At 51.6% G+C, this 215,486-nt stretch overlaps 4 protein-coding genes and 1 long non-coding RNA gene across 11 annotated transcripts; 4 read left to right on the top strand and 1 right to left on the bottom strand.

Moving 5' to 3' along the window:
- Nucleotides 1-25,907: 25,907 nt before the first annotated feature.
- On the top strand, nucleotides 25,908-57,782 carry LOC129530052 (P2Y purinoceptor 8). Its single transcript, XM_055376327.2, has 2 exons — nucleotides 25,908-26,195; nucleotides 53,796-57,782. Exon 2 carries the CDS (start codon nucleotides 53,820-53,822, stop codon nucleotides 54,897-54,899), a length of 1,080 nt encoding a protein of 359 aa, XP_055232302.1. The 5' UTR covers nucleotides 25,908-26,195; nucleotides 53,796-53,819; the 3' UTR covers nucleotides 54,900-57,782.
- Nucleotides 57,783-64,941: 7,159 nt separating this feature from the next.
- Nucleotides 64,942-122,902, top strand: LOC101150363 (acetylserotonin O-methyltransferase like). Of its 3 annotated transcripts, XM_055376319.2 has the most exons (14): nucleotides 64,942-65,092; nucleotides 65,664-65,822; nucleotides 83,703-83,834; nucleotides 87,607-87,654; nucleotides 90,769-90,833; nucleotides 92,143-92,204; nucleotides 95,773-95,881; nucleotides 100,189-100,576; nucleotides 103,220-103,382; nucleotides 106,962-107,146; nucleotides 109,663-109,795; nucleotides 110,655-110,798; nucleotides 116,202-116,324; nucleotides 122,555-122,902. In XM_055376319.2, the coding sequence occupies exons 2-14, from the start codon at nucleotides 65,730-65,732 to the stop codon at nucleotides 122,770-122,772; spliced, it is 1,863 nt and encodes a 620-aa protein (XP_055232294.1). In that variant the 5' UTR covers nucleotides 64,942-65,092; nucleotides 65,664-65,729; the 3' UTR covers nucleotides 122,773-122,902. The 3 variants fall into 3 exon arrangements, with proteins under 3 accessions (XP_055232294.1, XP_063558939.1, XP_055232295.1); XM_063702869.1 differs by lacking the exon at nucleotides 64,942-65,092 and having other exon boundaries at nucleotides 65,627-65,822; XM_055376320.2 differs by lacking the exons at nucleotides 64,942-65,092; nucleotides 65,664-65,822; nucleotides 83,703-83,834 and adding an exon at nucleotides 83,881-83,897.
- An 11,853-nt stretch (nucleotides 122,903-134,755) lies between these two features.
- Nucleotides 134,756-139,937, top strand: LOC129530050 (ADP/ATP translocase 3). Its single transcript, XM_055376325.2, has 4 exons — nucleotides 134,756-135,047; nucleotides 137,119-137,605; nucleotides 138,753-138,893; nucleotides 139,423-139,937. The coding sequence occupies exons 1-4, from the start codon at nucleotides 134,937-134,939 to the stop codon at nucleotides 139,578-139,580; spliced, it is 897 nt and encodes a 298-aa protein (XP_055232300.1). The 5' UTR covers nucleotides 134,756-134,936; the 3' UTR covers nucleotides 139,581-139,937.
- Nucleotides 139,938-145,238: 5,301 nt separating this feature from the next.
- Nucleotides 145,239-186,078, bottom strand: LOC129530049 (interleukin-3 receptor subunit alpha). Of its 3 annotated transcripts, none has more exons than XM_055376324.2 (12): nucleotides 184,700-186,078; nucleotides 179,117-179,218; nucleotides 174,196-174,314; nucleotides 170,847-170,961; nucleotides 166,647-166,779; nucleotides 166,373-166,554; nucleotides 162,232-162,347; nucleotides 160,221-160,247; nucleotides 153,413-153,527; nucleotides 149,126-149,231; nucleotides 146,809-146,890; nucleotides 145,239-145,529 (listed from the first exon to the last, which is right to left on the bottom strand). In XM_055376324.2, exons 2-12 carry the CDS (start codon nucleotides 179,178-179,180, stop codon nucleotides 145,455-145,457), a joined length of 1,134 nt encoding a protein of 377 aa, XP_055232299.1. In that variant the 5' UTR covers nucleotides 179,181-179,218; nucleotides 184,700-186,078; the 3' UTR covers nucleotides 145,239-145,454. The 3 variants fall into 3 exon arrangements, with proteins under 3 accessions (XP_055232299.1, XP_055232298.1, XP_063558940.1); XM_055376323.2 differs by having other exon boundaries at nucleotides 166,373-166,557; nucleotides 184,700-185,151; XM_063702870.1 differs by having other exon boundaries at nucleotides 166,373-166,557; nucleotides 179,117-179,215; nucleotides 184,700-185,151.
- On the top strand, nucleotides 149,226-166,379 carry LOC129530051 (uncharacterized). 3 transcript variants are annotated; one of them, XR_010132476.1, is made up of 6 exons: nucleotides 149,226-152,604; nucleotides 153,494-153,562; nucleotides 157,240-157,384; nucleotides 157,483-157,618; nucleotides 162,419-162,999; nucleotides 166,161-166,379. It is a non-coding gene; the product is annotated as an uncharacterized lncRNA (long non-coding RNA). The 3 variants fall into 3 exon arrangements; XR_008675571.2 differs by lacking the exon at nucleotides 149,226-152,604 and having other exon boundaries at nucleotides 153,452-153,562; XR_010132475.1 differs by lacking the exons at nucleotides 149,226-152,604; nucleotides 153,494-153,562 and adding an exon at nucleotides 155,607-155,967.
- Nucleotides 186,079-215,486: the final 29,408 nt, after the last annotated feature.

Genomic DNA, 215,486 nt, shown 5'->3' with positions numbered 1-215,486 from the left:
AAATCAGAGAGGAGGAAGGCCAGGCGCGGTGGCTCACACCTGTCATCCCAGCACTTTGGGAGGCCAAGGCGGGCGGATGACGAGGTCAGGAGATGGAGACCATCCTGGCCAATATAGTGAAACTCCGTCTCTACTAAAATACAAAAATTAGCTGGACGTGGTGGCGCATGCCTGTAAACCCAGCTCTGTAATCTCAGCTACTCAGGAGGCTAAGGCAGGAGAATCCCTTGAACCAGAGAGTTGGAGATTGCAGTGAGCTGAGATCGCACCGCTGCAGTCCAGCCTGGCGACAGTGTGAGACTTCGTCTCAAAAAAAAAAAAAAGAAAAAAAGAAAAATCAGAGAGGATATTGCGGACCAGGGTGATGATTGGGGGCCAAAGAGGTGACTGGGAACCATGGAGATAATTAGGTACCAAGGCGATGATTGGGGATCAAGGAGATTATTGGGGACAAGGGAAATTATTGGGAACCAGGGACATTTGGGGGTACTATGGAGATTATTGGGGACCAGAGACAATATTAGAAATCAGAGAAAATATTGGGGATGAGGGAGATTATTGGGGATCAGGGAGATTATTGGGAGCCAAGAAGATGATTGAGGACCAGAGATAATATTAGAAATCAGACAGAATATTGGAGACCAGGGAGATTATTAGAGAACAAAGAGATGACTGAGGATCAGAGAGAATATTGGGGTCAGAGAGATTATTGGGGATCAGGGAGAGGATTGGGGACCAGAGAAATTATTAGGGACCAAGGAGATAATTGAGGATCAGAGATAATATTGGGGATCAGAGAGATTGTTGGGGATCAGAGAGATGATTGGGGACCAGAGAGAATATTGGGGATCAGGGAGATAATGTTGGAAACCAGGGACATTATTGGGGTTAAGAAGATGATTGAGGACCAGAGACAATATTAGAGATCAGAGAGAATATTGGAGACCAAGCAGATGACTGGGGACCAGAGAGAATATTGGGATCAGAGAGATTATTGGGGATCAGAAAGATGATTGGGGACCACAGAGATTATTAGGGACCAAGGACATAATTGAGGATCACAGAGAATATTGGGGACCACAGAGATTATTGGGGGTCAGAAAGATGATTAGGGACCAGAGAGGTTATTAGGGACCAAGGTGATAATTGGAGATCAGAGACAATATTGGGGACCAGAGAGATTATTGGGGACCAGAGAGATGATTGGGGACCAGAGAGATTGTTAGGGACCAAGGTGATAATTGGAGATCAGAGAAAATATTGGGGACCAGGGAGATTATTGGGGACCAGAGAGATGATTGGGGACCAGAGAGATGATTGGGGACCAGAGAGACTATTGGGAACCAGGGAGATTTTTGGGGACCAGAGAGATTATTAGAGATCAAGAAGATGATGGGGATCAGGGAGATTATTAGGGACCAAGTATATGATTGGGGATCCGAGAAAATATTGGGAGCCAGGGAGATTTGGGGGAGATCAGAGACAATATTAGAAATCAGAGAAAATCTTGGGGACCAGGGAGATGATTGGTAACCAGAGAGATGATTAGGGACCAAGGAGATGATTGTGGATCGGAGAGAATATTGGGGAACAGAGATAATATTAGAAACCAGGGAGATGATTGGGAGCCAAGAAGATAATTGGGGATTAGAGACAATATTAGAAATCGGAGAGAATATTGGAGACCAAGGAGATGACTGGGGACCAGAGAGAATATTGGGACCAGAGAGATTATTGGGAATCAGAAAGATGATTGGGGACCAGAGAGATTATTGGGAACCAGAGAGAATATTGGGATCAGAGATATTATTGGAGATCAGAGAGAATATTGGGGAGCAGGGAGATTATTGGGGATCAGAGAGAATATTGGGGACCAGAGAGAATATTGGGGACCAGAGAGAATATTGGGGACCAGAGAGAATATTGGAATCAGAAAGATGATTGGAGACCAGAGAGATTATTAGGGACCAAGGAGATAATTGGAGATCGGAGAGAATATTGGGGAGCAGGGAGATTATTAGGGACCAGAGAGATTATTGGGGACAAGAGAGAACATTGAGACTCAGAGAGAATATTGAGGCTCAGAGAGAATATTGAGATCTCAGAGATTACTGGGGATCAGGGAGGTGATTGGGGACCAGAGAGATTATTAGGGACCAAGGAGATGATTGGGGATCAGAGAGAATATTGGGGAGCTGAAAGATTATTGGGGACCAGAGGAATATTGGGGATCAGAAATATTATTGGGGACGAGAGAGATTAGGGACCAAGGAGATGATTGGGGACCACAGAGAATATTGGGGATCTGAGAAAATACTGAGGAGCAGGGAGATTACTGGGGGCAGGAAGATTATTGGGGGCCAAGGAGATGATTGGGGATCAGGAAGATTATTGCAGACCAGATAAAATATTGGGGCTTAATGGAAGTATTGGATATTAGACAGGCTTTGGGAGTTAGGCAGGATTTGGAGGACTAGAGAGATTTTGGGGAACCAGAGAGAAGATTGGGGACAAACAAGATGATCAGGGCCCAGCAAGGATATTGAGGATCAGGGAGACCATTGGGCCCAGCAAGAATATTAAAGACCAGAAAGATTTTGGGGAACCAGACAGGATTTGGGGGACTAGGGAGCTTTTGGGGAATCAGAGAATATTACAGACCAAAGAGATTATTATTTTTTTATTATATATATTAAATATTTATATTTTATTATATTATTATTATTTTTTTTTTTTTTGAGACGGAGTCTCCCTCTGTCACCTAGGCTGGAGTGCAGTGGCACGGTCTCAGCTCACTGCAAGCTCCACCTCCTGGGTTCACGCCATTCTCCTGCCTCAGCCTCCCAAGTAGCTGGGATTACAGGCACCTGCCACCATGCCTGGCTAATTTTTGTATTTTTAGTACAGACGGGGTTTCACCATGTTGGCCAGGATGGTCTCAAACTCCTGACCTCAGGTGATCCACCCATCTCAGCCTTCCAAAGTGCTGAGATGACGGGCGTGAGCCACCGCGCCCGGCCAAGATTATTTTTATTTATTTTTTATTTTTTTTGAGATGGAGTTTTGCTGTTGTTGCCCAGGCTGGAGTGCAGTGACGAAATCTCGGCTCACTGCAACCTCCGCCTCCCAGGTTCAAGCAATTCTCCCGCCTCAGCCTCCTGAGTAGCTGGGATTACAGGTGCGCACCACCACGCCCAGCTAATTTTTGTATTTTTAGTAGAGATGTGGTTTCACCATGTTGGCCAGGCTGGTCTCGAACTCCTGACCTCAGGTGGTCTGCCCGCCTCAGCCTCTTAAAGCGCTGGAATGACAGGCCTGAGCCACCGCGTGTGGCCGAGAGATTACTAAGAACCAGAAAATACTGAGGACCAGGGAGAATATTGGGGGCCAGATATTACTGGAAACTAGAGACACGTGTGAAGATTGAACTTCCCTTAAATCTTCTGAGACCTCGCTTGGGTCTGAGTATGCTTCCTGTTAACATTACCTGGCCCCACAGGCTCAGGCAGAAGGACCCTGACACCAGGCTTCTTCTCTGCCTGAGCTCAACAGACTCACTCACTGCAGATCCTCTTTTCCCACTGAAATTAGTTTCCATTTCGCTCAGAGCCCTCAGATGACTTCCTTAATACCTTCCAGTTCATCCTGAGACTCTGGAGGGTGGAACAGCAGTCTAAGGCCATGTACTGGGGGCTGCCCACAAGGCACACAGAGGCGGACAAGGTTGGGGGTGTTTGTGGGATGGGGCGGGGGCCCAAGCTGAAGGCTGCTACCACAAAGGACCACAGACGAGGTGGTTTAAAAGCCAGACCTTGATTCTCCTGGAGGCTGGACATCAGGTGTGGACAGGGCTGGTTCCTCCTGAGGCCTCTCTCCTGGGCTTGTAGATGACGTCTTCCCCCTGTGTCCTCACAGAGTCGTCCATCTGTGTGTGTCTGTGTCCTCATCTCCTCTTCTTACAAGGTGTCTTAGTCCACTTCAGGCTGCTATCACAGAATACCATAGACTGGGTGGCTTATACACAACAGACATTGATTGTCCCACAGCCCTGGAGGCTGGAAGTCTGAGATCAGTGAATGGGCAGGGCTGGTTCCTCCTGAGGACTCTCTCCTTGGCTTGTAGATGACGTCTTCCCCCTGTGTCCTCACAGGGTCGCCCCTCTGTGTGTGTCTGTGTCCTCATCTCCTCTTCTTATGAGATGTTCTCGTCCATTTCAGGCTGCTATCACAGAATACCATAGACTGGGTGGCTTATACACAACACACGTTGATTCTCCCACAATCCTGGAGGCTGGAAGTCTGAGATCCAGGTGTGGGCAGGGCTGGTTCCTCCTGAGGCCTCTCTCCTGGGCTTGTAGACACCGTCTTCTCCCTGTGTCCCCACAGGGTTGTTCTCTGTGCTTATATTTGTGGGAGAGGGGTGAAGAAGGGAGGAATGGAGGGAGGGAGAGGAGGGAGTACATGGATGCTCTGCGGTCTCTTCCTGTTTTTTTTTGTTGTTGTTGTTTTGTTTTTCTGAGGTGGAGTTTCACTCTTTTTGCCCAGGCTGGAGTGCAGTGGTGCAATCTCCGCTCACTGCAACCTCTGCCTCCCAGGTTCAAGCGATTCTCCTGCCTCAGCCTCCCAAGTAGGTGGGATTACAGGTGCACGCCACCGGGCCCGGCTAATCTTTAGTACTTTTTTTTTTTTTAGTAGAGACAGGGTTTCGCCATATTGGCCAGGCTGGTCTCGAACTCCTGACCTCAGGTGATCCACCCCCACCCCCCACCCCTCGGCCTCCCAAAGTGCTGGGATTACAGGCATGAGCCACCATGCCTGGCCCTCTTCCTGTTCTTATAAGGAAAGTTGTCTCATCATGGAACATCTCTGCTGTAAACTCATCTCACCCTAATCTTCCCCAAAGCTCTCACCTCCTGACAGCATCCTGAGCTTTAGGGTTCAAACCTATATATTTTGGGGTGATATAAACCTTCAGACAATAGCAGGGAGTAAGAGCCAGAGGGTATAGGATTTCTTTTTGGGGTGATGAAAATATCCTAAATGGCTGGGTACAGTGGCTCATGCCTGTAATCCCAGCACTTTGGGAGGCCGAGGCGGGTGGATCACGTGAGGTCAGGAGTTCGAGACCAGCCTGGGCAACATGGAGAAATCCCATCTCTTCTAAAAATACAAAATTAGCCAGGTGTGATGGCGGGCACCTGTAGTCCCAGCTACTCGGGAAGCTGAGGCAGGGGAATCGCTTGAACCTGGGAGGCGGAGGTTGCGGTGAGCAGAGATTGTGCCATTGCACTCCAGCCTGGGCAACAAGAGCAAAACTGTCTCAAAAAAAAAAAAAAAGAAAGAAAATATCCTAAAATAGACTGCGGAGGTGTTTGCACAACTTAATGTTCTAAACCCAATGAATTGTAGATGGCTGAATTGCATGCTATAGGAATTCTATCTCTACAAAGTTGTTTTTATCTTTAAAAAATAATAATAAAAGAAAAGAAAAAGGCAGTTTGGGCACGGTGGCTGATGCCTATAATCCCAGCACTTTGGGAGGCCGAGGTGGGTGGATTGTTTGAGGTTAAGAGTTTGAGACCAGCCTGGGCAACATGGTGAAACCCCATCTCTACTAAAAATACAAAAATTAGCTGGGTGTGGTGGTGGGTGCCTGTCATCCCAGCTACTCTACTCGGGAGGCTGAGGCAGGAGAATTGCTTGAACCAGGGAGGCTGAGGTTACAGAGAGCTGAGGTAGCGTCACCGCACTCCAGCCGGGACAACAGAGCAAGTCTCTGTCAAAGGGAAGGGAAGGGGAGGGGAGGGGAAGGGGAGGGGAGAGGAAGAGAGGGGAAGGGGAGGGGAAGGGGGAGGGAAAGGGAAAGGGAGGGAAGGGAAGGAAAGGAAAAGGGAAGGAAAGGGAAAGGGAAGGAAAGGAAAGGAAGGGAAGGGAAGGAAGGGAAGGGAAGGGAAGGGAAAGGAGGGGAGGGAAGGGAAGGGAAGGGAAAGAAAAAGAAAGGGAAGGGAGAGGAGGAAAGGGAAGGGAAGGGAAAGGAAAAGGAAGGGAAGGGAGGGAAGGGAAGAGAAGGGAAAGGAAGGGAAGGGAGGGGAGGAAAGGGAAGGGAAGGGAGGGAAGGGAAAGGAAAAGGAAAAGGAAAGGAAAAGGAGGGGAAGGGAGGGAAGGGAAAGGAAGAGAAGGGAAAGGAAGGGAAGGGAGGGGAGGAAAGGGAAGGGAAGGGAGGGAAGGGAAGAGAAGGGAAAGGAAGGGAAGGGAGGGGAGGAAAGGGAAGGGAAGGGAGGGAAGGGAAGAGAAGGGAAAGGAAGGGAAGGGAGGGGAGGAAAGGGAAGGGAAGGGAAAGGAAGGGAAGGGAGGGGAGGAAAGGGAAGGGAAGGGAGGGAAGGGAAGAGAAGGGAAAGGAAGGGAAGGGAGGGGAGGAAAGGGAAGGGAAGGGAAAGGAAGGGAAGGGAGGGGAGGAAAGGGAAGGGAAGGGAGGGAAGGGAAGAGAAGGGAAAGGAAGGGAAGGGAGGGGAGGAAAGGGAAGGGAGGGGAGGAAAGGGAAGGGAAGGGACGGAAGGGAAGAGAAGGGAAAGGAAGGGAAGGGAGGGGAGGAAAGGGAAGGGAAGGGACGGAAGGGAAGAGAAGGGAAAGGAAGGGAAGGGAGGGGAGGAAAGGGAAGGGAAGGGACGGAAGGGAAAGGAAAAGGAAAAGAAAAGGGAAGGGAAGGAAAGGAAAGAAATGGAAAGGAAAGGAAAAGGAAAAGGAAAGGAAAGGGGCGGGTGTCCATACCAAGTACAGAACCCAGCTGTGGTAGGCAGAGAGAAGAGCCAGCCTGAGCAGACATCAGGATTAAACAGAATTGTACTTACCTGTGCAGGTGTTGGATGCGGGAAGATAATCCATCTTGGTTTGCACTGGATTTATAAGGTATTTTCAGGACCCAAGAACCTCAGGGGTAAAAGTGGGACAATTAAAGGAAAATGGGCACAAGTTGTTAGGCTATGTGTAGTGGATTCAATGGTGCGTACCTGCAAAAGATAGGACCATGTCCTAACCCCCTGGAACCTGGAAACAGGCCTTTGTTTGCTGAAAAAGTCTTTGAAGATGTGATTTAAGGGTTTGGGATGAGATCATTCTGGATTAGGGTGGGCCCAAAATCCAATGACAGGTTCACTTCTGAGAGACAGAAGAGGAGACACAGACACAGAGGAGGAGGCCATGGGAGACAGAGGCAGAGACTGGAGTGATGCGGCCACAAGCCCAGGGATGCCTGGAGCCCCCAGGAGCTGGGAGAGGCACGAAGGATCCTCCCTTAGAGCCTCCCAGAAGGAACTGGATACAATTGTAGCGGATTGAATAGTGGCCACCAGAAACATTTGTTCGTATCCTAATGCTCAGAGTCTGTAAGACCTTATTTGGAAATAGGGTCTTTGCAGATGTGATTAAGGACCTTGAGACTGGATCATTCTGGAGTAGGGTGGGCCCAAAATCCAATGACAGCTGTCCTTGTAAGAGATAGAAGAGGAGACACAGACACAGAGGAGAAGGCCATGTGGAGACAGAGGCAGAGACTGGAGTGATGCGGCCACAAGCCCAGGGATGCCTGGAGCCCCCAGGAGCTTGGAGAGGCAGGAAGGACCCTCCCCTAGAGCCTCCACAGGGAGGATGGTTGATATGGTTTAACTATATCCCCACCCAAATCTCACCTGGAATTGTAATAATCTTCACGGGTCTATGTTTATTGCAGCGCTATTTACAATAGCAAAGACTTGGGACCAATCCAAATGCCCATCAATGATAGACTGGATAAAAAAAAAAAGTGGCACATAGACACCATGGAATACTATGCAGCCATAAAAAAGGATGAGTTCATATCCTTTGCAGGGACGTGGATAAAGCCAGAAAGTCACTCTCAGCAAACTAACACAAGAACAGAAAATGAAATGCCGCATGTTCTCACTCATAAGTGGGAGTTGAACAATGAGAACACACAGACACAGGGAGGGGAACATCACACACCGGGGCCTGTTGGGGGGTAGGGGGGCAAGGGGAGGGAGAGCATTAGGACAAATACCCAATGCATGTGGGGCTTAAAACCTAGATAATGGGTTGACAGGTGCAGCAAACCACCATGGCACATGGATACCTATGCAACAAACCTGCACATTCTGCACATGTATCTCAGAACTTAAAGTAAAATTAAATAATAATAATAATAATAATAATAATTTCCACATGTGAAGGGCAGGACCAGGCAGAGATAATTGAACCTTATGGGCAGTTTTCTCCCATACTGTTCCTGTGAGAGTAAATAAGTCTCAGGAGATCTGATGGTTTTATAAAGGGGACTTTCCCCTTTTCTCTTGCTTGCCACCATGTAAGACATGACTTTGCTCCTCCTTTGCCTTCCGGCATGATTGTGAGGTCTCCCCAGCCATGTGGAACTGTGAGTCCATTAAACCTCTTTCCTTTATAAATTACCCAGTCTTGGGTATGTCTTTTTTTTTTGGAGACAGAGTCTCACTCTGTTGCCCAGGCTGGAGTGTAGTAGCATGATCTCAGCTCACTGCAACCTCCACCTCCCAGGTTCAAGCAATTCTCCTGCCTCAGCCTCCCGAGTAGCTGGGATGACAGGTACCCACCACCACACCTGGTTAATTTTTGTATTTTTAGTAGAGATGGGGTTTCACCATGTTGGCCAGGATGGTCTCAAACGCCTGACCTCAGGTGATCCACCCACCTCGGCCTCCCAATGCGCTGGGATTACAGGGGTGAGCCACTGCGCCCAGCCAGGTATGTCTTTATTAGCAGCATGAGAACAGACTAATACCGTGGGCCTGCCTGCACCTTAATCTCAGACTCTTCACCTCCAGGACTGGGAGATGATGAATTTCTGTTGTTTAAGTACCCCCAGTGTGGGGTCATTGTTTGCTATACCCCCAGGACACTCTTACACAGGAGACCCTGGACAGGAGACCCCTCCCCCAGCCTGGGAGCCTCTTCTCTTTGCTTACATATCTGGTGTGATGAGCCCTGGACCAAGGAGCTAGGAAAAAATGCAGAGGAGCAGGTGGGCCCCCATATCACCGAAGGCAGAACACTTGCTCACCTGGAATTCCAGAAGGACACACCTGGCCATTGTGGGTGTTGTCACTGAGTGATGTGGGACAGACGAGAGGACTCAGGTGGGAGAAGTTATAAGGCAGGCGGCCATGTGTCAATCAGGAAGAACTCTCAGACAACAGACAGCTAAGAGAATCGTGTCTGGAGCCCCGGAAGGGACCCAGCTGGCCATCTGTAGACATGCCATTGAAGGCAAGTGCTCAGTGCGATCAAGAGAATGGAAGGTGTCAACTTAAAATCACGAGATTGGTTGGGCAAGGTGGCTCCTGTCTTTCACCCCAGTGCTTTGGGAGGTTGAAGTAGGAGGACAGTTTCAGCCCAGGAGTTGGAGGCTGCAGTGGGCTGTGATCACACCACTGCATTCCAGCCTGGGTGACAGACCGAGATCTCATCGCTAAAAGAAAAAAAAAAATGACAAGATGTACACATTTGGAGAGGAGAGCTTGATTTGTATAGCCTAACAGGCTGGGAAATGTAGCCTCTGGCAGAGACTAAAGGTAGACATTTCGAAGGAGAAAAGACAGAGATGGGAATTTATGTTGAATGAGATGACCAAGCATACTTGTATTCAACGGGTTACAGGAGGAGCTATGAATTTCAATGAAGGGCGTCCTGACACGTGGATACAGGACAAACATGCATGTGGCAGAAGTTCCACATTCACTTGGGGGTAGAGACTTTTAACCTTTAATGTGCCACAATGAGGCTGTCTATACCAAAAGGTGTTTTCTTTTTTTCTTTTCTTTTTCTTTTTGAGACAGAGTCTCACTCTGTCGCCCAGGCTGGAGTGCAGCGGTGCGATCTCGGCTCACTGCAACCTCCGCCTTCCAGCTTCATGCCATTCTCCTGCCTCAGCCTCCTGAGTAGCTGGGACTACAGGCACCTGCCACCACAGCTGGCTAATTTTTTTGTATTTTTTAGTAGAGACAGGGTTTCACTGTGTTAGCCAGGATGGTCTCAATCTCCTGACCCCATGATCCACCCGCCTTGGCCTCCCAAAGTGTTGGGATTACAGGCGGGAGCCACTGCGTCTGGCCTCTTTTCTTTTTCTTTTTGAGACGGAGTCACACTCTGTTGTCGAGGCTGGAGTGCAGTGACGCAATCACGGTTCACTGCAACCTCTGCCTCCCAGGTTCCAGCAATTCTCCTGCCTCAGCCTACTGAGTAGCTTGGATTACAGGTGCACGCCACTGTGCCTGGCTTAATTTTTGTGTTTTTAGTAGAGATAGGGTTTCACCGTGGTCGCCAGGCTGGTCTTGAACTCCTGACATCAAGTGATCCACCCATCTCAGCCTCCCAAAGTGCTGGTATTACAGGCATGAGCCACTGCGCCCGGCTGTCAAAAGGGGCTTCCAGAACACAGAGGCACCGAGTGTGCAGCCTCTGTCAACCATCCAGAACCAGCCCATTGTCAGAGTCTCTTACCAGGAGAAAGTGGCTGAAATTAATCTCTTGTGCAATCAAAGTTATAGTTATGGCTGGTGGAGCAGGGGATCCATGAGTGAGCATCTGTGAGCTGGACGAGCTTCACCAGTTTTCATATTGTTCATCTCCAAGCCAGGGCTTGTTCAGCTGCTAGAGAAAAACAAAAAGCTTGTATTAGTGAGGACACTGGTGGTGTTCCTCGCAGCTACTCTCCCAGAGTAGTGAGTCCATCACGCTCTAAGCCAGGTGTAGACAGATAGATGAATAGATATAGCTATTCGATGATTGATAGATATTGAGATAGATGGATGAATAGATTAGATGATAGATGGTTGATAGCTAGCTATTGAGATAGATAGGTAATACATAGATATAGATGACAGATTGACAGATATTGAGACAGATAGGTGGTAGATGATAGATGTATAAAGATGATAGATGAGATAGATAGATAGATGATAGAGGATAGTTAGATACATGGTAGATACAATGAATGGATAGATACATAGATGATAGAATAGATGGATGGATGGATGGATGGATGCATAGATAATATTTACATAGATGGATGGATACATAGATACATAGATGATAGACAGAGAAGATAGATACATACATAGATAGATAGAATGGATAGATACATAGATACATAGATGATAGATAGATAATAGAGATAGATAGATAGATAGATAGATACATAGGTAGATAGATACATAGATAGATACATAGATACATAGATAGAATAAATGGATGGATGGATGGATGGAGGGATGGAGGGATGGATGGATGGATGGATGGATAGGTAAATACATACAGGATAGATAGATGGATGAATAGATGGATAGACACATACATGACAGATAGATAATAGATACATGATAGATACAATGAATGGATGGATACATAGATACATAGATGATAGAATAGATGGATGGATGGATGGATGGATGGATGAATGGATGGATGGAAGGATGGATGGATGGATACATAGATGATAGACACATACATGGATGGATAGATACATAGATACGTAGATGATAGATAATAGAGATAGATAGATAGATAGATAGAATAGATGGATGGATGGATGGATGGATAGATAAATACATACAGGATAGACAGATGGATGAATAGATGGATAGATACATAGATGATGGATAGATAGATGGCTAGACAGATAGATACATAGATGATAGATAGAGAGATAAATAGATGGATGGCTAGATAGGTAGATACATAGATGGATACATAGATAACCAATATACAGAGTCTCTCATGTGGGGATAACCGATATGTGGAGTTTCTCAGCCTCAGCACTGCTGACATTTTGGGGCTGGATGACACTCTGCGGCAGGGCCGTCCCGTACAGTGTAGCGTGTTGAGCGGTGTCCCTGGGCTGCACCCACCAGATGCCAGGAGCTCCTCCACCCCGTCGTGACAGCCAGAGATGTCGCTGCTGCCCAGCGTCCCCTGGGGACCACAGTGGCCCCAGTTGAAAACCTTTGATCAACACTCAGCCTGGTTAACGGCAGCATGAACGCCACCTCCCCAGCTGACTGTCTGCAGCTCTGCCAGCCCCTGGGGCTTTCCATGGTTTTAGAGACACTCAGCAATACTGCCAGAACATCAGAGTCTGTTGTGAGGAATCTTATGTGACCTGACCTAGGCCATGGCTGGATTTTTCCCCTAAACCCACAGGGCGTAGGGGGGACAGGGGCATCGTGATGAGAGGTCATCAGGCACACGCCATACGGGGTGAAAGAGGTGGGGGAGGCGGCAGGGAGGTCTCCTGAGGGATGGCGGTGTGGGTCCCGCCTGGTCCCGCCCGGCTGCAAAGACGTGGCGTGTGTGTTGAGTGCCAGACGGGGCTGGCTTGATTCAGGCGTGCCTTTACATGTTATCAGCCGTGGGTCTGACCACGGCCATGCCATGACCTAATAGTTAACCTCAATTTCCTCTTCTGTCAAGTGAGAAAAACCTTTACTTTCCCTCCCGTCACCACAGGGGTGGTGTACCCAGAAGCAGGCTCAAACTCAACATGAAGCTACTCATGAATGTGGCATGGAGACACGGGAAGTCAGGCGGGGGGGCGGAAATCGCGCGTCGCCAACAGGAGAGGCCGGCACGTGGGGACTCCGCCGGGTGCTGTGACCGGGTGCCGTCACGGCCCCGAGCCTCAGTTTAGCAATCCACACAACAGGTATGTCGTCAGTACTGCAGGGACTCATGAGCTACCCCAGCTCCGAACCACCATCGGCGGTCACCGGGGATATGAGTGACAGCTTTTCTGGCTCAGTGATGATTTTCAGCTAGGAAGGCTTGGGTGGGGTCCTGGCGTGTCTCCCGGGACAATTCATCCAACGAGAGATGAGGTTGATTTTTTTCCAGGACTCAGGAAGTAGTGGGTGCTGACTGCCAGGTGTTCAAGGACAATGTGGAATGTCAGGTCTCACCTCGTCCGGTGAAATCTAGGGGACTTCATCTTGGACACACACAGAGAGAGTGAGGACGCCTGCCCTGATCATGCCTCTGAACTTACACCCTCCTTGCTTGGCTCAGAGGCAGCTGGGGGGTTGCCTGTACGCAAGGGCTTCAGGAGGCTTTTGGAAACAGTAGACCATGGAACTTTTGGGCCCATGAGGACTCCGATTTGAACAAACAGGGACCTGATACCTTGAAACTTGACCAGGTCTGAGTTATTCTTGCTGGCCTTGCCAGTTCCTAGGACCCCTGAATCCATGTCGCTTCCAACTAAATTGCAACTTAATTTTAGCCATGGAGACTTCTATGACCCATCCATTGCCTACAGAAATGAAAATGGCCAGAAAGTGGCCGGGTGCGGTGGCTCATGCCTGTCATCCCAGCACTTTGGGAGGCCTAGGTGGGCGGATCATGAGGTCAGGAGATCGAGACCATCCTGGCTAACATGGTGAAACCCCGTCTCTACTAAAAATACAAAAATTAGCTAGGCGTGGTGGCAGGCGCCTGTAGTCCCAGGTACTCGGGAGGCTGAGGCAGAAGAATCACTTCAACTGGGGAGGCAGAGGTTGTAGTGAGCCAAGATTGCGTCACTGCACTCCAGCCTGGGCGACAGAGCAAGACTCCACCTCAAAAAAAAGAAAGAAAGAAAGAAAGAAAGTGGCCAGCAAGTGACAAACGTCCAAAATGTCCAGGGTCCCTCTGAGTCACCGAGCTCATGGTGATGTCGTCAAGATTCTGGTCAACGTGGTAGACACATCTTTACATCCAAACACCTCTCTCTCTCCTCTGCCTTCTTTCTTTCCTGGACTCCTGATACCCCCAGCTTAGGGCTGAAAAGGAAGCATTTTCTCAATGGAAAGGACCAAGAGGCAGTCTTCTCCCGGAAGAGACATCTCCATCTATAGCCTGGTGGGCCACACCAGTTCTGTCTAGAAGGACACAAACTTCTGTCTTCTTTTGTCTACCCAGTTAGCCTCCTGGCTCATCTTAGAAGGGGAAGGGCACAGGGGAGCATGTTTTAAGAAGGAAATTAAGCATCAGGCATGGTGGCTCACACCTGTCATCCCAGCAGTTTGGGAGGCTCAGGCAGGCGGGTCGTCTAAGGTCAGGAGTTCGAGACCAGCCTGGCCAACATGGCAAAACCCCGTCTCTACTAAAAATACAAAAATTAGCCAGGTGTGGTGGCGGGTGCCTGTAATCCCAGCTACTAGGGAGGCTGAGGCAGGAGAATCACTTGAACCCGGGAGGCAGAGCTTGCAGTGAGCCAAGACTGTGCCACTGCACTCCAGCCTGGGTGATGGAGCGAAACTCTGTGTCAAAAAAAAAAAAAAAAGAAGAAAGAAATTAAGATGCTTTGTTCAATGTAAAAAAGATATTCTTTTGTTACAAAGTTTAGAAATGGGAAATGATTTTTAAAAATGCAATACTCAAGGAATTTTACACAGGGGTAGAAATGGAAACTCTATTTGCAAGTCCTCCTCCTGGATTTTTTTGTTTTTTGTTTTGTGTGTTTTATTGTTTGTTTGTTTTTGAGATGCAGTCTTGCTCTGTCGCCCACGCTGGAGTGGAATGGCGCCATGTCGGCTCACTGCAACCTCCGCCTCCCTGGTTCAAGCGATTCTCCTGCCTCAGCCTCCTGAGTAGCTGGGATGACAGGCGCCTGCCACCACACCTAGCTAAGTTTTGTATTTTGAGTAGAGATGGAGTTTCACCATGTTGGCCAGGCTGGTCTCCAACTTCTGACCTCAGGTGATCGACCCGCCTCGGCCTCCCAGAAGGCTTTTTGTATCTTCCTAAGCTAGTGGATAATATTCTGAAATTGTTGATGAGACACCTAGCTTCATCTTCAGTTGTCTGCAGACACTCATCCAGTGCCTCCGTGTGGAGTGGTTCCATTTTTCAGCCCTGTCCTTGCTGGCCACGAGGAAACTCAGTCCATGGACACTATCTGTGGTCATTAAGACGCCAAGGCCAACGGAAAGGCCGGTGACGAGGCCCTCTGTTGCTTCCTTCTCAGAAAGATAAAGATCTGCTTTCCACAGTCTCATCCGTTTTTGTGATGGGCAAGTGGCCAGAGTACCACGTCAGTCACAGAAACCCAGCTCAGGTCCTCTGAGACGCCCTGATTCACGTTTCCAATTTGAGGTTGAGCATGAGATTTTCTTCCTTTTTCTTTTTTTTTTGAGACGGAGTCTCTCTCTGTCACCCAGGCTGGAGTGCAGTGGTGCGATCTCGGCTCACTGCAACCTCCGCCTCCCGGGTTCACGCCATTCTCCTGCCTCAGCCTCCCGAGTAGCTGGGACTACAGGCGCCCGCCGCCACGCCCGGCTAATTTATTTTTGTATTTTTTTTAGTAGAGACAGGGTTTCACCATGTTAGCCAGGATGGTCTCGATCTCCTGACCTTGTGATCCACCTGCCTCGGCTTCCCAAAGTGCTGGGATTACAGGCGTGCGCCACCACGCCTGGCCAATGCCTGGCTAATTTTTGTATTATTAGTAGAGACAGGGTTTCAGCATGTTGGCCAGGCTGGCCTCGAACTCCTGACCTCAGGTGATCCGCCCGCATCAGCCTCCCAAAGTGCTGGGATTACAGCACCCGGCCTAATTTTGTATTTTTAATAGAGATGGGATTTCACCATGTTGGCCAGGCTGGTCTCAAACTCCTGACCTCAAGTGATCCACCTGCCTCTGACTCCCAAAATGCTGGGATGACAGGCATGAGCCACAGCACCCAGCCTGATCAGTTTTGACCACAGAGAACATTTCAACAGAGGAAAGTTTCCAGCACATGGGATCCTTATGGTAGCAGGAAGTGAAACCTATGTTTAAATTTCAACACATGAACTGTTTTGCTGTCATGAGATGGACAGGGTCACCACTAAAAGGCTTTCAAATCCAGGTCTACATCACATCAGGAGGCAATAAGATTGAAACAGAAGCTTCAAGGAGGGCAAAGAAGCATGTGGAATTCCCAAATCTTTTTTTTTTTTTGAGACAGAGTCTTGGTCTGTTGCCCAGGCTGGAGTGCAGTGGCGCCATCTCAGCTCACTGCAACCTCCGCCTACCAGGTTCCAGAGATTCTCCTGCCTCAGCCTCCCAAGTAGCTGGGACTACAGGCGCCTGCCACCATGCCCGGCTAATTTTTGTATTTTTAGTAGAGACGGGGTTTCATCATATTGGCCAGGCTGGTCTCGAACTCCTGACCTCATGATCTGCCCGCCTCGGCCTCCCAAAGTGCTGGGATTACAGGCGTGAGCCACCACGCCCAGCAGAATTCCCAAATCTTTAAAGACAGTTCCTTTACAGGTTATTTAAGTGGATAATTGCCTGTAAAACACCAAGATGATTAGAGTCTATTCAGTTCCTCCAGAACAGTGACAAAGCAGCTGTGTTTTGTTTTTCTTGTTTTTTGTTTTGTTTGAGACTAAGTCTCACCCAGGCTGGAGTACAGTGGCACGATCTCAGCTCACTGCAACCTCTGCCTCCCGGGTTCAAGTGATTCTCCTGCCTCAGCCTCCTGATTAGCTGGGACTACAGGTGCCTGCCACCACGCCCAGCTAATTTTTGTATTTTTAGCAGAGACGGGGTTTTGCCACATTGGCCAGGCTGTTCTCGAACTCCTGTCCTCAGATGATCCTCCTGCCTCAGCCTCCCAAAGTGCTGGGATTACAGGTGTGAGCCACCACACCTGGCTAACTTTTGTATTTTTAGTAGAGACGGGGTTTACCATGTTGGCCAGGCTGGTCTCGAACTCCTGACCTCAGGTGATCTGCCCGCCCTGGCCTCCTGAAGTGCTGGGATGACAGGTGTGAACCACTATGCCCGGCTGGCAGTTGTATTTTAAGTAACAAAGCTCGTGGCATGTCAGAAAGTGCCTTCATCTTTCAAACTTGTTCGGTAGCAATGTTAAAATTATTTTAGGGGTGCAGAGACAAAGCCATTTCTGTGAGTCCCCTGAGGCTGACACAAAAAATGCCGCAAACTGGGGACTTCGACAACAGGAATTTACTTTCTTACAGTTCCGGGGGCCAGAAGTCTGAGATCAAAATGTCTCAGGTCCGTGCTCCCTCAAGGAGCTCTAGGGGAGGGTCCTTCCTGTCTCTCCCAGCTCTTGGGGGCTCCAGGCATCCCTGGGCTTGTGGCCGCATCACTCCAGTCTCTGCCTCCATCTCCACGTGGCCTTCTCCTCTGTGTCTGTGTCTTCTCTTCTGTCTCTTACAAGGACACCTGTCATTGGATTTAGGGCCCAGCCTAATCCAGGAGTATCTCATCTTGAGATCCTTAACTCATTAAATCTGCAAAGTTCTTATTTCCAAATAAGGTCTCATTCCAGGTTCTGGGCTCTAGGATATGGACATATCTTTCCAGGATCCGCTGTTCAACCCATTACAATTGGATCCAGTTCCCTCCAGAGGCTCCTTCCTGCCTCTCCCAGCTCCTGGGGGCTCCAGGCATCCCTGGGTGTGTGGCCCCATCACTCCAGTCTCTGCCTCCATCTCCACGTGGCCTTCTCCTCTGTGTCTTGTCTCCTCTTCTGTCTCTTAGAAGGACACCTGTCATTGCATTTAAGGCCCACCCAGACAATGCAGGATTATTTTCTCTGAAGATCCACAACGGAATGAATCTGCAAAGACCCTCTTTTCCAAATGAAACCCCCTCCCCAAATAGCAGGGCTCAGGACACGGACATATCTCTGGGGGCCACCATCCAACCCAGCATGGGAGGCCCTTGATGTGGGTTTGCAGGTGGGGAAGGCTGCTGAGAGTAGGGACAGGGGCGGCTCACGTGGCAGCCAGCACAGAGTCTCTTCGGCAAAGCGTGTTGCAGGGAGGCAAACAGGGTCCCCAGAGAGTCAGTAGAAAGAGGAACCTGGGTCACAGTGGGGTCCTGTCCCTGGCTGAGTGTCACCTGTCTGTGTTCAAAGTGGGGGAGGGAGGGGAGGAGGTTTGCCACCCCCACCCCTGCCCCCTGGGAGGACATGACCAAAACAGAGATAAGCAAATCCATGTTCTTGCTCGTATATCTTCAGTGATGTGTTCCCACTCCTCATAAACCTAGACCGGACTTTATTTCCAAATAGAAAAATGAGGCCAGGCGTGGTGGCTCACGTCTGTCATCCCAGCACTTTGAGAGGCCGAGGCGGGTGGATCACCTGAGGTCAGGAGTTCAAGACCAGCCTGGCCACCACGGTAAAACCCTGTGTCTACTAATAATACAAGAATGAGCTGGGTGTGGTGGCGCATGCCTGTAGTTCCAGATATTCAAGAGGCCGAGGCAGGAGAATCGTTTGAACCCGGGAGGCGGAGGTTGCACTGAGGCAAGATCACAGCGCTGCACTCCAACCTGGGTGACAGAGCGAGATTTCATCTCAGAAAAAAATAATAATAATCAATAAAGATGAAAACTCGCCGGGCGTGGTGGCTCATGCCTGTAATCCCAGCACTTTGGGAGGCTGAGACAGGCAGATCACAAGGTCCAGATATCGAGACCATCCTGGCTAACACGGTGAAACCCCATGTCTACTAAAAATACAAAAAATTAGCTGGGCATGGTGGCAAATGCCTGTAATCCCAGCTACTCGGGAGGCTGAGGCAGGAGAATCACTTGAACCCGGGAGATGGAGGTTGCAGTGAGCCGAGATCGCACCACTGCACTCCAGCCTGGGCAACAGAGTGAAACTTTGTCTCAAATAATAATAATAATAAAAAATAAAAATGAAAACTAAGACGGGGCAATATAGTGAGACCCCTATGTCTACAAAAGTAAATAATTAGCCAGCCATGGTGGTGTGCACCTGTGGTCCAAGCTGCTCAGGAGGCTGAGGTGGGAGGATCGTTTCAGGCCAGGAAGTTGAGGTTGCAGTGAGCTATATAATGTCACCATGGCACTCCAGCCTGGGGCAACAGAGCAAGACCTTATGTCTCCATAAATAAATACAGAAAAACGAAAATGAAAATGAAAACGCATCAGAAAGTCAAACACAGGCCGAAAGTCTGCAAGGCACCATCACAGGGATACACAGAGTGCTTCCAGGGGTCTGATATTTACGTCCCTTGAAGTCGGACCAAAAAGATTCAGATGTAAGCCTTGACATGGTATCTGAGAAGACACAGCCACCTCCTTCCAAGACGTAGTTCACAAGAGGGCCCTGGGACTCTCCGGCCAGCTCTGTGAGCTTTGGAAGATGGGCGTAGAGTCTGTCACAGGAAGGAAGGCTGGATAGCAGCCCTGTGGTAAAGTTAAAAGGTCAGGCTTAAAAATCCCCACCTCTCCCAGGACAGAACCGAGAGATTCAGGCCACCCTGGGTCAGACAGGCGGCCCCAGCTGCTTGGCCTGGAAAACCACCCAGGGGATTGTAATGGGTCATTTCCCTCTGGCGGGGAGGTTGTGTCTCTCACACCCCGTCTCCCAGAACCTCGGAGCCTGGGTGCTGCTGGGGGCTTTCCTGGTTTTAGCACCCAAAATCCTACGTCCACGGCAGCCCATTGGTCATCACAAAGAGGGCCGGGGGTGGCGACGGCTCAGAGCAATGGGCCTCTGTTGACTTCTAAAGAATTAACGTGGCCGGGCACAGGGCCTTCCGCCTGTAATCCCAAGACTTTGGGAGGGCAAGGTTGGAGGATCACCTGAGGTCAGGAGTTCGAGACCAGCCTGGCCAACATTTAGTAGAAACCCCATCTCTACCAAAAATACAAAAATTAGCTGGGTGTGGTGGCGTGTACCTGGAATCCCAGCTACTCGGGAGGCTGAGGCAGGAGAATCACTTGAACTCGGGAGGCAGAGGTTGCAGTGAGCTGAGATCGCACCACTGCACTCCAGCCTAGATGACAGAGTGAGACTCCGTCTCAAAAAAACAAAAAAAAAATTAGCTGGGCATGGTGGTGCATGCCTGTAGTCCCAGCTACTTGAGAAGCTGAGGTGGGAGGATCACTAGAACCCAGGAGTTCAAGGCTGCTGTGAGCCATGATTGTGCCAATGCACTCCAGCCTGGGCAACAGAGTGAGACCCTACCTCAAAATAAGTACATAAAGAAGAGAATAAGAAAACAATTACATTAACAATAACACCAAAAAGAATAAAACACTTAGAACTTAATCGTGAAAGTAGATTTGTACACCGAAAACCAAAAAAAAAACATTAAAAAACAAAAACAGGCCGGGCGTGGTGGCTCACGCCTGTCATCCCAGCACTTTGGGAGGCCGAGGCGGGCGGATCAGGAGGTCAGGAGATTGAGACCATCCTGGCTAACAGGGTGAAACCCCGTCTCTACTAAAAATACAAAAATTAGCCGGGCGTGGTGGCAGACGCCTGTAGTCCCAGCTACTCGGGAGGCTGAGGCAGGAGAATGGCATGAACCCGGGAGGTGGAGCTTGCAGTGAGCTGAGATCGCACCACTGCACTCCAGCCTGGGCGACAGAGCAAGACTCTGTCTCAAAAAGAAAAACAAAACAAAACAAAACAAAAAAACAGATTCAAAAAATTAGAGATATAAATAAATAGAAAGACATCCCAGGTTGCCTCTTGTCTTGTTCCCAAGTTACTTATGGCTCTGTTTTGGGGAAATCATTTAGAAAGTTTTGGTCAGGTTGTTTGAATGTAGTATTTTAAATTATAGGGTTTTTTTGTTTTGTTTTGTTTTTATTTCTTTTTTTTCCTTATTCATACGTTTCACCTAATGACACATTTCCCATAAGTTATAGTTTTAATATACGCAGTAAATACATAGTACGTGAAACATTGTATTAAAGTTTGGGCGTAAGAGGCGATCTGGTGATAGTTTGCAGGAACATAACCAGTAAGTGTGGCAAGCATTACCTCATGCGTAAGAAAAGGCCAAGGCCACCAGGCATGGTGGTTCACGTCTGTAATCCCAGCATTTTGCGGGCCAAGGCAGGAGGATCACCTGAGGTCAGGAGTTCGAGATCAGCCTGGCCAACATGGTGAAACCCCGTCTCTACTAAAAATATAAAAATTGGCAGGGCGTGGTGGCACACACCTCGTGTAATCCCAGCTACTCAGGAGGCTGAGGCAGGAAAATTGCTTGAACCTGGGAGGCAGAGGTTTCACTGAACCGAGATCGTGCCATTGCACTCCAGCCTGGGGGACAAGAGTGAAACTGTCTCAAAAAAAAAAAAAAAACAAAACAAAAAGAAAAAGAAAAAAAACAGAGCGTTGGGTGCAGGGGCTCACATCTGTAATCCCAGCACTTTGGAAGGCTGAGGCGGGTGGATCACAAGATCAGGAGTTCAAGATCAGCCTGGGCAACATGGTGAAACCCTGTCTCTACTAAAAATACAAAAATTAGCTAGGCTGAGGCGGGTGGATCACAAGATCAGGAGTTCAAGATCAGCCTGGGCAACATGGTGAAACCCTGTCTCTACTAAAAATACAAAAATTAGCTAGGCATTATGGCACGCGCCTGTAATCCCAGCTACTCAGGAGGCTGAGGCAGGAGAATCGCTTGAACTCAGGAGGTGGAAGTTGCAGTGAGCCAAGATCGTGCCACTGCACTCTAGCCTGGGTGACAAGAGTGAGACTCCATCTCAAAAAATAACAGAGGGCCAGGTGCGGTGGCTCGCACCTGTCATCCCAGCACTTTGGGAGGCTGAGGAGGGCGGATCACAAGATCAGGAGTTCGAGACCAGGAGTTCAAGATCAGGAGTTCAGCCTGGGCAACATGGTGAAACCCCATCTCTACTAAAAATACAACAATTAGCCGGGCGTGGTGGCGCGTGCCTGTAGTCCCAGCTACTCAGGAGGCTGAGGCAGGAGAATCGCTTGAACCCGGGAGGCAGATGTTGCAGTGAACCAAGATTGTGCCACTGCACTCCAGCCTGGGTGACAAGAGGAAAACTCCGTCTGAAAAAAAAAAAATACAGAGTTGGCTGTTGCAGGTCCCATAGTGTTGGGAGGTCACCTCTTGGGGGCTGTAAGCAAGATGGGCTGGCCCTCTTCAAGTTTTCTTTCTTTCTTTCTTTCTTTTTTTTTTTTTTTTGAGACGGAGTCTCACTCTGTCGCCCAGGCAGGAGTGCAGTGGCGCAATCTTGGCTCACTGCAAGCTCCGCCTCCCAGGTTCATGCCATTCTCCTGCCTCAGCCTCCCGAGTAGCTGGGACTACAGGCGCCCGCCACCACGCCCGGCTAAATTTTTGTATTTTTAGTAGAGACGGGGTTTCAGCATGTTGGCCAGGATGGTCTCGATCTCCTGACCTCGCGATCTGCTCGCCTCGGCCTCCCAAAGTGCTGGGATGACAGGCGTGAGCCACCGCACCTGGCCTCGTCAACAGTTTTCTAACACTGTGGGTACTGTTTAAAGTTCAGGAGCAGCTTGAGTCTCCAGGGCAAACCAGGAATCAGCTCGCAGGGAGCAGTTGGTCTTTTATTTTTATCCTTCATGCTCTCCGTGTCTGCTGGCTGGCACCCGGCGGGCGTGTACTGCTCATCCCTCTCTGCTTCTTACCTCCTCAGTCCTGCGTCCTGGGTTCAGCTGCCCCAAACCAAATACTCACAGCTTCCTGGACGGCAAGGACCCGCTAGGCTGCAGGTCTGACACCCACAGGCCTCCAAGCCGGTCCCTTGTTGGGACCCTCGCCGCCCCACTGCCCTCCCAAACCAACCATCTCTCACCAGCCTGGATGCTACTCCACACCTCAGCAAGTCCGGTACCTTCTTGGAGATGCCAGGCGTAATAACAAACAGAAAAAGCCGTATTTGCTTGTCAGCATACTATTTATTAATTTATTTATTTATTTTGAGACAGAGTTTACTCTTGTCGCCCAGGCTGGAGTGCCGTGGCACGATCTTGGCTCACCGCAACCTCCGCCTCCCGGGCTCAAGCGATTCTCCTGCCTCAGCCTCCTGAGTAGCTGGGATTACAGGCACCCGCCACCATGCCCGGCTAATTTGTGTATTTTTAGTAGACACAGGGTTTCACCGTCTTGGCCAGGCTGGTCTCAAACTCCCAACCTCGGGCGATCTGCCCACCTCGGCCTCCTAAAATGCTGGGATTACAGGTGTGAGCCACCGTGCCCGGCCTACACTCCAGCTTGGGCCACAGAGTGAGACCTTGTCTTGAAAAAAAAAAGAGAAAACCCTAATTAACATGCTATTAAAAAAAATGATCTCTCTCTGTGATGTTTGAGTTTCTGTTTTTTCTTTTTTTTTTTTTTTTTGAGATGGAGTCTCACTCTGTCCCCCAGGCTAGAGTGCAGTGGCGCGATCTCAGCTCACTGCAACCTCCACCTCCCGGGTTCAAGTGATTCTCCTGCCTCAGTCTCCTGAATAGCTGGGATTACAGGCACCCACCACCAGCACGCCTGGCTAATTTTTGTATTTTAAGTAGAGACGGGGTTTCACCATGTTGATCAGACTGGTCTCGAACTCCTGACCTCAAGTGATCCACCCGCCTCGGCCTCCCAAAGTGCTGGGATGACAGGCGTGAGTCACCGCGCCCGGCCTGATGTTTGCGTTTCTATCCATACTGGTTTAGTAGTGGAGTGACTCAGTTTCTAAAATACTAATATTAAAAATACTTGGCCAGGTGCGGTGGCTCACACCTGTTATCTCAGCACTTTGGGAAGCCGAGGCGGGTGGATCACAAGGTTGAGATCGACACCAGCCTGAGCAACATGGTGAAACCCCGCCTCTACTAAAAATACAAAAATTAGCTGGGCGTGGTGGTGGGTGCCTGTCATCCCAGCTACTCGGGAGACTGAGGCAGGAGAATCGCTTGAACCAGGGAGGCGGAGGTTGCAGGGAGCCAACATCGCACTACTGCACTCCAACCTGGGAGACAGAGCGAGACTCCGTCTCATAAAAAAGAAAGAAAGAAAGAAAAAATACTCACGGGAAGCAGTGTTGAATACGATCCCATGTCCTAGTTATCTACAAATGACTGCTCTGTCTGAAGCCGCGGCTGACTGAATGTTTTAAGGGGACACCACCCTCCTTCCCAGCCTGTTCCCTCCAGGAAAATAGTAGAGGACAGAGGCTCCAAGAAGTAGATTTGGGAACTGCAGACAAGTTGCTTCCTGCGAACTGAGCGGAGAGAGAGATAAACCCTCTGAAAGGGCAGAGGGCGGGATCCCGGGGAGTCGCACCCGGGAGGGCTGTGGCTGTGAGCCTTCTCATGTGGCTCCCCAACGCCAAGGCAGGCAACCGCTGAGCAACTGTGAATAACCATTTTCCACCCCGTAACATGCTGTCTCTACTGAGAAGCCGGCGGGGGAGCATGGCTCCAGATGGCCTGGAGATGGTCTTGGGGATTCGACAGCAGGGAGAAGCCAGTGGTACCCAAGTTCACGTCCATTCAGCCTAGGTCTCGGCAGCATCCCAAGTTCACGTCCATTCAGCCTAGGTTTCGTCAGCATCTCTGACGTCTGCCTTCTCCCGACTGCTTCAGAGTGAATGGGTAGTCAGCTCGGCCGCCGTAATAAAACACTGCAAACTGGTTGGTTCTAAACAACAGACATTGATTCTCCCACAGTCCTGGAGGGTGGAGGTCTGAGATCCAGGTGTGGGCAGGGCTGGTTCCTCCTGAGGCCTCTCTCCTGGGCTTGGAGATGCCGTCTTCTCCCTTTGTCCTCACAGGGTCATCTCTCTGTATGTGTCTGTGTCCTCATCTCCTCTTATGAGGTGTCTTAGTCCATCTCAGGCTGCTATCACAGAATACCATAGACTGGGTAGATTATAAACAACAGACATTGATTCTCCCACAGTCCTGGAGGGTGGAGGTCTGAGATCCAGGTGTGGGCAGGGCTGGTTCCTCCTGAGGCCTCTCTCCTGGGCTTGGAGACGCCATCTTCTCCCTGTGTGCTCACAGTGCCGTCCCTCTTTGTGTGTCTGTGTCCCCATCTCCTCTTCTTATAAGGAGCCAGTCCCATTGGATCAGAGCCCACCCTAGTGACCTCATTTTACTGTAGTTAACTCTTTAAAGAAGTAATCTCCAAATACAGCCACATTGTGTGGTCCTAGGGGTTAGGATTTCAATGTATGAATTTGGGAGGGTACAATTCAGCCTGTAACAGATACAAAACTCAGAAAATATATACTGAGCTCGCTGTTTGTAATAAACGGCCCCCCCTTTAATTTTTAAGACAGGGTCCTGCTCTGTCACCCAGGCTGGAGTGCAGTGGTGTGAGTTCAATTCAGTTCCGAACAGTGAGTACAGTGCAGTTCAGCTCACTGCAGCCTCAAGCTTCCAAATAAAAAACTGTCTTAGCACCATCCAATGACTACTGACTGCTTTTAAATAGTGAATACGCAGCCGGGCACAGTGGCTCATGCCCGTAATCCCAGCACTTTGGGAGGCTGAGGCGGGTGGATCACCTGAGGTCAGGAGTTCAAGACGAGCCTGACCAACATGATGAAACCCTGTCTCTACTAAAAAAAATACAAAAAAAAAAAAAAAATTAGCCAAGTGTGGTGATGTTTGCCTGTCTTCCCAGCTACTTGGGAGGCTGAGGCAGAATCATTTGAACCTGGGAGGAGGAAGTTACAGTGAGCCGAGACGGTGCCATTGCACTCCAGGTTGGGAGGTAGAGCGAGACTCAGTCTCAAAAGAAAACAAATAGTGACTATGGACATACATATTTTTAAAAATTAGTATTTTCACATAAAGCATAAAGTAATATCCAATATATCCAAGAGAAGCTGTCCTTAAGTTTAACCCACTTTCTAATCCTAAACTAACCCTTCTGAAGCAATGGTCCCACATACATGGAGGCCAAACTCATTTTTTTTTTTAAAAGCCAAATTGAAAAATACCGCATTAGGAGAAAAACACATAAAATCCCCCTCTGATTACCTGACCTCGCTCCCTGGGGCCCAGGGCCAAAAAGAGGAAGCTTTTCCATCTATTGTTGGTCTGGCCAGTTTCGTAACCGCCATGCACCAAGCTCAGTCTGCAGATGACAGATCGCAGCTAAGAGCAGCTTGCTGGGTCTCTGGAGGCTGCTGGTGTCTGTCTCAGGGTGCGGTGCAGGCACAGCCAGTGGGATTTTTTTCCCAGCAGAGCAGAGAGCTGGCCCTCCACTCCTGCTCCTGTGCGGAGCTCACTCCCATAGGGCAGCCGCCTCTGGACCAGGAGGAGGGTCCCCCAGGACCCCTTGCCTAGCTTGACGGCTGCTCAGACAAGCACCATCAGACCAGCATCACCCAGGACGTCTGCCCTCCCTGCAGCCACCATTGTAAGTCACGGGGACCTGGGAGTGTTCGGGTAGGAGAGGCTGCTCTGCAGAAATACCCCAGTTAGCAGGGCATATCCGGGCCAGAGACGCTGCTGAATGGCAGAGAAAGCCCTCAGCTCAGCCTCCCTTTGGGGTGTGTGATTTTTAACCCGGCCTCACCAGAGTCCTGCAAAAGGACACACAGCCTCCAGACAGGAGCTGTGCCATTTGCACAAGCTCTCGAGGGTCGCAGAGAGGGCTGAGGTTGACCTAAAACATACCCCCTTCTTGCACATCTTCAGACGTTGCTGCAAGAAAAGAGCAAAATCATCTTGTCCGTTTTAACGGAGATTCCCAGTTTGCAAGACAATTGTTCCTTTGACGAGGGGTACAGGCCAGCCCACGCCGAGATGCTGGGTTGGGTGGCTCTCGGGATGAAGAAAGTCCACCTTCTTTAAAATGCGCTCTCCCAGAAATCTTCTTAACACCTGTCTTTGGCTTTTATTTTGCTTTTGTTTTGTGGGGAGGAGAGGTTGTTCTTGGTTTTTCGCTAATAAAAATAGTTGACGTCGATTGAGTGAGGAGGAAGCAGCAGCCACTTTTACAAGGGCTTTATCTCTGGGATCTTTCCTTCCTTCCTTCCTTCACTCCCTCCCTCCTTCCTCCTTCCTCCTTCCTCCTTCCTCTTTCCTCCTTCCTCCTTCCTCCTCCTTCCTCCTTCCTCTTTCCTCCTTCCTCCTCCTTCCCTCCCTCCCTCCTTCCTCCTTCCTCTTTCCTCCTTCCTCCTTCCTCCTTCCCTCCCTCCCTCCTTCCTCCTTCCTCTTTCCTCCTTCCTCCTTCCTCTTTCCTCCTTCCTCCTTCCTCCTTCCCTCCCTCCCTCCTTCCTCCTTCCTCTTTCCTCCTCCTTCCTCCTTCCCTCCCTCCCTCCTTCCTCCCTCTTTCCTCCTTCCTCCTTCCCTTCCTCCTTCCTCCTTCCTCCCTCCTCCCTCTCTCCTCCTTCCTCCTTCCTTCTTCCTCCCTCTTTCCTCCTTCCTATTTCCTCCTTCCTCCTTCCTCCTTCCCTCCCTCCTTCCCTCCCTCCCTCCTTCCTCCTTCCTCCCTCCCCCTGTCCTCCCCTCCCCTCCGTTCCCCTCCCCTCCCCTCCTCTCCTCTCCTCTCTTCTCCTCTCCTTTCTTTCCTTTCTTGTCTCGCACTGTTGCCCAGGCTGGAGTGCAATGGTGCGACCTCTGCTCACTGCAACCTCCGCCTCCCAGGTTCAAGTGATTCTCCTGCCTCAGCCTCCCATGTAGCTGGGATTACAGGCGCCCACCCCCACGCCCGGCTAATTTTTTGTATTTTTTAGTAGAGATGGGGTCTCACTATGTTGGCCAGGCTGATCTCGAACTCCCGACCTCATGATCCACCCGCCTCGGCCTCCCAAAGTGCACCTGGCCTGATCTCTGGGATTTTCAAAACTTCGTGAGACAGGTGCTGTTACGATCATCCCTGTTTTACCAGTAACGGAAACTGAGGCAGACATGGAGGCGGGGGTGTTCAAGACCTACAACCAGAAAGAGGTAGAGGTGGGAGCTGAGTGTGGCTCGTTAGCCTTGAACCACTGCACTGGGGAATTAGTGATGAATGATACGTGACTGCCTTTGAAACAACCATGTCTCAGCCCAGGGCAGGTGGCCTGGGCTCCGTGGGCCCTCTCTCTGGAACTAGGACCATTCTGTCCCTCAACTGGGAGCCCAACCTGCCTACCCCTAGTGCTTGAGGCATAACTGTCTTCTATGGCCAGCAGTAGAAACTTGAGTCGAGCTAGCTGAAGTCAAGGTTGAAATTGTCAAATTGGATAATTAGGATTTCTATGGGAGCTTCAGGCATGGCTGGATCCAGGAGCTTACATGGTTATCAGTTTCTCCTCTTTCTCTTTCTCTCTTCCCACGTTTCAGCCCCACCTTTTTCTGCCTCCCTCAGCTGCAGGGTGTGGAATCACTGGAGGAAGACCACTTTCTCTATAGGGATGGAAAGAGGGTCTCTGGTAGCCTGGGGTCCCCATCTTTTCCGAGCAGAATCAAATGGGAAGAGGGTCTCTGGTAGCCTGGGGTCCCCATCTTTTCTGAGCAGAATCAAATGGGAAAAGAGACACCCTCTCTCTCCTGGCACCCACAAGTCACACCTCCTGAAGGGTTCCGACCAGCCATGTCAGAAACAAATGACCACTGCTTGAGATAATTTTTATGAACAGGGTGAGGTGGGCCCCCTAACTGGCCAGGCTTGGGCCACACCCCTCTCTTGGGTGATTGACAGTCTTGGGCCACACACCCCCATCTTCAGTGATTGACAGGCTTGGACCACACCCCCCTATCCTCAGTGATTGAAAGGCTTGGACCACACCCCTCTCCTCATTGATTGGAAGTCCTGGAGAACCACACAGCCCAGACAGGGAGTGACCCCAGGGGCGAGGGGTGCTGGGTGCACAGTTTCCATGGATGCAGCAGAGAGGTCAGGGCCAGTAGCAAGCTGGACCAAAGTGGACCAGAGGGAGGCGGTGGGGCTAACGTCCACATTGCCCCTGCCGCCTTCTGTCCATTCCATCACTCATTCACTCTGCATTCTCAGAGTGGCATTCATTCATGCATTCATTCATGCATTCATTCATTTACTCATTTGCTCCACACATTTCATCACTCATTCGCTCTGCATTCTCAGAGTGGCATTCATTCACTCACTCATTTCCTCATTTGCTCCACACATTCCATCACTCATTCACTCTGCATTCTCAGAGTGGCATTCATTCATTCACTCATTTACTCATTTGCTCCACACATTCCATCACTCATTCGCTCTGCATTCTCAGAGTGGCATTCATTCATTCACTCATTTACTCATTTGCTCCACACATTCCATCACTCATTCGCTCTGCATTCTCAGAGTGGCATTCATTCATTCATACATTCATTTATTCATTTGCTCCACACATTCCATCACTCATTGGCTGTGCATTCTCAGAGTGGCATTCATTCATTCATTCATTTACTCATTTACTCTACACATTTCATCACTCATTCACTCTGCATTCTCAGAGTAACATTCATTCATTCATTCATTTACTCATTTGCTCCACACATTCCGTCACTCATTGGCTGTGCATTCTCAGAGTGGCATTCATTCATTCATTCATTTACTCATTTACTCTACACATTTCATCACTCATTCGCTCTGCATTCTCAGAGTGGCATTCATTCATTCACTCATTTCCTCATTTGCTCCACACTTGTCATGAACTAGTGGGCATCATGCATTCACTCTTTCATTTATTCACTCCACTTTTAGGGAGAAAACCCTACACGTCATTGATTTATGTATTCACCCATTCGTTTATCAAGAAAGGCCTGTGTGCTACTCATTCGTTCATTCCCTCCACATTTGCAGGAATGAATCTCTGTGTGTCATTCATTAATTCCCTCCACATTTGTGGGGAATCCCTGGATGTCATTCATTCATTCCCCCCACATTTGCAGGGAATATCTGGGTATCATTCATTCATTCTCTCTACATTTGCAGAAGTGAATCTGGGGTATCATTCATTCATTCCCTCCACATTTGCAGGGAATCCCTGGATGTCATTCATTCATTCCCTCCACATTTGTGGGGAATATCTGGGTATCATTAATTCATTCTCTCTACATTTACGGAAGTGAATCCTGGGTGTCATTCATTCATTACCTCCACATTTGTGAGGAATCCTTAGGTGTCATTCATTCATTCATTTTCTCCACTGTTGCAGGAGTAAATCTCTGAGTGATATTCATTCCCTCTACATTTGTAGGGAATCCTTAGGTGTCAGTCATTCATTCCCTCCACATTTGTGGGGAATCTCTGGGTATCATTCATTCATTCTCTCTACATTTGCCAAAGTGAATCCTGGGTGTCATTCATTCATTCCCTCCACTTTTGTGAGGAATCCCTGGATATCATTCATTCATTCCCTCCACATTTGTGGGGAATCTCTGGGCATCATTCATTAATTTTCTCTACATTTGCAGAAGAGAATCTTGGGTGTCATTCATTCTTTCCCTGCACATTTGTGGGAATGAATCTCTGGGTGTCATTCATTCTTTCCCTCCACATTTGTGGGGAATCCCTGGGTATCATTCATTCATTCCCTCCACATTTGTGGGAGTGAATCCTAGGTATCATCCATTCATTCCCTCCACATTTGCAGGAGTGTACCCTGGATGTGATTCATTCATTCCCTCCACACTTGTGGAGTGAATCCTGAGTATCATTCATTTATTCCCTCCACATTTGCAGGAGTGAATCTCTGGGTATCATTCATTCATTCCCTCCACATTTGTGGGAGTGAACCCTGGATGCCATTCATTCATTCCCTCCACATTTGTGGGAGTGAACCCTGGGTATCATTCATTCATTCCCTCCACATTTGCCTGACTGAATCCTGGATGTCATTCATTCATTCTCTCCACATTTGTGTGGACGCTCTGAGTGTTATTCATAAATGCACCCATTCATTCCCTCCACAGTCATTGGGAATGTCACACACACACACACCCTGCATTTACCAAGACCAGCCTGGGTGCACAGCTCTAAGCTAAGGACGGCAGACCCAAAGGAGTTTGCAGCAGGTACCTGGTGGGGAGGAGAGGGTCTTCATGGAGGCAGGAGCTGGCACCCATGGGCTGGAATGAAATGCAGATTTCCAAGAGGCTCTGGCAGGTCCATGGTGGACTGATGCCCCAAGAAGGAGGGTTGAAGGTGTCACTCAAGACTGTGCTGGGTGCAGACAGGCATAAGGAGCTGCATGGGGCAGAGGAATCACAGGAGCTAGGGCAAGGAGATATCTGTGAGTTGGTCCCACCGCTGTGGGGACACAGCCTTCTGCAGGGCCAGGTAGACCACTGTACCAAGGAAACTGGCATAAGCACATCATCTGTGCCTGACAGCGAGCAGGGGAAACACCACCCCAGCCTTTGAGTAGTAGTCACTTGGTAGCTTTGCATTCACCCCTTCCCGGGAGGGTGGTTTAGAGCAGAACCAGGCAGTGAGATTCCTCAGCTCGTTCTGCCTCTCCAGGAATAACTCAGGCAGGCTGAGGGGCTCCTGGGGGCTCAGCTGTTAGTGATACACTGGGGACCCTGTTGAGACCCACTTCTCTTCTCCTTTTTTTTTTTTTAGACAGAGTTTTGCTCTTGTTGGCCAGGCTGGAGTGCAGTGGCACGATCTTGGCTCACCGCAACCTCCACCTCCCAGGTTCAAGCGATTCTCCTGCCTCAGCCTCCCAAGTAGCTGGGATTACAGGCATGCACCACCACACCTGGCTAATTTTTTATATTTTTAGTAGAGACGGGGTTTCACCATGTTAGCCAGGATGGTCTCGATCTCCTGACCTCGTGATCCACCTGCCTCGGCCTCCCAAAGTGCTGGGATTACAGGCGTGAGCCACCGCACCTGGCCCGGCCTCCTCTTTTTTACTTGTATTCTGACTTGTCCCCAACCCCTGCAAAGAGCAGGTGCAAATGCACCCACCTGCCCAGCAGGCGCAAATGCACCTGCCCAGCAGGCCAGGACTATGCTCCAGCCTCAGGGAGCACCAGGATGATACACTTCAGGTCTCTTCTCCTTGGGGAGCTCTCAGTATGCAGTATGGTCCCTGAAATCCCCTTGGGAGGGCAGGGAGGATGAAACAGGCAGCCGGAGACAGGTGCAGAGTTCAGGCTCAGAGGCGCAGGTGTGTTTCCACTCAGATGTGTGTATTTGGAGATTATTGCAAACCAGAGTGTGGCATCTTCTACATGCCCAGAAAACCTATGGTCTGGGTCCCAAGCACCACGCCCCTTGTCACTCATGGCCCAGGTTCCTTATGCCCTCTGCACCTCAGTGTCCCCATATGTAAAGCAAAGATGATAAGTGCGTCTTCCTAGGACGGGAGCACAAAAAAAGTTTGCAAACATTCAATGTGACGTCTGCTCTAGGAACAGGCGATGTCACCTGAGGACTCAAGCACACTTGACCTTCTCCTTCCCTGTCATCTCCAGGTAGCTAGGAAGGAAGCTCTGTGTGGCCGGGAAAGACAAGGAGGAAATTGAAACAATGCTGGACTTGAGAACTTGGACGCCTTTCACTGTGGCTTCCTGAGGGACACCGTGAGGTCACTGGTTCACACAGTGGTGGCCACTGCTTCCCCTCCACTCACGCCCAGCCAAGGTCAAATCAGCCATAGTGACCACAGACAGGGAAGGCGTGTGCAGCCGGCCCCAGACACCCCGGTGGGGACCTGAAGGATGAGGAGGCCAGGCTGACTACAGCCCCAGTGACCGCTGCAGCCCCCAAAAGCGGAAGCTCGGCCCTGGCGCTGCCCTGTCCTGGGGAAAAAGGGTCACCCTGGCCGCGGCCGGGGCTCTGTGAGGGACAGGAAGACCCAAGCAACAAGGGGGGGAGCACTGAGACTGCAGGAGCATTCAGGAGTCAGCGTGGGCAGGGAGTCAGCCAGGAGGGTGTAGGGGAAGGGCCAGCTCAGACGCAGGAAGTAAAACAGAAACCTGAGGAATGTCCTTCCTGCTTCAAGAGACAATTGTTTCTTGTTGAGATTATGCTTGACATGAACTCACCGTTTTAAAGCGAATAACTGGGGGACATTTAGGACATTCACAGTGCTGGGCAACAGCCGCCTCTGTCTATTTCCACCACTTTGTCATTCCTGCAAAAGGAAACACCCCCTTTAGGGGGAAAGTCACTCCTCATTTCCCCATCCCCAGCCCCAGCCATGGTCATCTGCTTTCTCTCTATATGGATCAGCATGTTCTGGGCATTTTATTGAAATGGAGTCCTACACCATGTGGCCTTCTGTGTCTGGCTTCTCTCCCTGAGCATGATGTCTTCAAGGTTCATCCACAGTGTAGCCTCGGTCACAGCCTTGTTCCTTTTCATGGCTGTATACTATTCCACTGTGTGCATGGGGGGGCCACATTGTGTTTATCTGTCTGTCTGTTGACGGACACTTGGGCTGTTTCCACCTTTTGGCTGTTGTGAAGAGTGCTGCAGGGAACGTTCATATGCAAGTTTTTATGGGTGCAACCATTTTTTGTTGTTGTTGAGACAGAGTTTCACTCTTTTCACCCAGCCTGGAGTGCAATGGCGTGATCTCCGCTCACTGCAACCTCCGCCTCCCGGGTTCAAGCGATTCTCCTGCCTCAGCCTCCCAAGTAGCTGGGATGACAGGTGCCTGCCACCACGCCCAGATAATTTTGTATTTTTAGTAAAGACAGGGTTTCACCATGTTGGCCAGGCTGGTCTTGAACTCCTGGCCTCAGGTGATCCACCTATCTCAGCCTCCCAAAGTGCTGTGATTATAGGTGTGAGCCACCACACCCAGCCTCACCCCTTTTTATATGAGATATTTTCTAATGCTACCTTCACTTACCAAAATGACATGCAGAAATAATGTATTATACATATAATTATATATACACATAAGGAGATCTATAAAATATGTTGTATGTAATTTTATATATGCTATGTTCAATATGTTATATATAATACACAAATTATATATAACATATAAATGATACTATACAATATATTGTATATAATTATTAAATATACATACTATATAACATGTTTAATTTATTATAAAATAAGTTGTAAATTATTATATAACAATAATATATAAATAATATATGTAATATTATATAATAATAATTTATACATTATATCACTTTATATGATTATGTATATTATTTACATATTAAATTTACATATCCATATAGCCTTAATTACAATATAAAAGAGAAACAAAAGTAAATAAAATGTTAATAAGGTAATATTTAATTTAATGTGTACACATTTAGCCATAATTTACAGTAAGGCATCATTAAGGGGCTGGGCACAGTGGTTCACGCCTGTAATCCTAGCATTTTGGGTGGCCAAGGCAAGTGGATTGCCTGACCTCAGGAATTTGAGACCAGCCTGGGCAACATGGTAAAACGCCCATCTTTGCTAAAATACAAAAATGTAGCTGGACGTGGTGGCGCACACCTGTAGTTCCAGCTACTTGGGAGGCTGAGGCACGAGAACTGCTTGAACCCCAGAGGTAAAGGTTGCCGTGAGCTGCCATGAAGCCACTGCACTCCAGGCTGGACGACCGAGTGAGAATCTGCCTTCAAAAGAAGAAAAAAGACATTATTAAGGGCTGGGTGCAGTGGCTCAGACCTGTAATCTCAACACTTTTGGAGGCTGAGGCAGGAGGATTTCTTGAGTCTAGGACTTGGAGACCAGCCTGAGCAACAAACTGCAATCCTGTCTCTCTAAAAAAAAAAAAAGACATTATTACATCATTAAGGAATCAGATGTTTGCTTAACAAATTCTCCACCTGTCTTTATTTGTCTCCAGCTTTTACCTAGGAGGAGAATTGGTGCATGACATGGTTAACTATTTGAGGACACACGAGGTGATTTTTGGAGTCAATTTGCAAACATGCAGGACTCGAATGGGACACAGAGGATTCTAGTTTTTGCTCATGAAGGTGCCCCAGCTGCTGCTGCTTCTTCTTCTTCTTCTTCTTCTTTTTTTTTTTTTTTTACAGGGTTTTGCTCTGTCACGCAGGCTGGAGTGCAGTGGTGTGATCTCAGCTCGCTGCAACCTCCGCCTCCCAGGTTCCAGCAATTCTCCCGTCTCAGCCTCCCGAGTAGCTGGAATGACAGGCACCTGCCATGACACCCAGCTAATGTTTTTTGTATTTTTAGTACAGATGAGGTTTTGCCTTGTTGACCAGGCTGGTCTCGAACTTCCGACCTCGTGATCCGCCCGCCTCAGCCTCCCAAAGTGCTGGGATGACTGGCGTGAGCCACCGCGCCCGGCCTGTAATGTTAATTTCTTGTGCTGAGGGGTAGCCTAGGATGGGTACTGCTTTGAAATCTTTTAAAATATCCTTTTCTGTGGGCCTGAGAACCTCCCTTAGGTCACAAAGAGAACAAAGAAATGAGTCTCTGTCTATGATCACTGCTACCTTGGGACCCTTTCACCTTTCACAGGAGAGAGATTGAAACTGGCTCACACGTGGGGAAATACGTATACTGGAGGCTTGTCACAGCTGAGGGTTCCCGTCATTGGGGGTTTGGGTCCAGGGAGCAAGAGAAAAACACACTCCTTTGTGTTCAAAGATGAAAATCTTTCCTGGGTTTAGGGGAGCCCAGCTTTGGGTGGAAGGGAGCCCAGCTTTGGGTTTAGGGGAACCCAGCTTTTTAGGTCTATGAGGGCCCAGCTTTGGGTTTAGGGGAGTCCAGCTTTGGGTCTAAGGGAGCCCAGCTTCGAGTTGAGGGGAGCCCAGCTTTGGGTTTAGGGGAACCCAGCTTTGGGTTTAGGGGATCCCAGCTTTGAGTTTTAGGGGAACCCAGCTTTGGGTTTAAGGGAGCCCAGCTTTGTGGTTAAGGGGAGCCCAGCTTTAGGGGAGCCCAGCTTTGGGTGGAAGGGAGCCCAGCTTTGGGTTTAGGGGAACCCAGCTTTTTAGGTCTATGAGAGCCCAGCTTTGGGTTTAGGGGAGTCCAACTTTGGGTTTTGGGGAGCTCAGCTCTGGGTCTAAGGGAGCCCCTCTTTGGGTTTTAAGGAAGCCTGTTTTTGAGTCTAAGGGAGGGTAGCTTTGGGTTTTAATGGAGCTCCTGTTTGGGTTCTTTCTTTTTTTTTTTCTTTAGACAAATTTTTGTTCTTGTTGCCCAGGCTGGAGTGCAGTGGCGCAATGTCGGCTCACCGCGAACTCTGCCTCCCGGGTTCAAGCAATTCTCCTGCCCCAGCCTCCTGAGTAGCTGGGATTACAGGCATGCGCCTCCACACCCGGCTAATTTTGTATTTTTAGTAGAGATGGGGTTTCTCCATGTTGGTCAGGCTGGTCTCGAACTCCCAGCGTCAGGTGATCCACCCACCTCAGCCTCCCAAAGTGCTAGGATTACAGGCATGAGCCACCGCGCCTGGCTCCTGTTTGGGTTTTAAGGAAACCCCGCTTTGGATCTAAGGGAGCCCAGCTTTGACTTCGGGCAGGAACAAGGTAGTTGAGACCGTGTCGGTTTCTTCTCCAGGGATCTTTCTCTTTGACTGCTTTGCTGAGCACATGGCTGGAAACAGGATGAGCAGAATCCACCAAATCACAATTAAAGTATCCTAAGGCAAGTCCGCGTCAACTCACCCTGAGCAACGCTCTTTATTTATTTATTTATTTAAATTAAAATAATTGATTTTATCTTTTATTATACTTTAAGTTTTAGGGTACATGAGCACAACGTGCAGGTTTGTTACATATGTATACATGTGCCATGTTGGTGTGCTGCACCCATTAACTCGTCATTTAGCATTAGGTATATCTCCAAATGCTATCCCTCCCCCTCCCCCCACCCCACAACAGTCCCCTGTGTGTGATGTTCCCCACCCTGTGTCCATGTGTTCTCATGGTTCAATTCCCACCTATGAGTGAGAACATGCCGTGTTTGATTTTTTGTCCTTGCGATAGTTTGCTGAGAATGATGGTGGCCAGCTTCATCCATGTCCCTACAAAGGACATGAACTCATCATTTTTGATGGCTGCATAGTATTCCATGGTGTATATGTGCCACATTCTTATAAATGGTGCTGGGAAAACTGGTAAGCCATGTGTTGAAAGCTGAAACTGGATCCCTTCCTTACACCTTATACTAAAATTAATTCAAGATGGATTAAATACTTAAATTTAGATCTAAAACCATAAAATCCCTAGAAGAAAACCTAGGCACTACCATTCAGGACAAAGGCATGGGCAAGGACTTCATGTCTAGAGCAACGATCTTTAAACAGAGAGCAGCTGTTAGGAAGTCAAGCCTGCAAACCTTCCTGTCACCTCTCTCTCGTCTGTTAAATGAATCTGTCTGCCATAACCTGCTAAAACCATGGGCACTGTGGCTCAGTAACGGCAGAAGTGCTTAAATTTCAGCATACGTGCTATTTCCACACTCTTCTTTTGCAGCAGGGCAGGAGCCACACACTCAACCACTTTGGGTTTTTCTTTTTTCACCAAATGGCATTTCATGTTAATTAGCTTAATTCCACGTACAGTGGCTTCCTGCCTTCCAGAGTGAGGCCGATTTTGCAGCTGTTGTTGAGACACCCATACACACACACACACACACACACACACACACACACACACACAAATTAATTTTGTTTCAAAAGGGGCTTCTTATGTTTCTCAGAATCTGCTCTCTGGCCAGCGATGAAGCCCCGTGCTATATACTCTGAGAATGAGATACAGAAATCAGAGAAACGCGGCCGCTGCCTTTGCAGAAGACACAGATCAAAATCTCCACGGGGCGTCTGCGGAGGACAGCATGCAAATCTCGCTGGGCAAACGGTCTGCTTGGTTGGGTGATGCAATACAGGAAAATCAACACACAGCGACAGAGCTCAGAGCATTTCCTACGCGTTTTTGTGCTTAGCTAGGAGGATTCTTGCCTTGTGATCTGAGGCCGACGCCAGCAGGTCCTCTATCCCCTGACGCCTGCCAGCTGCCAGTTCACTGGGGCTGGTGGGTCACTTTGAAGTCAGTAGAACACAGAGTTCGTTCAGAGGCAGGTGTTATCGCAGAAACAGGGGTCACTGAGTCTACAAAGATGGGGAACTTTGAGGGTGCGAGGGTTGAAAGCTGAGCTCCACTAAACCCAAAGCTGGACTCTCCTAATCCCAAAGCTGGACTCTCCTAAACCCAAAGCTGGGCTCCTTAAACCCAAAGCTGGGATCCCTTAAGCCCAAAGCTGGGATCCCTTAAACCCAAAGCTTGAAGAAAATGTGACTACCTGGCCAGGCACGGTGGCTCACGCCTGTAATCCCAGCACTTTGGGAGGTCGAGGCAGGTGGATCACCTGAGGTCGGGAGTTCAAGACCAGCCCGGCTAACATAGTGAAATCCCATCTCTGCTAAAAAACACAAAACTTAGCCAGGCGTGGTGGCAGGTGCCTGTCAGCTACTCTGGAGGCTGAGGCAGGAGAATGGCTTGAACCCGGGAGGCGGAGGTTGCAGGGAGCCGACGTTGTGCCATTGCACTCCAGCCTGGACCACAGAGCAAGACTCAGTCTCAAGAAAAAAAAAATGTATTGCATGCTGCAGAGTGACCTAAAGGTCAGAGGGTGCAGGGACCGTCTTCTTGTGACCAGCATTCAATGAGAGTTCCGGTACTTCATCTGTTGGTATCTCTAGATTTTAGTCACCCCGAGACCTGTCGGCTGGCATGTCTCGGCGGTATTAATTTGCAATTCCCTGATGAGCTACGACATGGAGTGATTTTTTGTAGGTGAATTTGCCACCTGCAAAGCATCTCTGGTGAGGTGACCCATGTTTAAATGGGTTTTTTTTTTTTTCCAGTGGTTGAATCTTAAGAGTTTTTTTGGCACATTTTGCATACTGGTTCTTTGTTTTAAAAAAAGTTCTTTTATTTTCTTTTTATTTTACTTTAAGTTCTGGGGTACATGTGCAGAACATGCAGGTTTGTTACATAGGTATACACGTGCCATGGTGGTTTGCTGCACCCATCAACCCGTCATCTACATTAGGTATTTGTCCTAATGTTCTCCCTCCCCTATCCCCCAACCCCCCGACAGGCCCTGGTGTGTGACGTTCCCCTCCCTGTGTCCATGTGTTCTCATTGTTCAACTCCCACTTATGAGTGACAACATGCAGTGTTTGGTTTTCTGTTCCTCTGTTAGTTTCTGAGAATGATGGCTTCCAGATTCATCCATGTCCCAGCTACACAGGAGGCTGAGACAGAAGGATCTCTTGAGGCCAGGAGTTCGAGGCTGCAGTGAGCGGTCATTGCACCACTGCCCGCAGCTTGGTTGACAGAGCAAGGCCCTGTCTCAAAAAAAAAAAAACCCGGGAAGCGCAAGCTGCAGTGAGCCAAGGTCGTGCCACTGCAGTCCAGCTCAGGAGACAGAGGGAAACTCTGACTCAGCCAATAAAAAAAAAAAAAAGAAAGAAAAGAAAGAAACATGTCAACCTCTGTTGCTGTGATGAAAATATGAGTTGAAACCTCTCACCCTTCAGGCTAGTTGCTGTCACCCTTGTTGATGAGGGTATGAGAATGAGTGTTGCCCTTGTCTATTAGCTGTAAGCACATATTGGTGAAATTTATTGGGTGGATATTTGGTGATATTCCCTGTGTTTCTATCTTCTGGAAGGAATTGTAGAGAATCAATATAATTTCTTCCTTAAATGTTGGGGAAAATTCATCAGTAAACCCATCTGGGCCTGGAGCCTTTTGTTTGGGAAGGTTATTAAATTATCGATTCAATTTCTTTAAGAGATATAGGCTCACTCAGATTGGCTGTTTCTTCTTGTGTGAGTTGTCAGATTTTATCCTTTTGTTCTTTTCATCAAGGTGATCAATTTTATGGGCACAGAATTGTTTATAATATTTCTTTATTATCTTTTTAATGTCCATGGGATCTGTAGTGATGTCTCCTCTTTCATTTACAGTATTAGTAACTTGTGTCCTCATTCTTTGTTGTTGTTGCTGTTAGCCTGGCTAGAAGCTTATTACTCTCATTGATTGTTATTTCAAAGAACAAGCCTATGGTTTTGATTTTTGTCTATTGACTTGCTGTTTTCAATTGCACTGATTTCTGTCCTCTATGGATTTCCTATTTTCAAATCCACTGATTTCTCCTCTAATCTAATATTTATGATTTCTTTCTTTCTTCTTCTATTAGATTTAATTTGCTCTTCTTTTTCTAGTTTCTTGAGGTGGAAACTTAAATTATTGATTTTAGATCTTACTTCCTTTCTAATACAGGCATTCCATTAAAAATATGCACACCCTTCAAATCAGCAGATCTTCTCCTAGAAATTGATCCTAGAAAATGTTCTCACAGGTATGCACAAAAATACTTACAGAGGAGTGTGTGTAAGCACACAGGCTGAAGCAGAGTTGAGCCATCCAAATCCCCTCACTGTGGGGCATATGATTAGAGACACCACAAGACATTCACAAAGGTGGTCACTGGTGTATGTCCTACTATGCAAAATAAAACTTACCTGTGTCTGAAAGGAGGCTCCAGAGCAAACAAACTCCCAGAGGTTACTTCTGAAGGGAAGTGGGACCTGGAGGGGAAAGATACAAAGACAAACACGAATACAGAGCTCTCTATTTCTCTTTATTCTTTTACTCATAACAAGTGTGTGTGTGTGTTCTGTAATTGGAAGGTCTAAAAATTCAACCAAAGTTGAAAACTCAATGGTGTCTGGAAGTTCAGAAGAGGTTGCATCTGCTTCTGTGGCTGAGGGGACTTGGAATGTGGGAACCTGGAAGTGGTGGTATCAACCCTGGTTTTATTAGGATAAGTTGGAGTTCAGTGGGGAGGGACCACCAGAAAGGCAGACAGCAGGGGGCAGGAGGCTTCTGGTATGTTCCATGATAGTCTTTGCACCATGAGCCCACCACCTAGCCTCTCTGTTTTCCCAGCCCCTGCTATCTATGTTCACATAAAAACATACCTGTGCCGGGTGCAGTGGCTCACACCTGCAATCCCAGCACTTTGGGAGGCCGAGGTGGGTGGAACATAAGGTCAGGAGTTCGAGACCAGCCTGGCCAACATGCTGAAACCCCCATCTTTACTAAAAATACAAAAAATTAGCCGAGCATGGTGGCAGGCGCCTGTAGTCCCAGATACTCAGGAGGCTGAGACAAGAGAATCGCTTGAACCCGGGAGGTGGAGGTTGCAGTGAGCCGAGATCGTGCCACTTCACTCCAGCCTGGACAACAGAGCGAGACTCTGTCTCAAAAAATAAATAAATAAATAAAAGATACCTGTGCCACTTCAGCTTCCCATACTGAAAACCACCAACTCTCTTCCTACTTCCTCCCTCCCAAAAGGACCTGTCTGTCACCCTACAACCTCTCTGCAATCTCTTATCTACAGTCTGCCTTCTGCAATCTCTCTAGTTTATATGATCCCTGTTTGCAAAAGATATGTTGGTCATAATTTCTGCTTCCCTGCTGTACACACACACACACGCCTGCCAGCACCATTTTTCATTTTAAAAGCATTGGTGTCCATCATACAGAGAAATGCTTAGGATTGGAAACAGGAGATACCAATGGAAGGTTCCACATGAGTCAAGAACTTCTCTTTGTCATTGCTTCTGGCCACAGATCTGACGTCTGACCCCTCCCCAGCTCAGGGGCCCAAGAGATGCTTTAGCTCATGTTCCATCTGTCTTCCTGAAGACCAGGTCTCCTCCTCTGTGATGGGGTGGGAGGTCCGTGATGGCAAGGCAATGAGGGGCACGTGCAGGCATTTTAAGGAATTGCTCTTCATCCACAGCTGGTCACTAACCATGACGAGACCACTGTCCCTTTCCACGACACCAGCTTCTTGCTAGGAACATCTGCCTGGGGTCTTTCCTCTCCCCGAAAGCCTCTTGCAGACATTCTTTGGAAAGTACTCCTGAGCTCTGTGTGTTTGTTGAAGGCTGCTCTTGTTACACAGTTGCTTGAGGGCAGGTTTCTCAGCCTTAGCACTGCTGACATTTCAGCCCAGATGATCCTCTGTGGTGGGGCCATCCTGTGTACTGTAGGGTGTTGAGCAGTGTCCCTGGGATCTACCCACCAGATGCCAGACGCATCTTCCCAATTATGATACCTGAATCATTCACATTTGCAAACTATTGAATGGATAAATAATTGATGCATAGATAAATAATTGATAGATGATTGATGAACACGTATATGTGATTGTTAGATAACTGATTCACAGATGATAGATGTAATTAATAGATAACTGATTGGTAGGTAATTGATATGAATAGATGACAGATCCATAGAAAAATGATTGATTCATAATTGATAGATATGATTGCTAGATAGATAAGTAATTGATAGAGAGAAGATTGATAGGTAGATAGATGATCGATTGATAGATAATTGATATAGATGATAGATCAAGGGTTGCAAGGTGATTGTCTGATTGATAGATGATTGATATAGATAGAAGATAGATGATGGATGGATGACAGGCGTTAGATCAACAAAGGGATTCATGGATACACAGATGGTGAATTTCTTCTTCTTCTTCTTCTTCTTTTTTTTTTTTTTTTTTTTTTTTTGAGATGCAGTCTTGCTCTGTCGCCCAGGCTGGGGTGCAGCGGCACAATCTCAGCTCACTGCAACCTCCGCCTCCCAGGTTCAAGTGCTTCTCCTGCTTCAGCCTCCCAAGTAGCTGGGATTAGAGGCACCCGCCACCACACCTGGCTAGTTTTTGTATTTTGAGTAGACACGGGGCTTCACTGTGTTGGCCAAGCTGGTCTCAAACTCCTGACCTCAGGTGATCCACCCCCCTCGGCCTCCCAAAGGTCTGAGATTACAGGTGTGAGCCACTGCTCCAGGCTGATGGTGAATTTCTTATGCTCATGCCAGGTTGTCAACCTCAGCACTGTAGATATTTGAGGCTGGATGCTTCTCTGTGGTGGGGACCCTCCTGTGCATGGTAGGGTGTTGAGCGCCATCCCTGGGCTCCACCCACCAGATCCCAGTAGCATCCTTCCTTAAGTTGTGACAACCGGGGATGTTTCCTACATTTCCAACTATTCTTGAGGGTGGGGGAAGCCTTCTAGGTGACCCTTGTTCTTCTAGACCTCGCATCAGCCACCCTTGGCTACCTCTCAAACGTCTACATGACCCATTATATTTCTTTTTTTTTTTTCTTTTTGAGACAGAGTCTCGCTTTGTCACCCAGGCTGGAGTGCAGTGGTGCCATCTAGGCTTACTGCAAGCTCTGCCTCCCGGGTTCATGCCATTCTCCTGCCTCAGCCTCCCGAGTAGCTGGGACTACAGGCACCCGCCACCACGCCCGGCTAATTTTTTTTTTCTTTTTTGTATTTTTAGTAGAGAAGGGGTTTCACCGTGTTAGCCAGGATGGTCTCCATCTCCTGACCTCGTGATCTGCCCACCTCAGCCTCCCAAAGTGCTGGGATTACAGGCATGAGCCACCGCGCCCAGCCGACCCATTATATTTCTAAATCGATATCAAGGACTCTTGCTCAAACAGGTCTGGGTGCACTAACAGTGACCCTGAGGCCACATTGTAAAATCCGGAACAACTTGGTCATAGGAGGTGTCCCAAAGCTGGATTCTTCCTGTGACCCTTGTAGGTCAGCACCAGGTGTATACCTGTACCTCCTCCCTCCTGGAGCTGGAAGGGGTCTGATGCCTGGGTCATGGAGAGCTCTGGACAGCCCCTGTGCCGTAGATCCACATGTCAAAGGTCAAGAAGATGTCTTGGCCCCTGCAGGGAGATGCTTGAGCAGGGAGCTCTGAGCCTTGCTTCCTTCCCTACCCTAGTGGTTCAATGCAACCATGGCAGGTGAGGAGAGGGTCCTATGCAGCCATTCCTCCTGGGCTTTGGCAAATCACATCATAACCTATATGCTCCACTCTGCTAGTGTTGGACATTTCTCAACAGTAAGTCAACCAAAGAAACGGGGACTGCATGAATACATGTTGTTGTTGTTATTGCTTTGCAGTGCCATCTTTATATCTTCAAGTCTTGAGATCCTTGTCTTCCATTGAGTTTCTGAGGCCCATTGGCTTGTTCCTCATTTCTTTCTCTTATCCTATAATCTTGTGCTTTTCATGCTTTATCTTTCTTTTAAGGTTCTTCCTCTCTTTTATTTGGTATGATGACGCTTTCTCTAATTTCTTTGAAGTCTGTTGGTTAAAACTTTTCCTCTCTTTTCTCAGTATATTGGTTTGCGACAGCTGCCATAACTAATTACCACTGATGTGGTGGCTTAAATAAGAGCAATGCATTCTCTCCCCATCCTGGAGACCAGAAGTCTGAGATGAAGGTATTCGCAGGGTTGGTTCCTCATTAGAGCTCTGAGGGAAAATCTGTTCCAAGCTTTGCTGCAGCTTCTGGTGATTTTCTGGAAACAATTGGCATTTCATGGTGGATAGAAGCATCCATCCATGCATCATCTATTCATCCATCCACCCATCTACCCACCCACCCATCTACCCACTCATCCATCCATCCACCCATCCATCCACCTACCCATCCACCCACTTATCCATCCATCCACCCATCCATACATCTGCCCATCCATCTACCCATCAACCCATCCATTCATCCACCCACACATCCAGCCACCTAAACACTGATCCATCCATCCGCCCACCCACCCACCCACTTATCCATCCATCCACACATGCATACACCTATTCGTCTATCCATCCACCCATCTATCCATCTACCCATCCTCATCCATTCATCATACATCCATTCACCCATCCATCTACCCATCCTCATCCATTCATCATACATCCATTCACCCATCCTCCCACTCACCCTTCTATCCACCCATCCATCCACCCACACGTCCAACCACCTAAACACTGATCCATCCATCCACCCACCCACTTATCCATCCATCCATCCATCCATCCACACACCCATACACCTATTCATCTATCCATCCACCCATCTATCCATCCACCCATCCATCTACCCATCCTCATCCATTCATCCTCCATCCACTCACCCATCCTCCCACTCATCCATCTATTCACCCATCCATCCACCCACCCATCCACCTACTCATCTATTCATTCACCCATCCATCCACCCATCCATCTACCCATCAACCCATCCACCCACACATCCACCTATCTAAACACTGATCCATCCATCCACCCATTCACCACCTACCCACCCATTCACAAACCCGCCTACCATTCATCCACCCACCCATCCACCCTCCCCTCCACCCACCCATCCACCTACTCATCTATTCATCCACCCATCCATACATCCACCCATCCATCTACCCATCAACCCATCCACCCACACATCCACCTATCTAAACACTGATCCATCCATCCACCCATCCACCCACCCACCCACTCACCCATTCACAAACCCACCCACCATTCATCCACCCACCCATCCAGCTACCCATCCCCATCCATTCATCATCCATCCATCCACCCATCCACCCATTCATCCATCTATTCACCCATCCATCCACCCACCCATCTACCTACTCATCTATACATCCACCCACCCAGACATCCACCCATCCATCTACCCATCAACCCATCCACCTACACATCCACCTATCTAAACACTGATCCATACATCCACCCATTCACCCACCTACCCACCCATTCACAAACCTACCTACCATTCATCCACCCATCCACCCTCCCATCCACCCACCCATCCATCCACACATCCATGCATCCATCCATCCACCCACTCATCCATCTATCCACCCATCCATCCACCCACCCATCCATCTACCCATCAACCATCAATTCATCCACCCACACATCCACCTATTTAAACACTGATCCATCGATCCACCCATTCACCCACCTACCCACCCATTCACAAACCCACCTACAGTTCATCCATCCATCCACCCTCCCATCCACCCACCCATCCATCCACTCATCCATGCATCCATCCATCCACCCACTCATCCATCTATCCACCCTCCCATCCACCCACCCATCCACCTACTCATCTATACATCCACCCATCCATCTACCCATCAACCATCAATGCATCCACCCACACATCCACCTATCTAAACACTGATCCATCAATCCACCCATTCACCCACCTACCCACCCATTCACAAACCCACCTACCATTCATCCACCCACCCACCCATCCATCCACCCATCCATGCATCCATCCATCCACCTACTCATCCATATATCCACCAATCCATCTACCCATCAACCCATCCATTCATCCACCCACACATCCATCTATCTAAACACTGATCCATCCACCCACCCATCCACCCACCCACCCACTCACCCATTCAGAAACCCATCCACCATTCATCCACCCACCCATCCATCTACCCATCTCCGTCCATTCATCATCCATCCAACCCCCCATCCACCCAGTCATCCATCTATTCACCCATCCATCCACGCACCCATCTACCTACTCATCTATCCATCTACCTACTCATCTATCCATCCACCCATCCATCCATCCACCCATCCATCTACCCATCAACCCATCAATTCACCCACCCACACTTCTGCTTATCTAAACACTAATCCATCCATCCACCCATCCACCCACCCACCCACCCACTCACCCACTCACCCATTCACAAACCCACCTACCATTCATCCACGCATCCACCCTCCCACCCACCCACCCATCCATCCGCCCACCCATGCACTCATCCACTCACCCACCCATCCATCTACCCATCCACATCCATTCATCATCCATCCACCAACCCATCCACCCACTCATCCACCTAGCCACCCATCCATCCACCTACTCATCCATACATCCACCCATCCATCTACCCACCAACCCATCCATTCGTCCACCCACACATCCATCTATCTAAACACTGATCCATCCACCCACCCATCCACCCACCCACCCACTCACCCATTCAGAAACCCATCCACCATTCATCCACCCACCCATCCATCTACCCATCCCCATCCATTCATCATCCATCCAACCCCCCATCCACCCAGTCATCCATCTATTCAGCCATCCATCCACGCACCCATCTACCTACTCATCTATCCATCTACCTACTCATCTATCCATCCACCCATCCATCCATCCACCCATCCATCTACCCATCAACCCATCAATTCATCCACCCACACTTCTGCTTATCTAAACACTAATCCATCCATCCACCCATCCACCCACCCACCCACCCACTCACCCATTCACAAACCCACCTACCATTCATCCACGCATCCACCCTCCCACCCACCCACCCATCCATCCACCCACCCATCTGTCCACTCATGCACTCATCCACTCACCCACCCATCCATCTACCCATCCACATCCATTCATCATCCATCCACCAACCCATCCACCCACTCATCCATCTAGCCACCCATCCATCCACCCACCCATCCACCTACTCATCTATACATCCACCCATCCATCTACCCATCAACCCATCAATTCATCCACCCACACATCTATCCACCTAAACACTGATCTATCCATCCACACATCCACCCACCCACCCACCATTCATCCACACATCCACCCTCCCACCCACCCACCCATCCACCCATCCATGCATTCATCCATACATCCTCCCATCCATCTACCCATCAACCCATCCATTCATCCACCCACACATCCTATCTAAACACTGATCCAGCCATCCACCCACTCACCCACCTACCCACCCATTCACAAACCCACCTACCATTCATCCACACACCCACCCTCTCACCCACCCACCCATCCATCCACCCACCCATCTGCCCACCCGTGCACTCATCCACTCATCCACCCATCCATCCATCCACCCACCCATGTACCCATTCATCCACCCATCTATGCATCTACCCATCCATCCACCCACCCATCCATCCATTTATTCACCCATCTACCCATCCATCCACTCTCGTCTCTGTCTTCATCTTCCCATGCCTTCTCTCTGTGTCTGTGCCTAAATTTCTCTTTCTCCTAAGGACACCAGTGAATTTTATTATGGCCTCTCCCTGCTCTATTATGACCACATTTTGACTTCACTAATGACATAGACGCAGACCCTATTTCTAAGTAAGAAATGGCCATAATAACGAGAGTATCAGCCAGGGTGTGGCCCACGACAACTTCCTTCTACGTAATCAAAGTAGGTAATTGAAGCCAGCGTCTGTTTTGTCTTCCAGCACCACAGCTCCAACAGAGTGCCATTTGCTGTCTTTGGGGTTGAGGGCCTCCTGAGGCAGCTCTATCAAAAGAACCACAAACTGGGTGGTGCAAACACCCCCAGAAAACAGAAAGGAGAACAGACGACAAGCACGGGGCTGGCTTGTGTTTCCTTAGGGCTGGGTCCTCTCACTCCCCTGTGTGTTCAACAGCTGGGACAGCCCCCAGCACTCAGGAAAGAGGGGTGGTTATAGCCAGAACACAATAGCTGGCAAAAAAGGGTCTGTCACCGGCATGCAATCCCTGCTGCCCACAAGGAGATGCCTTTTGTCTATTTCTCATCCCAACCCTGTAAGGTCCACCCAGAACAAGACTGTAGTGATCACTGCACTCAGCATCTGAACCCTTTAGAAAGGGGTTCCCAGGGCTGGGAAAGAGGGGAGAGCAGCTTTATGCACAATAGCCAAGAATCAGGAACACTCCAGGCATGGTGGCTCACACCTGTCATCCCAGCACTTTGGGAGGCCGAGGCGGGCAGATCATGGGAGGTCAGGAGTTTGAGACCAGCCTGGCCAACATGATGAAACCCCGTCGTTACTAAAATTACAAAAAAAAAAAAAATGGGCTGGGCGCGGTGGCTCACGTCTGTAGTCCCAGCACTTTGGGAGGCTGAGGCGGATGGATCACCTGAGGTCAGCAGTTCGCAACCAGCCTGGCCAACATGGTGAAACCCCGTCTCTACTAAAAATACAAAAATTAGCTGGGTTCGGTGGTGCATGCCTGTAGTCCCAGCTACTCCAGAGGCTGAGGCAGGAAAATTGCTTGAACCGGGGAAGCGGAGGTTGCCGAGAGCCGAGATCACACCATTGCACTCCAGCCTGGGCAAAAAGAGCAAAACTCCCTCTCAAAAAAAAAAAATTACAAAAAAATTAGCCAGGCGTGGTGGCAGGTTCCTGTAGCCCCAGCTACTCGGGAGGCTGAGGCAGGAGAATTGCTTGAACCCAGGAGGTGGAGGTTGCAGTGAGCCAAGATCGCACCACTACACTCCAGCCTGGGAAACAGAGCAAGACTCCATCTCAAAAAAAAAAAAAAAAAAAAAAATCAGAAAGAACGAAAATGTCCATCCACAGGAGAATGAATAAACAGAATGTGGTCTATCCACACAGTGGACTATTATGCACCCACTGAAAGGACTCAAGCTCTGACCCAGGCTGCAGCGTGGATGAACTTTGAAGACCTCTGGCTCAGTGACAGAAGCTAGACACAAAAGACCACATACTGTAGAATTTTATTCTTATAAAATATCTAGAATAGGCAAATCCACAGAGACAGGAAGCAGATTTGAGGTTCACAGGGGCTGGGGACAGGAAAGAACAGGATTAACAGTTGTGGGGTTCTGAAGGGTTTTTGTTTTGTTTTGAGATGGAGTTTTGCTTTTGTTGCCCAGGCTGGAGTGCAATGGCGTGATCTTGGCTCACTGCAACCTCTGCCCCCCACCCAGGTTCAAGCGATTCTCCTGCCTTAGCCTCTGGAGTAGCTGGGATTACAGGCACGTGCCACAACACCCGGTTAATTTTTTTTGTATTTTTAGTAGAGACAGGGTTTCACCATGTTGGGCAGGCTGGTCTCGAACTCCTGACCTCAGGTGATCCACCTGCCTCGGCCTCCCAAAGTGATGGGATTACAGACGTGAGTCACCGCGCCTGGCCCAGTTGTTTTTGTTTGTTTGTTTGTTTTAATTTTAGTAACGACAGGATTTCACCATGTTGGCCAGGCTGGTCTCGAACTCCTGACCTCAGGTGATCCACCTGCCTCGGCCTCCCAAAGTGCTGGAATTACAGGTGTGAGCCATGATGCCCAGCCAGGTCCTGAGTTTTGTTTAGGGAGAAAAATGGTTCTGGAATTGCATTATGGTGTTGTTTGCACATCTGTGAATATATTAAAAACCATTGAACTGTATGAATGAGTGAAAGCTTATGGTATGTAACTCATGTCTTGGTAAAGCTGTTTTTTTGTTTGTTGGTTTTGTTTTGTTTTGAGACAGACTCTGGCTCTGTTGCCCAGGCTGGATGGAGTACAGTGGTGCGATCTCGGCTCACTGCAAGCTCCGCCTCCCAGGTTCAGGCCATTCTCCTGCCTCAGCCTCCTGAGTAGCTGGGACTTGCCACCATGCCACCACGCCTGGCTAATTTTTTTGTTTTTTTGTTTTTTTAGTAGAGATGGGGTTTCACCGTGTTAGCCAGGATGGTCTTGATCTCCTGACCTTGTGATCTGCCCACCTCGGCCTTCCAAAGTGCTGGGATTACAGGTGTGAGCCAACATGCCCGGCTGGCAAAGCTGTTTTAAGAATAAATAAGTGAGAGGGCTGGAGGAGATACACACAGACCCTCAAGAGGAGAGAAACATTGCTGGATGCATTGCTGCCAGACAGGTGTGCATTTTCCTGCAAAGCATAAGAAAAAGGGTTCAACCTGGCCAGGTGCAGTGGCTCACGCCTGTCATCCCAGCACTTTAGGAGGCCGGGGCTGGTGGATCACCTGAGGTCAGGAATTCAAGACCAGCCTGGTTAACACGGTGAAACTCTTTTTGGGGCTACAAAAAAATAAAAAATCAGCCGGGCGTGGTGGTGCATGCCTGTAATCCCAGCTACTCGGGAGGCTGGGGCAGGAGAATCACTTGAAGCAGGGAGGCAGAGGTTGCAGTGAGCCGAGATCACGCCATTGCACTCCAGCCTGAATGACAGACTGCGAAAAGAAAAGAGGGGAGAGGGGAGAGGAAAGGAGAGGAGAGAGGGAAGGAGAGGAGAGAGGGAAGGAGAGGAGAGACGGAAGGAGAGCAGAGAGGGAAGGGGAGCAGAGAGGGAAGGGGAGGGGAGAGGGAAGGAGACGGGAGAGGGAAGGAGAGGAGAGAGGGAAGGAGAGCAGAGAGGGAAGGGGAGCAGAGAGGGAAGGGGAGGGGAGAGGGAAGGAGAGGAGAGAGGGAAGGAGAGGGGAGAGGAAAGAGGAGAGAGAGGAGAGAGGAGAGAGGGAAGAAGAGGAGAGAGGGAAGGGGAGGGGAGGGGAGAGGAGAGAGGGAAGGGGAGGGAAGAGGAGAGAGGGAAGGGGAGGGAAGAGGAGAGAGGGAAGGGGAGGGGAGGGGAGAGGAGAGAGGGAAGGGGAGGGGAGAGGAGAGAGGGAAGGAGAGGGGAGAGGGGAGAGGGGAGAGGGGAGAGGGGAGAGGGGAGAGGGGAGAGGGGAGAGGAGAGAGGAGAGAGAGGAGAGAGAGGAGAGAGGAGAGAGAGGAGAGAGGAGAGAGGAGAGGAGGGTCCCACCTACAGCCCCTGAGCGCCCACCTGTGGTCTGTCCGTTGCTTCAGACAATTCAGTGCCCAGAAATTTCTGGACAGCCACCTCTGCAGGCCAGATACCGCCAAGAACAACCGTTGTGCTGATTTTCTAAAATTTCCATCCTGCCCCCTGAGCCTCGGCGGGGCCTAAACCGCAAGCCGGTGCCTCCTGTGTCAGGGCAGCTGGCGTCAGTTAGAGGTAATTTCTTGATTAATCATGCACGTTCCTCAGCAGTCCTGGCTGGCTGTCTTCCCCGGGGGCTGTCCGGTGGCCACGGGGGACAGACTCGAAATTGCAACAGATCTGGCTGCCAAGAGGCTGCTTGCTGGATCCCCAGACCACACAGGTACAGACATGAGGGTGGTCGGGTGAGGCCGCCATCATAGGACTTTCAACAGCACGTGGTGTTTAAATGTGTGCGAGGCACTGCTGCCTACGTGGAGAGTTAAAGCAACAAATTCCAGCCCAGGTGTGTTGCTCACACCTGTAATCCCAATGCTTTGGGAGGCCGAGGCAGGAGGATTGCTTGAGGCCAGGAGTTTGAGACCAGCCTGGGCAACATAGCCAAACCCCATGTCTACAAAAAATAAAAATATTAGCTGGGCAGGGTGGCATGCACCTGCAGTCCCAGCTCCTCAGGAGGATTGCTTGAGTCCAGGAGTTTGAGACCAGCCTGGGAAACATAGCAAAACTCTGTATCTATAAAAAATAAAAATGTTAGCTGGGCATGGAGGTACTGTCACCTGTAGTCCCAGCTACTCAGGAGGCTGAGGCAGGAGGATTGCTTGAGGCCAGGAGTTTGAGACCAGCCTGGGAAACATAGCAAAACTCTGTATCTATAAAAAATAAAAATGTTAGCTGGGCATGGAGGTACTCTCACCTGTAGTCCCAACTACTCAGGAGGCTGAGGCAGGAGGATTGCTTGAGGCCAGGCGTTGGAGGCTGCAGTGAGTTACGTTTGCACTACTGCCCTCCAGCCTGGGCAACAAGGCAAGACCCCATCTCTATAAAACAAACAAACAAAAGAACAATTCCAGGGCACCCCTGTTTCCAGCTCTGTCCACTTTACGTTCTCAAAATAAAAATAGTGTCCCTTTGACAGACACTTTTTCATCACCAGCTCATGGATAAAGCATCTCTCCTTCCAGACGTCCCCCACGGCCACACCAAGCGGAACCCAAAGAAGGAAGGGTCTGCTTTTCCTCCTGAAGCCATAGGTGGCTGGAGGTGCCCAGCTGGCCATGGGGGGCGGTGCTGACTCGTGCATAACTGTAGGTTTCACACCTGCGCATGGACCGGTGGGGCAGAAAACTTCTCCCTGAAACTGAAACGAAAACTCTGGGCCATTTTAAAACCAGCTTGAGGAAGCTGTTTGTAGAGCAGTTGGTAAGAAGTCACAGGTCTCCTCTGGAGGAAGAAAGAGCAGGGAGGAGCCGTGGGTTGACGTGGGTGTTAAAAGCTGGAAAGACTTTGGAGGCTGCGGGTTGGTCTCCTGGCACTCGGATTGTGTGTTTTCTGCTGATAGACGCTTTGTGGGTGGATGTCCCTGAGATGAAAGGACTAATACCCAGACTAATGTTCCTGGGCTGCTGGGGTGTCAAGAATTCCCATTAAGACCACCCTGGGGGCTGACGGTGGCTTTGTGGTTTCCATCCATGGGGGACACTGAGTGAGTCTTGAGGTTCGTATGACAATGCATTCAACCTGCCCAGGGGAGCCACAAGCCCCACCGTGGATCATCTAAGAGTCTCAGCCTCTGACATGGGCCGAGGTCTCCAATGACCTCCCTGATCCAAGGAAGGAGGGGAGGGAGGGAGGGCGGGGAGGGAGGGAAGGAAGGAAAGAAGGGAGGAAAGGAGGGAGGGAGGAAGGAAGGGAGGAAGGGAGGAAAGAGAGAAGGAGGGAAGGAAGGAACGAAGGAGGGAGGGAGGGAAGAGAAGGAAGGATGGCAGGAAGGAAGGAAGGAAAGGACAGAGGGAGGGAGGGAAGGAGGGAGGGAGGGAAAGAGGAAAGAAGGAAGGAAGGGAGGAAGAGAGGAAAGAGAGAGGGAGGGAGGGAAGGAATGAAGGAGGGCGGGAGGGAAGAGAAGGAAGGATGGGAGGGAAGGAGGAAAGGAAGGAGGGAGGGAAGGAAGGAGAGAGGAGAAAGGAAAGACAGAAGGAAGGTAGGAAGGAAGGGAGAAAGGGAGGAAGGGAGGGCAAGAAGGAAGGAGGGAGGGAAGAAAGGAGGGAAGGAAGAAAGGGAAGGAAGGAAGAAAGAAGAGAAGGAAGGGAGGGAGTGAGGGAAGGAAGGATGGGAAGAAGGGAGGGAGGAGAAAAGAAAGGAAGGGAACGAGGGAGGGAAGAAGAGAAGGAAGGAGAGAGGAGGAAGGAAGAAGAAAGGGGAGAAGACAGGAAAGAAAAGAATGACAGAGGGTGAAGAAAGGAAGCAGAGAGGGAGGGAAGGAAGGAGGAGAGGGAAGGAGGAACTAAGGGACGGAGGGATGGAGATGACAGGAGGCCCTGCTAAAGCATTTCCCCCGCCTTGGTCCCCAGGGAGCGGCGCTCAGGAGCCCTCCCGGCAGCCACCTCTTTACCTGCGCCCCTGACCCGTGCCCCCTTCCCTTGCAGAGCCCGGGCGAGGACCCCTCCAGGATGCAGGTCCCGAACAGCACCGGCCCGGACAACGCGACGCTGCAGATGCTGCGGAACCCGGCGATCGCGGTGGCCCTGCCCGTGGTGTACTCGCTGGTGGCGGCGGTCAGCATCCCGGGCAACCTCTTCTCTCTGTGGGTCTTGTGCCGGCGCATCGGGCCCAAATCCCCGTCGGTCATCTTCATGATCAACCTGAGCGTCACGGACCTGATGCTGGCCAGCGTGTTGCCTTTCCAAATCTACTACCATTGCAACCGCAACCACTGGGTATTCGGGGTGCTGCTTTGCAACGTGGTGACCGTGGCCTTTTACGCAAATATGTATTCCAGCATCCTCACCATGACATGTATCAGCGTGGAGCGCTTCCTGGGGGTCCTGTACCCGCTCAGCTCCAAGCGCTGGCGCCGCCGTCGTTACGCGGTGGCCGCGTGTGCAGGGACCTGGCTGCTGCTCCTGACCGCCCTGTCCCCGCTGGCGCGCACCGATCTCACCTACCCGGTGCACGCCCTGGGTATCATCACCTGCTTCGACGTCCTCAAGTGGACGATGCTCCCCAGCGTGGCCATGTGGGCCGTGTTCCTCTTCACCATCTTCATCCTGCTGTTCCTCATCCCGTTCGTGATCACCGTGGCTTGTTACACGGCCACCATCCTCAAGTTGTTGCGCACGGAGGAGGCGCACGGCCGGGAGCAGCGGAGGCGCGCGGTGGGCCTGGCCGCGGTGGTCTTGCTGGCCTTCGTCACCTGCTTCGCCCCCAACAACTTCGTGCTCCTGGCGCACATCGTGAGCCGCCTGTTCTACGGCAAGAGCTACTACCACGTGTACAAGCTCACGCTGTGTCTCAGCTGCCTCAACAACTGTCTGGACCCGTTTGTTTATTACTTTGCGTCCCGGGAATTCCAGCTGCGCCTGCGGGAATATTTGGGCTGCCGCCGGGTGCCCAGAGACCCCCTGGACACGCGCCGCGAGAGCCTCTTCTCCGCCAGGACCACGTCCGTGCGCTCCGAGGCCGGTGCGCACCCTGAAGGGATGGAGGGAGCCCCCAGGCCTGGCCTCCAGAGGCAGGAGAGTGTGTTCTGAGTCCCGGGGGCGCAGCTTGGAGAGCCGGGGGCGCACGGAGAGGCCACGGTGCCAGAGGTTCACGGAGAACAGCTGCGTTGCTCCCAGGCACTGCAGAGGCCCGGTGGGAAAGGGTCTCCAGGCTTTATTCCTCCCAGGCACTGCAGAGGCACCGGTGAGGAAGGGTCTCCAGGCTTCACTCAGGGTAGAGAAACAAGCAAAGCCCAGCAGCGCACAGGGTGCTTTGTTATCCTGTAGAGGGTGCTTCTGCCTCTCTGTGTCAGGGGACAGCTTGTGCCACCACGCCCGGCTAATTTTTGTATATTTTTAGTAGAGCCGGGCTGTCACCCCCGAGCTCCTTAGACACTCCTTCTCACACCTGTCCACACCCGAGGGTGGATATTCAACCAGCCCCACCGCCTCCCCAACTCGGTTTCTGGATATCCTCCCTGGGCTACCTGCGAGCCCCATTCCCAGCTCTTCTCCCTGCTGACATCGTCCCTTAGTTGTGGCTCTGGCCTTCTCCATTGTCCTCCAGGGGTTCTGGTCTCCGTAGCCTGGTGCACGCCGAAATTTCTGTTTATTTCACTCAGGGGCACTGTGGTTGCTGTGGTTGGAATTCTTCTTTCAGGGGAGCGCCTGGGGCTCCTGCAAGTCAGCTACTCTCCGTCCCCACTTCCCCCCCAACACACACCCCACCCTGTTGCTGACCAAGGTGATTTTTGGCACATTTGTTCTGACCTGGCTTGGTGGGACCCCACCCCTATTCTGCTTCTGTGAGTCCCTGATAGAGAAGGAGGTCCCATCAGGCCCCTGGAACACACTCAGGCCTCCCAGACTCAGGACAAGGACCACGGGAGGCCCAGGTGTGGAAAGGAGGCTCCGTGAGATGGGGTCCAGCCCATCCCAACCCAAGGGTGCAGCTTGATTCGGGAGTTCCCCACCTCCTGCCCATTCTCCGCGTCCTTTTACCCCATGGGGAGCCTCAGCCATGGCAAGTCCATCTGGAGTCCAGGGAGCAGGCAACTGGCCTGACCCATGAGACCGTTTGGAGACCAGGCAGCAGATGCAGGTGTGGACCCCAGGAACCTATAGGGGTGTCAGCCGCTGAGCCCCCTCTGTGCTGTGTGGGTGGTGAGCAGGCTGGGTCTTTGTCTGTCTTCTTCTACACCGGATGTGCCTGCACCAGCCCCAACACCTGAGCTGGTTTAGCGCATAGAAGAGCTCTGACTCTCCAGGGGTGCTGGGACATCATGTGGAATTGGATTCCAGGCTCTCTTGGGCGAGAAAGACCATTCTGGAGGTGGGAGTGGGAGAGCTGCCTGTCTGCCCAGGGGCTCTGCGTCTCCACAGTGGGTGGCCTTGGATACCCGTCCCCTCCCTTTCTGTGCACTGGGGACGCTGATGGAGGCTGAAGCTGCTGTTGGGAGGCCCTCTATTGGTGCCTCTCTCCTGCCGTCATCACTATGGCAGGAAAACAGAGATGGTTTAGTAATGAATTATCATTCCCAAACCCGTGTCCACCTGGAACATCAGGATGGGACCACGTTTGAAAATCGGGTCTTTCCAAATGTAATTAAGTAAGGCGAGGCCATCCTGCATTTACATTGGGCTCAATCCAGTGTCCCTATGAGAGACGGAAGAGGAGACACAGACACAAAGGAGGAGGCCACATAAAGACAGAGGCAGAGACTGCAGTGATGCTGCCCCAAGCCCAGGGATGCCTGGAGTCCCCAGGAGCTGGGAGAGGCAGGAAGGATCCTCCCCTAGAGTCTCTGGAGGGAACTGGATACAATTGCAGAGTGCACTAAACAGTTGCCCCAGAAAGACATGCTTTGTTTTAAAGCCCAGAACCTGAAATTATTATAGATTTTATTTGGTAATAAGGAACTTTGCATATGTCATTACTTAAGGATATGAAGATGAGATTGTGCTGGATTATTAAGCACCCTAAATGCCATGACAGGTGTCCTTCTAAGAGACAGAAGAGGAGACACAGACACAGAGCAGGAGGACACGTGGAGACGGAGGCAGAGACTGGAGTGATGCGGCCATAAGCCCAGGGACACCTGGAGCCCCCAGGAGCTGGGAGAGGCAGGAAGGATCCTCCCCTAGAGCCTCCAGGGGGAACTGGAGGATGAGTAAGAGACCCAGAACTTCCACAGAAGGAGGAAAATTAACCTCCTGCTTCTCTAGACTGTTCCAAAGCTGAACCCTAGAAAGCAAAGCTGACACAGAAGCATCCAGGCCGCAGGAGTACAGGTCGCAAGTGCTGAGCGTGGGCCTTGGGTGTGTCTCACGGGGAAAAAAAAAAACTGTGAAAAACCTCAGAGTAGCATCTTCACAGTAACGCACGGACGATCCCTAAACTGCCTTGTAAACAAAAATGAGAGCTTGAGTCAGAGGAAGCCGAGACAATATCCTTCCTCGACAACATGCGAGAACCCTGACGTCCCCCAGCAAAGGAAGACGTTGCAAGCAGGCAAAATGCGTCGATTTTTTTTTTTTTTTGGTCAGTATGATTATTTTTGCAGCCACTTGGCTATGGAGAGCAGCCGACACCCCCTCTTACAGCCGTGGATGTTTCCTGGAAGCTGACTCAGTCTGTTCACTGGCTGAGCTTTGAGTGAAAAGATAACACAGGTCTATTGACTCACACACATGTTTTAAGATGGAAAACTTTACTTCTGTTCTTGGCAGGACATGGAGAGAGGGAGGGATTCCAAAAAGTCTCAGCCTCCATCAAGGCGTGGCGGCTTATGCCGGTAATCTCAGCACTTTGGGAGGCTCAGGCCGGAGGACTGATTGAGTCCGGGTGTTCAAGGGCCAACCTAGGCAACACAGTGAGAACTCATCTCTGTAAAAACTAAAAATAAAACATTAAAAAAACCATGAGCTTTGAAGCTGCTTCTATTTTTTCCCAGGGCACAGGGCAGATGTGTTTCTGTCTCTGATTTCTGCAGGGCTTGCATTTTAAACACACGTCCCATTTTATGCTGGATCCAATGTCTTATCCTCTTCACAGGCTCCTTGTCTTGGTCCGTTTATCCTGCTGGAAACAAACAAAAAAACAAACAAACAAAACACCATTGCATTACTCAGAGATCGCTAGAGGGACAGAACTAATAGGATAGATAGATAGATAGACAGATAGATAGACAGACAGATAGATGATAGATAGATAGATAGATAGATAGATAGAAGATAGATTAGATAGATAGTAGATAGATTAGATAGATAGTAGATAGATTAGATAGTAGATAGATAGATAGATAGATAGATAGTAGATAGATTAGATAGTAGATAGATTAGATAGATAGTAGATAGATTAGATAGATAGTAGATAGATTAGATAGGTAGATAGTAGATAGATTAGATAGTAGATAGATAGATAGATGGATAGTAGATAGATTAGATACATAGTAGATAGATTAGATAGATAGTAGATAGATTAGATAGGTAGATAGATAGTAGATAGATTAGATAGATAGATAGTAGATACATTAGACAGATAGGTAGATAGAGAGTAGATAGATTAGATAGATAGTAGATAGATTAGATAGGTAGATAGATAGTAGATAGATTAGATAGATAGATAGTAGATACATTAGACAGATAGGTAGATAGAGAGTAGATAGATTAGATAGATAGTAGATAGATTAGATAGATAGATAGATAGATAGATAGATGATAGATAATAGATGGATAGTTATACAGACGATAGATAGATGGATACATAGATAAACAGAATGGATGGATAGATAGATAACAGATGATAGCTAGATAGATGATCGGTAGATAATGGATACACAGATGGATAATAGATACATAGACAACATAAGAGGGGGGATAAATGATAGATGAGATAGGTAGGTAGATAAAATAGATAGATGATAGGTAGATAGAATAGATAGATAGATGATAGATGGGTAGATTGATAGATGATATATCTAATGATAGATGATAGATGATAGATACATAGATGATAGATTGATAGATGATAGACAGATGAATGATAGATAAATGATAATACTAAATACATAGATGGATAGATTGATAGATGATAGACATACAAATGATAGATACATAGATACATAGATGGATAGATAGATATATAGATAGATGATAGACACATACATACATACATACAGATGGATAGATACATAGATAGATGATAGACAGACACATACATACATAGATGATAGATACATACATACATAGATGGATACATAGATGATAGATAGATACATACATACCTAGATAGATGGATACATAGATGATAGATACATACATAGATGGATAGATAGATAGATGATAGATACATACATAGATGGATAGATAGATGATAGATAGATACATACATAGATATATGGATAGATGATAGATACACACATAGGTGGATAGATAGATGATACATACATACATACATACATAGATGGATAGATAGATGATAGACAGATACATACATATATACACAGATGGATAGATAGATGATAGATAGATACATAGATGATAGACAGACACATACATACATAGATGGCTAGATAGACAGATGATAGACAGATACATACATAGACAGATAGATAGACAGATACATACATACATAGATAGATGGATAGATACATAGGTAGATGATAGATAGGCAGACATATACATACATACATAGATAGATGGATACATAGATGATAGACAGATACATACATACATACATAGATGGATAGATAGATGATAGATACATACATACATAGATGGATAGCTACATAGATGATAGATAGATACATACATACATAGATGGATGATAGGTAGACGATAGATTGATAGATGATAGATGAATATATAGATGATGGATAAATGGATAGATAGATGGATAACAGACTGATGATGGAAAGATAGACAGATGGATAGAAGATAGATAGATAGATAATGGATCGATGATGGAAAGATAGAAAGATGGGTAGATGGATAGAAGATAGATAGATAGATGATAGATAGATAATAGATGGATAGTTATACAGACGATAGATAGATGGATACATAGATAAACAGAATGGATGGATAGATAGATAATAGATGATAGCTAGATAGATGATAGGTAGATAATGGATACACAGATGGATAATAGATACATAGACAACATAAGAGGGGGGATAAATGATAGATGAGATAGGTAGGTAGATACAATAGATAGATGATAGGTAGGTAGAATAGATAGAAAGATAGATGATAGATGGGTAGATTGATAGATGATATATCTAATGATTGATGATAGATACATAGATGGTAGATTGATAAATGATGGATAGACAGATGAATGATAGACAAATGATAATACATAGATACATAGATGGATAGATTGACAGATGATAGACAAATGATAGATACATAGATGGATAGATAGATGATAGACAGATACATACAGATGGATACATACATACATACATACAGATGGATAGATACATGGATAGATGATAGATAGATACATACATAGATAGATGATAGATATACATACATACATACATAGATGGATACATAGATAGATGATAGATACATACATACATACATAGATGGATACATAGATGATAGATAGACAGATACATACATACATAGATAGATGGATAGATGATAGATACATACATAGATAGGTGGATAGATAGATGATAGATACATACATAGATAGATGATAGATACATACATAGATGGATAGATAGATGATAGACAGATACATACATAGATAGATAGATGGATAGATAGATGATAGACAGATACATACATACATAGATAGATGGATAGATACATAGATGATAGACAGATACATACATACATACATAGAGGGATAGATACATAGATAGATGATAGATTGACAGATACATACATACATAGACAGTTGGATAGATAGATTGATAGATGATAGACAGATACATACATACATAGATAGATGGATAGATACATAGATGATAGATACATACATACATACATACATACATAGATGGATGGATAGAGAGATACATAGATATTATGGCTAAATAGATGGAAGAGTGATAGATAGATACATAGACAAGATAGATGGATACATGATAGATGAACAGCTGGATAAATGATGGATAACATGGATACATAGATAGATGGTAGATAGACAAACCCTCTCATGCTAACTCAGGGTTCCTCCCCCTCAGCACAGCTGACATTTGGGGCTGGAGGACTCTCTGCGGTGGGGCCATCCTGGGCACTGTACGGTGCTGAGCAGAGACCCTGGGCTCCACCCACCAGATGGGAGCAGCACCCCCGCACTGCACGCACACCCCCAGACGTGATGGCCAAAAATATCTTCAGACATTGCCAGGTGTCTCCTGGACGGTAGGATCTCCTCAGTTGGTGGCAACTGAATTACACAAAACCCACACACTTGCACACATTTCAGAATCTTTGAACCTCCAAGCATGCAATGCTGGCTCAATGCAAAACAGAACATTAAGGAGGGAAGCCCGGCCTGGTGGGACGGGGTGTATGAGTTTGCTGGGGTTGCCATAGCAAAGTCCTGTACGCTGTACAGCTTAGACAACAGACGTTGATTCTTCCACAGTCCTGGAGGCTGGAGGTCTGAGATCAAGGTGTGGGCAGGGCTGGTTCCTCCTGAGGCCTCTCTCCTGGGCTTGGAGACGCCGTCTTCTCCCTGTGTCCTCACAGGGTCGTCCCTCCATGTGTGTATCTGTGTCCTCATCTCCTCTTCTTATGAGATGTCTTAGTCCATTGCAGGCTGCTATCACAGAATACCATAGACTGGGTTGCTTATTAACAACAGGCATTGGTCGGGCACGGTGGCTCACGCCTGTAATGCCAGCACTTTGGGAGGCCAAGGTGGGTAGATCATGAGGTCAGGAGATCGAGACCATCCTGGCTAACACGGTGAAACCCTGTCTCTACTAAAAAATAGAAAAAAAAATTAGCCGGGCGTGGTGGTGGGCGCCTGTAGTCCCAGCTACTCGGGAGGCTGAGGCAGAAGAATGGCATGAACCCAGGAGGCGGAGCTTGCAGTGAGCTCAGATCGCGCCTCTGCACTACAGCCTGGGTGACAGAGCGAGACTCCGTCTCAAAAACAAACAAACAAAACAAAACAAAACAAACAAACAAACAAAAAACAGGCATTGGCTGGGCACAGTGGCTCATGCCTGTAATTCCAGCTCTTTGGGAGGCTGAAGTGGGCGGATCACCTGAGGTCAGGAGTTCAAGACCAGCCTGGCAAACATGGAGAAACCCCATCTCTACTAAAAAATACAAAAAATTAGCCAGGTGTGGTGGCGGTCCCAGATACTCGGGAGGCTGAGGCAGGAGAGTCACTTGAACCTGAGAGGTGGAGGTTGCAGTGAGCCGAGATCGTGCCACTGTACTCCAGTCTGGGCGACAGAGCAAGGGTCTAAAAAAAAAAAAAAAAAAAAGCAAAGAAAAATCTGAAAGTCACGGAAGGGCACATTGAGAGCAGGAGGAAGCTGCGGTAGTCAGGGCTTCAGAGCAGTTAAACCTCTGCCTGCTGGGGTTTCAATGATGTGGCCGTAATGGAGAACTTATAGGGATAAATACAGGCATGTTAAAGGCTGCTGGACCCCATCTCTGGTTAGCACTCCTTCTGCAATGCTGGTATGGGGGACTGAGTTGATTCGTGCCTCCCCATAGATACATCCACCTGGTGAATGGCACCTTATTTGGAAATAGGGTCCTCACATGTGCAATTAGTTCATGATTTCAAGATATCATGCTGGATTAAGGTGGACCCTAAGTCCAATGACAGGTGTCCTTGTAAGAGACAGAAGAGGAGACAGACACAGAGGAGAAGGCCACGTGGAGATGGAGGCAGAGACTGCAGTGATGTGGCCACAAGCCCAGGGATGCCTGGAGCCCCCAGGAGCTGGAAGAGGCAGGAAGCATCCTCCCCTGCAGCCTCAAGAAGGAAGCAAACACAACTGCAATGGTTTAGATGGTGAACTCCAAACCATACGTCCATGTCCTAAGCCCCAGAACCTGGGAATGAGACCTCATTTGGAAAAAGGATCTTTGCAGATGTGATTAACAATCTGGAGATGAGATCATCCTAGAGAAGGACGGGCCCTAAACACAATGACAGGTGTCCTTTCTAAGAGACAGAAGAGGAGACACAGACACAGAGAAACCCACGTAGAGATGGAGGCAGAGACTAGAGTGATGCGGCCACAAGCCCAGGGATGCCTGGAGCCCCCACGAGCCAGGAGAGGCAGGAAGGACCCTCCCCTAGAGCCTTCGGAGGGAGCGTGGCCCTGCCTATTCCTTGATTTCAGATGTCTGGCCTCCAGAGCTGTAATACAATTAAGTTTTGCTGTTTTAAGCCCCAGGGTTTTGAGTGACAGTTACCAGCAACCCCCACTCTAGGTCACTAAACCCTCCAGCTTTGCCTGTACCCATGTAGGAAGAGGCAGCCTTCACTTCATCTTCTATAGAGAATTACTGTAATTTCCTTTGCTATTTTTCTTTATGTTTAATATCTCACCCGCAGCTGGGCCCGGTGGCTCACACCTGTAATCCCAGCACTTTGGGAGGCTGAATCGGGTGGATCACCTGAGGTCAGGACTTCGAGACAAGCCTGGCCAACACAGCGAAACCCCATCTCTACTAAAAGTACAAAAATTAGCTCGATGTGATGGCAGGTGCCTGTAATCCTAGCTACTCAGGAGGCTGAGGCAGGAGAATCGCTTGAACCTGGGAGGCGGAGGTTGCAGTGAGCCGAGATTGCACCATTGCACTCCAGCCTGGGCGACATAGTGAGACTCAGTCTCAAAAAAGAAAGAAACAAAGAAACAAAAAACAAACAAACAAAAACCTTCACCTGCATGGAGTTTATGTTATATGCAGTACAGTTTATAAACTTCTGATTCCTTCTATCGCTTCAAATCGAAGAAAGTTACTTCTCCAAAATTCTGAAATGTGAATCTATGTGCTTTTTAAAATTTTTTTCAAAAACTCACAATATTGAAAATCAGACATCACATGGTTGAGACGCTTTTTTCCTCTCTTTTATTTGGCTCTTCTGTGACTTCTCTGACTACAGTTTTTCGTTTTCTCCGTAATGTGTTGGACACCCTCGGATGTCATTCCACAGTTAACAAAATTAACTGTAGGATTCCATTTTCTGCATCTACACATCACTGGCATAGGCTCTGGGTATATTATTATTTTTGACATTTTATTTCAAAATCTTTTGAGTCACAAAGGCTGGGGAAACAGTGCCCGGAGTCTCCACGCCACGCTGGGTTTATGTGGAGCAGGTGCGGCTGGGCTCTGGGGGGTTTAAGAAAAATCCTCGCACAGCTCACGCGCGCCCCCTGCAGCCTGCGGCGCGCAAGGGACCCGCTGCCCTGGAGGTGGGGTCCATTTAGGGAGGGAAGGCACAGCCGAGACCACCAGGGCGTCCGCCACCTCACAGCACCCGCTCTGGTCCCATCCTTGCGCCCCCAGCACTGCGCCCCCAGGGGGTCCCCACGCCGCGCCCATCACCACGCCCGCGCGGATCCCCAGTGTCCACGCCCCTCCCACAAGGACCCCCACCTTCTCCACGCCCCTCCCACCAGGCACGCGAGGACCCCCCCCATCTCCCCGCCCTTCCCACCCGGCCCGCGGGGACCCCCATATCCATACCCCTCCGAGCATTCTCCCGGGGACCCTCATCTCCAAACCCCTCCCACCATCCCCGCGGGGACCCCCATCTCCACGCCCCTCCCACCAGGCCCGTGGACACCCCCATCTCCACGCCCCTCCCACCAGGCACGAGGACATCCCCATCTCCACGCCCCTCCCACCAGGCACGAGGACATCCGCATCCCCACGCCCCTCCCACCAGGCCCGTGGACACCCCCATCCCCACGCCCCTCCCACCAGGCACGAAGACATCCCCCTCTCCACGCCCCTCCCACCAGGCACGAGGACATCCCCCCTCTCCACGCCCCTCCCACCAGGCCCGTGGACACCCCCATCCCCACGCCCCTCCCACCAGGCACGAGGACATCCGCATCTCCACGCCCCTCCCACCAGGCCCGTGGACACCCCCATCTCCACGCCCCTCCCACCAGGCACGAGTACATCCCCATCTCCACGCCACTCGCACCGGGTCCGCGGCGAACCCCCTATCTCTACCTTCCCCGACGCGGCTCCCACAAGACCCCCATCTCTGAGCCGGGCCCCTCCATGTGCGGGTAAGAACCCCCCCACCCCCACAACTGCCCACAACCGCAGCCGCGGGAACCCAGCATTTCCACTCCCCACGCCGCGCCTGCAAGGAACCCCAAGTATCCACGCCAGCCTTTCCTCCCCGGGACCCCGCAGCTGCCTGCGCCATTGCAGGTCTTGGCGCCGCAGGCGGGGCGGGGAGGGGCGGGGCGAGCGCCGGGGGCGGGGACGGGGCCCGGGAGGCGGAGCTGGGGGCGGTGCTTCACCAAGCGGCCGGGGCGGTGCCCGGGGGGGGACGCGGGCGGGGGTGTGGCTTGGGCGTGGCCTCACGGGGAGTTCAGTGGCGGCGTGACATGGGCGTGGCCTGGCGGAGAGGGCAATGGAGGTGTGGTCTGGGCGTGGCCTGGCGGAGCGGTCAATGGAGGCGTGGCCTGGGCGCGGCCTCAGGGGAGATCAATGGGGCGTGACATGGGCGTGGCCTGGCGGAGAGGGCAATGGAGGCGTGGCCTGGGCGCGGCCTCGCGGGGAGGCCAATGAAGGCGCGGACTGGGCGTGGCCTCGCGGAGGCGGGACTCTGGCCGCCTCTTTTTTTTGCAGCTGCGCTGCGCGCACCGCGGGCTCCGGGCTCAGAAGTGCGGACGCCCGGCTCCCGGCGTGGACGCCATGCTGCTGTGCCCGGTGATTGGGAAGCTGCTGCACAAGCGCGTGGTGCTGGCCAGCGCCTCCCCACGCCGTCAGGAGATCCTCAGCAACGCGGTGCGGCCTGGGCCTGGGCGGGGCAGGGGGCCGGGGACGGAGGGGCTGAACCCCGGAGGGCCCAGCGACTCAGGAACCCTAGGGATAGGGATGGGAGAGTGACCCGAGAAACTTAGGAATGGGGGAGGGGAGAGTGTCCCGGGACCTCCAGGGATAGGGTTGGGGAGAGTGACCCGGAACCTCTAGGGATGGGGGAGGGGAGAGTAACCCGGAACCCCCTAGGCATGGGGGTGGGGAGTGACCTGGGTCCCCATAGGGATGGAAGAGGGGAGCGTAACCCGGGACCCCTAGGAATGGGGAGGGTAGAGTGACCCAGGACCGCTAGGGATGGGGACAGCAGAGTGACCCCGGAGCCCCATGGATCGGGATGGGGAGAGTAACCCGGGACCCCCAGGCATGGAGATGGGGAGAGTAAGCCGAGACCCCCAGGAATGGGATTGGGGAGAATAACCCGGGACCCCTAGGGATGGGGGAGAGGAGAGTAACCCGGGACCCCTAGGAATGGGGAGGGTAGAGTGACCCAGGACCGCTAGGGATGGGGACAGCAGAGTGACCCCGGAGCCCCATGGATGGGGATGGGGAGAGTAACCCGGGACCCCCAGGCATGGAGATGGGGAGAGTAAGCCGAGACCCCCAGGAATGGGGTTGGGGAGAATAACCCGGGACCGCTAGGGATGGGGGATAGGAGAGTAACCCGGGACCCCTAGGAATGGGGAGGTCAAGTGACCCGGGACCCCCCTAGGGGTGGGGAGAGTGACCCGAAACCCCTAGGCATGGGGTTGCGGGGAGTGACCCAGAACCCCCTAGGAATGGGGAGGGGAGAGTAACCCGGGACCCCCTAGGGATGGGGGAGGGGAGAGTAAGCCAGGATCCCCCTAGGGATGGGGGTAGGGAGAGTAACCCGGGACCCAAAAGGATGGGGGAGGGGAGAGTGACCTGGAATCCCTAGGCATGGGGTTGGGGAGAGTGACCCAGGACCCCCTAGGGATGGGGGAGGGAAGAGTGATCCCCTGGGACCCCCGAGGAATGGGGAGAGGAGAGTGACCCAGGACCGCCTAGGGATGGGGAAGGGGAGAGTAACCCAGGACCCCCTAGGGATGGGGGTGGGGAGAGTAACCCAGGACGCCCTAGGCGTGGGGTTGGGGAGAGTGACCCGGGACCCCCTAGGGATGGGGAGGGAGGAGTGACCCAGGATCCCCTAGGAATGGGGAGAGGAGAGTGATCCAGGACCACCTAGGGATGGGGTTGGGGAGAGTGATCCGGAACCCCTAGGTATGGGGGAGGGGAGAGTGAGCCAGAACCCCTAGGGATAGGGGAGGGGAGAGTGACCCAGGACCCCCTAGGAATGGGGAGAGGAGAGTGATCCAGGACCACCTAGGGATGGGGTTGGGGAGAGTGATCCGGAACCCCTAGGGATGGGGGAGGGGAGAGTGACCCAGAACCCCTAGGGATAGGGGAGGGGAGAGTGACCCAGGACCCCTAGGAATGGGGAGAGGAGAGTGATCCAGGACCCCCTAGGGATGGGGGTGGGGAGAGTAACCCAGGACGCCCTAGGCATGGGGTTGGGGAGAGTGACCCGGGACCCCCAGGGATGGGGAGGGAGGAGTGACCCAGGACCCCCTAGGAATGGGGAGAGGAGAGTGACCCAGGACCACCTAGGGATGGGGGAGGGGAGAGTGATCCGGAACCCCTAGGGATGGGGGAGGGGAGAGTGACCCAGAACCCCTAGGGATAGGGGAGGGGAGAGTAACCCAGGACCCCTAGGAATGGAGAAAGCAGAGTGACCCAGGACCCCTAGGGATGGGGGTGGGGAGAGTAACCCAAGACCCCTAGGGATGGGGGAGGGGAGAGTGAGCCAGGACCCCCTAGGAATGGGGAGGGCAGAGTGACCCGGGACCCATAGGGACGGGGGAGGCGAGAGTGACCCGGAACCCCCCTAGGGATGGGGGAGGGGAGAGTGATCCAGGACCCTCTAGGGATGTGGGTGGGGAAAGTAACCCGGGACCCCTAGGGTTGGGGGAGGGGAGAGTAACCCAGGACCCCTAGGGATGGGGGAGGGAAGAGTAACCCAGAACCCCTAGGGATGGGGTTGGGGAGTGTGACCTGGAACCCCCTAGGGATGGGGGAGGGGAGTGTGACCTGGAAGCCCCTAGGGATGGGGGAGGGGAGAGTGACCCGGAACCCCTAGGGATGGGGGAGGGGAGAGTGACCCGGAACCCCTAGGGATGGGGGAGGGGAGGGTGATCCAGGACCCCCTAGGGATGTGGGTGGGGAAAGTAACCCGGGACCCCTAGGGTTGGGGGAGGGGAGAGTAACCCAGGACCCCTAGGGATGGGGGAGGGAAGAGTAACCCAGAACCCCTAGGGATGGGGTTGGGGAGTGTGACCCGGAACCCCCTAGGGATGGGGGAGGGGAGAGTGACCCGGAACCCCTAGGGATGGGGGGGGGAGAGTGACCCAGGACGCCCTAGTGATGGGGGAGGGGAGTGTGATCCAGGACCTCCTAGGGATAGGGGAGGGGAGAGTAATCCAAGACCCCTAGGAATGGGGGAGGGGAGAGTAACCCGGGACCCCCTAGGGGTGGGGGAGGGGAATGACCTGGGACCCCTAGGGATTGGGGAGGTGAGTGACTCAGGACTTCTAGGGATGGAGTGGGCCCTGTGACTGAAGGTTGGACTTTGTAGCTGGGGTATGGGAAGTGTTTCCTGGTGCCCCCATGAGGATCTTATTGCGGGTGGCAGGACGCCTAGGCAGTGGGTGTCTGCCTCTCTCTGGAGCCCTAATCACATGGAGGACAGGGTCTAGTGATGAAGGGATAGTTACTTGTGGTGTAGTTATGGTAATGGGGTGATAGTTACTGGTGATGGGATAGTTACTGGTGATGGGGGGATAGTTACTGGTGATGGGATAGTTACTGGTGATGGGATAGTTACTGGTGATGGGAGATAGTTACGGTAATGGGGTGATAGTTACTGGTGATGGGGTGATAGTTACTGGTGATGGGGGGATAGTTACTGGTGATGGGAGATAGTTACTGGTGATGGGGGGATAGTTACTGGTGATGATGGGGCATATTTACTGGTGATGGAGGATAGTTACTGTTGATGGGAGATAGTTACTGGTGATGGGAGATAGTGACTGGTGATGGGGCATAGTTACTGGTGATGGGAGATAGTTACTGGTGATGGGAGATAGTTACTGGTGATGAGGGATAGTTACTGGTGATGATGGGGCATATTTACTGGTGGTGGGGGTTAGTTACTGGTGATGGTGGGATAGTTACTGGGTTTCATGATGGGGCATAGCTATTGGTGAGGGGGTAGTTACTGGTGATGTGGGGTAGTTACTGGTGATGGGAGGATAGTTACTGGTGATGGGAAATAGTTACTGGTGATGGGGGGATAGTTACTGGTGATGATGGGGCATATTTCCTGGCGATGGGGGATAGTTACTGGTGGTGGGGGGATAGTTACTGGTGATGGGGGGATAGTTACTGGTGATGATGGGGCATAGTTACTGGTGATGGGGGATAGTTACTGGTGATGGGGGGATAGTTACTGGTGATGGGAAATAGTTACTGGTGATGGGGGGATAGTTACTGGTGATGATGGGGCATATTTACTGGTGATGGAGGATAGTTACTGTTGATGGGAGATAGTTACTGGTGATGGGGGATAGTTACTGGTGATGGGGCATAGTTACTGGTGATGGGAGATAGTTACTGGTGCTGGGGGGATAGTTACTGGTGATGGGGGGATAGTTACTGGTGATGATGGGGCATAGTTACTGGTGATGGGGGATAGTTACTGGTGATGGGGGGATAGTTACTGGTGATGGGAAATAGTTACTGGTGATGGGGGGATAGTTACTGGTGATGATGGGGCATATTTACTGGTGATGGAGGATAGTTACTGTTGATGGGAGATAGTTACTGGTGATGGGAGATAGTGACTGGTGATGGGGCATAGTTACTGGTGATGGGAGATAGTTACTGGTGATGGGAGATAGTTACTGGTGATGAGGGATAGTTACTGGTGATGATGGGGCATATTTACTGGTGGTGGGGGTTAGTTACTGGTGATGGTGGGATAGTTACTGGGTTTCATGATGGGGCATAGCTATTGGTGAGGGGGTAGTTACTGGTGATGTGGGGTAGTTACTGGTGATGGGAGGATAGTTACTGGTGATGGGAAATAGTTACTGGTGATGGGGGGATAGTTACTGGTGATGATGGGGCATATTTCCTGGCGATGGGGGATAGTTACTGGTGGTGGGGGGATAGTTACTGGTGATGGGGGGATAGTTACTGGTGATGATGGGGCATAGTTACTGGTGATGGGGGATAGTTACTGGTGATGGGGGGATAGTTACTGGTGATGGGAAATAGTTACTGGTGATGGGGGGATAGTTACTGGTGATGATGGGGCATATTTACTGGTGATGGAGGATAGTTACTGTTGATGGGAGATAGTTACTGGTGATGGGGGATAGTTACTGGTGATGGGGCATAGTTACTGGTGATGGGAGATAGTTACTGGTGATGGGAGATAGTTACTGGTGATGGGGGATAGTTACTGGTGATGGGGCATAGTTACTGGTGATGGGAGATAGTTACTGTTGATGGGAGATAGTTACTGGTGATGGGGGATAGTTACTGGTGATGGGGCATAGTTACTGGTGATGGGAGATAGTTACTGGTGATGGGAGATAGTTACTGGTGATGAGGGATAGTTACTGGTGATGATGGGGCATATTTACTTGTGGTGGGAGTTAGTTACTGGTGATGGTGGGATAGTTACTGGGTTTCATGATGGGGCATAGCTATTGGTGATGGGGGTAGTTACTGGTGATGTGGGGGTAGTTACTGGTGATGGGGGATAGTTACTGGTGATGGGAGATAGTTACTGGTGATGGGGCGTAGTTACTGGTGATGAGGGATAGTTACTGGTGATGATGGGGTATATTTACTGGTGGTGGGGGTTAGTTACTGGTGGTGATGGGGCATAGTTACTGGTGGTGATGGGGCATAGTTACTGGTGGTGATGGGGCATAGTTACTGGTGGTGATGGGGCATAGTTACTGGTGGTGGGGGGATAGTTACTGGTGGTGGGGGGATAGTTACTGGTGATGGGGGGATAGTTACTGGTGATGATGGGGCATAGTTACTGGTGATGGGGGATAGTTACTGGTGATGGGGGGATAGTTACTGGTGATGGGAAATAGTTACTGGTGATGGGGGGATAGTTACTGGTGATGATGGGGCATATTTACTGGTGATGGAGGATAGTTACTGTTGATGGGAGATAGTTACTGGTGATGGGGGATAGTTACTGGTGATGGGGGATAGTTACTGGTGATGGGAGATACTTACTGGTGATGGGAGATAGTTACTGGTGATGAGGGATAGTTACTGGTGATGATGGGGCATATTTACTTGTGGTGGGAGTTAGTTACTGGTGATGGTGGGATAGTTACTGGGTTTCATGATGGGGCATAGCTATTGGTGATGGGGGTAGTTACTGGTGATGTGGGGTAGTTACTGGTGATGGGAGGATAGTTACTGGTGATGGGGCGTAGTTACTGGTGATGAGGGGTAGTTACTGGTGATGGGGCATAGTTACTGGTGGTGATGGGGCATAGTTACTGGTGGTGATGGGGCATAGTTACTGGTGGTGGGGGGATAGTTACTGGTGGTGGGGGGATAGTTACTGGTGATGGGGGATAGTTACTGGTGATGGGGGGATAGTTACTGGTGATGATGGGGCATAGTTACTGGTGATGATGGGGCATAGTTACTGGTGATGATGGGGGATAGTTACTGGTGATGATGGGGGATAGTTACTGGTGATGATGGAGGGTAGCTACTGGTGATGATGGGGCATAGTCACTGGTGATGATGGGGCATAGTCACTGGTGATGATGGGGCATAGTCACTGGTGGTGGGGGATAGTCACTGGTGGTGGTGGGATAGCTACTGGTGGTGGTGGGATAGCTACTGGTGATGGGGGATAGTTACTGGTGATGATGGGGGATAGTTACTGGTGATGGGGGGTAGCTACTGGTGATGATGGGGCATAGTCACTGGTGATGATGGGGCATAGTTACTGGTGATGATGGGGCATAGTCACTGGTGGTGGGGGATAGTCACTGGTGGTGGTGGGATAGCTACTGGTGGTGGTGGGATAGCTACTGGTGATGGGGGATAGTTACTGGTGATGATGGGGCATAGTTACTGGTGATGGAGGATAGTTACTGGTGATGATGGGGCATAGTTACTGGTGATGGGGCATAGTTACTGGTGATGATGGGGCATAGTTACTGGTGAGGGGGGATAGTTACTGGTGATGGGGGATAGTTACTGGTGATGGGGGATAGTTACTGGTGATGATGGGGCATAGTTACTGGTGATGGGGGATAGTTACTGGTGATGGGGGGTAGTTAGTGGGTTTGATGATGGGGCATAGTTACTGGTGATGGGGGATAGTTACTGGTGATGGGGGATAGTTACTGGTGATGATGGGGCATAGTTACTGGTGATGGGGGATAGTTACTGGTGATGGGGGGTAGTTACTGGGTTTGATGATGGGGCATAGTTACTGGTGATGGGGGGTAGTTACTGGTGATGTGAGGTAGTTACTGGTGATGGCAGAGAAGTTACTGGTGATGGTAGGGTAGTTACTGGTTGCCTATGGATAGTGCAGTGGGGCAGGCGTCTACTCTTGGGGACTACGGACTGGAGGTCTGGTACCCTGGGAGGGGGGACACCACATGCCTGGTCCTAGTGATGGGGATGAGAGTGGTCGGGGTGCCTTACAGAAGGCATGGGTCTCCATGATTGGGGGTGACAGGGCATAGGGCAGGGGTCTATATGATCTGGGGTTGAGATCTGCAGGGCAGGTCCAGGGCTTGGTGACTGGTGCCCTGAAGACCAGGATGGGCGTCAGGGCCAGGATCTGGGGGCACCTTCAAGAGGTGAGGAGCGCTGAGGAGGGTAGAAGAGTGGAAGAAAGACGAAAGAAGAAAAGCAGCTTCACAGTCAAAGACGGGTTTATTTTGGAGAACAAGCCTGACAGGGCTTCTGGCTGAGTTAGGTCAGGAGTGTTCTCTCTTACAGACTAAGGGTATTTAAGGGTTTAGGAAGGGGAATCTTATTGCAGGCTCGGAATGTTTCCCTGTGAGGCAAAGTTGACTGAGGTGTTGGAATGTCTCTGGTCTGAAGGAGGTTATCTTGGGCTTGGGATGTTTCTGGTCAGAGGCGGTTTATTTCAGGCTTTGACTGTTTCTGGTCATGCTGACATTAGCCATTAGGCTGACGTTTTGGGGCTGGTTTTAGGCAGTTTTTAATCACGGGAACTTAAAATGGCAGTGCTTGTCCAAGATGGCGGTGTGTCCAAGATGGTGGTGCTTATCCAAGATGGTGGTGTGTGTCAAAGATGGCCATGCATGTCCAATATGGCAGTGCTTGTCCAAGATGGCGGTGTGTGTCCAAGATGGTGTGTCTCCAAGATGGTGGTGCTTATCCAAGATGGTGTGTGTCCAAGATGGTGGCATGTGTCCAAGATGGTGGTGCTTATCCAAGATGGCGGTGTGTGTCCAAGATGGCGGCGTGTGTCCAAGATGGTGGTGCTTATCCAAGATGGCGGTGTGTGTCCAAGACGGTGTGTGTCCCAGATGGTGGTGCTTATCCAAGATGGCGGTGCGTGTCCAAGATGGTGTGTGTCCAAGATGGTGGTGCTTATCCAAGATGGTGGTGTGTGTCAAAGATGGCCATGCATGTCCAAGATGGCAGTGCTTGTCCAAGATGGTGTGTGTCCAAGATGGTGGTGCTTATCCAAGATGGCGGTGTGTGTCCAAGATGGTGTGTCTCCAAGATGGTGGTGCTTATCCAAGATGGTGTGTGTCCAAGATGGTGGTGCTTATCCAAGATGGCGGTGTGTGTCCAAGATGGTGGCATGTGTCCAAGATGGTGGTGCTTATCCAAGATGGCGGTGTGTGTCCAAGATGGCGGCGTGTGTCCAAGATGGTGGTGCTTATCCAAGATGGCGGTGTGTGTCCAAGACGGTGTGTGTCCCAGATGGTGGTGCTTATCCAAGATGGCGGTGCGTGTCCAAGATGGTGTGTGTCCAAGATGGTGGTGCTTATCCAAGATGGTGGTGTGTGTCAAAGATGGCCATGCATGTCCAAGATGGCAGTGCTTGTCCAAGATGGTGTGTGTCCAAGATGGTGGTGCTTATCCAAGATGGCGGTGTGTGTCCAAGACGGTGTGTGTCCCAGATGGTGGTGCTTATCCAAGATGGCGGTGCGTGTCCAAGATGGTGTGTGTCCAAGATGGTGGTGCTTATCCAAGATGGTGGTGTGTGTCAAAGATGGCCATGCATGTCCAAGATGGCAGTGCTTGTCCAAGATGGTGTGTGTCCAAGATGGTGGTGCTTATCCAAGATGGCAGTGTGTGTCCAAGATGGTGTGTCTCCAAGATGGTGGTGCTTATCCAAGATGGCGGTGTGTGTCCCAGATGGTGTGTCTCCAAGATGGTGGTGCTTATCCAAGATGGCGGTGTGTGTCCCAGATGGTGTGTGTCCAAGATGGCGGTGCGTGTCCAAGATGGTGTGTGTCCAAGATGGTGGTGCTTATCCAAGATGGCGGTGTGTGTCCAAGATGGTGTGTCTCCAAGATGGTGGTGCTTATCCAAGATGGTGTGTGTCCAAGATGGTGGTGCTTATCCAAGATGGTGGTGCTTATCCAAGATGGTGTGTGTCCAAGATGGTGGTGCTTATCCAAGATGGCGGTGTGTGTCCAAGATGGTGTGTGTCCAAGATGGTGGTGCTTATCCAAGATGGTGGTGCTTATCCAAGATGGTGTGTGTCCAAGATGGTGTGTGTCCAAGATGGTGGTGCTTATCCAAGATGGCGGTGCTTGTCCAAGATGGCGGCGTGTGTCCAAGATGGCGGTGCTTAGCCAAGATGGCGGTGTGTGTCCAAGATGGTGTGTGTCCAAGATGGTGGTGCTTATCCAAGATGGTGGTGTGTGTCCAAGATGGTGTGTGTCCAAGATGGTGGTGCTTATCCAAGATGGCGGTGTATGTCCAAGATGGCGGCGTGTGTCCAAGATGGTGGTGCTTATCCAAGATGGCGGTGTGTGTCCAAGATGGTGTGTGTCCAACATGGTGGTGCTTATCCAAGATGGTGGTGTGTGTCAAAGATGGCCATGCATGTCCAAGATGGCAGTGCTTGTCCGAGATGGTGTGTGTCCAAGATGGTGGTGCTTATCCAAGATGGCGGTGTGTGTCCAAGATGGTGTGTCTCCAAGCTGGTGGTGCTTATCCAAGATGGTGTGTGTCGAAGATGCTGGTGCTTATCCAAGATGGCGGTGTGTGTCCAAGATGGTGTGTGTCCAAGATGGTGGTGCTTATCCAAGATGGTGGTGCTTATCCAAGATGGTGTGTGTCCAAGATGGTGTGTGTCCAAGATGGTGGTGCTTATCCAAGATGGCGGTGTGTGTCCAAGATGGTGTGTGTCCAAGATGGTGGTGCTTATCCAAGATGGCCGTGTGTGTCCCAGATGGTGTGTGTCCAAGATGGTGGTGCTTATCCAAGATGGTGGTGTGTGTCAAAGATGGCCATGCATGTCCAAGATGGCAGTGCTTGTCCAAGATGGTGTGTGTCCAAGATGGTGGTGCTTATCCAAGATGGCAGTGTGTGTCCAAGATGGTGTGTCTCCAAGATGGTGGTGCTTATCCAAGATGGTGTGTGTCCAAGATGGTGGTGCTTATCCAAGATGGCGGTGTGTGTCCAAGATGGTGTGTGTCCAAGATGGTGGTGCTTATCCAAGATGGTGGTGCTTATCCAAGATGGTGTGTGTCCAAGATGGTGTGTGTCCAAGATGGCGGTGCTTATCCAAGATGGCGGCGTGTGTCCAAGATGGCGGTGCTTATCCAAGATGGCGGTGTGTGTCCAAGATGGTGTGTGTCCAAGATGGTGGTGCTTATCCAAGATGGCGGTGTATGTCCAAGATGGCGGCGTGTGTCCAAGATGGTGGTGCTTATCCAAGATGGCGGTGCTTGTCCAAGATGGCGGCGTGTGTCCAAGATGGTGGTGCTTATCCAAGATGGCGGTGTGTGTCCAAGATGGTGGTGCTTATCCAAGATGGTGGTGTGTGTCCAAGATGGCCATGCATGTCCAAGATGGCAGTGCTTGTCCAAGATGGTGTGTGTCCAAGATGGTGGTGCTTATCCAAGATGGCAGTGTGTGTCCAAGATGCTGTGTCTCCAAGATGGTGGTGCTTATCCAAGATGGTGTGTGTCCAAGATGGTGGTGCTTATCCAAGATGGCGGTGTGTGTCCAAGATGGTGTGTGTCCAAGATGGTGGTGCTTATCCAAGATGGTGGTGCTTATCCAAGATGGCGGTGTGTGTCCAAGATGGTGTGTGTCCAAGATGGTGGTGCTTATCCAAGATGGCGGTGCTTGTCCAAGATGGCGGTGTGTGTCCAAGATGGTGGTGCTTATCCAAGATGGCCGTGTGTGTCCCAGATGGTGTGTGTCCAAGATGGTGGTGCTTATCCAAGATGGCGGTGCGTGTCCAAGATGGTGTGTGTCCAAGATGGTGGTGCTTATCCAAGATGGTGGTGTGTGTCCAAGATGGTGTGTGTCCAAGATGGTGGTGCTTATCCAAGATGATGGTTTGTGTCAAAGATGGCCATGCATGTCCAAGATGGCAGTGCTTGTCCAAGATGGTGTGTGTCCAAGATGGTGGTGCTTATCCAAGATGGCGGTGTGTGTCCAAGATGGTGTGTCTCCAAGATGGTGGTGCTTATCCAAGATGGTGTGTGTCCAAGATGGTGGTGCTTATCCAAGATGGCGGTGTATGTCCAAGATGGCGGCGTGTGTCCAAGATGGTGGTACTTATCCAAGATGGTGGTGTGTGTCCAAGATGGTGTGTGTCCAAAATGGTGTGTGTCCAAGATGGTGGTGAATATCCAAGATGGCCGTGTGTGTCCAAGATGGTGTGTGTCCAAGATGGCAGTGGTTGTCCAAGATGGTGGTGTGTATCCAAGATGGCGGTGTGTGTCCAAGATGGCAATGCTCCTGCTCTGTGAATCCAGACCCTCTAGTTATAACAGGACGAGGGGTGGTGTGTTCTTTCTGGCCACTTCCTGCTGAGGGAGGTGGTTATTACGGGTCACCAAACACAGCCGTGGAGGGGAAGAGGTTGATTTGTTCCTGGTAGCACTCTTTATTTTGGGGCCTTCCACCCAGCACCTGTTGAAACATCTAGCTTTTAGTTCACAGGGCTTTAAGAAAGCAGAACTTGGGGTTTCAGAGGTTTTCAGTTAGGAAAAATTGGAGAAAAAGAAAAAGGAAAAGAATGCAAAACATTATCTTGGAGACGTGTAGCCAGAAAAATTAGAATTTAATTCAAACCGTAGAAAAGAATAAAAACTGAAAACCATTAGGCAAGACTAGAATTTCACCACAGGGGTAACTATAGTTTTTCAAACACGATTTTTCTTTTTCCAGTTTTCCCACTTTTATTAAAAGACAAATTATGGGCTGGGCATGGTGGCTCACGCCTATAATCCCAGCAGTTTGGGAGGCCGAGGTTGGCGGATCACGAGGTCAGGAGATTGAGACCATCCTGGCTAACATGGTGAAACCTCGTCTCTACTAAAATTACAAAAAATTAGCCGGGCATGGTGGCGGGCGCCTGCAGTCCCAGATACTCGGGAGGCTGAGGCAGGAGAATGGCGTGAACCCGGGAGATGGAGCTTGCAGTGAGCCGAGATCGCGTCACTGCACTCCAGCCTGGGTGACAGAGCGAGACTCCGTGTCAAAAAGAAAAAAAAAAAAGACAAATTATGGTAGGACTGGTTTGCTTTATTATACTTGGCCTAATTATATGTATACAATGCAGCAAGAGTAATTATTATTTTTACTTTTATTTATTTCCTTATTATTTATTTTGAGATGGAGTCTCGCTCTGTCACCCAGGCTGGAGTGCAGTGGCGCGATCTCAGTTCACTGCAGTCTCCGCCCTGCCGGGTTCAGGCGATTCTCCTGGTCAGGGATTAATATTATTATTATTTTAACCACCAGGGCTGGGTGGTGGCACCAAGGTAATCTGGCTATTTATCTTCCTTCTGTTTCTTTTCCAACTTTTTGCTTTCTCCCTTTTGTCGTGTCTTATAAAGTAGGGAAAAGGGGAGGTTGGGGAGAAGCTGGGAAGGACAACAGGAGAAGTAGTGGTCTCATTTCATAAAACCAGGCACATGAGTCCCTGGTCCCTGGTAAGACAAGGAATATCAGATGGGACCTTTTTTAAGCTGAGCCCAGCCATGGGTTTGTACCATTAAATACCTATGAGGTAGGCAAATTCCTTTCCTCTTGAGGTTCCAAGATAACTTGGGGTTCTGGGCCTGTCGGAAACTGACATTCTTTTCTTAGCACAGGTCAGAAACCCTGTACAGGAACTGTGTACACAAAATAGGCCAGTTTTCCTTTAAAGGAAAGCACAACATTCCAGTCAAAGCTTTCGTAAAATGACCAGTTTTTCCAATTGTGTCCTCTTATTAAAGAAAACAGATTTTTATCACACTTATGCAAATATTTATATTGCCATAAATTAAGAAGACTCAAGGCCGGGCGCGGTGGCTCACGCCTGTAATCCCAGCATTTTGGGAGGCTGAGGCGGGTGGATCACAAGGCCAAGAGATCACGACCAGCCTGGCTAACACGGTGAAACCCCGTCTCTACTAAAAATACAAAAAATTAGCCGGGCGTGGTGGCGGGCGCCTGTAGTCCCAGCTACTTGGGAGGCTGAGGCAGGAGAATCGCTTGAACCTGGGAGGCAGAGGTTGCAGTGAACCAGGATGGCACCACTGCACTCCAGCCTGGGCGACAGAGCAAGACTCCGTCTCAAAAAAAAAAAAAAAAAAGTCACGAGATGTAGGGACCAGCCCCACAGGGTCAGTGGGTCTCTCCCTGTGTGCGGAAGCAAGAGAGTGTAGAAATAGACACAAGACAAAGAGATAAAAGAAAAGGCAGCTGGGCCTGGGCGACCACTACCACCAAGACGCAGAGTCCGGTAGTGGCCCCGAATGCCAGGCTGCACTGATATTTATTGGATACAAGACAAAGGGGCAGGGTAAGGAGTGTGAGCCATCTCCAATGATAGGTAAGGCCACGTGGGTCACGTGTCCACTGGACAGGGGGCCCTTCCCTGCCTGGCAGCCGAGGCAGAGAGAGAGAGGAGGAGGAGAGAAACAGCTTACACCATTATTTCTGCTTATCAGAGACTTTTAGTACTTTCACTAATTTGCTACTGCTATCTAAAAGGCAGAGCCAAGTGTACAGGTTGGAACATGAAGGCGGACTAGGAGAGTGACCGCTGAAGCACAGCGTCACAGGGAGAGGGTTAGGCCTCCGGATAACTGCGGGTGGGTCTGACTGATGTCAGGCCCTCCACAGGAGGTGAAGGAGTAGAGTCTTCTCTAAACCCCCCCAGGGAAAGGGAGACTCCCTTTCCCGGTCTGCTAAGTAGCGGGTGTTGTTCCTTGACACTGATGCTACTGCTAGACCACGGTCTGCTTGCCAATGGGCATCTTCCCAGATGCTGGCATTACCACTAGACCCAGGAGCCCTCTGGTGACCCTGTCCAGGCATAACAGAAGGCTCACACTCATCTTCTGGTCACTCCTCACTATGTCCCCTCAGCTTCTATCTCTGTATGTTCTGGCTTTTCCTACATTATGATTCTAGAACAAGGATTATTATAATATTGGAATAAAGAGTAATTACTACCGACTAATGATTAATGATATTCATATATAATCATATCTAAGATCTATATCTGGTATAACTATTCTTGTTTTATATTTTATTATATACCGGAAGAGCTCGTGTCCTCGGTCTCTTGCCTCGGCGCCTGGGTGGCTTGCCGCCCACAATGAGAGGTGCAACTTGACATAGGGAGGGTAGAAGATAGCCTGAGTATAGGGAACCTCTTGTCATTTCCCGGTGATAAAGTTGTCAAGGTCCCTGAGAATTTGCAAGTTAAAGGTGCCATGTTCGGGCCATCTGCTGTCATTATGTGGTTTGTGTTGGTGCCAGACTATTGCAATAAAAAATTCAACACTCTGGCTTTAGGTTCCTCTGTAAGCCAAGTTTGGCCAGGTTGGAAAGGAGACATCCCAGAGGGGAGGACATAGGAATGTCGGGTTGTTTGGCACCCACGTGGGCTGGTAAAAGGAAGCCGACAGTGTCTGTTTGTGTTTTAGGCAACCCCAGACAAAAGACAGAGACCCAGAATCCTCTTTATAAGGAGGACGGTCAAGCTGAGAAGATACTGGGCATCCGTCAAGATCTCTTCTAGCTTAGTGCCGCTGGTCCTCCGAGGACCGGGATGGCCGACCTGACTTTTCCTGGGTACCAAAAGTCAGAGGAGGGCAGATCTTACCAGCCGGCTGGATTTGTGTCTGACGTTGGATGTTCCTGTTGGAATTGGCACAGGGGCTCCCAAATTGGAGCCGCACAGGGGCTCCCAAACTGGAGCCGCGCAGGGAAGACAGAGAGAGAGAGAGAAGAGGGAAGAAGATGGAGGAAGAGAGAGGAAGGCGAAGCAAGGGTTAGGGAGCGAAATACCTGTTGCAGGGGGTCAGAGGTGGATTTCTGAGACCTGAGGGTTTTGAGAACCCTCCAGCTTGAGCCTCTAAGTCCCCTTTACATGAGTTGTCTTCCTCACACAAATTGCTTGGAAAGTGAATGGAGAGAAAAGATGGGCGTGGCCAGAGACCCTCACGATCCAGGAGTTAGCCCAGGATGAGCTGCTGCCGCCCACAGCTTCCTGGGTTGCAAGAGAACCTCCACTCCCAACACTCAAAGAGGGACAGAGAGAGAGGACAGGGTCAGGGGGCCAGAGGCTCTAAGGGATCCAGGAGTTAGCCCGGGACGGGCCGCCCCTGCCCACTGCATCCTGGGTTGCAAAAGGGCCTCTGTCCGTAACACCTGTCCTGGGTTTCGGCACCAAATGTAAGAGTTTAAGAAGGAGGAAACAAATACAGAAAGTGAGGCTGGGCGCGGAGGCTCACGTCGGTAATCCCAGCACTTTGGGAGGCCGAGGCGGGTGGATCACCTGAGGTCAGCAGTTCGAGACCAGCCTGACCAACGTGGTGAAACCCCGTCTCTATTAAAAATACAAAAATTAGCCAGGCGTGGTGGCGCGCACCTGCAATCCCAGCTACTCGGGAGACGGAGGCAGGAGAATTGCTCGATCCTGGGAGATGGAGCTTACAGTGAGCCGAGATGGCGTCACTGCCCCTCCAGCCTGGGCAACACAGCGAGACTCCGTTTCAAAAAAAAAAAAAAAATACAAAAAGTGGCTCAACAAAGGGCTTTGGAAAAGGGGGCTTCTCGCAGGCTCGGAATGTTTCTGTGTGAGGGAAAACTGATTGCGGGGTTGGACTGTCTCTGGTCAGAGGGGAGGTTTCTGGTCACAGAGGGGTTTATCCCACGGCTGGAATGTTTCTGGTCATGCTGACATTAGCCATTAGGCTGATGTTTGGGGGCTGGATTTAGGCAGTTTTTAATCAAGGAAACTTAAAATGGCAGTGTGTGTCCAAGATGGCGGCGTATGTCCACGATGGGGGTGTGTGTCCACGATGGCCAAGATGGCAGTGTGTGTCCATGATGGCAGTGTGTGTCCATGATGGTGGTGTGTGTCCAAGATGGAGGTGTCTGTTCAACATGGCAGTGTGTGTCCAAGATGGCGGCGTGTGTCCACAATGGCGGTGTGTGTCCACGATGGGGGTGTCTGTCCACGATGGTGGTGTGTGTCCTCGATGGCCAAGATGGCGGTGTGTGTCCACGATGGTGGTGTGTGTCCACGATGGGGGTGTGTGTCCACGATGGGGGTGTGTGTCCATGATGGGGGTGTGTGTCCAAGATGGCGGTGTCTGTCCAAGATGGCGGCGTGTGTCCACAATGGCGGTGTGTGTCCACGATGGGGGTGTCTGTCCACGATGGCGGTGTGTGTCCTCGATGGCCAAGATGGCGGTGTGTGTCCACGATGGGGGTGTGTGTCCACGATGGGGGTGTGTGTCCATGATGGGGGTGTGTGTCCAAGATGGCGGTGTCTGTCCAAGATGGCGGCGTGTGTCCACGATGGCGGCGTGTGTCCACGATGGCGGCGTGTGTCCACGATGGCGGTGTGTCTCCACGATGGGGGTGTGTGTCCACGATGGCGGTGTGTGTCCATGATGGCGGTGTCTGTCCAAGATGGTGGCGCATGTCCATGATGGCGGCGTGTGTCCAAGATGGCGGTGTCTGTCCAAGATGGCGGTGTGTGTCCACGATGGCCAAGATGGCAGTGTGTGTCCACAATGGCGGTGTGTGTCCACGATGGCGGTGTGTGTCCAAGATGGCAGTGTCTGTCCAAGATGGCGGTGTGTGTCCACGACGACGGTGTGTGTCCACGATGGTGGTGTGTGTCCAAGATGGCAGTGTCTCTCCAGGATGGCGGTGTGTGTCCATGACGACGGTGTGTGTCCACGATGGCGGTGTGTGTCCAAGATGGCGGTGTCTGCCCAAGATGGCGGTGCGTGTCCATGATGGCAGCGTGTGTCCAAGATGGCGGTGTCTGTCCAAGATGACGGTGTGTGTCCACGATGGGGGTGTCTGTCCACGATGGGGGTGTCTGTCCACGTTGGGGGTGTCTGTCCACGATGGCGGTGTGTGTCCTCGATGGCCAAGATGGCGGTGTGTGTCCATGATGGCGGTGTCTGTCCAAGATGGCGGCATGTGTCCACGATGGCCAAGATGGCAGTGTGTGTCCAAGATGGCGGCGTGTGTCCATGATGGCGGTGTGTGTCCAAGATGGAGGTGTCTGTCCAAGATGGCGGTGTGTGTCCACAATGACACTGTGTCCATGATGGCCAAGATGGCGGCATGTGTCCACGATGGTGGTGTCTGTCCAAGATGGCGGTGTGTGTCCATGACGGCGGTGTGTGTCCATGATGGCCAAGATGGCAGTGTGTGTCCATGATGGCGGTGTGTGTCCACGACGACGGTGTGTGTCCACGATGGCGGTGTGTGTCCACGATGGCGGTGTCTCTCCAAGATGGCGGTATGTGTCCAAGATGGCGATGCTTCTGCTCTGTCAGAGGGGAGATGCGGAGTTCCCTGCACCCTGGCAGGGTGTGGCAGCCAGGGGCACCCGCACTGGGGGCATTTACCACCATCATTCCTGACCCCACAGCCTCTGTGGGGGTCACTACCTCTAGGCCAGGCCTCCCCAGGGACGGTGTTGTCTCTTCCTGGGTACCAGGGATTGACGTAGAGCCATCATTGCCTCCCTTCCCACAGCCATCATTGCTGGCGTTTTTCCTGAATTTCCTGTGGGCAGGATGGGTTTTGTACTCTGCCCCAACCTTCAGGTCTCTGGGAACCCTCGGACACTGTTGGCTCGTGGGTTCTGGGCCCGAGTCAATACCTCCCTGCTGGCCTCTTTGTTCCTGGCTTCTTCCTTTGCCAATCTCTTCCCTCGAGAGCCAAGAAGGCCCCTGGTCAGTCCCTGAAGGCCCCTGGTCAGTCCGCGGCCCACTAACCACACTTAGGGGAAGCCCTGGTCGGTCCCCGGCCCACTAACCACACTTAGGGGAAGCCCTGGTCGGTCCCGGGCCCATCCCCGGCCCACTAACCACACTTAGGGAAAGCCCTGGTCGGTCCCCGGCTCCCCAGCCACACTTAGGGGAAGCTTGGCAGATGGATGAGCTCCCCCGGGACAGGGTCGGGGAGTGTAGCAAACGCTACGTGCGTCCTGCAAATCTTGCATGTCCCATTCACTTTTCTTAGGGTCTTTCATCTACCGTCCTGACCCCTTTCCTCCTGTTGCAGGGCCTCAGGTTTGAGGTGGTCCCTTCCAAGTTTAAAGAGAAGCTGGACAAAGCCTCCTTCGCTACTCCATATGGCTACGCCATGGAGACCGCCAAGCAGAAGGCCCTGGAGGTGGCCAACCGGATGCACCAGGCAAGGGGCCCCTGCCCTTCGGCCCTTATGAAAATTCCTTTGCTGTGATGAGGGGATTTGCAGGTGGTAAATATACATGATACAAATAAACGTCATTCAGAAGATGCAGTTGGTGGCACAGCTTAGCTATTGCTATGTTATAATGTAATACACTATTGCAGTAACCTAATAATACCATTAATGATACAGAATTAATGTCGCTTATCTGTTACTACATGTTATAATATTCTCTTGCAATTGATACAGTATCATTGATGATATACAATTAATGTAGCTTATCTATTACTATGTTATAATATTCTCTTGCAATTGATTTCATAGTATCATTTATGATATAGAATTAATGTAGCTTATCTATTACTATGTGTTATAATATTTTGCAATTGATACAGTATCATTTATGATACAGAATTAATGTGGCTTATCTGTTACTATGTGTTATAATATTCTCTTGCAATTGATACAGTGTCATTGATGATATAGAATTAATGTAGCTTATCTATTGCTATGTGTTATAATATTCTCTTGCAATTGATTTCATAGTATCATTTATGATATAGAATTAATGTAGTTATCTATTACTATGTGTTATAATATTCTCTTGCAATTGATGCAGTATCATTTATGATATAGAATTAATGTAGCTTATCTATTACTATGAGTTATAATATTCTCTTGCAATTGATACAGTATCATTTATGATATACAATTAATGTAGCTTATCTGTTACTATGTGTTATAATATTCTCTTGCAATTGATACAGTATCATTGATGATATACAATTAATGTAGTTTATCTATTACTGTGTTATAATATTCTCTTGCAATTAATATAGTATCATTTATGATATAGAATTAATGTAGCTTATCTATTACTATGTGTTATAATATTCTCTTGCAATTGATATAGTATCATTTATGATATAGAATTAATGTAGCTTATCTATTACTATGTGTTATAATATTCTCTTGCAATTGATATAGTATCATTTATGATATAGAATTAATGTAGCTTATCTATTACTATGTGTTATAATATTCTCTTGCAATTGATACAGTATCATTGATGATATAGAATTAATGTAGCTTATCTATTACTATGTGTTATAACATTCTCTTGCAATTCGTACAGTATCATTGATGATATACAATTAATGTAGCTTATCTGTTACTATGTGTTATAATATTCTCTTGCAATTGATATCATAGTATCATTGATGATATAGAATTAATGTAGCTTATCTATTACTATGTATTATAATCTCTTGTGGCCGGTCGCGGTGGCTCATACCTATAATCCTAGCGCTTTGGGAGGTCAAGGGGGGCGGATCACCTGAGGTCAGGAATTCGAGACCAGCCTGACCAACAGGGTGAAACCCCGTCTCTACTAAACATACAAAAATTAGCTGGGTGTGGTGGCGGGTGCCTGTAATCCTAGCTACTCAGGAGGCTGAGGCAGGAGAATTGCGTGAACCTGGGAGACGGAAGTTGCAGTGAGCCGAGATCATCCCACTGCACTCCAACTTAGGCAACAGAGCAAGACTTTGTCTCCAAAAAATAAAAAATTAAAACAAAAATTATCTTGCAATCAGTATAATAGTCTTGTTGATGACACACAATTAATGTAGCTTATCTATTACTATGTGTTATAATATTCTCTTGCAATTAATATAATAGTATCATTTATGGTATACAATTAATGTACTGTATCTATTACTATGTGTTGTAATATTCTACAATTAATATAATAGTATCATTTATGATATAGAATTATGTAGCTTATTACCATGCCACTAAGTAATATTGGATTTTAATTAAAATAATGTCATTCGTAATATAGAATTATGCAGTTTATCTGTTGCTGTATGCTACAATGCAATATACAATTATAATTAACATACTACTATCATTTAAGATTTAAGATTCATGTAGCTTGTTACTATGTTTGAATATAATATTGCAATTAATATAGTAATATCGGTTACGATATAGAATTAACATCTGTTACTATGTGTTGTGATACATAGAATTAATATGTTACTGTATGATACTATGTAATATACTATGACAATTAATATAATTGTATCATAATGTAGAATTATGTCATTTATCTGTTACTATATGCTCCTATGTAATACACTATTATTTTAGTAGAGATGGGGCTTCACCATGTTGGCCAGGCTGGTCTCAAACTCCTGACCTCAGGTGATCCACCCGCCTCGGCCTCCCAAAGTGTTGGGATTACAGGCGTGAGCCACCGTGCCTCACCGTAATACACTATTATAATTAATACACTACTGTCATTTAGGATACAGAATTAATGTAGCTTATCAATTACTATATGTTATATATGACTAAGATAATATCAGTCACAATATATAAAATTAACATAGCTATTACTGTATGTTCTAACGTGCTGTTACAATGAATATAATACTATCATTTAAGATATAGAGTTAATGTAGCTTCCCTGCTGCTGTGTGTTAGCGCACAGTATACCATTGCTGTTAATATAAGAAATACATTCAAGGGCCGGGCGCGGTGGCTCACGCCTGTCATCCCAGCACTTTGGGAGGCTGAGGCGGGCGGATCACGAGGTCAGGAGTTCAAGACCATCCCGGCTCACACGGTGAAACCCCGTCTGTACTAAAAACACACACACAAAAATTGGCTGGGCGTGGTGGCGGGCGCCTGTAGTCCCAGCTACTCCAGAGGCTGAGGCAGGAGAATGGCGTGAACCCGGGAGGCGGAGCTTGCAGTGAGCCGAGGTCGCGCCACTGCACTCCAGCCTGGGCGACAGAGCGAGACTCCGTCTCAAAAAAGAAAGAAAGAAAGAAAGAAATACATTAGCGGTAAGGCTGTTGTCAGTAGTGCTATGAAGACAAGGGTATTGATTGTGGGTTTTGGCAGCACACAGCTTAGGGAGACCAGTGCTGGGGTGACCTAGGGTCAAAGCTGCACACAGATGTCCTGTGACTGCCTGTTGCTCTGAGGCCGAATTTTCAACCTGGATTTGTTTTATCGTCCTAAGTACCTTTTTTCTTTTTCTTTCTTTTCCTTGTTTTTTTTTTCTTTTTTTTGGAGACTGAGTCTCGCTCTGTCACCCAGGCTGGAGTGCAGGGGCGCAACCTTGGCTCACTGCAACCTCCGCCTCCTAGGTTCAAGCGATTCTGCTGCCTCAGCCTCCTGAGTAGCTGAGATTACAGGTGCCCGACTGATATTTTGTATTTTTAGTAGAGACGGGGTTTCACCATGTTGGCCAGGCTGGTCTCGAACTCCTGACCTCAGGTGATCCACCCGCCTCGGCCTCCCAGAGTGCTGGGATGACAAGTGTGAGCCACTGCACCCGGCCCCAAGTAGCTTTTTCTGAAATTACATTGAAGGGATCAAAAACCTTTTGGCCTTAATTCTGGGTAACTCAGGGAGGTTTGGGGCCCCTGAATCAAACTTTACCTGCCCCCCGGAAGAACAAAAGCTTACGGAACAGGCATTGCGTTTCCCGTAGTGCCCGTGAGATGCTCCGTGAGTGCCTGACCCCTGATCCCACAGCCCCCGTGGGCCCCGGCCTCACCCACGTTCCAGCCCCTGCAGGGTGACCACCTGGGGGACCCACTTGTGTCCTTGCTCATGACCTTGAGCACCCCCAACCTTCACTTCCAAAGTCGGCCTGGCTTCGCCCCTGCGGTGCTGTTTCACGCCCGTACCGACAGGAAAACTTCTCTGTGAGAGCCACGGCATGTCACCAGTAAACCGGAATCTGGTTTTCTTACAGAAAGACCTGCGGGCCCCCGACGTGGTCATTGGAGCGGACACGATCGTGGTGAGTGCGGCCAGGGTCCCTCGTTTCCAATGTCTGATGTGGTTTTCCCGTGCTTGGTGATTCTGCCTCTTGCGGATGTTGTACCTTCCCCTTAAGACAGCAGTGGACTCGCTTCCAGAAACTCCCATCACAAACTCCCAGCAGATGAGAGGCCTAAAGGCACGGGAAGGGGCCAGGCGCCGTGGCTCACCCCTGTCATCCCAGCATTTTGGGAGGCCGAGGTGGGCGGATCGCCTTAGGTCATGGGTTCGAGGTCGGCCTGACCAACATGGTAAAACCCCATCTCTACTAAAAATACAAAAATTAGCCAGACGTGGTGGCTAATTGGTAGTATCATAAGTGATACTATATGATATCAATTGCAAGAGAATATTATAACACATAGTAACAGATAAGCTACATTAATTCTATATCATCAATGATACAGAATACAGACTCCGCCTGTAGTCCCAGCTACTCGGGAGGCTGAGGCAGGGGGAATCGCTTGAACCCAGGAGGCAGAGGTTGCAGTGAGCCAAGATCGCGCCACTGCACTCCAGCCTGGGTGACAAGAGCGAGACTCCGTCTCAAAAGGCACAGGAAGGTACGCAGTTCTAGAGGCCAGCAGCCACAAATCACGGCGTCTGTAGGGTTTCTTCCTTCCAGAGGTACTGAGGAGAAGTTGGTCTTGGTCTTTCTCCAGCTCCTGGAGGCTGTTGGCAACCCATGGTCTTCCTTTGGCTCATGGCCCTGTGGTTCCTATCTGTGCCTCCATCTCCATGTGGCCTTCTCCCCTCTCGGTGTCTGTGTCCAAATTTCCCTCTTCTTCTTTTTTTTTTTGAGACAGAGTCTCACTGTGTTGCCCAGGCTGGATTACAGTCATGTGATCTCGGCTCACCGGGACCTCCGCCTCCCTGGTTCAAGCGATTCTCCTGACTCCTGAGTAGCTGGGATTACAGGTGCTCACCACCACGCCCGGCTAATTTTTGTATTTTTAGTAGAGACGGGGTTTCTCCACGTTGGCCAGGCTGGTCTCAAACTCCAGACCTCAAGTGATCCGCCCGCCTTAGCCTCCCATAGTGCTGGGATGACAGGCGTGAGCCACCGTGCCCGGCTGAAATTTTCCCCTTCTTTTAACAACACCACTCATAAAACGCGCACCCTAATTCTGTCCAACCGCATCTTAATTACCTAGGCAAAGAACCATTTCTCCTTTTTTTTTTTTTGAGATGGAGTCTCACCCTGTCGCCAGGCTGGAGTGCAGTGGTGCGATCTCGGCTCACTGCAACCTCCGCCTCCTGGGTTTCAATGATTCTCCTGCCTCAGCCTCCTGAGTAGCGGGTATTACAGGTGCATGCCACCACGTGTGGCTAATTTTTTGTATTTTTAGTAGAGATGGGCTTTCACCATGTTGGACAGGATGGTCTCACACTGTTGACCTTGTGATCCGCCCGCCTCGGCGTCCCAAAGTGCTAGGATTACAGGCGTGAGCCACCACGCCCGGCCCATGTCTTTTGTTCATAAGCCACCCAGTCTGTGGTATTCTGTGATAGCAGCCTGAGATGGACTAAGACATCCCATAAGAAGAGGGGATGAGGACACAGACACACACAGAGGGACGACCCTGTGAGGACACAGGGAGAAGACGGCATCTCCAAGCCCAAGAGAGGGGCCTCAGGAGGAACCAGCCCTGCCCACACCTGGATCTCAGACCTCCAGCCTCCAGGACTGTGGGAGAATCAATGTCTGTTGTTTCTAAGTCACCCAGTCTATGGTGTTCCATGATGGCAGCCTGAGATGGACTAGCACACCTCATAACAAGAGGAGATGAGGACAGAGACACACACAGAGGGACGACCCTGTGAGGACAGAGAAAAGATGGCATCTCCAAGCCCAGGAGAGAGGCCTCAGAAGGAACCAGCCCTGCCCACACCTGGATCTCGCCCTTCCAGTCTCCACGACCGTGGGAGAATCAATGTCTGTAGTTTAAGCCACCTGGGTTGTAGGACTTTGCTATGGTGGCCCGGTCAGACTAATACATCTACTCTTGTATGTACCCAAAAGGATTCAAAACAGGTGTTCCACCAAAACCTTCTACATGAATGTTCACAGCAGCACTATTCACAACAGCTAAAAGGCAGAAACAGCTCAAGTGTCTGTCAGTGGATAAATGGGTAATTACAACATGGTCCATCCACACACAGTGGAATACTATGCAGCCATGAACAGGAACGAGGCTGGCCAGGAGCGGTGGCTCACGCCTGTCATCCCAGCACTTTGGGAGGCCGAGGTGGGCAGATCACAAGGTCAGGAGATGGAGACCATCCTGGCTAACATGGTGAAACCCCATCTCTACTAAAAATACAAAAAATTAGTTGGGCGTGGTGGCAGGCGCCTGTAGTCCCAGCTACTCGGGAGGCTGAGGCAGGAGAATGGCGTGAACCCGGGAGGTGGAGCTTGCAGTGAGCCGAGATCGTGCCACTGCACTCCAGCCTGGGCGACAGAGCCAGACTCTGTCTCAAAAAATAAATAAATAAAAAATAACAAAAATTAGCCAGGCATGGTGGTGGCAGGCACCTGTAATCCCAGCTACTCGGGAGACTGAGGCAGGAGAATCGCTTGAACCCTGGAGGTGGAGGTTGCAGTGAGCCAAGACCGTGCCACTGCACTCCAGCCTGGGCGACAGAGTGAGACTCCGTCTCAAGAAAAGAAAAGGAATGAGGCTGTGAAACAGGCTGCAACGTGGATGAATGTTGAGGACATCACACTCAGTGACAGAAACCAGCCCCGGAGGACCACACGTTGCAGGATTCCATGACTACACCACGTCCGCAATAGGCAAACGCACTGTGAAAGAAAGAGGATGGGCGGTTACCAGGATCTGGGGAGGCGCATTGGGGAGGGACAGCTGCGTCGGACAGGGTCTCCTTCTGGAGTGAAGAGAACATTCTGGAACCAGGCAGGTAGTGGTGGTACAACATGGCAACTCCGGTTAGTTGTTTGAAATGGCGACTCTCAGGACGTGTTAACTTCATTTCCATAAAACAAGTGACTTCTGCGAATGGGACCGTGGGGCTTCCACAGGCCTGACTCAGCTGGTGGGAACCAACTCCCTCTGTTCCCTTCCTCTCGCAGACGGTCGGGGGGCTGATTCTGGAGAAGCCGGTGGACAAGCAGGACGCCTACAGGATGCTGTCCCGGTAAGCACCGTGTTGGCCTCTGAGCCCTCTCGGGTTCTGAGCCACAGAGTAGCTGTGGTATCTGGCCGGGTGTCCTGGGGAGCAGGGTGGATCTCTCTCAGCTCTGCCGTCTGAGTTGTGCGGTCTGTGCTTGTCTGTCTGAGCTGTGCTGTCTGAGCTGTGCTGCGTGAGCTGTGCTGCGTGAGCTGTGCTGCCTGAGCTGTGCTGCGTGAGCTGTGCTGCGTGAGCTGTGCTGCGTGAGCTGTGCTGCCTGAGCTGTGCTGCGTGAGCTGTGCTGTCTGAGCTGTGCTGTCTGAGCTGTGCTGTCTGAGCTCTGCTGTCTGAGCTGTGCTGAGTGAGCTGTGCTGCGTGAGCTGTGCTGTCTGAGCTGTGCTGCGTGAGCTGTGCTGTCTGAGCTGTGCTGCCTGAGCTGTGCTGCCTGAGCTGTGCTGTCTGAGCTGTGCTGCGTGAGCTGTGCTGCCTGAGCTGTGCTGTCTGAGCTGTGCTGCGTGAGCTGTGCTGCCTGAGCTGTGCTGTCTGAGCTGTGCTGAGTGAGCTGTGCTGCGTGAGCTGTGCTGTCTGAGCTGTGCTGCGTGAGCTGTGCTGCCTGAGCTGTGCTGTCTGAGCTGTGCTGAGTGAGCTGTGCTGTCTGAGCTGTGCTGCGTGAGCTGTGCTGTCTGAGCTGTGCTGCCTGAGCTGTGCTGTCTGAGCTGTGCTGCGTGAGCTGTGCTGCGTGAGCTGTGCTGTCTGAGCTGTGCTGCGTGAGCTGTGCTGCCTGAGCTGTGCTGTCTGAGCTGTGCTGCGTGAGCTGTGCTGTCTGAGCTGTGCTGTCTGAGCTGTACTGCGTGAGCTGTGCTGTCTGAACTATGCAGGGAAGCAGGCACTATCCCTCCATGCTCATCCTTGTCTAGGATTCTGCAGCACTGATCCCAGAGTGTCCCGTGCCCACTGCAGACTGTTGGGGTCATGAGAAGTTGGCAGTGTCCTGTCCTTCCCACTGGGCGTCCTGGACCGGAGCCCGTAGCCCGGCACGTCATCCCCATCCCAGGACATGGAAGAGACGCACCCCCTGCCTGCCATAGGCCCAGCTGAGAGCTGCCTGGCCTGGGGCCTCCCGTCAGGGCCACTGCTGGTGGGATTTGTGACCCCGTCCCCCGCCTCTCCGTAAAGGTTTCCCTGCAGACCCCACGGCGGTACGATCGGGGAGAAGAGGCTGGGGACGGAGCCGGGACCAAGGACGCCTCGCTGCCTCCCCTGGTTTTGAGAAACTCGCTTTGTAGCTCCCACAGGTGACAGCGTGGTCACGTGGTCACCCGTTGTTGCCTTGCAGGTTGAGTGGGAGAGAACACAGCGTGTTCACAGGTGTCGCGATCGTCCACTGCTCCAGCAAAGGTAACCGCAGCCCAGGGATCGGGGTACCCCCAGAGGCCGAGACAAGAACCCGGGACATTCTCGGGACCCTTGGCTTGCGGGAGGAGGACGTTGCTCACCCCCCACCTGCAGAGGGGTTTGTGCCTATGTCCTGCTTGGGAAAGTTGTCCGCCGATTTGGAAGTGTGCAGGACAAAGGAAAATGTATGGTTTATCTTTTTCTTTTTCTTCCTTTTTTTTTTTTTGAGATGCAGTCTCGCTCTCTTACCCAGGCTGGAGTGCAGTGGCACGATCTCAGCTCACTGCAACCTCCGCCTCCCAAGTTCAAGTGATCCTTCTGCCTCAGTAGCTGGGATTACAGGCATCCGCCACCACACCCGGCTAATTTTTGTATTTTTAGTAGAGACGGGGTTTCACCATGTTGGCCAGGCTGGTCTCGAACTCCTGACCTCAGGTGATCCACCTGCCTCGGCCTCCCAAAGTGCTGGGATGACAGGCGTGAGCCACCATGCCCCGGCTATTTTGCCATTTTCTTTTCTTTTTTTTTGTTGTTTTTGAAATGGAGTCTCATTCTGTCGCCCAGGCTGGAGCGCAGAGGTGCAATCTGAGCTCACTGCAACCCCCGCCTCCCAGGTTCAAGCAATTCTCCTGCCTCAGCCTCCTGAGTAGCTGGGATTATAGGTGTCTGCCATCACGCCTGGTTAACTTTTGTATTTTTAACAGAGACGGTTTTCACCACATTGGCCAGGCTGGTCTGGAACTCCTGACCTCAGGTGATCCACCCACCTCAGCCTCCCAAAGTGCTGGGATTACAGGTGTGAGCTCCTGCACCCGGCCTTTTTCTTTCTTTCTTTCTTTTTTTTTTTTTTTTTGAGACAGGGTCTCCCTCTGTCACCCAGGCTGTAGTGCAGTGGTGTGATCATAGCTCACTGCAGCCTCGACCTCCTGGGCTCCAGCGATCCTCCCGCCTCAGCCCCTACAGTCACAGAAACTACAGGCACACGCCACCACACCTGGCTCATTTTTGTATTTTTTATAGAGGTGGGGTCTTGCTATGTTGCCCAGACTGGTCTCGAACTCCTGGGCTGAAGAAATCCTCCCATCTCAGCCTCCCAAAGTGCCGGGACTGCAGGTGTGCACCACGGTGCCCGGCCCAGGCACTTGCATCACCATATTGCTGGGACTGCAGGTGTGCACCACGGTGCCCGGCCCAGGCAGTTGTATCACCATATTGCCGGGACTGCAGGTGTGCACCACGCTGCCCGGCCCAGGCAGTTGTATCACCATATTGCCGGGACTGCAGGTGTGCACCACGGTGCCCGGCCCAGGCAGTTGTATCACCATATTGCTGGGACTGCAGGTGTGCACCACGGTGCCCGGCCCAGGCACTTGTATCACCATATTGCTGGGACTGCAGGTGTGCACCACGGTGCCCGGCCCAGGCACTTGTATCACCATATTGCTGGGACTGCAGGTGTGCACCACGGTGCCCGGCCCAGGCACTTGTATCACCATATTGCTGGGACTGCAGGTGTGCACCACGGTGCCCGGCCCAGGCAGTTGTATCACCATATTGCCGGGACTGCAGGTGTGCACCACGCTGCCCGGCCCAGGCAGTTGTATCACCATATTGCCGGGACTGCAGGTGTGCACCACGGTGCCCGGCCCAGGCAGTTGTATCACCATATTGCTGGGACTGCAGGTGTGCACCACGGTGCCCGGCCCAGGCACTTGTATCACCATATTGCTGGGACTGCAGGTGTGCACCACGGTGCCCAGCCCAGGCAGTTGTATCACCATATTGCTGGGTTCTTCCTGCACCAACCCATTCCCAGCTTGTTGGCGGACACCAGGAGGCATCGTAGAATTCAGTCAGTTCTGACACTAGCCGTCGGAGTTAGCGCAGATCCCACAGGTGAAGGGCCGGGTCCCATGGGACCTCCACGCACAATCCCAGCCCCATATCCCTGGGCACACCTGTAGTTTTCTGACCCACCTGCCGCTCACTGCTGGCTCCTGCAAGCACCTGCTCAGGTTGGGTCATTTGCTCGAGGGGCTCACAGAACTCAGGACAGCACTTTCCTTCCCAGCTTGCGGGTTTGTTATGAAGGAGCAGGTCAGGAAGTGCCAGACAGAAGCCAGGCACAGCACAGGGTGCTGGGTGCAGGATGTATGGAGCCTCCATGCCCACCGTGGCACAGCTCCCCCAACACCCTGATGTGTTCACCCACCAGAAGCTCCCTGAACCCTGTCCTTCTGGGTCTCTTTTTTTTTTTTTTTTTTTGAGACAGAGTCTCGCTTTATCGCCCAGGCTAGAGTGCGCTGGTGCCATCTCGGCTCACTGCAAGCTCCGCCTCCCAGGTTCACGCCCTTCTCCTGCCTCAGCCTCCCGAGTAGCTGGGACTACAGGCGCCCGCCACCACGCCCAGCTAATTTTTTCTATTTTTTTTTTTTTTTTTTTTAGTAGAGACGGGGTTTCACCATGGTAGCCAGGATGGTCTCGATCTCCTGACCTCGTGATCCTCCCGCCTCGGCCTCCCAAAGTGCTGGGATGACAGGCGTGAACCACCGCGCCCGGCCCCTTCTGGGTCTCTTAAAAGGCCAGGATTAATGACATCATCCGCCACTGGGGAGCAAACTGCATCTCCAGCCCCTCTCCCTGTTCCCATGACAACCAAAGCCTGCCCTTTCCAAAAGGCCCCTCATTAACATAAGCTCCCCTGCGGATGAAAGGGGCTTGTCACCACATAGCAAAACGCCTGCTTTCGCTCCTGTCACTCAACAGATTCCCCGGGATTCAGGGGCTCTGTGTCCGGACCCTGAGGCGGAGACCAAACATCTGTTTCTTTTATTTTTTGTTTATTTATTTAAAGACAGAGTCTCGCTCTGTCGCCCAGGCTGCAGTACAGTGGCGCAAACTGGGCTCACTGCAACCTCTGCCTCCCGGGTTCAAGTGATTCTGCTGCCTCAGCCTCCTGAGTAGCTGGGATGACAGGCACCTGCCACCATGCCCGGCTAATTTTTGTATTTTTAGTAGAGACGGGGTTTCTCCATGTTGGCCAGGCTGGTCTTGAACCCCTGGCCTCTGGTGATCCATCCGCCTCGGCCTCCCAAAGTGCTGTTTCTTTTGTTTTTTTTAGAGACGGAGTCTCGCTCTGTTGCCCAGACTGGAGTGCAGTGGTGTGATCTCGGCTCACTGCAAGCTCCACCTCCCGGGTTCACACCATTATCCTGCTTCAGCCTCCCGAGTAGCTGGGACTACAGGCGCCCGCCACCACACCCGGCTAATTTTTTGTATTTTTACTAGAGACGGGGTTTCACCGTGTTAGCCAGGATGGTCTTGATCTCCTGACCTCGTGATCCGCCCGTCTCGGCCTCCCAAGGTGTTGGGATTACAGGCGTGAGCCACCGTGCCTGGCCCCTTTCTCTCTTTTCTTGTCTGAAATAAACCTTATTCTCCCATGAACCATCCGTATCTGAACTGTGTGCTATGCTCGAGTACACACCTCCACAGCACAGCCATGCAGCTGTCAGGGCACAGAGGTGACAAGCTGGCGTCCACGCTCACCCCCACGGCTGTGTCCTTGCAGACCATCAGCTGGACACCACGGTCTCGGAATTCTACGAGGAAACGAAGGTGAAGTTCTCGGAGCTGTCCGAGGAGCTGCTCTGGGAATACGTCCACAGCGGGGAGCCCATGTGAGTCTCGGGGGCGGTGGGGGGACGGGGGACACGTGTGGAAGCCTGGCCACCCTCACACATGGGGTGTCCCACCCAGCCTTTGGGAAAGAAGGAGGCCCTGCTCCGGAGGCCGTGTGGCACAGGGAGAGCCACCCGGCTCAGAAGCACAAACCCTTCACGACCACACTGACCCATGGAGGCCCAAAGAGCCAAACTCCCAGGACAGAGAGGGGCAGGGTGGGAGCCAACGCTGGGCTGCAGTTGGGGACTGGGGAGGCGCTGGGCAGGGGTAGAGAAGTTCACTTGGTGGGAGGAGGAGACCCCAGAGGTCGGTGCCCAGGACGCTGGCTGCAATTAACACGAATAAACTGTGTGATCCATAGTCACCCTAAGAGGTGATTCTACCTGTCGTCCCGTCCAAAGATTGGTGAGCACGGGAAGTATGTGTGCACCGATCAGCTTCACTTCATCACCCACCATTTGCATCTATATGTATTATATTTATCTACATCATATATCATATAATGTCTACATAATTATACATTATATAACGTAACATGATATATTTACAATTATATATAATTTATGTATTCCACATTATATATTCTATTAAATATATATAATATACATTATACAAATTATATATTATATATTCATAATGTATTATATACTATAATAGATTATACTGTAATATGTATAACTATATTACATATATAGTATAGATTATATATTAATCAACAATTTTGATTGATATTTAATGATTAATTTTTAATGATTAATTTTAAGTAATGATTAATATTAATGTAATATATTATATACTATTATAATTATAATACTGTTATAACAGATTAATAGGTTATATAACTGTTAAAATAGATTATATAATAGGTAGTTATAGATTATATATAATTATATATAATCGATTATATATAAATTATACATATTGTATTATATATAATCGATTATATATAATGTATAATAATTATATATTATAATTATATTAGTATATATTATATATTATAATGTATATATAAATTTATATATAAATATATAATATATATTATAATATATAATATATAATCGATTATATATAATTATATATAAAATAATCGGTTATATATTATAATATATAATTATATATTTATATAATATAGAATTTTATATGAATATGATACAGATAATATATATGTATTAAATATGATTAATATATGTAACTATGCATATTAATACATATTACATAATTAGTATAAATTATGTGTGATTACATGTAAATTATATATTAATTAAATGTATGTAATTATGCATATTAATTATATATAATATATAATGTATTATGTGTTATATAAATATATAATTATATAAAATATATTTTTATATTATAAAGGTATATAAAATATTTAAATATATGTGTATAAATATATTTATAGAAAATATGTTTATTTTATATATTTATATAAATAATTTTATTTTTTTTTGAGACAGGGTCTCACTCTGTCACCCGGGCCGGAGTGCAGTGGTACAGTCATAGCTCACTGCAGCGTCAACCTCTCAAGTCAAAATGATCCTCTCACCTCAGCCCCCCTAATGACTTGGGTTTACAGACGCATACCACCACGCCTGGCTAATTTTTTTTTATTTTTTGTAGCAATGGGGTCTCACTATGTTGCCCAGGCTGGTCTTGAACTCCTGGGCTCAGGCAATCCTCCCACCAAAGCCTCCTGAGTAGGTGGGACCACAGGACACACACCAACACACACGGCTGATTTTATTGTCAGTTTTTGTAGAGATGGAGTCTGCGTAATATATATGTATATTAACCTAGAGGATTTTTCATCAATTGAAATAAGCCCGGCAGAAGAAGACACATACCACAGGATCTCACTTATATGGAATATGAAACAGTTGCACTTGGTCAAAGGATACAAGATTTAAATCAGGGCTGGGCATGGTGGCTCACGCCTGTCATCCCAACACTTTGGGAGGCCGAGGCAGGCAGATCACCTGAGGTCAGAAGTTCAAGACCAGCCTGGATATGGCAAAACCCAATCTCTACTAAAAATACAAAAATTAGCCCGGTGTGGTGGCAGGTGCCTGTAATCCCAGCTACCCAGGAGGCTGAGACAGGAGAATCGCTTGAACCCAGCAGGTGGAGGTTGCAGTGAGCTGAGATTGCGCCACTGCACTCCAGACTGGGCAACAGAGCGAGACTCTGTCTTAAAAAAAAAAAAAAATTAAGTGAGACGGGAGAAGTTCAAGGCTCTTTACAGCCTGGTGACTGTGGTTTACAGGAACAGTGTCTTACTGGTAAATTGCCAGCACACTAGATCTGAAGTCTTCTCCCCACACACACAAAATAAGTACATGAGGTGCTGGATGGGATAATTGGCTTGATTTAATGATGTCACATGTATACATATATCAAAACATCCCATTTAACACATGAACTTTTTTTTGAGACGGAGTCTTCCTCCGTCACCCAGCCTGGAGTGCAATGGCGCGATCTCGGCTCACTGCAAGCTCCACCTTCCAGTTTCAAACGATTCTTCTGCCTCAGCCTCCCAAGTAGCTGGGACTACAGGCACCCACCGCCACGCCTGGCGACTTTTTTATTTTTAGTAGAGAAGGGGTTTTGCCATGTTGGCCAGGCTGGTCTCGAACTCCTGACCTCAGGTGATCTGCCTGCCTCAGCCTCCCGAAGTGCTGGGAGCCACCGCGCCCAGCCCAACACCTGAACTTTCATACATACTTTAAATGTTTACATACATTTAAAGAAAGACAGGCCGGGCACAGTAGCTCAAGCCAAGACGGGAGGATCACTTCAGCCCAGGAGTTCGAGACCAGCCTGGGCAACACAGTGAAACCCCATCTTTATAAAAAATGATAAAACTAGCTGAGTGTGTCCCTGCTATGTGGGAGGCTGAGGTTAGAGCATCATTTGAGCCCAGAATTTTGAGGGAGCAGAGAACCAAGAATGTACCACTGCACTTCAGCCTGAACAACTGAGTGAGACCCTGTCTTGAAAAAAAAAAAAAAATTGATAAAATAAGAAAAAGAAAAGAGGGCCACACGTGGTGGTTCACACCTGTAATCCCAGCACTTTGGGGGGCCGAGGCAGGCGGATCACCTGAGCTCAGGAGTTCGAGACCATCGTGGCCAACATGGTGAAACCTCATCTCTACTAAATACAAAAATTAGCCGGGTGTGGTGGCAGGTGCCTGTCATCCCAGCTACCCAGGAGGCTGAGACAAGAGAATCGCTTGAACCCAGGAGGCAGAGGTTGCAGTGGGCCGAGATGGCGCCACTGCACTCCAGCCTGGGCGACAGAGCGAGACTCTGTCTTTAAAAAATAAAAATAAAAAATAAAAAATTAAGTGAGACAGGAGGAAGAAGTTCAAGGCTCTTTACAGCCTGTGACTGTGGTTTACAGGAACAGTGTCTTACTGGTAAATTGCCAGCACACTAGATCTGAAGTCTTCTCCCCACACACACACAAAATTCGTACATGAGGTGCTGGATAGGATAATTGGCTTGATTTAATGATGACTCATGTATACGTATGTCAAAACATCCCATTTAACACATGAATTTTTTTTTTTTTTTTGAGACGGAGTCTTCCTCTGTCGCCCAGGCTGGAGTGCAGTGGCATGATCTCGGCTCACTGCAAGCTCCTCCTCCTGGGTTCAAGTGATTCTCCTGTTTCAGCCTCCTGGGTAGCTGGGATTACAGGCACCTGCCACCACACCTGGCTAATTTTTGTATTTTTAGTAGAGATGGGGTTTCACCGTGTTGGCCAGGCTGGTCTTGAACTCCTGACCTCAAGTAATCCACCCGCCTCGGCCTCCCAAAGTGCTGGGATTACAGCCGTGAGCCATTGCGCCCAGCCTTGCTGTGAAATTTTTTTTCTTTTTTTTTTTTTTTTTGAGATGCCAAAGGCGCCTGCCACCACGCCTGGCTAATTTTTTGTATTTTTTTTAGTAGAGACAGGGTTTCACTGTGTTAGCCAGGATGGCCTCGATCTCCCAACCTCGTGATCCGCCCGCCTCGGCCTCCCAAAGTGCTGGGATTACAGGCGTGAGCCATTGCGCCCAGCCTTGTGACATTATTATTATTATTATTATTTTTTGAGATGCCACAGGCGCCTGCCACCACGCCTGGCTAATTTTTTTGTATTTTTTTTAGTAGAGACAGGGTTTCACCGTGTTAGCCAGGATGGCCTCGATCTCCCGACCTCGTGATCCGCCCGCCTCGGCCTCCCAGCCGTGAAATGTTCAGACGCAGAAACTTTTCTCCTCCTTGTCACCTCTTACCTTCCCCTGCCCACCCAGGGACAAAGCTGGCGGCTACGGGATCCAGGCCCTGGGCGGCATGCTGGTGGAGTCTATACACGGGGACTTTCTGAACGTGGTGGGATTCCCGCTGAACCACTTCTGCAAGCAGCTGGTGAAGCTCTACTACCCGCCCCGCCCGGAGGACCTGCGGCGGAGTGTCAAGCATGACTCCATCCCGGCCGCGGACACCTTCGAAGACCTCAGTGACGTGGAGGGGGGCGGCTCGGAGCCCGCTCAGAGGGACGCGGGCAGCCGCGATGAGAAGGCCGAGGCGGGAGAGGCGGGACAGGCCGCGGCAGAGGCTGAGTGTCACAGGACTCGGGAGACCCTGCCTCCGTTCCCGACACGCCTCCTGGAGCTGATTGAGGGCTTTATGCTATCCAAGGTACCTGTGTCTGTCTCCTCAGGCCGCATTTCACAAATGACCCTACACACTCGGCTTAAATCAAAGGGAATTTACTTCTCACTGTCCTGGAGGCTGGCAGTCTGAGGTCAGGTTGTCTCAGGGCCACGCTTTCTCCGAAGGTTCTAGGAGAGGCTCCTTCTTGCCTCTCCCAGCTCCTGACAGCTCTAGGCATCCCTGGGCTTGTGGCCGCATCACTCCAGTCTCTGCCACGTCCTCCACGTGGCCTCATCCACTGTGTCTGTGTCTCCTCCTCTGTCTCTTAGAAGGACACCTGTCATTGGACTTGGAGTCCACCCTTCTTCGTGATGATCTCCTCTTGAGATTCTTAATTACATCTGCCAAGACCCCTTTTTAAAACAAGGTCCCATTCACAGATTCTGGGGATCAGGATATGGACAGATCTTTCAGGAGGACCACAGTTCAGTCCACTACAGATGTATCCAGTTTCTTCTGGAGGCTCTAGGGGAGGGTCCTTCCTGCCTCTCCCAGCTCCTGGGGGCTCCAGGCATCCCTGGGCTTGTGGCCACATCACTCCAGTCTCTGCCTCTGTCTCCACGTGGCCTTCTCCTCTGTGTCTGTGTCTCCTCTTCAGTCTCTTAGAAGGACACCTGTCATTGGATTTTGAGGTCTCCCTAATCCACTGACTCCAAGTCATCTGAAGTCCCCTAGCTTACTTACGTCTGCAAAGACCCTTTTTTCTTTTTTTTGTTTCTGTTTTTGTTTTTGTTTTTGAGAAAGAGTCTGGCTCTGTCATCCAGGCTGGAGTGCAGTGGCATGATCTCGGCTCACTGCAACCTCCACCTCCCGGGTTCAAGCGATTCTCCTGCCTCAGCCTCCTAACTGTGGTCCTCCTGAAAGATCTGTTCATAGCCTGATCCCCAGAATCTGTGAATGGGACCTTGTTTTAAAAAGGGGTCTTGGCAGATGTAATTAAGAATCTCAAGAGGAGATCCTGAGTAGCCTCAGGAGTAGCCTCCTGATTACAGGCGCCCACCACCAAGCCCGGCTAATTTTTGTACTTTTAGTAGAGACAGGGTTTCGCTGTGTTGGCCAGGCTAGTCTCGAACTCCTGACCTCAGCTGATCCACCCACCTCGGCCTCCTAAAGTGCTGGGATTACAGGCATGAGCCACCGCGCCCGGCCTGAGGCCCCGTCTTTCAGCTGTTCTGTTCAGGGGCCCCTCACGGTGGCAGCCTAGAAGGGATGCAGCCCTCCCAACACCAGGGGTCCCTCACAGGGCATCCTCTGGGAAGCAGAGGTGGGGATTTCAGGTGCAGGAGGGGCACAGGCTTTGGGAGACAGGGAGACGGGCTGACGACACCTCCTGCCATTCATCATCAGGAGAGAGAACATGCAGTGAATAAGGAATAAAGGTGGTTACAGCACATTCTGTCTGTGCCTCTAATTTACCGAGTGGTGATTATTAAATCACCACCAGGTGGCTTATAAACAACAGACATTGATTCTCCCACAGTCCTGGGGGCTGGAGGTCCGAGATGAACGTGTGGGCAGGGCTGGTTCCTCCTGAGGCCTCTCTCCTGGGCTTGGAGACGCCGTCTTCTCCCTGTGCCCTCACAGGGTTGTCCCTATGTGTGTGTCTGTGTCCTCATCTCCTTTTCTTATGAGGTGTCTTAGTCCATTTCAGGCTGCTATCACAGAATACCATAGACTGGGTGGTTTATAAACAACAGACATTGATTATCCCACAGTCCTACAGACTGGACGTCTGAGACCGAGGTGTGGGCAGGGCTGCTTCCTCCTGAGGCCTCTCTCCTTGGCTTGGAGACATCGTCTTCCCCCAAGTCATCCCTCTGTGTGTGGCTTATGAACAACAGACATTGATTCTCCTACAGTCCTGGAGGCTGGAAGTCCGACATCCAGGTGTGGGCAGGGCTGGTTCCTCCTGAGGCCTCTTTCCTGGGCTTGTAGGCACCGTCTTCCCCCTGGGTCATCCCTGTGTGTGTCTTTGTCCTCATCTCCTCTTTTTATGAGGTGTCTTAGTCCATTTCAGGCTGCTATCACAGAATACCATAGACTGGGTGGCTTATAAACAACAGACATTGACTCTCCCACAGTCCTGGTGGCCGGAAGTCCAGTATCAACGTGTGGGCAGGGCTGGTTCCTCCTGAGGCCTCTCTCTTGGGCTTGGAGATGCTGTCTTCTCCCTGTGTCCTCACAGGGTCGTCCCTCTGTGTGTGTCTGTGTCCTCCTTTTCTTATAGGGACCCCAGTCCTATTGGATTAGGGTCCACCCAAATGACCTCATTTTACCTGAATCACTTCTTTAAAACCATGCCTACAAATACAGTCACATCCTGAGGGACTGGGAGGATTAGGAGTTCAACATACGGGTTTTGAACTCAGCCCATATCTGCAGCATGTTGATTTTTCTCCCATGGGCTAGTTTTTCTGCATGATATTCGTTGATGTGCTTTTACCTTGTGTACACCTTGTTTTATAGCTGGGGACTTGGTCCTATAAATCCCCACCGTTCTCTGTGAAAGAAGGCTCAGTGGCCAAGTTGTATACTTTTGACAACGTTGGCCTCCATCTTTTGAGTCTGTGGGAGTAAAAAGTACTCGACAAGTGACTTAATGAGTCTCTCTGCACTTGTTTTTAACAGGCCCTGTTCACCGCTTGCAAACTGAAGGTGTTTGATTTGTTAAAAGATGAAGCACCCCAGAAGGCTGTGGATATTGCCAGCAAAGTGGACGCCTCTGCGTGTGGAACGGAGAGGCTTCTGGACATCTGTGCTGCCATGGGGCTCCTGGAGAAGACAGAGCAAGGTGACAGGACCCAGCGGGTTTTGCTCTGAGAATCTTTGCAGGTGGAAGTCACTGAGGGAAGGTGACCTGGAGCCTGGGCAGAGCGAGGAAGGAGGGCCACACCTTCTGTCACTCTGCCCTCAGGAATGCTGCTTTTCCCGAAGGGGTGAGAAGCAGAGGGTGAATGACAGAGAGGGAACAGTGGCAGCTGCGAGCACATAAGAGAAGCGTGACCTCCTTATGGGCTCTAGTCTCAAAGGGGCTGTATCAGTCCATGTTCTCCTGAGAAACAGAACCCAATAGGGTGTACACAGACATTGATTTACTTGCTTATTTATTTTTATAGACAGATAATGTGTATGGATGGGTAGACAGATAACATAGATAGATGATAAATGCATAGATACATTGATATAGATAGATGATAGATACGTAGATGATGGGTAGAGTTGATAGATATATAAATGGATGGATGGATAGATGGATGGATGGTAGGTGGATAGATGGATGGGAGGAAGGATGGATGGATGGATGGGTGGGTGGATGGACGGATGGATCGATCAATGGATGGGTAGATGCATGGATGGGAAGGTGGATGGATTGGTGGAGAGGTGGATGGATAAATGAAAGGGTGGGTAGATGGGTGGGTAAGTGGATGGATGGGTGGATGGATGAGTGGGTGAGTGGATAGATGGATGGATGTGTGGATGGATGTGTGGATGGATGGGTGGATGACTGGATGGGTAGGTGGGTGAATGGATGTGTGGATCGATGGATGAGTGGGTGTGTGGACGGATGGGTGGATGGATGGATGGATGGATAAATGAAAAGTGGGTAGATTGTTGGATGGATCGACGAATTGGTGGATGAGTGCATAGATGGGTGGGTAAGTGGATGGATGGGTGGATGGATAAGTTGGTGAGTGGATGGATGGATGGACGGATGGACTGATGGATGTGTGGATGGATGGGTGAGTGGATAGATATGTGGATGGATGTATGAATGGGTGTGTGGATGGGTGGGCGTGTGAATGGATGGATGAGTGGATAGATGGGTGCCTGGCTGGGTGGATGATTGGGAGGGTGGGTGAATAGATGGATGGGTGGGTGGATGGATGGATGGGAGGGTAGATGAATAGATGTATCAGTGGATCGGTGGTTGGGTAGCTGGGTGGGGGAATGGATGGATGAATGGGTAGATGGGTGGTCGGATGAGTGGGCATGTGGCTGAGTGCATGAATGGATGGATGGGTGCATGGCTGGGTGGATGATGGGGAGGGTGGGTGAACAGATGGGTGGGTGGATGGATGGATGGATAGGTGAGTGGATGGGTGGGGGAATGAATGGATAAATGGATGTGGATGGATGGATGCATGCATGGGTGGATGGATCAGTGGATGGGTGGATGGATGGGTAGGTGGGTGGGTGGATGGATGGATGGATGGATGGATGGATGAGTGATTGGATGGGTGGGGGAATGAATGGATAAATGGATGTGGATGGATGGATGCATGCATGGGTGGATGGATCAGTGGATCCATCAGTGGATGGGTGGATAGGTGGATGGATGGATGAGTGGGCATGTGGATGGGTGGGCGTGTGAATGGATGGATGAGTGGATGGATGGGTGCATGGCTGGGTGGATGATTGGGAGGGTGGGTGAATAGATGCATGGGTGGGTGGACAGATGGACGGGAGGATGGATGGATAGATGTATCAGTGGATTGCTGGATGGGTAGCTGGGTGGGGGAATGGATGGACGAGTGGGTAGATGGGTGGATCGGTGGATTGGATGGGTGGGGGAATGCATAGATGAGTGATGAATGGGTGGATCAGCAGATGGATGGGTGGATGATTAGATGGGTGGGTGAGTGGATAACTGGATGGGTGGGTGAATGGGTGGATGGATGGATGGATGACAATGTGTTTTCTGAATTGAACAGAACTCTTCAGCACGGTGCTAGAACGGAGAGCACATGGCCAAGTCCTTGAGTAGCTTGGGAAGGGCAGGACGACAGATGACACCTGGGCAGAGGTGGCTGTGCTTCTGTGATTAGGAGACAAAGCATGCCCTGGTTGAGGCTCCAAAGGCTGTGCCCTTACCACAGAGACATGTGACTATATCCTTAGAGGCTGGAACATAGAAGCCAGAACATCTTCCCCAGCCAGAGCAGTTCAGGACCATTCTCCTGTATTGAAAATAATGATGAATAGGCCACGTCTGTAATCCCAGCACTTGGGGAGACCAAGGCAGGCAGATCACGAGTTCAGGAGATCAAGACCATCCTGGCTAACACGGTGAAACCCTGTCTCTACTAAAAATACAAAAAATTAGCCAGGCATGGTGGCAGGTGCCTGTAGTCCCAGCTACTCAGGAGGCTGAGGGAGGACAATGGCATGAACCCAGGAGACGGAGCTGGCAGTGAGCTGAGATCCTGCCACTGCGCTCCAGCCTGGGAGAAAGAGTGAGACTCCATCTCAAAAAAAAATTAAAAAATTAAAAGAAAGAAAATAATGATGAATATGGTGAAAGGCTTTTCATCACCAGCACCATGAAAGCTTGTTCCAACTCCTTTTGACAATGCTTTGTGCAGTTGAGTCCTAGGAGCAGTTCCACGTCTGCAGAAGCTGCTTCTGCCTCACCATAGGTCTCATCATTTATTCATGATGAAAATAAATGTCATCTATCTGACTATAGCAAACTGTACACTCAGGGTCAGCTCGGTGGGAAAACAGTAACATTTCATGATGAACATGAACACAGGGCTGTTTCTTACATAGGAGGACCGGAGTGGTGCAAGGCCATCTGTTTCCATATACAGGTCTCCACCAACTTCTCCACCTTCCAGCCTCCCATTCTGTGGGAGGGGGCATCCTGGAAGGGAGCTTGGGGACTGGGTCTATGGACAGCTGACCTGGGCATGAAGTGGGTGGAGGATGAAGTTCCCTGTATCATTTGGGGCTCTCCAGGGTTACAGAACCCCTAGGATATAACCTAGGAGATTTATCTTGAGGACTTACGTGATTGCGTGGGCTGGCAAGTCCAAAATCCACAGGGCAGGCCAGCAGGCTGGAAGCTCAGGCAGGAGCTGCTGCTGCCATCTTCAAGTGGAATTTCTCCTCAGGAAAGCCCAATGTTTGCTTCTGGGGTTTTCAATGAGCTGGATGAGGCCAGCGCACATTTTGGGGGGTTAATCTCCTTAAAGTCAAACCGATGGTAGATGCAAACGCCAGCTACAACGCACCTCCACAGCCACATCTAGATGGGTGTTTGCCTGCATAACTGGGAACTTGAGCGTGGCCACGATCATGAAGGATCAGCCTCAGTGGGTAACAGTTACAGCAGTTGACAGCTGGGGCGTGGTGGCTGCTGTTTTCCTGCCCAGCTGACCCTGAGTGTACGGTTTGCTATAGTCAGATGGATGATGTTTATTTTAACATCTGAATGATGCATCCCCTATAGTCAGGTTTCCTTGAGTGTACGGTTTGCTATAGTCAGATGGGTGATGTTTATTTTAACATCTCAATGATACATCCCCTACGGTCAGGTTTCCTTGGGTTTTCTCGTTAGGAGGTCACACGACTGTCCCCATTTCTTCAGGTTACAGTAACACAGAGACAGCGAACGTCTACCTGGCATCGGATGGCGAGTACTCTCTGCACGGCTTCATCATGCACAATAATGACCTCACCTGGAACCTCTTTACATACCTGGAGTTTGCCATCCGAGAGGGAACAAACCAGCACCACAGGGCGTTGGGGAAGAAGGTGGAAGATCTGTTCCAGGTAGTGTAACACCCCCGTGGACACCTTTCCATCTGGCATGCATTTTGCTAAAACACTTTGACACACAGATCAGTAGGCACCTTGATCAGTCTGTCTCCAGTCTGACAGATCCCAAAGGCTTTGCTCATTCTGCCTGGAGAACTTAGTCCTGTGGCTGTTGCGTCACTCAGCCCTAGAACAGGTGCAAGGTAGACTTCCTCCACTGTTATCCAGCAGCTGATGAAAATAGAATTTCCTCCTAGAAACAGGTTTGAAGGCCACGCTCAGGGGCTCACACCTGTCACTCCCAGCACTTTGGGAGGCCAAGTTGGGAGGATGATTTGAGCCCAGGAGTTTGAGACCAGCCTGGGCAACATAGTGAGACCCCATCTCTACAAAAAAATTAACAATTAGGCTGGGCATGATGGCATGAGCCTGTAATCCCAGCTAGCTTGGGAGGCCAAGGTGGGCTGATCACCTGAGGTCAGGAGTGTGAGACCAGCCTGGCCAACATGCTGAAACCCCGTCTCTACTAAAAATACAAAAAAAATTAGCTGGGCATGGTGGCGCGTGCCTGTAGTCCCAGCTACTCAAGAGAATCGCTTGAACCGGGGATGTGCTGGTTGCAGTGAGCTGAGATCACGCCACTGCCCTCCAGCCTGGGCGACAGAGCGAAACTCCATCTCAAAAAAAAAAAAAAAAAAAAAAAATTAACAATTAGCCAGATATGATTAGCCCGCTACTTTGGGAGGCCCAGGTGGGTGGGAAGATCACTTGAACCTGGGAGGTCAAGGCTGCAGTGTGAGCCATGATGGTGCTGCTGCACTCCAGCCCGGGTGACAGAACAAGACTCTGTCGGAAAAATAGAAATAGGAAGGAGTTGGACAGGCTGCCTTAAATGAATGACCTGTTTCTTCTTTGCTTCAATGGAACTGACACTTGCTTATCTGAGGCCGCTGTTTGCAAAGCGCTCCCTGCATCCTCTCGCCCCTCCTTCCCCTTTCCCCGCCCAGAACCTTCCTGAGGTGGACGTGTGAGATGTGGTGGGGTCCGTGGGGCCTGTGCAGATGGGTGGGTCTCGGTCTGCAGGGCTGTGCCAGCCAGGCGTGGGGATTATGCTGTGAGCTCAGCTGGCCATGGCCTCATTCCTCCTTGGCAGCGCTGGCCGAGCTTCTGTGGCAGTGAGCACTGAGTCAGGGTGTGTGTGTGTGATGCAGAGATGAGCCCCAGGGAGCCGGGGGCTTCCTGCAGATGTTGGGGAGAGACAGACAGACAGAGGGAGACACACAGAGAGAGAGAGATAGACAGACAGAAAGATAGAGGGAGACAGACAGACAGAGATGGAGGCAGACAGACAGGGAGATAGAGGGAGACAGAAACAGAGAGACAGAGACAGAGATAGAGTGAGACAGACACGGAGATGGGAGACAGAGATAGTGAGATAGGGAGAGAGACGGAGAGACAGGGAGACCTGAGAGACAGGAGGCAGAGATAGGGAGACAGAAACAAAGATGGAGACAGAGACAGACAGACATAGAGGGAGATGGGAGACAGAAAGAGACAATGAGGTACGGAGACAGAGACAGGGAGGCTTGGAGAGACAGAGATAGAGGCAGATAGTGAGAAACAGGAGACAGACATCAGAGACAGAGACAGAGGGAGATAGAAACAGACAGAAGGAGACAGAAACAGAGAGAGAAAGAGGAAGACAGAGACACACAGAGGGAGACAAACAGAGACAGACAGAGACCAAGGGAGGAGTCAGAGAGAGAGAGAAGCCAGTGGTGGAGAAGACGAGAGGCATGGACAGGGGCCCTGAGCTGGCGTGAGCAGTCAGCCTGGGCATCGCAGAGGACAGATCCCTGAGCCCCATGATTGCCACCCACGCAGGGGAGGTCCAGGGAGCCCCCGCGGGATTTAGGGAGCCAGGATGGAGACCAGCTATCCTGCTGGGAGCGGGGCTCAGAAGCATTCTCAGCTGGGCTTGCTTGCCCTGCAGGGACAGGATGTCCAGGCGAACCCTGGACACAGCACTGAGCCAGGACGAGCCTGGGCTCCTCTGGGACCCGGGGTAGGTGCCACTGGGGGGACTTGGAGAAGCTCGGAGGAGCTTCTCCTCTGCACACCACACCATTGTGGTGAAGGATGAGCCGGGGCACCTGCAGAGACATTGTGGCTTCTCTCCCGGTTTTCTCCAGTGAGATGTTTGTGGGCCACCCGGAGCCTCCAGGGTGAAAAGCTTTATTGTGAAAAGCCTACTGCGAAACTCAGACGCTTGGAGTTCAGGCTGTGGTGTGAACCAAGTGATTCCAAGGAGATCGTCCACCACTTTGGGGTCCTCTGTCCCCAGCCAGCCCAGCCCCCACACAGACAGGGGTATCCCACACAGCTGTGGCATGAAGCCCACTCTGCAGCCCAGGCACGGCTGAGCCCTCACGCCCTGGAGCCCTGCACTTCTCCCCCCGACCCCCGGGGAGAGGCTGGGTGAGCCCTCGGCCCATGTTCTCTGGTGCCCCTAAGCACCCGCTGTGTTCCAGGACGCGTACTACCAGAGCCCGGAGACGCGGCTGAGGTTCATGCGGGCCATGCACGGCATGACGAAGCTGACTGCGTGCCAGGTGGCCACGGCCTTCAATCTGTCCCACTTCTCCTCCGCCTGCGACGTGGGAGGTGGGTGGCCCCCCCACCAGGGCTCTCCTTACTTTCGTTTATTAAGCCACAGTTGACAGTTATCTTCCCTGCTCAGGACACCTGCAAACTGCCTTTTTCCATTGACAAACCTAATAATGACCTGAACTGGGCCAGGCTGAGTGGATATTCCCAAGTTCCAGGAGGACCCCAGGGATGCCTAAATGCCCCCCTAGAAACTCCGGGGCCCTCTCTTTTGGCTGCAGAGCTGAGGCAGAGCACCTTGGAACCCCTTGATTCCCCTCAGCAAGTCTGATTATATCCTGACTCACCCTCCACCCCACCCCAGCCCTGGACAGTGGGTGGAGCAGTAGACACATTCCCAAGGGCTGCTGGGGGATCAGGGGCCTGGTACGATTCTCACACCATCAGCTTACATTTCCCCAACCTCTGAATGCCTCTCCTCCTTGTGGTCTAGAGTGGCTGCTGTAGCACCAGCCATCATGTCTGCATCCTCATAGCAGGAAGGAGAAGGGAGGAGTACAGCCCCCACCCCTGGGCAGAAAGGATTTCCCTGTAGGTCTGTACCCCCTACACGTGGCCCAGAGTGGCTGCTGTAGCACCGGCCATTGTGTCTACATCCCCACGGCAGGAAGGAGAAGGGAGTACAGCCCTCCACCCCTGGGCTGGAAGGATTTCCCTGCAGGTCTGTGCCCCCACACTCAACTGCTTGTACAGTCTTGTCTGGGATACCAGCGAGCTCCCCACCACTGGCTTTCCCTTCCAGCATGGGTCTCAATGCTATGCCCTTGAACATTACTTCTGCCCCGGTTGAGCTTTGGAGAGTCGTCAGAGTTCCATAGACGACCCAGCCACAGAGCATGCATTTCCTTCCCCGCAGGCTGCACGGGTGCACTGGCCCGAGAGCTGGCCCGTGAGTACCCTCGTATGCAGGTGACTGTGTTTGACCTCCCGGACATCATCGAGCTGGCCGCCCACTTCCAACCCCCCGGACCGCAGGCAGGGCAGATCCACTTCGCCGCAGGTGAGCCCTCCTCCTGTTCACCCTGCTAACCTTTTCCAGACTCCAGCATCTCTTTCTAGACAGAGTGCATGGCTGTGTGCGCACCTGTGTTTCTGCCTGGGCGTCTTCGTGGTGGGTATGTGTGTGCAAATGGGACTGTCTACTGTGCTTGTGTGTGTCTCTGTGCATGTGTGTGTGCATGTGTGTGGTATGCCCTGGAGCGTGTCTGTGCGTGAGAATGTCTGTGTGTGTCTGCATCCGCATGTGTGTGCACGTCTCTGGTGTGTGGTTGCATATGTTTCTGTGAGAGTATGTGTGTGTCTGTGTGGGTATATGTGTGCATGTCTGTGTGTGTGTCTGCATCTGTGTGCATGCTGTGTGAGCCGGTGGGTGTCTGTGTGCATATGACTGTCGTGCTTGTGTGTGTCTGTGTACATGTGTGTCTGTGTGTGCATGTCTGTGTATCTGTGTGCATGGTGTGTGTCTTCCGTGCATATGTAACTGCTGTGTCTGTGTGCACGTCTGTGTGTAGTATGTCCTTGTGTGTGAGTCTGTGCATGAGACGGTGTCTGTGTCCATGTGTGTCTGCAAGTCTCTGTGGTGTGTGGTTGCATATGTTTCTGTGAGGGGATGTGTGTGCGTCCGTGTGGATATATGTGTGCACGTCTGTGTATGTGCGTCTCTGTGTGCCCGTCTGTGTCTGCATTTGTGTGTATGCTGTGCTGGTGTCTGTGTGTGTATGTGACTGCTGTGGTTGTGTGTGTGTGTGTCCCTGTGTGCATGTGTCTGTGTGTACATGTCTGCATGTGTGTACATGCTGTCTGTATCTTGTGTGCATATGTGACTGCTGTGCTTGTATGTCTGTCTCTGTGTGTAGTATGTCCTTGTGTGTGTGTCTCTGCGTGAAACTGTCTCTGGGTGTCTGTGTGTGCGTGTGTGTGAACGTCTCTGTGGTGTGTGGTTGCATATGTTTCTGTGAGGGTATGTGTGTGCGTCTTTGTGGGTATGTGTATGTCTGTGTGTGCATCTCTGTGTGCCTGTGTCTGCATCTGTGTGCATGCTGTGTGCCGGTGGTTGTCTGTGTGCATATGTGACTGCTGTGGTTGTGTGTCTGTGTGCATGTATCTGTGTGTGCTTGTCTGTGTGTCTGCATCTACGTGCATGGTGTGTGTCTGTGTGGATATGTGATCGTCTGCTGTGCTTGTGTGTCTCTGTCTCTGTGTGTTTCTGAGTCTGTGTGTGCACGTCTCTGTGTGGTGTGTCCTTGCATGCGTGTCTGTACGTCAGAATGTCTCCGTGTGTCTGAGTCCGTGTGTGTGTGTGCACCTCTGTGGTGTGTGTCTGAGGGTATGTGTGTCTGCGTGGATATATGTGTACATGTCTGTGTGTGTGCATCTGTGTGCCCATCTGTGTCTGTGTGCATGCTGTGTGTGCATGTCACTGCTGTGCTTGTGTGTACGTCTGTGTGCGCATCTGTCTGTGTGTGCATGACTGTGTGGTATGTCCTTGTGTGTGTGCGCGTAAGAATGTGTCTGTGTGTCTGCATCTGAGTTTGTGTGTGTGCAACTCTCTGTGGTGTGTGCTTGCATATGTGTCTGTGAGGGTATGTGTGTTTCTGTGCGTCTGTGTGGGTGTATGTATGTGTGTATGTGTGTCTGCGTCTGTGTGCCTGTTGGTGTATCTCTGTGTGTCCGTGCGTGTGTGCCCATCTGTGCATGTCTGCATCCGTGTGCGTGTGCCTGCCGCTGTATCTGTATGTCCATGTGTGTGTGTGTGTCCATCTGTGCATGTCTATCTGTTGGTGTATGTCCATGTGTGTGTGCCCATCTGTGCATGTCTGCGTCTGTGTGTGCGTTGTGTGCCTGTCACGGGCCCCGTGTGTGTGTGTGCACGCCCATCTGTGCATGTCTGCATCTGTGTGCGTGTGCCTGTCTGTTGGTGTATCTGTGTCCGTGCGTGTCTGTGTGTGCCCATCTGTGCATGTCTGCGTGCCTGTTGGTGTATCACTGTCCGTGCGTGAGTGTGCCCATCTGTGCATGTGTCTCTGTGCGCGCGTGTGCCTGTCACTGTATCTCTGTGTCCGTGTGTGTGTGTGCCTGTCTTGTTGGTGTATCTGTGTGTCCATGTGTGTACCTGTCAGTGTATCTGTGTGTCCGTGCATGTGTCCGTGTGTGCATGTCTTGTGGTGTGTGCCTTTGTGTCTACATGTCTGTGCATCTGGATGGGTCTATGTGTGTGTGCCTGTGTGTCTGTGTCTGCGTCCGTGGGTCTGCCTGTGCATCTCTCTCTGCGGGTCCACACAGACACGAGGGCATCTCCAAACAGGTGGACAAGGCTGGGCACAGTAGCTCACGCCTGTAATCCCAGCACTCTGGGAGGCTGAGGCGGGTGGATCCCCTGTGGTCAGGAGTTTGAGACCAGCCTGGCCAACATGGTGAAACCCCATCTCTACTAAAAATACAAAAATTAGCCAGGTGTGGTGGTGGGCACCTGTAATCCCAGCTACTCAGGAGGCTGAGGCAGGAAAATCGCTTGAACCTGGGAGGCAGAGGTTGCAGTGAGCTGAGATCTCACCATTGCACTCCAGCCTGGGCAACAAGAGCGAAACTCCAACTCAAAAAAAAAAAGACAATGATAATAATGATAAATAAAAATAAACAGGGGGACGGCTGTGTGAAGTTATCATCGGTGCAAGTAGCTGAGACGGGAGGTGAGTGGAGATGGGGAACAGCCGAGATCAGCATTCATGGGCATCCACGGTGCCGAGGTCACGGAAGTAACTGACCCGAGAGCCGTCACAGGGCGGCCTTAGGTTAGACTTGAAGGAGAACTTCCAGGTGGCAGCTGCTGAGGCCAGGATGGATTGACAGGAGACGCCTGGGCCACGTGCCCAGGCTCACGCCTGGAATCCCAGCCCTCTGGGAGGCTGAGGCGGGTGGATCACCTGAGGTCAGGAGTTTGAGACCAGCCTGAGCAACCTGGTGAAACCCCATCTCTACTAAAATTACAGAAATTAGCCGGGCATGGTGGCGGGTGCCTATAATCCCACCTATTCGGGAGGCTGAGGCAGGAGAATCGCTTGGACCCGGGAGGCGGAGCTTGCTGTGAGCCGAGATCGCGTCATTGCACTCCAGCCTGGGCAACACAGCAAAACTCCATCTCAAAAAAAATAAAAATAAAAAAAGAGACCTATTCGGGAGGCTGAGGCAGGAGAATCGCTTGGACCCGGGAGGCGGAGCTTGCCGTGAGCCGAGATCGCGCCATTGCACTCCAGCCTGGGCAACACAGCAAAACTCCATCTCAAAAAAAATAAAAATAAAAAAAGAGACACCTGACGTGCTGTAACTCAGCACCATCCGACAGCGGCCAGGCCTGTGGGCGCAGGTGCTGGGGACCTCCACACCCCTCCCCCAGAGGTTCCTGGATGCTTTTCTAGTTTTTAAAAAAACAAACCATAACCACCCTACAGGTCCTCCTGTAGGACATCATGATAGCTGTGCTTCTGATTTGCCAGATCTGCAGAGACAGAAATGCCAAAATTTATTTATTTATTTTTGAATGGTGTCTCGCTCTGTCACCCAGGCTGGAGTGCAGTGGCGTGATCTTAGCTCACTGCAACCTCCACTTCCTGGGTTCAAGTGATCCTCCCACCTCAGCCTCCCAAGTAGCTGGGGTTACAGGTGCCCGCCACCACGCCTGGCTAATTTTTGTATTTTTAGTACAGATGGGGTTTCACCATGTTGGCCAGGCTGGTCTCAAACTCCTCACCTCAGGTGATCCACCCGTCTTGGCCTCCCAAAGTGCTGAGATTACACCCTGCCTGGCCGGAAATGCTAAAGTTTAAAATCATGAGCCCTGAAAGAGCACCTTCTCCTTGCAGCTGGGGGAAAACAGGTCATACTTCCCACCACACACTCTCCCACCCCTTCTTTCCCCTCATGCAACTCACAGCTTGCTATTTATCCTCTCCCTGTCCTGCAGACCGGAAGTCTGAGATCAAGGCATCTCAGGGCTGTGTTCCCTCTGGGGGCTCTAGGGAAGGATCCTTCCTGCCTCTCCCAGCTCCTGGGGGCTGCAGGCATCCCTGGGCTTCTGACCACATCACTCCAGTCTCTGCCTCCTTCTCCACGTGGCCTTCTCCTCTGTGTCTGTGTCTCCTCTTCTGTCTCTTAGAAGGACACCTGTCATTGCATTTAGGGTCCATCCTACTCCAGCGTGATCCCATCTCCAGATCCTTAATCACATCTGCAAAGAACCTTTTTCCAAATGAGGTCCCATTCCCAGGTTCTGGGGCTTAGGACATGGACAGATCTTTTGGACGTCACCATCCAACACAATGCAGTTGGGTGTGCTTCCTTCCAGCGGCTCTAGGGGAGGATCCTTCCTGCCCTGCCTCTCCCAGCTCCTGGGGGCTCCAGGCATCCCTGGGCTTGTGGCCGCATCACTGCAGTCTCTACCTCCGTCTCCACGTGGCCTTCTCCTCTGTGTCTGTCTCCTCTTCTGTCTCTTAGAAGGACACCTGCCATTGGATTTAGGGCCCACCCTACTCCAGGATGACCTCATTTTGAAATTCTTTACTCAATGACATCCATAGAGACCCTATTTCCAGATAAGGTCCCATTCCCAGCGACGGAGGATCAGCCCCTGAATGTATCTTTTAAGGGGACACCATTCACTGCACTACAGCAGACCATCTTTTTATTTCAGCAATTACAGAGGGGCGTGCAGCTACGCACACTCCCCCCAACAGGCAACCCTCCCGGGGCGCCTGGATCAGGGGATCACCAGAGAAGGCCCCACTGTTGCCCAGTCAACGGCAGTGCAGCCCCGACTCTCCCTGGCACACGTCCATTTGCGCCGACTCTGCCTGCCTCGCCCAGGTGGTGCCCCTGAATTTCCTGCTTTTTTCCTCCCTTGCCTTCCTTTTTTTTTTTTGTCAGCCAGGCTGGAGTGCAATGGCGCGATCTCAGCTCACTGCAACCTCCACCTCCCAGGTTCAAGCAATTCTCCTACCTCAGCCTCCCGAGTAGTTGGAATTACAGGCACCCGCCACCCCTGTCCAGCTAATTTGTATTTTTAGTAGAGATGGGGTTTCCCTGTGTTGCCCAGGCTGGTCTCGAACTCCTGAGCTCAGACAATCTGCCTACCTCAGGCTCCCAAAATGCTGAGATTACAGGTGTGAGCCACTGTCCCCAGCGTTTTCTCAGCCGGAGTCAAACCACACGGGCGTGGCATCACTAACCAGCTCCTCATGGAGCTCTGTTCAAGTCCCCACGGGGATATACTTCAGGAACACCCATTCCTGCCCACACCCCTCTCTTCTCTGTCCCTGATTTAGGATGCAGGTGGCCGTCCCAGGATCTGTCCGGGGAGGACTGCTTCTTCCATACCTGACGGACGTGTCTCCTTTTGTCTTTAAACCAGGTGACTTTTTCAGGGACCCCCTCCCCAGCGCTGAGCTGTACGTCCTGTGCCGGATCCTGCATGACTGGCCAGACGACAAAGTCCACAAGTTACTCAGCAGGGTCGCCGACAGCTGCAAGCCAGGTGAGAGCCCATCGTCAGGTTCGCTGTTTTTGTTAAGACATAGTATTTTGGGTTCAAGTTTTACAAGGAGGCCGGGCGCGGTGGCTCACGCCTGTCAGCCCAGCACTTTGGGAGGCCAAGGCGGGCGGATCACCTGAGGTCAGGAGTTCCAGACCACCCTGGCCAACGTGGTGAAACCCCGTCACTACTAAAAATACAAAAATTAGCCAGGCATGGTGGCTCATGCCGATAATCCCAGCAATTTGGGAGGCTGAGGCAGGTGGATCACCTGGGGTCAGCAATTCGAGACCAGCCTGGCCAACATGGTGAAACCCCGTCTCTACTAAAAATACAAAAATGAGGCAGGTGTGGTAGTGCGCACCTGTAATCCCAGGTACTTCGGAGGCTGAGGCAGGAGAATCGCTTGAACCCGGGAGGTGGAGATTGCAGTGAGCCGAGATTGCGCCATTGCACTCCAGCCTGGGCGACGGAGTGAGATTCGGTGTCAAAAAAGAACCACCACAACAAAAAAAGAATTGGCTTATGTGACTTTGGAGGTTGGCAGGTCCAGCGTCTGGGTGAGAGGCCCGCCAAATTGTGGAGGGTAAATCTGCTGTATTTAAAGTTGGCCAGTGTGGCCAGGTGCGGTGGCTCGCACCTATCATCCCCGCACTTCGGGAGGCCAAGGTGGGCGGATCACCTGAGGTCGGGGGTTTGAGAACAGCCTGGCCAACATGGTGAAACCCCGTCTCTACTAAAAACACAAAAAATTAGCCGGGCTTGATAGCGGGTGCCTGTAATCCCAGCTACGCAGGAGGCTGAGGCAGGAGAATCGCTTGAACCTGGAGACGGAGGTTGCAGTGAGCCAAGACTGCGTCACCGCACTCCAGCCTGGGTAACAGAGCGAGACTCCATCTCAAAAAAAAAAAAAATCCTAAAGAGAAAATATATTTACTATTCGTGAAGTTGAAGTGGCTCATGATAAAGGTCTTCATTCTTGAGAAGGTCTTCACACTGAGGAGGCTGCAGAAGAGGAGGAAGCCGTGGGCTGGTGTTGCTGTCTCAGGGGCGGCCGAGGCAGAGGGAAATCCACGCATGAGTGGACTCCACAGTTTAGAGCCGTGTTGCTGAAGTGTCAGCTGGATCTAATCTGTGTGTTTCTACGCAGACACACGTGCACACACACACAGCACGCACCGTCTCGGCTCAAAGCCTTCACATCAGGTTTTTTCCCCCGTCCACCAAGGCTGCTCCTAGAGCCCAGTGGGGCTGCTGGAACCCCTGGCTCCAGGGGTTCAGGCCAGGGCTGCATATTGGGTTTCCACAGTTGAACGAGCTGGCCCTGAGGGAATCTGACAGGCGCTCAGCCTCCCTCAAGAGTTCAGCGTTCTTGCTGCTGTGAGAATTCCTGGAATATTTGCAGACAACGCTTAATTATCTTCACAGAGCCAGGGCCTGGCACCTGCGTGTTAAAACAGGACTCCCCATAGGCTCAAATGGTCAAGAGACTTCCATCCTTGTCTCTCTCCCTCTCTCTCTCCTTCCTTCTCTCTTTCTCTGTGTATCTATCTCTCTTTTTTTTTTTGAGATGGAGTCTCGCCCTGTCGCCCAAGCTAGAGTGCAGTGGCACGATCTCGGCTCTCCGTAACCTCCACCCCCAGGGTTCAAGTGATTCTCCTGCCTCAGCCTCCCGAGTAGCTGGGATTACGGGCACACACCACCATGCCCGGCTAATTTTGTATTTTTAATAGAGACAGGGTTTCACCATGTTGGTCAGGCTGGTCTCGAACTCCCAACCTCAGGTGATCCACCCAGCTGGGACTCCCAAAGTGTTGGGATTACAGGCGTGAGCCACCTCGCCCGGCTCTCTTTATATTTTTTGAGACGAGGTCTCACTCTGCTGTCCAGGCTGGTGTGCAGTGGCGCAGTCACAGCTCACCGCAGCCTTGACCTCCTAGGCTCAAGCTGTCCTCCCACCTCAGCCTCCTGAGTAGCTGGACGTACAGGCAAGCATCACCATGCCCAGCTAATTTTTTAAGAAGTTTTTTCTGAGCCCAGGCACGGTGGCTCACACCTGTAATCCCAGCACTTTGGGAGGCCGAAGTGGGCGGATCTCGAGGTCAGGAGTTCGAGACCAGCCTAAGCCACGTGGTGAAACCCCGCCTCTACTAAAAATACAAAAATTAGCCCGGCGTAGTGGTGCATGCCTCTAATTCTAGCTACTCAGGAGGCTGAGAGAGGACATCACTTGAACCTGGGAGGCGAAGGTTGCAGTGAGCAGAGATCGCGCCACTGCACTCCAGCCTGGGCAACACAGCAAGACTCCGTCTCAAAAAAAAAAAAAAAAAAAGTTTTTTGTGGAGATGGGAGTCTCCCTCTGTCACCCAGGCTGGAGTGCAGTGGTGTCATCATAGTTCACTGCAGCCTTGACCTCCTGCGCTCAAGCAATCCTCCTGCCTCAGTCTCCCGAGTATTTGGGAGTACAAGCATTTGTCATCATGCCCTGTTAGGTTTTTTTTTTAAATTTTTGTAGAGATGGGATCTTGCTATGTTGCCCAGGCTACCCTCAAACTCCTGGGCTCAAGCGATCCTCCTGCCTCAGCCTCCCAAAATGCTGGGGTTAAAGACATGAGCCACTGCACCCGGCCTCTCTCTCTCTCTCTCTCTCTTCTCCCTCTTCCTCTCTGTCTCCTCCTCTGTCTTTTTAGGTATCTCATCTATCATCATCAATCTCTGTTTCTCTTCTCTCCTCCTTCCTCCTTTCCTTCCTTATCTTCTCTGTCTCTTCCTCCCTCTCTCCACCCTGTCTCTGTCTCTCTTTATACATCTATCTATCATCCTTTTTTAAAAAAAATAAAATAGAGAAAGGGTCTCACTATGTTGCTCAGGTTGGTTTCAAACTCCTGGGCTCAAACCATCCTCCCACCTCTGCCTCCCAAAGTGCTGCAATTATAGGTGTGAGCCACTGCGTCTGGCCTTCTAACAATGCTCCGTCATCTATCATTTATTATCTATCCATCCATCCATCATCTACCTACCCATCATCTACCATATATTCACCCATCCATCCATCTCACGCATGCATCCATCTATATCTATCCATTCATCTATTTACCTGCCCATCACGTACCATCTATTCACCCATCCATCCATCTCATCCATGCATCCATCTATCCATCCATTCATCTACCTACCCATCATCTACCATCTATTCACCCATCCGTCTCATCCATGTATCCATCTATCCATCCATTCATCTACCTACCTAACCATCATCTACTATCTATTCACCCATCCAACTCATCCCTGCATCCATCTATCCATCTACCTACCTACCCATCATCTACCATCTATTCACCCAGCCATCCATCTCATCCATGCATCCATCTATCCATCCATTCATCTATCTACCTACCCATCATCTATCATCAGTTCACCCATCCATCCATCTCATCCATGCATCCATCTATCCATCTATCTATGTACCCATCATCTACCATCTATTCACCCATCCATCCATCTGTTCCATGCACCCATCTATCCATCCATTCATCTATCTACCTACCCATCATCTATTATCTATTCACCCATCCATCCATCTCATGCATGCATCCATGTATCTATCCATTCATCTACCTACCTACCCATCATCTACCATCTATTCACTCATCCATCCATCTCATGCATGCATCCATCTATCCATCCATTCATCTACCTACTTAACCATCATCTACTATCTATTCACCCATCCATCCATCACATCCATGCATCCATCTACCTACCTACCCGTCTATTCACCCATCCATCCATCTCATCCATGCCTCCATCTATCCATCCATCCATCCACCTACCTACCCATCATCTACCATCTATTCAACCATCCATCACATCCATACATCCATCTATCCATCCACTCATCTATCTACGTACCCATCATCTACCATCTATTCATCCATTCATCTACCTACCTACCCATCATCTACCATCTATTCACCTATCCATCCATCTCATCCATGCATCCATCCATCTACCTACGTACCCATCATCTACCATCTATTCACCCAACCATCCACCTCATCCATGCACCCATCTATTCATCTTCCTACCTACCCATCATCTACCATCTATTCACCCATCCATCCATCTCATCCATGCATCCATCTATCCATCCATTCATCTACCTACCTAACCATCATCTATCATCTATACACCCATCCATCCATCACATCCATGCATCCATCTATACATCCATCTATCTACCTACCTACCCATCATCTACCATCTATTCACCCAACCATCCACCTCATCCATGCACCCATCTATTCATCTTCCTACCTACCCATCATCTACCATCTATTCACCCATCCATCCATCTCATCCATGCATCCATCTATCCATCCATTCATCTACCTACCTAACCATCATCTACTATCTATTCACTCTTCCATCCATCACATCCATGCATCCATCTATACATCCATCTACCTACCTACCCATCTATTCACCCATCCATCTCATCCATGCCTCCATCTATCCATCCACCTACCTACCCATCGTCTACCATCTATTCACCCAGCCATCACATCCATACATCCATCTATCCATCCATTCATCTATCTATGTACGCATTATCTACCATCTATTCACCCATCCATCCATCCATCTCATCCATGCATCCATCTATCCATCCATTCATCTATCTACGTACGCATTGTCTACCATCTATTCACCCATCCATCCATCTCATCCATGCATCCATCTATCCATCCATTCATCTATCTACGTACCCATCATCTACCATCTACTCATCCATTCATCCATGTATCCATCCACTCATCTACCTACCCATCATCTACCATCTATTCACCCATCCATCTCATCCACGCATCCATCTATCCATCCATCCACCTACGTACCCATCATCTACCATCTATTCACCCATCCATCCATCTCATCCATACATCCATATATCCATCCATTCATGTGTCTACCTGCCCATCATGTACCATCTATTCACCCATCCATCCATCTCATCCATACATCCATATATCCATCCATTCATGTGTCTACCTGCCCATCATGTACCATCTATTCACCCATCCATCCATCTCATCCATGCATCCATCTATCCATCCATTCATCTACCTACCCATCATCTACCATCTATTCACCCATCCATCCATCTCATGCATGCATCCATCTATCCATCCATTCATCTACCTACCTACCCATCATCTATCATCTATACACCCATCCATCCATCTCATGCATGCATCCATCTATACATCCATCTACCTACCTACCCATCTAGTCACCCATCCATCCATCTCATCCATGCCTGCATTCATCCATCCATTCATCTATCTACGTACCCATCATCTACCATCTATTCACCCATCCATCCATCCATCTCATCCATGCATCCATCTATCCATCCATTCATCTATCTACGTACCCCTCATCTACCATCTATTCATCCATCTCATCCATGCATCCATCTATCCATCCATTCATCTACCTACCTACCCATCATCTACTATCTATTCACCCATCCATCCATGTCATCCATGCATCCATCTACCTACGTACCCATCATCTACCATCTATTCACCCAACCATCCATCTCATCCATGCACCCATCTATTCATCTTCCTACCTACCCATCATGTACTATCTATTCACCCATCCTTCCATCTCATCCATGCATCCATCTGTCCATCCATTCATCTGTCTACCTGCCCATCATGTACCATCTATTCACCCATCCATCCATCTCATCCATCTATCCACTCATCTACCTACCTACCCATCATCTACCATCTATTCACCCATCCATCCATCTCATACATGCATCCATCTATCCATCTGTCTACCTACCCATCACTTACCATCTGTTCATGCATCCATCTTTCTCATCCATGCGTCCACCTATCCATACATCTTTCTACCTACCTACCCACCCATCATCTACCATCTGTTCATCCATGCATCCAGGAGAATCGGAAAAGGTCCAGGTGATGCATCCATCTATCCATCCATCTTTCGATCAAATCTCCTTCTCCCTGTCTGTCTGCCCTGCATCAAGTCTCTGTCTCTCTCCCCTCCCCTACCTGTGTCGGCCCCCTGGGCAAGGGTTCTCGGCAGCCTCTGCTCACCGTTCTGAGCTACTGTTGCCTGCTGTGTCCCCTGTGTCCCGCTGAAGGATCCCCGCCTGGCTGGCCAGGACTCCAGCTCTCTGCTGTCTCCCTCAGGGGCCGGCCTGCTGCTGGTGGAGACGCTCCTGGATGAGAAGAGGGTGGCGCAGCACACCCTGATGCAGTCACTGAACATGCTGGTGCAGACTGAAGGCAAGGAGCGGAGCCTGGGCGAGTATCAGCGCTTGCTGGAGCTGCACGGCTTCCACCAGATGCAGGTGGTGCACTTGGGGGGTGTCCTGGATGCCATCTTGGCCACCAAAGTGGCCCCCTGAAGCCCAGGCAGCATGTTCATTATAGGGATGTCCTCCCCCAGGCTGCAGGTGGACCGCCCGATCCCCAAGTACCATAGGACAGTCACATAGGAGCGTGTAGTCGTGACTGAATAAAGAAAGCAAAAGCCTGTCTCTGCCTCCTCCGTAGGGGTTTTGATGAGGGAGAAGACTGCATTTAGGGAGGAGGAGACAGAGGCTGCATTTGGGGAGGAGGGGAAGGAGGCTGCATTTGGGAAGGAGGGGAGAAAGGAGGCTGCATTTGGGAAGGAGGGGAAGGAGGCTGTATTGGGGGAGGAGGGGAAAGAGGCTGCATTTGCAGAGTGGGGACAGAGGCTGCATTTTGGGAGGGGGGAAGGAGGCTGCATTCAGGGAGGAGGGGACGGAGGCTGAATTGGGGGAGGAGGGGACGGAGGCTGAAATGGGGGAGGAGGGGATGGAGGCTACATTTTTAGAGGAGGAGATGGAGGCTGCATTCGGGGAGGAGGGGACGGAGGGACAGCCAGGGATAACTGTTCAGCCCACAGATGTTCTGGGAACCAGCAGCCTTCCAAAGTAGCCAGTGGGGACTCCCGGGGAGGGCGATGGAGACAGGGCTTTCTCCTACCTCCTAGCAGGCCGACGGCTGCTGTGACGGTGCCGTCTACCAGGCAGGGTCTCAGTCCTTCTCCGCACTCCAGCCTGCATCTTCCCATCTTCTGCACGATTTCCAGTGTGTTTCCTCCATGGGACGCCATCGCTGCCCCTCACCCCTGGATGCCCACAGGCTATGGAGTGGCAGTTCTCTGGGCGGCTTCCATCTCTCCTGCCTTGGTGCAGAGACTGTCACGAGCGGGACCTCCCCAGCCCCTGCTGCGGGGCTGAAATGCGTCTGTAAACACCCCCCACCCCGAGCCCAGGCAGGCCAGACTCACACCCACCCCGTGAGGCCCTCCTGGGCACACACTCACTGCGGTTGTAGGGAGCTCAGCGCATCCACGTTTCCCCCGTGCTCCGCTCCCAGTTGCTTTTCCCGGGCTGTGTCCCGACCCTCAGACCTCAGTTCGCCCTCTGGTGCCCACACAGCCCCCTTTCCTCCCTGGCCCCCCAACCAGGGAGTGGCTGGGCCAACCTGGGGCTGGGCTGGGGTGGAGCCCTTTCACTCACAGCCTTGACCTCAGGAGGCACTGAGGTTCAGGAGGCATCTGCAAAGCGAGGAGAACCGGAGCAGGCCTAGGTGCTGTTTTCACGGCGCGAGCACCCAGCTTAGCTGCTCCTGGGCTGGGCGTCAGTCTGCTATATTTCAGCTGTTTTCCTTTTTCTGAGACGGACTCTGGAGTTTAGCTCTTCTTGCCCAGACTGGAGTACAATAATGCAATCTCGGCTCACTGCAACCTCGGCCTCCTGGGCAGTCTATTTCAAGATGCAAACTCCGCCTCCTGGGCGGCCTATTTCAAGGTGGAAGCCCCGCCTCCCAGGCAACTTATTTCAAGGTGGAAGCCCCGCCTTCTACGCCTATTTCAAGGTGCAAGCCCCGCCTCCCGGGCGGCCTATTACAAGGTGCAAGCTCCACCTCCCGGGCGGCCTATATCAAGGTGCAAGCTCTCCCTCCCAGGCGGCCTATTTCAAGGCGCAAACCCCACCTCCTGGGCAGCCTATTTCAAGGTGCAAGCCCCGCCTCCTAGCCCCATTTCAAGGTGCAAGCCCCGCCTCCTGGGTGGCCTATGTCAAAGTGCAAGCTCCACCTCCTAGGCGGCCTATTTCAAAGTGCAAGCTCCACCTCCTAGGCGGCCTATTTCAAAGTGCAAGCTCTGCCTCCTAGGCGGCCTATTTCAAAGTGCAAGCTCCACCTCCTAGGCGGCCTATTTCAAGGCGCAAGCCCCGCCTCCTAGCCCTATTTCAAGGCGCAAGCCCCGCCTCCTATGCGGCCTATTTTAAGGCGCAAGCCCCGCCTCCTGGGTGGCCTATTTCAAGGTGCAAGCCCTGCCTCCTAGCCCTATTTCAAGGCACAAGCCCCGCCTCCAGGGTGGCCTATTTCAAGGTGCAAGCCCTGCCTCCTAGCCCTATTTCAAGGCACAAGCCCCGCCTCCCGGGCGGCCTACTGCAAGGCGCAAGCCCCGCCTCCCGGGCGGCCTATTTCAAGGTGCAAGCCCCGCCTCCCGGGCGGCGTATTTCAAGGTTCAAGCCCCGCCTCCCGGGCGGCGTATTTCAAGGTGCAAGCCCCGCCACCCGGACGGCCTATTTCAAGGTGCAAGAACGGCCTCCCGGGCGGCCTATTTCAAGGTGCAAGCCCCGCCTCCCGGGCGGCCTACTACAAGGCGCAAGCCCCGCCTCCCGGACGGCCTATTTCAAGGTGCAAGCCCCGCCTCCCGGACGGCCTATTTCAAGGCGCAAGCCCCGCCTCCCGGACGGCCTATTTCAAGGTGCAAGCCCCGCCTCCCGGACGGCCTATTTCAAGGTGCAAGCCCCGCCTCCCGGGCGGCCTATTTCAAGGTGCAAGCCCCGCCTCCTATGCAGCCTATTTCAAGGCGCAAGCCCCTCCTCCCGGGCGGCCTATTTCAAGGCGCAAGCCCCGCCTCCTGGGCGGCCTATTTCAAAGCGCAAGCCCCTCCTCCCGGGCGGCCTATTTCGGGGCGCAAGCCCCTCCTCCCGGGCGGCCTATTTCGAGGCGCAAGCCCCGCCTCCCGGGCGGCCTACTTCGAGGCGCAAGCCCCGCCTCCTAGCCCTATTTCAAGGTGCAAGCCCCGCCACCTGGACGGCCTACTTCAAGGCGCAAGCCCCGCCTCCTGGGCGACCTATTTCGAGGTGCAAGCCCCGCCTCCTAGCCCTATTTCAAAGTGCACCCTCTGCCTCCTGGGCGGCCTATTTCAAGGTGCCCGCTGCACAGATGGGAGTGGTTTTCTGCAATGGTCACGGATGATCTCAATAACACCCAAGTCACACGCTGCTCCACCCTTACAGTGGCCTGGTATCACAGAAGAATGTGTAGGTTGCTTTGTGCTTTAAGAAAACAGCTGAAATAGGCTGGGTGCAGTGGCTCACGCCTGTCATCCCAGCACTTCGGGAGGCCGAGGGGGGCGGATCACCTGAGGTCAAGAATTCAAAACCAGCCTGGCCAACATGGTGAAACCCTGACTCTACAGAAAATACAAAAATCAGCCGGGCATGGTGGCGGGTGCCTATAATCCCAGCTACTGGGGGGAGGCTGAGGCAGGAGAATCACTGTAACCTGGGAAGCGGAGGTTGTGGTGAGCCAAGATCGTGCCATTGTACTCCAGCCTGGGCAACAAGAGTGAAACTCTATCTCAAAAAAAAAAAAAAAAGAAAGAAAAAAGAAAACAGCTGAAATAGGCTGGGTGCAGTGGCTCACGCCTGTCATCCCAGCACTTTGGGAGGCCGAGGTGGGCGTATCACCTGTGGTCAGGAATTCGAGACCAGCCTGGCCAACACAGCGAAATCCTGTCTCTACAGAAAATACAAACACTAGCCAGGCGTAGTGGCAGGAGCCTGTAATCCCAGCTACGGGGGGGAGGCTGAGACAGGAGGATGGCTTGAACCCAGTAGGTGGAGGTTGCGGTGAGCCGAGAGTGTGCCACTGCACTCCAGCCTGGGCGACAGAGTGAGACTCCGTCTAAATAAATAAATAAAACAAAACTGACCTCTATATATTTTATGTAATATAAATTATGTGTTCCATAAATTCTGTGAATGATGTGTTCTATCCGTGTACAGGCACGTGTGTAGAGGTGTGTGTGTTCAGGTGTGTATACATACATACACATACACACCCATCTGTGCACGCACACACACAGTCATGTGTGTCACTGAATGACAGGGACCTGTTTCGGGAAATGCATCCTTAGGCGATTCTCTTTGTGTGCCCATTCCGGGGTGCACTCACACATACCGCCGTGGCACATACACCCTGCTACTCACCTGGGCTGTGCGGCAGGGCCCCCAGCTCCCGGCCTGCTACTTACCTGGGCTGCATGGCAGGGCCCCAGGCTCCCGGGCTACAAACCTGGACAGCAGGTGAGTGTGCTGAGTGCTGCAGGCTGCTGTAATACAATGGTAGGGATTTGTCTGTCTACAAATAAAGGCACAGGAAAACTACGGTATTACCATCTCCTGGGACCTCCGCTGTCTAGGAAGGCCGCTGTTGACTGAAGGGTTGTTACCTGGCACGGGTGACTGTGTATAATTCTGGACAGACTCCGTTTTTTTTTTTGGTCTGTTTTTTTCTTTTTTGAGACAGAATCTCACTCTGTTGCCCAGGCTGGAGTGCAATGGCACGATCTCGGCTCACTGCAACCTCCACCTCCCGGGATCAAGTAATTATCCTGTCTCAGCCTCCCGCGTAGCTGGGATTACAGGCACCCACCACCATGCCCGCCTAATTTTTGTATTTTTAGTAGAGATGGTGTTTCACCATGTTGGCTAGGCTGGTCTGGAACTCCCGACCTCAGGTAATCCGACCACCTTGGCCTCCCAAAGTGCTGGGATTACAGGCACGCACCACCAAACCCAGCTAATTTTTGTATTTTTAGTAGAGACGGGGTTTCACCATGTTGGCCAGGCTGGTCTTGAACTCCTGACCTCAGGTGATCCACCCACCTCGGCCTCCCACAGTGCAGGGATTATGGGCATGCGCCACCACACACGGCTAATTTTTGTATTTTTAGTAGAGATGGGGTTTCACCATGTTGGCCAGGCTGGTCTTGAACTCCTGACCTCAAATGATCTGCCCACCTCGGCCTCCTAAAGTGCTGGCATTGCAGGCGTGAGCCACCGTGCCCGGCCTGACTCATTTTTTTTTTTTTTTTTTTTACAATCACACATGGTGTCTCCATGGGAGGCCTAGATGAAGCAAAAAGAAAATTTGGCTTTGATGATGAAATGGGGAGTCCAGTGCAGTGGCGCATGCCTGTGGCCCTCACCGCGTGGCAACCAAGAAGGATGAGGCTTCCAGACCCCTCCATCACACTGGCCTCAGCGTGGGGCCAAGCAGGACCTGACAGCTGCCAGGAGATGCCACGGAGCCCGGCCCTGGAGAACAGCCAGGCCTCTGTCCCTCCTACCTCGCTCCTCCCTCCCTTCCTTCCCACGTCAGCCTGGCCCGCAACTGTCCCTCCTTCCTCCCTTCCCACGTCAGCCTGGCCCAGAGCTGGGGTTACAGCATCCAGGTCACCCTGGGCTGCCCCAGCCAAACTCCTCTGTCCTGTTCTGGGAAAGCAGGCAAAGTCCCTGCCTGCAGGGATCCCCCGCGTACCTGCAGGACGCCGTCTGTCTTAAGGCACGAAGCCCGGGGCCTCCGTAGGGCTCACAGGTGGCTTCTAGAGAAGATGCCCGCCACAGCTGCTCTCTGCTCCATCTCAGGTGACCACTGGCCATCTCGGAAGCAACCTGCTTTGATGGTTTTCAGGCATGGAGCTCCTTCCTCTCGAGCCCCTGCCACCCGGGGCAGGGAATGGGGACAGGATGGAGACAGAGGTGGGCCCAGCTCTCCAGGAGTTCTAGGGGCTAGGGACAGATTCCCACCACTTGGATGCCCAGGGAAGGCCCCACCCCAAATTGAAACGTTCATGGGTCCGAGAAGGTTCTGGGAGTCACCCCAGGAAGAGGCCGGCATGGGGGGGCCTCTCGGTGGAGAGAATCAGAGGCGCCTGCCCTAGGGGGGAGCCCAGGCCCCCCTTCATCTTGGCTGCTGGGAGTGGGCTGGGGGGCCGCATGGTTGCAGCAGGGACCTCCGGCATGGCCTCCCTCTGTTCTGGTGCCCTCGCCATTTGCCCTTAAACCAAGGGCCCGTGGACGGAGTCCCCCAGGTGGAAGGAAGCCGGATAAAGGGTCCCTGGGGCTTGTTCCTCTCCCTCTCCCTTCTGTCTGCTGGAACTTTTTTTTTTTTTTTTTTTTTTTGAGACAGTCTCACTCTGTGGCCCAGGCTGGAGTGCAGTGGTGTGATCTCGGCTCACTACAACCTCCGCCTCCCGGGTTCAAGCGATTCTCCTGCCTTAGCCTCCGCAGTAGCTAAAATTACAGGCGCCCACCACCATGCCCAGCTAATTTTTTTGTATTTTCAGTAGAGACGAGGTTTCACCATGTTGGCCAGGCTGGTCTTCAGCTCCTGACTTCAGGCAATCCACCCCTCCTTGGCCTCCCAAAGTGCTCAGATGACAGGCGTGAGCCACCACGCCCAGCCCGTCTTTTTATTCATTGGAGTAACTGTGCAAAAACAGGACCTCTGGACTCTAAGAGTCTGTGTGTGGCATGCACAGAACATCCCGAGGATTGTGATGATTTAAAAACCAGTGGGGTGACACGGCTGGAATTCTGTGCAGGGCAGCCTGGCGGGCCGGGTTCACCCACTCCCTCCTCCTCCACTCGGCGAGCACTGCACTATGAGTGTCTGGTGCATACCAGGAGTGTCCGTCTGGCTCTAAAACAGCCTCTGGATTTATCTGGGGACCGGGGCAGGGGAAGCGGGAGGACAACAGATCCTAAGGATGATGTTGAGTACACAGCTCCTCCCCACCTGCCCAGCTCGAAGGCCCACGTCCAGGGAAGCTTTGCAGAGAGCCCTTTTCCAGGGTAAAAGTCTTAGGGGGCTCTTCTAGGGGGAGAGGTCTTGGGGAGCCCTCTTCCAGGGGGCAGGTCTTGGGGGGCACCTTCAGGGGGGAAGTCTTTGAGGCAGCCCTCTTCACGGGGGAAGTCTTGGGGGGCCTCCTTCAGAGGGCAGGTCTTGGGGGGACCCCTTTGGGGGGGCCTTTTGAGGAGCCCTTTTCAGGGGGGTGACCCTGGGAGTCCCTTTTCAGGGATGAGGTCTTGGGGAGCCCTCTTCAGGGGCAATGCCTTTTGGGGACCCTCTTCTGGGGAAAGGGGTCTGTCAAGCCTTCTCATCCTGCAGCCTCATCAGCCCTCCCTGGACCACACTTCGTACAGGCAGAGCCTCGGCAATGATTAATTACAAAAGATGTGCTGCTGCCCCCACCCAACACAGAGCCTGGCACCCCACCCCACCCCGCACGAAGCCAACCTCACCCCTGCTCTGATTCCTTCCCGGCCGTCCGATGAAGTCTGAAGTCTTCCCGTTAAAACACCTCTGCGTCTGGGCGGGGCGCGGTGGCTCACAGCTGTCATCCCGGCACTTCGGGAGGCCGAGGTGGGTGGATCACTTGAGGTCAGGAGTTCGAGACCAGCCTGCTTGGGCCTGGCACCCAGGCTGTGCTTGGCAAATGCTTCTGGAATGGATGGATGGAACCCTGTCTCTACTAAAAATACAAAAATCAGGCATGGTGGTGCACACTTGCTATCCCAGCTACTTGGGAGGCTGAGGCAGAAGACATGCTTGAACCTGGGAGGCAGGGATTGCAGCGAGCCAAGATCACGCCACTGCACTCCAGCCTGGGCGACAGAGCAAGACTCCGTCTCAATAAACACACAAACAAAAAAACCCACGTCTACTTCTATTATTAACCCACCTACTTTTCTGAGCCCCAAGGGGCTTTCTGGACACAGATTCCAGGAGAGCGGCTGCTGGTCAGGCAGCAGTGATCTCTAAAGCCATGCAGGTAATTTTATCAGATGCTGGCAGAGAAGGGGTTCTCATGGATGGGTACCTGGTAGGCGGATGGGGGCTCATTCCTTTCTTCTCGGTCCTTGGAGGGGCAGGGTGGTGAGAGACACAGCTCTACCCCCACTACCCAGCAGCTGTTGTCTCTCCCACTTCCAATTCCCAGGTGTGAGGCCCACCTGATCCTCCTTTCCCAGGGAGGCTGTGTGGCCCCAAAGGCCTCCCAGGTCATGCACTAGTCAGGCATAGCGACTGTGTTGTTCCCACCCAGATACGAGGGGCAAAGGAGTTAGTGTCCAAGGCTAAGTCCCACGTGCAGCACTCTGTATGGAAAAACAGCCCCAATTAGCAATTCATTCATCCATCCATCCATCCATCCATCTATTCATCCATCCATCATCCATTCCAGAAGCATTTGCTGAGTGAGCACATCCATCTATCCATGCATCCATCCACCCACCCATTACCCATCCAATTATCCATCCATTCCAGAAGCATTTGCCGATCGAGCGCATCCATCCATCCACCCACCCATTCATTATCCATCCATCCAGCCACCCATCCATCCATCCACCCATCCATTCCAGAGTCATTTACCAAGCAAACACATCCATCTATCCATCCAAGCACCCACTCATTGATTATCCATCTATCCATCCATTATCCAACCATTCATCCATCCCAGAAGCATTTGCCAACAGAGTGCATCCATCCATCCACGCACCCACCCATTCATTATCCATCCATCCATTCATTCTAGAATCATTTGCCAAGCAAACATATCCATCTATCCATCCATCCACCCACCCATTCATTATCCATCCATCCCAGAAGCATCCATTATTCATCCATCCACCCATTATCCATCCATCCATCCATTATCCATCCATCCATCCATTATCCATCTATCCACTATCCATCCATCTATACATTATCCATCCATTATCCATCCATCTATACATTATCCATCCATTATCCATCCATCCATCCATCCATCATCCATCCATCTATCCATTATCCATCCATCCATTATCCATCCATCCATCCATTATCCATCCATCCGTTATCCATTCACCCATCCATCCATCCATCCCAGAAGCATTTGCCAAGCACATCCTGGGTGCCAGGCCCAAGCAGGCGGGCATCCTCCTGGCTCTGAGAGGAGCTTGAGCAGAGCCCACAGACAGCACCACCCTGCTGGCGGGTCACCAAGCCACCAAGCCAGTGCAGGCTGAGGGCTGAGCACACAGAGCACCGTCTCAGTGTCTGGACATGGTTAGCCGTCCCCACCCGCGTGGAAGGAAACTTCTTCTCTCCCCTAAGACAGGCTTTGCAGACTTGGAAAGGGAACGCCATGTTCCAGGGCTCAGGCCTGGAGCCCCCGGCCAGAGCAGATGCGAACCAGCCTCATCTGGAAATAGCAGCTCTGGTCCCGGCCTCGCTGAGGCACTGAAAACCAGCACCAGGGCCCCGTCCAGCCCGGCCTCGCTGAGGCTGGGAAACAAACACAGGTCTGTAAGGCGCAGCTCCCCCAGCAAACTCCCCACCCCTGCCCAGCACCCACAGCGCTCCCGGCCTCTGTCCTCTATTCCAGGACCCCTGTAGCGAGCCTGGCTTGGTCCTGGGTCCTCAGGGGACACTGTCCACCCCCACTGCCCTGGCAGAGCCTCAGGAATGTGCTTGGTCTCCACAGCCCTCCCCACAGCAATGTCCCAAGGTTAGACCTACCCATGCCTCAGTGACTTCTGAGACACCCGTCCCGCCGCCCAGCAGCCACTCCAGCCTCCAGAGCTGGCCCCAACCTCCAGCCCCAGGCTGAGCCGCCCTCCCCAGAGGTCAGGAAAAGCCTCAGGCAGGGCTCACAGCTGCGCCCAGGAGTCACCCAGGGTGACCCCGCTCTCCGGGGCGGGTCACTCCTGCCCACCCACAGCCAGGGACTGTCATTTTCTCAGTACACAAGGGAGAGAAAGGAAAAACAAGAGCGAGAAAGACACAGGGAGAGAAAAGGAAGGGAGAAGGAAAGAAAAAAGAAAGACACAGGGGAAGAAGAGGAAGGAAAAGAAGGGAGGAAAGGGAGGAAAGAGGGAGAGCGGGAGGAGAGGGAAAGAAATGGAGAGACGGAGAAAGGCAGGAAAGAAAGGGAGAGACAGGGAAAGGCAGGAAAGAAAGGGAGAGACAGGGAAAGACAGGAAACGAAAGGAAGCAGTGGGAAGGGAAAGAAGTGAAAAGGAAGGCGGGGAGGGAGGGACAGGAGAAAGGGAGGAAAAGAGCAAAGGAGACGGAGACAGGAAAGAAAAAGGGGAGGGAGGCAAAGGGGGAAAGGGAGAAAAAGAAAGGAAGAGAGAGGGAATGATGGAGAAAAACAGGAGGGAGGGAGGAGAGAAGAAAAAGGAAAAGGAGGGAGGAGAGAGGAAAGAGGCAGGGAGGTAGGATAGAAAAAGACGGAGGAGAGAAGAAAAAAGAAAAGGAGGTGGGGCGCAGTGGCGCACGGCTGTAATCCAGCACTTTGGGAGGCCGAGGTGGGCGGATCACCTGAGGTCAGGAGTTCAAGACCAGCCTGGCCAACATGGTGAAACCCCATCTGTCCTTAAAAAAAAAAAAAAGCCGGGTGGGGTGGCGGGCACCTGTAATCCCAGCTACTTGGGAAGTTGAGGCAGAAGAATCTCTAGAACCTGAGAGGCAGAGATTGCAGTGAGCTCAGATCACGCCACTGCACTCCAGCCTCGGTGACAGAACAAGTCTCAATCTCAAAAAAAAAAAAAGGAAAACGGGGAGAAAGGGAGAAACAGAGAGGAAGGAAAGACCAAGACAGGAAAGAATAAAAGGAAGAAGAAAAAGAGAGGCAAAGGGAGAGAGGAAAAATGAAAAAAAAAAAAAAAAACGGAAAAGAGACAGCTAGGCGTGGTGGCTCACACACCTGTCATCCCAGCACTTTGGGAAGCCGAAGTGGGCGGATCCCCTGAAGTCAGGAGTTCGAGACCAGCCTGGCCAACATGGTGGAACGCCGTCTCTACTAAAAATATAAAATTAGCTGGGCGTGGTGGCGCATGCCTGTCATTCCAGCTACTTGGGAGGCTGAGGCAGGAGAATCGCTTGAACCCGGGAGGCGGAGCTTGCACTCCAGCTTGGGCAACAAGAGCGAAACTCTGTCTCAAAAGAAAAAAAAAACGGAAAAGAGAGAGGGGAGAAAGGGACGAGAGGAAGGGAGACAGGAAATAAAGAGGGAAGGAGGGAAAGGCAGAAAAGGGAGGAAGGGAAGGAAAGAGGAAAAGGGAAGGAGACGGAAAGAGGGAGAAAAAAGAGGGAGGGACCAAAGAAAAAATAGAGGAAGGGCGGAGGGAGAAAAGCAGAAAAAGGAAGGGAGGAAAAAAATGAAAAAGAGGGAAGGTAGCAAGAAAGGAAGGAGAAAGAGAGAGAGAAATGAAAGAAAAAGGAAGGGAGGGAAACGAAGGGAGAGACGGAAAGAGGGAGAAAAAGGAGGGAGGAGGGAAAGCAGCAAAAAGCAAAGGCAAGCAGGGAAGGAAGAGACGGGGAGAAAAGGGCGGGCGGGAGAGAGCGGGGAAGGGAGAGGAGGAGGGAGGCGGGAGGGAGGGAGGGAGGGAGGGAGGGAGGCGGGAGGGAGGGACGGAGGGAGGGAGGCGGGAGGGAGGGACGGAGGGAGGGAGGCGGGAGGGAGGGAGGGAGGGAGGCAGGGCGGACTGGGAGGTCGGGAAGGAGGACCCCGGCCGCAGCCGCCGCCGGGCAGACACGGGGACAGACACCGGGAAATAGGAGAGCCCGGGCGGGTGGGCGCGGCCCACGGAACCCCCAGCCCCGCCGCGGAGGGCACCGCGGGGTCAAAGAACGGAGGCCCAGAGATCACCACTCCACCAACCTAGGCCGGGCGCGGAGGGCCGCGCGGAGTCACGGATCGGCAGCGGGACTGAGCCGCGCCCACGTGGAAGCCGCCGCAGGCTTCGCGCGGGGCTCCCCGGGTGTACGCGGGCAGGGGCCGGGGTCTCCCGACGCACGACCCCGGAGAGTGTTGAAAGGGTCGGAGCTGCCTGGAGGTCAAGGGTCAAGGGTCGGGGCACCACATGTCGCACATCCCGGCGGGGTCGCCGCGGCCTCCGGGAGAAAGCGGTCGGCGCAGTCGGAGCGAACAGGGCATCAGGGTGGGCTTCTCACTCCGCAGCCGCCCTCCCGCCCGCTCGAGTACTGGCAGCGGCGTGACCTTCACAAGGTCAAGGCTACCGCGGAACCCCCAGCGGCCCCTACGGCGCATGGGCGGGGCCTGGCTCCCGGCATACCTAGGGGTGCGGGGCGGGGCGTCTCCGGGAAGCGCAGCCAATGGGCGCGGTTCGCTGGAGTGCGGGGCGGGACGCAGCGAGATTCCCGGCAGCCCTCAGAGGCGAGGCACGCAGGCGGGGGCGGGGCGTGGCCGGGCGGCGCAGCCAATGGGCGCGGCGCGAGGAGGCGCGGGGGAGGAGAGTGGGCGTGGCGTCGGCGCCTTAGCGGCTGCGCGGTGGCCGCTCCGTCCTTTCGGTCCCGGCGGCGGCAGGGCTGAGCCAGCGACGCCCTCCATTCACTCTCCGCGCCCGTTCGCCGGCTATCCGCCCGTTCCGCTGCCCGCCCTGCCACCATGACGGAACAGGCCATCTCCTTCGCCAAGGACTTCTTGGCCGGAGGCATCGCCGCCGCCATCTCCAAGACGGCCGTGGCTCCGATCGAGCGGGTCAAGCTGCTGCTGCAGGTGGGGACACGGGCGCGGCCGCTCCGGGGACTAGGGGACCGGAACTGAGTGGCCGGGTCGGGCGGGGACGTGGGCAGCAGAGCCTTGCAGGCGGGCGCCGGAAGTGGAAGGCCGCGATCGCTTTGTCCACGCGCCGCCGGCTTCCGGGGGCCGCATCACGTGACCGCTGCCGCAGGGCGTGGCGACGTCCACGCGTGCGCACTGGGCCCGGCGGGCGGGGGGAAATGCGGCACGGATTGCAGGGCGCATGCGCGGTGAGCAGGGCCCATGGACGGACCCTGCGGCTGGCGGGCCTTGACCTTGAGCTCAATCCTGCGGGTCCCCCGGGCTGGGACCAACCCTTCCGGCGGATGCCTGGCAGGCGTCTGCTCTTGCTCCCTCCACCGTGAAGGGTAATTCTAAGGCCAATAGGGCAACGAGCCTGCCCGCAGGTGTCCTGGAATAACCAGGATATGGTTATTGGTGGTTCTTACCCCCCTTCTTAGCTCATTTCTGCAATTCTGATCCAGAGCAATGCATTTTTTGTCTTTTGGGAGAGGCTTATCGAAAGTAGCATGATGCCTAGGAACATTGCCGCCGGGACGTCCTTGCTAACGTTGTACTCCGAGTGACAGCTCGGTGATGGGAATGAATAGGCTTGGCTGCAAGGACCGGTCCCGCCCGCGATCCCAGCGCTTTTGAGAGGCCCGGGGAGGATCGCTTGAGGCCAGGAGTTTGAGAGCAGCCGGGGCCACACAGCAAGACCTCACTTCAAAAAAAATTATTTTAACTTAACGAAGCAGGACGTCGCAGTACATTGAGAGGATCGCGTGAGCTCAGGAGTTTGAGACCAGCCTGGGCAACAGAGCAAGACCGCATCTCTTAAGATAATTTTTTAAACCTAGTACAGGGTGGCGTGTCCCGGGAGTTTGAGACCAGCCAGGACAACATAGCAAGACCCCATCTCTAAGAAAATTTTTAAAACTTAGCAGGCGGGGTGTCCCCGCACTTTGAGAGGCCCAGGGAGGATCGCCTGAGCTCAGGAGTTTGAGACCAGCCAGGGCAACATAGCAAGACCCCATCTCTAAGAAAATTTTTTAAACTTAGCAGGGCGGGGTGTCCCAGCACTTGGAGAGGCCCAGGGAGGATCGTTTGAGCCCAGGAGTTTGAGACCAGCCAGAGTAACATAGCAAGACCCCACATCTTAGAAAAACCTTTTTTTTTTTTTTTTTTTTTTTTTTTGAGATGGAGTCTTTCCCTGTCGCCCAGGCTGGAGTGCAGTGGCACGATCTCGGCTCACTGTAGCCTCCGCCTCCTGGGTTCACGCCATTCTGCCTCAGCCTCCCTAGCAGGCGCCCGCCACCACACCCTGCTAATGTTCTGTATTTTTAGTAGAGACAGGGTTTCACCGTGTTAGAATGCCCTTGATCTCCTGACCTCGTGATCCGCCCACCTCAGCCTCCCGAAGTACTGACATTACAGGCATGAGCCACTGTGCCCGGCTTAAAAAATTTTTTTAAACTTAGCAGGGCGGGATGTCCCAGCGCTTCGAGAGGCCCAGGGAGGATCACCTGAGCTCAGGAGTTTGAGAGCAGCTTGGTCATCGTAGCAAGACTCCATCTCTAAAAGTAATTTTTCAACTTAGTGGAGCTTGATGGTTGTGCATCTGTAGACCTGGGTACTCGGGAGACTGAGGCGGGAGGATGGCTTAATCCAGGAGTTGGAGGCTGCAGTGAGGTGAGATCGCACCACTACACTCAAACCCGGGTAACAGCATGAGACCTTGTCTTTTTAAAAAAAGAAAGAGCCGGGTGCGGTGGCTCACGAGGTCAGCAGATCAAGACCATCCTGACTAACATGGTGGAACGCTCGTCTCTACTAAATAAGCAAAAAAATTAGCCGGGCGTGGTGGTGGGCGCCTGTAGTCCCAGCTACTCGGGAGGCTGAGGCAGGAGAATCACTTGATCACCCCATTGCACTCCAGCTTGGGCAACAAGAGTGACTTGTGTCAAAAAAAGGATGCACTCTGTAGCTGGGATGTTTCTGGGTGGTTGGCCCCGGGTCCGGTCTGAACACCCTCTGCGTCCTCCAGGTCCAGCACGCCAGCAAGCAGATCGCCGCCGACAAGCAGTACAAGGGCATCGTGGACTGCATTGTCCGCATCCCCAAGGAGCAGGGCGTGCTGTCCTTCTGGAGGGGCAACCTTGCCAACGTCATCCGCTACTTCCCCACTCAAGCCCTCAACTTCGCCTTCAAGGATAAGTACAAGCAGATCTTCCTGGGGGGCGTGGACAAGCACACGCAGTTCTGGAGGTACTTTGCGGGCAACCTGGCCTCCGGCGGTGCAGCCGGCGCGACCTCCCTCTGCTTCGTGTACCCGCTGGATTTCGCCAGAACCCGCCTGGCAGCGGACGTGGGAAAGTCAGGCACAGAGCGCGAGTTCCGAGGCCTGGGAGACTGCCTGGTGAAGATCACCAAGTCCGACGGCATCCGGGGCCTGTACCAGGGCTTCAGCGTCTCCGTGCAGGGCATCATCATCTACCGGGCGGCCTACTTCGGCGTGTACGATACGGCCAAGGGTACGTGTGGCTGCCATCGCGAAGTCCCAGAGACGGGCTCAACACGCAGACGTTCCCCCAGGGTCCCGTGGGCTGAAGGTCTGAGATAAGGTGTGGGCAGCGCTGGTTCCTCCTGCGGCCTCTCTCCTGGACTTGGAGACGCCGTCTTCTCCCTGTGCCCTCAGCATCATCCCTCTGTGTGTGTCTGTGTCCTCATCTCCTCTTCTTATGGGATGTCTTAGTCCATTTCAGGCTGCTATCACAGAATACCATAGACTGGGTGGATTGTAAACAGCAGACATTGATTCTCCCACAGTCCTGCAGGCTGAAGGTCTGAGACCAAGGCATGGGCAGGGCTGGTTCCTCCTGAGGCCTCTCTCCTGGGCTTGGAGACGCCGTCTTCCCCCTGTGTCCTCACAGGGTTGTCCCTCTGTGTGTGTCTGTGTCCTCGTGTCCTCTTCTGATGAGATGTCTTAGTCCATTTGAGGCTGCTATCACAGAATACCATAGACTGGGTGGCTTATAAACAGCAGACATTGATTCTCCCGGAGTCCTGGAGGCTGGACGTCTGAGATCAAGGAGTGGGCAGGGCTGGTTCCTCCTGAGGCCTCTCTTTTTGGCTTGTAGACACCGTCTTCTCCCTGTGTCCTCACAGGGTCATCCCTCCATGTGTCTGCGTCCTCATCTGTTTTTAGAAGGACACTAGGGTCGTAGGATCAGGGCCCGCCCTACTGGCCTCCTTTAGTCTTAGCTCTTTAAAGACCTTATATCCAAGTACAGTTGCATTCTGAGGTCCTGGGGTGGGGGTGGCGGTGGGGGTGGGACTTCAGCATGTGGATTTTGAGGACAGAGTGTAACTCCCATAGTAACGGTGGCCCTTCAGAAGGTCAGGGCCCTATTCTCTTCCCCAAACAGGCCTAACCCCGGCCTCTGGGACTGTCTTGCTGGGCTCCAGCAGGTGGCAGGCGGCCTTTTCCCCTCCTGGCCCTGCCCCGACCTGTCGTGTTGTAAACATCAGCTGGCACTGAGCAGCTGCGTGGAGGGGGCACTGGTGGTCTTGGAAGAGCTCGGCACCACCTCAGGTGGCCGTGAGCACACCCTGGGGGCCGACCCTGGTCTCGGGTGGCCGTGCAGGCGCTGGAGAAGGTGACGTGCCGTTCCCCCGCAGGCATGCTCCCCGACCCCAAGAACACACACATCGTGGTGAGCTGGATGATCGCGCAGACCGTGACGGCCGTGGCCGGCGTGGTGTCCTACCCCTTCGACACGGTGCGGCGGCGCATGATGATGCAGTCCGGGCGCAAAGGAGGTACCCGCGCGGGCTCGGGGGGCGGGGGACCCTTGCTGCCGGGAAGGGGAACCAAGCTCCTTGCCCTGGGCCCGTGGGAGGTCAGGAACCATCAAAGGAGGCACTTCCAGGGCGTGTGAGACAGCAAAAGTGTGTCCGAAAGTAACCTGGCTGTGTGGAAGGATTTTCCTGAACAATGGGCTGCTGATCTTTTTGGGGTTTCATGGTCCGGGCGGCAGTTTCTGAATCCCCGCCTCCTAGAACTCTGGTTGCACCTACACCCTCGATCCTGCCTTCTCTGCATGGACCCCAGGGGTGGAGATGGGGGACACCCAGGGCGGGGCCTGAAGTCCTGTGTCCCGCCCTCCCTGAGACAGTGGCTTAGGAGGAGGGCTTGAGCTGGGGGAGCCTCAGCTATCCCTCCTGTAATCAGAACTGTGGCTCAGGCGTCTGGGGTGTTATTTCTGTGAAACGTCTTTGTGGGCGCAGGTGGCGTCCGTGTCTTGAAGAGCTTGGCGGCGAGGCCCTCACTGTCTCCCTGTCGTTGCAGCTGACATCATGTACACGGGCACCGTCGACTGTTGGAGGAAGATCTTCAGAGACGAGGGGGGCAAGGCCTTCTTCAAGGGTGCGTGGTCCAACGTCCTGCGGGGCATGGGGGGCGCCTTCGTGCTGGTCCTGTACGACGAGCTCAAGAAGGTGATCTAGGGGCCGCGGCCTCCTCCACACACACACACACACACACCAGGGGAACCAAGAGAACCACGTAGAATCCTCCACCGTGCGGACCATCGACCTTCGAGAAATTCCAGTTGTCTTTTCCCCAGCCGCATCCTGCCTGTAGACGGCCGGGGAAGGCTCTAGAAAAGGGGCGCATTGCGATCCAGTCATCGGCAGCCGATTCCATGTCTTGATGCACGGGGTGGGAGGGAACCGTGGCGTCCCTGCGTGGGGCCCATGGGTGAGACACTCCAATACTGAGACCTAGAGTCCAGATGCTTGTAGGACCCAAGTCGCGTTTTCAGTATTTATTTAAAACAAAAGAATCATGTTTTCCCATTTGTACTTCAGCGCTAGCCCCTGTTTTGCACAGCCGAGTACTGGCGAGTATGTTCTATGTTGGGCCTCCTGCTGCAAAACAATAAACAGAGGACGCAGAGGTCCTCCTGCCTGGCGGCGCACCTCTCCACAGGGCGGCCTGGGGCCTGGAGATGGGCGCTGGGCCCACGGGACGCAGTTGGGGCCACGCTCTGCCCCTGTGGCTGGCCCACGTTCCCGGTCTGCGTGCGGTGCTGCCTCCTCCCCAGCACCCCCTGGGGCACGGAGGGCAGGGTCACCACTGGGAAGAGGCGGGGGGGGTAGAAACCAAGGCTGGCAGAAGTGTAGCCGGGCTCCCTGGTAAATGCTGGAGGACCCCAGGGCACCTGCACTTTACCTTCTCTGAGAGCATTTGTATGACCACATGTCTCAGCTCTGGAGGCTGGAGGTCCCAGAAAACCAAGGTATGGTAGATGCAGTCTCTGCTGAGTACCCAGTTCCTGGCTTGTAGATGGCGCCTTCTCCCTGTGTGTCCTCAGATGATGGATGAGGCCAGGGTGCTCTCTGGAGTCCCTTCTGTAAGGGCACTGATCCCATCCATGAGGCCTCATGACTCCCAAAGACCCCCACTTCCCAACGCCATCACTTGGGAGACGGGCGTTTTCAGCGTGAATCTTGGGGAAACAAACAGGCGTGACACCCTGCCTTCCTCTCCACCTCCTGTAGCCCGCGAGGGCCACTCCAGCCCCCATTCCAACATGAACAGTGGAGTCGGTCGGGGTCCCCAGAGTGGCAGCTGTGTGTTCGCGGGGTCACCCGTGAGAATCCACCACAAGGGGTACCCACCGCGAGGCACGACAGCTTCCTTCGAGCTCTTTCTGCTCAAACATTCATTGCGGGGCAAGAAAAGCCGTGTTGAATCTCTACCGGGCCCAACCTTGGGCCTTGGTGTCAGCGCACGGCAGGGCCACAGAGACTATAGCCCTGGGGTTCCAGCGCCGGCTCTCCCGTGCTCTCCAGAAATCCCAGCCGTAGTAAAAAGAATCTTTGTTTTTTGAGATGGAGTCTCGCTCTCGCCCAGGCTAGAGTGCGGTGGTGCAATCTCGGTTCACAGCAGCCTCTGCCTCCCAGGTTCAAGCAATTCTCCCGCCTCAGCCTCCCAAGTAGCTGGGGCTACAGGCATGCGCCACCACACCCGGCTGATTTTAGTATTTTTAGTGGAGATGGGGTTTCACCATGTTTACCTACCAGGCTGCTCTCGAGCTCCTGGCTTCAAATGATCCGCCCGCCTCAGCCTCCGAACATGGTGGGATGACAGGTGTGAGCCACCGCTCCTGGCCCGAAAGGCAGACTCTACATCTCTGCACTTGGCCAGGTAGAAACCCTCATTTGTGTCCCGATGATATCAGAGATCAGGAAAGCTCCGTGAGCCCTCCTCTTGGTCACGTGACTCGGCCCAGAGGCAAGTGGCAAAACGACCTTCCACCATCAGCCTTGTGGGTCCTGCACACCCTCCACAAAACAGCTGCGACCCACGGGGACCTGGGCTCCGAGTTCCTGCCTGGAGCTGTGGTCACTGCTTCATTCACTCTTGGATGTATTTTCACTCCTGATACTTAATAGTTTTTTATTTTTATTTATTTTATTGAGACGGAGTCTTGCTCTGTCCCCCACACTGGAGTGCAGTGGCGCAATCTCAGCTCACTGCAACCTCCGCCTCCTGAGTTCAAGCGATCCTCCTGCCTCAGCCTCCCAAGTAGCTGGGATTACAGGCAGCTGCCACCATGCCCAGCTAATTTTTGTATTTTTAGTAGAGATGGGGTTTCACCTTGTTGGTCAGGCTGGTCTCGAACTCCTGACCTCAGGTGATCCACCCTCAGCCTCCCAAAGTGCTGGGATTACAGGCGTGAGCCACCGTGCCCGGCACTTAATAGATTTTAACCTAGTAATTGGGGCATGGTTTCCTCAGCGGATCAAGTGAAATCCTACGTGGTACACTGGACTTTGGGGAATTTGGTAGTGGCGGGGAGGTTCTCCAAAGTTACAATTCAAAGACCAACAAGTTTACTCCTTGATTTTTTTTTTTTCTTTGAGATGGAGTCTCTTGTCACCCAGGCAGGACTGCAATGGTGTGATAACGGCTCAACGCAACTTCCATCTCCGAGGTTCAAGCCATTCTGCCTCAGCTTCCCACGTAGCTGGGATTACAGGTGCCCGCCACCATGCCCGGCTAATTTTGTTTTTTTGTTTTTGAGATGGAGTCTCACTCTGTCACCCAGGCTGGAGTGCTGTGGTGCAATCTCAGCTCACTGCAAGCTCCACCTCCCGGGTTCACGCCATTCTCCTGCCTCAGCCTCCTGAGTAGCTGGGACTACAGGCACCCACCACCACAGCCCGGCTAATTTTTTTTGTGTATTTAGTAGAGACAAGGGTTTCACCGTGTCAGCCAGGCTGGTCTCGATCTCCTGACCTCATGATCCGCCCGCCTCGGCCTCCCAAAGTGCTGGGATGACAGGCATGAGCCACTGTGCCTGGCCAGTCCTGCACAATCTTGAAATGCTGAGGCTCTCAGCAAGCTGAGTGTTGGAGATAACTTCATAGACAATAATACATGGTGGCATAGCTGTTTTTAAGAGAATCCTGCCTCGTGGGTACTATCAAAATCACAGTTCCGGTTGGGCTCAGTGGTTTACCTCTGTAATCCCAGCACTTTGGGATGGTGAGGCAGGTGAATCACCTGAGGTCGGGAGTTCAGGACCAGCCTGACCAACATGGAGAAGCCCTGTCTCTACTAAAAATAAATGTTAGCCAGGCATGATGGTGCATACCTATAATCCCAGCTACTCGAGAGGCTGAGGCAGGAGAGTTGCTTGAACCCAGGAGGCAGAGGTTGCTGTGAGGTGAGATTGTGCCACTGCACTCCAGCCTGAGTGACAGAGCCAGACTTTGTCTCAGAAAAAAACAAGGGGGGGGTGGTGGGGGGCCAGACTCAGTGACTCATGCCTGTAATCCCAACATTTTGGGAGGCCGAGGTGGGCGGATCACATGAGGTCAAGAGTTCCAGGCCAGCCTGGCCAACATGGTGAAACCCCATCTCTACTAAAAACACAAAGCTAGCCGGGCATGGTGGCACGTGCCTGTAGTCTCAGCTGCTCGAGAGGCTGAGGCAGGAGAATCGCTTGAACCCAGGAGGCAGAGGTTGCTGTGAGCTGAGACGGTGCCACTGCACTCCAGCCTGGGTGACAGAGCAAGACTGTCTCCAAAAAAAGAAAAAAAAAGGGCCGGCCTGGTGACTCACGCCTGAAATCCCAGCACTTTGGGAGGCCAAGGCGGGCGGATCACCTGAGGTCGGGAGTTTGAGACCAGCCTGACCAACATGGAGAAACCCCATCTCTACTAAAAATACAAAAAACTAGCTGGGCATGGTGGTACACACCTGTAATCCCAGCTACTGGGGAGGCTGAGGCAGGAGAATCACTTGAACCTGGGTGGTGGAGGTTGCTGTGAGCTGAGATCAAGCCACTGCACTCCAGCCTGGCGACAGAGCGAGACTCTGTCTTAAAAAAAAAAAAAAAAAAAAAAATCATAGTTCCTTCCTGTGGATTTACAGTGGGGCATCCAGGGCTCCGTGTTTTAGGTTCAACCCGCAGACGATGGGACCATTCCCAGGGGCCGCAGGTGGGCTGGTGGGCTCCCTCCTTGCCAGCCTACCTGCTTCCTGGATTCCTTCTCCCTGCTTTCCTGCGCCAGGCTGCCCGGCCTCCCCCGCCACACACAGGCGACGCTGATACCTCCTTTCACCTCCTTTCCTGCAGCTCCAGGTACCCCTGTTTTCGGTTTGGCCCTCACACCCAGCAGAGGCCTAGTCGGGAAGACCCCGACAGGGAGACAGGGCCTGGGGAGAGGGTCAGACGTCAAGCCAGCATCCATCCAGCTCTGGGGAATGAGGGCGGGGACACAGAGGTCAGGCCAGGGTGGGGAGAAAAGAGCCCAGGCTGGCCTCGGGGTGTGAGCACGACTGACCCTGCCAGGGCAGATCCCAGAGCCCCGGCCGGATGTGGGCCGCTCCTCACGTCTGTGTGTAAAAAGGTGCGTGAACACCGCATGTTTAGGGACATCAGAGTCTACCTGGCTACACAAGCCCTGTAAGGTGGCTAAGAGACGGGCAGCCGGGCCCGGCGCGGTGGCTCACGCCTGTAATCCCAGCACTTTGGGAGGCTGAGGCAGGCAGATCACGAGGTTAAGAGATCGAGACCAGCCTGGCTAACGTGATGAAACCCCGTCTCTACTAAAAATACAAAAATTAGCCAGGCGTGGTGGCAGGTGCCTGTAGTCCCAGCTACCCAGGAGGCTAAGGCAGGAGAATTGCTTGAACCCTGGAGGTGGAGGTTGCAGTGAGCTGAGATGGCTCCATTTCACTCCACCCTGGGTGACAGACTCTGTGTCAAAAAAAAAAAAAAAAAATCCATGCAGCCAGGGTCATGTGTACAGCCGGGGGCCGGAGAGGACAGACAGGCCAGGCCGGACATCTGGCACCTTCGGAAAGCAGCAAAGGTGATGTGTTTCTCAGAAGTCCTGGAGGAGCTAGTTATAAAACACCAGAGGCTGGGCGCGGTCGCTCATGCCTGTAATCCCAGCACTTTTGAGAGGACAAGGTGGGTGGATCACTTGAGGTCAGGAGTTGAAGACCAGCCTGGCCAGCATGGTGAAACCCCATCTCTACTAAAAATACAAAAATTGGCCAGGTGTGGTGGCGGGTGCCTGTAATCCCAGCTACTCAGGAAGCTGAGGCAGGACACGTTTGAACCCCGGAGGTGGAGGTTGCAGTGAGCCGAGATCGCGTCACTGCACTCCAGCCTGGGCGACAGACTGAGACTCTGTCTCAAAAAAGAAAAAAGGCCAGGTGTGGTGGCTCACGCCTGTAATCCCAGCACTTTCGGAGGCAGAGGCGGGCAGATCACAAGGTCAGGAGTTCGAGACCGGCTAATATAAAAATTAGCCGGGGGTGGTGGCAGGTGCCTGTAATCCCAGCTACTCGGGAGGCTGAGGCAGGAGAATTGCTTGATCCCGGGAGGCAGCGGTTGCAGTGAGCTGAGATTGCATCACTGCACTCCAACCTGGCAGACAGATCGTGACTCCATCTCCAAAAAAAAAAAACAGTGGAAACAGTCTCTCTAGTAGTGTTGGAGGAATGGGGCTGAATCCAGAGACATCCAACCTGGGAGACAGATCGTGACTCCATCTCCAAAAAAAAAAACAGTGGAAACAGTCTCTCTAGTAGTGTTGGAGGAATGGGACTGAATCCAGAGACAGGGACCAGTGAGTGGGTTAAAAAAAAAAAATCACTTTATCATGAAATAAACACACAAAGTTCTGTTCTTCCTGGCAGCTTCGGACTAAATTACACAGGCATCTCCCATGCCCACCACCCGTTAGGAATGTCCATTCCTGGGCCGCGTGCACAGGTCCAGCAGCCAGTCTGTGCAGGCGCCTGGCCCGGCCAGGGAGATTGAGGCAGACCCCCACAGGCCCTGAACCCCAGTCTCAAGTTTTCTGCACGACCTGTACTTCAGTCACCAGACACTCCTCCAGGCCGGCTTTGCCTGCCTCCCAGACCACCTGCAGAGACGAGAGGAGGAGGCAGGGTGAGTCGGCCACCCCCAGATAACAGAGCCCACGTCCTGATCTGCGGGGGCCTGTCCCATCTCAGATCTGCTCTGTGGGCCAGGCACGGTGGCTCACGCCTTGTCATCCCGGCACTTTGGGCCGGGCGCAGTGGCTCACACCTGTCATCCCAGCACTTTGGGAGGCCGAGGCGAGCGGACCACGAGGTCAGGAGATCCAGACCATCCTGGCCAACATGGTGAAACCCCTTCTCTACTAAAAATACAAAATTAGCTGGGTGTGTTGGTGCATGCCTGTAGTCCCAGCTACTTGGGAGGCTGAGGCAGGAGAATCGCTTGAACCTTGAACCGGGAAGGTGGAGGTTGCAGTGAGCCGAGATTGCACCATTGCACTCCAGCCGGGGCAACGAGCAAAACTGCGTCTCAAAAACAAAAAACAAAACAAAACAAAAAAATCTGACAGAGATGTCTGCCTCCTTTTCCTCTGCCCTTCCTTTCTCTTAGGGACACAGGTATCATTAAAATCTTGTTGAAAACTGGGCTGGGCACGGTGGCTCACGCCTGTAATCCCAGCACTTTGGGAGGCCAAGGCAGGGGGATCACAAGGTCAGGAGATCGAGACCATCCTGGCCAACATGGTGAAATCCCGTCTGTACTAAAAATACAAAATTAGCTGGGCGTGTCGGTGCGTGCCTGCAGTCCCAGCTACTCGGGAGGCTGAGGCAGGACAATCGCTTGAACCTTGGACCGGGAAGGTGGAGGTTGCGGTGAGCCAAGATCGCACCATTGCACTCTAGCCTGGGCAACAAGAGCAAAACTCCATCTAAAAAAAAAAAAAAATCTGCTCTGCTCTGGTGTGCAGGGTGCGGAGACGGCCCGTGATCACGGTGGGCTGGGAGCCCAGTGTCCCCCCACTCCCTTCATCCTGCAGCTTTTCCCAGCCGCCCACCAGCGCCAGCAGACAGGTGTGCAGCCTCCTAGTCCAGGCCATCTCACTCTTGTCGCCCAGATGGAGTGCAGTGGCTCAACCGTAGTTCACTGCAGCCTCTACCTCCCGGGTTCAAGTGATCCTCCTCCCTCAGCCTCCCGAGTAGCTGGGATTACAGGCGCCCGCCACCACACCCGGCTAATTTTGTATTTTTAGTAGACACGGAGTTTCTCCATGTTGGCCAGGCTGGTCTCCAGTTCCTGGCCTCAAGTGGTCCGCCCGCCTGGGCCTCCCCAAGTGGCCACCACGCCTCCAGACCCGTCCGAAGGCAGAAAAAACAACATACCAGCTTGTCGTTTTGGAAGCTGTCACCGATGGGGTCCTTCATGTGAGGGATGCGGGGAAAGAGTCTCTGCATCACCAGATACCTCGGAGGAAAGAGAAATGGCCCAGCTCTGAACCCAGCACCGACCAGCTCATCATCTGGGACACAGCGTGTGCAGGACAGGCAGTGCCACGATGGAGCAAAAGACTCAAGTCATCTACTCGAGGGGTCTCTATTTTCCCGGCCCCCGAGGCCCTGACACGCCCCCGACAATCATCATAAGCAGGCGCTGGTGTCTAATTAAAGGAGTAGGGCGCTGGTACCGGAGCCACCCAGGGGTGCAGCTGCAAAGACAGACCCCTGGTGCCTCAGGTCACTTGAGTTTACGACCTGAGACAGCTTGCAGCAAGGGCCTCCTCCCCCTCTTCCTCCCCCCTTCCCCCATCCCTCCCTCTCCCCCTCCCCCTCTCCCCCTCCCCCTCTCCCCGTCCCCTCCCCCTCCCCTCCCCTCTCCTCGTCCCCCTCCCCGCTCCTCATCCTCCCCTCTCCTCCTCCCCCTTCCCCCTCCCCCACCCTCCCCCTCACCTCTCCTCCCCCTCCTCCTCCCCTCCTCCCTTCCCCCCTCCTCCCCCCTCCCCCTCCTCCCCGTCTTCCCCTTCCCCCTCCCCCTCCCCCTCCCCCTCCCCTTTTCCCCCTTTCCCCAGGAGACAGAAGTCACCATGGCACCCATTTGACAGACTGTGAAGCTCTGATGCCCAGCAGGAAGGAAACAGGGCCTGGCTGGTCATGGTGGCTCAGGCCTGTAATCCCAGCACTTTGGGAGGCCCAGGTGGGCGGATCAACTGAGGTCAGGAGTTCGAGAACAGCCTGACCAACATGGAGAAACTCCATCTCTACTGAAAATACAAAATTATCCGGGCATGGTGGCACATGCCTGTCATCCCAGCACTTTGGGAGGCCCAGGCGGGCAGATCAACTGAGGACAGGAGTTCAAGACCAGCCTGACCAACACGGAGAAACTCCGTCTCTACTAAAAATACAAAATTATCCGGGCATGGTGGCTCATGCCTGTAATCCCAGCACTTTGGGAGGCCGAGGTGGGTGGATCACATGAGGTCAGGAGTTCAAGACCAGCCTGACCAACACGGAGAAACCCCGTCTCTACTAAAAATACAAAATTAGCCAGGCATGGTGGCATATCCCTGTAATCCCAGCTACTCAGGAGGCTGAGGCAGGAGAATCGCTTGAACCCAGGAGGCAGAGGTTGCAGTGAACCGAGATGGCGCCATTGCACTCCAGGCTGGGCAACAAAAGCAAAACTCCTTCTCTAAAAAAAAGGATACAGGGCCTGGGGTGACCCAGCTGGTGACCAAAAACCTAGAGTTGGTCTGCATGACGGATCCTGGCCCATCCAAGTGGACAGCTTTGACGTTAGCCCAGGCCCCTTTCCGACCAGAAAGCCTGGTCTTTCGCCCTCTGACTCTGTCAGGCCCGCTGGGCAGGGCAGGGGAGGACTGGCCCTGCTTCCTCCACCCTGGGGACACCCTTGGTCCCACCAGAGCCCTCAGCTTTGGCTCTACAGACCTCCTGGCAGGGGGCAGCTAGCAGAGAGGACCTGGCCCCTGGTCTTCTGTGAATAATTCTCAAAGGGCCAGGTGAGGTGGCTCATGCCTGTAATCCCAGCACTTTGGGAGGCCGAGGCAGGAGGATCACTTGAGGCCAGGAGTTCAAGACCAGCGTGGCCAACATGGTGAAACCCTGTCTCCACTAAAAATACAAGAATTAGCGGGGTGCAGTGTTGCACACCTGTAATCCCGGCTACTCGGGAGGCTGAGGCAGGAGAATCACTTGAACCTGGGAGGTGGAGGCTGGGGTGAGCCAAGATCGTGCCACTGCACTCCAGCCTGGGTGACAGAGCAAGACTCAAAAAATAATAATAATCATAACAATAATAATAAGGGCCAGGCGAGGTGGCTTACGCCTGTAATCCCAGCACTTTAGGAGGCCGAGGCAGGTGGATCACCTGAATCCAGGAATTCGAGACCAGCCTGGCCAACATGGCAAAACCCCGTCTCTACTAAAAATACAAAAATTAGCTGGGTGTGTTGCTGGGTGCCTGTAATCCCAGCTACTTGGGAGGCTGAGGCAGGAGGATCGCCTGAACCCGGGAGGCAGAGGCTGCAGTGAGCCCAGATCACGCCACTGCACTCCAGCCTGGGCGACAAGAGCGAGACTCCGTCGCAAAAATAATAATGATAATTCTCAGGATGGTTCTGTGAATAACTTTCAGGGTCACACTGGAAACAAGCGACGCCCGCGGACGCCCTCGAGGGCTCACCTTCTGCAGATCAGGAAGACACAGACCAGGGCCAGCAGCGTCCCCAGCGCCATCAGCAGCGACGTCCGCCAGGCATGTGTGTTTGCGCCCTCCTCCTGGTTGCACTCTAGGGGGGAAAGGGCGAGAGGGTCACAGACCGGGGGCTGTCCTGGGGGGACCAGGGACTGTAAGCTCTCCCCGGGGCCCTGGGAAGCACAGAGGTGGCTGCCACATGGGGTGGTGTCCAGGGGGGGACACCCCAGTAGTGCCACCTGCACAGGGACTGTGACCACCTGCAGGCCACGTGAGTACCAGGACCGGGAGCGACTTCCGGACCTCCCAGCCCCAGTCTGGAACCCTAAGGGAGATGAAAGACCACCAGGGATCCCTGTCTGCCTGGTGCTTGGGACACGGGGAGCGCCAGAGACTTCCACTGTGCCCAGCAGGCCGGCGGGTGCTTTGGGTGTGGGCAGCATGGAGGGGCAGCAGAGGCAGCACTGGCGTGCGTGCTTTGAACTTGATTTTGTGTTTATCACGGAATTTGTGTGTGTGTGTTAATTTTTTCTTTTTCTTTTTTTTTTTTTTTTTTTTTTTTGAGATGGAGTCTCACTCTGTCACCCAGGCTGGAGTGCAGTGGTATGATCTCAGCTCACAACCTCCACCTCCCAGGTTCAAGCGATTCTCCTGCCCCTGCCTCCCGAGTAGCTGGGACTACAGGCGCCCGCCACCACGCCCGGGTAATTTTTGTATTTCTCATAGAGATGGGGTTTCACCATCTTCGTCAGGCTGGTCTTGAACTCCTGACCTCAAGTGATCCAGCCGCCTCGGCCTCCCAAAGTGCTGCGATTACAGGCGGGAGCCACGCACCCGGCCTATTTTTTCTCTTTTTTCTTTTTTTTTGAGACAGAATCTCGCTCTGCAGTGCTGTGGTGCGATCTCAGCTCACTGCAACCTCTGCCTCCCGGATTCAAACGATTCTCCTCTCTTAGCCTCCCGAGAGGATTGCTTGAGCCCAGGAGGTCGAGGCTGCAATGAGCCGTGATCGCACCACTGCCCTCCAGCCTGGGCAGTAGAGAGAGACTCTCTCTCCAAAAAAAAAAAAAAAAAAAAAAACATACATCTACGACCTCACCCCCAGAACCTATGACGATAACCTTATTTGGAATGAGGGTGGATCTGTCTGCTGGGACTGCCATAAAAAAGTCCCACAGCCTGGTGGCTTCAGAAAAAAGGAATTTGGCCGGGCACGGTGGCTCACGCCTGTAATTCCCGCACTTTGGGAGGCCAGGGCGGGCGGATCACCTGAGGTCGGGAGTATGAGACCAGCCTGGCCAACATGGCCAGAAAGCCCGTCTCTCCTGTAGATCTGTGACCTTACCCCCAACCCTGTGCTCTCTGAAACATGTGCCGTATCCACTCAGGGTTGAATGGATTAAGGGCGGTGCAAGATGTGCTTTGTTAAACAGATGCTTGAAGGCAGCATGCTCGTTAAGAGCCATCACCACTCCCTAATCTCAAGTACCCAGGGACACAAACACTGCGGAAGGCCGCAGGGTCCTCTGCCTAGGAAAACCAGAGAACTTTGTTCACTTGTTTATCTGCTGACCTTCCCTCCACTATTGTCCTGTAACCCTGCCAAATCCCCCTCTGCAAGAAACACCCAAGAATGATCAATAAAAAAATAAAAATTAAAAAAAAAAAAAGAAAATTTTATAAAGAAAAAAAAAAAATACAAACATTAGCCGGGCGTGGTGGCGGGCGCCTGTCATCCCAGCTACTCAGGAGGCTGAGGCAGGAGAATGGCCTGAACCTGGGAGGCGGAGGTTGCAGTGCGCCAAGATCACGCCACTGCACTCCAGCCTGGCGACAGAGTGAGACTCCATCTCAGAAAAAGAGGGAAAAAAAAAAAAAAGAAAGAAAAAAGGAATTGATTCTCCCACAGTCCTGGAAGCTGCAGGTCCAAGATCAAGAGATGGGCATGGGCAGGGGCTGGTTCCTCCTGAGGCCTCTCTCCTGGGCTTGCAGACCCCGTCTTCTCCCTGTGTGCTCACAGGGTCGCCCTCTGTGTGTGTCTGTGTCCTCATCTCCTCTTTTTATGAGATGTCTTAGTCCATCTCAGGCTGCTATCACAGAATACCATAGACTGGGTGACTTATAAACAACAGACATTGATTCTCCCACAGCCCTGGAGGCTGGAAGTCTGAGATCCAGTTGTGGACAGGGCTGGTTCCTCCTGAGGCCTCTCTCCTGGGCTTGGAGACGCCGTCTTCTCCCTGCAGCCTCACAGGGTTGTCCCTCCATGTGTGTCTGTGTCCTCATCTCCTTTTTATGAGATGTCTTAGTCCATTTCAGGCTGCTATCACAGAATACCACAGACTAGGCAGCTTATAAACAAAACACACTGATTCTCCCACAGCCCTGGAGGCTGGAAGTCTGAGATCCAGGTGTGGACAGGGCTGGTTCCTCCTGAGGCCTCTCTCCTGGGCTTGGAGACACCGTCTTCTCCCTGTGTCTTCACAGGGTTGTCCCTCCATGTGTGTCTGTGTCCTCATCTCCTTTTTATGAGATGTCTTAGTCCATTTCAGGCTGCTATCACAGAATACCACAGACTAGGCAGCTTATAAACAAAACACACTGATTCTCCCACAGCCCTGGAGGCTGGAAGTCTGAGATCCAGGTATGGGCAGGGCTGGTTCTTCCTGAGGCCTCTCTCCTGGGCTTGGAGACGCCGTCTTCTCCCTGCAGCCTCACAGGGTCGTCCCTCTGTGTGTCTGTGTCCTCATGTCTTCTGAGGACCCCAGTCCTGTTAGATTATGGCCCACCCTACTGACCTCATTTTACCTTAATTGCCTCTTTAAACACCCCAACTCCAAACACAGTGACATTCTGAGGTCCTGGGCGATCAAAGCTTCAACACACGAATTTTCAGGGAACACAATTCAAGCGATTCTCCTGCCTCAGCCTCCCTGGTAGCTGGGGTTACAGGCTTAAGCCACAGCACCCGACCTAATTTTTGTATTTTTAGTAGAGACAGGGTTTTTCTACGTTGGCCAGGCTGATCTCGAACTCCTGACCTCAGGTGATATACCCACCTCAGCCTCCCAATGTGCTGGGATGACAGGCGTGAGCCACCGTGCCGGGCCAGAAGTTCTACTCTGAGGCGATCCTTTTGTTTTGTTGTTGAGATGGAGTCTCGCTCTGTCGCCCAGGCTGGAGTGCACTGGCGCGATCTGGGCTCACTGCAAGCTCCGCCTCCCGGGTTCACGCCATTCTCCCGCCTCAGCCTCCCGAGTAGCTGGGACTACAGGCGGCCATCACCACGCCTGGCTAATTTGTTACATTTTTTGTAGAGACGGGGTTTCACCGTGTTAGCCGGGATGGTCTCGATCTCCTGACCTTGTGATCCTCCCGCCTCGGTCTTTATTACAAGGCCCAGGGGGTGTCTGTCAGTGGGACGACCTTGTTTCCCCTCCACGTCTCCTCTCGTGAGTAAGAGCAAGGTGTGAGTTCACCGTCGGGTTCAGGGTCCTTTTTCGGGTCACAGAAACTGGGGGAGTCAATCTCCTCTCCTTTGCAGGAGAGGAGTGTTTCCGTGACCCAGGATGGCGCACCCCGCACACCCCGCGCACCCCGCGCACCCGGCGCACCCCGCACCCCGCACACCCCGCGCACCCGGCTCACCCCGCTCACCCGGCGCACCCCGCGCACCCCGCGCACCCGGCGCACCCCGCTCACCCCGCACCCCGCTCACCCGGCTCACCCCGCTCATCCGGCTCACCCCGCTCACCCCGCACCCCGCTCACCCGGCTCACCCCGCTCACCCCGCTCACCCGGCGCACCCCGTTCACCCCGCGCACCCCGCTCACCCCGCGCACTCCGCGCACCCGGCGCACCCCGCACCCCGCTCACCCGGCTCACCCCGCTCACCCGGCTCACCCCGTTCACCCCGCGCACCCCGCTCACCCCGCGCACCCCGCACCCCGCTCACCCGGCTCACGCCGCTCACCCGGCGCACCCCGTTCACCCCGCGCACCCCGCGCACCCCGCGCACCCCGCTCACCCCGCTCACCCGGCTCACCCCGCTCACCCGGCGCACCCCGCGCACCCCGCTCACCCCGCGCACCCGCTGCACCCCGCACCCCGCGCACCCCGCTCACCCCGCACCCCCGGCTCACCCCGCTCACCCGGCGCACCCCGTTCACCCCGCGCACCCCGCGCACCCCGCACCCCGCTCACCCCGCGCACCCGGCGCACCCCGCTCACCCCGCGCACCCGGCGCACCCCGCTCACCCCGCACAGCCCACTCACCGAAGCGCTGGGGGGTGCTCCAGGCGCTCAAGAATTCATACACTCTTTCCCGGGCTCTTATTTGTACTGTGTACGTTCCAGGATTGAGTAGCTGGAAGGAGGTTCTGTCTCTGACCTGTGGTTTGAAAGAAAATAAAGAAGAGGGGCCAGGTATGGTGGCTCATGACTCTCACCTGGGCACTTAGGGAGGCCGAGGCAGGTGGATCACCTGAAGTCAGGAGTTCGAGACCAGCCTGGCCAACATGGTGAAACCCTGTCTCTACTAAAAATACAAAAATTAGCCTGGCATGGTGGCGGGCACCTGTAATCCCAGCACTTTGGGAGGCTGAGGCAGGTGGATCACGAGGTCAGGAGATTGAGACCATCCTGGCTAACACAGTGAAACCCCGTCTCTACTAAAAATACAAAAAATTAGCCGAGCGTGGTGGTGGACGCCTGTAATCCCAGCACTTTGGGAGGCCAAGGTGGGTGGATCACGAGGTCAGGAAATCGAGACCAACCTGGCTAACACAGTGAAACCCCGTCTCTACTAAAAATACAAAAATTATCCAGGCGTGGTGGCACGCACCTGTAATCCCAGCTACTCAGGAGGCTGAGGCAGGAGAATCGCTTAAACCTGAGAGGTGGAGGTTGCAGTGAGGCGAGATCACACCACTGCACTGCAGCCTGGGTAACAGAGTGAGACTCTGTCTCTAAATAAATAAATAAATAAATAAATAAATAAAATAATAAGAAAAGAGGGGCTGGGCGCTATGGTTCATGCCTCTCACCACAGCACTTTTGGAGGCTGAGGTGGGAGAATTGCTTAAGCCCAGGAGTTTGACACCAGCCTGGGCAACATAGCAATACCCCATCTTTACCAAAAAAAAAAAAAAAAAACTGTAAAAATTACCAGATGTGGTGACACACGTCTTTGGTCCCAGCTACTAGGGAGGCTGAGGTGGGAGGATACCTTGAGCTTAGGAGTTTGAGACCAGCCTGGGCAACAAACCAAGACCCCATCTCTAGAAGAAAATTTGTTTTGTTTTGTTTTGAGACAGAGTTTCACTCTTGTTGCCCAGGCTGGAGTGCAGTGGCACCAACTCGGCTCACTGCAACCTCCGCCTCCCAGATTCAAGCGATTCTCCTGCCTCAGCCTCCTGAGTAGCTGGGACTACAGGTGCCCACCATCACGCTCGGCTAATTTTGTATTTTTAGTAGAGACGGGGTTTCTCCATGTTGGTCAGGCTGGTCTCGAACTCCCAACCTCAGGTGATCCACCCGCCTCGGCCTCCCAAAGTGCTGGGATTACCAGTGTGAGCCAACACGTCCAGCCAAAAAAAAAATTTTTCTTTTTTTGAGATGGAGTCTCACTCTGTCACCCAGGCTGGAGTGCAGTGGCGTGATCTCGGCTCACTGCAAGCTCCGCTTCCCGGGTTCACGCCATTCTCCTGCCTCAGCCTCCCGAGTAGCTGGGACTACAGGCACCCGCTACCATGCCCGGCTAATTTTTTGTATTTTTTTTTTAGTAGAGACGGGGTTTCACCGTGTTAGCCAGGATGGTCTCGATTTCCTGACCTCATGATCCACCCGCCTCGGCCTCCCAAAGTGCTGGGATTACCAGCGTGAGCCACCACGCCCGGCCAAATTTTTTTTTAAATGAGCTGACATGGTGGCAAACGCCTGTAGTTTCAGCTACTTGGGGGGCTGAGGCAGGAGGATCCCTTGAGCCCAGGAGGCAGAGATTGCAGTGAGCCGTGACTGTGCCATGCACTCCAGCATGGGTGACAGAGTGAGAACCTGTCTGAAATTAAAAACCAAACAAAAAAGTAGAAGAAAAGACCATTCATATTTGATAGGTACAAAAGAATGAGGCTGCATTGTGATCCCCCAAAATTCATATGTTGCAGTCTTAGCCCCCAGCTCCTTACAGTGGGGCCTTATGATGAAATAGCTCGGCCAGGCGCGGTGGCTCACGCCTGTAATCCCAACACTTTGGAGGGCCGAGGAGGGCAGATCACAAGGTCAGGAGATCGAGACCACAGTGAAATCCCGTCTCTACTAAAAATACAAAAAATTAGCCAGGCCCGGTGGCGGGCGCCTGAGGTCCCAGCTACTCAGGAGGCTGAGGCAGGAGAATGGCGTGAACCCGGGAGGCAGAGCTTGCTGTGAGCCGAGATCGCACCACTGCACTCCAGCCTGGGTGACAGAGCGAGACTCGTCTCAAAAAAAAAAAAAAAAAAAGTAGAAGAAAACACCATTCATATTTGATGGGTACAAAAGAATGAGGCTGCATTGTGATCCCCCAAAATTCATATGTTGCAGTCTTAGCCCTCAGCACCTTACAGTGGGGCCTTATGATGAAATAGCTGTTCATGGCAGATGTCATTAAGATGTAGATTGAGATGATGTCATTTTGGATCAGGGTGGGCCCTAAATGCAATGACCAAATATCCTTATAAGAAGAGCAGACGTGGCCGGGCGCAGTGGTTGACACCTGTAATCCCAGCACTTTGGGAGGCTGAGGCGGGTAGATCACCTGAGGTCAGGAGTTCGAGGTCAACCTGAGCAACAAGGTAAAATCCCATCTTTACTAATAATACAAAAATTAGCCAGGCGTGGTGGCGGGCACCTGTAGTCCCAGCTACTCGGGAAGCTGAGGCAGGGGAATCGCTTGAACCTGGGAGGCGGAGGTTGCAGTGAGCTGAGATCGCACCACTGCACTCCAGCCTGGGTGACAGAGTGAGACTCTGTCTCAAAATAAATAAATAAATAAATAAGTAAATAAATAAATAAATAAGTAAATAAATAAATAAAAAGGAGACACGGATGCAGAGGAGAAGGCCATGTGGAGACGGAGGCAGAGAGTGGAGTGATATGGCCACAAGCCCAGGGACCCCAGAGTCCCCAGGAGCTGGGAGAGGCGGGAAGGATCCTCATTAGTCCATGAAAATGGACTAATACAGGAGGACAGAGATAGAAACAGACAGGGAGAGACAGAGAGACAGAGATACAAAGAGACACAAAGAGGGGAGACAGAGAGAGGGAGAGAGAAAAACAGAGACAGAAAAACAGACATAGACAAAGACAGATAGTGGGTGATGGACAGAGAGAGACAGATAGAAACAGAGAAAGACAGAGATACAAAGAGACAGGGGAGACAGAGGGAAAGAGAAAGACAGAGAGAAAAACAGAAAGAGAGAGACAGAGACAGAGACAGAGTAGATGATGGACAGAGAGAGACAGAGATAGAAACAGACAGGGAGAGACAGAGATACAAAGAGACACAGAGAGGGGAGACAGACGGAAAGAGAAAAACAGAGGCAGAAAAACAGAGAGACAGAGAGACAGAGAGAGTGGGTGATGGACAGAGAGAGACAGAAACAGGGAGAGACAGAGAGAAAGACAGAGATACAAAGAGAGAGGGGAGACAGAGAGGGAAAGAGAAAAACAGAAACAGAGACATAGAGAGACAAAGAGACAGAGTGGGTGATGGACAGAGAGAGACAGAGATAGAAACAGGGAGAGAGAGAGACAGAGATACAAAGAGACAGAGAGGGGAGACAGAGAGAGGGAAAGAAAAACAGAGACAGAGAGGAAAACAGAAGCAGAGAGACAGAGAGAGTGGGTGATGTAATTTGGCTGTGTCCCCACCCAAATCTCATCTTGAATTGTAGCCCTTATAACTCCCACCTGTTGTGAGAGGGACTGGGTAGGACATAACTGAATCATGGGGGCAGTTTCCCCCCACACTGTTCTCGGGGTAGTGAATAAGTCTCACGAGTTCTAATGGTTTAATAAGGGAAACCTTTCTCTCGGCTCTCTTTTTTTTTTTTTTTTTTCTCGAGATGGAGTCTCACTCTGTCGCCCAAGCTGCAGTGCAATGGCACGATCTCAACTCACTGCAACCTCCGCCTCCCGGGTTCAAGCGATTCTCCTGCCTCAGCCTCCCGAGTAGCTGGGATTACAGGCGCCCGCCACCACCACATCTGGGTAATTTTTTTTATTTTTAGTAGAGCTAGGTTTCACCATGTTGGCCAGGCTGGTCTTGAACTCCTGACCTCGTGGTCCACCCACCTCGTCCTCCCAAGGTGCTGTGATTACAGGCGTGAGCCACCGCGCCCAGCGACTCTCTCATTCTGTCTTGCCCGCTGACGTGTAAGACATGCCTTTGCTCCTCCTTCACCTTCTGCCGTGATCGTGAGGCCTCCCCAGCCACATGGAACTGTGAGTCCAGGAACCCTCTTTTGTTTATAAATTACCCAGTCTTGGGTATATGTTTATCAGCAGTGTGACAATGGACTAATACAGGGGGACAGACAGAGGCAGAGAAAGAAAGAGACAATCACAGAGAAATAATGGGAGAGAGAAAGGGAGAGACATAGAGACACAGAGACAGAGAGGGGAAGGGAGAGAGAGACAGGGGAAGGGAGAGAGAGACAGAGAGGGGAAGGGAGAGACAGACAGAGAGGGGAATGGAGAGACAGACAGAGAGGGGAAGGGAGAGAGAGACAGAGAGGGGAAGGGATAGAGAGACAGGGAGAGAGCTAGAAAGATTAAGAGAGGGGCCGAGCACGGTGGCTCACACCTGTAATTCCAGCACTTTGAGAGGATGAGGCAGGTGGATCGCCTGAGGTCAGGAGTTCGAGACCAGCCTGGCCCACTAGTGAAACCCTGTCTCTACTAAAAATACAAAAAAAAAAAGTTAGTTGGGCATGGTGGCGAGTGCCTGTAATCCCAGCTACTTGGGAGGCTGAGGGAGTAGATTCGCTTGAACCTGGGAGACGGAGGTTGCAGTGAGCCAAGATCGTGCCATTGCACTCCAGCCTGGGCAACAAGAGCGAAACTCCGTTTGAAAAAGAAAGATGAAGAGAGGGAAGGAGAAAGGGAGAGAGATACAGAGATACAGAGAGACTGGGAGAGGGGGAGATACAGACAAGGAGAGAGATAGAGAAAGAGAGGGAGAATGAAAGAGGGAGAGACAGAGACAGATTTGGACAGTGGGAGATAGAGGCAGAGAGAGAGAGAAAGATAGAGGGAGAAAGGGAGAGAGATACAGACACAGACACAGAGAGAGAGACAGGGAGAGGGGGAGATAGAGACCAGGAGAGAGAGAGAAAGATGGAGGGAGAAAGGGAGAGAGACACAGAGACAGACACGGAGAAAGAGACAGGGAGAGGGGGAGATAGAGACCGAGAGAGAGAAAGATGGAGGGAGAAAGGGAGAGAGATACAGAGACAGACACGGAGAGAGAGATGGGGAGGGGGAGATAGAGACCGGGAGAGAGAAAGATGGAGGGAGAAAGGGAGAGAGACACAGAGACAGACACGGAGAAAGAGATGGGGAGAGAGGGAGATGGAGGGAGGGAGAAAGGGAGAGAGACACAGAGACAGACACGGAGAAAGAGATGGGGAGAGAGGGAGATGGAGGGAGGGAGAAAGGGAGAGAGACACAGAGACAGACACGGAGAAAGAGATGGGGAGAGAGGGAGATGGAGGGAGGGAGAAAGGGAGAGAGACACAGAGACAGACACGGAGAAAGAGATGGGGAGAGAGGGAGATGGAGGGAGGGAGAAAGGGAGAGAGACACAGAGACAGACACGGAGAAAGAGATGGGGAGAGAGGGAGATGGAGGGAGGGAGAAAGGGAGAGAGACACAGAGACAGACACGGAGAAAGAGACGGGGAGAGAGGGAGATAGAGACCGGGAGACAGAGAGAAAGATGGAGGGAGAAAGAGAGAGAGACACAGAGACAGACACGGAGAGAGAGATGGGGAGGGGGAGATAGAGACGGAGAGAGAGAGAGAGGGAGGGAGAAATGGAGAAGGATACAGAGACAGACACAGAGAAAGAGATGGGGAGGGGGGAGATAGAGACCAGGAGAGAGAGAGATAAAGAGAGGGAGGGAGAATAAAAGAGGGAGGGAGAATGAGAGAGGGAGAGACAGAGACACAGAGAGAGAGATGGGAACGGGGAGAGAGAGACGGAGAGAGAGATGGAGGGAGAAAGATACAGACACAGACAGACAGACACGGAGCGGGAGATAGAGACAGGGAGAGAGAGAAAGATAGAGAGAGGGAAGGAGAATGAGAGAGGGAGGGAAAGAGACACAGAGAGAGATGGGGACAGGGGGAGATAGACACAGGGAGAGAGCCAGAAAGATAGAGGGAGGGAGAAAGGGAGGGAGATACAGAGAGGGGGAGGGAGATAGACACGAGAGAGAGAGAAAGAGAGGGAGGGAGAAAGGGAGAGAGATTCAGAGACAGAGAAAGAGATACGGGGAAAGAGATGGACAGAGAGAGAGGGGACAGAGAATGCTGTGGTCCGGCTGTCTGTTCCTCCAGATCCCAGGCAGGGGCTGGGGGAGGGTCCTCTGTGTGGGATGCTTGTCTGAGGTCTGGGCCACCTGTCTGAATGCTTGTCTCTGCTGGGTAGAGCTATGGTTTGGTAGCTTGTTCCTGCTGGACTGGGGCTGCCTGGCCCAGGGTAAGGAATCTGGGGCAAATGGGTGGACCTCGTTTGGACAGCACCTGGCCAGCCATAGCATCTGGCTCTCACACCTTGGGAGGTGTCATCCCTGACTCTTCCTTTTCCCATCCCTCAATTTGGGGATGTGAAATATCCCAATTTTGCAAGATCGCAGTAAGGGTGACACTCAGAGTCTGTCCAATGAAAGTCACTGAACATTGACTAATAACATTTATTATTAATAATATTTTCATTATTTTATTAATAAGAGTTATTAATATTTGTATCATTTTATTCTTAATAATAATAAAACTCACCCTTTGCAATGGCAAGTACAGCGGCTGGGGGTAGGGAACACTCACCTGTTCTGTGATAACAGGCTGCATTCTCTGCAACACAAAAGCAAACAAACTTTTGAGTGTCTGGACCGTCCCTGACAGCCTCCTCCTCCCAAACTCAAATTTCTCCCTCCAGGAAAACCAGCAAAACAGTGAGGGGTCTGGGAAGGCCTTCGGGCAGCAGTGGGGGCAAAATAATGAGCTTAGGAGTAAATAGCACCTGACCAAAAGGTTTATTTGTTTATTTATTTATGAGACGGAGTCTCACTCCGTCACCCAGGCTGGAGTGCAGTGGCGCGATCTCGGCTCACTGCAAGCTCCTCCTCCCGGGTTCACGCCATTCTCCTGCCTCAGCCTCCCAAGTAGTTGGGACTACAGGCGCCCGCCACCAGGCCCAGCTAATTTTTTTTGTATTTTTAGTAGAGACGGGGTTTCACCATGTTAGCCAGGATGGTCTCTATCTCCTGACCTAGTGATCCGCCCATCTCGGCCTCCCAAAGTGCTGGGATTACAGGCATAAACTACTGCACCCGGCCATTTATTTTCTTAAAAAAAAAAAAACCCAAACAGATTGGCTAAAAAACACTTGGTAATATAAAAGAAATTAATAGACCTAACGTTTTTGAGCAGATTTAGACTTACAGAAAAATTGCATATGAAATAATTAGTATTTGAGCATAAATAATAAATATATGGCCGGGCACAGTGCCTCACACCTGTAATCCCAGCACTTTGGGAAGCTGAGGCAGGTGGATCACGAGGTCAGGAGTTCAAGACCAGCTTGGCCAAGATGGTGAAACCCCATCTCTACTAAAAATACCAAAAAAAAAATTAGCCAGGTGTGGTGGCAGGTGCCTGTAATCCCAGCTACTCAGGAGGCTGAAGCTGAGAATTGGTTGAACCCGAGAGGCGGAGGTTACAGTGAGCTGAGATCATGCCACTGCACCCCAGCCTGGGCAACAGAGCAGGACTCCGTCTCAAAAATAAATAAATAAACAAACAAGCAAACAGCTTGGGTGACAGAGCAGAACTCCGTCTCAAAAATAAATAAATAAATAATAAAATAAATAAAATAAAATAAAATACAAACTAAATATAACACATAGGCTGCGCACGGAGGCTCACACCTGTAATCCCAGCACTTTGGGAGGCCGAGGCGGGTGGATCACCTGAGGTCAGGAGTTTGAGACCAGCCTGGCCAACATGGTGAAACTCTGTTCCTACTAAAAATACAAAAACTTAGCTGGGTGTGGTGATGGGTGCCCATAATCCCAGCTACTCGGGAGGCTGAGGCAGGAGAATCACTTGAACCCAGGAGGCAGAGGTTGCAGTGAGTCAAGATTTAAGCCACTGCATTCCAGCCTGGGCTACAGAGCCAGAGTGGCTCAATAAATAAATATATATTTATGTTCAACTGATCCAACGAACTGTGGATCAAAAATATCTGGGAAACTTGCATTCAATCTGTAGATCACTACAAAAGAAAAAAGGAAGTTCAAGAAAAAATAAAAATAACCACATAACAATAGAAATAATAAAAATAAAAAACAACAGACCGCATACAGTCTCAAACTTTTTTTTTTTGTTTTTGTTTTTGTTTTTTTTTGAGACGGGGTCTCGCTCTGTCGCCCAGGCTGGAGTGCAGTGGCGCGATCTCGGCTCCCTGCGACCTCCACCTCCTGGGTTCAAGCAATTCTCCTGCCTTAGCCTCCCCAGTAGCTGGAACTACAAGACCATGCCACCACGCCCAGCTAATTCTTTTTCGTATTTTTAGTAGAGACGGGGTTTCACCGCGTTAGCCAGGATGGTCTCGATCTCCTGACCTTGTGATCCGCCCGCCTCAGCCTCCGAAAGTGCTGGGATTACAGGCGTGAGCCACCGCACCCAGCCTCTTGTTTTTGTTTTTTAATGATCCATGCCTTCTGTGGCGTTATCAGAGGAGATTTTTGCCCGTTTCAACGCCCCAGAGTGCGACTTACCAAAAATAAGGGATGTCCACGGGGGTGGGGGGGCTGGGGGTGGGGTGAAAGTTTACCTTTTGTATCTGAAGCTCATAGCGAAATTTGCGATTGAAATGACTTCTCATTTTCCAGTGCATAAAGGAATGTGTCTTATTACACTTTGCAGTCATGTTGGGTGGAGTTAATATCTCTAGCAACGAGAAAAACACTTTTAGGAGTACAAGAAATCAATTCTTTTTCTTTTTCTCTTTTTTTCTGGAGATACTTCAAATTACTTCTATGCATTTGGAGAGCGGGAGAGAAAAACACCAGGAAGGAAGAGGGAACAAAGAAACTCTACAGGCAGAGACACAGGACTGAGCCGTGTTGGGGGCACTGGGGGGAGTGAGCCTTGGGGTTGCACCCTCGGAGCCCCACTGTCCTGGGAGCAGCCTTCAGAACCACCCTTTTGTTCTCTGAAGTACCAGGCGTTCAGCTTTTCCGAGGACTGGCGGCTGCACGTCTTTGTCCCTGCCCCCTCCATCTCTCGGCTCAGCCCCGTTGGGCAGCCTGGCCCACTCCCCACCCCTGCCCAGGGCCAACCCCTACTTCCCATGCCTCCTCTGCCCACCTGCAGCGCACTGGAGCCTTGGAGGCCCTCTCTGCGTCATTCAAGATGGGCCCCCCCGCCCCGGAGACTCCTACACTTTGACCTGCACACATCCTCCTGAAGCTTCCACTTCCTGGCCCCTGCCTGGCTTCTCACCTCCCCCACCTCAGCCCCCCAGGGGATGTCCCGCCTCTCCCAGTGGCCCAGGACATCCTCCACTTCCCGGGAACCCCAGGCACTTCCACATCCTCAGGTGTGACCCGACTACCAGCCCAGCCCTGTGTGTCCGGCTGTCTGTCTGTGTGGGTCTCCCCTGGGCCCCTGGAAGGAAGTCCAGCCCTGGCCCCCTCCTCCTTCTCCCCCTCCTCCTACCCTCCTGGTCTTTCTCCCCTCCCCCTCCGCTCCTACTCTTCCTCTCTCTCCTTTTTCTGCCCCTCGTCTCTCCTCCCCATTCTCCTTGTCACCCTCCTCCTCCACTCTCCTTTCTCCTCCTCCCCTGCCCATTCTCCTCCTCCTCTCCTCCTGCCCCTCCTCCTTTTTCCTCCCCTTCCTGCTCCCCTTCCTCCATCCTCTCCCCTCCTTCTCCCTCCTCTCTTTCTTCCTCCCCCTCCACCCTCCTCCCCCTTTTCTTCCCTCTCCTCCTCCCCTGCCCATTCTCCTCCTCCTCCTCCTCCTCCTCTCCTCCTCTCCTCCTGCTCCTTCTTCCTCCGGCCCCTCCTCCTTTTTCCTCCCCCTCCTGCTCCCCTTCCTCCATCCTCTCCCCTCCTTCTCCCTCCTCTCTCCTCCTCCTTCACCCTCCACCTCCTTTTCCTCCCTCTCCTCTTCCTCCCCTGCCCATTCTCCTCCTCCTCCTCTACTCCTGCTTCTTCCTTCTGCCCCTCCTCCTCCTCTTTCTTCCCCCTCCTGCTCCCCTTCCTCCATCCTCTCCCCTCCTCCCTCCTCCTCTTTCCTCCCCCTCCACCCTCCTCCGCCTCCTTTTCCTCCCTCCTCCTCCTCCCCTGCCCATTCTCCTCCTCCTTCTCCTCCTTTCTCCTCCTCCTTCTCCTTTCTCCTCCTCTCCTCCCGCTCCTTCTTCCTTCTGCCCCTCCTCCTCCCTCCTCCTGCTCTTCCTCCACCCTCTCCCCTCCTTCTCTCTCCCCTCCTCCCCCTCCACCCTCCTCCCAGTCCTCCTCTCTCTCCTCCTCCCCCTCCTTCTCCCTCCCCACCTCACCACCCTTCTACCCCACCTTCTCTATCCTCCCCTTCCTCCTCACCTCCTTCTCTTCCTCCCCCACCTCCTCCTCCTCTCTCCATTCTCCTCCCTCTCTCCTTCACCCTCTTCCTCCTCCACCCTCTCCTCCTCCTCCTCCTCCTCTCCTCTTTCTTCTCCTCCTCCTGCTCCTTCTCTCCCCATCTCCACCCTTCCCCCTCCTTTCCCTCCATTTTCTTCTCTTCCTCCCCCTCCTGTTTTCTTCTCTTCCTCCTCCTCCTCCCCCTTTCTCCGTTTTCTTCTCTTCCTCCTCTTCTTTCCCTCCCCATCTCTACCTCCTCCCCCTCCTTTTCCTCTGTTTCTTCTTTTCCTCCTCCTCCTCCTCCTCCTCCCCCTGCTCATGTTCTTCCTCTCCTCCCTTCTCTTCTCCTTGTCCTTCTCCTCCTCTTCCTCGTTTCCCCCTCCTCTTCTGAAGCATCCGAGCACCCTGCCCGTGGGGTCAGGGCACGTCAGCTCTGGGCATATTGACATTCTCACCACCTGGGAGGTTCCCCGGAGCTCGGGTATCGTGGACTGAAAGTGTGTGTCCTTCTGTCCCAAATTCCTCCGTTGAAGCTCTAACCCCTGGTTGGGCGGTGTTAGAAGGTGGGGCCTTTGGGAGGTGACTGGTGTGGGCTGAAGTTATGAGGGTGGACCCCCATGATGGGGGCTCCCGTGACCCATGATGGGACCCATGACCCATGATGGGGGTTCCCATGACCCATGATGGGACCCATGACCCATGATGAGACCCATGATGAGGGATTCCATGACTCACGATGGGGGCTCCCATGACCCATGATGGGGGGGGTCCCATGACCCATGATGGGGGCTTCCATGACCCATGCTGGGACCCATGATGAGGGATCCCATGACTCATGGTGGAATCCATGATGGGGGGGTCCAATGATACATGATGGGACCCATGATGGGGCATTCTTTGACCCATGATCGGGGGGGTCCCATGATCCATGATGGGACCCATGATGAGGGATCCCATGACCCATGATGGGACTCATGATGAGGGATCCCATGACTCATGGTGGAACCCATGATGAGGGATCCCATGACTCATGGTGGAACCCATGATGAGGGATCCCATGACTCATGGTGGAACCCATGATGGGGGCATCCCATGACCCATGATGGAACCCATGATGAGGGATCCCATGATCCATGATGGGACTCGTGATGAGGGATCCCATGACTCATGATGGAATCCATGGTAGGGGATCCTATGACCCATGATGAAACCCATGATGGGGGTTCCCGTGACCCATGATGGAACCCATGATGGGGGAGGTCCCATGACCCATGATGGGACCTATGATGGGGGATCCTATGACCCATGATGGAACCAATGATGAGGGATCCCATGTGGAACCCATCAGGGAACCCATGATGGGGGGGTCCCATGACCCATGATGGAACTAATGATGAGGGATCCCATGTGGAACCCATGATGGGGGGGTCCCATGACTCATGATGGAACCCATGATGGGGGATTCTATGACCCATAATGGGACCCATGATGGAGGTTCCCATGACCCATGATGGAATCCATGATAGGGGGTCCTATGACCCATGATGAAACCCATGATGAGGGATCCCATGACTCATGATGGGACCCATGATGGGGGGGGTCCTATGACCCATGATGTAATCCATGATGGGGGGGTCCCATGACCCATGATGGAACCCATGATAGGGGGTCCTATGACCCATGATGTAATCCATGATGGGGGGGGTCCCATGACCCATGATGGAACCCATGATAGGGGGTCCTGTGACCCATGATGTAATCCATGATGGGGGGGTCCCATGACCAATGATGGAACCCATGATAGGGGGTCCTATGACCCATGATGTAATCCATGATGGGGGGGTCCCATGACCCATGATGGAACCCATGATAGGGGGTCCTATGACCGATGATGGGACCCATGATAGGGGATCCTATGACCGATGATGGGACCCATGATAGGGGGCCCTATGACTCATGATGAAACCCATGATGGGGGATCCTATGACCCATGATGGGACCCATGATGGAACCCATGATGGGGGGGTCCCATGACCCATGATGAGGGATCCTATGACCCATGATGGGACCCATGATGGTGTTAGTGCCCTTCTAACAAGAGACCCCAGAACTTCATCTCTCTCTCTCTCTGCACCACATGAAGACACAGTGAGAAGATGACCCTCTCTCCAAGCCAGGCAGAGACCTCCTGAGGAGCCCAGCCAGCCAGCACCCTGACCTCCAACGTCCAGCCTCTAGAAATGTGAGAGGCCAACGTCTGTGTTGGGAGCCACGTGGTCCCGTGGGATCTGGCCTGACGCTAAAGCCGTGGTATCACAGAACTGAGGGTGGGAGGGAGTGTCCTGGGCTACTCACCAATCTGTGAAAAGACGACAAACTTATCTGTGCAGGGGATACTGAAGGCTGCGCTCCTGCCCCGCACCAGGATGTGGGAACTTTGAGAACCGCTGGAGAGTCGAGAGATGTCATCGAAACGACACCCGGTACGTGTTCCCTGAACATCCGTTTTGTAGTGAAGACACTCGTACTGTTGACGCCTGCTGCGGTAAGCGGTAAGGTTGGGGGACGACCCCACGCCGATGGCACCCGCACCGGGGACAGCCCGGCCTCTGCCCAAGGGCACACCTACTTGGCAACATTCAAGTACAGGTCGTACTGGACGTCCGCGGGGGCTGCCGGGCCTACCGCCCAGCTGCAGCTCAAGAAATCCACGTCGTGAATCCAGCAGGTCAGATTCTCCGCACCTGCCCGAGGCTTCCCACCTGGGTTCACAAACATGAAAGAGAACTCGAATCGGGGCCGGGCACGGTGGCTCACGCCTGTCACCCCAGCATTTTGGGAGGCCGAGGCGGGTGGATCACATGAGGTCAGGAGTTCGAGACCAGCCTGGCCAACGTGGAGAAACCCCGTCTCTACTAAAAATACAAAAATTAGCCGTGTGTGGTGGCTCGCGCCTGTGATCCCAGCACTTTGGGAGGCCAAGGCAGGTGGATCACCTGAGGTCAGGAGTTCGAGACCAGCCTGGCCAACATGGAGAAACCCCATCTCTACTAAAAATACAAAAATTAGCCGTGTCTGGTGGTACGCGCCTGTGATCCCAGCACTTTGGGAGGCCAAGGCAGGTGGATCACGTGAGGTCCGGAGTTCGAGACCAGCCTGGCTAACATGGTGAAACCCAGTCTCTACTAAAAATATAAAAAATTAGCCAGGTGTGATGTCGGGTCGCTGTAATCCCAGCTACTAGGGAGGCTGAGGCAGGAGAATTTCTTGAACCCAGGAGGCAGAGGTTGCATGGAGCTGAGATCACACCACTGCACTCCAGCCTGGGCGACAGAGTGAGACTTCGTCTCAAAAAAAAAAACAAAGCCGGGCATGATGGCTCATGCCTGTAATCCCAGCACTTTGGGAGGCTGAGGCAGGAGGATCACCTGAGGTTCGGAGTTCGAGACCGGCCTGGCTAACATGGTGAAACCCCGCCTCTACTAAAAATACAAAAATTAGCCGGGCGTGATGTCGGGCCGCTGTAATCCCAGCTACTCGGGAGGCTGAGGCAGGAGAATTTCTTGAACCCAGGAGGCAGAGGTTGCATGGAGCTGAGATCACACCACTGCACTCCAGCCTGGGCGACAGAGTGAGACTTCGTCTCAAAAAAAAAAAAGAATAAAACTCTAATTGCTTTTTAGAGTGCCTTTTGTATTTTGAGACCATGGTGGATACACAAGCCGTTGTAAAAAATAATAATAACATGGAGAGATCCTGCATATTCTTTTAATGATTTATTTATTCATTTTTACAGAGTCTCGCTCCGTCGCCCAGGCTGGAGTGCAGTGGCGCCATCTCGGCTCACTGCAACCTCCGCCTCCCGGGTTCAAGCAATTCTCCTACCTCAGCCTCCCAAGTATCTGGGACAATAGGCGCCCACTACCACACCCAGCTAATTTTTGTATTTTTAGTAGAGATGGGGTTTCACCATGTTTCCCAGACTGGTCGCGAACTCCTGACCTAGTGATCTGCCCACCATAGCCTCCCAAACTGCTGGGATTACAGATGTTTTTCTTTCACTGTTTGTGTGTGTGTGCGTGTGTGTACGTGTGTGTGTGTTTAAGACAGAGTTTCACTCTTTTTGCCCAGGCTGGAGCGCAATGGCTCACCACGACCTCCGCCTCCCAGGTTCAAGTGATTCTCCTGCCTCAGCCTCCCGAGTAGCTGGGATTACAGGCACCCGCCACCACACCTGGCTAATTTTTGTGTTTTTAGTAGAGATGGGGTTTCACCATGTTGGCCAGGCTGGTCTGGAACTCCTGACCTCAGGTGATCCACGGGCCTTGGTCTCCCAAAGTGCTGGGATGACAGGCGTAAGCCACCGTGCCTGGCCAATCTAGATTTTTTTTCTTTCATGGTTTTTTTTGTTTGTTTTTGAGACAACGTCTTGGTCTGTCACCCAGGCTGGAGTGCAGTGGTGAGATCTCAGGTCACTGTAGCCTCGAGCTCCTGGGCCCAAGTGATCCTCCAACCTCAGCCTGCAGAGTAGCTGAGATTACAGGCAAGTACCCTTATGCCATGCTAATTTCTTTTTTTTTTTTTTTTTTTTTTTTTGAGACGGAGTGTCGCTCTGTCGCCCAGGCTGGAGTGCAGTGGCGCGATCTCCGATCACTGCAAGCTCTGCCTCCTGGGTTCACGCCATTCTCCTGCCTCAGCCTCCCACGTAGCTGGGACTACAGGCGCCCGCCACCACGCCTGGCTAATTTTTTTGTATTTTTAATAGAGATGGGGTTTCACCATGTTAGCCAGGATGGTCTCGATTTCCTGACTTCATGATCCACCCGCCTCGGCCTCCCAAAGTGCTGGGATTACAGGCATGAGCCACCGCGCCTGGCCACTAATTTCTTTTTAATTTTTTTTTTTTTTTAAGATGGAATTTCACTCTTGTTGCCCAGGCTGGAGAGCAATGGCACGATCTCAGCTCACCGCAATCTCCGCCTCCCGGGTTCAAGTGATTCTCCTGCCTCAGCCTCCTGAGTAGCTGGGACTACAGGCACCTGCCACCACCCCTGGCTAATTTTGTATTTTTAGTAGAGATGGGGTTTCACCTAGTTGGCCAGGCTGGTCTCGAACTCCTGACCTCAGGTGATCCGCCGGCCTCGGCCTCCCAAAGTGCTGGGATTACAGGCGTGAGCCACTGCGCTCGGCCTCCCCAAGGAGCACTTTTACAGCCAAACCCACCTCTCTCAGCTCTCACTCCTGCTTATATCCCTGCAAACCAGGAGATGGTTTTCTATTTGTAAAATTTTGCCATTTCAAGACAGTTGTATTAATGAAATCACTCTGTGTGTCATGCTGTGGAGTGGTCTTTTTTTTCCAACTCGGCATAACTGCCTGGAAATCCATTAAACTTAAAAATAATTAAATTGAGTCCAGGCACAGTGGCTCCCGCCTGTAATCCCAGCACTTTGGGAGGCTGAGGCGGGTGGATCACAAGGTCAGGAGTTCGAGACCAACATGGTGAAGCCCCGTCTCTACTAAAAATACAAAATTTAGCCGGGCATGGTGGCGGATGCCTGTAGTCCCAGCTACTTGTGAGGCTGAGGCAGGAGAATCGCTTGAACCCGGGAGGCAGAGTTTGCGGTGAGCTGAAATCGCACCACTGCACTCCAGCCTGGGCGACAAGAACAAGACTCCATCACAGAAAAACAAACAAAACAAAACAAAACAAAAAACCAAAAAAATAAACGATGGACTTCTAATTAATTAAAAAACAAAGAAGAGGCCAGGCGTGGTGGCTCTCATGCTTATAATCCCTGCACTTTGGGAGGCTGAGGCGGGAGGATCACTTGAGCCTAGGAGTTTGAGACCAGCTCAGGTAACATAGCGACACCCCATCTCTACAAAAAGTATTTAAGGCCGGGCACGGTGGCTCACCCCTGTACTCCCAGCACTTTGGGAGGCCGAGGCGGGCAGATCACGAAGTCAGGAGTTTGAGACCAGCCTGACCAACATGGTGAAACCCCGTCTCTACTAAAAATACAAGAATTAGCCGGGTATGGCGGTGGGCGCCTATAATCCCAGCTACTCGGGATGCTGAGGCAGGAGAATCGCTTGAACCCGGGAGCCGGAGGTTGCGGTAAGCCGAGATCATGCCAGTGCACTCCAGCCTGGCGGAAAGAGTGAGATTCTGTCTTAAAAAAAAAAAAAAAAAAAAGTGTTTAAAAAATTAGGTGGGCATGGTGGTACATGGGTGTAGTCCCACCTACGTGGGAGGCTGAGGCAGAAGGATTGTTTGAGCTCAGGAGGTGAAGCCTGCAGTAAGCTGTGATTGCACCACTGCACTCCAGCCTGGGCAACAGAGCAAGACCGTGTCAGGAAAGGGGAGAGGAGAGGAGGGGAAGGTAGGGGAGGGGGAAAGAGAGAAAGAGAGAGAGAGAAAGGGAAGGAGGGAAGAAGGAAGGAAGACAGGAAGGATGGAGGGAAGGAAGGAAAAGAAGAGGGAGAGAAGGAAGGAAGGGAGTGAGGCAGGGAGGAAAAGAAACGAAAGAAAGGGAAGGAAGGAAAGAGAAAGAAAGGAAGTAGGGTGGGAAGGAGGAGGGAGGAAAAGAAGAGAAGGAGGGAAGGAAAGAAGGAGTGAAGAAAAGAGAAAGAAGGGAGGGAGGGAAAGAGAAAGAAAGAGAGACAGGAAAGAAGGAAAGAAGGAAGGAAAGAAAGAAAGAGAAAGAAAAAGAAAAGAAAAGAAAAAAAGACACAGCGAAGGAGAGAGGGAGGGAGAGAGGGAGGGAGAGAGGGAAGGAGGGAGGGAATAGACAGAGAATAAACAAACAATGAACATTTTTCTCACTGTTCTCAGGGAAGAGGATCCACGTGGAGAATGGTGGGTTGGCCACTCGGACGGTGTAGTTAGTCACTTCACATAAGGAAATTGCTCCGAACTGGCAATAGCTATTGTTCATTGCCTAAGAGAGACATAGGACTATGATGGCTGCTGAGACACCATGCTTAATTTGACGCTAATGATGTTCAGATTTTTTTTGAGGCAGAGTTTCGCTCTCGTCGCCCAGGCTGGAGTGCAGTGGCGCGATCTCGGCTCACTGTAGCCTCTCCCTCCCGGGTTCAAGCCATTGTCCTGCTTCAACCTCCCGAGTACCTGGGATTACAGGTGCCCGCCACCACACACAGCTAATTTTTAAAGTATTTTTTTGGGTAGAGACAGGGTTTCACCATGTTGGTCAGGCTGGTCTCGAACTCCTGACCTCATGTGATCCGCCTGCCTCAGCCTCCCAAAGTGCTGGGATTACAGGCGTGAGCCACCGTGCCCAGCCAAGATTTTTTTCTTTTTTGAGACAGAGTCTCGCTCTGTCACCCAGGCTGGAGTGCAGTGGCGCGATCTCGGCTCACTGCAAGCTCCGCCTCCCGGGTTCACACCATTCTCCTGCCTCAGTCTCCTGAGTAGCTGGGACTACAGGTGCCCGCCACCATGCCCGGCTAATTTTTTATACTTTTAGTAGAGATGGGGTTTCACTGTGTTAGCCAGGATGGTCTCGATCTCCTGACCTCGTGATCCACCCGCCTCGGCCTCCCAAAGTGCTGGGATGACAGGCGTGAGCCACCGCGCCCAGCCTACTTGTGTATTCTTATAGCAATCCGCACGTTGGGTATGACAACTTTTCAGTGCCTTTTGATATAAGTAAGGCAGGTTCTCCTTCATTCACCTTTTTCAAAATTTCCTTAGTTTTTTTTTTCAGCATTTGTGTTTCTAAAGTTGAGAGTCAGTTTGCCATGGTATGGGGTAAAATCGCTCTGGGATTCTAGACTGTTTTATCTCTACTCTCCAAAATCACATACGAAGCCCTAAAGTTCAATGGGACTGTATTTGGAGCTGGGGTCTTTAAGAGGTGATTCAGGTCAAATTAGGTCACTAGGGAGAGTCCGGATCCAATAGGACTGGTGCCCTTATAAGAAGAGGAGATGAGGACACAGACACACACATAGGGACAACCCTGTGAGCACACATGGAGAAGACGGCGTCTCCAAGCCCAGGAGAGAGGCCTCAGGAGGAACCAGCCCTGCCCACTCCTTGATGTCAGACGTCCAGCCTCCAGGACTGTGGGAGAATCAATGTCTGTTGTTTATAAGCCACCCAGTCTATGGTATTCTGTGATAGCAGCCTGAAATGGACTAAGACATCCCATAAGAAGAGGAGATGATGGCCAGGCACAGTGGCTCACGCCTGTCATCCCAGCACTTTGGGAGGCTGAGGCGGGTGGATCACCTGAGGTCAGGAGTTTGAGACCATCCTGGCCAACATGGAGAAACCCTGTTTCTAGTTAAAATACAAAAATTAGCCGCACGTCGTGGCAGGCGCCTGTAATTCCAGCTACTCGGGAGGTTGAGGCAGGAGAATCGCTTGAACCCAGGAGGTGGAGGTTGCAGTGAGCCGAGATCACACCATTGCACTCCAGCCTGGGCGACAAGAGCAAAACTTTGTCTCAAAAAAAGAAAAAAAGAAGAGGAGATGAGGACACAGACACACACAGAGGGACGACCCTGTGAGGACACAGGGAGAAGACGGCGTCTCCAAGCCCAGGAGAGAGGCCTCAGGAGGAACCAGCCCTGCCCACACCTGGATCTCAGACTTCCAGCCTCCAGGACTGTGGGAGAATCAATGTCTGTGGTTTAGGCCTCCTGGGCTGTGGGACTTTATAATGGTGGCCCCAGCAGAAGCATAAAGGGCCGTGATTTGAATTGTATTGAACGAACATAGCTCTTGGAGGGGACCAAATAGGTTCTCAGGGAAACATGCTCCTTTCCCATAAGACACTCACTTGTAAATAGCTCACAGTCTCACCTGGGCCACCCCATGAGGTCTGGCGCTGTTCTCCAACCCTGAGAACGCAGGTGATGACAAGATGGGGGATTTGGAAGGATTTTGTGATAAGGACCTTGTTTCCTGAGCACACGCTTTTGTTTTTGTTTTTTTTCTTTTTTGGTTTTTTTTTTTTTTTTTGAAACGGATTTTTGCTCATTACCCAGGCTGGAGTGCAATGGAGCAATCTTGGCTCACTGCAACCTCCGCCTCCCGGGTTCAAGCAATTCTTCTGCCTCAGCCTCCTGAATAGCTGGGACTACAGGCGCCTGCCACCACGTCCGACTAATTTTTCTTTTTATTTTTTGAGATGAACTCTTGCTCTTGTCCCCCAGGCTGGAGTGCAGTGGCACAGTCTCGGCTCAGTGCAACCTCCGCCTCCCGGGTTCAAGCAATTCTCCTGCCTCAGCCTCCCAAGTAACTGGGATTACAGGCGCCCGCCACCATGCCCGGCTAATTTTTATATTTTTAGTGGAGACGGGGTTTCACCATGTTACCCAGACTAGTCTCGAACTCCTGGCCCCAGGTGATCCATCCACCTCAGCCTCTCAAAGTGCTGGGATTACAGGTGTGAGCCACTGTGCCCGGCTAATTTTCGTATTTTTAGCAGAGACAGCATTTCACCATGTTGGCCAGGCTGGTCTCGAACTCCTGACCTCGTGATCCGCCCGCCTCAGCCTCCCAAAGTGCTGGGATTACAGACGTGAGCCACCGCGCCCAGCGTGGGGTTGGGTTTCGCACCAGTCATAGCTTAGCCTCATTTCACTTTCACATCCACCCTGTCCAGTGTGTGCCATCTTAGATATCCTGCGGACGGGGAACCAGACCCTCCAAAGTCACTTCAAATCCCACAGCTGACTTCGGGGCAGAAACCAGGTAGTCATGACACCAGCGATGGGAGCAGTATTGGTTCTGAGATTCCTGCAGAAGACGGAAACGTCTTGTTCGTCAACATTAGAGAGTCTGGGCCATGCGCGGTGGCTCACGCCTGTCATCCCAGCACTTTGGGAGGCCGAGGCGGGCAGATCACGAGGTCAGGAGATCGAGACCCTCCTGGCTAACACGGTGAAACCCCGTCTCTACTAAAAATGCAAAAAATTAGCCGGGTGTGGTGGCGGGCGCCTGTAGTCCCAGCTACTTGGGAGGCTGAGGCAGGAGAATGGCGTGGACCTGGGAGGCGGAGGTTGCAGTGAGCCGAGATCGCGCCACTGCACTCCAGCCTGGGTGACAGAGCAAGACTCCGTCTCAAAAAAATAAATAAATAAATAAATACATAAATAAATAAATAAAATAAAAATAAAAAACAATAGAGAGTATGATTTACCAGCATAGAATAGTCGGCGTCTTTGACACACTCGACATCGGTCACATTTCTGTTAAGGTCCCAGGTCAACTGCTGAGCCTTTGCTTTCATCCTTAGGTTCGTGATTGGTGGGTTTGGATCTAAAATGGTGACAGGTTGGAGTTAGAAGAGATACATAAGCATCTTAAAACAGCATTGTAAGGGGTATGGTTTTTTTTGCCCGTGGAGTTAACCAATACCTTTGGGAGGTGGAGTTCTTTTATTTTATTTTTTTAAATTTTTTGAGACGGAGTTTCACTCTTGTCACCCAAGCTGGACTACAGTGGCAAGATCTCGGCTCACTGCAAGCTCCGCCTCCTGGTTCAAGCAACTCTCCTGCCTCAGCCTCCCGAGTAGCTGGGACTACAGGCGCCTGCCACCAAGCCCGGCTAATTTTTTTTTTTTTTTGTATTTTTAGTAGAGATGGTGTTTCACCATGTTAGCCAGGATGGTCTCGATCTCCTGACCTCGTGATCTGTCTGCCTCGGCCTCTCAAAGTGCTGGGATTACAAGCATGAGCCACCATGCCCAGTTGATATAAAACAATCTTAAAACAACATTGTAATGGGTATTTTTGTTTGCTTGTTTGTTTTGAGATGGAGTCTCACTCTGTCGCCCAGGCTGGAATTTAGTGGTGCGATCTCGGCTCACTACAACCTCCGCCTCCCGGGTTCAAGTGATTATCCTGTGTCAGCCTCCTGTGCAGCTGGGATAACAGGTGCCTGCCACCACACTCGGCTAATTTTTGTATTTTTACTAGAGATGGGGTTTCACCATGTTGGCCAGGCTGGTCTCGAACTCCCGACCTCACACGATCTGCCTGCCTCAGCCTCCCAAAGTGCTGGGATCACAGACGTGAGTTACTGAGCCTGGCTGGGAAGTGGAGTTCTATGTAGACAGGAGACTTCTGTGAGCTGGTGGAAGTCATAAAGCAAACGGGCGTGGTGGCTCACGCCCATAATCCCAGCACTTTGGGAGGCCAAGGCGGGCGGATCACAAGGTCAAGTGATCAAGACCATCCTGGCTAACACGGTGAAACCCCGTCGCTACTAAAAATACAAAAATTAGCCGGGCGTGGTGGCGGGTGCCTGTAGTCCCAGCTACTCGGGAGGCTGAGGCACGAGAATCGCTTGAACCCAGAGGGGGAGGATGCAGTGAGCCGAGGTTGCACCACTGCACTCCAGCCTGGGCAACAGAGTGAGACTCCGTCTCAAAAACAAACAAACAAAAAAGAAATCATAAGCCAATAATGCCATATTGATCTAATCAGCCTTCCTTATAAGCTTGATTTTATCACATTCCCAAAGGTGTGGGATGTGGGGAGAGGGGACACTCAACCAAACAGACCAATTATGCTTTTCCTGTGGTTGTGAAGTATACCTTTTATAACCAGGTATGTCATGCGTGTTATTTTCAAGAACCGAGAACAAATTGTGGTTTAGGAATGTCACACAAAGGCCGGGTGCAGTGGCTCATGCCTGTAATCCCAGCACTTTGGGAGGCCGACGGGCACAGATCACTTAAAGTCAAGAGGTGGAGACCGGCCTGACCAACGTGGACAAACCCCATCTCTGCAAAAATACAAAACTCGACCAGGCGTGGTGGCGGGCACCTGTAATCCCAGCTACTCGGGAGGCTGAGGCAGAAGAATCAGTTGAACCCTGGATGTAGAGGTTGTAGTGAGCTGAGATCGCGCCACTCCACTGCTGCCTGGGTGACAGAGCAAGACTCTGTCTCAAATTTAAAAAAAAAAGGAAATTTCACACAGTGTGCTATATAGACTGTGATTTTTGAAATGGCAGTTTGCAAATTGCAAAAGAATGTATTTTTCTTTTCCTTCCTTTTTTTTTTTTTGAGATGGAGTTTCGCTCCTGTTGCCCAGGTTGGAGTGCAATGGTGCAATCTTGGCTCACTGCAATCTCTGCCTCCCGGGTTCAAGCGATTCTCCTGCCTTTGCCTCCTGAGTAGCTGGGACTACAGGCATGCGCCACCAAACCCAGCTAATTTTGTATTTTTAGTAGAGACAGGGTTTCACCGTGTTGGTCAGGCTGGTCTCGAACTCCTGACCTCAGGTGATCCACCCTCCTCGGCCTCCCAAAGTGCTGGGATTACAGGCGTGAGCCACTGCACCCGGCCAAGCATGTATTTTTCAATATGAGGCATGATTATTATACTGTGGTATCCATTTTCTTACCTAGCTCCCAAACTGAGCAATTCTGGTATTGATGGAAAATCAGAGTACATACATTCCAATACACACTGACGCGTAATGAAATAGTAACATATTAACACCACAGTGTCGGAGTAGAAGGAGGTCTCTTTAGGCCAGGAACCGTGGCTCACGCCTGTAATCCCAGAACTTTGGGAGTGGGAGGCGGGCAGATCACGAGGTCAGGAGTTCGAGACCAGCCTGGCCAACATGGTGAAACCCCGTCTCTACTAAAAATACAAAAATTAGTCGGGCGTGGTGGCGCATGCCTGTAATCCCAGCTAATCAGGAAGCTGAGGCAGGAGAATCACTTGAACTCGGGAGGCGGAGTTTGCAGTGAGCCAAGATCGCACCACTGCACTCCAGCCTGGGTGACAAGAGCAAGACTCCGTCTCAAAAAAAGGAAAAAGAAAACGAAGGTCTCTCTTAGCCATCACAGGGCTCAAGATATTTCATAAATGACCTGTACAAAGGTGCTAAAGGCAATATTCTTTTTTTTTTTTTTTTTTTTTTTTGAGATGGAGTCTCGCTCTGTCGCCCAGGCTGGAGTGCAGTGGCGTGATCTTGGCTCACGGCAACATCCGCCTCCCGGGTTCTAGTGATTCTCCTGCCTCAGCCTTCTGAGTAGCAGTGATTACAGGTGCACACCACCACGCCCAGCTAATTTTTTGTATTTTTAGTAGAGACGGGGTTTCACCATGATGGCCAACCTGGTTTTGAACTCCTGACCTCAAGTGATCCACCCGCCTCAGCCTCCCAAAGTGCTGGGATTACAGACGTGAGCCGTTGCACCCGGCCAGTAAAGGGCAATGTTCTATCACATTTTGCTGGTCACCCAAAGCTAGAAAGATACGTCAGCTATTTCTCTGGCGTTTATCTCTGATCGGCCACTTAGAAAACTTGAGGAAATGACTTTATAAACTGTAAGGATCTTGAGTGGTTATCAAGGTCAGCAACCTTGGTTTGATAAGCAGGACCAAAGCATAAGAATGTCTAGACTTCTGGCATTATTTTCTTCTAACTTAGAAGGATAATTTATCCCTTAAAACAAACTGTCTGGGGAAAAAAAATTCTTATAAGAAATTCATTCATTCATTCATTCATTCATTCATTCATTCTGAGACGGAGTCTCGCTCTGTCGCCCAGGCTGGAGTGCAATTGCGTGATCTCGGCTCACTGCAACCTCCTCCTCCCCAGTTCAAGCGACTCTCCTGCCTCAGCCTCCCAAGTAACTGGGATTACAGGCGCCTGCCACCACGCCCAGCTGATTTTTGTATTTTTAGTAGAGACGGGGTTTCACCATGTTGGTCAGGCTGGTCACGAACTGCTGACCTTGTGATCGTCCACCTGCCTTGGCCTCCCAAAGTGTGTAATCCCAACCCTGAGGCAGGTGGGTCATGAGGTCAGGAGATAGAGACCATCCTGGCTAACACGGTGAAACCCCGTCTCTACTAAAAATACGCAAAATTAGCCCGGCGTGGTGGCAGGCGCCTGTAGTCCCAGCTACTCAGGAGGCTGAGGCAGGAGAATGGCGTGAACCTGGGAGGTGGAGCTTGCAGTGAGCAGACATCATGCCACTGCACTCCAGCCTGGGCGACAGAGCAAGACTCCATCTCAACAACAAAACAAAAGGATCGCCTCAGAGTAGAACTTCTGGCCGGGCACGGTGGCTCACACCTGTAATCCCAGCACTTTGGGAGGCCGAGGAAGGCAGATCACCTGAGGTCAGGAGTTTGAGACCAGCCTGGTTAACATGGTGAAACCCCGTCTCTAGTAAAAACAGAAAAATTAGCTGGGCGTGGTGGCGGACACCTGTAATCCCAGGTGCTTGGGAGGCTGAGACAGGAGAATCAATTGAACCCAGGAGGTAGAGGTTGCAGTGAGCCATGGTCACGCTATTACAGTCCAGCCTGGGCGACCAGAATGAAACTCTGTGTCAAAAAAAAAAAAAAAAAAAAAACAAAGAAGTTAAAGAATGAAAAGCAAATTAAAGTTAAAAGAAATTCAAGGTAGAGTGAAACCCTGCAGTAATAGACCGTAAAAACCAATGAAAAAAAAGGCTGGGCGCTGTGGCTCACACCTGTAATCCCAGCACTTTGGGAGGCCAAGGCAGATGGATCACTTGTGGTCAGCAGTTCTAGACCAGCCTGACTGACATAGTGAAATCCCGTCTCTATCAAAAATACAGAAATTAGCCAGGCATGGTGGTGCGCGACTGTAATCTCAGCTCCTCGGGAGGCTAAGGCAGGAGAATCGCTTGAATCCAGGAGGCAGAGGTTGCAGTGAGCCGAGATCACACTATTGCACTCCAGCCTGGGCAAGAGAGTAAGACCCTGTCTCCAAAAGAAAAAGAAAAAGAAAATGAAAAAGTAAGATAAACAATGAAGGAAACTGGAAATTGTTATTGGTGCTGTTGATCCCAGCATGTGAGTTTCATCAAAACACCTCACATGGCATCTGTGTCACGATCAGGTCCCTGCCTGTGAGGTTGTATTACCATTTTGCAAGATGCTGCATTACAGGGAACTTGGTGACGGGTACAGGGAAGTGTGTGAGTCATTCCTGACCGCTGCATGAGACTCTGCCATGAGCTCAGCATGAAAAGTTTCCCTGAAGGACGGCAAACTGACGTTGTGTGTCTGTCTACCCCCACCGCTCCCCAGGTGGCACGTGCATTTTTTCTCCAGTTCTTACCTTCCTTCGTTTGCAGGAGACAGGGCATGGCGATCAGGAGCAGCGTGAGCCAAAGGAGGACCATCGGGAACGCAGCTCCGGAACGCAGGACAGAGGTGCCTGCTGGAGGAGAAACGAGAGTCAGGCAGCTGGGACTGGCTGTGAAACTGGGTTGCGGGTAATGAAGGATGCTTGCCCCTTCCAGAGCCTGGTGCTCACAGCAGAAGGAGCTGCTTCTGGAGGGAAAGTGGTGGTGAGTGTGCATATGTGTCTGTGTGCAAATGCGCCTTTGCACACGCATGCACGTCAGTGTGCTTGTACATGTGTGCATGAATATTTGTGTGTGTGTACATGGGTCTATATGTCTGCATGCCTGTGTGTAGCCATGTCTGTTTGCACATTTGCAGGACTGCATGCATGCCTGTGCACACACGGGTACTGTGTACATGTGTCTATCTGTGTGTGTGCTTGCACATGTGTGTACATTTTTGTGCCCGTGTGTATCTGTGTGCACACATAAGTGTTTGTGTGTTTTCTTTTTTTTTTTTTTTCCTGACAGAGACTCGCCCTTGTTGTCCAGGCTGGAGTGCAGTGGCACGATCTCGGCTCATTGCAACCTCCGCCTCCCAGGTTCAAGCAACTCTCCTGCCTCAGCCTCCTGGGTAGCTGGGATTACAGGTGCCCGCCACCACGCCTGGCGAATTTTTGTATTATTTATTTACTTATTTATTTATTGAGACAGAGTTTTGCTCTTGTTGCCCAGGCTGGAGTGCAATGGCGTGATCTGGGCTCACTGCAACCTCCACCTCCCAGGTTCAACTGATTGTCCTGCCTCAGCCTCCCGAGTACCTGGGATTATAGGCACCCACCACCACATCCGGCTAATTTTTGTATTTTTAGCAGAGACGGGGTTTCACCATGTTGGCCAGGCTGGTCTCGAACTCCTGACCTCAGGTGATCCACCCACCTCAGCCTCCCAAAGTGCTGGGATGACAGGCATCAGCCACCGCGTCCAGCCTACTTTTTGTATTTTTTAAGTAGAGATTTCACCGTGTTGGCCAGGCTGGTCACAGACTCCTGCCTCAGGTGATCCGCCCGCCCTTTCCTCGCAAAGTGCTGAGATTACAGGTGTGAGCCACCGTGCCCGGCTGTGTTTGTGTGTTTTCATGCATGCATTTCAAACATGTCTTTGTGTTTGAATGCATATGTATCTGTGCATGCATTCCGTGTGTACACACGTGCATACACAAATATATGTGTATACACAAATATGCATGCATGAGTCTGTATGTGTGCGTGTATGTGCCTAGAAGTGCATATTTATGTGCATGCATGTGTGAATGTATGTGTACAAATGTGTTTGCATGAGTGTGTATATGTGCATGTATGTGCATGCATCTGTGTGTGTGTCAGCCTTTCCCTTTTGAAAGAAGCCCTGCCGGCTGGGTGCAGTGGCTCATGCCAGTAATCCCAGCACTTTGGGAAGCAGAAGTGGGCAGATTGCCCGGAGGTCAGGAGTTCAAGACCAGCCTGGCTAACATGGTGAAACCCTGTCTCTACTAAAAATACAGAAATTAGCCAGGCGTGGTGGAGTGTGCCTATAATCCCAGCTACTCGGGAGGCTTAGGCAGGACAATCGGTTGAACCCGGGAGGCGGAGCTTGCAGTGAGCCGAGATGGCGCCACTGCACTCCAGCCTGGACGACAGAGCGAGACTCCGTCTCAAAAAAAAAAAAAAAAAAAAAAGAAAGAGTTGCTGCCCTGGGGGTTTAGCCCGTTCTTGGCTCGAGCTGTATCCACAAACCAGGAGAACACATCCTCTGCGGCGCACCAGGAAGCTCAGATGACAAAGCAGTGGAAGGAAGTATAATTACAATTATGAAATCAACACACAGAAATTCCTAAGTGGCTGCAGTTACCGTAACAAGGGGGTACAGAACCTCATCCTCCTGCGCTGGAACTTTCTGCCGCATCCCAGAAAGGCTGGCTCTCCTACACTGTGCTCTGGGGTGGCAGCTGTCCTTTCTGTTTTTTTTTGTTTTGTTTTGTTTTGTTTTTTCTGAGATGGAGTCTCACTCTTGTTGCCCAGGCTGGAGTGCAGTGGCGCGATCTTGGTTCACTGCAACCTCCACCTCCCACGTTCAAGTGATTCTCCTGCCTCAGCCTCCCCAGTAGCTGGGATTACAGGCGCCTGCCACCCCACCCAGCTAATTTTTGTATTTTTAGTAGAGATGGGGTTTCACCATGTTGGTCAGGCTGGTCTCGAACTCCCCACCTCATGATCCACCCGCCTTGGCCTCCCAAAGTGCTGGGATGACAGGCGTGAGCCACCGCGCCCGGCCTAACGTCTTTTAAAGAACCAAATGGCGTTAGCGTCAGTGGATCTTGCTTGTCTCCAAATTATAAATGGAAGGGGTGAGCCTGGAAAAAGCTGAGCCCCTTGAGGCTGGGGACAGGACTGAGGGCAGCAGGGAAAAGGTGAAACGAGGTTCCAGAGGCCTCGGAGCCCCTTCCTGCCTGGGCAGAGGGACCGCAGCCCACCTCCAAGGCAACAGGCAATCTCTAGAGTCTCCTTTCGGACACAGCCTGTGTTCAGCTCAGCCAAGAGACCAGGGGGTGAGTGCTCATAATGGCCTCGCTGTCCAAAATGTGCTGGGCACACCACACACAGTCACACTTGCCTGCAGGGGCCGTGGTCCACGAAGATGCCTGAGTGAGAACGTTGGGAAATCTGTGCTCTTAACATTTATTGATTAATATTTTCATTGGCCAGGCGCAGTGGCTCACGCCTGTCATCCCAGCACTTTGGGAGGCTGGGGGGGGGGGGGGTGGATTGCTTGAGGTCAGGAGTTCGAGACCAGCCTGACCAACATACAAAACATACTAAACATACAAAATCTCTACTACTCTACCAAACATACAAAGTCTCTACTAAACATACAAAAATTAGCCAGGCGTAGTTGCGGGAGCCTGTAGTCCCAGCTACTCAGGAGGCTGAGGCAGGAGAACTGCTTGAACCCGGGTGGTGGAGGTTGCAGCGAGCCAAGATTGCGCCACTGCACTCCAGCCGGGGCGACGGAGCGAGACTCTGTCTCAAAAAAACCCCACCACTTCTATCTTCTAGAACATTGTCACGACCCCTAAAGGAGACCCCAGACCCGTTAAAGACCCGTCCTTCCTCTTCCCCAGCCTGTGGCAACCACTCATCCACTTTCTGTCTCTGTGGATTTGCCTGTATCTGGACATGGGGAATAAATGGAATCATACAGACACTATGTATCTTTTTGTATCTGGCCTCTCTGAGGAAGCATGGTGTCCTCAGCATTCACCCACATTGCCACCTGTGGCAGAGCCTTGTTCTTTTCATGGCTGTGTAATATTCCACCGTGTGGCTGGACCACATTATATTTCTCCATTCGTCTATAGATGGGGGTATGAGGGCTCTCTCCACCTCTTGGCTATTGTGAATAAAGCTGCTTGTTCCTTTTCATGGCTGTGTAATATTCCCCTGTGTGGCTGGACCACATTATATTTCTCCATTCATCTATAGATGGGGGTATGAGGGCTCTCTCCACCTCTTGGCTATTGTGAATAAAGCGCTTGTTCCTTTTCATGGCTGTGTAATATTCCACCGTGTGGCTGGACCACACTATATTTCTCTATTCATCTATAGATGGGTATGAGGGCTCTCTCCACCTCTTGGCTACTGTGAATAAAGCTGCTTGTTCCTTTTCATGGCTGTGTAATATTCCACTGTGTGGTTGGACCACATTATATTTCTCCATTCATCTATAGATGGGTATGAGGGCTCTCTCCACCTCTTGGCTACTGTGAATAAAGCGCTTCTTCCTTTTCATGGCTGCGTAATATTCCACCATGTGGCTGGACCACATTATATTTCTCCATTCGTCTATAGATGGGGGTATGAGGGCTCTCTCCACCTCTTGGCTATTGTGAATAAAGCTGCTTGTTCCTTTTCATGGCTGTGTAATATTCCCCTGTGTGGCTGGACCACATTATATTTCTCCATTCATCTATAGATGGGGGTATGAGGGCTCTCTCCACCTCTTGGCTATTGTGAATAAAGCGCTTGTTCCTTTTCATGGCTGTGTAATATTCCACCGTGTGGCTGGACCACACTATATTTCTCTATTCATCTATAGATGGGTATGAGGGCTGTCTCCACCTCTTGGCTACTGTGAATAAAGCTGCTTGTTCCTTTTCATGGCTGTGTAATATTCCACTGTGTGGTTGGACCACATTATATTTCTCCATTCATCTATAGATGGGTATGAGGGCTCTCTCCACCTCTTGGCTACTGTGAATAAAGCGCTTCTTCCTTTTCATGGCTGCGTAATATTCCACCATGTGGCTGGACCACATTATATTTCTCCATTCATCTATAGATGGGTATGAGGGCTCTCTCCACCTCTTGGCTACTGTGAATAAAGCTGCTTGTTCCTTTTCATGGCTGCGTAATATTCCACCATGTGGCTGGACCACATTATATTTCTCCATTCATCTATAGATGGGGGTATGAGGGCTCTCTCCACTTCTTGGCTATTGTGAATAAAGCTGCTTTTTCCTTTTCATGGCTGTGTAATATTCCACCGTGTGGCTGGACCACATTATATTTCTCCATTCATCTATAGATGGGTATGAGGGCTCTCTCCACCTCTTGGCTATTGTGAATAAAGCTGCTTATTCCTTTTCATGGCTGTGTAATATTCCCCTGTGTGGCTGGACCACATTATATTTCTCCATTCATCTATAGATGGGTATGAGGGCTGTCTCCACCTCTTGGCTATTGTGAATAAAGCTGCTTATTCCTTTTCATGGCTGTGTAATATTCCCCTGTGTGGCTGGACCACATTATATTTCTCCATTCATCTATAGATGGGGGTATGAGGGCTCTCTCCACCTCTTGGCTATTGTGAATAAAGCGCTTGTTCCTTTTCATGGCTGCGTAATATTCCACTGTGTGGATGGACATTATATTTTTCCATTCATCTATAGATGGGTACGAGGGCTGTCTCCACCTCTTGGCTACCGTGAATAAAGCTGCTAGGAGGGACCTGAGGTTTCACCAGCCGTCTGGAACATTCTGAGTCCCGCCAGCCTTTGAAAACCACTGAGAAACACTACAAGCAGGCTGGGGTCCCAGCTCCAAAAGCGGCTCCCCGGCTGGCAGTCAGTCCGCCCTGGGCGTGAGCTCATTGACTAACTGAACCAGCGCTTTCTAATAAACAGAGAACTCTAGCCACGTGTAGGTGTTTCCACTTTCTAGCAAGCACACCGAAAAAGCAGAAAGCACCGTCAAATTACTCCTAATCCTATCACCTTTATAAACCCAAGGCATCTAACATGCTATGATGGCTTCAGCGTCCGATCCACTTACAAAGGGTGAATGAGATCGCAAACAGACTTCTCTGGTACCGGGTCACTCTATGTGCGGTGTGGTGCCCACACGGACAGCAGGTCTCAGCAGAAACCTGTTACATGCCAATGCCCCGTGTCTGCCAGCTTGGATTTGGGAACCCACAGTCCACCGCCTCCCCTGCCTGCCCTCTTTTTCCCTCATCCCACCCTGGAGAGGGGACCTTACCTTAAATGGAGATCAAAGTGCTGTGTGGAAGAAACAGCCTTCGTGGTTCCAGTCGAGAAGATCTGGGGTGTCCTGATCCTAGGATGTTTCTGATATCTTCCCGTGTGTGCCGAAAGCAGCTTTCCCCGAAGAGAAACCGAAGGTTGTACTCCCCCGATTGAGCTGTTTTATAACCTCCAGCTGGGGCCCCACCCCTGAAACTCAGACCCGATAAGGATCTGGCAGTGGGGAGAGGTGGGGGCTGTCAGAGACCCCCTTCTCTCCCACGGGCTGGGATCCTGGGGTCAGCAGCTTCGTAACCATGAACCTGACTTTCCTTGAAAGAAAGACTCTTTCTTTGAAAATTGTCATGTTCCCGTTCTCATTTTTTTTTCTGCAAGTGTTTCTGTTTGCTATAATTAGAATTCTTGCTGGCTATACAGGCAGGGTTGGGCAACTTCCTGACATAGTAAATTCAGCCTTGGAGGCGTGAATGCTGGTGTCCAGGGTCTCCTGCCTGTGTTTCCTCCCTGTTTCGTGGAAAACAGCACCCGGACAGGGAGGTGGCCCCTGGTCTCAGATGACGGATCTTATTAAAGATATGTTAGTGGCCGGGTGCGGTGGCTCACGCCTGTCATCCCAGCACTTTGGGAGTCCGAGGAGGGTGGATCACCCTGAGGTCAGGAGTTCGAGACCATTCTGACCAACATGGTGAAACCCCTTCTCTAGTAAAAAGAAAAAAGTTAGCCAGGCGTGGTGGTGAGCACCTATAATCCCAGCTTCTCTGGACGCTGAGGCAGGAGAATCATTTGAACCTGGGAGGCGGAGGTTACAGTGAGCCAGGATGGCGCCACTGCACTCCAGCCTGGGAAATAGAACGAGACTCCGTCTCAAAAAAAAAAAAAAAAAACTTAGTGGTCAGGCGCGGTGGCTCACACCTGTCATCCCAGCACTTTGGGAGGCCGAGGCGGGTGAATCACCTGAGGGCAGGAGTTCGAGACCAGCCTGGCCAACATGGTGAAACCCCGTCTCTAGAAAAATTTAAAAATTAGCCAGGCGTGGTGGCACCTGCCACCTGTAATCCTGGCACCTGCAGGTGCCTGTAATCCCAGCTTCTCCCAAGGCGGAGGCAGGAGAATCACTTAAACCCAGCAGGCGGAGGTTACAGTGAGCCGAGATCGCACCACTGCACTCCAGCCTGGTGACAAGAGCAAACTCTGTCTCAACAAAAAACAAACAAAGAAACAAAAACCCTTAGTAAAGTCCAGCCCTGAATGGGGCACCCACCAACCTGTCCCGGGCTTCTCTTTCCAACGCTGAAATCTGTTATTTCTGTTTACTCAGCACGCGCACTCCCAGACAGCCCTTCCCTTCCCTCTGAATGTATCAACTCTTCTCTGGTTCTTGGCACCCTTCCCGAATTCCAGCTCAACCTCAGCTCTTCCCTGGAGCCTCCTCCACCTTGCAGCCCTGCTCCTGTTTTTTTTTTTTTTTTGATATGGAGTCTCGCTTTGCTTGCTCTGTCACCCAGGCTGGAGTGCGGTGGTGCTATCTCAGCTCCCTGCAACCTCTGCCCCAGGTTCAAGTGATTCTCCTGCCTCGGCCTCCCAAGTAGCTGGGATTACAGGCACCTGCCACCACGCCTGGCTAATTTTTAAATTTTTACTAGAGACGGGGATTCACCATGTTGGCCAGATGGTCTCGAACTCCTGACCTCAGGTGATCCACCCTCATTGGCCTCCCAAAGTGCTGGGATGACAGGCGTGAGCCACCCGCACCTGACCACTAAGATATATATATATTTTTTTTTCTGAGATGGAGTCTTGCTCTATCACCCAGGCTGGAGTGCAGTGGTGTGATCTCGGCTCTCTGCAACCTCTGCCCCAGGTTCAAGCGATTCTCCTGTCTCAGCCTCCCGAGTAGCTGAGACTACAGGTGTCCGCCACCACGCACAGCTAATTTTTTGTATTTTTAGTAGAGACGGGGTTTCACCGTGTTGGCCAGGATGGTCTCGATCTCTCGACCTCGTGATCCGCCCGCCTCGGTCTCCCAAAGTGCTGGGATTACAGGCGTGAGCCAATGTGCCTGGCCGGAGCTGGAGCTTTTTGACCCTTCTGAGCTTTTGGAGCAGGTGCCTCTGTGGATGTAACCATCTTCTCACTATACTCGGCAGGTGTTTCTTGTATTTTAGGAGCTGGAGTTTTTGAGTCCTCTGAACTTTTGGAGCAGGTGCCTCTGTGGATGTAACCATCTTCTCACTCTACTTGGCAGGTGTTTCTTCTATTTTAGGAGCTGGAGTTTTTGAGTCCTCTGAACTTTTGGAGCAGGCGTTTCTGAAATGAGCGGCGTTGGACGCACAAGGCCCATTCCCAGTGCAGACGGCTCGGTCTGGGGTCCCTCTGGGTCTGGGACCCTGCTCTAGGCAGACAGGGGTGATGGCTGGGCTCACAGAAGAAGAGAGTACATCAAAGTCCTACAGCCTTCAGCCACGAGACCCCGAGGGCCTGCAGTTGAGCACAGGGCTGGGTCCGGGTGGGGAGGCTCCTGTATTAGACGCCACCGTGCACTTGCTGATCTGGACAGGGACCCAGCTCAGAGGCTGACTCTGATGCGCCAACCTGGGTGGGGCATTTGCCACCAGCTCTGTGGAAACAAGAGCCTGGGAAGGAGAGGGTTGAGATGGGCACAGGAGGGGACCCAGGGCGACTTCAAATGCAGGAGGAGGTGCCAGGCAGGTCCTGGGCAGAAGCGCGGGGATGACAAGGGGATGACGAGGCAAAATTACCCCACACTTTTACATCAGAACAGCTCCCGTTACAACACACACAGGCGCTGTCGTTACATGCATTATGAGTCAAAGTGTGCTTTGGGGCAATGACCCTGACTTTCGTCTGTCCTTATAATGCCCCAGAATCAAAGAAAAAGGTTTTAGGCTTTCCTCCCTCCTTCTCTCCCTGCCTCTTCTCCTTCCTTCCTTTCTTCCATCCTTCCTTTCTCCTTTCTTTCTTGTTCTCTTTTTCCTTTTCTTCCTACCTGTTTTCTTTCTTCCTTTCTTTCCTTCTTTTTTTCTTTGAGACGGAGTCTTGCTCTGTCACCCAGGCTGGAGTGCAGCGGTGTGATCTCAGCCCACTGCAAGCTCCACCTCCCGGGTTCACGCCATTCTCCTGCCTCAGCCTCCTGAGTAGCTGGGAGTACAGGTGCCCGCCGCCACGCCTGGCTAATTTTTTGTATTTTTAGTAGAGACGGGGTTTCACCGTGTTAGCCAGGATGGTCTCGATCTCCTGACCTCGTGATCCACCCACCTCGGCCTCCCAAAGTGCTGGGATTACAGGTGTGAGCCACTGTGCCCGGCTTCCTTCTTTTTTTCTTTCTTCCTTTTCTGTTCTATCTTTGCTTTTTCCTTCTTCCTACCTGTTTTCTTTCTTCTTTCTTTCCTTTTTTTCTTTCTTCCTGTTCTGTTCTTTCTTTCCTTTTTCCTCCTTTTCTTTCTACCTTTTTTCTTCCTTCCTTTCTTTCCTTCTTTTTTCTTTCTTCCTGTTCTTTCTTTCCTTTCGTTTTCCTTCTTTTCTACCCTTTCTTTTTGACAGAGTCTCACTCTGTCACCCAGGCTGGAGTGCAGTGGTGCCATCTCAGCTCACTGCAACTTCCGCCTCTCGGGTTCAAGCGATTCTCCATCCTCAGTCTCCCGAGTAGCTGGGATGACAGGCATGTGCCACCACGCCCGGCTGATTTTTGAATTTTTAGTACAGACAGGGTTTTGCCATGTTCGCCAGGCTGGTCTCAAACTCCTGACCTCAGGTGATCCACCTCCGCTGGCCTCCCAAAGTGCTGGGATTACAGGCATGAGCCACAGCACCTGGTCTCTTCCTTCCTTCCTTCTTTCTCTCTCTCTCTTTCTTTTCTCTTTTCCTTCCTTCCTTTCTTTTCCTTTTTGTTTCCCTTACTTTGCTTTCCTTTCTCTTCCTTCCCCTCCTCCCTCTCCCTCTTCCTTCCTCCCTTCTTTCCTTCCTTCCTCCCTTCTTTCCTTCCTTCCTTCCTCCCTGCTTCCCTCCCTCCCTCCTTCCCTCCTTTCTTTCTCTCTCTCAGGATTAGCAGTCACTACAGCCCCCATCACAGCCCTCCCTGGAGACACACAAGATAGAAAGAAGTAAATTAAACACCAGGCATGGCGGGTGTAAGTGTGGCGGTGGGTGGGGAGTGCTCTGGGGCGGGCAGAGACACATATTTCATTTCATGAAGACGTCAGAGCTGCCGGGACCGAGTACAGGAACCCCGTGCTCACAGGGGGGTATTCTAATTTTAAAATTTTTTTTGTTTGTTTTGCAGAGATGGGGTCTCGCTATGTTGGCCCGGCTGGTCTCGAACGCCGCGGCTCAAGTGATCCACCCGCCTCAGCCTCCCAAAGCGCTGGGATCACACGCGTGAGCCACCGTACCTGGCAAAGCCAAGGCATTCTACATGCAGAAAACAGCAATTGCCAGTGTTCCGGGGCCTCGACCTCTGTCTTGGGCTTTGTGGATAAGTAAGGGGGCTGTGTCTAGACAGGGGAGGATGCTGAGGAGGTGGGATGCGGCTGGGGACCAGGTCCCGCAGGGCCTCATTGTGTCTACAGACGGGAGGGTGGTGGCCAGGAGCAGTGGCTCACACCTGTCATCCCAGCACTTTGGGAGGCCAAGGCGGGCGGATCACGAGGTCAGGAGTTCGAGACCAGCCTGACCAACATGAATGAAACCCCATCTCTACTAAAAATACAAAAATTATCCAGGCGTGGTAGTGTGTACCTGTAATCCCAGCTACTGAGGAGGCTGAGGCAGGAGAATCGCTTGAACCCGGGAGTTGGAGGTTGCAGTGAGCCGAGATCACACCACTGCACCCCAGCCTGAACAACAGAGTGACACTCCATCTCAAAAAAAAATAAATAAATAAAAGAGAGAGAGAGAGAGACAGAGAGAGAGGCCGGGCACGGTGCCTCATGCCTGTAATCCCAGCAGTTTGGGAGGCCGCGGCAGGCGGATCACCTGAGGTCAGGAGTTCGAGACCAGCCTGGCCAACATGGCAAGACCCTGCCTCTACTAAAAATACAAAAATTAGCCAGGCATGGTAGCAGGCGCCTGTAATCCCAGCTACTCGGGAGGCTGAGGCAGAATCCCTTTAACCTGGGAGGCGGAGGTTGCCGTGAGCTGAGACAGCGCCACTGCGCTCTAGCCTGGGTGACAGAGCAAGACTCCATCTCAAAAAACAAAACAAACAAACAAACAAAACAACAAGAAAAGAAAAAGAGAAAAAAGAAGGGAAGGGAGGGAGGGAGGAAGGAGACAGAGAGAGATGGAGGAAGGAGACAGGGACAGAGGGAGGAAGAGAGAGGAGAGGAGGAAGGAAGGAAGGAATGAAGAAAGGGAGGGAGGGAAGGAAGGAAGGAAAAACTGAAATCAAGGAAGGAAAGGAGACAGGGAGAGAGAGAGGAAAGGAAGGAAGGAGGAAGGGAGGGAAGAAAAAAGAAGGGAAGGAAGGGAGGGAGGAAGGAGACAGGGAGAGACGGAGGAAGAGAGAGGAAAGGAGGAAGGAAGGGAGGGAGAGAGGGAAGGAGGGAGGGAGGGAAGGAGGGAGGGAGGGAAGGAGGGAGGGAGGGAAGGAGGGAGGGCGGGAAGGAGGGAGAGAGGGAAAGAAGGAAGGAAGGAAGGAAAAAAGGAAATCAAGGAAGGAAAGGAGACAGGGAGAGAGAGGAAAGGAAGGAAGGAGGAAGGGAGGGAAGAAAAAAGAAGGGAAGGAAGGGAGGGAGGGAGGAGACAGGGAGGGAGGGAAGAAGGAGACAGGGAGGGAGGGAGGAAGGAGACAGGGAAAGAGGGAGGAAGAGAGAGGAAGAAAGGAAGGAAGGAGACAGGAAGAGAGGGAGGGAAGGAGGGAGGGAGGGAAGAAACGTGAGCAAAGTTTCCAGAAAGCGGGCAGCCTGAACCAGGTTGTGGTCGTGCTGTTGGAAGTCTCAGCCCGCCGTGGTCTCTTTTATCGTGAGGCCTTCCCAGGTGGCAAGGGGAGAGGACCAAGGCTTTGGGGGCCCCTCCCAGGGTGCCCTCTACCCCGCTGTAACTTCCCACACCTCCTGTGGCCCCTGTGAGTGGGGGTTGAGGGGGCCCTTACCCCACCCAGAGGGAGTGTGAGGTCCTGGCCCCACTTTGCAGTTCTCTATGTTAAACCAGGGCCATCCGCCTGGCCTGGTGCTGCCGTAGGGATTCAGGAGGCAACGGTGGCCTCAGGGACGGGTGGCTTGCAGACGTGGCCTCAGGGACAAGTGGCTTGCGGATGTGCCCCTGGCTGTGGATTGGGTGGGGAGGGCTCTGCCATATTTTAATGTGACGGTTTCCCTCCAGAAAAAAACAGCAGGAAGTGAGATCCACCGCCCTAAGTCCTCACGGAGGACAATAGCCTTCAAAGCTTTTCCTCTCTCCTGGAGGATCTGCTCAACCCACACCACCCCTAGGCTGCCCACTGCTCCCCCCAGCATCCTTTCTGCCTCATTCTGTGAATCACAGGGTCAAGGTCACCCCTATGCTAGTGACTCTTAGCAACCAGAAGACGGTAGCCCCCTCTGAGACCGTCTGCTCTGTAACGGAATCCTGAGTCGTTAGTACGCCTGGGCTTCAACTAAACGGGCAATTGCATGTCTTTTTTTCCTTTCTCTTTTGCTTCCAACAACCCTTTAACTGTGTTTGGGGGCCAGGATATCTCCCCGTCCCCTGGTCAGCCCACCCTGGACACCCAAGGGTCAACTGTCTATAGACACACTGAAACCTTTACTGCAGCCCAGGAGGCTAAGATGCACCCAGGCCCCCAAATACACATAAGTCTCCTACGCAGGTTTTGTTTTGTGTTTTTGAGATGGAGTCTCGCTCTTGTCGCCCAGGCTGGAGTGCAATGGCGCGATCTCAGCTCTCCGCAACCTCCGCCTCCCGGGTTCAAGCGATTCTCCTGCCTCAGCCTCCCGAGTAGCTGGGATGACAGGTGCCTGTCACCACACCCAGAAAAGGAAGTTTGAAATGATGGGGTTGTAAACTTGACGTCAACTCATGGCTAACCGCTTCCTTATTTTTTTTTTTAATTGGATATATTTAACGTACAAACAAGATGTTTTGATACAGAATTAACTCTTAAGCAATGTGGAGGTTACAGACACTGCCACCTTGTGCAGTCAAAAATCCAAGTATAGGGCAGGGCCCAGTGGCTCACACTTGTAATCCTAGCTCTGTGGGAGGCCAAGGTGGGTGCATCACCTGAGGTCAGGGGTTCGAGACCAGCCTGACCAACATGGCGAAACTCCATTTCTACTAAAAATACAAAAATGACCCAGGCATGGTGGTACATGCCTGTCATCCCAGCTACTCAGGAGGCTGAGGCAGGAGAATCGCTTGAACCCAGGAGGTGGAGGTTGCAGTGAGCTGAAATCACGCCACTGCACTCCAGCCTGGGCAACAGAGACTCCATCTAAAAAAAAAAAAAATCCAAGTGTAACTTTTAACTCCCCCAAACCGTAACAACTAACAGCCTAGTGTTAACCAGAAGCCTTACTGATAACATAAACAGTTGATTCATACATATTTGTTATGCTCTGTGTATGCTATACTGCATTCTTGCAATTAACTAGGCTACAGAAAAGAATGGTATTAAGAAAACCATGGTGGCAGGCCAGGCATGGTGCCTCACACCTGTCATCCCAGCACTTTGGGAGGCCGAGGCGGGCAGATCACAATGTCAGGAGTTCAAGACCAGCCTGACCAACATGTTGAAACCCTGTCTCTACTAAAAATACAAAAATTAGCTGGTTGTGGTGGTGGGTGCCTGTAATCCTAGCTACTCGGGAGGCTGAGGCAGGAGAATCGCTTGAACCCGGGAGGCGGAGGTTGCAGTGAGCCGAGATCGCACCACTGCACTCCAGCCTGAGCAACAAAGCAAGAATCCGTCTGAAAAAAAAAAATACAAAAAGTAACTGGGCATGGAGGCAGGCACCTGTAATACCAGCTACTGAGGAGAATAAGGCAGGAGAATTTCTTGAACCTGGGAGGCGGAGGTTGCAGTGAGCTGAGATTGTGCCACTGCACTCCAGCCTGGGTGACAGAACGAGACTCCATCTCAAAAAAAAAAAAAAAAAAAAATTAATACAAACACCCTGGCATGCTTGGGTCAGTTTTTTCCCACGGTAACATCTTACAAAATGAGGGTTGCAATGTTGCAACCTGGAGATTGATATGATCTTACTTAAGTGTTCCCAGTATTACTAAACATTCAGTTCTAAGTAATTTTATCACGTGTGGCTCAAGCCTGTAATCCCAGCACTTTGGGAGGCCGAGGCGGGCGTATCACGAGGTCAGAAGATCGAGACCATCCTGGCTAACACGGTGAAACCCTGTCTCTACTAAAAATACAAAAAACAAAAAAAATTAGCTGGGTGTGCTGGTGGGCGCCTGTAGTCCCAGCTAGTCAGGAGGCTGGGCCAGGAGAATTTGGCTTGAACCAAGGAGTCGGAGGTTACAGTGAGCCAAGATCATGCCACTGCACTCCAGCCTGGTGACAGAGGAAGACTCTGTCTCAAAAAAAAAAAAAAGAAGAAAGAAAGAAAGAAAGAAAATAGCCCTTTAGATGATCAGTGATTCCACTATAAAGACACAGGCACACGTACATTTATTGCAGCACTATTCACAATAGCCAAGACTTGGAACCAACCCAAATGCCCATCAATGATAGACTGGATGAAGAAAATGTGGCACATACACACCATGGAATACTATGCAGCCATCAAAAAGGATGGGTTCATGTCCTTTGCAGGGACATGGATGAAGCTGGAAACCATCATTCTCAGCAAACTCACACAGGAACAGAAAACCAAACACCTCATGTTCTCACTCATAAGTGGGAGTTGAACAATGAGAACACAGGGACACAGGGAGGGGAACATCACACACCAGGGCCCGTCGGGGGTTGGGGGACAAGGGGAGGGAGAGCATTAGGACAAATACCTAATACATGCAGGGCTTAAAACCTAGATAACGGGTTGATGGGTGCAGCAAACCACCATGGCACACATATACCTATGTAACAAACCTGCCCATTCTGCACATGTATCCCAGAACTTAAAATAAAATAAAAATAGAAATAAAAAAACAAAGAAAACAGCCCTTTAAAAACCAACACCTCCCCTCCACCTTGAGTCTGGGGGGATGGGGTCATTTTATTTTATTTTTATTTTTATTTTATTTTTCTAGATGGAGTCTCTCTCTGTCGCCCAGGCTGGAGTGCAGTGGTGTGATCTCTGCTCACTGCAACCTCTGCCTCCTGGGTTCAAGAGATTCTCCTGCTTCAGCCTCCCGAGTAGCTGGGATTACAGGCTCCCGCCACCACGCCTGGCTAATTTTTGTATTTTTAGTAGAGACCAGGTTTTGCCATGTTGGCCAGGCTGGTCTTGAACTTCTGACCTCAGGCAATCTGCCAACCTCCCAAAGTGCTGGGATTACAGGCGTGAGCCACCATGCCCGGTGGGGGCCGTTTCATTTCATTTATTTATTTATTTTTGAGATGGAGTCTTGCTGTGTCGCCCAGGCTGGAGTGCAGTGGCAAGATCTCGGCTCACTGCAAACTCTGCCTCCCAGGGTTCAAGCGATTCTCCTGCCTCGGCCTCCCGAGTAGCTGGGATTACAGGCACCTGCCATCATGTCCAACTAATTATTTTTTTTTTTTGAGATGGAGTCTTGCTGTGTCGCCCAGGCTGGAGTGCAGTGGCAAGATCTCGGCTTACCGCAAGCTCCACCTCCCAGGTTCAAGTGATTGTCCTGCATTAGCCTCCCGAGTAGCTGGGACTACAGGCTCCCGCCACCATGCCCGGCTAATTTTTGTATTTTTAGTAGAGAAGGGGTTTCAGCTTCTTGGTCAGGCTGGTCTTGAACTCCTGACCTCAGGTGATCCAACTGCCTCTGCATTCCCAAAGGGCTGGGATGACAGGCGTGAGCCACGCACCCAGCAGGGCTCATTCTGAAAAACTCCTTGGGCTGGTGGCAGAGGAGGGAGGCAATTGGGAATAGCTTCAGAAGCTTGCAGGAGGGGTGGCGGCCTTGGCAGGACTTGGGCAGGAGGAACAGAAACAAGGAAATGAGAAGGGATGGTGGGTGAGTCTGGGAGATAGCACAGATGGGAGACACCCGAAATAGAACCTCCTTAACGCAGCAAGGTGTGCACCTGTGTGTGCAGACCCTCGTGTGTGTGCCACCCACGCCAGGAGCACAGCCGACTTTTTCTTTGTTCTTTGAGACGGAGTCTCGCTCTGTCGTCCAGGCTGGAGTGCAGTGGCATAATCTCGGCTCGCTGCAAGCTCCGCCTCCCGGGTTCAAGCGATTCTCCTGCCTCAGCTTCCCTAGTAGCTGGGATGACAGGCACCTGCCATCATGTTCAGCTTTTTTTTTTTTGAGATGGAGTCTTGCTCTGTTGCCCAGGCTGGAGGGTGGTGGTGCGATCTCGGCTCACTGCAAGCTCTGCCTCCTGGGTTCACGCCATTCTCCTGCCTCAGCTTCCCAAGTAGCTGGGATGACAGGCACCTGCCATCATGTCCAGCTAAATTTTTTTTCTTTCTTTTTTTTTTTGGAGATGGAGTCTTGCTCTGTTGCCCAGGCTGGAGTGCAGTGGCGAGATCTCGGCTTACTGCTACCTCTGCCTCCCAGCTACTGGGGAGGCTGAGGCAGGGGAATCACTTGAACCCCGGGAGGCAGAGGTAGCAGTGAGCTGAAATCGTGCCACTACATTCCAGCCTGGGCAACACAGCAAGACTCCGTCTCAAAAAGAAAAAGAAAAAAATGAGCTGGACATGATGGCAGGTGCTTGTCATCCCAGCTACGCGGGAGGCTGAGGCAGGAGAATCGCTTGAACCCCGGGAGACAGAGGTAGCAGTGAGCTGAGATCGTGCCACTGCACTCCAGCCTGGGTGACACAGAAGACTCCGCCTCAAAAAGAAAAAGAAAAAAATGAGCTGGGCATGATGGCAGGTGCCTGTCATCCCAGCTACGCGGGAGGCTGAGGCTTCCCTTGTGAGGATGTTGAGGGGTGCACAGTGGCCAGGTAAGTGGGATGGGACCTGGCTTCGGTTAACCTTCCTCTAGGTTTCTGTCCGCTGCTCTTCCGCAGCCTGGGTGATGGCTGGAGACCTCAGGTCTCCCTCCGGTGATGCAGCCCTCCTGTGTGCCTGCTGGAGCAATCTCGGGCCTTGCCAGTCTCCATGCCAGAAGCCGCACCTTGATCACAACATCCTATCCCCCAGTCCTGGAGGTCAGGAGTCTGGGATCAAGATGTCTCAGGGTCGGGCCAGGCGTGATGGCTCACTCCTGTAATCCCAGCACTTTGGGAGGCTGAGGCGGACGGATCATGAGATCAGGAGTTTGAGATCAGACTGGCCAACATGGTGAAACCCCGTGTCTGTTAAAAAATACAAAAATTATCCAGGCATGGTGGCAGGTGCCTGTAATCCCAGCTACTGGGGAGGCTGAGGCAGGAGAATGGCTTGAACCCAGGAGGCAGAGGTTGCCGTGAGCTGAGATGGCACCACCACACTCCAGCCTGGGTGACAGAGCAAGACTCCGTCTCAAAAACAGAAAACAAAAAACAAAAAAACAAAAAAGGTGTCTCAGGGTTGAGCTCCCTCTGGAGGCTCTAGGGGAGGGTCCTTCCTGCCTCTCCCAGCTCCTGGGGGCTCCAGGTGTCCCTGGGCTTGTGGCCGCATGACTCCAGTCTCTGCCTCCATCTCCATGTGGCCTTCTCCTCTGTGTCTGTGTCTCCTTTTCTGTCTCTTAGAAGGACACCTGTCATTGCATTTAGGGCCACCCCCCTCCAGAACGATCTCATCTCAAGATCCTTTGCTTAACTACATCTACAAAGACCTCTTTGCCATGAAAGAGGGGTCCCAGCATATCCAGCCTGCATTTGCCTGGGATGAATTAAACCGGGAGTAGTCAGTCGGGCACGGAGGCTCAGGCCTGTAATCCCAGCACTTTGGGAGGCTGAGGTGGGTGGATTGCCTGAGCTCAGGAGTTCAAGACCAGCCTGGGCAACATGGTGAAACCCTGTCCCTACTAAAATACAAAAAATTGGCCAGGCATGGTGGGGCGCGCCTGTGATCCCAGCTACTCAGGAGGCTGAGACAGGAGAATCGCTTGAACCCGGGAGGCGGAGGTTGCAGTGAGCCGAGATCGCGCCACTGCACTCCAGCCTGGGAGACAGAGTGAGACTCTGTTTCAAAAAAAAAAAAAAAAGAAAGAAATCTCAGAGACTCAGCCCCACTCTGGGTGACAGAGCGACACTCCATCTCAAAAAAAAAAAAGAAATCTCAGAAACTCAGCCCCCACTCTGGGTGACAGAGCGAGACTCCATCTCAAAAAAAAAAAAAAAGAAATCTCAGAGACTCAGCCCCACTCTGGGTGACAGAGCGACACTCCATCTCAAAAAAAAAAAAAATAAGTCTCAGAGACTCAGCCCCACTCTGGGTGACAGAGCGAGACTGCATCTCAAAAAAAAAAAAAAAAAAAGAAATCTCAGAAACTCAGCCCCCACTTCCCCAGGGATCCCAGGAGTGAGGGGGCTGCAAAGCCTGCGACCGGATGTGTTTTTGCTGGGAAAGTTCACCAGGAAAGCCCCTCGTCTCAGGGGAATTCCACGGGCAATACTGGGGTTACGGAAACCACTCCTGCCTGGGTTGGACGATAAAGGCTGCCTGGAGCCAGGAACTAGCCCCACAGGCGCCTGCAAGACCCTCCTGGGGATGGTGTTGCTGAGACCTTCCGTGACCAGTGGGTCTCTCAGACCAAGTGCCCACTCTTTGCTCTTGCCCTGGCTTCTAAGAGGGTGGACGTGCAGGTCTGTCTCGGGGAAATGAGAGATCCTCCAGCCCCCCACCCTCCACCCACCGTGAGGCTGACCCCTGGTTCCCGGCTTCTGCGATGTGGCTGGTTCTGCTACTGCTCAGGGCCCCCCGGGGCAGGGGCCACGGTCTCCGGCAGTTGCAAGACCGACCCACTTCTGTCTGAACTTGAGATACCATCCCCTGGGTTACTGTTAAAAGGGGTCGTGGGGATGAGGGGCTCCAACTGTGCTCAGTTTTATTTATTTATTTATTTTTTGAGATGGAGCCTCACTCTGTCACCCAGGCTGGAGAGCAGTGGCGTGATCTTGGCTCACTGCAAGCTCCGCTTCCCGGGTTCAAGCGATTCTCCTGCCTCAGCCTCCTGAGTAGCTGGGACTATAGGCACACACCACCACGTCCGGCTAATATTTGTATTTTTAGTAGAGACGGGGTTTCACCATGTTGGTCAGGCCGGTCTCAAACTCCTGACCCCGTGATCTGCCCGCCTCGGCCCCATGTTTTCACATTCTTAAGGATTTTTCTTGCCTTTTCCAGGTACACAGATCTCCTTCTGCAGATCTCAGCTGCTTGCCAGGGAGGAGGCGTTGGCTTGTGTCCATATTAACAGCCTGTTTCGGGAACTTGTGAATCTTTCCTGCAATTTTCTCCTCCTGGAGTAAAATATAGCTTTTTTATAACTGTACTGGGTTGGATGGTGTCCACCCTGCCGCCAAAATTCACGTCCACCTGGAGCCTGTGAATAGGATCTTAATTGGAAATAGGGTCTTTGCAGATGTCATTAAGTTAAGGGATGTGGAGATGAGATCCTCCTGGAGTAGGCTGGGCCCTAAATGTAATGACAGGTGTCCTTCCAAGAGACAGAAGAGGAGACACAGACACAGAGGAGAAGGCCACGTGGAGACGGAGGCAGAGACTGGAGTGATGGGGCCACAAGCCCAGGGATGCTTGGAGCCCCCAGGAGCTGGGAGAGGCAGGAAGGATCCTCCCCTACAGCCTCTGGAGGAAGCGTGGCCCTGAGACACCTGGACCTCACACTCCTGCTCTCCAGGATGGAGGGAGGATGAATCTCCGCGGTTTCCATTCTCTACCTTGTCATCATTCATTACAGCAACCCCAGCAAAACTTCTACAATAACCACCTTCTTCCTTTCCTTCTCCTCACACTCCCTTCAGACCCCTCATTCTGGCCTTCGGGAACCTGTCCTGGGTCCCGGGAGGCAGGGACCTGGCCACTTCGAGGCGTTCACAATCTCCTCTTGCACACACTCTGATCTCTACCTTCTCAGAACCCGCTGGCCACAGAAACGGTCTCAGACTGACTCCCAGGCTTTGATAGTTTTATTATTTATTTATTTTTAAATTTTATGTATGTATGTATGTATGTATGTATTATTTATGTATTTATTTATTTATTTTGAGATGGAGTTTTACTCTTGTCGCCCAGGCTGGAGTGCAGTGGCCCTATGTAGGTTAACCTCAACCTGTGCCTCCCTGGTTCAAGCGATTCTCCTGCCTCAGCCTCCCGAGTACCTGGGATGACAGGCACCTGCCACCACGCCCGGCTAATTTTTGTATTTTTAGTAGAGATGGGCTTTCACCCTGTTGGCCAGGCTGGTCTCGAACTCCTGACCTCAGGGGATCCGCCCTCCTCGGCCTCACAAAGTGCTGGGATGACAGGTGTGAGCCACCGCGCCTGGCCTGATATCTTCATTTTTTATTTTTTTATTATTTTATTTTTATTTTTATTTTTTTGAGATGGAGTTTTGCTCTTGTCGCCAGGCTGGAGTGCAGTGGTGTGATCTTGGCTCACTGCAAGCTCTGCTTCCCGGGTTCAAGCGATTCTCCTGCCTCAGCCTCCTGAGTAGCTGGGATTACAGGCACCTGCCACCACGCCTGGCTAATTGTTGTATTTTTAGTAGAGATGGGATTTCACCCTGTTGGCCAGGCTGGTCTCGAACTCCTGACCTCGGGGGATCCGCCTGCCTCGGGCTCACGAAGTGCTGGGATAACAGGTGTGAGCCACCGCGCCTGGCCTGATATCTTTATTTTTTATTTTTTTATTATTTTATTTTACTTTATTTTTTTTGAGATGGAGTTTCACTCTTGTTGCCCAGGCTGGAGTTTAGTGGCACAATCTCGGCTCACCTCAACTTCCGCCTCCCGGGTTCAAGTGATTCTCCTGCCTCAGCCTCTCAAGTAGCTGGGATGACAGGTGTGTTCCATCACACCCGGCTAATTTTTGTATTTTTAGTAGAGACGGGGTTTCACCCAGTTGGCCAGGCTGGTCTCGAACTCCTGACCTCAGGTGATCCGCCCGCCTCGGCCTCCCAAAGTGCTGGGATGACAGGTGTGAGCCACTGTGCCCGGTCTGATATCTTTTTTTTTTAAATTAAATTAAATTTAATTTAATTTTATTATTTTTGAGATGGAGTTTCACTCTTGTCACCCAGGCTGGAGTGCAATGGCACGATCTCAGCTCATCTCAACCTCCGCCTCCCAGGTTCAAGCGATTCTCCTGCCTCAGCTTCCCAAGTAGCTGGGATTGCAGGTGCCCGGCACCACGCCCAACTAATTTTTATTATTATTATTCTTTTTAGTAGAGATGGGGTTTCACCCAGTTGGCCAGGCTGGTCTCGAACTCCTGACCTCAGGTGATCCGCCCGCCTCGGCCTCCCAAAGTGCTGGGATGACAGGCGTGAGCCACCGCGCCCGGCCTGATATTTTTTTCTATAACTCCACCCTGCTAACTCAGAAGTTTCTCCACAGCTGAGCTCCTCCGTAGAGGCACAGCCAGGGTGTCCCAGAGAAACCTTATGTTTTGTGATCAGAGGTTCTGAAAACCAAAGCTACCGTCACCCACGGTAATGTGGGCACCGCCTGAGTCACTCAGGGGCTATCGCAGGTGGCACCTTGACTGGTTGGCTGGGGGCAGGGGGCTTATCTTGGTCACCGGGTCCTGGGGAGCAGGTGGTCACACAGAGATAGCAAATCATCTCTCTTTCACTGGGCAAGTGTCAACTCAGTTTGTCAACACAAAGGAAATCTTTTGAAAGAGGCTGGCTGTTATAGCACCTGTTCATCGCTCCCCCTGCCTGAACCCAAAGACGTGGATGAAGTTCTGAAATTAAAATCTGTCCGATCAGGAGCCACGGCCTCTTAGGACCTGTGTTATTTCTTCATTGCTTTGACCCAAGGTCCGGATCAGGGTGTTTCTAATTCCCGCGGGAATCTCCGGGCTGGTATCTGTCTTCAGCACCCACCACAGGCATTTTTACTTTTCCCTCATAGCACAATTGAGGCATGTGGCCTGGGGAAATTCCCCTGCCTCGCCTTCCCCTCCGGTCCCCTTCCCTCTCCTCCCCACCTCCCTCCCTCTCCTCCCCTCCTCCCCTCCCCTCTCCTTCCCTCCTTCCCTCCCGTCTCCTCCCCTCCCCTCCCCTCCCCTCCCGTCCCCTCCCCTCCCCTCATCCCCTCCTCCCCTCCCCTCTGCTCCCTCTTCTCTCCTTCCCTCCCCTTCCCCAACTCCTCCCCTCCCCTCCCCTTCCCTCCTCCCCTCCCCTCTGTCACACCTCCCCCTCCTCTCCTCTCCTCCCCTCCCCTCCCGTCCCCTCCCTCCCCCTCCCCCTCCTCCTCCTCTCCTCCCCTCCCTCCCCCTCCCCCTCCTCCTCCTCTCCTCCCCTCCCTCCCCTCCCCCTCCTCCTCCTCTCCTCTCCTCCCTCCCCCTCCCCCTCCTCCTCCTCTCCTCCCCTCCCCTCCGCCTCCTGTCTCCCCTCTTCCCCTCTGCTCCCCTCCCCTCCATTCCCCCCTCCCCTCCCCCTCCACTCCCCCTCCCCTCACGTCCGCTCCCCACTCCCCTTCCCCTCCCCTCCCTCCCCCTCCTCTCCTCCCCTCCCGTCCCCCCTCCTCTCCTCCCCTCCCATCCCCCCTTCCCCTCTGCTCCCCTCCCCTCCCTTCTCCCTCCTTTCCCTCCCCTCTGCTCCCCCCTCCCCTTCCCCTCTGCTACCCTCCCCTCCCCTCCCCTCCTTGCCCTCCTCTCCTCTCCCCTCCCCTCCTTCCCCCCTGCCCTCCCCCTCCTTCCCGCCTCCCCTCCCCTCTCCTCCTTCCCCCCTCCCCTCCCCTCCCCTCTCCTTTCCTTTCCTTTCCTTTCCTTTTTTTATTTTGAGACAGAGTCCCCAGGCTGGAGTGCAGTGGTGCAATCTTGGCTCACTGCAACCTCCATCTCCCGGGTTCACGCCATTCTCCTGCCTCAGCCTCCCCAGTAGCTGGGACTACAGGTGCCCGCCACCACGCCCGGCTAATTTTTTTGTGTATTTTAGTAGAGACGGGGGTTTCAACATGTTGGCCAGGCTGGTCTCGATCTCCCGACCTCTTGATCCGCCCGCCTCGGCCTCCCAAAGTGCTGGGATGACAGGCGTGAGCCACGGTGCAACGTATGTTCTGTTTTCAACTCAGGACTGGGCACCAGGTACACCTCTCTGGAAACCCTTTAAAAGAAGAGAGAACCTGGTGTCGGTGGCCAGTTTGGGGCACAGACGGCTGAGTTGTGACCTGAGGGAGGAGGTGGAGAAACCCAACCGTCCTGTGATCGCTGAGTACCCAGTTCTTGGACACAGGGCTCTGACAAGGAGGTCAGACTTTCCTGCCTTTCTTTCCCTCAGGGGTCCTCAGAGTCTGCACCTCCGGGTGAGGACGGCAAAGGGCTTTATGGGTGTAAGCTGCTGACAGCTTTCCCTGCGTGCGTCCACATCTTGCGTGGTCCCGACTCAGACAGGCCTTTGTTAGGTGGCAACGAGAGTGCTTCTTGGTCATGCCCAAGGGGCCCTGCTGGGCAAAAGCAACCTCTCCATCCACAGTGGGGCCAAAGCACTTATGTCCTGGGATTTTCTTTCTCTTTCTTTCTTTCTTTCTTTCTTTCTTTCTTTCTTTCTTTCTTTCTTTCTTTCTTTCTTTCTTTCTTTCCTTCCTTCCTTCCTTTCTTCTTTCTGTCTCTTTTCTTTCTTTTCTTTCTCTCTCTTTTTCTTTCTTTCCTTCTTTCCTTCTTTTCTTTCCTTTCTTTCCCTTCCTCCCTCCCTCCCTCCCTTCCTTCCCTCCTCCTCCCCTCCCCTCCCTCCCTCCCTGCTTGCTTGCTCTTTCTCTTTCTCTTTTTTTCTCTCTCTCTCCTTTCTACTTTCTTTCCTTTCTTTTCCTTTTTCCTTCCTTCCTTCTTTCTCTTTCTTTCCTTTCTCTTTTTCCTTCCTTCCTTCCTTTTTCTTGGAGACAGGATCTTGCTATGTGGCCCAGGCTGGCCTCTAACTCCTGACCTCAAGTGATCCTCCAGCCTCTACCTCCCAAAGTGCTGGGATTACAGGCATGAATCACCCCTCCTGGTCTCTGTTTTGTTTTTGTTTTTGTTTTTAAAGGCAGAGTTACACCCTGTCGCCCAGGCTGGAGTGCAGCGGCGTGATCTTAGCTTACTGCAACCTCCACCTCCCAGACTCAAGTGATCCTCCCACCTCAGCCTCCCCAGTAGCTAGGGCGACAGGAACACGCTACCATGTCCAGCTAAGTTTTTGCATTTTTTTTTTTTTGAGATGGAGTCTCACACCATTGTCCAGGCTGGAGTGCAGTGGGGCGATCTTGGCTCACCACAACCTCGGCCTCCCGGGTTCACGCCGTTCTCCTGCCTCAGCCTCCCAAGTAGCTGGGACTACAGGCGCCCACCACCACGCCTGGCTAATTTTTTGTATTTTTATTAGAGATAGGGTTTCACCGTGTTAGCCAGGATGGTCTCGATCTCCTGACCTCATGATCTGCTCGCCTCGGCCTCCCAAAGTGCTGGGATTACAGGCGTGAGCCACTGCGCCCAGCCTGCATTTTTTTTTAAGAGATGGGGTCACTATGTTGCCCAGGCTAGCCTCAAACTGCTGGATTCAAGAGATCCTGCTGCCTCAGCCTCCCAAAGTGCTGGGATTACAGGTGTCAGCCACCACACCGAGCCCAGACAGCTTCTAAAGCTCTTCCCACTTCTCGAGGTGTGGTCCATGGAAGCATCACTAGCACCACCTGAGAGCTGCTGGGAGGTCCTTGTGGCCACGACCCAGATGTGAGAATCCGGTTGCCTGAAGGTGGGGGACATTGCTGCCCTCTAGTGACTGACGACATGCTCCTCTCTGCAGCCATCCCTGCCAGTCCCGACTAGTAACTAGGGACGTTTAATAACAGGAATTGGGGCCAGGTGCGGTGGCTCACGCCTGTCATCCCAGCACTTTGGGAGGCCGAGACGGGTGGAAGATCTGAGGTTGGGAATTCGCGACCAGCCTGACCAACATGGAGAAACCCTGTCTCTACTAAAAATACAAAATTAACTGGATGTGGTGGCAGGTGCCTGTCATCCCAGCTACTCGGGAGGCTGAGGCAGGAGAATCGCTTGAAGCCATGAGTCGGAGGTTGCAGTGAGCCGAGATCGTGCCACTGCACTCCAGCCTGGGCAACAAGAGGGAAACTCCGTCTCAAAAAAAATAATAATAATCAAATAAAATAAAAATAGGTTGTTTCCTAGTTCAGCAGACCAGAAGTCTGAGAAACAGGTGTCTCAGGGCCGTGCTCCCTCCGGAGGCTCTAGGGGAGGGTCCTTCCTGCCTCTCCCAGCTCCTGGGGGCTCCAGGCATCCCTGGGCTTGTGGCCGCATCACTCCAGTCTCTGCCTCCGTCTCCACGTGGCCTCCTCCTCTGTGTCTGTGTCTCCTCTTCTGTCTCTAGAAGGACACCTGTCATTACATGTAGGGCCCACTCTAAATTCAGGATGATCTCATCTTCAGATTATTTTATTTTATTTATTTATTTATTTTTTGAGACAGAATCTCGCTCTGTCTCCCAGGCTGGAGTGCAGTGGTGCGATCTCGGCTCACCGCAAGCTCCGCCTCCCGGGTTCACGCCATTCTCCTGCCTCAGCCTCCCGAGTAGCTGGGACCACAGGTGCCCGCCACCACGCCCAGCTAATTTTATTTATTTTTTAGTAGAGACGGGGTTTCACCATGTTGGCCAGGCTGGTCTTGAACTCTTGACCTCGTGATCCACCCGCCTCGGCCTCCCACAGTGCTGAAATTACAGGCGTGAGCCACCGCTCCCGGTTCATCTTCAGATTCTTTACTTCATTACATCTGCAAAGACCTTATTTTGAAATAATGTCCCATTCTGAGGTTAACGTGGACATAAATGTTAAGGGTCACTGTTCAACGCACTACAATTTTTGACCTGAAAATCTCTCAGTGGGCAGCTTTGGAGGAAGGACGTCGCTCTGTCCACGGTGTCGTTGTTGAGTAGCTGAGCCAGGGGCGTTCAGGAGAACCGTGGATCCTCCGAGAGCTGCCGCGTGACCACAAAGGGTTCAGTGGGGCCCCACAGCTAAACAGTTCCATGACATGAGCACTGAACTTGGAGGTGACTCATGGCCCAATCATAGGATGTCATCGAGAAAGAAAAAGATACTTACAGGGTCTTTCTCTGGAGAGCTACCTTTAAAAAACACACACACACACACACACACACAGTTAAGATGGTAAGTGGGCCAGGTGTGGTGACTGATGCCTGTAATCCCAGCACTTTGAGAGGCTGAGGTGGACGGATCACGAGGTAAGGAGATCGAGACCATCCTGGCTAACGTGGTGAAAGTCCGTCTCTACTAAAAATACAAAAAAAAAATAGCCGGGTGACGTGGCGGGCGCCTGTCGTCCCAGCTACTCGGGAGGCTGAGGCACGAGAGTCACTTGAACCTGGGAGGCGGAGGTTGCAGTGAGCTGAGATTGCGCCACTGTACTCGAACTTGGGTGACAGAGAGAGACTCCGTCTCAAAACAAACAAACAAACAAAAAACAGAGATCATAAGGTTGACAAAACAGGCTGGGTGCAGTGGCTCATGCCTGTAATCCCAGCACTTCGGGTGGCTGAGGTAGGCGGATCACAAGGTCAGGGGATCGAGACCATCCTGGCCAACATGGCGAAACCCCGTCTCTACTAAAATACAAAAAAAAAAAAAAAATTAGCTGGGCATGATGGTGGGTGCCTGTAGTCCCAGCTACTCAGGAGGCTGAGGCAGGGGAATCGCTTGAACCCTGGAGGCAGAGGTTGCAGTGAACCAAGACCACGCCACGGCACTCCGGCCTGGGTGACAGAGTAACACTCCGTCTCGGAAAAAAAAAAAAATAGCCACATTGGTATATAAATTCTTCTGAACTGAGGCGTTTGAGAATTAACAGATCTAGAAAGAAACTTCCTGGAGCTTCCCTTTTCTGACTAAGAGCAAAAACCTCTGAAAAATGATGAGTGTTGTAAATTCTCTCTCTGGGGAAGTTTTATGACCACAAAGAAGACAGCATTAGCCGGGTGCGATGGCTCACGCCTGTCATTCCAGCATTTTGGGAGGCCGAGGCGGGTGGATCACCTGAGGTCAGGAGTTCGAGACCAGCCTGACCAACATGCTGAAACTCCATCTCTAATAAAAATACAAACAGGCCGGGCGCAGTGGCTCATGCCTGTAATCCCAGCACTTTGGGAGGCCGAGGCAGGTGGATCACGAGGTCAGGAGATTGAGACCATCCTGGCTAACATGGTGAAACCCCGTCTGTACTAAAAATGCAAAAAATTAGCCAGGCGTGGTGGCAGGCGCCTGTAGTCCCAGCTACTCGGAAGGCTGAGGCAGGAGAATGGCATGAATCCGGGAGGCAGAGCTTGCAGTGAGCCGAGATCGCGCCACTGCACTCTGGCCTGGGGGACAGAGCGAGACTCCGTCTCAAAACAAACAAACAAACAAACAAACAAACAAACAAATTAGCCAGGCGTGGTGGCACGTGACTGTAGTCCCAGCTACTCGGGAGGGTGAGGCAGGAGAATCGCTTGAACCTGGTAGGCAGAGGTTTCAATGAGCCAAGATTGTGCCACTGCACTCCAGCCTGGGCGACAGAGTGAGATTCTGTCTAAAACAAACAAACAAACAAAAAAAAAACAGCAAAGGCGTAAAGAATGGCTGTAATTCCAGAACTTTGGGAGGCTGAGGCAGGAGGATCACTGGAGCCTAGGAGTCAAGACCAGTCTGGGCAACATAGTGAGATTCCATCTCTACAAAAAACTTGGACTAGGCATGGTGGGTCATGCCTGTAAACCCATCACTTTGGGAGGCCGAGGAGGGTGGATCGCTTGAGGCCAGAAGTTGGTGACCAGCCTGGGCAACATAGTGAGACCCCGTCTCTACTAAAAATACAAAAATTAGCCGGGTGTGGTGACGTTCAGCTGTGGTCCCAGCTACTTCAGGAGACTGAGAGACGAGGATCGCTAAGCCAGGGAGTCAGGCTACAGTGAGCCACGATCGTGCACTCCAGCCTGGGCAAAGGAGCAAGATGCTGTCTCAAAAATTTAAAAAGGAGGCCGGGCGCGGTGGCTCATGTCTACAATCCCAGCACTTTGGGAGGTCAAGGAGGGTGGATCACCTGAGGCCAGGAGTTCAACACCAGCCTGGCCAACATGGTGAAACCCTGTCCTTACTAAAAATACAAAAAATAGCTGGGTACGGTGGTGGGCACCTGTAATCCCAGCTACTAGGGAGGCTGAGGCAGGAGAATGGCGTGAACCCGGGAGGCGGAGGTTGCAGTGAGCCGAGATCACGCCACTGCCCTCCAGCCTGGGTGACAGAGAGAGACTCCATCTCAAATAAATAAAATAAAATAAAAAGGCTTGGCATGGTGGCTCATGCCTGTAATCCCAGCACTTTGGCAGGAGAATTCCTTGAACCCAGCAGGCGGAGGTTGCAGTGAGCCAAGATCACACCACTGCACTCCAGCCTGGGTGACAGAGCGAAACTCCGTCTCAAAAAAATAAAATAAAATAAAAATAAGCCGCGCATGGTGGTGGGCGTCTGTAATTCCAGCTGCTTGGAAGGCTGAGGCAGGAGAATCGCTTGAACCCAGGCGGCAGAGGTTGTAGTGAGCCGAGATCATGCCACTGTACTCCAGCCTGGGTGACAGACCAAGACTCAGTCTCAAAAAATAAATAAAATAAAATAAAATAAAATAAATAAAGGATCACCGTCACCAGGGGGCAAAAGGAAGCTTTGCAATTTTCTTTCTTTTTTTTTTTTGAGATGGAGTCTCGCTCTGTCACCCAGGCTGGAGTGCAGTGGCGCGATCTCGGCTCACTGCAAGCTCCGCCTCCCGGGTTCACACCATTCTCCTGCCTCAGCCTCCCGAGTAGCTGGGACTACAGGTGCCCGCCACCATGCCAGGCTCATTTTTTGTATTTTTAGTAGAAATGGGGTTTCACCCTGTTAGCCAGGAGGGTCTCGATCTCCTGACCTTGTGATCTGCCTGCCTCGGCCTCCCAAAGTGCTGGGATTACAGGCGTGAGCCACCGCGCCCAGCCAGCTTTGCAATTGTCTTCCCAGACATCTGCAAACCTCTCCAAAGTCTTTTCTATCCTTTCTCTCAGGAGGGGGCTATCGGCGGCTCAGGGGCAGTGGGGCAAAGTCCAACGGCCTGGGGGGAAGAGGAGAAGGTGCAACCACCCTTTGGCCAGTGGAGACAAAAGTTCAGCTTCGGCCTGGCGTGGTGGCTCACGCCTGTAATCCCAGCACTTTGGGAGGCCGAGGCGAGCAGATCACGAGGCCAAGAGATTGAGACCATCCTGGCCAACGTGGAGAAACCCCGTCTCTATTAAAAATACAAAATTAGCTGGGCGTGGTGGCGCATGCCTGTAATCCCAGCTACTCGGGAGGCTGAGGCAGGAGAATCGCTTGAACCCGGGAGGTGGAGTTTGCAGTGAGCCGAGATCACGCCATTGCACTCCAACCTGGGCAACAAGAGTGAAACTCTGTCTCAAAAAAAAGTAAAAAAAAGAAAATTAGCCGGGCGTGGTGGCAGGTGCCTGTAGTCCCAGCTACTGGGGAGGCTGAGACAGGAGAATCGCTTGTACCCGGGAAGTGGAGGTTGCAGTGAGCCGAGATCGCTCCACTGCACTCCAGCCTGGGTGACAAAGTGAGACTCTGTCTCGCAAAAAAAAGAAACAAAAAGAAAAGAAAAAAATTAGCCAGCCATGGTGGTGCATGCCTGTCATCCAAGCTACTAAGGAGGCTGAGGTGGGAGGATTGTTTAAGCCTGGGATGTTGAGGCTGCCGTGAGCCAAGAGTCGCCACTGCACTCCAGCCTGGGCAAAGGATCCTCCTAGCAATCTCTTACTTTCCCTCAATAGAATTCCTCTTTTCCCACTCCAGGAGAGAAGATCCAAGCCCCATTAGAATTTCTCTTCTTCCTCTTCTTCCACTCCAAAAGCTTGTGCCTCCCTGGGAGCGTGGGTCTTCATTCTGAAGGCTTCTGTGCGTGCACGTTACAGACATTTTCATGTTACAGAAATTTGCACGTTACAGAAATGGTGACCTGAGATGGTACCATTGCACTCCAGCCTGGGTGACAAGAGCAAGACTCTGTCTCAAAAAAAAAAAAAAAAAGCTGGGCGCGGTGGCTCGTGCCTGCAACCCCAGGACTTTGGGAGGCCGAGGCGGGCGGATCACCTGAGGTCAGGAGTTCGAGACCAGCCTGACTGATGTGGAGAAAGCCCGTCTCTACTAAAAATACACAATTAGCCGGGCGTGGTGGTGCATGCCTGTCATCCCAGCTACTCGGGAGGCTGAGGCAGGAGAATCGCTGGAACCCGGGAGGCGGAGGTTGTGGTGACCTGAGATTGTACCACTGCACTCCAGCCTGGGTGACAAGACTCCGTCTCAAAAAAAAAAAAAAAAAAAAAAAAGCTGGGCGCGGTGGCTCACGCCTGTCATCCCAGCACTTTGGGAGGCCGAGGCAGGCAGATCATAAGGTCAGGAGATCGAAACCATCCTAGCTAACACGGTGAAACCCCGTGTCTACTAAAAATGCAAAAAAAAATTAGCCGGGCATGGTGGCGGGCACCTGTAGTCCCAGCTACTCGGGAGGCTGAGGCAGGAGAATGGCGTGAACCCAGAAGGCGGAGCTTGCAGTGAGCCGAGATTGTGCCACTGCACTCCAGCCTGGGCGACAGAGAGAGAGTCCGTCTCAAAAAAAAAAAAAGGAAAGAAAGAAAATATGCGTGTCTTGTTTCTTAGTAATCTATCTGGTTCATTGTTAGTGATTATTCAGCAAACCGTTAGTGGGGCAAGCGTGTTGGCCCCATGCCCTCAACGCCTCTGTGTCTGGGGCATCGGCTGCTGGTTTTGTGTCCACACAGGAAGACAGAATTAGGGAACTTGCTCCCCACGGCATGACTCAACAGGATGAGAGACGCAGGCACGGATGTAGGAGGTGGTGGTGATGTTGATCTCATTCAGGAGAGCCCAGGCGTTGGGGAGCCCCATGACGCGGTGTTCCCTCCCGCGTGGATGGGCAGGGGCTGAACGTGAGTCTCCATGGCTCTTCTCGGGCCAAGCCCATCTCCAGGACATACCTTTCTCCTGTCCCTTGTTAGACGCTGTGCACTGAAGACCTAGCCTTACCCAAAGGGGAGTCTTGCCTTGGGTCTTGGCTGGAGGGTGGTGATACCTCAGGTCCTGGAATGGCCCCTGGTAGTATCTTTGCTGGCCTGGGGGCTTTGGATGGTTCACCGTCTAACAATGTGATTTAAGGTGAGGGTCTTGGAACAAGTGAGATCAGTTCCAACTTCCAGGAGGGAGCCTGAGAAATAGCAGATAGATCCCAACTACCTGTCTGTCTGTCTATCTATCTATCTATCTATCTATCTATCTATCTATCTATCTATCTATCTATCATCTATCTAATCTATCATCTATCTAATCTATCATCTATCTACCTATGTATCTACCTATGTATCTATGTATCTATGTATCCATCTATGTGTCTATATATCCATCTATCTCTTCTATCTATCATCTATCTAATCTATCTATCATCTATCTATGTATCTATGTATCTATGTGTCTATCTATCCATTTATCTATCTATCATCTATCTATCTATCATCTATCTAATCTATCATCTGTCATCTATCATCTATCTATCTACCTATGTATCTATGTATCTATGTATCTGTCTATGTGTCTATCTATCCATCTATCTATCTCTTCCATCTATAATCTATCTATCATCTATCTGTCTATGTATCTATGTGTCTATCCGTTTATCTATTCTATCTATCTATTGATCTATCTATCTGTCTATCTATTGGTCTATCTATGTATCTATGTATCTATCTATATATCTGTCTATCCATCTATCTATCATCTATTTTCTATCAATCATCTATTTATCTATCATCTATCATTTATTATCATCCATCTATCATTGATCTATCCATCATCTATCTATTATCCATCTAGAGTCTATCTATCTATCTATCTATCTGTCATCTATCCATTCATCCACCTATCTATCCATCTGTTTATCCATTCATCTATCTATCTAATCTATCTATCTATCTATCTATCTATCTATTTATCTATCTATCTATCTATCTATCTATCTATTATCTGTGTATTTTATCTATTTTCTATCTATCTATCTATGTCTATCATCTATCTAAAATTCATCCATTATGGCTGGGCAAGGTGGCTCACGCCTGTAATCCCAGCATTTTGGGAGGCTGAGGCGGGCAGATCACTTGAGGTCAGGAGTTCGAGACCAGCCTGGCCAACATGGTGAAATCCTGTCTCTACCAAAAATATAAAAAATTGGCTGGGGGTGGTGGTGCACACCTGTAATCTCAGCTACTCAAGAGGCTGAGGCAGGAGAATCACTTGAACCTGGGAGGCGGAGGTTGTAGTGAGCTGAGATCACGCCACTGCACTCCAGCCTGGGTGACAGAATGAGACTCTGTCTTTTAAAACAAAATAAAATAAAATAAAATTCATCTATCATCTATCTATCAAATATCTATCAGTCAATCATCTATCTAGCTATCATCTGTTACCTATACATCTATTCATCTATCATATATATTTTTCATCTGTCATCTATCAATCATCTATCTGTCTTCTATATATATCATCTATTTTTAAAATTTCTTTTGAGACCCATTTTCACCACACCTGGCCTCATCATAGAATCTTTCTCCCCTCCCTCTCTTTTCTCCACCTGCACAACCCTGATCTCACACAGGTGACCGACGACCCTCCCCCCCACAGTGTGACTCCCACCTGCATGCATCTTATAAACAGTCTTCTCCAGTTTAGGCGTGCAAAGGATTGAATGTCTGCATTGCTCTTCCTTTGGCGCAGTGCGGTTGGGCAGGTGCAGTGCGATTGGGCAGGCACAGTGAGGTTGGGCAGGCGCAGAGGGGTTGGGCAGGTGCAGTGCGGTTGGGCAGGTGCAGTGGGGTTGGGCAGGCGCAGTGCAGTTAGGCAGGTGCAGTGGGGTTGGGCAGGTGAAGTGGGGTTGGGCAGGCGCAGTAGGGTTGGGCAGGCACAGTGGGGTTGGGCAGGTGCAGTGGGATTGGGCAGGTGCAGTGGGGTTGGACAGGCGCAGTAGGGTTGGGCAGGCGCAGTGGGGTTGGGCAGGTGCAGTGGGATTGGGCAGGTGCAGTGTGGTTGGGCAGGCGCAGGAGGGTTGGGCAGGCACAGTGGGGTTGGGCAGGTGCAGTGGGATTGGGCAGGTGCAGTGCAATTGGGCAGGCGCAGTGCGGTTGGGCAGGCACAGAGTGGTTGGGCAGGTGCAGTGGGGTTGGGCAGGTGCAGTACGGTTGGGCAGGTGCAGTGCGGTTCTGCAAAAGCTCCCTCTCAGCGAATATTGACAGCCTCTGCCCACCCATTCCTCGGAGAGGGTCCTTAGGTGCCAAAGAACACAGGGGAGGGGCTGATCGCCACAGCCTTCAGGGGCCTCAGTCATCCTAGGCCCTATTTCTGCTGGCTGTTTTTTATTTTTATTTTATTTTATTTTGTTTTGTTTTATTTTATTTTATTTATTCATTTATTTTGAGACAGAATCTCGCCCTGTCACCCAGGCCGGAGTGCAATCGCATGATCTGGGCTCACTGCAACCTCTGCCTCCCAGGTTCAAGTGATTCTCCTGCCTCAGCTTCCTGAGTACAGCACCTGCAATTACAGGCGCCCGCCACACCCGGCTAAGATTTTGTATCTTTAGCGGAGACGGAGTTTCACCATGTTAGCCAGGCTGGTCTTGAACTCCTGACCTCAGGTGATCCGCCTGCCTCGGCCTCCCAAAGTGCTGGGATTCCAGGCATGAGCCACTGTGCCTGGCCACAGCTCCTCTCTGTCACCGAGATTGGAGTGCAATGGCGTGATCTTGGCTCACTGCAACCTCTGCCTCCCAGGTTCAAGTGATTCTCCTGCCTCAGCCTCCTGAGTAGCTGGGATTACAGGCGTGTGCCACCACACCCAGCTTTTTTTATTTTTATTTTTATTTTTGTATTTGTAGTAGAGACGAGTTTCACCACGTTGGCCAGGCTGGTTTTGAACTCCTGACCTCAAGTGATCCGCCTGCCTTGGCCTGGCAAAGCGCTGGGATTATAGGCATGGCCACCACGCCCGGCCTCTGCTGTCTCTTTGACACCGGAGGCCTCTGCTTCTGAGCTAAATGGGGCCTGAGGCCTCTGAAACCCACAGGTTTCTACCCAGGAATGTGGTGCTCCCTTGGGGAGGTGGACCTGCTTCCTGGGGCGCCCTGTGGGGGTCTCCTCCTCTCACTTCTTGTGGGCCCAGGGGATTCCACACTTTTTCTTCCTTGCTGTGTTTTAGATGCTTCTCCCCGCCAAGAGCCTGCTGGCCCCATCTCTTCCCCGAGCTTTGACTTGTGAATCAAAAGGTCAGGGGTAGAAGGTTCCGGAAGGCTGCCTCTGCTCCATCGTCAAATCTCCCCTGAAACTCGGAAGCAAGGGGCTGGTTGGGGTTTGCAGGAGGGACGTGGGACGTCCATGAGGGAGGAAACAGCTGCCACCTCACCGTCAGATCCATCCCAAGCTCGGCTCTCTCTCGGCTCCAAGTCCTGAAGTCCCCTATAGGCGCTGGACCACCTGTCAGCCACCATCTCAGTTGATGTTTTAGTATCTGTGGCGATTGAATTACTCACTGATCGTGGGAGGCAAAATAATGTCCCGTAAATATGGCCACGTCCTAATCCCATGTGGGAGACAGAATAATGGCCCCAAAAATGTCCACGTCCTAATTCCACGTGGGAGACAGAATAATGGTCCCAAAGATGTCCACGTCCTAATTCCACGTGGGAGACAGAATAATGGTCCCAAAGATGTCCACGTCCTAATTCCACGTGGGAGACAGAATAATGGTCCCAAAGATGTCCACGTCCTAATTCCACGTGGGAGACAGAATAATGGTCCCAAAGATGTCCACGTCCTAATTCCACGTGGGAGACAGAATAATGGTCCCAAAGATGTCCACGTCCTAATTCCACGTGGGAGACAGAATAATGGTCCCAAAGATGTCCACGTCCTAATTCCACGTGGGAGACAGAATAATGGTCCCAAAGATGTCCACGTCCTAATTCCACGTGGGAGACAGAATAATGGTCCCAAAGATGTCCACGTCCTAATTCCACGTGGGAGACAGAATAATGGTCCCAAAGATGTGCACGTCCTAATTCCACGTGGGAGACAGAATAATGGTCCCAAAGATGTCCACGTCCTAATTCCACGTGGGAGACAATAATGGCCCCCAGCATGTTCTTACCTGGATAAGCATCCTGTCGACATGTTACAGAATGCTCTCTATGGAAGGAGGACTTTTATTCCAGGGATATTGCCATGGAGAGATGATTCTGGAGTGTCCACATGGGCCTGACATGTAATTACAATTGTCCTTATAAGGAACAGGTGCGGTGGTTCACACCTGTAATCCCAGCACTTTGAGAGGTTGAGGCAGGTGGATCACCTGTGATCTGGTCAACATGGTGAAACCCCATCTCTACTAAAAATACAAAAATTAGCCAGGTGTGGTGGCAGGTGCCTGTCATCCCAGCTACTCGAGAGGCTGAGGCATGAGAATTGCCTGAACCCGGGAGGTGGAGGTTGTAGTGAGCTGAGATCGTGCCACTGCACTCCAGCCTGACTGACAGAGCGAGACTCCATCTCAAATAATAATAATAATAATTGTCCTTATAAGAGGGAGGCAGGAGAGTCACAGTCCAGTGAGATATGAGGAGGCAACAGCAGGCCTGAGTGACAGCAACCACCAATGAAGAAAGTCAGCCTTTTCTAGATGTGGGAAATGGAGGGAAATGAATTTCCGTCTTGTCTTAGTCTGTTTTGTGTTGCTACAAAAGAATTCCCCAGGCTGGGTGATGTATTTTAAAGAGAGGTTTATTTGGCTGGATGCAGTGGCTCACGCCTGTCATCCCAGCACGTGGAGAGGCCAAGGGGGGGCGGATCACGAGGTCAGGAGTTCGAGACCAGCCTGACCCAAAGGGTGAAACCCTGTCTCTACTAAAATACAAAACAAAACAAAAAAAAGTAGCCGGGAATGGTGGCGGGCGCCTGTATTCCCAGCCACTTGGGAGGCTGAGGCAGGGGAATTGCTTGAACTGGGGAGATGGAGGTTGCAGTGAGCAGAGATTGTGCCACTGCACTCCAGCCTGGCGACAAAGCAAGACTGCATCTTAAAAAAAAAAAAAAGGTTTATTTGGCTGATGATTCCACAGACTGTACAGGAATTGTGCCTTCAGCATCTGCTGCTGAGAACCTCAACAACTTCCACTCCTGGTGGGAGAGGAAGGGGAGCTGGTGTTACATGGTGGGAGAGGTGGCAAGAGGCAGGGAAGGAGGTACCAGCCTCTTTTTCTTTTTACCTTTTTTTTTTTTTTTTTTTTTGGAGACAGAATCTAACTCCGTTGCCCAGGCTGGAGTGCAATGGCATGATCTTGGCTCACTGCAACCTCCGCCTCCCGGGTTCAAGCAATTCTGCTGCCTCAGCCTCCTGAGTAGCTGGGACTACAGGTGCACCTGCCACC

This window comes from Gorilla gorilla, chromosome X (genome assembly GCF_029281585.2).
Source record: "Gorilla gorilla gorilla isolate KB3781 chromosome X, NHGRI_mGorGor1-v2.1_pri, whole genome shotgun sequence".
Classification (NCBI taxonomy): domain Eukaryota; kingdom Metazoa; phylum Chordata; class Mammalia; order Primates; family Hominidae; genus Gorilla; species Gorilla gorilla.
This window is presented reverse-complemented; position numbering and strand designations above follow the sequence as displayed.

Coding starts and splice junctions, on each gene's coding strand:
- LOC129530052 (XM_055376327.2), top strand. CDS start 53,820: ATGCAGGTCCCGAACAGCACCGGCCCGGACAACGCGACGCTGCAGATG.
- LOC101150363 (XM_055376319.2), top strand. CDS start 65,730: ATGCTGCTGTGCCCGGTGATTGGGAAGCTGCTGCACAAGCGCGTGGTG. Junction 90,834..92,142: donor GCCTACAGGATGCTGTCCCG/GTAAGCACCGTG, acceptor GTTGCCTTGCAG/GTTGAGTGGGAGAGAACACA. Junction 92,205..95,772: donor CGTCCACTGCTCCAGCAAAG/GTAACCGCAGCC, acceptor GTGTCCTTGCAG/ACCATCAGCTGGACACCACG.
- LOC129530049 (XM_055376323.2), bottom strand. CDS start 179,180: ATGGTCCTCCTTTGGCTCACGCTGCTCCTGATCGCCATGCCCTGTCTC. Junction 166,558..166,646: donor CTGTACTTGAATGTTGCCAA/GTAGGTGTGCCC, acceptor CGCTTACCGCAG/CAGGCGTCAACAGTACGAGT. Junction 162,348..166,372: donor TGTCGTCTTTTCACAGATTG/GTGAGTAGCCCA, acceptor TCTCGTTGCTAG/AGATATTAACTCCACCCAAC.
- LOC129530050 (XM_055376325.2), top strand. CDS start 134,937: ATGACGGAACAGGCCATCTCCTTCGCCAAGGACTTCTTGGCCGGAGGC. Junction 137,606..138,752: donor CGTGTACGATACGGCCAAGG/GTACGTGTGGCT, acceptor GTTCCCCCGCAG/GCATGCTCCCCGACCCCAAG. Junction 138,894..139,422: donor GCAGTCCGGGCGCAAAGGAG/GTACCCGCGCGG, acceptor CTGTCGTTGCAG/CTGACATCATGTACACGGGC.